The sequence below is a fragment of the Peromyscus maniculatus genome, chromosome 2, assembly GCF_049852395.1.
Source record: "Peromyscus maniculatus bairdii isolate BWxNUB_F1_BW_parent chromosome 2, HU_Pman_BW_mat_3.1, whole genome shotgun sequence".
Classification (NCBI taxonomy): domain Eukaryota; kingdom Metazoa; phylum Chordata; class Mammalia; order Rodentia; family Cricetidae; genus Peromyscus; species Peromyscus maniculatus.
The window spans coordinates 79,458,871-79,747,228 of NC_134853.1; the positions used below are offsets into that span (position 1 = coordinate 79,458,871).

Consider the following 288,358-nt stretch of genomic DNA (forward strand, 5'->3'; position numbering starts at 1 on the left):
TGTGTGTAGGTCAGAAGACAATTTTGTGGAGTCAGTTCTCTCCTTCCATATTTATATGGAAGTCAGGGATTTAACTCAGGTCACTAGGTGTGTGTGACCTTTACCTGTGAGCTGCCTTACCAGCCCCAACACAATTCCACAGTTCAGTGAATACAAGAAAGATGATGGGAATATACCAAATTGTTTCATAACCAAAGTCCTTAAAATCTACATAGTAAGACTGTGTCCCAGCTTGCCCCCAAAGATACATATGCTACATCTTAAACTGAACACTAAGGTATCACAATACAGTGTCATAGATAATAAATTAAAGATTGAGGGGCTGGAGATGCTTAGTGGTTAAGAGCACTTGTTGCTCTTCCAGAGGACCTGGGTTCAATTCCCAGAACCCACATAGTCATTCACAGACATTCATAACTCCAGCTCCAGAGAATCAACATCTTCTGACTTCCAGGCATACAAATGTTGCACATACATACATACAGGAAAAACACCCACACAAAAATAAAATATAAATACATCTCATATTTTTTAAATTAAAAATTGAGAGAAAATGGAATCTTAAAACAATAAAAATAAACAGGAAATAAGAAAAAGGAAATTAAAAACAGATGAGATATAGAGATAATATATGACAGAGCAGAATATCATAACCGATAGTCAAATATACCTAAATTAAGAAAACTAAAAATAAGTAATCTTCTATGATAAAAATTAGTAAGTTGGAACTTGAGAGATTTCTCAGTGGTTAAGTGCATTGGCTGTTCTTCCAGAGGTCTTGGATTTGGTTCCCCGTACCCACATGGCAGCTTATAACTGGTGTCCTCTTCTGGCCTCTGTAGGCACCAGGCACACAAATGTTGCACATATATACATGCAGGCTAAACAGTTACACACTTAAGAAGAAAACAAATCCATAGAAAGCAGTTTTTGTTTTTGTTTGGGGCTAGGGCTGTTTTTGTGATAGGGTCTTACTGTGTCCCCTAGGCTGGCCTGGAGCTTAAGCCCCTCCTGCCTGGCTGCTGGGATCACACCCAGCTAATCACAATTTTTACAGAGTTGACTGTGATGAGGAGTGGGTGCAGGAGAGGCAGGCTGCAGTTGTCAGTGAGGTGGTCGGAATGAGACTTCGTTATGGAGGAGAATGCAGTCGGGAGGCTGCCTGATAGTTGTCTGTGAAACAAGCTCCGCAGACAAGTCAGAGAGCTGAAAGAGCCAAGATGTCTGGGGTAGAGTGAGTGGAGAGGAACAGAGGGATGTTCAGGGAACTGGAAACAGATGATGAAGGCCCCAATCTTACGCCGGGAGACAATGCTGGGTCCAAGGAAAAGCGACCGTAGGTGATACAGGCCTTAAAAGGCTCATTCAGATTAGGTTTGGGAACGATCTAGGCAAGGGACGAAAGTGCCATCAGGAAGAGGAGAGCTGCTCTCCAACTCGAGAGAGATGATGGACCAAACGTCAGAGAGTAAAGGCGGCAGAAAAGCTTTTCTAGACAGATTCTAGAGGGGCATTGACAGTACTTCCCAACAACTGAGTATGGAGGCTGAGAGGGCAGAGAGGCGCCGAGAAGGCAGAGAAGAGGCCCAAGGTGATCTGAGGTACGTTAGTTACTCTTCTCTCACCGCTGTGACTAAATACTTGGTGAGAATGACTTAAGAAGAATTTACTTTGGTTTACAGCGTGAGGTGGTGACAGTCTGTCACAGCAGTGAAGGCCTGATTGCTGCTCGGCTGTGTCAGGAGGAAGCGGTAAGTGGACAGGAAGTGGGGTTGGTTTATAAACCCTAATGTCTGCCCCCATTGGCCCGTTTCCTCCAGCTAGGCTATACATCCTAAAGGTTCAACAATCTTTCAAAACAGCGCCCCCAACTGGAGGCCAAGTGCTGAAATACATGAGCCCCTGTGGGACATTGCAAACCAAAACTCAAAGTCTGCGGCTTGAGTTCAGGGAAGACCGGGACTCCCTTCATCTGAAACGGAGAGTTCCCTGGGTGAAGCAGATTAGCTTCCATTTTAGACATTTTGAATTTGAAGTGTCTATCAGACGCCCAAGACAGATGTCTAAAGACTACAGAGGGATCTAGGATCAGGGAATCATTAGTTCAAGATGATAAGGAAACTAAGGTTACTGGGGATTGAACGGCAGCAGAAAGAAGGGGAAAATATCACCAATGCCCAAAGCCACTTGCAGTGGCCAAGGAAGACTATGAAGGACTTAGCAGTGAGGTGCAAAACAAGGGAGACAGAGGACCTGAAGGCCAGGTGAAGAGGGTACATGACAGACTGGAATTGAGTGTGTCTGTACTGCTTACAGGCTACGGCGGAGTGGGAAGCCTGAGAGCTGGCCATTGGATTTTGTGGCCCAGAAGTCACTAGTGATAAGGACTTGGGTGGAATGTCCTGGGAGGTCACGGTTACAGGTCTTTTAAGAGAGGGCAGAAAGGGGAATGGAGAACACACAGAGGGAGCATCATTTGCGAAAGGGCACGGACACGAGGGCAGGAGTTTCTTTTTCAAAGACTCAGAAATAGCGTGCTTCCTGCTGGTGGTGGCCATGGTTCAAGGTGAGAGAGCAGGGAGAGAATTGTGGGAAGAATGTTCTCAAAAGCAAGAGTGGCTGTGAACAGAGGGATCATGAACCAATTGATCTCAAGCCTTGCTCTGGAGTCAAAGGCTGGAATTGCTCTCATTTCTTTGAGGCTGTGGCACGTGACATCTAAGTGCTGAGGTCCCTTAGTGCCAGGTTCGGCAGGCTCTTGATTAAACATGGCACTGGGGTTCAGGTTAACTCCTGGTAAGCAGGAACATTAGTAGAACCCCAAGTTCACATCCCGCTCTGTGAGCTGTTCTCTCTGCTCTCTCTGTGACTGGGGCTAGGCATAAAGGGGGAAGGTCCAAACTGAAGTGTTCCCACAGGAGCAGAGTGCTGAAAACGGAGGGTGAGGAGGATGAGGAGAGGAAGCTGTGGAAACCCCGGGAAGTGAGCTGCATGAAGAAAGAGGTGTTTAACCCGAAACTCTCCTGGAGAGGTACAGTGAGATAAAGACCGAAGTGCGCCCACTGGGTTCAGCCAAAGGAGGCTTTGTCAAAGTGGTTTCAGTGGCGAGGTCAGGAGGAAACCCGATTGCCGCGGGCTGAGCATGCGTGGGAGGTGGGGAAGGGCAGACAGAGTGCGAGGGATATTTGTTCAACTCATTTGTCTGTAAAGTGAAGGAAAGCCACAATAGCAAGGTCAGGGCGACGGGAAGGGAGAATTATGTCAGGACGGGAGGTGTGGGATGTTCCTGTGCAGGGAGGAGAGAACTGAAGAGGAAGAGTGGAGTGACGGAGGAGGAGGAGTCAATGCGAGAGAGCTTTGAAGGGGATGGACGAGACTGAGGGATAAGTGGGGGAAGGTGGAGTGTGCAAACACATAGGAGGCATTCTGTGGTGGGAGGGAGCTGGGTTTCATGTGGTGCAGATGGGGACAAGGTGGACTGAGGGATGTCTGGGGTATGAGAGGAGACAGTGTAGCTTTGGGGCAGGAAAGGTGTAATGGCTGGATGCCCACTGACCCTTCCCATAAGCTTAGAGAGAGAGGCTGCTGAAGTCCCCTGCTTATTCTGGAAGGAAGCAAGCACATGTGGCCAAGGAACAGGGGCACAGATCAAAACATAAACCAAGCTCTGACCAAGCGCCACACCCGCCTTTCTCACCCCGGCCCATAAGAAGGGCCTGTCCCCTTTGCTCTTGGCTTTCTGTTTGATTCCTTTGAGACCCAGTCTTGTTGTATAGCCCTGGCTGGCTTTGAACTCACAGCCACCCTCCTCCCTCTGGGCTCCGTTTCCCTGGTGTTGGAATCAGAGGCATGCACCACCAGCCAGCCTGCCACCTTGCTCTTTGACCCATCAAAACATGTTGGGATGGCAGGAGCTCAGTCTGCCTTCTGCCAAAGAAAGAAATGAGGGAATCATAACATTGTTCAGATGGTTCTAGATGTCCCAGTCAGAAAGAGATCAGGAGCCACATGTGGTATGCACATTTATAACCCCAGCACCCCTGGAGGTAGTAGAGGGCCAGGAGTTCAAGGCCAGCTCCAACTAAATAATGAGCTGGAGGCCAACCTGGGTTACATGAGGTCCTGTTTCAAAAAGCCCAAAAGAAAACAAATGGAAAAAAAATTGAGCTATTCAAGAGCGCTTTGGAATAAAAATAGATAAAGCAGAAGGTTTTCGAACATAGCAACTCCAGGGCAGTTACCTTCCTAGTGCTGTGGCCCTTTGACACAGTTCCTCATGTTGTGGAGATCCCCAACCATAACATTATTCTCATTGCTACTTCATAACTGTAATTTTACTACTGTCATGAATCATAATGTAAATATCTGATATGCAGATAGTCATAGATGACCCCTGTGAAAGGGTCATTCAACACCCAAAGTAGTCAAAACCCACAGGTTGAGAACTGCTGCCTTAATAAGAAAGACATGGGTCACCTCAGAGCCAGAGTGATTCTTTTGGAGAAAGTCAACATCTGCTGCGGGGAAGGGTGATACCCTACATCATTCATCTTACAATATATATTTCTGTTTCTTGAAACAAGCTCTTGCTACGTAGTACAGGCTAGCATAGAATGCACTAGGTAGCCTAGGCTGGCTTCAAAGTCATGTTTATGTTTCCGAGTACTAGGATCCCAGGTGTGCACCACCACATCTGGCCACCCTCAGACAATTCAGAGAAAACTGGGGGAAGCTTCTTGGTTGGGGAGAACAAAGCACAATGAGAGCACCTGACCACGCCCACGCTGGACCACGCCCACGCCCGTTCACAGGGATGACTCAGAAATCAGGTGGAGAAGAATAACATGGGTGACCCTGGGCTTCCAGACACACAAGAACAGAGAGTCAAGACTCCTTTGCAACCTGAGGTGCATGGGCTATCCCAAGGTGGAGAGGTGGGACGTGAGGCTGAGGGTGACTGGAAGAACATATCTGAGAAGAGGTGAGCAGTGAGGGATTGGGGCAGTAGAGAAAGATGAGGAATGTATGTGGATGTAGACCACCGGACAGGCATGATGGGCCAGAAACCTCGGCAGCCATGCCTGCATTTGCACTCCGTTTTTAAGATTTTAAGTGATTTAATTGATTGATTTCACACAGGGTCTCATATAGGCCAGGCTGGCTTTGAACTCGCTATATAGCCAAGAATGACCTTGACCTCATGGTCCTCCTGCTTCAGACTCACAAGTGCTGTGATTAGAGTCTGCCACCACGAACGGCTCTGGCCTATGTCAATAGCTCTCATGTGTGCCCCAATTCTCCGACGTAGTGGTTTGAATGTTAACAATTATTTTTGAACAGAAGGTCTTACCCTTCCGTTTCACAGTGGGCCCTACAAATGATGTGGTTGACCTATGAGAATGTGTAGACAAATTGCTAAATGGTCTTATAAAAAAAAACAAACCCAAAAATCCCAGAGCCAGAAATTGGCGTTAAAACCTGAGAGATCAGAGGAGTAGGAAAAGCCACAGCCACGACTCACCTCACCAATTCCTCAGCTTCCAAAGAGACCTACTTCCTGTCTACCCACGCCTATATGCCTTTCTGTTCTGCCATCTCATTTCCTCTTTTCATCCAGCTACATCACTTCCTCTTCCTGCCCAGCTCTGTCACTTTCTGTCTGTCTGTACAGACCTCCAGACCTTTATGGTTAGTGCTGGGATTAAAGGTATGTACCACCACGCCTGGCTCTGTTCCCAGGCTGGCCTCAAACTCACAGAGTTCCACCTGCCTCTGCCTCCCAAGTGCTGGGATTGCCTGACTTCTATGTTTAATATAGTGGCTTGCTTTTTCCTCTGATCCTCAGACAAGCTTTATTGGGGTACACAGATAAAATATCACCACAAGAGGGTTTGTGAGACTCCAAAAGAGGTTGGGTACCTGCAGTCTCAGCTACTTAGCATGTTAAAGCAGGCGGATTGGGAGTTTGGGGCTAGCCTGAGCAACATAAACAGACTATGTCTCAAAATATATGTGTAGAGCTAAGTCAATTTCTTGACATAGACAGAAGAAAAATAAAGAGAAAAAATGGCTGGGTGTGGTGGCACATGCCTTTTAATCCAGGCAAAGGCAGGGGCAGGGGCAGGGGCAGGGGCAGAGGCAGATCTCTGTGAGGAAGAAATACACCCCCCATATATTTATTTACACATTAATGTAGTCACTAAACTGATCTAATTTATGGAGACTAGATCTTACTTTGTAGTCCCAGGCTGGTCTTGAACTCTCCACCTTCCTGTTTTAGTCTACTGAATACTAGGATTACAGGTGTCTGCCATGCTGTCATATCTCATACCCAGACCTTCCTCTCCCCTCAGCTGTTATCAACAGTTATGTATGCATTTCCTCTTTCTCCTTTGAGACAGTGAGACCCTCTCCACAAAAATTTTTCCTCCTTATATGATTATCTTCAATTATGAATGTATCAGAAATGGATTCTTATACACTGTTTTCTTCTGTCTATATTAAGGAATTTAGTCAGCTACAGAACCTTTTCCTTTTGTTTTGCTTGCATGTATATCTGTGGGCAATGTGCATGCTTGGTTCCTGTGGAGGCTTGAAAGGGGCATCAGATTCCTGGAACTGGAATTACAGATGGATATGAGCTACCATGTGGGTGGTGGGAATCGAACCCAGGTCCTCGGGAAGAGCAGCAAGTGCTCATAGCTGCTGCACCATCTCTCCAGCCTGTGTATAGTCTTCTTATTGTGTTCTTGAATTCAGTTTGCAAGTATTTTGTTGAGAACTTTTGCATCTATGTTTATCAAGAAATTGGTCTGTAATTTTCTTTTCTTTATTTGTCTGTGTCTGGTTTGGTAATGGGATAATTCTTGTTTTCTAGAATAAATTTGGTAGTGTTTTTTCCCCACTATTTTGTGGAACACGTCAAGAATTTGTATGAGATCTTCCTTGAGAGCTTGGTAGACTTCAGCAGTGAATCCATCTGGCTTTTCTCTGAGAGGAGACTTTTGATTATAGCTTTGATTTCATCGCTTGTAATGGGTCTGTTTAAGTTACCTATGTCTTCTGGATTTAGTTTTAGGAGGTCATATGTGTAGAGACATCTATCCAATTTTCTGATTTCTTGGATGACTCATTGTTTGTTCAAAACTGTATTATTTAGCCTTCAAGTATTTTCTTATTTTTTCTTGTTATTAATTTCTATTTTTATTCCATTGTACCCTGATAGGACAAAAGGACTTACTATGATTCTGTATTTGTTGAGACTTGATTTGTATCTGTCTTAGTTAAGGTTTTATTGCTATGAAGAGATACCATGACCACAGCCAACTCTTAAGGTAACATTTAATTTGGGCTGGCTTTCAGTTCAAAGGTTCAGTCCATTGCAATCATAGCTGGAAGCATGGTGGCCCACAGGCAGACATGGTGCTGGAGAAGGAGTTGAGAGTTCTACATCTGGATTAGCAGGCAACAGAAGACAGAGTGAGCCATTACGCCTAGCAATAGAAAACCTAACTAAGACACACCCCTTGGATGTGTCCCAGAATTCTTGGAAATATCATTAATGCTCCTTAATATTTTCTTATATATGTCTGTTTGTATTGTCTCCATCCCTGATATTCGTTCTTCTGCATAGTCTTGTCTGTTAACAATTCTATCTGATGTGGTTTGTATTTGATTGAGTATATCTGTTATTTCAAGTATTTCTGTTTACTTGTATTTCAATGTTTCAATCTCCTTGTTGAATTTTTCATCCACATTTTGAAATTTCTTCTCCAGTTTACTAACTGTTGAAGTTACTTTGGAGACTGTCTTGTTGAAGTCCTAGATAGATTTCCTTAATTCGTGCATCTGTGTGTTTGGATCTTCTCTATGACCCCTAATTCTTTTTAAGAGTAAGACTGAATTCCAGCTCAAATATGCCTGCTATCTTTGTGGTTTTGTATTCCTTTATAGGGGAGTTAGTCAGCTGTGGATGGGTCATGGATGGTGTTTGTGTCCTATCCTTTATGATTTTTGTAGTGTTTTGCACATCTATTTGAGTGTGTTTGTCTTTAGTGTTGACTCCCCCTTCTTCTAAAGCTGTTGGAGATTTTGTTTTCTATGTTTATAAGAAGTTCAGCTGGTTTATAAGAAATTCAGCTGGTCAAACTTGATGTTGATTGTCAAATGGAGTCACTGAGGTCATCCTGTCTTGGCTATAAGCCAACAGGATCAAGGGTGGGATTGCAAGCAGAGCACCAAGAAGACAGATGGAGCCAAACCCTGGTCATTCTTTGGATTCTTTGAACATGCTCAAGACAAAGAGTTCAAATACTAGACTCACTGAGATCTGTGTACTGGCTGAGGGCTGCGGTTAGAACCTTAAGATCAAGTCTATACTCTGGCATCACAAGAGTACAGACTCTGGGTCCTACAGTGACTACTGGGATCTCAGAAGTTACAACCCCACCGCACACTGACCGTTGAGACCGCTGGAGCCCAAACTCTGGTCCCTTAGGGGACTCTGAAGCTCTAGCCCTGCTCTGACATCTAAGACTGGAGACTTGGTCACTTGCTTGGCATTAAGCCTTTCTTTCAAAGAAGGCCTTATTGAGTCATCAAATACAGAAGAGGGATATACCTGAACCTCCTTCTTAGGACTGTCCCTTCCTAGCTACTTAAAAATGGTAAGTAAAATATTAAGTGGGGGGAGACAATGGGACCCGGCCTCCAGCTCTGCTGGGACCAGAGAGCACTTTAAGTTTTACCATTACAGACCAAGCTACCATGCCTTCCCATCACAGTGGACTATACAAGCAAACTCTTGTCTTACGTTGTGTCCATAAGTCATTTGTCACAGCAACAAGAAAAGTACTAATATCGTGCGTCTTGAGCAAAGCTGACATTGACAGTATTGGACCTGTGACTTGTGTAAATTTCCAGGACCTTATGATCAGAAGAACATTGTTTCCCCCAGGGTTTGCATGAAAAAAAGGAAAGGAAGGAAGGAAGGAAGGAAGGAAGGAAGGAAGGAAGGAAGGAAGGGAGAAAGGAATCCAGCAAGGAGGGGGCCATGTCCAGGTGGTGCTTACAGTCTCTTCTTATAGAAATAGTGGGGTGACTACAGGATAACAGAGGACTTACACAAGGGAACTGTCTTTAGCATGGTGAGTAACTGTTGGCCTTCACTCTTATACCAAATAGATAGGGAGGGCAAATAATGGCATCTACATGGCTGCTCCATCTCCCTAAAGCCAAGAGAGACACTTTTAACTCGATCACAACTCGGTCCCACTAAACCTAAGCCCAGCCTCAAACCCGGACCCTACTCTCAACCTGAGCCCATCCCAATGCAGAGCTCCACAGATCCCCCTCATTCGGCCTTGACCTAAAAGATGAACTTAGTATTTGGGAACTGATAGACCCTTTCTAATCTCTCTGATTCACGTTCAGTGAACCTCTGTATGTGTGAGTGGAAGCGTGCTCCATGGTGCTGTGATGGCCTTTACAGCGCCTGACCATCATCTTCAATTCTTCGTTGGATTCAGGTTGTTTTGGCGTTTGGACTTTCACTTGTCCAAGGCGTCTGGGGTGGCCCTTTTCAACCTTTCCTATGCACCCAGTCTTGGGTAATACAGACTCTGATGTAGCAGGCCCAGTGTGGCCTGAGCCTAGGCACCACTACCAAGCTCACAGGGGATGCTGTGCTGTCTGTTGTCACCGGGAAGCAAGGGGATGGAGGACATTAATTAGTTTGATGCACTGGAGAAGACTGGAAACGTTCAGACCAACAGGAGTCTAATAGAACTCACAGTGTTCTAGCAAAACTTGGCAAGAGTCTGCAGGCACCTGAACAAGCAGTCCAGGATGAGGTCACTCTCCATGCAGAGTCATGTGATGAAACTCAAAAGTAGCTTTGAGGAAGATACACGTTCTGAATTCCCATGGCCTCAAGTGTAAGTTGCTCATGGCCGGGAGGGCTGAGAACTCTGGGCTTGGTCGTTTGGGAAGCGTGGTAGCAGTGGTGTCCATGGGGATATTGTAGAACTACCTGGGAAGGAAACATGAGAAGGAAGAATGTACAGACTCCCAGGAGTGGGATTCCCAGTCAGGAGACTGCACCATGAGCATGGGCAGCTCCAGGTTTTCCAGGCCCTGGGGAGAACTTGGAGTTGTGATCGCCTTGTGAGAGATCTCCTCTGTCACTATCTTCTGAGTAGTCCCCTTGCACATAAAGAAAGATGGGTATTGGGGCTGCAGAGAAGGTGCAGTGGTTAAGGGCTCTTTCTTGCTGCTCTTGCAGAAGACTCAGATTCAGTTCCCAGCATCTGCATGGCAGCTCACAACTGTCTTTAACTCCAGTTCCAGAGGATCTGATGCCCTCTTCTGACCTCCCCAGGCGCCAGGCACATGTGTGCATACATATACATTCATATACACTCATATACAGAAAATAAATAAATCTAAGAAAATTACAAAAGAAACATAGGCATGATGGCTTAGTCTCTTCTTTCATGCACGTATTTCATGCAGGCAAGACTGGCTAGTCTTTAGGAGTATATCGATAACTGCCTGGAGGCTAACATTACAATTGGCTACTAAAGTGGAGAGAGAAGCTTGGAGAACAGCTCTCATTACCCGAGCGCAGCCTCCTGAAGGCCCTTCACATAGGGTCATGTCACCACGGAAGCAGGGCAGTGTATGGAGAGGGCACAATGCTGGCTTCATGTACCCCTGCTGTGGCTTTGCAGAAGCTACTTGATTTCTCTGGAGCTTGTTTTCCTCCTCTGCAAAATGTCCCCATGCTGCTTTTACACTTGGCACACGTACCGAAGACCAAGTTCATATTGTCTGGCATCTGTGTGTGGTGGCTGCCTTCCAGGCTCCACAGTGCGCTTTCCATCTAGTAATACCATACTGACCATGGAAAATGGTACCAAAGAGCCGATGACCTTTACCCGGTCTCTGTGACCCACCTTCCTCTTTCAGTTCCCTGGTACTATACCATCTGCAGCCAGCTAAGAGGAAACCTAGGTGTCCCCTCAACGGTAAGTGGAGGTGGCAAGGTCTACCCTCAGGCCCTTGGGTGGCTCTCATGGGGTCCTGGATTTGGCTGTGTGTTGTGGTGTATTCAGAGCAGCCACAGGGAGTAGCCAATGTCGTGCAGTTCTATGTAGCAACAGAATGCTCTCAAGGGTCCTGGTTGGGATGATAAAATACAAACTTTGAAACTTTAAGAAGCTGAGCAAGTCACTGGCCAGTGTATGTTATACTTTAGGTTGGAAATTGTTGGCGCTCATTATAAATAAAGGCAGGGAAAGAAGGATGTTGAACTGGTTTTCTGTTTACCCCCACTACCTAAACAGAGCCCCCTCCCCCATTATTTGGGGGACAAGAGGAAACCCAAGGATTTTTGATGACTAGGGAAAGCTTTAGGGACAAGCAAATGCTGCTGACCAGAAGAGGAGCGTCTTCCTGGGACAGTCTCCACCCACAAGGACTGGCTATTCGGCTTCATTTAACCTATGGCCACTGACACACTGCCGTGCAGGCTCAGACCTGTGCTCAGTCAGTGCGGGGAGAACTTCCACAGCTGCCAGAGAGGACAGCAGACATCATCCCAAGAATGTGAACTTCACACTCACTCTTGTTGGCCACAGCCTGGGGGCGTCTCCTTGATTGCTCAACCCCCTCTCTTCTCCTCTTTATCTTTTGCTGCCTCTGTGGAAGCCAGGCTCAGATTGAGCAATGCTCTGGAATAACTGGGTCAGATCAAACATGGTCCACGAGGAGGAGACAATCAGACTGTGGAGGTGACTGTTCTCAAGGAGCAGCTGACAGGCGGTAAATGGAACAGGAAAGTCAGGAATATCCACACAGATGACTCAGCGGCCCAGAGCCTACTGGAACAAGCCCAGCTCTACTGAGAATGCAGATTTGAACCATCGAGTGCCTACTAGCTCCTCCTCCATCCCGTGCTCCTCCACTCTCCACCATGCACGCTAATCTTCAGCCACACTGGAGTTTCTGATGTCTCCTGAAATGTGTCAAGGATCCATGCCTCTGGACCATTTGTATCCGGCTCTTTCTCCTTGCAGTGCCCTTGTACATGCATGCACACAGGGGTACAAGTGCCACCGTGCACATCTGGAGCCCAGAAGACCACTTTTGGAAGTAGATGCTCTCCTTCCACATTGCAGATCCTAGGGATTAAAGCTCAGGTTGTCAGGCTTGGTGGCACCTCTACCTGCTGAGACATCTCGCCAGCAATCCCCTCTAAAACAAGACCTCTCACTGACCTTGGGGTTTACCAGTGTGTCAGTTCACCTAGGCTGGCTGGTACCAAGCCATGAGGATTCTTGTGTTTCCTTCACTCCAGCACAGGGATTACAGGTGCTTGCTGCCACATCCCTCTTTTAATGTGGGCGTTGGGGATCTGAACTCATGACCTTATGTTTGTATGCCACAAACTACCGACTGAACCATCTCCTTAGCTCTCTATATGGCTTCTCCCGCTCTCTTTATTCTGCCTCTCTGAGGTATCCCCAATACCCCCGGGAGCCCCCAGTTTCCTGCTTCCCCTCCCTCTTTCTCCAAAGCACATTATGTGTATTCCCACACATGCTGCACAGCTCTGTCTCTCAACACCTCAGACTGAGCTACCAAACGCTGAGCCATCTCTCACTCATCACTGAATATTCAGAACTTGGCACAGCACTCACTTCGTGTGACGTTCTTAGTAGATGCCTGTCAAATGGATGAAGGAACGAATGATCGATGCTAAGAAGGTTAACTATTAGGGTCAAGGCCTCTTGATTGGTGACCTAGATGTACTAGTGACCACTGAGGTATTGGGGCTATATCGCTTAGCATGCCCTCATCTCAGATCTCTCTCCTCTATGGTGACAGCAGCGCCCACACACCTTCCTTGTGGCACTTTGATGAAGACAAAGTGACATAATTTGTGGGGCAACATCTTGAAGGTGGAACAGGACAGTGCACACACCCCAACATCATGCTGTCTACTAGGCTGATTGTGTTCCAAATCCTACTCCCATGTGAGGAAAGTGTTGGAAAGGAGGCCTCCTGCTCCGGGAACGTGCCAAGAAGCTATCAGCAGAGAATCTTTCAGAGAGAGCGTAGAGACAGATGTATGTGCTTATATGGAAATGTGTTTTGAACCAACATAACACGAGAATGGAATCCTTTCAAAACACCCTACATCCAGCCTCTGCAGCTAATTACTTCCACCTGGAGGATGGAGGCAGGCGTCAGACAAGCAAGAGTTGTCACTCCATGTTTGGGGAAAGAATTTACAGTAGCTGTCTCACATAGCTCTGCAGAATGGCACAGGTCAGCCAAGTCATGGGTTTGAAGGGTCCCAGAGTCACCAGTCTGGTCTTGTGACTGGGAAGGGAAATGAAGGAAGCAGGCACAATTAACCTAAGAAACATGCGCGATGGAATTGAGCACCACCCCTGTCTATTTCAACTTTCTCCTGTACACCACATCTCTTAGACTGGCCTTGCACTCTCTAAGGAGCAGAGAATGACTTTGAACTTCTGATGCTCCCACCTCTTGACCTCTTGAGTGCTGGGATTTTGGCGATGTGCTACCATGTTTGGTTTTTATGTGATTCTGGCCGCCTAACCCAGAACTTTGTGCACATGAGGTGTGGTGAACATGAGGAGTGTCTCCCATGGGGTCAGGTATTTGAACACTTACTCTTCAGTTGGTGATGTTTGGGGAGGTTTAGGAGGTGTGGCCTTGCTGATGGGAGTAGTTACAGGGGCGGGCTTTGAGAGTTTCCAGCCATGTTTCAATTCCAGTTCTCCTTGTGTGCTTCACATTCACAGTTGAAGATAAGATCTCTCGGCTGGTGGCTTCCTGGTCTGGCCACCTGCTACCATGCCTCCCCACCATTATACACTCTCTGTCTGGAACTAGAAGCTCAAATAAACCCTTTCTTCTATAAGTGGCCTGTGGTCATGATATTTTACCATAGCAATAGAAAGGAAACTAATATACCAGGTAGGTACTCCACCAACCTAGCAACATCCCCAGGTCCTGTTATGGTATTTCTTTCTTTTTTCTTTTTTTAAAGACTTTTTAAAACTAAAATTACTTTTCATATACTATATTTGATCATATTTGTTCTCTTCTCTCAACTCCTCTCAAACCCTTACCTGCATAAGTTCATGCTCTTTCTATCTTAAAAAAAAAAAAAAAAAAAAAACACCAACCAAAACTAATAGCATTGTGGCATGAGCATGTGCTCATACACACACACATACAGCACATGAAAAAGGTTATCCACCATTAAGTTGGCATCATCTAAGAGATTCATGACGGTTCAATAAATGTAATCCACCCCTCCATCCCAACAACAGACTAAAAAACAAAAACCACATGATCATCTCATTAGATACAAAAAAGGCCTTTGGCAAAATCCAATATCCTTTTGTGATAAAAGTGGTAGTTCTCAACCTGTGTGTCATGACCCCATTGGGATTTGAATGACCCTTCCATAGGCGTCACCTAAGACCATTGGAAAAACACAGATATTTGACTCATAACAGTAGCAAAATTACAGTAATGAAGTAGCAACAAAAATAATTTTATGTTTGGAGGGTCACCACAACATGATGAACTGTATTAAAGGGTTGCAGAGTCAGGAAGGTTAGAGAACCATTGATCTAGAGAGAGTAGAGATATGAAGAACATATCTCCACACAATAAAGAGTTCACAGCAAGCTTGTAACCAGTATCAGCCTAAATGGAGACAAACTCAAGCATTTCCACTAAAGTCAGGAAGAAGACAAGTTCTCGCTCACTCCTCTCAGCTATGCGTATAGTACATGAAGCCTTAGCTGGAGCAGTGAGACATCCGACGGACATCGAGGGGTGCGAATAGGAAGGAAGCCATCAAAGTAGCTTTATTTACAGATGATATAATTTCATACATGAAAGACCCTAAAGAATCAACCAGAAAACTTCTACCGCTAGTAAATCCTCTCAGCAAAGTAGCAGGATACAAAATTAACACACAAATGTCAAGAGAAAGAAATCAGGAAAACAATACTTTTGCAATAGCCTCCAAAAAAACAAATTACCACCAGGCGGCAGTGGCGCACGCCTTTAATCCCAGGACTCGGGAGGCAGAGCCAGGTGGATCTCTGTGAGTTCGAGGCCAGCCTGGTCTACAGAGTGAGATCCAGGACAGGCACCAAAACTATACAGAGAAACCCTGTCTTGAAAAACAAAAAACAAACAAAAATTACCTTGGAATAGCTTTGATCAAACACGCAAAAGACTTACACAATACAATTTTTAAGTCATTGAAGAAATGAATTGAAGACATTAGAAGATGGAAAGGTCTCTTATACTCATGAATTGGTATGGTTAATATTGTGAAAATGGCCATTTTACCAAAAGCGATCTATAGATTCAATTAATCTCATCAAAATTCCAACATAATTCTTCACAGAAGTTGAAAAAAATATTCTTAAATGTCATGTGGAGGGCTGGAGAGATTGCTCAATGATTAAGAGCACTGGCTGCTCTTCCAGAGGTCTTTAGTTCATTTCCCAGCAGCCACATGGTGGCTCTCAACCATCTATAGTGGGATTTGATGCCCTCTTCTGGTGAAAGGTGTGTATGAAGATAGAGCACTCATATACATAAAATAAATAAATCTTAAAAAAAAAATGTCATATGGACACACACACACACACACACACACACACACACACACACACAAATCCTCCCAGGTTAACTAGCATAATCCTGAATAATAAAAGAATCACCATGCCAGAGATCAAGTTGTACTACAAAGCTATAGTAATAAAAGCAGTATCATATTGGCATAAAAACAGGTACGTCATTGGAATAGAATTGAGGACCTAGAAATAAGTTCATACACCTATGGATATTTGATTGTTTTTCTTTTTCTCTTCCTTCCTTCCTTTCTTTTTTAAACAACAACAACAACAAAACAACAACAAAAAAACCAAAAATACACACTGGAGAAAAGACAGTATCTTCTACGAATGGCTATATGTAGAAGAATGAAAATAGATCCATATTCATCATCCTGCACAAAACTCAACTCCAAATGGATCAAGGACCTCAGCACAAGACTAGGTACAATGACATGTTATTTCTTAACCAGTCTATTGGTGGCTGTCAGATTGAGCAGGTGTAGACAGAGCCAATTATTTCAGAACATACTCTTTTGTGTGGGCATCCGTTTCCTTTACCAAATACCATGTCCACATGAACACTCCAGTACCGATGACCTCTGGGTTCTTTCACCTTCCACCTAATGATCCCCATTTTCTCAGATCTCAGATGTTTCTGAAACAGTGTGCATCTGTTGAACATGTTTGTAAATCATCTCTGGTGTGCTAAATACCACCAATTAGAGGACTGAGCCTTGTGCCGGACTCTTCCACAAGGAGATACCATGTCCACAACTCCAGCGAAGGGTGCAGTGGACTGTGGGCTACCAACCACCCGGAGGACCTTAATGAGGCACTGCCACCCTGTGATGTTGTTTTTAAGCCTTTAGAATCAGGCTCAACTCTTAATTTCAGGTTGATGAAATTGGCTGGAATTTTTAGTGTCCATTGGACCATGTAGCATTAAGTTCTTCCTTTAAATTCAGATGTATCTCTAAGTCACGGGAGGAGAGGTATGGTAGGGTAGTGTGGTAGTTTGAATGTAATTGGCCCCCATAAACTCATAGGGAAGTGTGGCCTTGTTGGAGTAGGTATGTCCTTGTTGGAGAAAGTGTGTCACTGTGGACAGTCTTTGAGGTCTTATATATGCTCAAGCTATGCCCAGTGTGGGGCATAATTCACTTCCTGTCACCTGCAGATCAAAGATGTAGAATTCTCAGCTCCTTCTCTAGCACCATGTCTGCCTGCATGCTGCCATGCCCCACCATGATGATAATGGACCCGATTCTCTGAATTGTAAGCCACCCTCAATTAAATGGTTTCCTTTATAAGAGTTGCCGTGGTCATGGTGTCTCTTCCCAGCAATAGAAACCCTAGCTAAGACAGCTGGATTCAGGGACTAGGAAAAAGACCTTGAAATATTTGAGCAACCCGGCAGACACAGTAACAGTCTCAGATGGGAGTCAAGTAATGGGTCAGAGGCTCTGTTCTCCTCTCTCTGTGTACAGCTTTCCCATTCATGTCCCGTCCTCTGAGAGGCTAAAGGATAAGAGTGCTTGGCTTTAGCATTAGTCACTGTTTAGTGTTGCTCTGTTTTAACTAGCTCCTCTGCTAGTTGGTGGTGGTGTACGCACACACATGTGGAGGGCAGTGGTTGGTGTTGGGTGCATTCCTTAATTGCTCTCCACTTTAGTTTTTAAGACAGCGTCTCTCAGCAAACCTCAAGCTCACCCATTCAGGGTAGACTGTCTGCCTTCCCAGAGCTGTGATTACAGATGTGCACTGCTGTGACCATCTTGTCTATGTGGACGGCCAGGGATCTGAACTCAGGTACTCTTGCTCACTTGGCAAGCACCTTACTGACGGAGGCATCTCTCCAGTCCCCAGCTGATGTTCCTGAATGTGTTCCCACCCCTGGCCCTGTGAACAGCACCCAGTGTAGCTTACTTTCTGTCTTAGCCTCTCTCACATGAGCTGCTGCGTCAGTTTCTAAGCGGGCCTCTTCCTTTCTTAGTGACTCTTCTTCCAGTCTGCCCTTCACACTGGAGTGAAGAGTGGTGAGTCTCATTATTTGTCTGTTTCCTGGTTGATAGGAGATATTTGTTTGTTTGTTTGTTTTTGGATCGGTGTTAAAGACAAAGTCTCATATAACCTATGCTGTCTTCGAACTCCCTCCACTTTCCAAGAGTTATTTTTGAGATAGAGTCTCACTATGAGCCCTGCTGACATCACAATCTTTCTACCAAGCCTCCCAAATGCTGGGATCATAGGCTTTGTCACTACACTCAACCAGGGTGTCATTCTTAATGAGATGTAAAACTCACCTAAAGAGCTTTAGCCTAGATGCCTGGGTCCTGCTCCCACAGACTCAAATAATCTGGGTGTGGCCCTATATGAGTCTTGAATGCCTTTGGGGGGATTCTACTGAAGAGCCAAGGTTGAAAGCTACTGTGTTAAGAGTCTTTCTAGAACTTGAAGGATAGATTTTAAACTCTCTACTAGTATTACTAAACTATTCCCAGGCAGGCCATGGCATCTTCCATTATTACTTAGTTTTGCAGTTGATTCCTGTGTACAAGATGATCGCTGTCTGTAGCTGCAGGACGGAAGATGGATCAGTCTGAAGGAGAAGAAGAAGCAGAGAGGTCACCTGGGAGTCTGATGCAGTATGTGGTGGATGAAACAAGAACTAGGACACAAGTGATGGAGACAGAGAATTCCACTAACTGTTATGTCTGCTCTCAAGCCCAGAGATATAACTAATAACAATGTTTATGGATACAAATGCATAGGTATAGACCACTACAAGATCTTAACAATCTTGGTAGGACAAGGGAGAATGGGAAGGGATAGCCTGGTACCACACACACCTAGTAACCTATGGTACCTGCATGCTAGTTCCAAAGAGGCTATTACTACAAAGCCATTCTCTGCCCTTCCTGTGAGCAGCCTCCTGTCTACTCTGAGCTCGTGGATCCTATCCACTGAGGTTGAGCCTGCCCTCTCTACACCCTATCTTCCTCCTCTTTTACTTGTTTGTCTGTTCACTGTCTCGCCATCCCTTTCTTTTGGTTGGGATTAATGCTCAGTCAGTTGGATACATCTGGCTGGCCTTGGTTAAGATGGAGGAGGTAAGGCTGTCGGACTCTTAGACAGGTATGACTCTCTTAGACAGGAGAACTCTCCCCTCCATACTCTTCCTACTGGGCCAAGCATCCTGTGGTAGTTTGAATGTAATGGTCCCCCCTTAATTCATAGAGAGTGGCACTATTAGAAGGTGTGGCCTTGTTGGAGGAAGTATGTCACTGTGGAGGCAGGCTTTGAGGTCTCATATATGCTCAAGATACTGCCCAGTGTTTCAGTCCACTTCCTGTTGCCTTCTGATCAAGATGTAGCCAGCACCATGTCTGCCTGCATGCCATCATGCCCCCTGCCAAGATAATAACAGACTGAACCTCTGAAAATGTAAGTGAGCCACTCCAATTAAATGTTTTCCTTGTAAGAGTTGCCACAGAGGGCTGGAGAGATGGCTCAGGGGTTAGGAGCACTGGCTGCTCTTCTAGAGAACCCGGGTTCACTTCCCAGCACCCATATGGCAGCTCACAACTGTCTGTAACTCCAGTTCCAGGAGATCTGACGCTTTTACACCAACACACATAAAATAAAGTCAAATAAATTATTATTATTATTTTTTAAAAGAGTTGCCGTGGTCATGGTGTCTCTTCACAGCAATAGAAACCCTAACTAAGACAGATCCCCTAGGGAACTTTCGTTGTTCTGACCAACTCAGAGCTTTCCAAGAACCATCTGATATGAGCAGCATGAGGTCAGAAAGCACAAGTGTAGAAGTGAGTGTTTCCAGAACCTTCTGGCTTCCAGACTAATATCCTGCGGTGGGTGAGGGCCATGGTTCTCTTGCGGTCTCTCCAATCAGTGTTTTCTTCAAGGGTAGTGCTTTAGAGACAAGACAGAGACACAAAGTCCTGACAAGCAGCACATGTCAGCCCAAGAAGCTAGATTTCCTCTTTGAGCCTTTTTGTTTTTTATTTTTGTCTTTCCTGTTAATACCAAAGGTGATCTACTTGTTTTGGTTTGGTTCATGGTGGAGACTCTGTGAATGACTGCCTGGCCTGGGAAGGAGCTTTGTAAACTGTGAAGAACTCTGGGTCCAGAATGCATTCTGAGTCTAAGTGTAAATGCAAACAATTGATGTCTAGAAGTTAACCGTACAGGTTGAAGCATTCCCTTGAAATGCCAAAGCTGGCATTGACTCACCATGTGGAAGGTATGATTTTTCCAACAAGGGATCATAATTTATCTTTGGACATCCAAGAGCTCCTGTAAAACAATGCTATGCAGGTTGTAACAAATCTAAGATAAAAGCATATGGGCAAGATACCCAGATTTACAACATATTGGCTGTTTTGTAATTCAAAAATCTGAAACCTGATTTTGGAAAGAACTGTTTGTCTCCTAGCCAAGCAGCAGAGCCAAAAAAGGGCAGAATCCAATGGAGATGGTCCAGTGCCTGCTTCCAGAGTCCAATCAGGCTGGCACAGTGGAATGCTCACTGGGGCCACAGTAGACGGAAGACATCAGTGGGATCAGGTGGGTGGGGCTTCTGAAGGCAGCCCCTGTGTCATGCTGGCTCCTGGCTGCTATGTAGGTACTGGGCCTGAGGGTGCTTGGTTTAGGATTTTTTAACGAGAAATTGGAAATCTAGGTTTTCATATGCATACCCATATGAAATTTCTGTTTTTAAATGTTGGCAGCCAAACTATGAAACACTGGGTGGGCCAGCCTAACTAGATGTGCTGGCTGCTTTTGGCTACCCACCTATAACCTCTGCCCTGGACTGCCTGGCTGTCCATGACAACCAGTTGGGGGAGGCTTTAGAAATGCCAGCGTTTGGATGGGCCTCATCCAAACCCATTTAAATCAGAATTTCGGAGGATGGGATCAAACACTGGATAGGTTAAAGCTGGCTGAGCAACCCCGGTGTTCAGCCAAGTTAGCAAAATGGTATGTCAGAGGCTTATTAATTACAGCCGAGTCCTGCAGGGACTGGCAGCATCAGTCCTTCCTGGGAGCTCATGAGACTCTCATTGATGAGGCCAGGAATGTTTTACTAAAGAACCACAGAAAAGATGCTATGTCTCATATTCAAGGTGCCTGAGAAGCATCCAAGCATCTTATAGATATGTAGATGCTAATCTCGGCATGGTGGTACCTGTAGACTCTCTGCACAGAAGGAGGAGGAGAAGAAGGAGGAGGAGGAAGAGGAGGAGAAGGAGGAGGAGGAGGAGGAGGAGGAGGAGGAGGAGGGGAGGGGAGGAGGAGGGAGGAGGACAGCAGCAACAACAACCCTGGCTTTCAGGTGAGTGAGAAATGGGACTGTGTGTTGCTCAGAGCTTCTCCACCTTCCCAATGCTGGGACCCTCTAATACAGTTCCTCATGTCCAAAATAAACTCTTATTGCTACTTTGTAACTATAATTTTGCTACTGTTATGAATTGTAATGTAAACCTCTGTGTTTTCTGATGGTCTTAGGTGACACCTGAGAAAGGGTCGTTCAACCCAAAGGGTCGTGACCCATAGGTTGAGAATCACTGATCTAGATGATGACTATTCACCCAGCATGAAAACCACAGTCTGCAGCTGGGGAGATAGCTCAGTCAGGAAAGCATGTGACCAAACATCACGAAGACCTGAGTTCCATCCCCAGAACCCAGAACATATAAAAATGCCAAGTGCATTGGTTCTTGTGATCCCAGTGCTGGAAAAGTAGAGTCAGGTGCCCTGGAGCCCTCTGGCCAGCTAGCCCAGCTGAATTAGAAATTTCTGGTAAAAATGATAGCCTGTCTAAAAAAAAAAAAAAAATGGCTGGCTTCTGAAGAATGACACCCAAGGTTGACCCCCTGGCTTTCACACACACTAGTAAGTGCATCCACATACACATGAACACACAACACAACATTGCAAAACTCTTGAAACTCAGGACAGCGTTGGCAGTGTGGTCCATCTCCACTTCAGGTAACTGTGGGTGTTCCCCATGTGTTCAAATAATCGTCTACACAGCCATGTTCCAGTTACTTTCACTTAGTGCATCACTTCCCAATGTGTCACCTCTTAGCTGTGATCCATGGGTCTTTGCCTTGCTTGGAGAACCTGGAACTAAACCCTGGAGGCACTTCTCCATTGCCAATGAATTCAGCATTAAGCGTATTTCTTTTCTCCTTCTGGGCTGCTGCCTATTGGTTCAGTCACCAACCACCAGGGCAGACGGGGCTGCCGGCACTCTTCCTTGCTCTTCTCAGGAGCTGGTTTTCACCTGGGACTTCCAGCAATTCTCCTCTGCCGGGAAACCACTTCTGTTGACTGACACCAGCCTGCCTGTTCCTTCCAGTGACCTTCCCAGCCACCAGCAGGGCTATTCTTTTCCAACTTCTCTAGCCCATGCCCTGTGGCAAGCTTCTTGGCCACTTGAAGGCTGCTTGCTCCTGTGGCCTTGGATCTCAGGCTCCTTGGGAGGGAGAGGGGAAGTAAAGTTAAGCCCTAGTGAGCACTTGCTTCTTTGCTAATTCATGTTTTCTCCCAGCTGTTCCCTCTCTTTCTGTGTCCTTCCAGCTTTTGACTGTTAACCACAGTACACAAGCACAAAGTCCGTTGTCGTTTTAGGAGCACTCTAGAATAGTCAACTGCAGAAAAACCACAAGGAAGACAGTGATTTCCTGGGGGTGATGGGGAGGATGGGAAGTTAGAGTCTCACGAGGACAGACTTCAGTTTGAAAGGAGTTCTGGAGATAGGTGGTGCTAACAGCTGTTCCTTTGTTTTCTGTTTCCTGTCTTGTCTTCTGGCCGAGGTGATTGAGGGTTCTGGTGACTGCCAAGTCTTCAGGTCCAGTAGGGTTTCTTTGCTGAGGTTTGTGGGGCCTTTGGTGCCTAGATCCAACCTTTGGCTTTCTGGAAAGCAGAAGTCTTCTTCCGAAGTTGTAAACCAGAATATGGAGCCCAGTGGAGGGGCAGGGATGTTTTTCAGACTGGCGTGATGCCTATGGAGTCTGCTGGAGTTTTGAGGGAGGATGATGAGGTGGATGGGTTGAGTTGCAGAGTGGATCTCAGGGGAACAGGATCCAATGGGTGGCAGCAGTCCAGCTGGCAGGAAGGCCCTCACTTGCTCGCTGCCTGGTGGGGACTGCACCAGAGGTGTTAAGGGTTGTATGCAACACTGTGAATGTACTTAAGGTCACTAACTGCACTTTAAAAATGGTTACAACAGAGCTGTGGGTATGCTCCATTGGCAGAATGTTTGTCTAACATGCATGACCCCCCCCTTCAATCTTTAGTACACATAAAAAGGTCTTGGTGGTTCGTGCCTATAATCCCAGTCTTTCAGAGGTGAATGGGGGTGGATTGGGAGTTCACGGTCATCCTTGGCTAACTCTGCAAGTTTGAAGTCAGCCTGTAATACATACACCCTGTCTTAAAAAAAAAAAATGGTTTAAATGACACCTGCCTTTGACCTCAGAACTTAAGACCCTGAGGCAAGATGGTTGTGAGTTCAAAATTAGCCTGGGCTGTGCAGAGAGACTCTGTCTTAAAAGAAAAACAAAGTTGAGATGGTAAATCTTAGTAGATTTTACCAAAAATTTCAACACCATCTTTGTATTAAAATTTTGACTGCAGGTCTGTCTTTCGTCTGTGGACTGGGGCTTGTTTGATGTGTGACGGCATAACCAGCGGCCGCTCCTTCTAGGCTCTGGCCTTCACGCCACACATCTTTCATTGGACAACAAAGTTGTTCTTAAGTGCACATGTGGCCACTGTTGGGATTCTGCCACGCTCCAGCTGCATGACCGCACGTGTGCAGTTCAGGAGCTAGGCAAGGGGTCTTGCATCTTATGTCATTAGTGCGCACTGGTGATTATGTGCGCACAGCGTGGTCACACAATCAGCGCACGTGTGGTGGTAGCACCCTAAGCCCGCCTGCGTGTGTTCACCGGAACGCTTAAAAAGCCGGACACAGACCCTCCCCTTCCTCTTCTCTGTTCTCTCCCCCCCACCCCCCCCACCCCACTATCTCTTTTCTGTCTCCCTCTCTCTGCTGTCTGTATGTGCATCTCCCCCAGGCCTGGTTCTTTTGTCCTGTCCCCCCCATAAAGCTCTGATACTGGGTTTTGTCATGCTTCATGACTTTCTGCATGGTAACCAGTGCCACTTACCATTTTTAAAACCATCAGCCAGCATCCTTCCATTGCAAGCTCCTCCTCCTTGCCTTCCTCTACAGAGTAAGACCCGCATCCCTAAGCAGGTATTCAAGGCCCTGAGCCATCTAAGGCCAGGGCGGCGTCCTAACTTTAGTTTCTGTTGCTGTACTTCATGTCCTCTTTTTCCCTATGGAGACGATACTGTTATGAATGATTGTGGGGAGGGGGGGCAGGCAGCGGCGCGTGGAAAGTCATTCACACCCAGGTGCTGTATCCGCACAGAAATGGTTTATTATAATAGGAGATAAAGAGACAGAAAAAGAGAGAGGTGTGGGTAGTTCATGGCTGGGAAGGGGAGAGAGAGAGAGAGAGAGAGAGAGAGAGAGAGAGAGAGAGAGAGAGAGAGAGAGAGAAGAGGAGGAGGAGGAGGAGGAGGAGGAGAAGAAGAAGAAGAAGAAAAGAGAAGAGAAGAGAAGAGAAGAGAAGAGAAGAGAAGAGAAGAGGAGAGGAGAGGAGAAGAGAGGTGCATAGCTTGTGGAAGAGAGAGAGGAAGGGGAAGAATTTTTCTTAGAATAAGGCTTTTACATCAGGATGCTAGGCGGCGCCAAGCGGGGGGAGGTTTCACGAGGCAGGTCAGGATATTAACAGATTCCACCTCCTCTCCTCTCTGTGCACCTTGACCTTTGCTTTGACCTCTGGGTATTTATTCAGCCAGCCCCTTCTCCATCTACAATCCCTTCCACCACTTCTTCTGTCTCTATATTGCTATGGTTTTAGCATCCAAACATCCTCCAAGACTGTGTACTGCCCCTCCCATCGGGACACATGCATCCCCCATGACACTTCAGGTGCGTCTCCATGTCACCCCTTCATATCTTGTAATACCAGTATTCACGTGACTCACCTCTAGGGAAGCTTCTTGAGGTTGAATCCACATTGAAAAAGTCTTTGGATTCCTCTAAAGCATTCAGCACAGAGCTGTGCTTGTAAGCACTCATAAGGCAAATCAATAAAAGACTTTTTAATTGTCTTTGAAGAGACTGGCCCAGCTTGAGATGGTGAGTGTGGCTCTGGCAGGCCTTGCCCTTTTCCCCGATCCCCTCTGCCTCACTAAAAACCATTAGATGACAGTCCTGAAGCTGACCCCCAATGCCTATTCCCTTATTTGGCCAGTCCCTCCTCCTGAGGCTGACAGCCGAGGTCCAGCTATCAAAGTATTGAAGTTCAGCAATCAGAAACCCCCTTTGGCTCACCTAACTAACATGCCCAATTAAAATTAAACACCTCATCCTTACCCAGGGTTTCCCCCTGTACCTTTACACACCACCGTTTGCCTATGTGCCACATCTGCCTCCTCTTCATCCTTTGCTCCCCTGGAACAAATACTCCTTCCTCCTCTCCCTTGTTCCCCTTCTTCCTCTATTTCCCATCTTTGTCCCTTATCCCACCCTCTGTTCCTCTGCAGCAAATAAACCTTCTCTGTGCTGAGAAGGTCTTGGAGTGTTTTGAGCTGACTTTGAGGTTCCTTACAGTCTTAGTTAGGGTTTTTATTGCTGTGAGGAGATGCTATGATCACAGCAACTCATATAACAGAAAGCATTTAACTGAGTTGGGCTTACAGTTGGGAACTTTAGTCCATTATCATCATGGCAGCACACTGGCCGACATGGTGTTGGAGAAGTGGCTGAGAGTTCTACATCAAGATCCACAGACAGCAGGAAGAAAGGGTGAGCCACTGGGCATGATTTAACTTCTGAAACCTCAAAGCACCTCCCCACCCCACCCACACAGTTCTTCTCAAAAGGCTGCACCTCCAATAATGCCACTCCTTATGAGTCTATGGGGCCATTTTTCATTCAAACCACCACATAACCACATAAATGTTTTGGTACTTTCAAGCTCATCTTTGTTTTAGGCAGACATGGCTAAACTGCTTTATTCTTGCTTCCCAATCCAATCAACTGGAAATGGCCACTTGAAGTGCTGTGCAAAGATAGATAGAGCCAATACCCAGTCTCAAGGCAAAGGAACGTACGATTGATTAGTAATGTCTGCCATGGGTGTAGGGTTAAAAATGACAGCAAGGCCCAAATAGATTGATATTTCTGTTTCAGGTGCTAAGGTGAGCAGAGCGCATGTGATTTCTTTAGAATCTCTTTGCAATTCACAATAGAATGCCAGGATTAGGAAAACTGTCTCCTTTAGTATTCAGTGAGTTCATACTTATTTTGAAGCACTGGTATTGGTGAAATTATTAAGGCCACTCCACATAGTTAAAAGGGAGGTTTATTTTGTGGGGTAACTTACAAGTGAAGGGATAGTTTACAGAGTCTGGAAAAGGTGTGGCGCAATCCGGTGGTGTTCTCTGGAGAACTCTGCTCAGTCTACCTCCAGCATCCAGGGTCCAGGAACCAAGAAGGCCGGCACATCTGGATCTCGAGTCTTCAGGGTACTCCCTTGGCCCTGCCTTGTAGGTGTGACAGTTACCAAGCCTCAATGGGGGTTGGAACTTCTAGATCAAAGCTGGAATGGCTACCCACTACACACTGGAGATTGAACATGCTACTCACATGTTCTACCACCGAGTCATATCTGCAGCCATTTAATTTTTTGTTTTATTTTAAATTTTGAGATGTAGTATTACTAAATATTCCAGGCTGATTTTGAATCCACTCCATAGCCCAAGCAGTCTTGAACTTGCAATGCTTTTGCCTCAGGCTCCTGAGTAGCTAGGGTTATAGGCCATTAGCAGCAGGCTTAGCTCATACTCGTAGTTTTAGTGGAAAAATTGCATGTAATCTTAGCTAATAAAGTCCTGGCGACAGCTCTTCTCTAATGCAGTAGCAGCCATATAGTTTCAATTAAACACTTTAGTTACTTCAAGCGAAAAGCAATATGTAACAGAGAATTAAATACTTCAAAAATAATTGGGGGGTGGGCTGAGAATGTGAGTCAGTTGGTAGAGTGCTTGCCTAGCATACACATACGCATAGCCCTCCCTGGATTTAATCCCTAGCTGGCACCACATAAACCAGATGTGGTAGTTTACAGCTATAATTCCAGTATTCAAGATCAGAGAGATCAGAGGTTCAGGAGTTCAAGGTCATCCTCAGCTACATAGCAAGTTCAAGGCCAGCCCGAGCTACTTGAGACTGTGTGTCAAAAACAGACAAACCAAAAAAAAAAAAAAAAAAAAATGGATAGAGGTGGTGTCTTAGTTAGGGTTTCTATTGCTGTGAAGAGACACCATGACCACAGCAACTCTTATAAAGAAAAAGATTTAATTGAGGCTGGCTTAGAGTTTCAGAGGTTTAGTCTGCTATCATCAAAGTGGGAAGCATGGCAGCATGCAGGCAGGCATGGTGCTGGAAGGGAGCTGAGAGTTCTACATCTGGATTGGCAGGCAGCAGGAAGAGCATGCCACACTGGCCATAGCTTGAGCATCTGAGACCTCAGAGCCCCTCCCCTCAAGACACACCTCCTCCAGCTAGGCCACATCTCCTAATAGTGTCACTCCCTGGTACCCAAGCATTCAAACACGTTAGTCTATGGGGCCATTCCTAGTCAAACCACCAGGATGGATCCGATGGTGTGCACTTTTAACCCCAGTACTTGGAAGGCTGAAACAGGACATATGTGAGTTCGAGGCCAACCTGGGCTATATGGTGAGTTCATGACTAGCCTGAGATACAGAGTGAAAAGTCTGAAAAAATGAACAGTGGAAAACAGATAGGACCACAGGGCAGGCTCTGTGCCCTCTCTGGAAATAGTTCCTAACACAATTTCACAAACCTGGACTCCAGGGGCACTTCTGTGTCCCATCCAGCCAAACTTAAGAACAACACCTCAGGCTCTGGCCATATTTGAATGTGGCAGTCTTCATGTAACTCTCCAGATTCCTTCTTTGTGCTTCCCATCTGGTTTTCTGCCCCAGAATGCCCAGCCCTCACGCTCTGCCTAGAAGAGGGACACAGGGAAGCAGGAAGTCCTACCGTACAGTGATGATCTAGGGGAAGACATAGCTCCTTCTGCCATCGTCCTCACATGTCCCAAGTGATGCTGTTTCAGGACTCCATCACAATGGGCTGCTGCTATCCTTAGGTAAGCTCTTGGCCTTCATCTGGCTCAGTCCACTATGAGAGAGTTTTGCTGTGTGTGTATGTATAAGTGTGTGTGTGTGTGTGTATATGTGTATGTATGTGTGTGTATATATGTGTATGTACTGTGTATGTATATATGTGTGTATATGTATGTGTGTATGTATGTGTGTGTGTATATTTGTGTGTATGTATTGTGTATGTATATATATGTGTGTATATGTAAGTGTGTGTATATATGTGTGTGTGTATGTGTGTAGGTGTGTGTATGTGTATGTGGGTATGCGTGTGTGTATGTGTTTATGTGTATGTATGTGAGTGTATGTGGTCTATGTGGTAGAAGCCGAGGAGGGTGTCAGGTATCCTGCTCTGTTACTTTCCACCTTATTTTTTGAGACAGGGTTTGCCATTGAACCTGGAGCTATGCTGGTGGCTAGTTGGGAATGCTCTGGTCTGCGACTCCACAGAGCTGGGGCTTACAGGCACGTGGAGCCATGCCTGGCTTTTTTGAGATGTGGGTTTGGCTCAGGTCCTCATCATGCACAGTAGACACTCTTACCCACTGTGACATCTCACCTGAGCCCCCTCCCCACTTTTGACAATGTCTCATTCTGTAGCTTAGGCTGGCCTGAAACTCTGTGTAGCCTACACTGGCTGCAAGCTCACACTGGCTGCAAGCTCACACTGGTCCTCCTACCTCATCCTCCTAAGTGTTGGGGTGGCGGGGGGGGGGGGCACCGTGACTAGCTGAGACGTTAATGCTTTTAAAATGGCCTGTCCTGTGTAGGTGGATGACAATTGTAAAAGTATGCAGCTATGATGCAAGCAGTGCCTAGAATTGTCTAAGGGGACACACAGGGTTTAATTAAAGTCCTTTCTTTGGTTTCCAGGTGGAATCCACATCACAATTCATCAAACCAGCAATTGGTTTCTGTGGTTTTCCTGTGTTTGTGCTTTACGTTACAATAAACCATTTTTTTTAAAAGTCAAAAGTAAGAAAGCAGGATTAGAGAAATGACTCTGTAGCATGTAAGAGGCGCTGTTCAATCTGCAGCTCCACCAGGAGAGAGCCAGAGAGCCAGAGAGCCAGGGGCAGGCAGAGAGAGACACACAGAGAGAAACAGATGGAAGACTCCGAACAATAACAACAAAAAACACTAACATGGGGCCAGTGGATGGCGCAGGGGCGTGAGGGTGCTTGCCACCCATACTGACAACCCGAGTTCAGTTCTCAGGACCCACATAGTGGAAGGAAGAACTGACTCCAGCAATTGTCCTCTGGCCTTCATGAGAGTACCATGGCACATCAACTCATGAGCTTGTATGTGTGTGTGCAAACGCGCGCGCGCGCGCGCGCGCGCGCGCGCGCGCACACACACACACACACACACACACACACACACACACACACGCACTCCAGAAAGGTAGCATGTAAAGGAAGCAGAAACAGCAAACAGAAAGCCCCATGAGGAGTGTGGGGTAAAATACTCAGTGCTGGAACAAAGGACCAGTGTTTAGAACCCAAGGGTTCTGGTCACCATGTGCATCGCCCAGACTCGTTGGGTATCGCTTTGGGCAGAGTCAGCATGTGGGTAGCCTCAGTTTTCAAGCTGATATGACTCTAAACTGTTGCCAAATATAAAAATAACATTTTAAGACAAACCTGCTGTCCCTGGGAGAAAGGAAAAGGGTGTCTTTAGTACGAGGAACACTTCCGGAAGCCCCCCTCGGTCTCCATGGAATCTTCCCTTTCCTTGCTAATAAGACTCTAACAATTGGGGGCAGCCACGTGCCCAACCCAAAGCAACCCAATGTCCCATGTGCTCATGGGCGACAGGTGACCACTGAGGGTAGTGGGTGGGACTTCCAGGGAATCTCTTGTTTGTTTCCCCGATAAGAAAATAACAGGCTCAACTGGATTATGATGTTATCTTTCATCCTTCCTCCACTTCCTGCCTGGAGGCCCTACAGCTGTCCTTTGAGCCTGAGAAAGGGGTCACTCACTAAGGGTGGCGGAGCAGGCGAGGCAGAAGCCTGAGAGCTGGGGAATGCTCCTTCTGAGGTGCAGGTTCCAGACTCACTGACCTGCGTATGGCCAGGAAAGCTCTTGCTTGTAAAGCCTCTGTGGCCGGGCTTCTGTTCCCTGCAGCTCAATGCCCTCTGAAAAGACTGAGTGCTTCTAGCTGAGGAACAGCAGCCAGCTGGAAGCAGAGGGTTCCAGGAAGACCAAGAGCTCAGCTTGTAACCGGTGCCTCTTCCCTCTGTCAAGGCATGCAGAAGCCAAGTGTGTGCTCAAGGAGCAGAGATGACCGTGGGGAGTCATGGGAAAGTGAATGTAGATGATTTAAAGTGAATGTAGATGATTGTAGGGGGCCAGGGAGGTGGGGAAGTGCTTGCCACACAGCAGTCTTTCGAAGCTGGAATATGAATTATGCCTCAGAAGCTTGTAGGTGTGAAGATTTGGTTCCCAGCTGTCTGTGCTGTCTGGGACAGTGTCACTGGGGAAAGAGTTCAGAGGTTTTATACCCTGGTGCACTTCCTGCTTTCTCTCTGTTTCCAGAGCCGATGAAATGTGATGGGTCAGCTTCCTGCTTCCGCCTCCCTGCCTTTCCCGACTGTTGCCTGGTCTTCCTGCCATGTTGACCTCGGCTTTTCTGCAACCGAAAGCCAAAGAAACTCTTTCTAAGTTGCTTTTTGTCAGGGAATTCCATCACAGCCACAAAGTACCTATCATACAACTTAAATGCTGATCTGCTGGAGGTGTGGTTAAGTCAGCCACAAGATCTCCATGCCAAAGCGCACTATGCAGCCATAAAATGAATGTATTAGCTATAACAACAACACCGTGTGTTCAGCAGCTGGGGTCATGGCTCAGTGGACACTGTGCTTCCAGTCCAAGCCTAAAAAAGCTGGTTGTAACAGGTGCCCCTGAATTCCCAGCGCTAGGGACCAGAGACAGGAGGGTGTCTGGGCTAGCTGGGTAGCTAGTCCAAATGAGTCGGTTCTGGGTCTTTAAAAACAAAAGGAGAGTGATTGAGGAAAACACTACATCCACCTCCGGCCCCCACGAGCACACACCATGAACGCACACCCACACATACATATAAACATACACACACACAAAGACTGAGTGTTGAGACTTTGAAAAGTCTCCCACGTAGTTTAAATGAGAATAGTCAGTTGTGAGATACCATACAATGAGATGTTGTGACTTGTGTTTAGAAAACAGAACGGTATATTTACATATAGGTGCAGGCATAGGCGTGGATAAAAAAGGCCAAGGCTGGCAGCATGCTAAACTCTCACCAGCACCCCGGCAAGATGGGGTCAGGAAAAGGACCAGCACACAAAACAGACTGTCTTAGTGTTTCTATTACTGCGAAGGGACACCGTGACCACACAACTCTTCTAAAGGGAAAACATTTCATTGAGGTGGCAGGTCACAGTTTCAGAAGTTTAGTCCATTCACATTGTGGCAGGAGTATGGTGGCATTCAGGCAGACAAGGTGCTGGCCACATCTTAATCAGAAGGCAACAGGAAGTGGACTCTACGTCACACGGAGGGAAGCTTGAGCAAAAGAGGCCTCAGAGCCCACCCCCACAGTGACACACTTCCTCCAACAAGGTCACGCCTCCTAATAGTGCCACTCCTTTGGGGACTATTTTCTTTCAAACCACCACACACCCCCTTTGACATGTTTGTGTGTATTATTTGGGTTGTTGAAATCTAATTAACAAGACCAGTCAGTCCTACAGTGTGTGCCTTCTCATTTGAGGGATGAAGATGGCGAATGTGGAGAAAAGAACCACCTACTTTACATCATATTTGTGAGCCTCCTTAACTCACCACGCCTCTTCAGAGTCCACACCTCTGAGACTTTTCTGGGATGGTTCCAATCTCACCTTTTCTGTGGTCCCACAAACACGCTCTTAGCCAGACACAGCATTCTGATTTTAAGCATGGAAAAGGCAGACACTGCAGACCTCACACAAATGTCTGTTTCTAAGCAACTGCGTATCAAGAATATATCCAATTCATCAAAAAAAAAAAAAATACCCTGGAAGCCTCTGTGTCCCAAACAGAGCTCCATAACACAGCACCACCAACTAGTATAAATTCTTGTGGCTCAGAGCATGAGGGAAATTCATTCAAGAATTCCATCTCAGTTCCAAATGGCACGATGACAATACTGTTGAAAGCAACACTCCCGGGGCATCGCACCAAGGGGCCGTGCTGCCTGCAGGTCCTTGAATCAAACTTCTCCAGAGGCTACATGTAGAACTTTGGCCACTGCCAGCACCCTTCCCCTCCAGACACATGCCTGGCTCCATGAGGAGCAGCCCATGGAGGGGCTAGCTGCAGGACTTGGACATCTGAGCCGCCTGAGGTGAAATGAGGACTTGAGCTCTGGACACACAAGGAGAGAACTGTTCACAGCACAGTCCCTCCTGATGAGAGCAAGCCCTGATGGTGGACAGGCGAGGACAAGCTGACTGGACGCAGAAGAGGGGCTCAGTAAAACCCTGGGCCTGAGATTTCACCTGTTGAGAGGGGTAATACAAATGAGACGTCCCTGGCTACACAAGAAGACAGCGATTTCAAAAACTGCAGTAGTACATTTAGTGACACATGCCTGCAGTCCCAGAGCATGGGAGGCAGAGGCAGGAGGATTGCCTCAAGTTCAAAGCCAGACTGATCTACATACAAAATACTGGGTTAGGCAGGACTGCATATTGAGACCCTATAAAAACATCCAACAAACAATAACAAATAAACAACAGCAACACAATGGAAAGGAAGGAAGGAAAGGAGGGAGGGAGGGAGGGAGGGAGGGAGGGAGGGAGGGAGGAAGGATGGACTCCAGTAACAACACAAATAAAATAAAATAACACACGCTGGCAAGGATGTGAAGAAATTTAGATCCTAGCACAGACTGGTGGGAATGTAAAATGATACAGCTGCTGTGGAAATAGCATGTGGCTTTTTAGAAAAATCAAACATAGAATTATACATGACCCAACAATTCTGCTTCTGGCGAGATCTCCAAAAGTTTTCAAAGCAGAGACTCAAAACAGATAATTTGTGCCCTTGTACTTACAGCAATAGAGAAGCGGCGAGACGATGCACGTGTTCACTGGCAGATGAGGGGACCGGGAAACCGTGCCCTTAATGGAATCAAAAAATAACGGAATTGGGCTGGGGTCATCCTTGCCTGGCATGTGTACAGTTCTGGGTTCAGTCCTTAACACTTAACAAGCCTCCACAAAGAATGAACTATGACACAGACGACACAGATGAACCTTGAATACATTATTCTAAGTGAAAGCAGCCAACCACAAAAGGTGAAGTGCTTGACACTCCATTTATATAAAGTACAAAGAGTCATAATTTATAGGGCGAATATGTAAGGAAATGCCATGGAAACTCATTAAATCATGTTGTATGATACTAAAAGAAAGTAATGATAGTATGAAGGGAGCCAGGCATGGGGTACATACCTGTAACCTCAGCACTTGATAAGACAGAAGGATCAGGAAGAGGTCAAGGCCACTCTTGACTACCTAGTGAATAGGAGGCCAGCTTGGGCAACATGAGCTTCTCCCTACATCACACATAGGAGGGAGGGGGATGTCCCAGTGAGAGAAGGGAGGGGTGGCATCTACAGGGACAATATAGAGACAAAGAAGCCTTTGCAAAGTGGAACAGAGTTAGTAAATTATTGATAATATTGATGGATGTACAAGGATACAAACACACTCAAGGGGGTTAAACAGATTAAATGCTAAAATAGAAAATGTATTTTACTAGAATAGAAAAGAAACCAGGAAGAAGGGTGAGACCCAGTGCAGAGAAGGCTCCTGGGGTGCCAAAGAGAAGCAGAGAATGCAGAGGGAGAGCCACCCCATAAGGCTCTAGGATTTCATTTGCTGTGGCCAGGCTTCCACTCTCTCTAAGGGAAGAACAAAATTTTAGAGTGAGCATTAAAGCTGGATCAGATGCCTCTTGGACTACATGTCATCATAAATCCAGGGGAAGGAAAACTAAGGTTACCTTTGGATGGGTCAAGGATGACTTTTCCTTCCCGATTGGATGGCTGCCAGAAGGGTAGGGATGCGCAGTCTGCATCACTGAGCGTGGGTTGTGCCCTTTACCCTTCCAAACCAGCTTTTCTTTTCTGCTTTTGGTTCTCCTCCTTTTTTAGGGGCACCATATGTTAAATCCATGTGCCCATGTTAATGCAAAGGCGAAATTGCATATGGTGGGTGTGTCCTCTGCAGAGGGACCGGAAGACTGGATCGTGAGAAGAGCTGAGCCCTTGGATGGTACTGAGAGGGTGAAGGTGATTGAAGCTTGTTGTACGTCTGTGTGGGAGCAGATGTGAAATTGCTGCTAGTGTCTGACTGGGTTGGGTAGGTCCAGGTTCTTGCCATCTTGTTCATAGAGCTGAAGAAGTGCAGAGAGATAGCCAAATAGCAGGACCTTTTATTCAAAGGCCAAGGTCCAGGTTAGATGCGCTGGAAGGGAGAAGAAGGCTCTGAGTGAGGTTTACTGGTCCCTGGATACCTCTGGGGCTTCTTTTTATAACTCCTGAAGAGGAAGAATTGGTTGCCAGGGGTGGAGTTTAGGTGTTTTTTGTTTTGACAGATTTTTATGGTGTCAGCCTTTATTCAATGAGCATGTACTTTCCCATGATGCATCCGATTTTAATCATATGCATGCCTAATCATGCATAGGCCTAAGATCTTAAAGAAGGTCTTTTCGCTAAAAGTTTGCTCCCTGGACACTGGTTGCTTTACTTTGAAGGTATCCCAAACCAGTCCAGACTGGATTGATACACTGCCTCTAGCACAAGGACGTGTTCTAAGATGTGTGTACCCGTGGAAGGGGAATAACTAAGAAGTTGCTAGGAAGCTTTTAGGGCAGAGTGGCCAGTATCTTGTTTAGAGAGTGGTGTGCAAGCAGCTCCATGCAGGCGGAGGTCCGCGATTGTCCAATACTTTGTTGGGAAAGGGGCATGTGTGTATAGTTCAAGCCAAGCAAGTTGCTAAGCTATCACTACCTGTGTCTGCTGTGTGACCAAGAGGGACAGGACATGTGAGTGCACATGTGGAGTTAAGTGTAGACATCTCGAAACTCACCCAGAATGTCTTACGTCAACCATCACCATAGGTCAGATGAGAAAATGAGACTTCGGACAGGAAAGCATTCATCCGAGTTGCTGCTATGGCTTATCAGGGGGCTGGAACCAGAAGCCTTTTTTCTTGGTCTGGGCCATAACACTAAGTGCCAAGAAAGTGAGCCCCAGCCACCTTCCTGGCTCCCAAAGACAGAAGTTCATTCCTAAGGCCCATTACAGGAGCAGTGAATGTGACTATAATTCTAAGACCACCCGCCCCCATGGTTCCCTCTGATGTTACAGCCCTGAGTGTGGCTGGGAGCTACCAGCCACTTCCTGCCACCAGAACATGACCAAAGAGATGGTCCATCACTGCTGCAATTCCATTATATTACACTGCAATGGTGACAGGATTTTGTGACGTGATTGAGGTTCTTAATGTGTTGACTTTGAATTAGCAAAATACCTGAGCTAACCAAATGAGCCTTTTTTAAAGGTCTGGCGGCTTTCCTGAAGTTGGAGACTCCAGGTAACAGGGTGCCTCCTCAACTGCTGCTGATGAAGAAGCAAGCTTCGGTGAATTCTAAAGCACAGAGAAATCCTAAGAAGAGCCAGGTGTAGTCCTGTTAGTCAGGAGACTAAAGCAGGAGTTCCAAGTCAGCTTGGGCTGTGCAGTAGGACTGTTAAAAAGGGGAGGGGCGGAATAGAAAAGGGAGGAGAGAAGGAGGAAAAGGAGCAAGAAGAGTGGAGAGAGGCAGACATGGTGGTGAATGCCTATAATCCCAGCAGGTGGAGTAGGAGGCAGAAGGATCAAGAGTTCAGGGACAGCCTTGGCTACATAGTAAATTTGCGGTTAACCTGGGCTTTGTAAGACTTTGTCTCAAAAAATGTTAGGAATATCTAGGAGGAAAAGTATTTATTATGTAAAATTTCAAAACTAGAAACAATGCCATCTACCATAGACATCAACACACAGATAAATTTATCTCCTCCATCCTGTGATCATCCCTATGCCTTGATCTTTACACGTATTGAGTTATTTTAAATCAAATTCCACACATGGCCCTGCTTGATCCCTTATAAGTCTATGATTTGTTAATTTTTAGCTCCTTCTGAACATCAAAACACAATACAGAATGGGAACACGGCCACGATCATAAACTAGTGGCGAAAGCAGGTGCTTCTGGCTCCCTGAAGACATCCATATCCAGGAGAGTCCGGATTGCCAGTGGGCAGTATAGAAGGGAGAAAACTCAGAGACCAGGGACAGTGAACCCCTGTTCTGTACTCAGTGCTGGAACTTTGCACTTTCTGCCTTTCTGCCAACCCGCCCATCCACCCTCACACACATTATGCACACATCCAGCTAGCCATTCCTCTACCAACTCATCCATTTGTCCATCCATACGTCCATTCTTCTCATCCACTCACCTACCTCTCCACCCACTCATCAGTTCATCTGCATATCTGGCTCCCCAAGACAGAAGTTCATTCCTAAGGCCCATTACAGGAGCAGTGAATGTGACTATAATTCTAAGACCTTTAAAAAAGGCTCATTTGGTTAGCTCAGGTAAACTGCTTGGCTTGAGCTATACACACATCCATCCACCACCCACCCATCTACCCATCCACTCATTCATCTACCCATTTATCATGATCCATCTATCCACTCACTCACTCATCCATCATCCACCCACCCGTCTACATTCATCTACCTACTCATCCATCCACCCCTCCCTCCCTCCATTCACGCAACCACTGACTCATCCATTCCATCCACTCACCCAATCCACCTATTCACCTATCCATTCATCTATTGATAATCCATCTATCATCCTTTATCCTGGGACATGCACCAGCCAGTACTTAGATGACCCAGGAACTGAGTTAAGTACTAGAGACATTAAGGCGGAGTGAGATTGAGTCCTAGTCACCCGGGTGATTAGGGCCAGTGCAGAGATGACCAGGGAGGTAAAGATGCTAGTGCAGGACTTCCAGCCTTTGCTGTATGATTCACGGGGGGGGGGGGGGGGGGGTGCGGGGGGGGGTGCGGGAGGGGGGGGAGAGCAGAAAGGAGCTTACTGCGTGGGGCCCGACTGGGCCATGCCAGAGGAAGTGACTCCTGAAATGTCTACTGCAAAACCAAGTAAATGGAGAAGGTGAGAGGTGGACTTAGGTAGAAGACACCCGAAGTAGAGGAAGGAACTGCAGGTGCCAAGCCTGGAATCTGGGGAGAGGGGGGCCCGTGGCAGGAGCAGTGAGTGTTTCTGGATGGATAAGGCAGAGGGTGTGGAGGGCAGGATGCCTTTTGACCTTGGAGGCTCCTGGGCACTGTTATTTTCCAAGGCCCCACGCCCACGTTCTATCATACACATTAAAATTCACCCACTTTGCATATTAAAGGAGTTATATATAGCTACCTAACAGGGGAGGCCAGTTGCAAAGACAGTTGACATAATGTCACCTTTTTGTAGACATTTAATTATACACTCATCAATTTCAACTTGGCCACCTTCTTATTTGAACCATTTTGGGAAATGTGGGTGCATACAGAGCAGCCGAACAAATCTGGGAGCTGTGCGTACAGCCCCTAATTGATGGGCAGTAATGGTGAGTGGGTCACAGCGGGAAGTGAGCCCCACACAGCACCAACTAAATGCCTTCACAGAGGGCTTGGGGTGCCCAGCAGAGAGACTAGCATGAGAAAACTTAAGGGTTTTAAACAGGGGCTGGGGTGAGCCACTCAGGAAGGCACTGGTAGGAGAAGTCTAGAAATAGGAAGTGCGGGAGGGGGCCTGCCTAGGCCTTCAGATGCAAAGTTAGGAAGACTAGTCTACCTTTGGGTCCAGGAGGGTGCATTTATTGACCTGGTACTGCTCCTCCAGGCCTGGCCTGAGTCAGTTAGTTCCCAGAGCGCAGGATGAGCCTGAGCAGTCGGTGGCCCTGCAAAGGAAGCCTTCTTCCTCCAGAGGGCGTCACAGGACAGCTTTTCCCAAAGGAAGGCAGCCTATGCAGCTGATGCAAAGGCAAACTTTGGCTGGTTCGTTACCATTACTGAGTCCCGAGCAGGAAATCCACACAGCTGGACCGCCCTGGAAAGAGACAGCCCGGTGAGAATGAAAGGAGCCTGGTTAGGGGAGAAGGAGCCTGGTCTTCCTGACTAGCTGAGGCCAAGGTTCACAGAAGAAAAAGCAAACAAACAAACAAACAAAACCGTCCAAGGCTTGTGGAAAACCCAGGGGCTTCCAACCAATGTGTACAAGTGGGGAACTGGCCAGACGCCCCTCATCTTATCGAAGAGAAACCAGACCAGGGAGTAAGGGAGCTTGTCTGGGGGATCCGGCGCATGTTGGAGGCGGGCCAGGACCAGAGGCTAGCCTTGTCCTGGCACTCACCCTCCTTTAATTGGCTATGTGGCTCTGTCACATTGCGGTGCTCAGAGACACTGCAGATAGATAATAGCAAGTGCCAGGCACCTGCCACACACCAGGCTCCCAGCTAAACCCTCTATTCTTCTTATTGACCTTCATTCACATGACTTTCCCGGAGGCTGGGTGATATCATCCGGGTCTCCCCCGCCCCCCACGAGAAAACAGATCCACTGCAGGTGGAGGCTATGCCCGGCTTAAAGTCACACAGTGGTGCTTAACAGCCAGGCAACTTTCAAAGGGTCTCCCCGACCCAGCCCCAGGGCTCAATTTTAATTCCGAGGAGGAGACAATAATGCCAAATTATTTTCTAAGCACAGGTAATTTTTGTGCACGAAGTAGCTTTTTAGCGCTGGTGAATGGATTCACATACTATTTGTATTTTCAATAGAGATGCTTTGTGTAGTTGATCTTCAGCCAAGAAATTAAATTAACCAGGACACCTCTAGCCCCGAGCGCTCTGGCTGGGTGGTTAATGGAGCCCTGACAATGCCAGCTATGTGACTTAGGAGCAGAATAAATTGCCCTTAGGAGGGGCCTAAACCTTCAAACAGAATCCCTAATCCTTACACTTGGGCAGGAAGGGTCCCGAGAGATCAACATTTAGGGGACCTTGGGCCTCTGAGAGAGGTAGCCACGCCTCCAGCCTCACAGAGCAGGCAGAACTCAGGCAAGAACTATTTCTAGTCATGGCGGGAGCCCTGCACTCCAAAGTTGAGTTGGAAACTGGCAAGATGGAAGGCTTAGAGTGACGCTTACGTCCTCTCCAGTCCCCGCAACCCAGAAGCACGGTGTCTGGACCATCAATAAGATCTCCTGCTGAGGCATGGGACTAGCATTTTTGCTCCACGGTGGACAAAGTCACCTGAAGCAGCCTCCGAGGAGGAAGCCTTTCAACATGCACTCAGCTAATATTTGCGGTGGGGACCAAGGGGAGCTCCGCCAACAGGAAAGGGACGGTCTTGCTCTCAGGGGGCTTGTGTTCTAAGGACGGGGGAGGGGCAGACAGTAAATGGAACACAAAGAGAGCTCCCTGCCGTGAGGAAAGAGGGAAGGAGCTGGGTGTGTGAGGTTTGTGATTTCAATAGTAAGGATGAAGAAACTTCTGCTAAAATAAAAGCATTCTGGACAGAAGAGCAAGTGGAAAGGCCCTGGGCAGGCAACAAGCTTTTTGGAAGAACCAAGTACTCTAAGGCTTTCTGTAGAAGTAAGGTGCCATTTGAAATATTCCGAGTGTACACGGTAAGAAGGAAAAAAGAAATGAGTAAAATTAACTTACGTTTTATTAACATAACAGAAAACAAACAAAAACTGAATTACGAGTCATCGAAGATGTCTGTAATCTCTCCTTTGTATGAGGGAAGCTGGGACAGGATGGTGAGTTAAAAGCCAACCTGGGCAACATAATGAAACCACGTCTTAATATATAGAATAAGAAAAAGAACCGGGGACATAGCTTTAGAGAGCTTGCCTTCCACGTGTAAGCCCTGAGTTCCATATACCGGGTACCATGAAAAAAAAAATCACACTTCTGTATCTTCAAAATATGGTGTGTATTAGAAGCACGTGTGAAGTACCCCTTAACCATTGATGCCTATTGACTAGGAATAGGAGCCCAGCGTGGGTGATGATTGCCAGGAATTATTGGCAGAAAGGGTTCTAAGTTCTCCAAATCCCATTGGGGCTCTCAGCCTGCTCGAGGGTCGAGGAACACAGGGGGAAGCCACACACTGCCTTCCTCAGAGGCCTCCCGATCGCTTCCCAGGATCTGTTCTGAGGAAGCCCGCTTGTGCACACGTGGGAAAGCTGCGTGCTGGCCCCGGGCCTGGAGCCACCTCCCGCGCCCACTCGGCCAGGTCTCATTCCAGAAGCCGCGTCCGCCTAGGTGAGGTGAGGCCTCTCTTCCAGCCGCTCAGCCCCGCCCCTTGGACACGGTTTTGGTTTTCGGGTGCAGACAGGTCCGCATTCCTCTGAAGAGGCCCGCTTGGCCCCATCAAAGCCATTGACAGAGCCACATCACAGTAACCCACGGTGCCAGCCTGCAGTTCCAGAGAGCTCCACGAGGGGCGCAGGCAAGACGGGCCACTCTGGTTGCCACCCAGCTCAGGGGGCTTCTATGGACCGCCAGTGGAGCCCTAGGGCCTCTGCTCCCACTACCAAAGTCCTTTCTCCTGCACTCAATTCAGCTGAGCTGTGCTGTCAGCGGTCGCCTGGATTTCTTGAACACCTGATAAGATAAGGGGAAGGATGCCAGCTGTGAGCCCGACGCAGAAAGGAGAGAGGTGCTTTGGAAGCTCTTCTGTTCTTGGTGATGACTGGTGGAGACGGCAGTGAATCCAAAGTCTGTACATTCCGAGACTGGAGCCAGGAAGAAAAAAGATTCCACTGTTCGGATGTTTTCACCCCTGAGGCTGAAATAACAGCGGAGGCCTGACTACCCACGTGGTGTCTGTGGCCAGGATAGGACCCACATAATAATGGCTTAGATCAGGGAAGGGCCTTTCCCATTCCATGATGCAATATTGTCATGACAGCAACAACAAGGCTCCGCCAGCTGAAGTAGGTACACAATGGCGCCTTGCCTCTGCCCTGCCCACACCTCCGTGCCTTCCAGTAGCATTCCCTGGACATGTGCGGAGTTGCAGGACTACAGGGAAGTGCCAGCCTCTAGAGGAAGCTGCACTGGGCTGATCCCTCAGGGACTGATAGGCTGGGCTGGTTCACTCTCTCTGAGCCACCCTTTAGCAAATAGAGGACTATGTGGGTGGGCTATCTTGTAGAGACATGACCACACTCATCTTTCTATAACTGTCCCTGAGTTGTGACCACACTTTTGGAAGAAAGTTTACCAACAGTGCTAACAAAATGGCACAGGCTAGTTAACCAAGGAACGTAGGATATGATAGACAGGAACCTGTAGATGGGATCTGTGAGCCAGCTCAGTTTTGACTTGGGAGGGAAATAGTCACAGATTTGGGGAGAGAGGAATCCAAAGCTCTAAGGCCAGATACAAACACATCTGGCCAGAACTGTAATATCTGGAAAGACTCCAGTTACATGGGAGGATGTGAAAAGTTTCAGTCAAAGCTTAGGGTGGCTCACCTGCCTTCTCAGCATAGCTAAAGTGGAGCCCAAAGTATTAGGATTTCATGGCCATCCTCAGCTGTATTATCAAGTTGAATCAGAAAACAGGGCAGGCACATAGTTCAGTGATAGAGTACATACCTAGCATGCCTGAGGCCCTGGGTTCAATTCCCACCACAGAAGGAAGAAAGGAAGGAAAGATGGGAGGAAGGGAAGCATTCAGAGCAGTTCTAGGAAGAGTGTAGAAGGCAGATTTCAAATACACAGACCAAAGGAGGTGGTCTGGGAGAAGCTCGAGAACAGGGCCAGATTGGGCAAGTGGTCGGGGGAGGGAAGAGCCACCTCCTGCCAAGTGGTTTTGCACCTCCTGTGGACCACAGACACTGCAAAAAGCACACTCATGTACCACGAGTGTGTCTGGTTCCTGTAGTAACCCTCGAAGGCAGAGGCAACTCTAAATTCTCTGTTATTCCACATTCTGGAAAGCTCTGGAAAAAACGAAAGCCCTTTTGTAGCTTTCTTGGAGTAACATGAATATGTTTTTATCTTGGTCAGTATGAGTATTCATGCTCAGTGCAAAATCTCAATAAGGTGCTTGGTATTTGGAGTGCTGCCCCAGACTTCAGTGGAGATGCTCTATTATATATAATATGTACACCTATTGCCTTTCAGAAACACGCAGCCTGGATTCTGGGATGCATCTGGACTGGTGAGATTTAAGGAAGAGACTGTAGACTCATGTTGCTCTTACTTTAAAGGAGAAAGCCAGGACCCAAGGGTGAGAAAGAAGGCATATTGTGCCACAGAGGTGTCATGGAGCAGACGTAAGACTCGGGCACTGATAGTGTTCCAAACAAGGGGTGGTGATTTCACACGGCACAACCCAGGCTGATGGCCTGATGGAGAGAAGGCTGCATGGGTTGTTTATAATCCATAGATACAAAGGGAAGAAAAACATGCACAGAGCCAGAAGGCAAAGGGACTTCTGTACTCCCACAAGATGTGGGTACCTCCAGAACACCGGCATCTGGGCTCTAGGCAGCAACAGAAGTTTCAACACAGTGACTCTGAGGTCTAAAGCCCACGGCCCACAGCTCATTAGCAATTTGCTTTGATTCTTTGCTTGTTTCTTCTGCAATGTAGAGATAGTAACATTTTCTCGGTGCAGTGTGTTTGAAAGCAGTTAGTGTAGTGCATGGATCCTAGTGAGCATGAAATAGATGTTTGCCGTGACTGTCACACTCGTCCCCCCATCCGTGGGAGACACACGCAGTCCCCTCAGTGATGCTTGAAGCCATCATACACAGAACCCTCTATATACAGGAGTCTCAAAGGTAACATGCTTATCCCTTGGAGGGGTCCATGTCTCAGTAGGGATACGATGACTGTACTTGAATTGCTGAATTCACTTTCAAGTAAATTTGAATTGCTTTCAGTAATTTAAGCCATTGTTTCTGTCTATTAAAACAGGCATAAAGAAGACCAGCATCTCTGCTTCCTGACTTTGGATACAATGTGATCAGTGGTCCACCGTGCCTTCTCCCCACAATAGACTGTCTTCTTCTGAACTGTGTGCTAAAACAAACCCTTCCTTAAAACACAAAATAAAACATGAAGCTGGCATAGAATGAACATACACAATACTACTGTACATAAAGAGTTGGATGGTTTGCTATGTGTTTTATATAGATTTAGCTACAATTTAAAATGAAAATAGGGTTGGAGACATAGCTTCGTCTATGTAGAGGGCTGCTTGCCTAGCATGGATGAGGTTTAATCCCTAGCATGGATTAAAACTAGCACTAGTAGTGTAAACCAATAATGCCAGCATTCAGAAAGTGGATACAGGAGGGTCAGGAGTTCAAGATAATCCTCAGCTCCAAGGTGAGTTCAAGGTCAGCCTAGAATACATGAAACCCTCTCAGAGAGAGGGCGAGGAGAAATGATATATGAGGGAAATGAATGCGAAATCTTCTGGATGAAATGTTTGAGATTTCATAGGCTTTCTGGTCATCTGGAAGTTAGCAGAAGGGAGGGGCTCAGGGGATTTGGGGAAAGTGGTGAAGCCAAGTTCAGAAGTAAACACCCATGATGCCTTGTCTGCCCACAATCTGAAGTTGGTCTAGGGTCATAGAGTGTGGAGAACTTTGCAAATTATAGCTTAACAAACCTCCAGGGTATTACTCACCAGCATATTCATCCCCCTTTGGGCCTTGATCTGGGGCAGTGGGGCAGTCACGGACTTAAACGTGCAATGGATGTGTGCATCAATGGACGATGATACCAAGAGAGCGCAGGAGGCCTCTGTCTTGTGCTCAGAGTTCTAGGTTCACTTCTAGGATCTGGGGATTTGGGAAGGCTGCCACAAACAATTAGCACCCAAACTTGGCTAAGAGCACCTTCAAGAGTGGGCCCCCCCCAGCTTCAGCTCACATCAGAGTCACCTGGATGGTCTGCTAAAAACCAGATTGTGGGTCCCATTGGCCAGTGTTCCCAATGAAGTAGAGGGCTAGGGTTTACATTTCTTAGTCTCCTGTGCCAGTGCTGCTCAGACTCAGGGACCAGATTGAGAACCATTGATGGGGGTCAGAAAGAGCAGGACAGGTACTCCAAGGAGTGGGGAGTAGGTCCGAGGACATACAGGAGTGGCCTGTGCAACAGGTGTCTAGAGAGTAGAGCATGAGGGCTTACAGGGGTTGTGCTGGATAATGAGGGACTCCAATGCCAAGCCAAGAAGTTTGGACTTGATCCTGGACCAGACGCACAGCCAAAGGAGCTTCTCGTGGAGGGAAGAAGGCCAACAGACTGGGAGTTCAGCACAATCCCTTCGGAGGCCAGGTGGTGTGGGAAGGAGAAAATGAGGCTGGCCCAACTAGCCTGTCAGATCCCACTTCGTTGATCATATTGCTCCACAGAAGCCCAGAGGTCAGAAGCAGGCAGCATCCCAGGCAAGTAGCGGTTTACACAGAAGGACCAAGGACAGGCTCCCAGGAAGTGGTAAGGTAAGTAGTAAGCCCCGGCTGAAGCACCTAGTGAGCATACAGAGAGCCCGAGATCAGTGTTGCCAATGAAACAGAGACAGTCAGGAACCCGGCTAAGGTTAGGACAGAGGCTGACGAGATAATGGGGCAGGGGTGGGAGCCCTCCTCTTTATACCGCTCAATAGTCCACAGCCTATGTTCTGTAGGGACTCACTTTATTCCTTCAGGGTCTATGTGATAATGTGGTGTCTGTGAAGTGTGTGTGTGTGTGTGTGTGTGTGTGTGTGTGTGTGTGTGTGTGTGTGTGTATGTGTGTGTGTGTGTGTGTGTCTGCTACGGGTGTGAAGTGTGAATGCTTGATGTCCCTGAAATGAGTGTTGGACTCTGTCTGTTATAGCTGTCTCCAAGCCTCTCCTGTCCCACATGTTACTGACAATATATAAGGATTCACCTGGAAACATTCCTAAGGACACAGAGAGTCATGACAGAGGACTTTGCCAGGCCACTAGGTTTACCTCAAGGTTGACAGGAACAGCAGAGGCAGTGAGAGTTTCTCATTCAAAAAACCTAGGAATGGGTCACAGAGAGAGCTGTCCAGGAATGAGAGTGAGAGAGTGAGAGAGAAGGATGATGGAGGGAAGGACCATTGACTTAGTGTCAGAAAAGCTGGGCTCAAGAATTTCATCAGCCATTTGCTGCCCTGTGCTTTGGGACAAATGTCCCTTCTCTGGGAGACAGTTTCCTCAACCAGTAAGACAAGCTGGATAATCCCTAAGCTCTCTTCCAGCCTTGGCCTTCTATGCTTTCCCTTTTAGAGGTACTCAGGTGCAACCTTCCCAGGAAAACGTCCAAGCTTGCAAAGGGCGAGCTTTTGTGTGCACTCGATCTCTGGTTGTGCCTCAGCCAGGGCTGCCTATGTTCATGATTTTCTATGATGTCTGCATTTTCTAACTTCTCCAGATTTCCTTGTTTGTGTAGGCTGGCTGTTGCAGAAATAGGGCTCTGTTGTTTTAGGCAAATAAGGAGTCTCATGCCAACAGGAATATCCTGTTGACAGGGGCCTCTTTTCACAAGGTACCAACTGTTTGAGAACATACGTGTATTACCCCATAAAAATGGGTCTTCTGATAAGCAACTGTTTTTTTTTTTGTTTTTTGTTTTTCTCCTAGCAATATTATTATCTTGAAGGTAACCATTTAAGACTCTTTGAAGAATAAATATTGAAGGTGATTATCATGTTAACTTGGTTCTTCCTCTCCTATGTTAGTTTTTCAGGGCTGATATGACAGGACATTCACAAAAGATGCGCTGGTCTGGAGGCTAGAGGATTCCTATGAAAAGCACAAGGGAGCCTGTTGAATGCCTCCCCCTCAGTTACATTTTTACTGGCAAATTTTGGTCTTCTATGGCTTGTAGAAGACACTGGGTGTCTACCTTCATCTTTGCAGGGTGTTCTCCCTATGTGCCCATTAATTACTTTATTATACAGACACCAGTCAAGAGACTAGGGAGATGTGGGTAATGTACTTCCTATGCAAGCATGAGGACCAGGGTTTGGATCCCCTGTACTCATGAAAGCTAGTCAGAGTGGCATATATCTATAACTCCAACACTGGGGGGGTAGAAACTGGGGGATCCTGGTAGCTCACTGGCCAGCCAGTCTAACTCAAACTGAGCTCCAGGTTCAATGAGAGACCTTGTCTCAAAAACAAATGGTGGAGAGTGATTGAAGAAGACACCTAATGACTTCTGGGCCCCTGTGCATGCATGGATGAGAGCATCTGCACAGATACGTGCACACACAAATACATACATACAAGATGCCAGCCAAGCTGGGTACAATGGCTCACTCTTGTGATCCCAGCATTTGGTATATGGAGGCAGGAGGATCCATGGCTACATAAAGAGTTGGAAGTCAGCCTGGGTTACATGAAACTCTGTCTTAAAACCAAAAATAAACAAACCAACCAACAAACCACTCATATTGGGTGAGGAGCTACTCTGCTCGAGTATTACCTTGCTTGACTTAACTGATCATATCTTCACCTACCCTGACAAATAAGATCAAAACACCTTAAGTACTAGGATTAGGACAAATTCAAAATTGTGTGAGTGATGGGCCCTTAATAGTCAAGCCCAAAGAAGGCTGAAGCCGCCTTCTTCTTCTTCTTCTTCTTCTTCTTCTTCTTCTTCTTCTTCTTCTTCTTCTTCTTCTTCTTCTTCTTCTTCTTCTTCTTCTCCTCCTCCTCCTCCTCCTCCTCCTCCTCCTCCTCCTCCTCCTCCTCCTCCTTGTTTCTGAGAAAGGAAGACAGTTAGGTAGAACAAGACTGTTGGTCAAGTGCCTTCTTGAGGAAGTCTATGAGCATGCACGCCACTCACCCCAACCAAAGCAGAAGGCAGCATGTGAGCAGAGGCTGGGTTGGGGGGGGGGTGACAAGTGTGCTCTCAGGGCTATGGAGTTTACCTTTCTTTCCTTGTGTGAAGACGTTCAAGGGACACTGAGAAACTGCAATTTCACTCATTTGTTTCATATATCATTGTTTGGTACCTACAGGACCAAATATATTTTGATCACAAAAGGAATGAGCCCACAAATGACAGGTGTGGGGTCACATACCTATAGTCCCAGTACTTGGAAAGTGGGAGAAGGATCAGGAATTCAAGGGCAACCTCAGAGATCCTGGGGAGGGAGGGAGAGGGAGGGAGGGAGGGAGGGAGGGAGGGAGGGAGGGAGGAAGAGAGAGAGAGAGAGAGAGAGAGAGAGAGAGAGAGAGAGAGAGAGAGAATGTCTATGGGACACTGGAGTGGCATGAGGCCAAGTCACAGATTTCCATCCAACTATGAAGAGAATGACTGTAATGTCCCAGGTGACTGATCTGAAACCCATTCTATGTTCTCACAGTCAAGCGTTCCCCCAGACTCTCTTCCCATTGACTAAGGCAGTGAACATGCCAAGGCCAAGGCAGCTGTGTTGCTTAGGAGACACACAGCCTCTGTGATAAGCCATATTGACTTAAGAACCATACTCCCCAAACAGTCTGATGCTTCCTTAGACAGCCTGACAGGCTACTTGAGGGTGCTTCGGCCCAGGCTTCCTTGTTTCCTCACTCAAGCCAGACTTGCATACTACTGAGTCTTACTCTCTGGGCACAATTTGTTGTTGTTGTTGTTGGTGGTCTTAAATTTTATTTATTATTATTGTTGTTGTCATGTGCATGTGTGTGTTTGTGCTTTTGTGTGTGTGCGTGTGCTTGTATGATATGGTTTGTATGTAGAAGACAATTTTAGGAGTTAGTCCTCTCCTTCCAGGCTCTCTTATTATCTCTGCCAAGCTGCATCTTCCAGGCTATCTGACTTGCAAGCTTCCAAGAGATTCTCCTGTCTCCACCTTGCATCTCACGTTAGGAATACAAGGATTACAGATTCATGCCACTTTCACGTGGGTTCTGGGGATTGAACGTGGATCATCAGGCTTGTGCAGCAAGTGCTTTGATCTGCTGAATCATCTTGATGGCCTCTTTGGACACTTTCAGGATAACTCCGACTCTTTCCTCATCCCTGGGATTCTTCCAGCTTCCTTCAGCTCTTTCTGGTTTGCTCTCACATGTATTGTTGCTCCCATCCTTTTGTGGTTAGGTCTGTGTTAGCACCTGCTTTTCAGGGGAGCTGGACTCACACAGGTCACCAAGACTTAATGCTTCCAAACCATCATTGCTGGGGAATATTATTTTAAGGTGTGTTACTTTTGTTTATGTTGTATTTGTTTAATTCTGTGAAGCTGTATTACTTTCCCTGTCTAAAACACCTGATGGTCTAATAAAAATCTGAATGGCCAATAGCTAGGCAGGAGAAAGGATAAGTGGGGCTGCCAGGCAGAGAGAAGGGATAGAAGGAGAAATCTGAGAGATGGAAGAAGTAATGAGAGAGGAAGGAAGAGGATGCTAGGGGCCAGGCACCCAGGCACACAGCCTGCCAGCCACCCACCCAGCCACAGAGTTGGAGTGAAAGTAAGATATACCGAAGTAAGAAAAGAAAAAAGCCCAGAGGCAAAAGGTAGACGGGATAATTTAAGTTAAGGAAAGCTGGCTAGAAACAAGCCAAGCTAAGGCCAGACATTTATAATTAACAATAAGCCTCTGTGTGTGATTTATTTGGGAGCTGGGTGGTGGTCCCGCCAAAAGACCAAAAACAAACAAACAAACAAACAAACAAAAAAAAAAACCAACCAACAATACATCATGGAAGCCAGATGGAAACAGAAATATTCTTGTTGTCTCGGCTATACAGAAGCTTGAGGTAGGAAGGACACTTGAGCCCAAGCTTGGGCAATGTAGTGAGGGTCCATCTTAAATAGATAGATAGATAGATAGATAGATAGATAGATAGATAGATAGATAGATAGATAGATACACACAGCAATACAACCCTTTCATCCTGGAATGTGGTGAAGTTGGAACTGGGAATTTAAGGTCAGTATGGCAGAGTCCAGATATCCTTGGACATGGGGTAGAGTAATAAGATGGGAGATTCTCCAGGCCGAGGAAACCCATGTTTTAGTTAGGGTTTTATTGCTCTGAAGAGGTATCATGACCACAGCAACTCTTATGAAGAAAAACATTTCACTGGGGGTGGCTTACCATTCAGAGGTTTAGTCCATTATTGTCATGGTGGGAAGCATGGCAGCACACAAGCAGACATGGTGTTGGAGAGGTAAAGTTCTACATCTGGATCAGCAGGCAGCAGGAAAAGCAAGTGAGCAACTGGGCCTGGCTTGAGCTTCTGAAACCTCACAGCCCACCCCCCTGTGACACACTTCCTCCAACAAGGCCACACCCTCCAATAATGCCACTCCTTATGAGTCTATGGGGGCCATTTTTATTCAAACTACCAAGACCCCCTTGTGTCGTTCACATCTAATTACTGCTTACACTCCTCCAGGAACAGGGGGTTTCCTCTGTCCCCTCAGCCATATAATGGGGCTGTCTCATTAGCTCTTCTTGCTACACACCTCAAACTTACACCCCCAGTCCTGGGTCTTTTCCTTTGGGCTACACCAAACACTTAGTTCTATTCTCCCAACTTCTCTATCTGCATGCTGATATACCCTTGTCTATCTTGGGTTAAAATGATGCTACTTACCAGTGACCAAGATGCCAGCTTAGTCCCACAAAGGGAGCTCCTTTACAACTCCCCTGATACCTGCCTATGACCGGACACATCCCAGACACCATTCTTTTTTTGAGACGGGTTTCTCTGTGTAATGGTCCTGGCTGCCCTGGAGCTTACTTTGTAGACTAGGCAGGTCTTGAACTCACCGAGACCCTCCTGCCTCTGCCTCCTAAGTGCTAGGATTAAAGGCACGCACCACCACCACCTGGCTAACTTTAATTTTTTTTTTTATAAATTTATTTATTTCATATCCTGGCTGCAGTTCCTCTCCCTCCTCTCTTCCTCCACTCCCTTCTGTTCCCATCCTCAATCAGCTCCACCATTTCTGTTCAGAAAAGGGCAGGTATCCCATGAGTATTAACAAAACATGGCATATCAAGTTGCACCTCCCCATGTATTAAGGCTGGGTAAGGCAACCCAGTATTGGGAGTAGGGTCCCAAAAACCAGTAAAAAAGCCAGAGACAGCCCCTGTTCTCAGTGATAGGAGTCCCACAGGAGGACCAAGCTACATAACTGTAACATACATGCAGATTACCTAGTCTGTCCCATGTAAACTCCCTGGTTGTTGGTTCAGTCTCTGTGAGCCCCTATGAGCTCAGGTTCATTGATTCTGTGAGTTTTCTTGGGGTGTCCTTGACCCCTCTAGCTTCTAGAATCCTTTCTCCCCGTCTTCTGCAGAATTCCCTGAAATCTGGCTGTTCAGTTGTGGATCTGCATCTGTTTCCACCAGTTGCTGGATGAAGGCTCTCTGATGACAATTGGACCAGGCACCAATCTGGTCACAGGAGATGGCCAGTTCAGGCTACATCTCCACCATTGCTAGGAGTCTCGGCTGGGTTGTCCTTGTAGATTCCTGAAAGGTTCCCTTGCACCAGGTTTTCATCTGACCCCGAAGTGCCTCCCTTTTCCAGTCATCTCTTTCAGGACTCCCCCCCCCCATCCCTCCCACCTGATCACTCATGTTTCCGTCCCCACCAGCCCTCAGTCCACTCATGCGGTCTCTTCTGTTTCCTCTTCCCAGGGAGATCTGGGTGGGTGTCCTCCACCAACCCTCCATGTTACCGAGTCTCCCCGGGTCTGTGGCTTGTAACGTAATTATCCTTTGTTTTACAGTTAATATCCACTTAAGAGTGAGTACACCCAGACATCATTCTTACTGAACAGTGCTTGGTAAAGTGTTTGGGGTACCCAGATAAAAATACCGGGAAGGCACACGATGGGAGTTTGTGCTTCAGAAGACTCAAATGGTCTAAAGGCTTCTGTTTGCCGTTTGACCAAGTTAAAACCTAATCTTTCCACTATCAAGATGCCCTCAACACCTCATGCCAAGGAGTTTCACAAGTCACCAGACAGCCGGGAGGAGACAGTAATCCATGCTCAGGCTTGACTTCTCCATCCACTTGCTTTGTAGGGAATGGAAAGACGGAAGCATCAGCTCCTGGCAACAGATTTACCTTAAACAAACATTTTCACCAAATGCATCTTTTGCCCCCACTACACCACCAAGTCACCAATGTCGCAGACATTCTTTCCATCTGGGAATTTCTGTTTGCAGAAACAAAACACTCAGGCACAAGTCAAGTCACCATTATCTGGCTCAGCCAGACAATCAACATAGGCCAAGGTGGGAAAAAAGGACTTTCTGATTTTAGCACTTTCTTTTTGGCTTCTCATTTTTGAACTTCAGTTAAAAATAACAACAGACAAACGATCATAGGCTTGAGCTTGTTGTGAACCAGGTGTGAAGCTTAACTTGACCATTTGTCTTTGGTGAGGTGTACAATTGCTTGGAGCCTCAGGTTCTTTGTCCATAAATTGATGTTTTTAGAAGAGACTCTGCTGGGGAGACAGATAGTTCAGTTGGCAAAGCGCTTGCCGTGCAAGGATGAGGCTTTTGAGTTTGATCCCCCAGAACTCACGTTAAAATCAACAGGCAGAGGAAGATGTGCCCGATGGCACAATAGTGGCACGACCGTGACAGGGTAATCAGTCACTCTCTGATCCGTTGTGAGTCCTGCTCCATACGGGGGAAAAGTCATGCCTCACTGCTATAATATTGGTCAAAAGCCCGTGAATGGGGAGATCCTAGGTCCTAGGGTAGAAGCTGTTATTATCTTAGTGAATTGTTATACTTTTGTCAAACTGCCTTGTAAATATTGATGTTTAAAGCCATAGACCTGGAGTGCTTTCAGCCTTGGTCAGAGATGCTCCTTTTCACCGTGGACAACAGTCATTGCAGAGACACATGGCTGGCCAAAGTGGCAAGACTAAGAGAGGAATGCTGTACTGGCTGGTGTGTGTGTGTCAACTTGACACAAGCTAGAGTCGTCAAAGAGGAAGGAGCCTCAGCTGAGGAAATGCCTCCGTGAGATCCAGCTGTAGGGCATTTTCTCAATTACTGAACAACAGGGGAGGACCCAGCCCATGGTGGATGGGGTCACCCCTGGGCTGCTGGTCCTGGGTTCTACAAAGCAGGCTGAGCAAGACATAGGAGCAAGCCAGTAAGCAGCATACCTCCATTTCCTCTCCATCAGCTGCTGCCTCTAGGTTTCTGCCCTATTTGAGTTCCTGTTCTGACTTACTCCAATGATGGACCAGGATGTGGAAGTGTAAGCCAAATGAACCCTTTCCTCCCCAACTTGCTTTTTGGTCATGGTGTTTCATCACAGCAATAGAAACCCTAGCTAAGACAAAGACTCAGCCCTAAATGGGACCTCTTTATCAATCCGTCCCCTGCCCTGGCCGAGGCTTGGGGAACATTGTGGAAGAGGAGGCAGAGGAGTGGGGGAGAAGGAGGATGGGGAGGATGCTGTGCAATGCTGTCTTCTGGACATGACACAGCCATTGTACTTGAGAACTCACAGAAGCGGTGACCTCCACAAGATTAAGGCAGCCCAAGTTCTGGCACAGATGGGGGGAGGGGCAATCTAGTTCCCACCCCTTACTGAGGAGCTGATTGACAGCCGTTGTTAGAGGGAGAATTCTTTTTTGAGGGTGTTTCCACTGGTAAGTGTCCCATGCTCCAATGGGTGGCCCCACACCCATGCACATATGAGCAGCACTGGTTAGACTTAGTGGGTTATCAAGAAGGAAGGAAAACATGGAGTTGTCAAGCCTGATGTTAGGCGAGGAACGGGGAGTTGGAGATGGAAAATGGGCGATGGATATCATATTTCATTGTATAGATGTATGACATTGTCAAGAAAGAACAAAGACAGTACTTTTAAAAGATTGATTTATTTTTAGTTTATGTGTATAGATGTTTTACCTGCATGTATATCTGTGCATCACATTCACGCAGTGCCCACAGAAGTCAGAAGAAGGAGCTGGATCTCCCCAGAACTGGAGTTACTGACAGTTGTTAGTCACCATGTGGGTGCTGAGATTCAAACCCAGGACATCTGGAAGAGTAGTCAGTGCTCCTAACTGCAAAGCCATCTCTCAGGCCCCAGTAACAGTTAAGAACAAAACAAAAGAGGTGGTGCATGAGTTACAGTCTCAGCCCTGAGTGGGGGGCAGAGGCAGGTAGCTCTCTGGGACTTGCTGGACAGTCAGTCTAGTCTAATTGGTGATCCCTGGGTCCCTGTGAAACCTTGTTTCACAAAACAAGGTAAACAAGGTTTATGAATGCTAAAAATAACACTCAAAATTCATCTCGGGCCTCCTCCATGTTCACGCACCTGTGCTTGTGCACACACACAGATGCACACACACAGTGATTCCTGCTTACAGGTGTGCATATTGTAACAATCAGAAATTGTTGCAGGTCTTCTGTATAAACCCTTGTGCTAAGTCTTGAATATCCATTGCACCACATACTCTTCAAGCACAAGATGGTCTCATTCCAAAGTTCACTATCCCAACCTCTATGTGACATTACATTCTATCAGTTTTGGAATGTTGTAGAGAAGGCGAGCTTGGCCTCGGCAAACATTCAGCAAGTTGGGGTATTTCTACTCGGTTTTAATGGTGAAAATCGAGGGTCAGAGAGACGAAGAACTCTTAAAACCACAATGCCAGAAGGTAACAGACCTGGGCTTCCCTGTGTCTGTCCTTTGCAGACCTAGTGTCCAAAGGTGCAGGAGAACTGGTGGTTAGGTCGGGAGCTGAGGCTTTGAGTCAAAGTGTTTGAGTCAAAGTGTAAAAGGAGAAGAGAAAGGGAAAGCATGAAGCAGGCCAAAGCCCTAAACGGTAGCACACACAGGGTCATTTAGCATCTGGGAATGGTGCACAGAGCAAGGCCTCAGCTGGGGACTGTGGAACAAGGCCGGGGATATTCTGGACCACGTCACAGGCAACAGTGAATGCTAAACCCACAATACGAGTCACTACCTTATAAGTCAGCAACAAGCATCCTATCATATACCCACACGAAGCCCGGGGCATATAAGAAGACTCACAGAACTCTGCGGATCGTGGTACAAAGCTGGGAATCAGCACAATGTCTAGAGACAAGCAGAGAAATAATAATTACCTTCCATTCACACAATAGTAGCATCAATAGAGGGATATGAATGAATTAAAGATACAGGGAACGACGTGAAATTAATGCATAAAGAGGTCAATGGAATACAGACAATAGAGTATTTTTCAGCCTTAAAAGAGAAATCTATCTAAGCCAATGGTGCCTGTAATCCTAGCTGTCAGGAAGACTGTGAAGTCAAGGCCAGCCTGGGCTACACCGAGAGACCCTGACAGGAAAGGGGAGAGGAGAGGGACAAGGAAAGAAAAAAAGAGGCACTACAACTTGCAATATAATGTGGCTAAACCTGGAAGATATTAGATTCAGTGAAGTAAGCCAGATATAGAAAGGCAAATCCACTTAGTCGGGGCACTTAAAATAACCAAATTCATAAAAGTAGAGAGTAGAACGGTGGCCACTGGGGGATGGAGGGAGGGAAGATTTTGGCTTGGTATGTATAAAGTTTCACTTCCATGAGGTAAGTAATTGTTAGGGAGCTACTGTGCGCTGTGATGCCTACAGACAGCAGTATGGTACTGTGGACTTAAAAAGGATGCTATGGCCAGGGGCCGGTGGGATGGCTCAGGGCTAAAAAGTGTTTGCTACTCAAGCTTGACAACTTGAATTCAATTCCTAAAAATACATTAAGGCCAGGTGTGATGGAGAGCACTCCTGTAATTCTAGCACCCAGGAGGCTGAGGCAGGAGGATCTTAAGTTTGGGACCAGCCTAGACTACACAGTGAGATCTTTGTTACACACACACACACACACACACACACACACACACACACACACACACACGAAGGTTAAAAAAGCCACAGTAAAGAAGAAAAAAGACACAAGGAAATAGTTGGTTATGTTTGGTACCAGAGGGCTGACATCAATACTGTGGGGTGTTTGCCTATGTTCAACCACATCAAGATAGCTATACTAAATATGCATAACTTTTGACATATAAAATTTTATAATTAAGCTCAATACAAGAAACATAATTTTTAATCCATATAATTTTGGACTGAAACTATGAAAAGTGATAGAAACATTGATCAGAAGATTCAGGATGTTATTTATCCAGGGTAGGGTCTCTGGGGTCGTCAGGGGGTGACATAGAAAAGGCTCACCAAGATGGCTGTTATTATGCTGTGTGCATTCAAATATACGTAGATCATACATTCTTTTGTACTTTGTATACTGCCTCTTAATATCCTAATAATAGACCCCATTTTAGAATAGAAATAGCCAAGTAAGTTGAGATGTAAATTCAAGTCACTTATAATTGTTGTGAACCCAGGGTTCCAGGGCAGGTGACACTCCCCGCCATGCTCTTCTGTTGACACACAGTGCTGGTCCCACCTTCCATTGGTTTAGCACCTATTCTGAGAGTCTCTCTGTGTGCCTGGGGTTAGACAGAAAGAATTGGTCCTTGCTCCGTAAATGCCCAGAGCTGGGAAGGTGTGAAATATTGAGATCCAGAAATGCCAAGTGGAACAAAGCCCTGGGATGACACACAGTCCCTGCTGGACTCCCCATGGCAGCAGGAGTGGCCACTGCTGGCCAGAATAGCACCGACTCCATTCCTGGCGCTGACGGCCTCTCCTGGCCAGCTCTCCCCATCGCTGTCTAAGGAGGCAGGGGCATGATCACACTGTTACCATTCTCCAAACCACCGTCCATGACTATAGTCTGGTTGCTGAACCCAGTGACCCACACAGGACGTGTCAAGTCAGCGTCCACTGGATGTCTAGAATCATCCAGGTGTCCTGGCTGATACTGGCCTTGTGTTGTGTGTATACATACGTGTGTATGTTCTCATGTTTGTGAGTGCACATGTATACATGTGCATGTGGAGGTCAGAAGTTAACTGTAGGTATCCCTCCTCAGGCGCTATCCACTTTCTTTTGGAGACCGAGTCTTTCACTGGGACCTTAGCCTCAGGGATCTTTTCGTTTCTGCCTCTCCAGTGCTGGGATTACAAGTGCGCACCACCACACCTAGCTTTTTTGTATGGGTGCTGGGGACTGAACTCAGGTCCTGACGCCTGCCCTGCTATATGTTATGGACAGCGATCGCTCCAACTCTTTCTTTTTATTTTGCAGCAGCTTTGACCAGTGTGCAGAGCATGGATGGATGGATGCAGAGCATCCACACGGGGGATGAGGTTGAGAAGACTGAGAGGGCTCCTCTTGCAAAGGGAGCTTACAATGTAGCCAATCCAATGGTTCCACAAACTTCTAGGCCATTAAAAAAACCCTCTGGAATAAAGACATTTTTAATGTAAATTATGTGTAGGTGATTAACACAGTCCTATTCCAACAGTTTTGTCTCTAAATAGCCTACATCTCACATGTCTTATGTGAGCTTGTCTCTGCAGGGTTCCATGGCTGCCTCAGGCTCCTATACTATCCAGTATGTCACTGAATGCTGATCTCCAGTGCTTTGTATAGAATAGTTTATCTATAAGTGAGCTGTCCCTGCACAAACGGATACCTGTGACATCTTGTGTTACTAGGGTCCAGCCCAGGGAAGCAACTCAGGACCGTATGGCCCGATGTCCCCAAACAGGACCCTGTATCTCTCTCCTCTCAGGCTTTGCTCTCTTAAACCCAAAGAGGCCCCAAACCATCTCTGGACTGCTTTTGCGTGTCATCTCTCAGAGCATCTTGGGAAGGCCCCAAAGACACATTCTCCAGTCAGGGTGTGTGCGTGTGCGTGTTCACGTATGTGTAGAGGCATAACATACAAGCTGGTTATTCTGGTCGCGCAGCATCGCACTGGAAACCCCAAAGCACCAGGCTGTCCTCATTTAGTTTAAAAACAACAGTCCCTTCCACTCCTCCAGAAGCACTTGATGACTTCCAAAAAGCCTCCACAGTCACTCACGGGGGTGGCGCTCCGGCTGCCTGGGGGACTCGGCACCACTCGTTCTTGCTCTTAGAGGTGGGGAAGCCCACACGAGATGGCCACACTGAGCTGGCCAAACTCAAACTAGACTCAGGTCTCGCAGGCCAAAAGGCAGAGACGTGCTGGCACCTAGCAGTAGGTTGGTGCCCAGGGCTGAGCAGGGCTTGGTGCCTGTCCAGGGGGAGTGTGAAGACAAATCAGAAGGGCTGTCATGCCCTGGCTTGCTGAGGAGACCTGGTGCTGGTCAGAAGCTCCTGCCCCGGGATGGGCTGAACTGGAAACGAGACTGGATTGTGGAAAGTTCTGCACTGTCTCTCCTTTGGACGACGACAGCTCCTCATTACCTCCCTCCCTCTTGCTCTGGCTATCCTGCTGAGCGGTTTCCCTTCCTGGTTTATTTAACTCTGTGTCCTGCCTCCAGAAACTCACAGAAGAAGACATTTGGTCTAGCCTGAACTAGATGTGTGTGGAGGGGCTGAGAGGAAAGGAGCTTTGGAAGCAAGGAACTGCTGAGATGGATTTTCAGGTGGGCATTAGCTGGCCAAGGGGGTCCAGTGAAAGAGGGGACAGAAGCCAGCAGGGAGGAGGGCATGAAGCCAGGGAAGGAGAGTAAGCAAAGGCACAATTCACGTGTATGCACGCCACCTCCACGATTTTTATTACATATGACTACCACCCACAGGACATTTACATAGTATTTTATTGGACTTTTTTTTTAAAGGCAAATGCATTCTTTTTTTCCCCCTTTCCATTTGGAAAGTAGGTCATTTCGATGTCCTTTGATTTCAAAGTTGAAGGGAGCAAAGTGAAGAGGCCGATGACAATGTACGAGTACTGTGATCTTTGGCAGGGTTCTCTGTGTCACACACTTCAGGCTGATCATCTAGGGAAGGACACTATACTTACTGGGCAGGCCCACTGGGGACAAGAGAGGTTGTTAGCACTTCAGGTTATTTCTAAAACCACCTTTGATAGTCAGCGAAAGCATCTACTGTACATCTACCTCAGCGTGACTTCAAAAATCCTTAGACTTTTTTTTTTCTTCATGATACAAATGCACTCTTTTGAAAGAGCCACACTATATCGTGGGTTTGCTGGCTCCTTGCTCTTTTTCCTCATACAATTTAAATAAGGACCTAAGAATTCAAATGAGAAACCGTCCTCTCTTCTCCCTGTAAGTTCATCTGGTGTATCCAGGGAGCAGGGCACCCCAGATGGGAGCCAGCGAACAAAGGCTTGACTATGAGGCAGAGGATGGGGCGGGGAGCGGGGTGAGCCACTCACAGCCAGTGTGAGACAGCAAGGGCTGCCGGGATGGATGGAGGATGGACAGGGCCTGAACTTGAAAGGGCTTGCATGCTGGCTTAGACGGGCTGGGATCATCTTAGAGATGGGAACAGAAAGCCACGGAGAGGCTGTGCGATGAGCCACTTGCAAGGCAAGAGAAATTCAAAATCTCTTCCCTGTGGTTCAGATTGTCTTTTGAGGGTCTCATTTTAGAGGTAACCATGAGGGAGGTGGGGTGGGGGGCTCAGTGGCAGAGTGTTTGCCTAGCATTCACAAGTGCTGCAAAAGATGATTAAAAATTAAAATAATAATAAAAAAAAGAAGACTGGGGTATATCTCAGTTGCTAGAGTGCTTGCCTGCTACTTACAACACCCTGGATTCAATTCCAGCACCACATAAAACCAGATTGCTCATGCCTCTAGTCCCAGAATTCAACAGGCAGAGAAAAGGATAAAAAAGTTCAAGTTTATCCTAGGCTATATTCAAAATCTGAGGCCACCCTTGGGTACTTATGGGACCCTGTGTCAAAATGAAAAAAAAATTGTTGAAAATTAAAAAATAAAAGTAACCGTAAATTTTGATTCTTAGGAAACCTTGGGCAGGCAGATCTCTAGCAAAGAGTGGACCTTAAAAATACCACCCTTTTAATAACTAAAATCTTCGGGCAAGTTGAGTAATGGTGTGTAGCCGCTAGTGTTCTGTGTGTAAGCTGAAGGCTTGCCAAGCCATCTGGGGCAGGGCTGGGAGGGCACAGCCACAAGGCTGCTTGTCCACTTCCCTCTCCTGATGTAGAGCTTCTCCACTTTGTAGTGTTGATGTTTACATCTGGTTAGCTCTTTGCTGTGGTAAGATGTCCTGTGCGATGTTTAGTGATGTTATGATTTGATTGTGAAACACTCCCTACAGCCTCCTGTTTAACACTTGGTTGTCAGGCGGTGATACTGTTTTGGGAGGTCATGGAGCCTTTAGGAGGTGGGACCTAGCTGAAAGAGCGGGCCACGAAGGGACAGAACTTAAGGGCTCATAGACTAGCCTGCCTTTGCCTGAGCCCTCTGCTTCCTAGTCCACTGGATTGTGAAGAGTGCCAACCACACGCTTGCATCTCCACGAACTCCGTGGTGATAGTCGATATTGTCAGCTTAACAAGATCTAGAATGATCAGGGAGATAAACCTCTGGACCAGTCTGTCAGGAAGTTTCAAGGTCAGGTTAACTGAGGTAGGTCTTTCCTGACTGTGTACAGTACCATTCCATGGGTCTGGGGTCAAAGGCTGAGGGGTAAAAAAATAAATAAATTCAGGGGCTGGAGAAAAACTCAGCAGTTAAGAGTGTATACTGCTGCTCTCCCAGAGGACTTAACTCACAATTGCCTGTAACTCCCGCTGCAAGGGAGCAGACCCCGCCCTCCTCCCCCGCCCCCTGGCTTCTGGCCTCCCTGGGCACTGTACTCAAGTGCACTTACCCCTACACAGACACACATGCACACATATAATTAAATTAATCTTTCAAAAACAACAACAACAAGAAGTAAACTGAGCCGAGTTTCAGCATTCACCTCTCTCTGCTTCCTGACTGTAGATCCAATGTGACCAGCCACTCCATACTCAGGCCACCGAATGTTTCCTGCTGTGATGGACTGTACCCTCAAACTGGGAGCCAAAATCAACCCTCCCTTCCTTAATTGCTTTTGCTGAGTATTTTGGCACTCAATGAGAAAAACAATCCATACGTCTGCTGCTGTGTCTCCCCTGTCGTAATGATGTACGTTCTCAGACCACAAGCCGCGAAGCACTGCCTCTTTAAGTTGGGTCTGTTGATATTCCGTCAGAGTGATGAGGAAAGTCACTGACCCAAGGAGCACCTCTCAGTCTGTGACAAGCACAAATATCTCAGGCATTGTCAAATGTCCCAAGGAGGAAAAGGAGGTGACCCAGACTTGTCTTTGGAGAGGGAGAGTAGGTTCTGGTGGCCTTGGCAACTTAGGCTGGATACACAGGAACAGAGAACTGTCTGCAAGGAACCCAGTGTCACACACACACACACACACACACACACACACACACACACACACACATACACACACACACACACACACACACACACACACACCCATGCGTCTGAGCCTAGGAGGGAAAGGAGCAGCCAATGAAAGAGTTTTGTTATTGTCTTTTTTACTGGAAGGGTCACCCATTGGTTCTCTAATACTCATTGACTACTGATTCACTTAACTGTATTCAGGGACAAATACCCCACAGAGGGTCACATGCTCCCAGCACTCACAGGCATGACTTAATGCCTCCTTGCTTGGGCCTGTCTTCCACAAGAAGGCAGCCAAGAGGAGGAGAAAAGACCTTTGTTTTAGTCATGGAACAACTATGGGAATATTCAGGATGACTGCCCAGCATGGCGGCAGATTCACACACAGTTTCCATGTATTAGAACCTGGCCAACCTGTTCCTTGACTCATAAAAATAATTATAGTAAAGCACCACTAAGCACCTACTGTGTACCATTGCACACACTTACCTAATCCTTACAACAATCCATTATCTTTTTTATTACACAAGGAAATTGAAGCACTGTGAGACTGGGCGACTTTCACAACACTGTACAGCCATTAAGGAGAGGGTGGCCTCTCAAAAGTGTAGACGGCAGACATGAGTTCAGGTCTGCCAGACTCCATGTCCTTTGTTATTTTCCTCGTGCCAGACTTGTTGGCCTTGCTGGTGGTGCTGAGAGAAAGGTAGAGCTGACACAGCACGTGTGTCTTGAGGAGTCACTGTCGCCGGCTCCTTTAACTGTTGAGTGTGGGAGCTTAAACCACATACCTGTAACATGGGAGAATGCTACCCTTGACGATGTTAACCTCGTAAAATAAAGCCTCGGATACAGAAAAACCCCAGATGTATAGCTTACCTGATTATCGCGATGCTATCTCCATCAAGAACTGCCAGCTACTCCAGAAGCCCCATCCTAGTAAGAGACCCAGTAAGTCAAGAAAAAGTAACCACAGTGCTCATGTACACCCATTTTTCATTCTTGCTTTTGTTGACGGGGTCTTCAGCCCAGGTTGATCCTGAACTTCATGTGTTACTAAGGATGACCTTGAACTTCTGATCCCACTGCTCCTGTCCTGCCAAGATTATAGGCATATGCCATCCCACTGGGTTCATGAAGTGCTGGATTTAAACCCAATGCCTCCTGTGTATTAGGTAAGAACTCTACCAAGTAAGCCACATCTCCAGCACCCCTCTCTCTTTTTCTTTCTTTTGGAGGCAGCCTCCCAAAGTATTCCAAGCTGGCCTCACACTTCCTATGTAGCCAAGGACGATCTTGAACTTCTGATTCTCCTACCTCCTGTCCCCAGTGCTGAGACTAGCATGCTTGCTTGATGCAGAGCTGGGCATCGTAGCCAGGGCCTTGTGCACACTAAGGCAGCACTCTTCCCACTCAGCTGCAGCCCCAACCCCGAGTCTCCATTCTTTGCACTTAATGTCCAAGTACATTTATCTAAACATAATACTTTTTATTTTAGAAATTTGATACCTCCCAAGTCTCTTTTGTGCATAGGTCTCCCCTTCGCTCTTGTCTTCCATTTATTTCTCACTTATTTTAGTTTTAGTTGTATATGTCTAGGGTAGATCACATGATGTTTTGATATATACTTAACACAGTGAAATGATTCTACCACCTGGCAGAATATTCCAAGGTCGTTTACCCTAATTATCTTTTTTGTATGTGGTAAGAGAAGTTAAAATGTATTCCCTTGGAATATTTTCAGTATTTCATACAAATGCCATTTGCTCTGACTTTATACGGTACTAGATTTTTAAAAATTCTTTTTAACTTAAAATTTATGACTTTTAACCTACTCTAATTTCTTTCACTTTTCCCAAAAGTACCTTTTAACTTTCCGTTTCTATGTATTTGACTTTTTCAGAAAAGAGTCTCTGTGTAAGTGAGGTCACGTGATCTTTGTCTTTCTGTACCTGACTTATTTCACTTTAGTGGCCATGAGGTTCATCCATGCAGCGATTCCCTGCAGGGCATGCACCCAAAGAATGTGAATCCAGCTCCTCATGGAGATGCTTGAACTCCAGCATTCATTGTATGCTCCCTCATAGCCGAGATCTGGAAACAATCTCTGTATGTGGTAGTGAATGAATGGATAAAGATCTATATACTGTTGGGTGTGGTGGTGTAAACCTTTACTCCCAACATCCAGGAAGCAGAAGCAAGTGGATTTCTGTGAATCTGAGGCCAGCCTAGTCTACATAGAGAGTTCCAGGACAGCTAGGGATATAGAGACACCCTGTCTTAGGGCCTTATTATACCGCTGTGCCGCTTCCTTTCTGCCTTGGTCTGGTGTAAGCAGGAGTTCTTCCTGCAGGTGTGCTCCTAAGTGAAAACACTGCAGGTATCCTGCAGACAGTGTTTGCACTGATGATCAGTAAACAGCAGCGTCGCCCCAGTGTCCAAGAGTCATCTAAGGAGCATTTGAGATTTTCAAAGTAAACCTTAGTTGTTTACGTATCTTGTATTTGGGGTCACTGGGAGTTTTGGAAAGCAGAGTTTTCATACTCATCTTTTGATTATTTTCTTTTTCTGTGACATGGACAGTGTCAGCTATTCCCATATTATATTTGAAAGATAGCATTTAATGAAACTTTGCATATTTGGCTTTAACACTGTAAATATGTAAAATTTATGTATTTCCTGTGTAGTGTGGGAAGTATTGCATGTAATGGCCCATTATACAGCATGCAACTTGACAATATAAGTGAAAATAGTTGTTAGGATTTTTGACTAATATTTTCAATAAAAATATGATATACTTTAAAAAATAAAGAGACCCGGTCTCAAAAAAAAAAAAAAAGGGAAAGAAATTATATACAACTCTGACCTCCACATGCACACTTGGAATGCACATCCTCTGCCATTAAATAAATAAATGTAATTAAATACATATAAATAAATCATTTTCAGGGTTGGTCAAGGGCTTGCCATGCAAGCACAAGGTCCTAAGTTCAGTTCTCAGTTATCTGTAGTAGCATGTGCTTGATTAGCTACTTGCTGAGTTCCAAGCCAGTGAGAGATTCTGCAAAGAGAGAGAGAGAAAGAGAGAGAGAGAGAGAGAGAGAGAGAGAGAGAGAGAGAGAGAGAGAGAGAGAGAGAGAACATGACAGAATATCGCTCCATTTAAAGACCTTGTCATTTGTGGCAGTGTGGATACATCCGGGAGCCTCATCCACACACTTTTATATTTTTAATTTCTACAGAACGACCTTGTAAGAATCTTACAAGGACATGTGTCCCCATCTGTCAGTTGATGGTCCAGCAGTCCAGTGCTGTCTCTCACCCAGAGCTGGAGGGGAAGAAGAGCCCCTCGACACAAGATGTTCACTTGGGAGTCCATGCCTTCAGATGCCCCATCTCGCCTCATCTTCAGCCTTGGGCCATCAGCATCAGCTGTCCCTGAGACAGAGGGCTCGCCCTCTCCTCTGCACTGTCTCACCCAGCTCCCCTCTCTCTGCTGTGGTCGGACCTCATCTCCTTTTCAGAGTCTGCTTCTGCCCTCAGTCTCTGCTTCTCTGCCCTCAGTCTCCCCACGTGCTAGTCTCAACGCATCTCCAGCCCCATGCACTCAGTCATGAAGACCCCTCACCACTGGGGGCGCCGTGCTCAGATGGCTTCCTTAGGCTCCCACACAACTCCAGCCCTGCTGCCATGTAAAGGTGCATGTGTGCATGGCATTTGTGCTCCTGGATAAAGCACCCAGTTTTTTAATGTAACACTTCTTCCCGTCTTTCAGTACATCATCGCTTAAATTTTTAAGAAGTTAACCTGGTGCTTTGGCTTATCAAATCACTAACACTCTGCTTCACTGTACACATGGTATGTCCTCCACAGGCCCATATGTTAGAGGTCTGGTTCTAGCTTTGTACTATCAAGAGAAGTAGGACCTCTAAGACAGAAAGCCTCAAGGGAACTCTTAGATCACTGGACTGCACCCAAAAAGAACCTGGTAGAAATCTAGCCCCTTCCGGTCTCCTCTTTGCCTCTCAGCCACCTTGAGGCTAACAGCTTGTTGTACTCCAAGCTTCCAGCCGTGATTTGTTTGCTTTGCTATGGGCCCCAAAGCAATGGGAGCACATGACCAGGGGTTGACCTCTGGAAGACTGTGAGCCATTATTTACTTGTGTTCTTAAGAACTGTTACAGGTTGGAAGCTAGCACATTCATATACATTGTATTTAAAATGCATTAGCACTGAAAAGCGGTCAGTGAAAGTAGACAAGAGACAATGATGCATACATGAAAATGTCTTAACTTACTTTATTTTGCAGGCTAATTAAAAAAATTAAGTAGCAGAGGTGTAGCTCAGTTGGTGGAGAATTGGCTTAGAATGCTGGAAGCCCTGGATTTGAACTCCAGCACCACATAGAAAGGGCATGGTTGTACTTACCTATAATCCCAGGACTTGGGAGGTGGAGACCTGAGGATCAGAAGCTCAAGGACATCCTTGGCTACATAGAGAGTTTGAGGCCAGCCTGGGCTACACAGAAAAGTAAAACCCAGGACCAGTGAGACTTCACAGAGTATAAGGACACTTGCCACCAACCCTGATAACTTGAGTTCAATTCCTGGGACCCACAGTGTGGGTTGCTTTCTGAGTTCCACAGCACGTTATGATGTGTTCACAGCTCTACACACACACACACACACACACTCTCCCATGCACTGGCTGTTCTTACAAAGGACCCGGGTTCAATTCCCAGCACCCACATGACAACTCACAACTGTCTGTAGCTCCAGTTCCAGAGGATCTGGCACCCTCCTACGGACATACATGTAGGCAAAACACCAATGCACATAAAAATAAATAAAAGATAATAGAATAAAATAAAAAAGAAAGAAATATTGTTTTTTTGTTTTGTTTTTCTAAAATAGTTTCTCTGGGTAGCTCTGGATGTCTTAGAACTAGTTCTGTAGACCAGGATGGCCTTGAACTCAAAGATCTGCCCACCTCTGCCTCCAGAATGCTGGAATTAACGGCATGTGCCACCACTACCACCACCAGCTTTAAATATATTTCTTTAAAGAAAAAAGAATGGTTAAGGTGGTAAATTATTTGAAGGCCCCAAACCAATACAAAACTATACAAATTATATGTAAATATAAATATATTGCACCTTATTGGTCTTTTAAAAATTAATTTATTTCAAGTAACTTTTACAGTAACAGGAATCTAATTAACTGTCTCCAAGAAAGGTTTTTATACAATATATTCTTCTTGCTATAGGCTCCATGACTTGAAGTTTGAAAAACATTGTGTAACAATAAACTCCTATAGCTTCCCTTTGAGATGGCTGGTGCCACCTTCACAGAACATACAGAGGCTCAGAGAAGAGAATGGCCAAGGAAACATAAACACCCTTCAGACATAAATCCTTGAAAATCTGCCCAAATTCTTTAAAAAAAGGTTTGCCAGGCATGGTGCACATGCCTTTAATCCCAGTATTTGGGAGGCAGAGGCAGGTGGATCTCTGTGAGTTCAAGTCCAGCCTGGTCTACAGAGCAAGGTCCAGCCAGGCAGGGGTATGTAGTGAAACCTGGTCTCAAAACAAAGAAACAAGCTAACAAAAAACAAACAATAAATAAAAAAAACAAGAAAGAAAGAAAATATAAACATTCTGACTTCCACGTGTACCCATCATTAAATAAATAAATGTAATGAAATATATGTATACATACATATTTAAATTATTTCCAGGATCAGGAAGATATCTCATTCATTCAAGTGTTTGGCATACAAACACAAGGACCAGAGTTCAATCCCCAGCTGGGTGAAGTGGTGTGCGCTTATAATCCCAGCACTGGGGAAAACTAACTCATTAAAGAGAAAATAAAATAAGAGGTCTGATGCTCTCCGTGAAGCTCGAAGACAGCATTTGAACTCCCCTCTCTCCTTGTTTTCGTAACACGCATTTATAATCCGTGTGAGATACGGGTATAGTAGTTCGTGTATGTAATTAATGTACACCCCCACGGGCATACAATGCATGCCTTGCATACACATACCTCACTGTTTACAAATGCATGTACGGCACACAGTATGAGTACAGATATAACATTTAATGATGAGGTGCTGACATTTTTCCCTGGCTGGTGAGCAATGAGCAAAAGGAGATGGCTGCTTGGAGCTGCAGTCACCCCAGTGTGGACCCTATTGTCAGGCTATTTTCTGTTCTGCCTGCTCCCTTGAAGAGGTCCTAGGCAGTGCAAGAGCCTGTAGAGGAGATCTGTGAACAGAAAGCAACAAGAGAGACATTTGTCACACAAGACCGATGATGCCCTGAGTTGGTCCCCAGAAGTCACATAAAGAGCCGGGTATGCCAGCAGACATCTTCAGTCTCAACGCTCCTCCACTTTGGGGCAAGTTCTCTTTGGTGTTTGCCGCTGTGTATGACCAGCCACTAGACGCCTTTCCAGGTCCCAGGCATTCCTGTCTCCATCTCCTGTGTCACTGTCGGAGCTTAGAGATTACGGCCTGTTGTTACGATGTAGGTAGCTTTTATGTAGGTTATGGGATCCAAACTCAGGTCCTCACACTTACTTGGCAAGCGCTTTATCTGCCAAGCCATTTCTCTAACCCAAGAAATGGTCTCTCCTTTGTAGTGGATACCTGTTCTACCTATGACCTTGAGGGACAAGCCTCTGGGGCGTGGCCTCGGGGCTAGCCTTAAGACCTGAGAGGCACATATGTTCTCTCTCTTCTCGCTGTCATGGGCTTGGATGGTGTGGACTGACTTAGGCAGTCAGAGCAGCATGGGACAGGACCTCAGCCTTCCAGGACCCTACACGATGATTGGCCTATTCTGCTTAGTGAGTTGTCTTTTCCAATTTATGTCTTATTAAATTTGTTACACCCCTTAAGCAGCCTCCCTTGGATTTCTCCTCCTCACTATAACTGGAGCCTAAAGTGGGGCACGAACCCAAGACCCTGGGATTAAGAGTCCCATGCTCTACCAACTGAGCTAGCCAGGCTGCTCCCTTGGATTTCTCGCTATACTCCTTAGCCATCTGGAACCTTCTGAATCAGGGGAGATTAAGATAGCCTACCCATCACTTACCAAAGGATGGTCTGCCTTCCTGGGAAAAGGCACTTAGAAGCGCCCATTGACTGCACACTCTATAGACCACCTGAAAATGTCCGGAGAGGTTGCTGGGAACCTAGGAGACAGACTACTCTGGGTTGTAGCAATGGAATCCTGCGTGCGGAGGAGAGAGAGAAAGAAACACCAGTGTTTCCCTTTCTTCTGCTCGTGTGACTTTTGAAATGGCATGCCGTTAATAAGAGATCTGGGCATTCTCTTTGAATGAACATCCAGTCCACAGTTACAGCTCCGAAAGCTCACCAAGCACATTCTGAGGCTGAAGTGGACTCCCTCTTAACCCTTCTCCGATGATGCTGTGACTTTTACAGCTGTTTCTACAACTCCAAGCATGATTTATATGCAAGATCTGATCTTTCTTTTTTTATGTAGATACATACTGTCCCCCGGAAACTCTGAGTTCCCGCAGGGTAGGCACCGTGTTGGCACACAGATGGTGGGAGGAAGAAGAGCCTAAGATTTGGAGACAGGTGTCCTGGACTGAAAGCTAGGTTCTACCATACACTATCAAGCCATTTAATGAATGATCTAGAGGCAAATTAAGTCAAATCATACAACGTTTGACAGTCCAAAGAGAAGGGCATAAGGCCTGCTGAGTGGCTGGTTGTTGATAGGGTCTGTATCCTCCCCATCCCTGGTGTTTTATACTGGAAACCTTTACTGCAGAGCCTCAGCTCTTCACTTTATAGGGTTCGTGTTCGCTAAGAAGGAGTTACAGAGGAAGTTTGAAGCTCCTTGTCCTCCCCCCTTATCATCATTATTTGGAAATACTCCAAACTTTCAAAAAAGTTAAAAAAGTAGAGCCAGGCATAGCACATAAGCTTGTGACCTAGCACTTGGGCTGTGCAGGCGGAAGGAGCTTAGCTTCCCCGAAATGGCCAGGGAATTCGACCCAGCTAGTAATAATAATAATAATAATGATAATAAAATGGTATTTATGAAACTCTTGCCAAGAGGCAGACACTGTTGAAATGCCCCATATACAACCCCATTTCATTCTTATTGGCAATCTAACTGTTAACAAGATCTATTGTGTTATGGTCCATTTTACAGATGATGAAACTGAGGCTTAGCTGGATTAAGGAACTTGTCTAAAGTTCCACCTTAAAAAGCAGATTTATGGGCATATGAGCCAACTCTTTCTTTGGGGTCCAGTGACTGAAGGAGCCGAAAAGGGTGCAATAAAACTCATATTTACCATAGCCAGGTATGAACTGTGGGTGAGCTCAGCAATATAGGACTTGTTTAGTGTATGAAAGGCCTTTGGTTTGAGCCCCATCAGCGCATGCGCACACACAAACATGGACATGCACACAAACATGGACATATCACATGTCAGGTGTACAGATGCACTTCCCACCAATTGTTTCCTTTTGTCTCTTCAACTTCTGTTTCAAGCAGTTTTAGAGCAAAAGAGCATATGGCCGACAGTGGGCCAGTGAATTCCATAAGGTCCTGCGGCTAGTCTATGATTGACAGGAGAGTTGTCCCAACGCTGCCATTTTCTTACCACCCACTCAAGCAGGAATACGATATGTGATTAGTTATGAAATGTTATACTTCATGTTAGTCCACAAAAATCTTCAAAAACTTAGAGATAGGACACTTCAAACTTCTTTTCTCCAGTTTGTTTGGCCCAGTATCTCATGTAGTCCAGGCTGCTCTGAACTCATTAAAAGGATTCACCAAGGGTGGGTCGAAACTCCTGACTGATTCTCCTGCTTTCACCTTCCAAGTGCTAGGGTTACAAGGCACGTGCCACTCTGTCTGGCCAAACTCACTTTATGAGGGCAACATTGCCACGATACAAAATGTCAAAGAGGTTTCCAAACAGAAAATTATAGATTAATATCTTCAGTGAACGTTTGCAAAAACCAGAGGTCTGGAGAGACGGCGCGGTGGTTAAGAATGCTTGCTATGCCAACACGAGAGCCAGAGTTTGGGATCCCAGCACCAATATATCAGCCATGCTACCTGGGGTGGGGGTGGGGAAGGCAGAGGCAGGAAAGTCTCTGGAACTTGTTAACTTCTGCCCTACCTGAAGATGTGTGTGTGTGTGTGTGTGTGTGTGTGTGTGTGTGTGTGTGTGTGTGTGTGTGATCCTCAACAAAGAATTAGTGAATCATCTGGCCATGGTAACTTGTGATCCCAGCACCTGGAAGACAGAAGCAGGAAGATGATTGCACTGTCTCAAATTGTCAAATTAAAAAGGAAGCATATTAAAAGAACCGTGTAGCACAACTGAATTGAATATATCCAAGGATACAATGGTAGTTCATCATATGAAAACTGAAAACTGTGATACAAATGCGATGGCTAATTTTTATTATCAACTTGACTGGGCTTGAAATCACCATGGAGCTGAACTTCAGGGGTGAATTACTAGGGCCTGCTGGGAGCAAGACTTCTAAAAGGCAAATCTGTCTGGAATGCTGTGCTGCAAGGCCATTTTGGGGGGCTGTAAGTGAGGTCTCCAGAACCAAAGAGAGCACACAGCTCTTCTTAAACTTGAACGCATTTATGGCCGAGATGAAACTGAATTCTGCTTGGGCACGAGATGTGCTCATGTGTACAAAGCGAAAGACAACCCAGTGACTCCTGGAGCCAAGCCAAACAAAGCCAGAGAGATCTGGGGAAAGGTAATTCGGGAAGTAGTGGTATGCTTCATGCCCAATTCTGAAGCAACCTTCCTGCAAAGGCCATTAGGCACAGAATCTGTGTGATGCTGTACCCTTCCTGGAGTTAAGACTAATGAACAAGTAAATAAATAAAAGTGGATCTGTAAAAACAAAGAACAAAACAAAAACAATAACAACAAAGACCCAAACCATGGAGACGTTATTAGCCGTGCCTGTGAAGGTGTTTCTAGGAAAGTTTAGCTGAGGAGGAATGAACGGTTTAAAATGTGGGAGGCCTAGGGTTCTGGACTCAGTGGCGATGAAGAAGCCAGCTGAGCATCAGCATCCATGCCTATTTCTTCACTGGGCAGGCAATCCGATTGGTCAACCCCGGCCCTCGCAGTCCCACCTTTCCCATAACTGTAGACTGCATACTGTAGCTAAAACAAACCTTTCTCCCTTAAGTTGCGTCTTGCCAGGCCTTTGGTCACACATTCAGCGAACAAAGGCTAGAAAGTATGTGATCATCTCAATCCAAAGAGAAAAAGCACTGGGCAAAATTCAATACCCCTTTAAGATAAGTGACACTGAACACAGATACACTGACCAAAATACAGGCCACGTGTGACAAGCCCATAACTAACAAACTCAGTGGTGAGAGAAATTAAAGTATTTCTTTTCTCTAACAGAAACAAGACGAGAATGGCTGCTCCTACCAGTAGTGCTGGCAGTTCTAGCCAAAGTAATTAGGCAAGAAAAATAAATTACAAGCACCCAGACCAGAAAGGAAGAAGCAAATCATATCATCTCTGCTTGCAGATAATATGGTTTTTCGGTTTTGAGACAGGGTCTCTTTTGCCCAGCCTGGCCTCAGACATGCTAGCTATGTAGTTCCATGTTCTGAGGACCCGGGGTTACAGACATGTGCCATTATGCCTAGTTCACGTGGTGCTGGGGATTCAACCCAGGATCTTGGGCACACATTCTACCAACTGACCTGTGTCTTCAGCCCCAGATGATATGATTTTATGTATGATAAGTCCTAAAGATGCCACCAAAAAAAAATCCCTACTAAATCTGATAAGTGAGTTCAGTAAACTTGGAAGACAGAAAATGAATGCACAACAACCAGTTGTTTTCCTAGACAGCAACAACAGGGTGTCTTAAAACGAAGTTAAGAAAACAATCCTATTAGCAGTAGCATCAAAGAGCAATAGAATACTTGGGAAATGATCATGAGGTGAAAGACTTATACACTGAGAAGGGTAGAACATAGAAAGAATTAAGGAGAGTGCACACACACACACCAAAAAAGGAGAAACATGTTATGCTCACTGATTGCAAGTCTTTTTTATTGTCAAAATATTTAGATGACCCTAAGCTTTCCAGCCCTTCAGTGCTATCCCTACCAAGCCAGAAATAAACCTCTTACTATCTACCCTAGACTAAATTCTCTTCTTGGGGGCTGCAGAGGTGGTGCAGCAGCAGAGAGCATTGGCTGCTCTTCCAGAGGACCTAGTTTTGATTCCCAGCATCCACAGAGTGGCTCCCAACCATCATAACTTTAGTTCTAGAAGATCTACACCCTCTTCTAGCATCAGCTGGCACTTCGTGAAGGTGGTCACAGACATCTCTCAAGCAAAACACTCATTCAGATAAAATACGAATAAATCTTGCTACTGTAAATTACTTAACAAAGCTGGAAACAAGCACACTATTTGTTGATGAGGTCTATTCATGCTGTGGAACACCATTTCAAAGAGAATGGGAATGGATTCCAGTTGAGTGTGGTGGTGGACTTTATAACCCCTGCCATTCAAGAGGCTTAGGTGGAAGGATCATTTGAGCTCAGGAGCTTGAGATCAGATGGATAACACAATGAGACCCCAGAAGCCCAAATTAAATCCTTTAAACATCAGGGATGTATCTCAGTGATAGAGCATGCGGAGGGTCCTGAGTTTGAGGACCAGTATTGCCAATAAACTAACTGAATAAAACTTACAAAAAAAATCCTGCCATTTCCAAGAATATAGAGGATTGTGCTAAGTGAACAAATACTGAATGATTATGATTCTGTTAAGTATCTAAAATAAGCTCTTCAAGGCAGAGAGTGAAATGGTAGTTGCCAGAGGCCTGGAGGGGCAAGTGGGCAATTGTTGCTCTGCGAGTGTGAAGTTTCAGTCTTAAGTTCTGGAGTTTTGATGTATAATATAGTGCCCACAGTTGACAATACAAAACTGCCTCCCCCCCCCCCCCCCGCCCGAGACAGGGTTTCTCTGTGTAGCTTTGTACCTTTCCTGGAACTTGCTTTGTAGACCAGGCTGGCCTCGAACTCACAGAGATCTGCCTGCCTCTGCCTCCTAAGTGTTGGGATTAAAGGAATGCGCCACCACCGCCCGGCACAAAACCACCTTTTAAAACTTATTAAGCAGCTAGGCTTGGTGGTACATGCCTTTAAGTCCACCACTTAGGAGGCAAAGGCAGGCAGATCTCTGTGATTTCATGGCCAGCCTGATCTACATGGTGAGTTCTAGGATAGCCAACGGCTATGTAGAGACTTTGTCTCAACACACACACACACACACACACACACACACACACACACACACACACACACAACTTATTAAAGCCAGGCATGATGTATGATTCTGTGCATTGTAATCCCAGAATTCAGGAGGTGGGAGGAGCAGGTTCAGGAGTTTAAGGCCAATCTTGGCTCTACAGGAGTTTGAGGCCAGCCTGGGTTACATGAGACCCTGACTCAAAGAAATTGCCAAGAGGTGGGAGATGCAGTTAAGTTAGTAGAGTATTTGTTTATAGCATGTATAGAGCTCTGGGTTTGATTCCCAGTTCCATATAAACTGGGCCTAGTGGCACATACCTATAATCCCTGCTCTTGAGAGGTAGAGGCAGAGTTCAAAGATCATCCTTGGCTGTATTGCAAGTTCCAGGCCAGCCTGGGAAACACTAGACCCTGTCTCAACACACACACACAAAGAAAGAAAAAGAGAAGAGAGAGAGAGAGAGAGAGAGAGAGAGAGAGAGAGAGAGAGAGAGAGAGAGAGAGAGAGAGAGAAGGAGGGAGAGAGAGAGAGAAAGGGAGGGAGGGAGGGAAGGAGGGAGAGAGAGAAAAGGAGGGAGGGAGGGAGGGAGAGAGAGAAAGGGAGGGAGGGAGGGAGGAAGGGAGGGAGGGAGGGAAGGAGGGAGAGAGAGAGAGAGAGAGAGCAGAAGGAAAGAGAATCTTCAATTTTATTTCTATCACTTGGTACTTCCCAGCTTGAAGAGGAGAGCCAATTTGCCCTCCACCCAAGGATGACAAGCCTTCTCATTTTTAGTTTGGCTTCTAAGTATGGCCATCACCTGATAGTAACTTATTTTTGCTTCCTGTGAGTCAGCGAGGAAAAAGCCTGGTCTCCAAGCCACCAGTACAACTTTTAAACAAACGGCCCATAATGAGTAGTTTTGGTAAAGTAACAGCTGTTGCTTACCTTGTTATAATATGTGAAGGCTCTCTAATTTGTCCAGTGCTCCATATTAATAAAGCACATGTCCTATCATTTCTAAAGAGTCATGAAGAATGCTTGCTCAGATGGACAGTGAACCATCCCACACCAGAACCTGGGAGAGCAGAATCACTAGCTAGCAGCATGGAGATGAGGCAGGATGTAAGGAGTGACTCTGGGCTGTGAACATCATCAGCACTGTGTCCAAAATCTCATGTCCCCTCTGTGGTTCATCCAGAAAATGGCTAAGTGGGTAAGATACACATGGAGATACTTCGTTGACTGTTGGGGCCAGGGGAAGATTAGACATCATTTTTATGGGATTCTTTGTGTCTTTTTGTTTCTTTGCTTTTTTTTTTAATTTGAAGGATGCCTGTGTGTGTGTGTGTGTGTGTGTGTGTGTGTGTGTGTGTGTGCATGTACGAACAAGCCACATAGCACATATGACGTCACAAGACTACTGGGTGTCAGTCCTTGCCTTCCGGTTTGTTTTGAGATGGCGTCTCTGTTGTTCGAAGCTAGGGGAACCAGGACAGCTGGCCTTTGAGCTTCTGAGGAATATTCCTGCCTTCCAGCCTCCTGTCATGTAGGAGGAGCCCTGGGATTGCAGACCCATCCTGGCTTTATGTAAGTTATGGAGGTGCAAGTCAGGCTCTCCTGTACCGCCAGAGCCATCTGCCCGGTCCCTGAAGGATGGTATTTATGGTATTTCCAAGACTTAGAAGGGTCATGAGGATGGGATTCCCCTCTTCTTGCACCTTCTCACACATCCACAAAATATATCACATTTGGATTTCTGCCCTTCTAAAAAATAATATTATTACATCAATGCTCACATGCTTCCTGTTTTTTTTGTTTTTTTTTTTCTTTTTTAAAAAATTTATTTGAGACAGGGTCTTGGCTACACAGACCAGACTGGCCTCTAACTTTCAATCCTCCTGTCTCATCCTCCTGTGTGTTGGGATTACAGGCATGGGCTATCATACTCAATAGGATTAATTACAAATACCACATGCTCTTCCCACCACATCCATCCTCCACTCCTGTAGAAAAGGGCCCCAGAACACCCAGAACAAAACAGAAGAAGAAATAACAGGTTAGCCTGGAAAGGTGGTACATGCCTGAAATCCCAGAATTTTGGAGGTGAAGGTAGGAAAAGCCAGGAGTAGAAGGTTAGTCCGGGCTGCGTGAGACCCTGTTTCAGAAAACAAATAAGGAAAAAAAAAACACAAAACAAAAACCTCATAATAGATTTCCAGGTGCATTTTGTCTCAGTTTATGTTGACTTTTGAAGCCAATGTCTCAGAAAGGGATTGGAAGAGAATACCTCCAGCAAAAGCCGCCACCCCTTCTCTAGGCAAAGTGCCAACCGTTAGAAAGAGGGCAGGAGTGTCAGGTCCCAGGAGGCATCCTTTGACAAGGCCAAGGTGGCCACTCCACCGAATCCTCACTGGGCTTCTGCTTCCTGAGACAAAAAAAAAAAAAATAGAATAAACATAAAAAAAAATTAGTAGAGTACCTGCTGTACCAGTGTACCTCACACTGGCCCACTCCAGCAGGAATCACTAACTCATCCTGAAAGATGTGGCGCTGGGTGTTTACAGGATACAGACCTCAGGGAATTGGCAGGTCTGTGTGCCTTTACATTTTCTAACACTGTAAGTCCCAGAAAGGATGTGAGACACGTATGGGAGAGGTGTTAAGGGGGGGATGAGGTACATGACCCCAGCAGTCAACACTTCCTGAATGGGCTGAGGAGATGTGGCTTCCAGGATAAAGGTGCTGTCTGTCAAGCTTAAGCATCCAATAACACAGTGGCACAAGTTGTCCTCCGATTTCCACACACACACTAAATGAATAAATGGGAAAAGTTAAGTTGTACTCTGACCCCCAAACATGAACTGTGGTATGTGTGCCCTCCATCACACACATACACATACACACACGCACACACACACAATTTAAAAACCTCCTTTGGGGCAGGCCAAACTGCACGAGCAGACACGATTGCCAGAGGCATTCATATCGACCGCTGAGCATTTGCTATGTGTTGTAAGAAAAAAAGGGCCCTGGGTCTGCTGGCTTCCTGTGTGAGGGACAGGGTCTCTTGCTGCACCTGCTGTATACTCCAGGTAGTATTGTTGTTGCTCTTGGGGCTCTGCATTTCTTACTTGGGAAGCAGATAAGATCATTCCTATTTTGTAATGAGGATATGAGGTTCAAAGAGAGACAGTTGGGTTCACAGCCACAGGTGACTATATCCCACCTGGATAGTCAGGTTCCTTCTCTGTGGGAAGGTCGACGAGTGGGTGTAGCTCTGTGGTACAGAACCCACTTAGCATGCACGGAAATCTTGGCTTCAATCCCGGTACCAAAACAAAAAACCAAACCCAGAATCTTGTCCTGGTCTGCAACCCACTCCTATTCTGAAACGTTCGTGCGACCTCCCAGTATGCCTCAGCTAAAGAGAGGCCTAGGAGTCCAGTTTTCAGGAGCCCCAAACCATGCAGTGAGTCAAGATGAGAAATCCCCTAACAAGATTTGGATTTCTGCCCTTCTAAAGGGGTCTGGGTCTCCGGCTTCCCCGCCTGTGGCCGCGTTACTGCGGAAGAACCGGCGGGGGGCGCTGCAGACCGCGCAGCTCCCGCCTCCAGCTCGAGCCTTCTGGCGTCGAGGACAACAGGGCCACCCAGGAGCTTCGAGGACACAAGGCGACCTGCTCCTCCGCCAGCCACACCCTAAGAGCTCCCATTCCATCTCCACTTGGAGAGGAACAGGGACGCGACGGAGCTCTCCGGGGCGGAGCAGGAGACCTGGACTACGTGGGTTCGCTCTGGCGGAGCGAGAACCCAGCCCTTGCGACTCCAGGCGGATCCCAATGCGTCCTTGAACGCGTGTGCGCTGCTTCCCAGCCCATCCCCACTCCCCCACCCCAAGTCTCCACGGCTAGGTGCTGCGGAGCTTACCCCATTAAGAATCCTAGTTCCGATTTTGAACCCCATAGCCGACAGGGGGTTTCAGGGCTGCATCCAGCAGAAGCCCAGGCAAACAGACACTCCAATCCCCGGAGCGGGAACCCAGGTCGGCTCCGCGGAAAGGGGTTTTTATGACTAGGTTACTGTAATAAAGTCTCGCCAATAGCTGATTCTCAAATGCTAACTGATCCTAATTGCCTTGGTAGACGCCTGAGGACCATCCAGATGCTCTGCAAAGAGGAAGAATGTTTCTGAGATCCACAGCTGGGAGGCACTGGCTCACCACTTTCAGAGTTAGCCTATATGTCTGCGCGCTTGTTGGATTTTCCACTTTCGCTTTTTCATAACTTCCAAATTCCCGACAGAGAGAGAGAGAGAGAGAGAGAGAGAGAGAGAGAGAGAGAGAGAGAGAGAGAGAGAGAGAGAGAGACGGAGGGAGGGAGGGAGGGAAAGTGTGTTGGTCATGTGTATGCCACAGATGGAGATGGAAGAACTGTCCAGAACATGTTGACATTTATTAAAAAAAAAGTTAACATCCCCACACGTTTTAAAACTACGGTATTAGGAACAGCACATCATGGCAAAAGTTACTCGCAGAGCATCTGTTCCTTCCAATGGGAAGGTTTCTTTTCTGCCAAGAATTTTATGAATTTCATATAGGAGTTTGGTCCTGCTTGGGGAAGTGGAAGGAGGCCTGCTGGGGCATCACGCTGGCCTGGAAGAACTCAGGGATGATTCGCTATTGACTTTAAATCTTGACGCTGTGAAAGTCGCCCTTCGGAAGAACACCGAAAAGCAACATCCCAAACAAGTGACACGTGATTAGAAACAGCAGAGCAAGGTCAAGGCCCAGGGTGTGGATGACCTGCAAGATTTTGTCCCCGCTTCGCTTCTTCCGAGGCTCTAATCCTTTGTGGAGAGGGAGAGGGGGATTGTGGGGCCGACCCAAACAATGCCTATCAGGGGACACTGAGAACTTCTTTCACTTCACACGGACCTGATAGGCGGTGATCATTCATCACCCAAACTTCAATCTCTCCATCTTCAGTCAATTGTCTTGCTCAATTGGAGTCTGCTGACTGGCAAGTTTATCTTCTGAAATCCATCACTGGGTGCTCCGAAAAGCCTTCTGAGGGAATAGGTCACCAAGTGAATTAGCCCTTGAAACATTAATGATTACCTCTTGACTCAAAGCAGGTTTATTTATCTAAGCAGGTTTCCAACAGGCTTCTCCTTAGCCATTGAAAGAAGTGTAGGGTACGTATGATGTGAGCAAGGAGAAGGTTGTCCTTTCTCATCTGAAAGACCACTGCAGCATCTTCATGGAGTGAAGTGGGTTCTGTCGTTGTTATTATGGATTTCAGATGAAATATGCAAATTCACTTAACTATTCAGAGTCAAGCTAGACACAGAGGTGCACATGTGCCTGTCATACTTTTGAGGCAGAAGCAAAGGACTGATGCTACTTTAAGGCTAGCATGGTCTATATAGTGAATTTCAGGCCATCCAGGCATACACAGTGATACCTATCTTTTCAAAAGGAAAACTAAACAAACAAGCAAAAGGGGATTGGGGTGAAAACTGTTTCTGTTTTTAGAGACAGACAGAGAAAGAATAAACATGGGTTTGCTAGATACTACAGGCCAGACACACCTTGTCAGGCATTATCTTCACTGCACTGTGCTGTGGAGGAGGAACATAAAGAATAATAACCCCACTATGTGTTAAGTAAGCATCAAAAGGAAAACTAAGCAGGTTAACGTGCTCAAGATAAAACAGGAAAGCTCTTTTAGTAGAATCTGGGAAGGATGGCTCTAAGAATAGACAGCATTCCTTCTAGAATTTTCCTAGCATAAATAATTACCCCAGCTATGAAGTTTTGAACATTCCCTGCATATATATTTATGTATATATATACATTCTCTGCATATACATGTATTTTATATACATATGTATATATGGAGAAAGAGAGAGAGAGAGAGAGAGAGAGAGAGAGAGAGAGAGAGAGAGAGAGTCATATATGGGGTTGGCAGGGCATGGTGATACATACTTGCAGTCCCAGCTTCTAGGAGACAGAGCAGAAGGGTCATAAGTTCAAGGGCAGCCTAAGTTACACAGAGAGATGGAGGCTCCAGACCAGCTTGAACTTTGTACAGAGGGAAAGTGCAAGCCTGGGAACTTGAGAGAGAGAGAGAGAGAGAGAGAGAGAGAGAGAGAGAGAGAGAGAGAGAGAGAGAGAGAGAGAGGGAGAGAGAGAGAAACCACACAGAGAGAAAAACGTTTTTATTCTGTTCAGGTTATCCAGGCCTTATTTAGGTTCTCATGTCCCCAGTCCTCAGAATGAGAAGAACAGTAACCTCACAGAGTTGTCATGGGGACTGAATGAGAAAAATGCATAGAATGCCGAGCATAGGAATGATAGGAAGTATGCCATGCCACATGCTGGTCCTTCTTCATCGAGATCACTGGATGGGGTGTAGCAGTTATTTCTGAGGTTCCACCAGGACTTTCGTAGCTAATGCCCCACAGTTGGACAGAAAGAGGACATAAACCCATGAGCTAAAGGAGAAAGGCAAAGCAGTAGCACAGCCTAACAAACAAGACTCAACACAGCCCAACAAAAGCTCAGCGGAGCCAGTAACCCAAATCAGCACGAAGGCGGCTGTTTCCCTTCTAGGTCCCTGATGATGGACACTCCTGCTCATGGAGACATGCACACTTGCTCACCCCTTGAGTCTTGGTTAGGATACCTCTGGGTCTTGCTTAGTTTTACCCCAAGACCTTATTTTGCAAACTGAACCCAAGGGTTAGGAATCTGAGGCTACAATGGGGTTCTACAGGAATATAACTCCAAGGGGATGAGAGGCTCCTGCTTCCCTGTTTGTGAGAAGGAGGCTTTGAGCGAGCCAGTCTTTGGGACGCCTTCCAGCCTGTCATTCACAGGCTCCCAGACTCTGATCCTGTGTCCAACAGTGCCTTCCAGGCTGCTGAGATCTGAAATGGCTTCTGAGTCATTCGTTCATGCCTGGCGGCACATGCCCAGCTCTATTTTCGGTTGAGATCCTGGTTAGGGGAAAAGGGATTATCTTTAGATATTGGGAGCATTAGAAGAATGTTGGCAAAGGGTTTTGGAAGATGGGCAAGAAGTAAGAGTGTTTCCCATGGCCATAGCTGAGAACGATCTCAGTGTGGTGGGTCAGAGTGGCCAGCTTCCCCTGCGGCATCCTGCAATGAAGAAAGAGGCTTTGGGGTCTCTCTCTCAAATGCACACACGTGCATGCACACACACATGTGAACACACACACACACACACACACACACACACACACACAGCATTGTCATGTGACAGAGGTTAGTCTTGAACTTACCCACCTCCAGAGTGCTAGGAGTACATGTATTTTCTTGCACGCCCAGCCTCCTAAGATTTTTTCTAAACCCACCTCCAGTGGACCCAACTATAAATAGAGATGCTGGCGCTTGCTCTCAGCAATTGAAGACGTGCATAAAATGCTTTGAAATCATGTGGGAATTACCCTAGAAGAAAGTCCATGACTTACTTATCCATGGCACTTTGGTAGAGGCTATGGGTTGCTACAAGGCAGGAGTGAATCGTCCTTTCTAAAGTTACTGTTCAAACTGGAACCTAGAGAAATGTGAGGTATTTTTAATAGGATTATACGTAAGATTACTTGTCTCTATTAGGAAAAGGGATGGTCAGACCAATCTTGTTTTTTGTTGTTGTTGTTGTTTTTTGTTTTGTTTGTTTGGTTTTTTTTTGTATGCACCATATATCACCCTGTTTAGATTCGAAACGGAAGCACACATTCTTAGGGGGTGAGGAGCTTTAGTTTGTCTGAGAGACGACATATTGTTCCAGTAAGGGAGGGAGCAGACTTCCAGGGCAGACAGATTCTTCTTAGACCTGTGTTACCTTAGACAAGTCACACTCCTATAGGCTTCTGTCTAACTTAAAGGGATATAACAAAGTAGCACACTGGCATGCCCCTGCAGTCCCAGAACTTGGTGGGGTGGGGGTGGGGGGGTAGAGTCAGGAGTTCAAGATCATCCTCCAGACATAGAGTTCGAAAGCTAACCAAAGCTACATGAGACCTTATTTCAAAATACCAAAAGAAAAATGAAATAAAATATGTGTAACAAAATCCTCGACCTCTAGCAAAGTTCTCAGCATTCTGGGGTAACTTAATGGCTTTGAATCCTGCCTTTTTCTCTCCATCCACCTTCACCTTACTCAACCAGAATTCCCAGGCCACAGAGGAAGCACTTCCCTCTGGCTGGGACAAAGCTAAAAGAAAGAAAACGGAGAGTTCAAAAGAAAATAAACAAACATGTAAACCGTTCCTTTTAAACCCACAACCTGTAAAATTATCCCTCCTTGAGAAGCTTCTATTCCAGGTTTTAGGTTGCCCATCTGGGAACAGGCTCAAAGCAAATGTTAGTCAAAAACTGTTTGCCAAAGGATAGGCTGTTAAACATCATGTTGAGATGAGGGTTTTGTTACAGCAAATCTAAAATCAGTTTTCTCAAACCTTTAAGTATAAGGGAAGACACTGAACAGAGGTGTCCAAATATGTCCTAAAGCAGCCAGAGGCTCCCTCCCCTCAGTTCCTTTTACTGACCACATCTCCCCAAAGTTCCTTTGTTAACCGTGTGCCATGTGTTCTAATTCAGGAAAGCAATGACACCTGTGTGCCTCTCGCTATGAATTCTTTGTCAGTTGCCAAACGGATTCCTAGGTCGGTATTCTTGAAGTCCAGGTAGACTTCCCCTTAAAACCAATCCACCCCACACCCAGAATCACTGCAAACAATTTCATCAAGTTTAATACACAGTATCTGCTGCAGACTAGGGTGAGAAACTGAGAATAACCGAGAGCCAAACCTGGAAGAGGCATGCGTTTCCATATGCAAATGGAGACCTGAACATTAAACAGTAGGGATCATCTAATCCTTTGACAAAGGCACAAATTGCAAATCAGACTTCTAAGCCACCATGGCTTTGCCTAACAAAGTTCTTAATGCAAAGAGTCCCCCCAGGCAAAGCCTGCTCTCCTCTCCAGACTTTGGCACTCGGCTCCTATGAAGTCAGTTATTCTCATGTCATAAACTTTAATGTGCTTAAAAGAAACTAATTTTCTTCCCATAGCTAAGACACAAGGTCTCTGTACCGTAGAAACTCAAGGTATTTCATGGGTTAACTTCCTCTTCGAAGTGTTCTATTCTGCTTGAATCACTAATTCCAAAAGAAGTTTAAACTGTTTTTGTTGAATAACGCTAAAATATTTGTGCTCAACCTGAGCAGCATGTTTTAGCATGCACCTGAATGACAGGTTCAATGTATATAAAACAAGAAGCAATCAAGAAAAGTGTATGAGGCACATGGCATGGAGGTGCGGGGAATGTACCCGAGTCTTTCAAAGAGAAATCTAATCACTTTCCCAAGAAAAGTTCAAAACAAACAAACAAACAGACGAAAGCTGGGATGCTGATTTTCTTTGTTGAGACAAGGGGTCATGTGTCCTGGACTGGCTTGGAACTCAGTAGATAGATACTGAGAGGATGATCTCCATCCTAGGAAGGCAGAGGCAGGAGGATCAGTAGCTCTAGGTCAGGTCCACCTCAGTGCCTAGGGAATCTGGAATAAAGGTAGACTATACAAGACCTTGGTCTCAAAACAAAATACTCCAAACTAAAGCCAGCAAGGTGGATCATCAGGTAAAAGCTCTTGAGACCAATCCTGATGATCTGAGTTTGAGCCCTAGAACCCGTGATGAAAGGAGACAACTGTCTCTCAAATGTTGCCCTCTGACCCTCACATGTGTCAATATATCTAGGCGTATTATAAAGTGAGGAAATGCCTCCAAACCCCAAGGAGGGTGTCAGGCAGATGAAAAGAGTTGGTCCCCTCTTTTAAGGTGTCACTTTTTGCCTTATTATTGTTGTATGACTTCCTCAGTATTCCTTTCTCATACATTTTCCCATGAAAGGAAGTACAGCAGGCCACGCATGAAAAAGTGTAAAATAGCTCTGTTCTCCCAAGTTTTGTTTCACAGGGAACATGCTCACGGTGTCCTGACCATTCAAGAGTGTCTCCTTAGCTTTCTGCTTCCTCCTATACATTCCTGAAACCAGTCAGACTCCCTAGTCAATGTGTAGTCACCCAGCAAAGGAGAATCCATTGATTCTCAGAGATGCTGAGTTTTGGGGGGCTAGATGTTCATTCATCACTGACTTCATTCAGCTGAGGATGATGATGTCGGCAATCCTGCAGCAAACAAGAGAAGCTCCCTGTGGGCTCCAGAAGCTCCTGTGTGCCCAGGGAGCCAGAACCATCGAGCCTTGTAGTATAGACAGCTCAGCGTTGAGTGAGTAGCACAAAGGAGTCTTTTCAAGAACTCAGCTTTGAAGCCTAGTGTGGTGGCACGTACCTGTAACACATCACTTGAGAGGCTGACACAGGAGGGTTTACTGTGAATTTGAGGTCAGCCTGAGCTACAAAGTGAGACCCTGTCTCATAAAAACTGAGGAAAGAGGAAAAAAGAAAGGAAGAAAGAAAAAAAAGAAAGAAGGAAGGCAAGAAGAAAGGAAGGAAGAAGGAAGGAAGGAAGGAAGGAAGGAAGGAAGGAAGGGAGGGAGGAAGGAAGGAAGAGAAAGGGAGGCAGGCAGGCAGAAAACTGGAACTCCCCAGTCTTAATGAGAAGGGCACACTGATTTGGGAGACAGAAAGTCTATGGCTTTCAATTCTGAGCAGCCTTACTGGAAGAACCTGGGTGTTAGCAAATCCTCTTGAACTGGATGTATCTGTTTTGCCTGCTGCCCTACCTGTCCAGCAGACTGAAGACAAAATATTAGAAATGCTTGCAAGTATGATGGGGCGTGGTGGCTCATGCCTGTAAGACCAGCACTTCTGAGGATCACGAGTTAAGACTAGCCTGTGCTGCATGAAACCCCATCTAAAAACCAAACCAAAACAAAACACCCCAAACAAACAAGAAGCATTCAGGGCATGGCAGCAAGAATGAGAAATGAACTTTATGAAAAGGGAACCTTGGCTTCTTCATCCATGTAATTGGGGCTGGGAGGGGGGAAGTCCCACCCCTGCCTCCTGTAAGTTAACAGTCATAGAATTGTGTAGCACCAAGGGATTATTATACACCAGCCAAAAGGAACCTGGGTCAGAATGAGGTGTGTCCTGGTGGAGAGAGTCCCTTTCAAGCGTGCTGATTACATTCTTCTTTCATGGATTATACTGCCTTACCTTACCTCTCAGGCTTTCAGCAAATGCATCCAAGGTTCCTTAAATAGCTCTGTGCAGCACTTACCTATACCTTAAAGGCTGCTGAGTGAGTATGCAGATACAGCACCTGCACACATTGGGTTTATGCCATGGGGATTTGGCCACGTAGCAACCCATTGATCCTGTCAGTGTCAGTGGAGACTCAAATATATATGGTATAAGAACTGCCTAGGGATTTGGCTCAGCTGGGAAAGTGCCTGCCTAGCATGTACCAAACCTTGGGTTTGATCCTCAGCACTGCATAAACCTGACATCATGACATACATCTGTAATCCCAGCACTCAAGAGGTGGAAGCAAGAAGATCAGAAGTTCAACTCCCAGTTGGGAACTTGAGACCCTGTCTCAAACATAATAAAATAAATGGGATAGGAACTTCTGGTCTTAGACACAGTGAACTGGACATATTTGACCTTTTGTTGTAGTTGATTTAACTAGATAACTGTCCAACTTCTATTGGGGCTCCTTTATCTGTCTGTCTGCCTATCTGTCTGTCTAGACGTCATCAACCATTGACCTGCAGTTCTATTAGAAAACAACTTGTTTTCTGCCCTGTTTAAATGATAACATGTAACATAAACATAGACCAAACTGAAAGGCACAGCAAATGACGCTAACATTCTGGGTATGGTAATCACTGAGGTGCACCCACAAAGCAAATGTTCTGTCAGATGACCGCAGAGACCGCACAGGGACCCCACAGGTGTGAGTTTTCTCTTTTGCTTTTCTTAAATGAGATTTCTACTTATTCCCCTTCTTTTCCTTTAAGAACAATTGGAAGACTTTTGGGCGGACGTGTTTGCAACATGTTGACTCATTTAGGTGTGAGAGAATCAAAGCAGTTCAAGTGATACTGTATTAAGAGCACGGTCAAAACAATTAAAATGAAGGGCTCCAGATATACACTGTGACAGCAATATGACTGATGCGCCCTGTGTAGCTCCTTTGCCAATCATGTTAACTGTTTACAAGTGGCTTCATACCAGTCTGGGAAGTTGTGTTTTAACATACATTCTGAGGTTGTTTGCCCTCTGTTCTGACTGTGATCTGGGAATAGACACACTACATAATTTAAAATGATTGGAGAATTAAACATTTTTCAGGACATGGAGAGAAATTTCCTTAAGATTCTCTTTTGTGTTTAAGACTAAGCCTTCTAATTCCATTTAATGTAAAAATTAAAAAGATTAATTTTATACAGTGTTCTGATTTTGTTAGGCTCTCTCCCCTTGGATTTCACAGGTACCACATTCCACAGCCTTGCTTAAGAAGACAGATCATGGCGGTTTTATATGAAATATCTTTGAATGACTGTACATGTGAACAATGGAAGACAGTTTCATAAGTGACCTTTAGGAGGCAGACATGGCTTCAGTTTAGCACTATAAAAACATGACAGTATACAATAGGCTGTAGAAGGTGCTAAGAAAATACAAAGAACTAAAACAAATATAAAAAGCACAATGCATAATAAAATAATAAAATGACAAAGACAATAAATATATAAAAGTGTTTTTGTAGGACAGGGTGGTACCTTTGTCTAAATGAGAGAGAGAGAGAGAGAGAGAGAGAGAGAGAGAGAGAGAGAGAGAGAGAGAGAGAGAGAGAGAGAGAGAGAGAGAGAAGAAAGGGGTGTGTGTGTGGGGGGGATGATCTGGTCTGTGTTGTGCTAAATACAGCATCAGAAGCCAGAGCGTGTAATGGAGCAGGTGGCTGGCACTCGTTGCTAAATCTAGAGACTCCCTGTGTTGTCAAAGCACAACAGGTACAAGAACTTGTGTTAATATATTTCCCGTGGAACAGTTCTACACATGGCACTACCTGGTTTCCTTATAAAGACTCACATAGCTGGGCATAGAGGCACATACTCATAATCCTAGAACTCTGGAGGTGGAGACTAGAGAATCAGGAGTTCAAGGCCAGCCTCTGCTACATAGCTCTATCTATCTATCTTTATCTATCTATCTATCTATCTATCTATCTATCTATCTATCTATCTATCTATCTATCTATCTATCTATCTATTTATCTATCTATCTATCTATTTATCTATTATGTAAAAACTGTTTCTCCAGTTGTGAAATATTTTTCCATACTGCTCTAAAAGGTCAAACAATTTTTGGAGGAGGTGTCTACAGAGTGAGTTTGAGAACAGCCTGAGATACATATAAAGACTGCTCCTCAACCCCCATAAAAACAAAGTTGGAGAATGCAGCTCCAATGGTGGAGTGCTTGTCCAGCATGTATGGGGTCCTCCATCTTCAGCATCGTATAAACCCAGCACTTGAGAGATGAAGGCAGGAAGATCAGAAGTTGAAGGCTATATAGGGATTTCTAGGCCAGACTGGGATACAGGAGACACTGTCTCAACCCAAGAAGAGCAACAAACAAAGACAAAAGGAACAGACTTGCAAATCTTTTCGGGTAGGAAGACTATTTTGACAGAATAAAAGCCAGCTACACATCTGTTGACAACAGGAAACATTACAGTTAATCCCCTTGTGTAAGCATGCCAGTTAAAACTAGGAAGGACATATAAAATTAAATGTCATAAGGAAAATATAATAAGCAGGCATCTCCATTATTAGGTCCTGATACGTGTGAGTGGTTCCGTAGCTCTGCAATGACATGCAATGGTGGTGCACCTAGCACCCAGAGCTACCATGTGTGAGAGGACGCAGCTCAGCGCAGCTCAGCGCTGTGTGTGTCGAATAATGTTTTATCCTGTTACATTGAGAGGACTCTTCTCATTCATTTGAGATACTGAACCTGCTTTTGCAGATTAGAAAAAGCTAATGTGTACTGGTTTCCCTATGACATTAGACATTTTTGAATGCATTTGAAATGTTTTGAAACGTTATGCATAAGATGGTAATGATCATTCAGAAAGCCATTTCTTCCTTTTTTTTTTCTTCTTTTGTTTGAAACAGAGCCTTATGTATCACAGGTTGGCCTTGCGTTGTACAGCTGAGGATGACCTTGAACTTCTGATCCTCCTGCCTCTCTCTGTAATTGGGATTATAGGTCAGTACCACCATGCCTAGTTTTATGTAGTATAGGGGATCAAACCCAAGGCCTCATGCAAGCTAGGCAAACTCTCTGCCATCTGAGCTACATCCCAGCTGGAGTAAACCATTTCCACAAAGCAGCTTTGTATCAGAAGACAGGTGGATTACAAAAGCAACCACTATTTAGTTCAAAGAAAAAGCTATTAAGCATGCAACCTTTTTCTTTTCTATTACTTTAATTCGTTAAAAAAAAAATAACCAGGTGCTTTTACTTTTATTTTTAGAAAAGCAGTTTTCCCATACTTATTCCAAGGTTTGCAAATTGGTGGGGAGGGGAAGTATTTGGTCCTCAAATTCATTCAGACTGAAATTTTAAATTGAGAAAACTCATATTCCCATTTCCATGTTTCTTTACAGTCTTTTTATTTCTCTTTGTTCTTTCTGCTCCTCAACACAGACACCTAAGCCACCTCTGAGGGTGAACATCTGTAATGCCAGCACTCAGGTGGCTGAGGCAAGAGAGTCACCGTGTTAAAGCCCATGTTACAGTACAGCAAGCTCCAGGTTTGCTTGGGCTACAGCATGAAAGCCTATTTAAAAAAAAAAAAAAAGACCAAGCACACCACCACAGAAAAGGAAACACAGCTGGAATGAGAGAGAGCATCCCCCAAATCTGAACACATGGAGATAGAGGTAAGAGGATCAGCACATGGCCTTCCTCAGCAACGTAGCTAGGTTTGAGGCCAGCCTGGGTTACATGAGAAAAACCCAGACGCCAGTGCAGGCACATACAATCGGAGTCATACTGTTTATTATGTTATATCCTGCTTTTTTCCACTTAACATACCATGGACATTTTTCCATGTCATTAGGTTTGCTTTGAATATGTTTTGGGCCACATAAAATTCCATCCTATGATGCACCTGTTTTCTTTTAAAGCAAAGACACATGCTGTGTTTTTCAATCACGCTGGCCCCTTAAATGTCAACGAAAATACTCTGTGCTGATCTCCCATGAGCCCCTGTGAACGTAAGTTCTTACATCTCATTTATAAAGTGTATTACAGTGTAAACACAACTCTGGGCACTAGATACAATAGGTAGTTAATAAGCACTCTGAAGAATATGCCAGTCAGCTTCTGCTCCCTTGATCTTCTGAGTCACCCACAACATCATTGAAGTTGTCTACAAGTATCACAAGTACTTTTCCATTTTGTGACAGCTAAAAATAGTTTTACTTCAACCTCCCGAGACGGTAATTAGCGCAGTTTTAAGCTTAAATAACCTCAGAAGTAGAAATGCTTACAAATTTACAAGGACACCACTTAAAAGTTTTCATTTATGAGTTACACGAATTTTGAGTACCGGGAGGGGTTGCTACCTCCAAGGGTTTTGCTTAGGTACACCCTCGTCACTGGGCTACATACTCTCGGCCCCAGGGGTTTGAATAACTTTTGTTTCCATGTCTTCAGAGAGACTGAGAAAGCTTTCAAATACTCTGTAGACAGTATGTTTTGGATCTCTTTGGGGAGTAACAAACGAAGCATAAATGAAGCCCTTAGTCCTCCGGAGGGCACTGTGGAACCACATTCCGTTCCTGGGGCTGTTTGCTTGGGGTGGGGGGGGAGGTTCTTTTGTTGCTTAGATTCTGTGGGGGCTATGAGGCCAGGCCTCCAGAGAAAACTTCTCATAATTTCATTTACTTTAAAAGACAAAATGTAATTAAGTGTGTGTGTGTGTGTGTGTGTGTGTGTGTGTGTGTGTGTGTGTGTGTAAGAAATTGGAGGGTTCAGGTTTACTGTTGAGTGCTCTTTGATAAAACTGAGCAAATCAAAGAATAACTGAGCCATGTAAACCTGGAAATGTGCATCTGGGGAAGGAAGCATACTTTCGTAATGGTACGGAGCAGACACGAACCAGGCGTTTTAAATTCCCCACCCGTATAGCTCTCAACTCCAACACTACTTAATGTAAAACTGAGGAGCTTCACAAACAAATTCACATCTTCTGTCAAGGGGAAACTGACTTTCCAGTGAGGTTCTCACAAACCCTCCTCCACCGCCGTGTTAATGTGTGAGTTACTTTTCAAGCCGGAATCAAAACAAAGAGATTTCTGTTCAGATAAAATATTATAGGTTTATTTAAAACTTATTTCTCACCTTGAGTATGCAAAATACAAACTCCACAAAATGTTCATTTTTTTACTTTGTAGTTTACAAATATACAAAATAGAAGTTTGCTTAAATTTATATTACATATTTATTAAGGCAAGGAACTATATAGAAAAACACATCTGTTCTGCTTAAAGGCATACTTGGGAATAAACCATTGTACAAATTATTGCACATCTGAAACCACAGTGCATAACAGACTGTCTGCATAAAAATGTTATAGAATAAACCAGGTATATTTACCTGACTTAGGTCATAAATGTAGATCGGAAGACAAAAATAGATTTTCCTTGTCAAAGTATGCAGCAGTTGGAGAACTTTGGCTCCCGCATTTGGTACCTTTAGAACCACGACTCACCAAGCACCATCATTTAGGCTATTAGAACATGTTCTGTACCTGAATCGCTTCCTCTTCCTCTGACATAATAATGGCTTTTTAGAAGGCAAAGAGCATACAAGGTGATCTTTACATGTATATTGCATCATCGAAACACAATTCAAGGGAATTCTGGCCTCCCCTCCCCCAACTCATTGATCTAATGTATACCCTGATATCCACAACTTCCAGTCACCCCTCGGCATTTTGTAAGTCCAGGCATGTTCAAGTTGGATTTGATATTGGAATGATAGAAGATCCAGTCTCAGACCCCATCTGTTCTGTGATTTTTTTTTTCCTTTGTTTTTGGTATTTTTGTTTCTTTTTTTTTCCTTTTTTTTTTTTTTTTTGTGTCTCTTGGACTCTTCCTTTCTCCTGATTATCATTCACAAGCTGACTGGCTGGGAACTTGACCATGATTGTAGCGCTTGCCAGCTGGGCTCCTCCCCTCGTGGGAAGACGGTGTGAAAGGTTAAAAAAAAAATACTGAACTCTCTCCTGGCAGTGTGGGTCATATCCACTGTGTGGGATTTAAAAGTGCCTCTTCATGTGTAAGGCAAGGTGGTCCGACCTGGAAAAGGCCCTGTCGCACTTCTGGCACTGGAAGGGACGGTGCCCCGTGTGTTTGCGGTAGTGCCTGGTCAGTTCATCGGAGCGGGCGAATTTCCACCCACAGCCGTCCCAGTCACAGTGGTAAGGTTTCTCACCTGTCGAGGGAAAGACAGAAAGGGCTGCTAAAGCCATTGCTGAAACCGGGAATTAGCCCCTTTAAAAACTAGAGGGCAGAGAGCAAAACCAACTTCCGGTGCACACTCCACCCTCTCTCAAAAACATCCAGGAATGTCTTTATGACACTGAAGGGCCATATTGCAATGCAGATGTAAGAACGCGCATGCGCATGCGCTTAAACTCCTGAACAGTAGTTAGCAACAAGAAAACAATGCAAACACCCCCTTAATCTCCATTTCCACAGAGCCCACGTTTTCATTCTTTTGAACCTATTTATCCAGTGTTGGAAAAGGACTGGGAAATGATTGGCAGCTATCTCTGCCCAAACCCAAAGTATCTCACCTCATTACACTGTGTCCAAAATGCCACCAGTGCCTAACTTCTTCTACAGCGTCATGCCAGTCGTTTTCATAAACACATCTAGAAGACTTTACCCACTTGATGGCTACCTTTAAGTTCTTTGTCATTTTGAGACTGGGGTTCCTGACCAGGCTGGCCTTAAAGATCAACTGATCCGTTCAACTCGGTCTCTTTGGTGTTTCTAACTACAAAATTGGGTGTCACCACACCCAGCTTGCAGGGACAACTTTAAACCATACCCAGCTTGTACTGGCGGTTTTAAACCAGAATCCCCAGCAATCACAACCAGTAGTTCTTGGAATGTAAAGCCAACTAACCTAATTATTTTAAAAGACCAGAACAGAGCTAAGGGCGCACGGATCTAAGGAGAGGAGGGGATGGCTATGAAAATAAGCTACAACATTTAAAACTTTTCTTTTAAAGGTACCGTAGTTTTGCATTGCAAAGTACAACTTCTCCATTACCAAGCTAGGAGGGGCAGGCATCCACAGGAAACTCCCTATCTTTTAAAGGCCCGGTGAGAAACTGCACATTCAGGCAGCAGATAGCATCCATCAAGCAAAAGGCTTCTGGGCAAAAACACAGGCGCCTGTTTGCTGCCCTCCTCTGTGATCCAGGAGATGGAGAAGAGATACACCCCAGCACCCAAGAAAGCCCTAAGGAGTCCACGGCCAGCCTATGAGCAGACAGGCACCAACCCTCCTCCACAGCGCTGGTCCCCTTACCTGTGTGAGTTCGAAGGTGTGCCTTGAGATGAGAACTCTTCGTATAGGTCTTGCCACAGCCTGCGTAGTCACAAGTGTGGGTGGCCGTTCTTTTCCGGGGCCACGACCTTCTTCCCCTCTTTGGCTTGGGCTCCTCTGGCAGGCAGGAACCCGGTGGCATGAGCTCTAGGGGTAAAGAAAGTGGAGGGGGGGGGAGGTCAACTTCATTCTCAAGACTCTCTTGGGAACCTCCCAGGAGCCAAATTCCCCAGCAGAGGAGGCTCTACCAATCCCTTCCCCCCCACTGACCTTGGTAATGGAGAGACGAGACTTGAGTCTGCATCTGGTCTGGCAGGAAAGGAGGGTAGTTGGGCCCCGGATGGGGATGGAATCCTGGCGGGAGAGGCAGGCCAGGGTGACAGTCCCTGCTGTTCAGCAGTTCCTCGGGACTCATGGTAGGGGTAGTCCTGGTGGGGAGCTGCCGCCCCAGGGGGAAGTCGTGTGTGCTGGGCCGGTGCCCGTTGCTGAGCTGGGGTCCAGCGCCCAAGTGGGTCTCTAGGGACCGGCCGACTGTGCAGGAGGAGACGGACTCTTGCTTAATCTTGGGGCACATGCGCGGCGGGCCACCACTGTAGGGCGCCACCACCACAGGGTGGCTGCCGTCCGGGCTGCCTTTGCTAACACTGATGACCGTCGGGCTGCTGTACTCGCTGCCAGGGGTGCTCAGCGACGCCTTCAGCACAAACTTGCCCATCAGCCCGCCACCTGGCGGCTGAGGTTGCTGTGGCGGAATGTACACAGGGTCCAACTCGGGCCGCAGGAGCTCGGCCACGAAGCCGCCCGAAGGGCTCACGTCATTGATGTCCGCCAGGTTGAAGGGGGCCGTGGGAGGTGGCGCAGACTCTCGGGGGTAGAGGAGCCCTCCGCCTGTGTTGCCGGCAGCCACGCCCGGGTCACCTCCGGCCCGGATCGGGTAGCTGAAGCTGCAGGTGGAGGGCGCGCTGGCAGGGCCGCTGCTCGCCGGGGAGGACGAGGATGAAGCTGAGGCAGAGGAGGTCACAGTGGCGGCTACAGATTCCTGGTGGGATAACGAGTTGGAGAGGATAAAGTCTAGGTCCAGGAGATCGTTGAACTCCTCGGTCTCCCTCCGGGGTAGGAGGGCCGGGTTGTTACTGCTGCAAGCTGCGCCAGCTCCACCACTCTCCAGGTCTGTGGCCACCGTCGCCGCCAGGTCGTAGGGGCGGCCGGGAAGTGGGGGATGTCGCTTCATGTGAGAGAGCTCCTCTCGCCAGCGCTGCCAAGGGCGGAGGGAGAGAGACGCGGTTAGTTGTAGCCCCCTGTTGCCACCTCTGCTATTCACTTGGTGGGTGAAGCACACCAGCACCCATGCCATAGGAACTGAACAGGACAGGAAAGCAGCTCCAGGGACTCCAGGTGCCGGGGTTGGCAATCTCAACCAACACCCGGGTAAGAGGCGGCACGTCGGTTCCACCTCAAACTAGTGCCGCACCTCCGCCAGCCGAATTCTCTTCCCCGCCAGATCCCCGAGACGCTCCAGCCGCCCACAGGATTGGGACACTAGGACACTGTGGCTTTCTCCGTATGCACCATAGCCACCCGGCCGCCTACGCGCTAAGCTCACTCGGGCCAGAGGGTCTCGAGAATTGGTCACCCATGGCCCGCGTGCGCCCACCCCACGGCCCGGACGCCCGGAGACCAGCGAGGAACCGCTGTGCGCCCCTGGCGGTACCGCAGTGCCGGGACCACACGCACTTCAGGCCAACTCAAGGGCCGAGGAGCCACCCCTGGGAAGGCTGTGGAGTCCCAATGGAGGGCAATCCCTGTCCTAGGCAGGGGCTCTTTGTGACCCCTGGATTCCGCCCATCCACCCCATCCCGCCCGCAGAAATCTACCGGGCACTAGCGCGACACTCACGTTATTCGGGGCACCTGCTGGACGCAGTGTCTTCTCCCTTCCCGCCGGGCCAGACGCGAACGTGGAGAAGGACGGGAGCAGAGCGTCGCTGACAGCCATGTCAGACTCGCCAGGTGGCTGCCTGCGGGCCGGGCGGGGCGCACAGGGACCGGGAGTCAGGGGCCACCCTGGCCACCGCTCCGAGGTTTCCCACCAGTCCTCACCCCCTTCTGTTCCCCAAAGCCCAGCATCTCACCTACCTCATTAATGTGGGGGCCCAGAAGGTCCTCCGGAGTCCGAAGAAGAGAGAGGGGTAACCAGAACCCCAAAGTCAACGAAGATTAAAAACAACTTTAGAAACGAAACCCCAAACCAAAACCCTCGAATTGCCCGAGATCCTTCTTCTTTGGATTCAATATAAACCGGAGATGTCTTTTTAAAAAAGTTCCTTTGTATACAAAAATGCTTAGAAAAGTTGTAAACTCTTATAAAAATAGACAATCAGCAAGGCAAATAAGTAGGTCCGATGGCCGGGCTGCACGCTCTTGGGACTCAGCAGTGTCCCCCACCGTTGTCGCGGCCACTGTGGCTGTCGGCGGCTCAGGGTCTGTGGTCCGGGCGGTGGGCGGGCGGCGCCGCCAGGTGAGAATGGCCGCGGTGGCGCGGAACTGCGAGCTGGGCGGTGGCGCGGGGTGCGGAGTCCTGGGGGCTGCGCCGGGTGCGCGCGGCCATGGGCGCGGGTCACGGGCGGGTGGCTGGGTGGGGGGCCAGAGGGGCGGGGAGGGGCACTCGGCGGCTCCGGGTGCCGCCGCCGCCCGCCACCGCCTCTGCTCCCCGCGCGCCCGGAGCCGCGCTCGCTCTCTCGGCCGGGGAACTGCCGGCGGCCGCCGCGCGCTTCTTACTTATAACTTCTCGCTCGCTCGCTCCCCGCCTCCTCCCCGTGGCGCGCGGGGCTCCGCCGCCAGGCCCCGCCCCCTGCCTTTCTTCTCCCCGCCTCCCGCAGCCCCCCCCAGCGCGTTGCCATGGCAGCTAAATAAACAAACTCCGCGCACGTGGGGGCGGGGGCGAGGGAGGGGCACGGGCGGGGCGGGGCCGGGCCGTGACGCCAGCCAGGCAGCTGGCGGGCTGGAGCCGTGCTGACGCCGGCGGCGGTGGCGGCGACGACGGCTTCGGCGCTGGGATCCCGGCGTGGCTCCCGTGGCCGCGCGACTTAGGGTCCTCTGCGCGGCCACGGTCGGTTCCCTGGACTCGAAAGCCCTGCCACGGGAACCCTGACAGGGACGGGGTTCGGGGACGAAGGCGGCGGCGCGCCCCTACTCCTGCTCGCGGTTGCGCTTGTTGAGTCGTCTGCGCACCCAAGAGCGCGATTATCCGCGTGACTCATCCAGCCCGCCCTCCCTTGCATACGCACGCAGAGGCCGGGCTGTGTCGGCGCTGGGCCTGGCCTGGCGCGGGTGCCCGTGGGGCCTTCTGCAGGGTGGGGGTAAGGGCCGGGTGATGGGGGGCTAGGAGTTTCAGAAGCTCCGAGGAGGGTACCGCGTCTGCTATGGCGGAAAAAGGCCGGGATCGGGCACGTAGTTACAGTTTTGACACTGGAAGGGGCAAGGAAGGGAGTGAAAGGATTCCAGATTTGCTTGCCCGGAGTGGGAGCGCGGGGAGGAATCGAGGCACGGAGATACCTTTCACCAGGGATCTCAAAGCTCTTTACAAGCTACGCACTCGCACTCTCAGTTTGAAGATGAGAAAAGTGAGTCATAAAGACGTGAAGCGGCGAGGTAAAGGTCATAGGACAACTCGCTCCCTGTAGTTTAGGTTCCGAGCTGGCCAGCCCACTCAAAGGGACTTCGCTGGGAGGTGACCGTGCGCTGGGAAACGGAGCACTGCGGTGGGACCTGGGTCTCCAAAAAGGACACCCCAGGTCCCTCACCGGGAGGGGAAAAGGTCTTTATTTCAGTCTTGTAACTCCTCTTCCCATCCTCACTACCGTCTTAGTGCGTGATCAGTAATTTTCCAGCCGGGAAATGTTTTCGCCCTCATCTCTACAAACAGTACTTAACACACTAACACACACACACACACACACACACACACACAAACCCAAAACGTGTGGTGTGCAGTATCACTGGCTACCGTAGACTAGGTGTTTACTTTGGATTGGGGAGCGCGGAGTGGGCTCCGCCGCCCTCACGGTTGAATCCCCTCACTCCTGGCAGAGTCGGCTGAGGGCGCGGAGTGGGCTCCGCCGCCCTCACGGTTGAATCCCCTCACTCCTGGCCGAGTCAGCTGAGGGCGGGGGTTCGGTTCGGGTAGTGACTGAAGGAAGAAAGGGACTCAGGACAGGCAGCGTGTGCACTCGCTCCTCTCGTGCGTGCCACGTCCTCTCTCGTTTCACCTGCTGGAGTCCCGGAATCCTGGGACCTGTTTTAGTTTTCTTCGGAATATTTGTCATCCTGAATTTTCCGCTTCTGGCCGACCACAGAAGCGTTCTTGGAATGCATCTCGTCCCAATGAAATGAGGCTGCCCAGTCTGTAAAAGGGAGATTCAAGTTGGGCGCCTTTGAGGAGCGACTCTCCATTCTTTCTCTTGGTTTTGGCAGAGGGCTGATGGGAGGGCTTTCCGGATGGGGGTGGGGGTGGGGAAGAGCACCAACCAGACTTCGCCTGGAAAAGGAGCGAAGTCTCATGTGACCTCGAGGGGTTCAACCCCACTCCCAGGGGACTAGGCCAGTTTGACTCTGAACACATTACTTTTTCCAACAAAAGAACAACAACAAAAAGAACACCTGTTCCCACCCCCCACCGTCATTGTGATGGCAAGAACGACGTGGAACGCTAGGACTGAGCATGGAAAGTGAGCCAATTTAAAGCCAAGGTCCCAAACCCTTGATGAACTTGGAGAAGCCTCTGCCTGACGGCTGCCACCCTTAGGATGTAAACACGTCAGCCAGGGCTTGGAATTTACGACTTGGGTAGTCAAGTCCATGTTCTAGGTGGTTTCAGCTCCGTTTTTATTTACCTAGGACAGTAGCCCTTCCCCCTCTGAAGCCCTCACCAGTAACCACCACAATGAAAAAACATTTCACAGATGAATTGGAAAGCCACTATTATTATGTCATATAATCAAGGCAAGACTCTGAAACTCATCTGAAAAAGATGAAGTTTCCCAACAGCTTTCTGGAGGATAAAAGCCAGCAAGGCAACTCTTGGGTTATTCTGGTGATTGCATCATAGGAGGAAATCTGTATATTCATCCCAGATTTCTGAAAGAGCTATGAAGTTCCAGCTGAGAACTCACCTCCTTTCAAGGCAGGTGCCGGGTGTGACAGCAGGGTTATGACCCTCCCTCTCTTCAAAACAGGTAGGGCCAGAAGAGTTAAATCCCTGCCCTATATAATTTATAAACATGAGGCTGTGTAAACCTTTGATGACTAAATTGCACTCTAAAATAATAATAATAGAAGACACCCTTTAAAGAAGAATTAAATACTGGTGACTTTATTTCAGCAAACTCATATTACAAGTTTTGTGGTATGGAAGTTAATTATTGATGTCCTTGGAGCTTTAAAATAATTTTTTTTTCCAGCACAGACTGCGGTAGTTGGCAGACGAGGTGATGGGAATGGCCAGTGCTGGGGGATGAATGCCCAGCTGCAGAGTAGTGTGAGAGGTGGAGATGAGTGTGTGGGTGTTTCAGGTACTCCAAACCATAGCAGGGCACAGGTCTCGGCACATGGAGTCCCCGGGCACCTGTACCCTGGCTGAGTTTTCTGCACATAGGTGCCAACAGGACTCAGGGTATTTTTTTTTAAAACTGTTGGACAGAGTCTCAGTGTTGCCCAGTCTGGTCTGGAACTTACTATACTGCCCAGTCAGGCCTTGAACTCACTACAGTCTTGCCTCCTCCGCCTCAGGAGTGCTGGGCTTCTAAGCACCAGTCACCAGGCCAGGCAAACCTGCTTTTTTGTTGTTTATTTTGTTGTGTTTTGTTTTTGGTACTGGGAGTTGAATACTGGGCCTCATGTGAGCAGGGTGAGCACTCTGCCACCGAGCTGGATCCCTGGGTTAATAGCTGTTTGTTCTTAAAGGCAAAAGGAAGGGGTGGCTTTCAGGGCCCAAGTGACTGCTGTCAAATCCCAACTGTGAGGACTTGAACCCTTGAAAGGTCTTTTTCAGTTTCTGCGCCTGTCTTGTCAACTGCCTACATTTACGTGTCACCATCGGATTGTTTTTGAGACTTGGTCTTGCCATGGTTCCCAGGCTGGCCTTGAACTTCCGGGATCGAGCATTCCTCCTCCCTGAAGCTCTGGAGTGTCCGGAATTGCAGGCATGTACCACCAAGCCCATCATGCTTGGCGTGACCTTCAGACTTCTACAGAGGTTAAGAAAGTGGGTTTCAAAAGTTGGGCATGACGGTACATGCTTGTAATCCTGTATTGGAAGGCTGAGGCAGGAGTATCTAAAATTCAAGCCCAGACTGACTTTCACAGTTAAATGTTGTCTGTGTGTGTGTGTGTGTGTGTGTGTGTGTGTGTGTGTGTGTGTGTAGAGGGGATGGTTTTAACACTACATTTTCTAATTTAACTTTGCTGGTTTGTAGCTTGGCAAGTGACCTCACTTTGCCCGTTCCCTTTTTTTTTTTATTAAGAGATTTTCTATTCATTTTATATAACAACCACAGATTCCCCTGTCCTCCCTCCTCCTGCCCCCCAGCATTCTCTCCCAACCCACTCCTCTTTTCTGCCTCTTCCAAGGCAAGGTCTCCCATGGGGAGTCAGCACAGCCTGGTACATTTTTATAAAATGGGGATATTAATAGCAGCCACTTCTTAGAGTAATAAGGATTTAATTAGATCATCTAAAGAAGTGAGCTCAAGTCTTGACACTCAGGACTTAATAGGTTTTAATATTACCAGTTTTTTCCAGGCACCATTCATTTCAGATAGATGGGGACCATTGTTTTATCCACTGCTGTATGTCCAGTTGCTCATTTAGTACCTGCCTAACACATGGTTGTGCTCTGAGTATTGCTGAATGAATGAGTCATGCACTTTCCCGTTGTGAACAGTCTATTAACAGGAAAGCTGGTCTTTCAGTTCTCAACTACAGGCTCATTAGCCATCCCCCTTCAAAATCAGTCTGCTCAGACTCTTACAACTTCTGTCTTTCCCAGTTGCCTGTGGTGAAACCTGGATTTCCTTCAAGTTTTTGCTCACCTTGTCCTAAGCACGCAGGCATTCACAGAGATTGGCAAATTAGATTCCTAATTTGCTCCGCTGCTTTCCAGCTTCCTGGCTACCTTGGTTCAGCTTTTAGTCATGGCTCCAGGTTGGCCCCCTTTTCCTTTTTGAGTCATGGGTGTTATGTATGTATCCCAGGCTGGCATTCTGGAACTTTCTAGGTAGCAGAGATAGAAAAGGGTGACCTTGGACTTCTGACTTACCTACTGACACCTGAGTGCAGGGATTATAGGGGTACACCACTAGACTGCTTTATGCTTATTTGGTGCTAATAATAGAACCCAGGGCTTCATGTGTAGTAGGTAAGCACTCTACTAATTGAGCTACGACCCAACCCCTGTCAACAGACATCTTTGCCTAGAGAAGCAAGACCTAACTGCTTAACCCTGGCTAGACCAAACGCTTCCTACTCTGGCCCTAGAAAAACTTTCTAGAATCCTCTCTAGAGACTAGACCAAGATCCTTAAAGTCTCAACTCTCAACCCATGAATCTGTGATGTCCATTTATTTTTTATCAGCTGCTTTTCCTGTCTGGAATATCCTCAGTGCTGGACTCTAATCCTAGTCACAACCCAAAATTGTTATTTAAAAAATGATTTCATCCATTTCTTTTCCATATTACTTAATTCATCCACTTTACTTTTTATTATTTATTTGTTTATTGTGTGTGGTACACACAGAGAACCCAGAGGAAAACTTTCCAGTGTTGGCTCTTTCCGTCTAGCATTTAGGTCTCAGGGATTGACCTCAGGGTGCCTGACTTGGAGGCTAGCCCTTTGCACGCTGAGCCATCACTGGTCTCCAGTTCTCATCTTATTCATACCTTTCTCTAAGTCCAGTGTTGTAAGGGTGGGACTTAATTTTTCATCCCTTTTATTCCTCCACCCACTTTTTTTCCTTTTGTAAAGTTCTGTGGCTGAGAAAGAAAAATTAAAATCCTTGACTCTGTTTTCCCAAAGCAGCTGGCCGAGGCGAGTGAGCAGCCGGGGCCCAGCCATTGTACTAAAGCAAACTTGAAAACACAAACAGAAATAACCAAAACCCAAACCAAAACCAAATGGAGAGAGTCGACTCTCTTCTGTAGCCAAATTCATTGCCTTTCAAAACCCAGAACTTTGGATATTGAAGTTTTTAGAGCAGAAAATGAATCACAGACATTTAAGAATCAATTCTCAGAAATTTAATTAAAATCTCTTTCGTGAACTCTTAGATTTGATCACTTAAGTTGCATTCTTAGTACACATGCACACACACACACACACACACACACACACACACACACACACACACACACATGCAAGGTCCAGTACATCCTTTAAGCTATTTACAGAAGAAATCTAAAATTAATAAGATTACCAATTATTTTTAAGACGTTTGATGTTTTGTTTTGTTCTTGATGCAAGTTCTTATTCTGGAGCCCAGGCTGCCCTCCAACTCATGGCAATCCTCCTGCCTCAGCCTGGATGACAGTGCTGAGATTACAGGTGGAGTTACTATGTCCTACTTTAGTTTCTTATTTTTTCCGTATTCAGATCTTTGAGATAGAGTCTCACTATGAAGCCCTGGCTGGCCTGGAACTCAGTAGGTAGACCAGTCTGGCCCCAAACTTACCATGGTCCTCCTGCCTCTCTTCCCAGTTTTGATAATGTAGGTCTGTCTTACTGTGCCTGGCTAGGTTTCTTATTGTCAACAAAGAAGAAAATATCTTTTAAGAGTAATATATTGCAATAAAAGTTCTCTTAAGAAATTAAGGGCTCTTGTAAGCCATTATTAACCATATGATTTCTTTATAAGCACACAAGAAGAATCCCACTGGATACAATATTCATTTGTAACATTTAAAAGTTGATGAGCTGAACAGGTATAGTGGTACAAGCCTGGAATCCCAACACTTAGGAGATGGAGGCAGGAGGATCAGGAATTCAAAGTCCTCAGTGACAGGAACCTATTTGCAGAAAACAAAAGACTAAAGAGAAAAATGAGTTGGACACGTGTGTGTGTGTGTGTGTGTGTGTGTGTGTGTGTGTGTGTGTGTGTATGTGTGCGGCCCTAAGAAGATTAAAAAGAAAGTTGGAATTTATCCTTCCCCCAGTCCACCAATAGGGGAGAACTGACCTACTGTCCAAGAGTTTACTTTTTACAGGTGAGAGCTTTGGTACTTGGATTATTTGCTGGGGACACTCACCTTTCTGAGGAACACACAGTTTCCTGCTGTCTATCATATTGGAGCTATTTTTTTTTTTGCATTAGGCAAAGTGTAGGATTTAGGAATGAGCTGACAATGAATGCTTCACACCCTGAGAAATGCAAACAAGAACCAAGCCACTCTGTGTTTAATTTTCTTCTCAGTTTGTGGGCCAGAGGATAGGTTCTTTTTGCCAATATGGCTTTATGTCCTCTGAGCCAGGGAAATGAATTTTTTTTAAATTAACAATGCATTTGATTGCTCCGGTTGTTCTTTTCTTTCTGTGTTTGTTAATCAATTTTAATGTCCTGGCTTGTGGGAAGAGTGCTAGAAAGATGTCTAGAGCCAATGTTCAGAAAGGAGAAACGGAAGGCCAAGAGAACTTTCTAGCAGTGCTTTTGAATGCTGTTTTATTTGATGCATGTGAGTCAATAACTCGAATCTAAATGCATAGATATGTATATGTATATCTATACATATATGTATATATGTGTGTACATATATATATATATATACATATGTATATATACATATACATATCAGGAAAGACCAGAATCATCTTTGAAGAGGAAGCCCCTGGCATTGGTACCTAATCTTGAGAAATTACCAACATCATGGTAGATATTCAAGGAGGTAATCCATTCAGAGTGAACTCAGTCTATGGAGTCCGTTACTGATGCATTTTTCTGGTTGCTAAATTTAACAGGGTTCTCAGCCAAGCCAAGCGTTGTGGGAAACATTTAAATGTTGAATTCACTGTTCAGATGTTTCATTCAGCAAGCTCAGTGTTTTGTTAGAACAGAAACTTATTTGGGTGCCTTTCAAGACAAAACAGTATCTTTGATTTATCCAAGTGCAGGTTATCGTATCTTGAATTTGATTCTTTGAACCATTTTGCTGTAACTTATTGGGGGGGGCACTTGTCAGAGTTCACTGGACTATGGAATATGGAAGAATGGTAGAAAGTGAAAGCATGCCAAGATGGCTGGGGAAATCCATGGTTCTTCATAAATCCACCCAAGGATTTAGCCTGAAACCTTGATGACCTTTAGCACTCTGACCACATAGTAGCAGTACATTTAACTGTGAGATAGGTCATGAATATATATCTGCTTCACCGGCTGCTGTGAACATTAAGTGAAATATCAGACATGAAAGGTGCCGTTAATATTACTTTTGCCCCTCAATTGATGAGACTTGACACAGTTAATTCCTTCTGCAGTACCCAACATTGGGCCATGATGCACTGTTTTGGTTCAAATATTGGAATGCCTTGTCTCCCAGTTGTGGTCCTCTGGTCAGCATCACTGCAGATGATGCAGCCATCTAGGACCAGGTTGGCCTAAATTTCACAGAAGCTTTTTTAAGTGGGGCCAGTTGCAAACTGAGATTCATACTAAGTGGGTTGGTTTCACAACTGGCGAAGGCCTGTGCTTTTCTTTGTTTTTGTTTTGCTAGATCCAGAAGTTAGTGACATTGAGCTATACACGCTAAGAGCTAGCTAGACATATCGGTACACTTCTGTAATCCCAGAACTCCAGAGGTGGAGGCAAGAGGATCAAGAGTTCAGGGTCATCTGCTAAATAGCAAGTGGAGGCCTGCCTAGGAGGACAGGCCTGAGGGAGGGGGTGCTGGGGCTATGGCTCAGTTGAAGAACACTGATATCCAAGGATGTATGTATCCCAGGATGACCTTGAACTAGCATGTATCCAAGGATGACCTCGAACTCCTGATTTTCCTGCTTCTACCTCCCAGGTGCTGAGATCCCAGATGTACACCGCTGTGCCTAGTTCTAAATATATTTGTGTGAAGATCTCACTAAATTGCCCAGGCTGGCACTGAACTCATTCTGTTGCTCTGGCAGGCTTTGAACATTTTATCCTCTAGTCTGAAATTCTCAAGTAGGTGCCAGCCTGGGCAAGTTGACTTACATAGGTTTTTTTTTTTTTATTTTATTTTTTTATTTTATTTTATTTTATTTTTTTCAGTGCTGGAATTGAACCCAGGCCCTTACACTTGATAGGCGAGCACTCCACCCCTGAGCTTGCCCCTTATCCCTTGATATAAGGTTTTCAATCAATAGTTTCGTTTTCATCCCCCACCTGCTTCTCACTTTCCAAGTTGCTGACCACTGTTCCACAGGAGCCCTCCAGGGGTCCCTGACTCAGTCTCTTCCTTTCCAGCTTTCTCTGACTTAAGTCTGTGCTCATCCCTCCGTCGGTACAGCTCCCTCTTCCTCTGGCAGGGCTGGCTTGTCCTTGGATTCCTTCCTAGTCATGTTCAGAGGGATCCAGAATGTCAGAAAACATTTATGGATTAGACCAGCTTAGCGAAAGTCCTTTGCTTCTTTTAGCATTTAAGGGTAATTTGTGTGTGTGTGTGTGTGTGTGTGTGTGTGTGTGTGTGTGTGTGTGTGTGTGTGTGTGTCTTATTTGAAAAAGTAATGCCTGGTAATTTTTGTTTCTTAAAAAAAAAAATCAATCAACGCATGTGTGTTTTAATCAAAATTCCCACCTATCACCTATCCAGATATGGCCATACTGAATAGCTTCTATGTAAATTTTCAGAGTTCCTGTATCAGTATGTATATGGAAATTGTTACATTTTTTTTTGAAACAGGGCATTCCTACATAGCCCAGGCTGGCCTGGAACTCAGTATTTAGCTCAGGCTGGTGTCAAAGTCAGGATCTTTTGTCTCACCCTCCTGAGTTACAGGGATTATAGTGATTTTTGAGACAGGGTCTTACTATGTACCCCCAAGATGGCTTTGAACTTGCACAAACCCTCCTGCCAATGCTTACAAAGTGCTGAGATTACTGGCACACCTCGCCACACTTCTCCGAGCCCAAATCTGGCTTCTCTTCTTTCTTTATCCCTCTCTCCTTCAGCCTTTCCTCCTTCCTGCCAGGGATTGATCTGCTCACGACTGGCAAGTGCTCTCTCACCCACCACCTCCCCTGCCCCATCCATTAGTTTGTTTGTGTGCTGCCCAGGACTACATGTTATGATATCGCTCTGTATCGTGGTTTAAATCTGAATTGTCAGCAACAGATCAAAGTTTCGAGTCCTTGGTTCCCAGCTTATGACATTGTTTTGGAGGCTCTGGCTGGCAGAGATGGGTCGTTAGGGGTGGGCCTGCGCACATTGCACCGTCTTCTGGCTGAGCCCCTGCCAGACCTTGGCCGTGTGAGTAGCCATCAGCACAAGCTCCTCGAACCCTGGACTGGGCTGCCGCCTCACCTTCCCACTGTGGAGGACAGAAATCTCGGAAACCGTGATCCCAAATCAACCTTTCCTTCCTTACGTTATGTCTGCCTGGCAGTTTGGTCCCAGCCACACACATCTGCCAGCATCTGCACAGATAAGCATTCAGGTTACTCACACCTTTATGACAGTAAGCTTGGACTTCTTCTCCAGCCCTGGAAAAGGTACCAAGTTAGAATGGAACTGGAGTACCCCTGTGCTAGCCCATACAAACAGAATCAGGGGCCTGGTGAGCAGAGGGTACCCGCTCTTTGCTGGCAAGGCTGGCATGAGAAAGCCGGTGTCTCAACTCTTGTCCGAGCTCAGGCATCAGACAGCATTGATGGAGGAGGCTGTGGCACGTGCTTCTGTGAGCCCCCTTCCCTCCTGCATCAGCACATGGGCAAGCAAGCCTTCCCCGGGGGGCCTTCTCAGAGCCTGAATCTGCCTAGGCAGTTGGCATTCATCATACCCCCAACAACCCCGCACAGTGGATATTATCCAAGTTTGCAGAAGAAGTGGGGAAACTGGAAATGGAATATCAGTCATTTCCAGTTCATCCTGAGACAAATCCAGCATTGGGAGGTTCGCACACCCACGGACTGTGCAGCTTAGAGTCTGGGCAGGGAGAGTCTCATGGGTCCGACTAGTCTCCCCTCCTCAGGTAAGGGACAGATTTCCTGGGAGCATCAAAGACATTCTGAGGACCCCCTCTCCCACCTGTACCCTAGTTCAGTCATAAGAATCAGCATAAGCAACATGTCATGACTGTGTGCTGTTGACTCGGGATCTTGGTTTCTCAGGCGAGGGCTCCAGCTGAACGTAGTCCTCGGCTGGCTGAGCCCCTGTTCTGGAATGTCTGAGCTGTCCAGCATGGCCAGTGTGTAAATGTCAAGTAAACATCAAATTCAAGTGCAATCTAACCATTGTCCTGGAACTGTTTGCTTTAGATATAATAGTTAGCAGGAAGAGGAGAAGGAGAGGCAGGGAGAAAATGTCACTCCGTAAAGCAAAACATGAACACGGTGGACCCTCCCTCTGCCAACGTGTTGAAAAGACCATCAAATAAATAAAAAGCCAGCACTCTGCGCTGCAAAACTGTGTTTCTTAGCTTGTAAAAAAAAATTAGATGAGGGAACATTTTCCAGTCAATCACACTGCAGCAAGTCATCCTGTTGAATTTGTGACTCACAGGCTCACAGTGTCAATAGACAGCCCAGCAAGCCCAGCGTCATGACTTCACTGGGGGATGAAGCAGAAGTGGGCATGAGGCAGAGCCAGCCTTGAACAGGCTCCGAGCTCTAACATGAAATAGCCAAGGAAACACCGAACGCCCGGTAATCACATCTATTGTTCCTGTTTGTTTCTTGCTTGTCTCCTAGGAAAGAACTAATTTAAATTTGACTTCATCCTTTTCTGCCTTAAACATAGAGGCTGTGGGCCTTACCCAGGCTACAACTGATGGAGTGTCTCATTTTCCTGTGCTCTGTACATGAAGTCCATTTCTTTTATCCTCATAGCAATCCTAGGAAGTAGAAATGTGTGTATCATTTTCTTTTACTTTGTTATCATTGTTGTTGTTATGATTTTATTTTTTTGAGACAAAGTCTCATGTAGCCCAGGCTGGCCTTAAACTCAATATGTAGCCCAGGATGACCTTGAACTTCTGATCTTCTTGCCTCTACCTCTTGAGTGCTAGGATTGTACAGGTGTGCACAGCCTGTAACTCATTTATGTGATGCTGGGAATAGAACTCAGGGCCTTGTGCCTGTACCGGGCAAGTACTCTACCAACTAAGCCACAACTCAAAGCCTTAATTTTATGTTTCTGTAGTGCTAAGAATTGAACCTAGGGCCTCATGTCTTCTAGGTTAGTGCCCTATTATTGAATGATGTCCCTAGCCTTTTGTGTTATTTTATAGGTAAGAATATTGAGGCCAATTATAGGCTAAGTAACTTTGCAAGCTTCTGACTAATGATTTTTAACCCATCCATCTCTGGCTTCAATATCTACTGTGTGATCTTGTTGTTTGCCTTTTATATTTTAATATTGACTCTCATAGAGCCCAGCTTGGTCTTGAACTCTTGATCCTCTTACCTCTACCTCCTGAGTGCTGGGATCATAAGTGTATGCCACCAAGCCCAGCTTTCTGTATGACTTCAGCCTCTCATTTTGCTGACCTACTGTGAGCCAAAACACTGGCTTGGGTACTGGGGTTTCCCAAATGAATAAGACATACTTCCTGCCTTCAAGCAGCTCATGGACCAGCCAAAATGCTCTTGGAATTTAAGATAGCTGTGCCACGATTGCATTAGGTTGCAGGAAAGCCAGTTCAGACGAAAGGAAAAAATAGTACCAGGAGACCAGCTGCTCATTTGCAGATGTCTCAGGAATGCCTGTGGGGATAGAAAAACCACAGAGAGATAATAGACCATGGACCAGTGTATAGGGGGCAGAAACCACTGACCTGAAAACAAAGCTTCAGTCACTCAGCTGCTGGATGTCCTGGGAAGCAGGGAGAAGCTTAATGTTGGCTTTTGTCCCACAGAGCGGCTATGTGCAGGGCTGGGGCCTGGCTGCTGAGCGGGAAGGCCTGGACTCTCGTCTGGACCTGGCTGCTTCACATGAGCTTGGGTCAGTCCTCTGATCAGCTGGCACCGTGGAAGAGGGAGATGGAGCAAAGCTCGAGATGGTGTGGATGAATAGATGAGTTCTTGACCACTGGTCTGGCTGGCCCCAGCCGAGGCATTCCCAAGGTAAGAAATGAAGAGTGGTAGACATGCTGACTCTCAGGATTGCAGCACGCGGTCACCTTCCTCCTCCTCTCCAGGGTCTCACTATGCAGGCCAGGTTGAAATCCTCCTTCCTTAGCTTCTCAAGCCCTTGGACTTAAAGCATGTGCCATGCTCTGGGGCTTTCTGAGATAGGCAGGTCTCAAACTATTTTAAGAATGACCTTGATTTTTGATCCCTTTGCCTGCACCCCTCGAGTGCTGTGATTGCAGACATGTAGAACCATGCCTGGTTTGTGAGCTGCCAGGGGGAGAACCCAGGGCTCTATGTAGGTGAGGTAGACACTGTACCAGCTGAGCTAGAGCCCCAGCCTGCCTTAACTCTCTTTGCAACTGTGCTGAAGAGCAAGGCAGAGAGTATCTTTGAGACTGACCCGGTAGCTTGACCTGCAAACCCAGCTTGCGGGAGGCTGAGGCAGGAAGACCACCCTGAGTTTGAGGCTAGCCTGCCATGGAGTGAGACCTCATCTTAGATACAAGACAACAGAGAAAGACCAAACGGAAATCTGTGTGTGATCGTTTTAAAAACCCGGCTGTCTGCCTGGACAAACCCAGTGTGGAGTGGCTTTGCCTTCATTTAATGTAACATTGCTCCTTTGATCTTCCTTTCCATGGTCTCTGCGTGCTCCAGATTCTGAGAAGTTGTCAGTGTGTGTGACATCACAGTCGTCCCAGTTCCCTCAGAGGTTTGCTCCCCTGGCTGGGAAGTTTCTTGAAAGGACAGGGTCAACTCTCTCCTTGAGTATAGTTTAAAAAAATTATTTTGGCTGGGTATTGCTGATCAAACCTTTACCAGGTCTTGAAAGTAAGGGTGCTCCATTTACCATTCTGAATTCTCCCCCTGCTTATTGGCAAACCTTGCATTTCCATTGTAATATGCCTGAAAAAACAAACAGGAGATTTTACAGCCGTCTTTGTGCCAAGCATCCACCCCCTGAATGAACTATACAAGAATCTAAGAGCTAAGAGGCTGACTGCACATGGGTCTATAAAACAAATCGATTCCCTCATTTATGAAATTGGTTTAGGGACCACCATCCATGTGTGTGGCCTGAACTGGACATTGAGAAGAAATATCAGCATAAATGAGGATGCAGTCCTAACCTACAGGGAGCTGAAAGTAGTCAAATAATCATAAAAACGCAAACAAACTGTAATAAAATAACTGCTGGTTTTGAGGATGCAGTGTTACACATCTTTCTGTTAGTGTATCAAAATACAATAACCAAGAAGACAAAAGCCATGTTTGAGCTGTGGATTTAGAGGTCTGAGTTCATGCTGATTTGGCCCATTTGTTCTTGGGTCTGTTGAGGCAGCATGCCATGGAAGAAACAGTGGGAGAAGTTGCTCACCTCATGGAAGCAAAGAGACAGAGGGAAAGAGGAAAGGTTAGGCACAGCTATCCCCGAAAAGTCATGTTCCAGTGGCCTTAGATGTCTTTTTTTTTTTTTTGAGTTAAGTCCAGGTTAGCCTCAAAATCATTATGTAGCTCAGGTTGCCCACAAGTGTACTATCTCAGCCTCCACGTACTGAGATTATAGGCTTGAGCCACCACATCTCAAATAGATCAAAGGAACTGGCCGAGGCACAGCACTATATTTCCAGCTCCGAGTCTGTGGTTTTCTCATTTGTCTAGTCCCAAAGTCTTGGATTTTCTGTTTGCTTCCCATTCATCTATCAGACAACTGCTGAATGCCTATAGAAGGAACTCTGCTATATGGTGAGAAGTCCAGAGCAGAAGATGAATGATATAAGTTGTGTTGTCAAGAAGTGGAGTCTACACAGGGATCTGCAAAAGAGAAGTGCTTTGAGAGTCCATCTCACTCCACGCACAATGGCTATTGTCAAGAAGATATGGACCATGAATGCTGGGGAAGATATGGGGAAAGAAGAACTCTTATTTGTTGCTGGTAGGAATGCAAAGTTGAGCAGCCACTATGGAACTCAGCATGGATGGGCCTCAAAAATGGAAACCAGAATGATCATATTCCCAAGCTATTTGGGTTAATACCTTAAAATCTTAAGTCGATATATCACAGGTACTTGTGTGCTGGTGTTTGCAGCTGCTGTTCATATAGCCAGGAAATGGAACCAGCCTAGATGCCCATCAACAGATGAGTGAATACAGGAATTTCATGTATAAAGGAAAAGTTAAAATTATGACAGCAGGAAAATGGATGGAACTAGAAATTATGTTAATTAAAATAAGCCAGTCTCAGAAAGACAAATGTGTTCTCTCATATGTTGAACCTATTTAAAATTATATATAGCAGTGTGTGTGTGTGTGTGTGTGTGTGTGTGTGTGTGTATTTACATGTGTGTTTGTAGATCATGAAACTAGAAAGAAAATCATGAATGAGGAGGAAAGGAGAGCATAGAGACGGTGATGGAGTGCATGTAATTGAAAAGTAGACCAACAGCAGGCAGAAAGGAGACCCATGGGAAGACAGGAGGGTCTGTGAGAGTGGAGAGTGGGGGAGGAGATGATAGAGAACAAAGTGTTAAGGTAATTATATGTGAAGATGCCATGATGAAACCCAGTGCTTTGTATTCTAACTTAAAATATGAAAAAACAAAAACAAAACAGTAGGTAATGGGCCTTACCTCCAAGCCCAATGACTTCCAACCACTGAACCCTCTGGGCAGAAGGAGACAACTGACTACCTAGGTCGTCCTCTGATCTCTACACGTGCAGTCAGCTTCATGTCTGTAACCTTAGTAATGAGGAGGCTGAGGCAGAATTGCCACGAGTTCAAGACCAGGATGGGCTACAGTGTGAGGTTCAGATTAGTCTGGGCCACACATTGAGACCCTATCTCAAAACAGAACAAACAACAGCAGCAGCAGCAACACACACACACACACACACACACACACACACACATACACACATACACACACACATACACACACATACACACACACACACACACACACACACACACACACACACACACACACACACACCTTGATTGCCACTACTAGCCTTAATAGCCACTACTTAGACCTGTTCTACAGGAGCAGCCATGGACAACTTATTATTTTACTATGACATGCTGTTAGGGCTTCAAAATGACTCATAAAGAATGTATTTTCTTTTCCTTTATAAAGGTAACAATGTGGCAATAGAAAACCAAGCCCTTTAAACCAAAAATAAAGAGAAAGAAGGAAGGGAGGGAGGAAGAAATGGAGCTACCACAGGACAGGGCTGCCATGACTGTCAAATCTGTCCCCCAGCTTCCTGGCAGCCGGGACAGAAAAGGAACAAATCCTGCCCCGGCACTTATCAGGAGGGAAGAAGCCCATGGTTATTTGAGTCCTTTAAACCCCATGCTCAGTTCTCACCTGGAAGCCCACATAAGGACATTGATAGACACAATAATTAATGTTTTTGGCAAGAGCTTTACCGCAAATGCCAATTTTTGTCTGCCATTTCTTGTGCAGGCCTTTAATTAAGGTCAAGGGCTTAGCACCGAGGCAGACATCGGTGAGGGCTTGGCTACCCTGGTTCAACAACTGACTGCAACACAATGCAGGCTGGGAATAAAGGGCTGGTTAGCACTACAAGCGAGGTGGAGCAGGAGCTCAGAGGATCGTGTGTGCCGCTGTCTCTGAGCTGGGATGTGAAGCAAGCTCTAACGAAGGAGGCAGCCCTTGGGACTCCATGACTAGGAGTCGACACGGAGGAAGTGGGGTGAGGGGCAATCTAGGCTTGGTGCACAAGTGCAGGGGCCTTGTGAAATGGAAATGCTTGGCCCATTTGGAGAATGTCAAGCTGTCTGGAGTCGAGAGAAAGATGCTAATAAGACTTCCATTAAATGAGCTGGGTTTGCCACTTGGACATTTTCTGGTTCTTCCAAGACAACTTTTTTGTTGAGTTAAGCGAAAATGAATGAGAATCAGATGGACCACATTTCTCTTGAATACACACGGGCTTAACAATGAAGGGGGAGAAAGAACTTGACAGAATGCGTCCCGGCTTCTGCCAAACCCAAAGTATTTGAGGAATCACACAGGACGCAGCTCGAACCCAGACACATGCCCGGATTCTCCACCTCCTAATTGCAGCTGCAGCCGGTTACTACGATGAATTGTGTCCATGAACATGGGGTCTGAGTGAGGGGCCGTGTTAGAGAGAGTGGCTGCTGTGGGGTGGTGAGCTGGCTTCAGCCTCCAGGAACCGGTTCATTGCCTTGCAGGGAAAGAGAGTGGGCCAATGCGTAGTTTCTTAAGCTATTGAATCCAGCTCGCTTGTAGAGAACAATTAAAATCTGCTATTTAACGTCATTGTATCGTGTGTGGAAAGAATTCAGCTTCTCTTGTTTCCTACCTCGGGTATACAAAGGGGAAGAAATATGCTTTGTCTCAGGGTCTATTCACCCAGATGGGTACCCAATGGGAGAAGGGAGCGGGGAAGAGAGCAAGACCCTATAGTACTGTGTATTCGAATTCTGAACTCTTGGCTAGAAGACCATGGGTGTTTGAAAACTAGAAGGAGCCTGAGACCCGGAGAAGTTAACTGATTTGTCACTTGACTACAGCTGGTCATTTTGGAGTAGGAACTCAAAACTAGAGCTCCGATTCTACCGTTGTTTTTCTGTTTTTTAAGGAAGGATATCATGAGGCTCAGGCTAGCCTCAAATTTACTGTGTGGTTCTTCTCATCCTCCTGCCTCTACTTCTCAAGTGCCGGCAGCCCAGGCACACACTACCTTGCTTGGCTGATGTGGTTTGAGGCTGAAACCCAGGGCTCTGTGCATGCCAGGCAAGTACTCTACCAGCTAAGCTGTGCTCCCAGTCCCATGATTCTTCTTCTTCTTCTTCTTCTTCTTCTTCTTCTTCTTCTTCTTCTTCTTCTTCTTCTTCTTCTTCTTCTTCTTCTTCTTCTTCTTCTTCTTCTTTGTAGAAAGCACATTTCCTTTTAGCTACACTTAGGAACTAAAAAGAAAAGTGAAACATTTCCTTCTAAATATTTTTAAAGACGCGGTCTCATGATGCCCAGGCTGGTCTCTAACTTGCTGTGACCTCTTGATCCTCCTGAACTCCACACCTTCCAAGTTCTGGGATTGTAGGTATACACCACCCCGTGTGCGTGTGCGTGTGTGTGTGCGCGTGTGCGTGTGTGTGTGTGTGTGTGTGTGTGTGTGTGTGTGTTTGCTCACTGTGCAGCAGTCTAGACTTGTCTGAGGCTTGTGTACCCTCGTGTCTCTGCCTTCCCCGTGCTGAAATCGCAGCCGTGTGCCACCTCACCAGCTTTCTTTGTGAACAGAGATTTGGTGAGTGCGCAGTGGTGACAACAGGCATGGACACCCTCTGGCATCTATGCAGAACTTGTTCCGAGGGACTGCCGTCCAGCCTGTGTGGCCTCAGTGCTTGGACAACCGAGGAGCAGCAGTGGCTGGAATGGATACGAGAGAGGGAAGGAGCAGCAGAATAGAGGAGGAAGACTTCGCTTAAGGGGAGGCCTTGGGAGGGCTTTGAACCGCAAAAGGTGCTTGGTTGACTGCCTGGATCTGCAGCTGGAGAAGGCAAGAGAAAGACCTGTGGATGGGCAGTTGGAATGGGACAGTGAGCCTGGAGGTTGGTTTGGGAAAGTGCATGTGGTGGTGGTAGACATAGTTGAGGGAAAAGCGAGCAAGTGGCAGATAGCTCAGGGTCTCTTGTTCCACATGAAGGCTGCTTGGGCTTGATGGTCTTGACATATCAATGGCTATGAAAGCCCATTGTCCTGAAAATAAAATCTCCCTGCCTACTTCCTCCTTTTTTTTTTTTTTTCTCCTGAGGGTCTGACTATGCAAAGCTGGCTGGCATGGAACTCACTTTGTAGACTAGTCTGGCCTCTAACTTGCCCCTTTCCTTCTTCTGTTTCCCACGTGCTTATAGGCCCATACCACTATGCCCAACTTGAAAGTGCTGAAGTGCCGGGGAAGCCTTGTGTCTGTCTTCCTAACAGTCTTTCCTTCATACATGGCATGTGTGTGTGGAGTCCATACTTAATACAGTCAAGATGATATGCTCAATGAACCATGAGCTTCAGAATCCCGTACATTTCTGTATATCCTCTCTCCCTCAGGAACCAGGAGATTCTGCCTGATGAGGAGAGTCTTTAGCAGCTCTGTAGCTAGGAGGCCTCAATAAAGACCATGCTGATACAATGGGGATACATAGACTTACGATCCAAAGCAAACTGAGAAAACTGTAGACTGCGATCAGAGAGCATGCCTACCAGGCACCTCTGCCTGAGGTACCCAGACCCTGCCAGCATCCCCAAGGTCTTCCTCTCTCATCTGTTCCTCGGTTTCTGCTTCCTTCCTGACTGCCTTTTACCTTTTTGCTTGTATGGTCTCACTCTGTAACCCAGGCTGATATCTTGACCTCAAGGTGGTCTTTTTACTCCACTATTGGGATTATAGGTGTGATTTACCACACATGACCTTGACAACACTGTCAACCTTTCAGTCTGATGAATCTTACTTTCCCAGTCATTCTTTCTTTCTTTCTTTTTGACAGGATCTCATGTAGGCCAGCCTGGCTTGAATACTCTATATAACCAAGGATGACCTTGAACTCTTGATCCCCGGCTTCTATGTCTCAGGTTCTGGTGAAGTAGGCAAGCATAGAGGGTAGCTTAGGTAACTTGGTAGCTTTTATTATTATTTCATTTTTTCTTTTATTGAAAATTGATTTTTTTGTCATAAAATACGTGCTGGTTATGGTTTCTGCTTCCTCTATTTCTCCCAATGCCTCCCCACCTCCCCTCCCATCTGGATCCACCCTCTTTCTGTCTCTCTTTAGAAAACAAACAAGCTTCTGAGGGATAATAAATAAAACAAAAAAGATAAAACAAACCCAAATACGAACAGGACAAAACAAACAGAAGGAAAAGAGCCTAAGAAAAGGCACAGAAACCAGATATAGACACACAGACCCACTTATTCACACAGTTAAGAATCCTGTAGAAACACAAAACCAGAAGCCATAATATACATACAAAGGACCTGCAGGGTAAAAAGGGAGAAAAAATACAAATAAAAAATAATAAAAGATAAACTTTAAAAAAAGAAAAAAGCCCTGACAAAATATTATGAGACAAAGTAACTCCAAAGATGTCATTGAGTTCGTTGTGTTGGCCATCTACTCCTAGGCCTGCAGCCTACCCTTAAAAGTAGTTTCCCAAGTGAGTCTGACTCCCTTGAAGAAAGCTACATTTTTATTTGCAAGAGGTTATCAACTGGAGAAGGCTTCTGGGTTAGGAATGTGGACAGGTGTCCACTTTTCCTTTCAGCTCTAGGTTCCCATCTGGTTCAGACCAATGCAGGCCCTGTGCATGCTGCCACGGTCTCTGTGTGTGCCAGTCCTGTGCCCGTGTTTAGAGATCGTTGTTCCCTGGGTGTCTTCATTCCCCTCTGGTTCTTACAGTCTTTCTGCCTTCTCCTCTGAGGTGTGCCCTGAGCCCCGAGGGAGGTATTTAATAGACACATCCTGTTTAGGGCTGAGTTTTCCACGCTCTCTCACTCTCTACATGTTATCTGGCTGTGGGTCTCTGTATTTGTTCCCATCCGCTGCAGGGGAAAGCTTCCCTGATGCTGGCTGAGGAAGGCATTGATCTATGAGTCTAGCAGAATGTCATTAGGAGACGTTTTGTTGCTGCTCTCCTTTAGTAGAACAGGATTTGGTTTTCCCCTTTGGTCTATGGGCTCTCTGATCTCAGATCCTTGGCCACTCCAGCAGTCAGGTATAGGTTCCTTCTCATGGGGCAGGCCTTAAGTCAAATCGGATATTGCTTGGTTACTCCCAGAAACGTTGTGCCCCCATTGCACCAGCATATCTTGCAGGGAGGACACCATTGTAGATAGAAGGGTTTGTAACTGCTTTTCTCCTTTGGTAGAGTGCACAGTACCTTCCAGTACTAAGAACACTAGCCCACAGAGGTGAAGGCTCTATGGAGACACCAGCTCTACTTTTCCATGTTCAGTGAGTTGTGAGGTGTTGTATTCCGCACAGGGCATTGGTGTCAGTGTGCAGAGAGTGACCTATGGTATTGGTAACAGCTTGGGTTGGGGGTTCCCATAGGACCTCTTTGGACGACAACTTAATTAGATGTAACTCATTCCCAGTACTGGTGGCTTCATTTGGTGACAAGAGATGTCCAGTTGGAGAGTTATTAATTATGAATGCTTGACCTTAGCTTAGGCTTGTCCCACTAGCTCTTTTAATTTAACCTGTTTCTATTCACCTGTGTTTTTGCCTCAGGGCTTTTTACCTTTCTTTCATTCTGTTTCCTACTTTCCTGCTTCCTCTGTGTCTGTCTGGCTGGCCCCTGGCCTCCTCTTCTTTCTTCCCTGAGCCTAAATTCCCCCTCCTCCTTACTCTCCTTGCCCAGACATCCTGTCTATACCTCCTCCCTCGCTATTGGCCATTAAGTATTTTATTTGACCAATCAGGTGTCTTAGACAGGCAAGGTAAAACAGCAACACATCATTACATAAATAAACAAATACAACACACATTTGCATAGTTAAACAAATGCAAACCGTCTTTGCATAGGTAAATATTTTGCAACAGTTGGGGCCCTATCTCCCCGTTATTCAGCAATTTCATTTAGATTGCCTTCATACATGTATATATTTTAGGAAGCTGTACTGTATTTGGTTTTCATACTGCCCCTCAAATGGCTGCTTCTCCCCATATTCACCCCTCACCCCCTCTTCCCTCTCTCTACCCTCTTGATTCTCCCATTCCAAGTGCACCCCACACTCCCATCCATAGCTATCCCTTTCCCTTTCCTAGGGAACCCCCCCCCCCCCATCGCTAGTCCCTTATTCTATACCTAACCCCTGTGGTTCTACAGATGGTAGCTTGCTTGTCATTGCCTTAACAGCTAATACCCACATATAAGTGAGTACATACCATATTTATCTTTCTGGGTCTGGATTACCTCAGGATGGTTTTTTCTAGTTCTATTCATTTACCTGGAAATATTTCATTTTTTGAACAGCTGAGTAATATTCTATTTATACCCCCTCTTTTAACTATGCACTTGACACCCTAGGACCCCCCCCCACACACACTATGAACACGTCCCTCTCTTAACAACCGAAGATCTCAATGACACTCCCCTCCAAACAATGAAATAAGTCTCTCTGCCCCAACAATCATCCAAAGCTCCTCTTTCCTAGATATTTGCTATTCAGAAGTATTTCCAGTTAAATCTGGGTATGAGGGCAAGGAGAACAATCTGGCGGGAACTGGTTTTGAATACATGTAAAATAAGGCATACTATGTCCTCTGAGTGAACATTGAAGGAGAATTCCCTATTTTCTGTCTTTTGCCTATGCATAATTGGGCATACATATGATTAATATCAGATGCATTGTGGGAAGGGACTGGCTCAGCAGAAAAAAGGTTATGTCCTTCAAACCTGGTAGTCAAAACAGCCATGCTAGTATTCTTAGCTCCAAACTTCTGTTTCTCTTGAACTCTGTAAAAGGAAGCCCCAAACAATAACCTGGGGTCCCTGGAGTACTCTTACTCCTGTGTCATCCACTGTCATTCTTTTTATCTACTTGAGAAAGGGTCCAATGCAGCTCATTTGGTTTGGAGCCTGTAATGTAACCCAGGATGACCTTGGATATCGGATTCTCCAGCCTCTACTTCCCAAATGCTGGCATTATAGGCTTGTATCCCCCCACACAGCTTTTTGCTCCTACTGGCCCTCCTGACAGCATGTTGTTGAATTGTATTAGCTCTTTGGTTTTTAACAAAGTTCCCATGCTCCTTTGCTGTCTCTGTGCTCCTTCATTACAAGTTTTGGTGAGAGACCTGGAACTTGGAAACATCAGGTCCTAACACTGACCTCTAGGAACACTAGAGTTACAAGGATATGCCACCATGTCCAGTTCATGAGGTGCTGGGGATCCTAACCATGGTTCTTCGTGAATGCTAGGCAAATACTCTATCTACTGAGTTACATCCCCAGTCCAACCCTGAGCTCTCTATTCTCCTGCCTCCACCTCCCAAGTGTGGCATGACCGGTGTGCACCAGCAAACCCCGCCCTATTTCTTTATTGCTATTTCCCCTTCAGCTTCCTGTTTACTGACCTCATTTTGTTCCCACACATCTTTCTCTCCCACCTTTCCAATTTATGCTTCATTATGATAGACCTAGATTATTGTCACGGTCTCTATGAGAGCCTCTTGTATCCATCTTGGCCCTGAAAACTGCCCTTGATCTTGCTTTACTGTGGTTCTTGAAATATGCAAATAGCCTATCCCACTAGGACCCCTGTGTAGGCCAGAGAGACACTGGATTCTAACAAGATTCCCCCTTCTTTCAAACAAACAAACAAACAAAAAACCCCACAAAAAAACTATTTTTTGATTTTTTTTTTGAGACAAGATGTTATGTATCCTGGACCAGTCTCAAACTTTTGATATAGCTGAGCATAAAACTTCTGATCCTCTCATCTGCACCTTATGAGTGCTGGGATCACAGATGTACACCTCCACAGTCAGTCTATCAGGTGCTGGGGATTGAACCAGGGCCTCGTGCACTCCATGAATGCACTCGGTGTAGTTCGTGTAGTTCTCTGCTAACAGAGCCATTATTGTCTCCTCGCTGTGCCTGTCTCTAGGTCCCCAGGCCCAGACTTGATTCTGCACACCATGGCTTTTTTGCTTCCTGAGCAAGGTGAGTGTTTGCTTGGCTTCTTCGTTTTCTTTTATTTGGTCTCTGTGCCTTGGCTGCACCTGTCTCCTGCTCTGGGTTGCTCTTTCCACCTCCCACCACCTAACCTGGGAAGACTTCATGAAACAAGTCCTTCTGGATGTTTTCATCCTAAGCATCTGGCCTGCAAACAAGCACACTGCAGGTGTTCACCAAAATACTGACCGAATGGGAACTGGGCTTGTGCTTCAACGGTGGAACACTAGCCTGGCGTGGGTGAGGTCTGCAGGGCCATGGTTAGCACAGCAAAAAGTGAAAGTGTTGAAGGGACAATAACTAAAACCATGAAGAAATGGGAGGAGGAGGAGAGAAGTACAGGGAGCAGTGACAGGTGGTGGCGGCGGCGGCGGCGGCGGCGGCGGCGGCGGCGGCGGCGGCAGCGGCAGCAGCAGCAGTATCACCAGCACAATCACCAAATGAAAGCATTGTTTGGTTTGGTTTGTTTGTAGGCTATTGACTGTGGGCTCCAGGTCCTCCTGTCTCTGCCTCCGAAGCGCTGAAATTATCGGTGTGTGCCTCCACGCCATGGTGGGAACCTTCTTGACATGTGAGCACAGTCCAAACCACCCCTTTGTTCTTGGAGCTGCATAATCTCATTTACTCTCAGGGGGGCCCATGGGCACATTTCCTGGCATGTGGTGCATATAGGTACAGGCGTTCTGCCGATGTCATGTGCTATCAACATTGCCGTAGTTGGTAAATAAATAGCCATTGTCCCTAGACCACTGTGACTCCTTCTCAAGAACAGTTCCTTGCCTGAAAGCCTTGATCCTCTTTTATTTTTTTATTTGGAGGCTTACATGTTTTTAAAGTTTCTTTGTAGGGTTCATGTCCATTATACACACAGGTGTCAGAGGACAGTATGGTGGAGTCCGTTCCCTCCTTTCATATGTATGTGGGTTCAAAGGAATTGAACTCAGGTCATCAGGCTTCTAAACAAACAGTTACTGAGCTCTCTCACCTACCGTTTTTTTCCCCTTCGGACAGGTCCTCATATATATGTAGCTCAGGCTTAGTCATTCTATGTAGCCAAGGATGTAACCTTGAACTTCTGATCCTCCTGCTTCCACCTCCCAAGTCTGGAATTATGGGTGTGTGCCACCACACCAGGCTGGCTGCTTGCTTGCTTGCTTCCTTCCTTCCTTCCTTTCTTTTTTTGAGATAGTATCTTGCTGTCTTGCTCAGGCCAACCTTAAACTCTTGGGTGTCCTCCTGCCTCAGTCTCCCAAGTGTTGGGATTATGAATCTCACAGATTTTGCAGCTGTGGTGCTTCTTTGTGACCCAGCAATGAAAAGGTTATCTCTGGACATGGAGGAAGGGACAGAAATCTGATGCTCTCCACCTGTAGTGGATGTCCTGCTACGTGGACCATTAAATGTGTCCCTTGTCACCATTGCCCATATGTGTGTACTTGTGTGTCACAGGGTCCATTTTATACAGCCATATTAGATTAAACAAATGCCCAAGGTCACCCAGCAGGCTCATGGTTTCCCTGCCTGAGAATCCAGGCTCCTCCCAGGACTTGGTCAGGACCTCCGCCTGCCTCATATATTCTTTGTGCTGCCAAGCATTTTGGTTGATTGCAACCTGCCCCTGTTTTCACATATTCCTCTGTACTCAAGGTGAGACTTAGGGTAGCCAAATGCCAGGGTTTAAGAATGGCGTCCTATTTTCCCAAGCTTAAAATACAACACCAAGCAATGGGGTCTTTCTTCTGGTAAAGATCTATTCCCCTGGGAAGTGTGTGTGTGTGTGTGTGTGTGTGTGTGTGTGTGTGTGTGTGTGTGTGTTTCAAATTCAACTTGTTCAAATAAAATTCCATCTACACAGAAGCATAATGGGGTGATCTTCCTGTCCTAAACACATCATTACTTTCCTTCAGTTCTAACTGCTCTCCTTCCAGACTAATGGAGTCCGTTTTCTGCTTGTGCCTCACGGAGGGAGAGTGGGGTTGTGCAGGCCGAGTGCAGAGCATGATATTTAGTGCTGGTTTTGGACTTGAAGTCCGAAATGTACTTACAAATAAAAACACACTTCCAAGAACCAACATCTCATACTCGAAAGTCACCTCCCGACTCTGTGTCTGCCAAACTGCGACATGGGGGTATGACCAGTCTTCTCTTCCACCAGGAAACCAGGACGTTCTCTGGGCTGTCCTCCCACCTCCAGCTCCTTCAAAAAGGCTTTCAGTTTCTCATCCTTACTGCTAAACTGCCGTTCTGGAAGCCTTGAACACTTGTGTCTAAGGCCATGTTGAAATAGTAGCTCTCAGTTTTGGTCTGTTAACACAGGGTCTCTACAGCCCAGGCTGGCCTCAGACTTGCTATGTGGAAGAGGCTAGTTTTGAACTCCTGATTCTCTTGCCTCTGCCTCCCAGGTGCTGAGATTAATACCACCACACCTAGTGTACTCTCTATTTGATTGGCCTGTGACATGTCACAAACTAATAGCAAGCTTGCAAACATTATTGAGTACCTACTGTGTGCCAGATGCTAGTCCAGGAGGAAGGAATTATCTGTATTTCAAGTTTAGTATACATTTTCCCCTAATATCAATTGATTGATTGATTGATTGATTGATTATTCTGGGAGTCAACAGGGTTTTCTTGCTCATGCTGGGTGAGTTCAATGCATCAGACCCTTTTAGCATCCTCAAAGTTAGAGTAGTAGGGTATGATGACCCACGTGTAATCCCAGCACATGGAAAGGCAGAGACAGGGTGACCAGGAGACCAAGATCATCCTCAGGTACATTGTGAGTTCAGGCTAGCTTGGGCTACATAAAACTCTGTCTCAACTGCCTCCACCCCTCAGAAAAAGAAAAAAAACCTCAAACAAAATTAAAAATGAATAAAAACAGAAGAAAAATTGTCAAAATGGGAGTATGTATTATAAGTAATGGCTCTTACAGTTGTAGACACAAGGGCTTTCAGTGTGCTAATGTCTTGAGCATTTGGTTTCATGTGTAAATAGTCACATGTAAAGCACAAAGGAAGGATGAGTGATAGCAAATTTTAGGTTCAAAGAACTGTTTTGTTCTGTTTTGGTAGGGGAGGGATATCCCACTGACTCACCTAGGCTAATCCGGAATTCCTGGGCTCAGTCCCATTTCCTGTCTGAGCCTTCTAAGTACCTGGACAAAAGGATTCATGCCATCACACCCAGCTTGAAGAATTCCTTAATTGAGTAAAAAGTGAAAACTCCTAAGGGTGAGGAAGACAGTGTCGTGGTGTAATTAACATACTTTTTCTTTCGTAGGTAAAATAATGACTCCAAAAATTCCCCGACATGTTGTACAACACAGTAACTACATTGCATTGTGTTCTGAAATTGACAAGAGAGTAGATGCTCATACCACAAAAATGATTAAGTATATGAGGCAATACATAAGTTAATTAGCTCACTTGAGTGTCTACATATTTCAAGTCCAATTTTGTTTTTGAGAAGAGTCTTAACTATATAACCAGAGTGGGCCTGAAACTGCATAACCAGGTTGGCCTTAGACTTGTAGTAATCGTCCTGCCTCAGCTTCTTGAGTGCCAGGATTACCAGTGTGCACCATTGTACCTGGATGAAAATGTATAATTATTTGTCAACTAAAATAAGAAATGTCATGATAACGTCAGGTAAGCTGAGGCATGAGGATTACAGTATGGTCAAGGCCAGCCTTGGCTCCATAGTCAAATCCTATTTCTTTTTTTGTTTGTTTTTTTTTTTTTTTAATTTTATAGAGACAGGGTTTCTCCGTGTAGTTTTGGTGCCTGTCCTGGATCTCTCGAACTCACAGAGATCCTCCTGGTTCTGCCTCTGAGTGCTGGGATTAAAAGCGTGTGCCACCGCCACCCGGCTCAAACCCTATTTCAAAACAAACAAACAAAAGACAAAGTTACAAGATAAAATCACTAAATACGTTTTAAAAAACAGGAAAGGATGTAACTGAGTTGGTTGAGTACTTGCCTACCATTCAGGAAACTGGAAGAATCAATCCCCAGTACTGTGAAAACTTGGTGTGCTATGGTGTTCCTGTAATCCTAGGCAGGAGGAGAGCAAGCTCAAGGTCATCCCTGGTGACAAAGTGAGATGTAGCCAGTCTGTGGTAAATGAGAGCCTGTTGAAAGAAAGAAAGAAGGAAAAAAAGAAAGTAAGAAAGGAAGAAGAAAGAATGAGAAAGAATGAAAGAGAAAGAGAAAGGAATAAAGAAAAGGAGAAAGGAAGAAAGAAAGACAGGAAAAAAGAAAGAAGAAAGAAAACGTCTTAGTTACTTTTATAATACTGTGCTAAAACACCATGAGTGAGGCAAGTTATAAAGTGTTTAATTTGGGGGCTCACCGTTTCAGAGGGTTAGAATCTATGGTTATCGTGGGAGGACCCTGATAATAGACGGGCAAGCAAGGCGCTGGAGCAGAAGTTAAGAAGTCTCATCTTGATCCACAAGCACAGGACAGAACTGGGAATGGTGTGGGTTTTTGTGCCTCCTTCAACAAGTCCACATCTCCTAATCCTTCCCAAACACTTCCACTAAACAGAGACCAACTATTCAAACATATGAGCCTGTAGGGACCACCCTCATTCAAGACACCAAAAGAGCAAAAATCTATTGGAATCCTGCATTTGCTAAGATATTACATCTGAGACAATGGAGCCTGGGAAGGTAAAGGGGAGATAGCATTTGAACCCAGGACACATGGCAGGACAAGACTTCTAAATAGAGAGAGATGCACACAGGCAAGGAAGAATATACCTGCCTTTTGGGGGAAGAATACTTTGCTCCCAGGCCAGTGACAGAGAACCACGTGTTCTTGGATACACAATGAAAAGTCTTGTTCTGTTGGGGGAGGAATATACTTGGGGCTGTGCAGTAGAATGGTGTCAGCCTGTGTGGTAAAGGAAGGGCATGGGGATGAGAATTGAGAGGGTACATAGTGGTCCAACAGAGAAGAGTGTATGGGGCTGTGGGCGGAGTGCTTGCCTAGCATCCACAAAGCCCTGGGTTTGAACCCCAACATAGTATAAACCAGATGTGGTGGTGCACAGCTGTAATCCCAGCATTCAGGGAAGGGAGGCAGGAGGATCAGTAGTTCAAGGCTACACCTTGAGCTCCAAGCCTGCCTGACATACATGACTCCCTGTCCAGAGAAGGGATGGGTGGGGAGATGGAAGAGAAGAAGGAAAAGAAAGAAGTGAAGTCAAGTCTAAAGGCAGTAACCTGCGTGGACTCCAAAAGGTTAACCAGGCCGGTGACGGGCAGTTGAGTGCAGGGAAGCGGAGGGAAGGGCTGGGCTGGCCGTCAGCTCTCCTCTCCTTCCTCTGGTCATACTTCCATCATCCACACTGTTGCCATTCCTGAGCCTCCCTGTGGCCTCCAGTCTGGGTACCAGAGGGACAAGCCGCTATGCCGACGGCGGGGCAGAACCTCTGGTAGCAAACTCTCCCCACCCCATCCAAGTGCAGAAGGGAGGAGCAGAACAGAAGTTCTCAGCCTGTGGGTCACAACCCCTGGAGGGGGCCAAAGGACCCTTTCACAGGGGTCACATATCAGATATCCTGTACTTCAGAGATTTACATCACGATTCACAACAGAAGCACAGTTACACTTATGAAGTAGCAATAAAGTAACTTTATGGTTGCGGGTCCTCACAACATGAGGAGTTGTATTAAAGGGTCATAGCATCAGGAACATCGAGAATGACTAGAGTAGAAGAGGTTGCCATCATTCAGTAAATGGTGCCGTCCCACCTGGAAGTGACAGTCACATGCTGCTTCCTCGATCTAAGCTCTTGCTCATGGATTTAAGGATTTGATTCTTTATATAACACAGCTACTCTTTTTCTTTGGCTTTCCTACTTTTCCTCTCCTTTCTCTTTTCCTATTTCCCTCTCTTTTCTTTTCTTTTCTTTTCTTTTCTTTTCTTTCTTTTCTTTTCTTTTCTTTTCTTTTCTTTTCCTTTGCTTTTCCTTTGCTTTTTGTATTTTTGAGACCAGGTCTTTCTGTGAATTCCAAGCTGGCCCATAATCTAAGCAGAAGAATGGTATCAGCCAGAAACACATAGTGAGGCTCTATCACACACACACACACACACACACACACACACACACACACACACATGCATGCACGCATGCACACACGCACACACGCACATTCACAGAGGTATTTAAATGTAGCAAATGAAACTATATTAGGAATAACTGTATAACCACTAACCACTTTATAGTTTGAAGATAGAAAGTTCTTTCCGAAATATTTTGTAAAAATAAAGTTTTTTTTTTTTTTTTGGTTTTTCGAGACAGGGTTTCTCTGTGTAGCTTTGTGCCTTTCCTGGAACTCACTTGGTAGCCCAGGCTGGCCTTGAACTCACAAAGATCCACCTGCCTCTGCCTCCCGAGTGCTGGGATTAAAGGCGTGCGCCACCACCGCCCGGCCAAAAATAAAGTTTTAATGAACAGATTTTACTGTGAAATATTTAAAGTTGATATGTGTAAGAGAAAATCTACCACAAATTAAAGGCAAGAAACCAAACACAGGGAAAATAGTTGCAGTGTAATAGATGAATACTTGTTTGCTTCAAAATGCCAAGAAAAATTTAATGTCAAAGTGGTAAGAATATGAGAACTACAAAAATGTGAATTACAGAAACCACAGAATACGTGAATTACAGAAAGGAAAAAAGAAGAAGGAAGAAAAAAAGGAAGAAAGGAGAGAAGGAAGAAAGGAGAGAAGGAAGGAAGGAAAGAAGGAAGGGAGGAAAGAAGGGGAATGGCCAGCAGCATTTGTAAAGTGTGGTCTTTATGTCAGACATGGTGGCTGTCCTAATCAGCTTTAAAAGTCTTCTTGGCAGCCTAGAGTCATTTGAGAGGAGAGCTCTAACAGAGGATTACCACAGGGTCGGCCTGTGGGTGACTGTCTTGATTGCCATAGGCAGGTTCAGCCCACTGTGGGCAGCACCATCCCTAGGCAATGCTAGTTGAGTGTAAGAGGTGAAAAAGCCAGCTAGCAAGCAATATCCTCTATGGTTTCTGCTGTACTTACTGTCTGTGAGGTGAGTTCCTTCTTTGGTCAGAGGTAATGCCATGTGGAATAGCAATCTTGGTGGCCCTCCAGGGATGAACTGTGTCCTGGAATTGTAAGTTGAAATAAAGTCTTTCTTACCCTCAAATGCTTTTGTTCAAAATGTGTTCATCACAGCAATAGAAAGAGTAGAGGAGAGGCTCATGTCTACACTCACAAGTGACGAGGCCAAGACAGGATTGGTAGGAGCTTGAGGCCAGCCTCAGTTATACAGTGAGGTCCAGGCTGGAGCTGGGCTACAGAGAAAGACCCTATCTCAGGAAAGTAAAAAGACAAAACAAAACAAAAAACAAAGAAACAACTCCCCCCCCACTGCAAAAAAACAAAACAAAACAAAACAAAACAACAACAACAAAAACAAACCAGAAAAACAGCTGGGAGTGGCAGCACATCCTTCTAATCCTGGCACTTGATAGACAGAGGTAAGGGAACCACTGCCAGTTCAAGGTCAGCCAGGACTGCATAGTGAGCCCTGATTAGTGTAGTTTTGCTAGTGTGTTTCACAAGTAACACTGACAAGAGAAGGAGGAGACAAAACGGCGAATATATGCCTCTAGTGTATTCTGGTCCAATCATCCAGGAGGGTGATTTTTCAATTTGAACCTATAGAGAAATGAAAATGACCTTAACTTCGACTGCTAGAAACCACTCTGGGGACGCATTTTAGAATAGGCAGAAAGCGTTGGGTCCTCGGATGCGATTGGAAACACATGTTGTTTGCTGTGTGCGCCTGTTTGTTTCTCCAGCCTGGTCGGAGCTCAGCCTTATTCCCAAGGGTGTATTCAGACGTTAGCAAAATGCCAAGCAGAGAAATGGGAGTGTTTCATGTCTGGGGAAAGGAACAGACAGAAGACAAAGAAATAAAGAGAAGTTTCTGTTGCGGACGGAGAAAGCCGTTACTGCCTTCAGCTCCAAACACATAAGCAGGGTGGTGACAGCCTTGGAAGCTTCTGGGCCACCACCTCACACTTCCTTGGACCTGGACAAAGGAACAATGTGAGCAGATTACTTTCTGAACTTCAATAATCCTAACATTACAAGGAAAACCATGGGATGTGGGTGCAGCTCATCTGTATCAGGCAGGAAGCAGCCCCGGGTTCAGTTCCCAGCACCACATAAACACAGTGTTGTGGCACAGGCTTGTAATCCCAGCACTCACTTGGGAAATGGAGGCAGGAAGACCAGAAGTTCAAGGTCATTCTTGATCACATGGTGAATTCTAGCCTGGACTACAATGAAATCCTGTCTCCAAAACAAAAATAAAAACATAGAATAACTCCCCTCCCCCGCAAAAACAAACCTCAAAACCAAAACTGGATAAACTATGCATGGTGGCACACACTTTTAATCCTAGCATTTGGGAGGCAGAGGCGGCAGATCTCTATGAGGTTGAGGGCAACCTGGTCTACAAAGTGAGTTCCAGGACAGCAAGGTCTGTGTAGAGAGACCCTGTCTCAAAAAAAAAAAAAAAAAAAGCAACGAAACCCCAAACAAACAAAACCCCCAAAAATTCAACCAAACAACAGCAATAACAATTCCAGTAGATGGCTGGGTGGTGCACGCCTTTAATCCCAGCACTCGGGAGGCAGAGCCAGGCGGATCTCTTCGAGTTCAAGGCCAGCCTGGTCTACAGAGAGAGATTCAGGACAGACACTAAAACTACACAGAGAAACCCTGTCTCACCCCCCCACCCCACCCCCACCCAAAAAAAAAATCCAGTAGGCGAACAAACACTCACTCTCCCGGCAGGAATGAAAGCTTGACTCACTCATAATCTTGCCAATCCTGAGCCCTTTGGCGTGCAAGGTCTGAGGGTGGGCTTAATTCGAAATCATGCAATACGAAGAAGTCTGTGGATATTCCACTCCGTTGCAGAAAACGTGCAGACTTTGCATATTTCTAGCACACCTTCCTTTGTGCTTTCTGTCACCCCTCCCCCCAGTTTACCTATAATACTGTGTGCAGTGTAAATGTTAGATAGTTACTATACTAGATAACTTAGGAAGTAGCAATGAGAAAAAGTCTGTATTTAAGTAGCTCAGAGACATCCTTTAAAAAAAAATCTCTCTGCCCATAAGATGACTCGTGCAGTGCAAAGCTGGCAGCTTGAGTTCAGTCCCTGTAAACCATGTAAAGGTGACACCTCCACACACATGCTGTGGCTCAGACATGCCCCCACACAGGCCTCCCCCTCACTCTCTCCTCTTTCTCTCCTGTGTGTGTGTGTGTGTGTGTGTGTGTGTGTGTGTGATGCTGGAGGAGAAGGATCAGGAGTTTAAGGCCTCTCAGAGCTACATGAGATGTCTTAAAAAACAAATTGCTGGGCTGTTTGTGATCCATGATCCACATATGGGCAATCTCCTGGTATGGTGGGCCACGTGTGTGTGTGTGTGTGTGTGTGTGTGTGTGTGTGTGTGTGTGTGAGAGAGAGAGAGAGAGAGAGAGAGAGAGAGAGAGAGAGAGAGAGAGAGAGAGAGAGAGAGAGACTCAGACCACGCCTTCTGCTGGCTCGCCTATCTTTATATAGATGTGTTCTTATTCACTGAGCCATCCTCCTAGCCCCAACCAGACAGTCTTGCATTTCTTTGCTCCTTATAGCATATCATTTGCTTGTCATTTTCCAGATATACTTCTGCAAATACATTTTCTCAGTCTGTGCCCTGTGCCAGGTCTCTAATGGAGTCTTTTGATGAGGAGTTCTGTTTTGTTGTATTTTGTTAGAGACAGGGTCTCATGCAGCTAAGGCTGACCTTGAACTAATTCTTCTGCCTCTCCCTCCCAAATGCTGGGATTACAGGCTTGTGCCACCATGCTTGGCTGATAAGCAGTTTTTGTTTTAAAATTGCATTTGTTTAATATGTGTGTGTGTGTGTGTGTGTGTGTGTGTGTGTGCGCGTGTGCACGCGTGCTTGTACCATGGTGTACAAAAGGAGGTCAGAGGACAGCTCTTGGAGTCATTTCTCTGCTTGCATCATGTGAATCCTGGGGATGGAACTCAGGTCATCTGGCTGGATGGCAAGTGTCTTTATGACTGATCCATCTGGCTGGTTGTCAGTTCTTTGTTTCGAAGTTGTCCAGCTTATCTGTTTGATGCATTGAGTGGCTAATCATTCTTGTCCTCATCAAGAAACTTGACTTATACTAAGTCTTATTCTCCTATGCATATACAATGAGTGTGCACACACATTGTATGTGTACATGTACATGTATATTGTAAAAAAAATGCTTTGAATCTTTTAGCATAAATTCATCTGGAATTAGTTTTGATGTATTCTCTTAGTTTTTTAAAAGTGTCTGTGTCCAGTTGCTCTGGCCCCATGTATTGGAAGCAGCCCCCTTTGTTTTGGGGCTGAAGTGTTGGAGTGTGCTTGTGAACCTGCGGATTGTCTTCTAGTATGCAGTCTGTGCTGAATCCACACTGTTATCGTTCTGCCACTCTGGGATGTGGGGTATTATGGGAGCTCCAGCTTGGTTCTTTTTGTCCTTCATACTTTCATATAAAGTTTAGAATCAGCTTGTCACTGCCTACAAACACCTCCAAGACTGCCTGGTTGGGGCTAGGAGGATGGCTCAGTGATGAAGAACACATATTCCTCTTGCAGGGGACCAGAGTTTGATTCCCAAGTAGGATCCACATCAGGCTGCTCACACAGGCAGAGGGCTCATGTGCACATATCCCACCCCCATTTATACATAATTAAAAAATAAATACAAATCCTGGAAAAAAAGCTAGGTGCAGCTTTTTTCAAGGATGTAAGCCAGGCATTAAGATACTGTGGTAGGAAGGTTGTTCTGAGTTTGAGACCAAACCAGGACCCAGTCTTTGATGTGGATACTCAAACCGACATGTGCAGATATGTACATGAATACTTCAGTAAAAAGCTTCACTAAATGTAGCTCAGTGGTAGGGCACTTGTCTAGCATGTGGTGGCCCTGAGTCATAGTTCCAGAATTGGAAAAAAAAAAAATCTCTTAAGTAATCCAGGGCCGGTGCTGTAGGTCAGCTGGTAGCATCCTTGCCTCATGGGCATGAAGCCCTGGGTTTAATAGCCAGCACCTCATAAGCTGTACTTGGTAGCATATCCTTGTGATCCCAGGACTTAAGATGGAAGAATCAGAAGTTCAAAGTCCTCAGCTACACAATGAGTTCGAGGGCAGGCTGAGCTACGTGAGACCCTGTCTCAGACAAACAAACATATTTAAAATCAGAGGGCTGGGTGGGATGGTCCAGGCAGGCTCTGCTAGCACTAAGGAGGTAAATGCCAAAGGGCGTCTGTGTGAGTTCGAGAGTGGAAGTGAATAAGACAATGGAAGAATGTGCAGCAGGATTTGAAGCTCCCAGGTCAAGGAGCTGTAAGAAGCTTTTTTTTTTTTTTTTTTTTTTTTTTTTTTTTTTTTTAGGCTAGGAAGTAAAACATATGAAACCAATGTGCTAAATTGTATTTTTAATTTGAAACAAGGTTAAAGTTTAATTTAAGCCCTGACTAATTTCCTTGGAACTGTGGGGAAGTGGGGATGTTGTAATCTGGATGGTGACTTTAAAAACTCAGAATTCTCTAACAGGAGAGCTGATTCATGAACCTCTTTCTCCTCTATTCCTGGGGACAAGGAACAGGTTCCTAACCGATGTAATTGTCCAGATGTGGCTTCACCAGTGAATCAAAGACAGTCAGTCACATATGCAAATGAGGAAGCACTCAAGCTGTCTAAGGAAATAAACTCAGAGCGAACGTATCGGGGAGCAAGCGATGGGTACTGTGAGGCAACCAGGGAGAAGGAGATGGAATTTTCTGTCTAATCGTTGGCAATTTGGGGGAAATCTCCAAGGACCAAATGTTCTGGAAGAAATTTTGTGTATTAAGAATGTCCCCAAATTAGACCTCTCAGCTTAATTCAGGCCTTCTGGAACATCCCCTCCCCCACCAGCTTTGAGAAGGGTAGTTTGATCGCTTCCTTAGAAATATAAACCAACTGGGTTTTAGCCAGTGTGGGTCAGAGTCAGGGAGAGACGTCTGGCTGGCTAATACAGCTCCCACTGGGTTCCCTGCAGACGGGATGAACTGCTAGTTCAAAGCTACCTTGTTATAAAGTGGAACATGCATGTCATAGTAAGGACTCCAAAGATGGACTGATAGGGACTCCAGGGCCACCTGGACCCCTTTCCCCATTCTGTGTCTCCCTTTCCTGTTAAAAAAAATGCTAACATACACCTTGAATAACATACATCTTGTTGTGAGAACAGATCCTAGTGTGCCTAAGACACTGAGCACAGAATCTGGCATGTAACAGGCCTTCCCTCAATGATCATAATATTATTATTTTTGCAATGCTTTCTGGCTGATGTCATGCTAGACAATAAATGTAGCACCGAGCGGCTCCTTTTTCTAGGTCACTGTGTCCACAGTTAGTGAGCTGAGCCAAATTGCAGTTCACTTGGAACCGGGATTGGTCCTCAGGCAAACAATGGGAAAGAGGCAATTGGGTAATGAACACTACTGACCTATCGATTGGTCTCTCTGGCTTAGGAACCTGGTAAAAACCTATGTAACTAGTAAGTTTGGGGCTTGTCCGGCAGACAAAGTAAGTTTCACAATACAGTGGCAAATGCCCTGAAACTTTATATTCTGCGCTAACCTATTTCAAACTTTTAAGAACATTGGCTGGAATGCACTGTTTATTTGATTTGATGATGATGATGATGATTAATTTTGAGACAGAGTTTCCCTTTGCAGACCGGGTTGACCTTGAACTCACTATGAAGACCAAGCTGACTTTGAACTTGTGGAACTCTTCTAGCCTCAGCTTCCCAAGGGCTGAGATAACAGCAGTGGAAGCATCACACCTGGCTTTTGGCCATTCAGTGGATCAGAATGTGCACAGTGAGAGACTGGCTTCTATCAAGTTCCCCAGATTACAAATGGAGAAACTGAGGTGAGTGGCAGCCAGGAGTGCATGCGTGCGTGCATGCATGCATGCGTACGTGCGTGTGCGTGTGCGTGTGCGTGTGCGTGTGCGTGTGCGTGTGTGTGTGTGTGTGTGTGTGTGTGTGTGTGTTGTCCTTAAAGTAAAAGTCTGAGGACAAAGGATGAACCCAATTGTGTTCTAGAATAGCTGCTGCTGTTTCTAGAAACCACTGCTCTAGGCTCTCCTGGGTGACATGTCACTCCTAAGGCAGGCTCTCAAGTGGCAGCCATTTTAAGAGCAGGCCCATTGCTAAGGAGAGGTGCTATTCCCCTTTCCCCAGGGGTCAACCTTGCCAGCTGCATGCGGAAGTCTCCTTTCTGGCCAGGCTATCTCTGAACTGCCCACGCTGTGCTTAGGCAAGCTAGCTGTTTCTCTAGAATTCATCCTGCTTTGTGTTTGTAGTTCCCGTTCTGGTCAAGTTTACCCCATAAGGCTAGAGAGCATGCCTGTTTCCATCAGCTGGGAGCTGGGACCAGCATGGCCGGTATGCACATATCTATGTCCTCATTTTACTCGGGTCCTTTGGAATGATTTGTCACTCCAGCGGAGGCTGAAGACAGAGGGGCCCTTGGGGAAGAACAGGTCCCTTGGATGTGCTCATCTTCACACAGCAAGCCTGGGAATAAACTAGGCTGTTTGAGGTAGCATGTACATGCTCTGAAGACATGGAAAGGAAAATGTAATAGGTTGATAAGGGCGCTGGAAGGAGCCAGTGCCAAGAAGAGACTGAGGAAGTAATTGATAAAAGAGTGCAAAGAACGTGAAGGCCAGCGGCCAGCACAAGGCCTGCCCAAGTGGCGGTAGTGGCTTCTGGAGAGGGAGGAAGTCCTGCTATCCGGAGCATCTGTAATACTCTCGGAGGTGTTCTCGGGCCCAGAAAGGAGCATAGATTTGGTTGTTTTTGTTTCTTCTTGGATGTACTAGGGATCTGTCACTTGAATATTTTTTTGGTCATTCTTCTGTAGATTATAGGTGTCTGTTTCCATCCACCCACCTAAGATTGCTGGGGCTTTAAGGTCAGTTGATGCTACATTTCAGACCAAGTCTTGCTTTTTGTTGTTTGTTGTCTTTTTTTTTTTTAACAAATAAATCTTTCTTTTTTCATTTCATGTGCATTGGTGCATTTTTCATTTCCTGCATGTATGTCTGTATGAAGGTGTCGAATCCCCTGGAACTGAAGTTATAGACATTTGTGAGCTGCCAGATGGGTGCTGGGAATTGAACCTTGGTCCTCTGGAAGAGCAGCCAGTGCTCTTAACAGCTGAGCCATCTCTCCAGTGCCCAGCTTCTTGCTTTTCTTTTGACACAGGGTCTCACTGTGTATCTCAGGCTAGCCTGGATTTCACTATGTCATCTGTAGTCTAGGCTGGCCTCAAATTTGCTGCGTTCTTGCCTCTGACTCAGAAGTGCTGGAATTACAGGATTACAGGTGTGAGCCAGCACATCGTGCTTGCTTCTCCTCCTCCTCCTCCTGCACTTCAATCTTGTCTTCCTTTTCTTTTGTTGGAGGCAAGGTCTCTCTATGTAGCCTAGGCTGGCCTTGAACTCACAAAGGAGATTCTCCCGCCTCAGTCTCCCAAGTGCCGAGACTAGAAGCATGCACCACTATGGCACCCTTTTTATTATTTCTTAATTACATTTATTTATTTATTTATTTATTTATTTATTTATTTATTTATTTATTTATTTATTGTTTACTTGTGTGCATGCACAGGAATGCGTGTTTGCCATGGTTCTCGAGAGGAGTGCGGAGGACAGCCTACAGGAGTCATTCTCTCCCTCACCGTGTGGATGTGGGGGATTGAATGCAGGGTGCCAGGCTTGGCAGCAGCTGCCATTACCTGATGAGCCATCTTGCCTGCCAGGCCTTTACTTCTTCTATCAAGAAAATAAAACTGGTACACACGTGAGAACCACATCAGATTGGAGGTGAAGGAGGAGCCATCTTTCTGGGTCCCCCCAGCAGAACGAACACATTCATCTTCCTCTCAGTGTTCCAGTTCTCGTCCAGATGTGTACATGGCATGGAGTTCCTTAGGGGAGAAAAAGCCATGGCAAAGGAGAAGTCATTTGCTAGTTATTACCTTCACTCATTTCTGTCCTCAAGTTGGCTTCCTTACTGAAAACATAGCTACCATTTTTAGCCATGCACTGAGCCAGGCTTTGGATAAATTGTTTTAAGTACATTAGCATTAACATAACTTTAGTGAGGTAGGTGTGGTTATTATTATTGTTGTTGTTATTACAATTACTGAGAGTATCTCATGTGGCCCAGGCTGGCCTGGAACTTGCTATGATTCTTGCTGTGACCTTGAACTCCTGGTGCCCTTGACTCCACCTCTTAAGTGCTGGCATTACCATGTCTATTTTAATTCAGTACTAGAGATTGAACCCAGGGCTTTATGCATGCCAGGCAACTACTCAATCAACTGAGAAACTTGGAAAGATTGAATAAATTGCCTAAGATTATCTAAGCTGTCACCATCAAGTGAGGCAGGTGGGCTTCAAATGTCAACTTTCAAAGCAGTTTGGCAAAACCCCAAAGCTAGACTGGGATCTAGAACCCCCCCTCTGGCTCCATCCATTCTTAGAAGGCATTGAGACTCTGGGGGTTTTTAAATGGGAATCGCTGCTTCTGCCTGCTGAGGCAGAGAGATGGGCTATTCTTGCTTTTCCCTTATTTGTCTTACAGATTTACCATAAGTAATTTGGATTGTTTATATGCGGACAGCTTTGCAAACAGCTACTGTTTACCAAAAGCTTTCAAATATCTGACCTCACGTGATGCTTCCTCAATAACCAGGTAGGGAGGCTTCTGTAGTAACCCCAGTGTCAGAGAAAGAGGGGAGATGGGGAACTGCAGCCATCAGCACAAAGCCACCCCAGCTTAAGGAGTCTGTGGCTGCCGGAGCAGGCCGGTAGATTGGGGTTTGCTGCTTAGAAGGACTGACTGCATTGTAAATGGTTCTGATCTTCTTCTTATTAGCAGATCCAGCTACAGCTGATATTAGCAGAGGAAGACATGTTTTCGATGTTCCCTCCATAAGAAGCATATACTGTTCCTGGCTGGGTCAGCACATACCCATTCTCCCAAGGCAGAAGGGTTCCCCTGGGCAGGAGGTTTGTCACAGGTTTGAGATCAGCCTGTGCTACACAGTGACTTCAAGGCAGCCTGTGCTACAGAGTGGGACTCTGTCCCTGTACAACCAATCAATTATGGGGGATGCAGCTAAGTTGGCAGAGTGCCTGCGTGGCCCAAACAAGCCCTCCAGGTTTTGTTCCCAGTATTGCATGAAGTGGCCTAGTAGCACAGCTCTGGAAACCCAGTGGGAGGATCAGAAGTTCAAGGTCATACTGATTACATAGAGATAGAGGGCTGCCCTCTAGATAAACAAAACAAAATAAACCAAGCACACACACAAACACACACACACACACACCATCCTGGAACATGTACACATGCATGCATAGACACCTTAGACATTTTTGCTGTTCAGTGCACTAAGACTTGGTCCTGATTCTTGACTTTTGGGAGTCATTTCCTGTTCTCAGTATCACTGTCTTCTGAAGAATCCTGTAAAATAACAAAAGTACAGTATGTTTGGAATGAGCCCATTCGATGGAAGGTAGGCTGCTGGATTGAACTTGTGGAGTCGGTTTGCTTGTTTTCTGTCCACACAACATGAGCAATACTGGCTCACAGAATTCTGTTGCCCAAGTCAGCAATGACAGCAGAACTCACAAGGGGCTTTCAAGGTTTGAAGCACAAGGAAGGCTTTCACTTTTACTATTCCACCAACCCCAGCCACCAGCTGGAGTCCTGTCCATGGTCATGATGCATGTCAGGAAACAAAGTTCCAGAGACTAAGTAGGGTTGGTAAATGGACAGGTCGGGATCAGAACCAGAGTCAATTTTGTTCGAGATGAATCCAGATTTGGTCTACGCTTTTGTCATGACACATTGCCCCCTCCAGTAGGCATGAAACACTGAACAAATGTCAGTATAAAATTGTCAATGTATCACTCTATCTCAGAATAATTCCGCTTTAGATTGCTCTTCAGGCATCATCGGAACATCTGGCAAATGGTCGGCTGTCTCCTTGTGGCAGCTGGGAGACCAGCGAGTAAAACATTTACCAGGTTATTGACATAATGGGTCTGGGTGTTTGTTTAGGTGTCAGGTAGTTGTAGATTGCCTTTAAACACTGTTTTGAAATGAAAATAAATGTGACAATAAGCCCCAAATGACCCTAATAGAATGTCAAGAATGATCAATACATGATCGTGATAGGTTTCTAGTCACGGGAGGCAATCCAGAGGGGAACCATGGGTTCTACCTGATCGTGATTGGGGGGGGGGGTTCAGAAAGTCTTGGAGGAGAAACTGGAGGAGAGGGCTAGAGGAGGAGGGAGGGGAACAGCTGGAGACTTAGTGGGTAGAAGGATTGTGAACTCTAGGTGAGTGACCTCAAGTCAGTCAAAGGACCCTTTGTTGATGGAACCCAGAGGCTAGGCTAGAGTCTAGCCTCTTGCAAATGAAGCTGTCTTCTATAAAGCAGCACACAGTGGATGAAGCCGGGCATATGAAAACCAGCAAAGAGATAGAAAACTGAGTAGATCAAGACTTCAGGAGTTTTAGCTTTTCTGAAGGAAGAGCTAGGTCAATCTGAAGGAGGGCAAGTCATTCCTGGGACCTTGGAAAATGGCACCATACTTGGAATTCTTCTCTATTAGGGGTATGAGGGGTGCTTCAGGACAAGTTAGATTAAATCTGCTGATAATTCTCAGGTCACCTCCGATGATGACACGGCTCCCATGGACAGGGATGTCTCTAATGGAAGACATCAGCTGGTCATCCTCAAGGGCCTGAGTGTACTGTTGAGGCTGGGAATCCTGAGAATAGTAAGTGTTCAGAAACCTCCAGCAGTGACGAAGATGACAATTCAAACCAACAAGTGGGTTTAGCCAAGGGCAGATCACAGTAACTGTGGTAGAATCATTTTGGTTAGTAGGACAGGGCTGACAAAAGAGGGTAAGAGAAAGCCGAGGCAACTACAGTAACAGATAAAGCCATCCCTGAGGGAACTGAGGTAAAAGGATTATTTACACATTTATTTATGTGTGTGCTCGCGCATGCATGAGGACACATGTTTGTCTGTTTGAGAAAAAGAGCTGAATGGAGTCAGGAGGGGTGTTTCCTGAGAGGGAGGCACCTCTTTGCAGTGGAATGATGAGAATGAAGTACATAAGAGCCTGGAGGTATAGGCTGAGGCAGGCCAGGAAATGCAGAACATTTCCACATCCTGCTCCCCTTTCCTCCCAACACTGCAGACATGAGTTCCAGCTTGTGAGCAGAAGTGGGACCCTGATCCTCAGGGTAAAATTAAGACAAGAAGCCACCAAAGCCCTGCACAGGACGGTAAACAAAAAGGAAGAGACGTCTGGCCCACATAATGATTCTCTCTAATATCACTTCATTGACACTTCTGCCAGGGTTCAATTGACTCTTATTATGGCTCCATACCTAGGTCAGAGAGAGAGTATTCCTTGGAGGCTGGCCCTCACAAATGCTTTGGGGACTTTGAGTTGTCCTGGACATGATTGACATCAGGTACCTTTCTTTTCCTACATCTCCTTAAGCTCAGCATTCAGCTCTCTTTAGCTAAAGACCCTCCATGCAAGGACCCTAGCATGGAGAAGAAACTCGTTTCTCTTTCTTTTTTTGACAAAGGGCTCATTAAGTAGCACAGGCTGGCCTTGAGCTCACTTTATAGCCCAGGCTAGCCCTTAATTTTCAATCATCCATCCTGCCTTAGCTTCCTAAGTGCTGGGAGCATAAGCATGTACCACTACACCTGGCTCAGAAAGAGATTCTTGCTAATGTTTCGTTTTCATCTTCAAAGAAATGCAACCTAACCCTACTGGTGCATTCCCAGGGCTAAGTCGTACTGTTCTGGCTGTTCAGAGCACCAGGCCATTAGAGAGCCATGGGAGACAGGAATTTGACAAGGTCCTGAGAACCCTCTATGTGTGGAGAGCAGAGGTGGGCTGTGGGGTAGGGGAGACTAATGGCAGGGAAGTGTACTTGCACCCCCAGGGAGTAGTGGTGTGTGTGTGTGTGTGTGTGTGTGTGTGTGTGTGTGTGTGTGTGTGTGTGTGTGTGTGTGTGTGTAAGGCACACTCTTGATCTCTGGCATTTCATGGTCTTCTTTGTTTTAATAGCAGTACATGACCTCTCCCTCGTCCCATCTGCTTCTTCACTGTTGATAAAGGATTCACATTTGTAACACATTTTCTTTAGTCCCCACATGCCTAATGGGTCTATATTTTGGGTTAACTTCAGTGAGCTTCATCAGGATAGGCTGATCTGGTCAGAGTCATCCATGGCTGGCATCATCCTCAGAGAGTCACCTGGAGCAGCAGATTGGAGTTGACTGAAGGCTTTGTGTGCGCTAATGGTTACTGGTTATTGTGGTTGAGGGTGGTTCCCAAAGTTCAAGCACTGGAGCAGAGTCCCAGTACAGCAGTGCTGGGAGATGGGGCTGTGTGTGAGCTTTAATCCAAGGCTGAGTTCATGTTAGGGAGGGAGTAGGTTCCATGACACTGGAGTGGGGTCCACATGACAGGATGGCTTGGCTCCTTCTTGCTTCCTTTCTAACTCCTTGTTTGCTCTTCTGCTATGGAATAACTCAGAAAGGCCTTCCCTGATGCTGGCCTCTCAGTCCTGGGTTTCTCAGCTCCCAGAAATATGCATCAATTTAATTTCTTTTCTCTTGTGGGGGTGGAGGCCAGCAACACAAATTAGAAAAAAACCACTTGTCCACAAGTATCTGTCCATCATTTATCTATATATCATCTAGATATCCATCCATCCATCCATCCAACCATCCATCCATCCATCCATCCATCCATCCATCCATCCATCCATCCATCCATCCATCCATCCATCCATCCACCCACCCATTCATCCATCCAACCATCCATCCATCCATCCATCCATCCATCCATCCATCCATCCATCCATCCATCCATCCATCCATCCATCCATCCACCTACTCATCCATCCATCCATCCATCCATCCATCCATCCATCCATCCATCCATCCATCCATCCATCCACTCATCCATTCATCCACTTATCCATCCATCCAATCATCCATTTATCCATCCATCCACCCACCCAACCACTTACTCACCTACCTATCTATCTACATCTGCAATTTTGGGGTAGAACTAGAGCTGTGTGCATGGTAGGCAACTGCTCTACCACTAAACTGTGCTCTCGTTCTATAGACTTCACGTTTACTGGTGAGATTCCCAGTGTCCCTTTAAGACTAGGCTTCACAGCCCTTATCCCAGTCATCACCATGAAACTGGGTTACCAACTCCCTGTCACTGAGCCTACCCCTACCTTTTGTGACAAGGTCTTGTTGGATAGCTCCAGTTGTTTTAAAAAAGTATCAGGATATTTGTGCATCTTCCATTTGAGTACTAGGATTACAGGTATGTGTCACCATGTCCCCCCATAATGGTTTGATTGAGGCAAATCCATCTATCCTTGCAACCACCTGTTCATTCAATTCTCCATCTATCTGCTAACACCCACCCTTGATCAATCTATCTCTCCATCCACCCACTGTTGAGAGTCATGCAGCCTAGTTTTGGACCAGTATATGAGGGATTGTTCAATGGGTCTCCAGATAAGGCAAAAGCCCATGAGGACAATCTCACTCAGCAAGGACCAGTGGACTTTGGAACAGTGCAGAGTACTGCTGGGACCACACAGCCTATATGCTCTCTTCTCTTGGTGGTTTTAGTGCTGTTTTGTCAATTATGCATGGGGCAGATGTGATCATTCATGGAAACCCCATTTTCTTCTCAAATATTTCCCTTCCCTCCCCCAAATTCTTTGGGAGCTGATGCTTCTCAGGTTTCTTGTCTGGGGACACCAGCTGTCACTCCAGATCCCGGGAGCTGTTCTGATTCAGTGCTGACAGGATTGAATGCAGATCACCCCTATTTCTGTAAATATGTTTTGAAGGGGATTATTGTTCTTGAAAATGTGTGCCTCTGTCAATCACTTTTTAGTTTTGTAAACACAGGATGTACCTGGCTCGATATTCAGCCAAGCTAGCAAAATGATGTGTTGTTTTGGGTTTAAAGATGTTTAGATGTAAAAGTTGGGAAAAAACATATTTGACATTTTTGTTTTTGTTGGAGGTTAATGTTGGAGGATGGGAAAAACTTGTTTATTAGTATGGAAATACAGGCTTGTTTTTGATGTATAAATAAAGATGTCTGGAGCTATTTGGGACTGGCTACTTGGTGAAACTCATCTGGTGGTTGGACAATTCATTTCTTTGAGCACATTTAAATCCTTTCTTTTGGGCTGGTAAAATGGATCCATGGATGAAGATGCTTGCTTTCAAGACTGAAGACCTGGGTTCCATCCCTGGTACTCCCATGGTGGGAGGAGAGAAGCAATTCCTGCAAGTTGTCCTCTGACCTCTGCATGTCCACTACAGTGCACACATACTCACACAGATAAAATGAATGCAGTAAATTCCTACTTTTCTAAATATTTGATGTTTTTGTTATGCTATGATTTATTCATGACAGTTCTTTCTTCAAAAGAAAAATTATTTTTCGGTGTTGGGGATCAGACTCAGGGCTTCATGCATGTTAGGCAAGCACTCTGCCACTCAGTTCCACCTGAATGAAGCCCTAGACTTCTGCTAAGCCACACCTCCAGTCCTAGTTATTTTATTACTATTTAAGTATGAGTTCCATAAAGCTTGGACTTACCTCTGTGCATGGTATTCCGTTAGTTAATACTGAGGGCATAGTAACTAATGTGGGTTGAATATTTTATTTTATTTTTTTTAAGGCAGGCTGTAGCCCAGGCTGATCTTGAACTTGCTGTGTTGCCAAAGATGGCCTCTATCTCTTGAGTGCTGGAATTGTAGGTGTGTACTACCACAACCAGTTTTTTTGTGGTACTGGAGATCAAACCCAGGGCGTTGAGCTTGCTAAACAAATGCTCTACCAACTGAGCCATGTCTCCTCCAGCCCTTCAGCTCAATCTTGAGGGTTCAGTGAGCATTTTGTAGGTGAGAGGAGGAGAGAAAGGAGTGGGTCTGGATATGAGAGCTGTTGTGGAGTGTTCATGGTAAGAAGTGTGACGATGGTCATCTTCAGCTAGCTCCTGCTGTCAAAGTAGCAGGCTGGAAGGTACAGGGTCCCCAGCACTGAAGACTAGAGATGAACAATGTCTGGGTCATGTATGTTTTGGGTTCATGCTCAGAAGCCTAGAGCAGTTGAAAGGATGTCTATTGAAATCACCTTGACATTTGCATATAAACCATGAAGCTATTGACTTCTTTAGATTTTCTGAGTTGCTGATGTCAGATGAGACCCAGGTCCTATGACCACAAAGCCAGATGCAGCCTGCCTACTACCCTGTATTGCCTGCCTTTCTTCTGACTCATTCTCCTTCTCCCTATATCTAATCTTCCTCATCATTCAGTTTCTAATGTATACGTCTGTAAACCCAGTCAGGGCTCAATAAATGTTTGTTGAATGAATCACATGCCTATCAAAGGTGTGAGTGTACCTGAAAGCCCTCCAGAATTTCTTTCACTGTTCCAGGCCTGTGTCCATTCGTATTGGTGGAATTGGGCTAGATTAGCCATGGAAAACACCATGCTGTCCTGGCTGTTCTCTCATCAGTCCTCATCCCCAAGCCTCCATTTGCTTTTGGAGTCTCTGATGTGGATCTAGAAGTCAGTGGATGGCCTCTACTCTGCCTGATGCCTAGAGCTATAAATAATTCCCTATCTGTGAAAAGGCTTTGCTAACTGTGGAATACTGTGCATTCATGGGGTAGTAGTCCTGTGCCTACCCCAACTTAGATAATTCTTATGTTATACTTGGTTGATGGAATACTCCCATGCTTAGTGTATTGGGACACAGAGTGTACATTTTGAACATTTATTTATAAATTTTAATTATTAATATGATTCGTATTATTTTGAGACAAACCCTTATATACAGTGGGCTGACCTTGAACTTTTTGTCAGGCCAGGGATAGTCCTGAATTCTTAATTCTGTCGCCTCTACCTCTCAAGGACCAGGATTGCAGACATATGACATCATGCCTGGCTTAAATTTAGTTATTGTTATGTGTTGTGTGAGCATGCTCATGCATATGTGCAGGTATACACATGCCATGGAGTTTGCATCCACCTCTATCTATCTATCTATCTATCTATCTATCTATCTATCTATCTATCTATCTATCTATCTATCATCTATCTATCATCTCTCTCTCTATCATCTTATCATCTGTCTATCCATCTATGTCTATCTATCTATTTATCTATGTATGTATGTATGTATGTATGTATGTATCTATCTATCTATCATCTATCTCTATCATCTCTATCCTCTGTCTATCCATCTATGTCTGTCTACCCATCTATCTGTCTATCTACCCATCTATCTATCTGTCTGTCTATCTATCATCTATCTATCTATCTATCTATCTATCTATCTATCTACCTATCTATCTATCTATCTATCTATCTATCTATCTATCTATCTCTGAGACAGGGTCTCATGTAACCCAAGCTGGTCTCAAACTCTATGTATTGACCTTGAACTTCTGATCCCTTTGCTGCCACCTCCAGAGTGCTGATATTGCACGTGTGCACCACTACACCTGACTTATGTGGTGTTGAGGATCAAACCCAGGACTTCGTTGTATGCCAGGCACACCTTCCAACCAACTGAGCTAAACCTCTGTCCTTTTGGAAGGCATTAGTAAAGTGACCTTGACAAAGGCTCAATGGATCTGGAGAAACCAGAAAACACCAGAGAAATGCTTCCCAGACTGGAAGGGTCAGGAAGAGGGTGGGGTGAGAGAAGAGCTCAGCATAGTCAGTGTTACCACTGATACAGTCTAGTGTGACAGGTGCAGTGACAGAAAGGGACTCCAGCAAGTCTGCAGGAGGAGGAAGCCCTGAAAGCAGGCATGAATGACAAGCAGAGATGAGCTCAAGAAAGGGCTAGAGACAGCAAGGCTGTTTGGAGCAATGGACATAAGTACATGGAGAGGGACAACCGATTCAGGGTAGGTCAAGGACACCAGGTACTATCCACAATTGGTGTGTGTATGCATGTGTGTGTGTGTGTGTGTGTGTGTGTGTGTGTGTGTGTGTGTGTGTGTGCCACTTTATACCTTTGATGAAACATGAGTAAGCACATTATTTTGAAATTTGGTTTGTAGCATGTGTATGAATTCACACACACACACACACACACACACACACACACACACACACACACACACACACACTTCTTCAAACTCCTTTAGCATTCAGCCTTAGGGGAAGCTGATGGAACCCAAGCTGCTAATTGTTATCTGCAGATGCTTCATGAAAATAAGAAAAGTTAAGTTTTATAAATTCAAAGCAGGGGAGTTAGGGCTGAGGATGTGGATCAGTGGCAGAGTGTCTGCGCAGCATGAGCAAGACGTAGGGTTCAATCCCTAACATTGGAAAAATAAAACCCCAACCAAAAATAACTCTTGACTTGGAGTCCCTTGAAGATGGACTATCACTTGTAAGCTAAAATAAACTGTTTCCTCTTGTATTAGTTACTTTTCTCTTACTGAGAAATTAAGCATTCCACTCCTTAGCCCCCAACAGTATCATGGCCATATCCTAACACAAAAAGTATTTAGTCCAACTTCAAAAGTCCCCATAGCCTTTCAGAGTTGCCACACTATTATAAAGTCCAAAGTCTCTTGTAAGACTCAAGGCAATCTCTTAGCTGTTACCCCATGTAAAATCCATAAAACACTATGGCCAAGGCAACTTATAAAAGAAGTATTGGGATTATGGCTCCACAGAGTCCATGATGGCAGTGAAGGCATTGGAATCATGAACAGGTGAGAGTTTACATACTGAATTGCAAGCAGGAGGCAGAGAGCATGAGCCTTTTGAAACCTCAAAACCCACCTCCAGTGACACACTTCCTCCAGCAAAGCCACATCTCCTAATCTTCTCCAAACAGCCACCAACTGGGGATCAAGTATTCACATGCCTGAGACTTGTGGGGGACATCGCATTCATACGGCCCCCATTGCATTCCTCAGCCCCCACTAGTATCGTGTCTATATTATAACATGAAATGTATTTAATCCAACCTCAAAAGTCCCCACGGTCTTTCACAGTCTCCACACTGTTTCAAAATCCAAAGTCTCTTCCGAGACTTAAAGCAATCTCTTAATTGTAACCCCATCTAAAATCCAACAGCAAATTATCTTCCAACATACAATGGCATAGAAGATACACTACCATTCCAAAAGGGAGGAACTGGGAAATAGTGAGGAGATGCTGGACCAAGGAAAGACCAAAATCCATCAGGGCAAATTCCAAATCCTTCAGCTCCGTGTCTGAGAGAACTGAAATGACTTCACTCTTCCATATTTTCTGACTACAACACATTGCTCTCCCCCGGACTTGCTCCACTTTTTGACTGCAGGTCTCCTTGACTGGTGTCTCACGGCTCTGGCCATCCACATCTCCAGGTCTCTAACACAATTCAGGTTTCACTTTCACACATTCATGCAATGGCCTCTTAGGGTCTCAATGCAGGGACTCTCCTGCCACAGACTTGGCCTGGGTGGCTCTCCTTAACTTCAGAGGGAGAGTCCACAACGCCTTTACTAGTGTGTCCTCGATGACTCTAAAGCCAGCACACATGGCTGATACCGACAGGTATGGTGGTGAACCCTTGAATCACATTTACAGCAGCTTTGATTTCCCTTGCAGATTAGGTCTCTTCTTAATCTCTTTATCTTTTCATCACAAACCGTGGCTCCAACACCAAATTTTCTGGGGCTCCTTTTCCTTTCAAACTGTACATTTTGTATTTCTTTTCTCCCCACTTGCTCTTTTTCATTGTCGACCTGCGTGTGATTACTAATAACCATGTGATATAGTCGATATCAAGCTGCCTTATGATCTCCACCAAAGAAGTTAGTCCATTACTTTTAAATTTAGTCTTAGGCAATTTCTTAGGATGAGGACAGAAAGTAGCCACATTCTTTACCAAAATAGCATAAGAGTGGTCTCTAGCATAATTGCTAACCTTGTTTCTCTATGAAACCTCTTGAGCCATGTTTCCACACTCCACATAGCCCTCAGCACTACTGCCTTCCAAGCTCCTACTAGGATGGCCCATTAAGCTGTGCCTATAGCATTCAACTGTGTTTCTAGCTCAAAGTTCCAAAGGCTTTCTACATTCTTCCACAAATCACAAGGTTGGAGCTATCATAAAAATAGCTCACTGCCTGGTACCAACTTCTCTTCTAGTTACTTTGCTATTGCTCTGATAAAATACCATGACCAAGGCAGCTTTTGAACAAAAGCATTGAGTTGGGTGTATGGTTCTACAGGGTTAGAGTCCATGATGGCAGAGTTCCTGGGGGCAGGAACAGCTCATGGCTCACACATTGAACTGCAGGCAGGAACCACAGGCAGGAGGTAGAGAGCACACTGGGAATGGCATGAGTCATTTGAAACCTCAAAGCAAGTCCCTAGTGACATTCTTTTTCTAGCAAGGTGACACCTTCTAAACCTCCCCAAACAGCCACCAACTGGGGGCCAATAATTCAAATGTTCAGACTTATGGGGGACATATCATTTAACCCACCAGATTTCTCTTCATTGCTTTTGGTCATGATAATAGACCAATCGACTTTCACAACAATAGAAATCAAGCCAGACTCCCAACCAAATGACCAAGCAAGCAAATCCACCAGCACCGCCAAAGCAAAGGATGTAAAACAGAGCTTAGAAACAATGGCAGGTATGGTGGCTTACCTCTGTAATTTCAGCACTTGGGAGCCTGAGACAGGAGGATGGATGGGAGTCTGGGGCCAGCCTGGGCTTTATATAATAAATTTTAGGCCAGGCAGGGCTAGAGAACAGACCATATCTCTATCAGAAAAAAAGAAACCAAAAGACAAGACACTCCATGTCGGCAAGACTGCTCAGCAGGGAAAGATATTTGGTATTTGCAAGCCTGGTAACACGCACAGTCCTGGAACCTCAGTAAACATGGAAGGAGAGAAACACTCTTTGTTCTCTGACATCCATGTGCACACTGTGGTATGCAGCACCCTGTGCTAGCTGTTTAGTTTGTTAGTTAGTTAGTTAGTTAGTTTGTTTGTTTTTGTCAAGTTTATACAGACTTAGACATTTATGGGAAGAGGGTATCTTAAGAGAGGACATGCCGCCATCAGATTGGCGTGTAGGCAAGTCTGTGGTCTACTTCCTTGATTAGTGATTGATGTCAGAGGATTGGTGCCATCCTTGGGCAGGTGGTTCTGCAGTGTGTGACCTGGAATATGTAAGCCAAATAAATCCTTTCCTCCCCAAGTTGCTTTTGGTCATGGTGTTTTATCACAGCAATAGAAACCCTAAGTAAGGCACACAATATATATACAAATAATAATAATAATAATAATAATAATAATAATAATGTAATTCAAAGTATTCAGTATTTTAAAAGTAATCCAGGGGCCAAGAAGGAGCATTGGGGCTGACTTTCCAGCTCTTTCTCTCCCCTGTGAACTGGTGGCAATAGCCCCCGAGGGTCTCATGGAGATGAGAAAGAACTGGTTAAGCCCGTGGCTTTCTGCTGAGCTGGCGTTACAGAGTACGACCACAGCCAGAGTGAGCCTGTGACAGGAGTGGGCAGCAGAGTGGATAGCTGCGTCCTCTTGGGTGGGAGCGGCTGTGGAGGGCTGCCTTCCCACACTCACAGAGGGCATCTGGGGCAGCTGCCGTGAGCCGCTGAGATGGCTTTTTGACTCCAGGACTGGAAAGCAAAGGGTTGGCAACCAGGCTCTAAGGAACTGCGTCTCGCTCATTCCGATGGATGCCAAGCCCTGGGCTCCTGGTGTCCTGAGGTGGTCAGACTTCCAGGGGCATGAGGTTAGCTCCAGTCTGTCCATTCCCCACTGAGAGAAAACAGACGCTTACTGGGCTGTTCTGGTCTGCCTTGAAATTCCAAAGTCCTGTGGGTACCTTGTCCTCGGCTCACCTGGGGCAGCCCTGGAACTCCTTACTTAGTGATGATCCCATGCTGGGTTCATTTGAGGGGTGAGCATGGTGAGCCCGAACATCGTGTCTGGTCACATTGGCTGAGCAGTGCATACAGTGGCCTGCTGTGTGGTACAAGGCTATGATAAGAGGAACTCAGCTGTGTGTTGCTTTTTAAGGAAGGCCTTTCTCTCAGACAGCCTGTCCTGCTCTGTGCAAGCTGGAGAGGGAGGGCATCCTTTAAATCCTATACCAGCTGCTTCTCCTACCTCACACCAGTCCCTGCCATGGGCTCAGGAAGAGACGGTCCGTTGCCCGATTTAGCTTCATTTTTATGGTATCTGAGAAGTTCGTAAATCTATCCACTCCTTCCAGAATCTTCAAGCCTGTGGACAGAGCCTTGCAATCTTTATGAACCAGTTTCTCTTTTGGTCATGATCAAAGGACCCAACCCAAGAAAATCCAGGGATATGGATTTATCTAAATCCAGGAGAGTGCTAGACTTGCCTTCTCAGGTCTGTAATCCCACGACATGAGACGATCACAAGTTCAAGTCCCATCTGGGCTGAAGAGCAAGTTCAAAGTCAGCCTGGGCTGTTTCTCATGACCCTGTCTCAAAATAAAAAGTGAGTCTGGGAATGGGAGTGTCTACACCATCCTAGCACTCAGTAAGAGGACAGCTGTAGATGGTGTGTTCACATAGCCAGGACTACACGGTGAGACCGTGTCTCCAGACAAACAAACAATCCCTTGACATCAAAATAAGTCAAAAGAAAAAGTGAAAAACGAGTATGAGGTCCTTGGTTCACCTCCCAGAACTCCCCAAGCTAGTACACATCAAATATCTGAATTCTACAAAAGTCTATAGAAGGTAAGGGTGCAGGACATTTCATCAACAATCCTTAGCAGGGAATTCATTCACACACACACACACACACACACACACACACACACACACACACACACACGCACACTCACGCACATGCACGCACACACACCCTGCAGATCAGTGGAAGGGAGAAATGATGAGTGTGTGCGGAGAGGAGTCATAGAGGGCTTCCTGGAGGAGGATGTGATCTGGCTTGTGTGGGTTCACCCTTTATGGAAAGGCATTCAGACATGGAATAGAGCACAGACACAGCTGGGCTTTGTGGACTGGTCTCTTCAGGGAATGGCCAGCATGAGAGGACTCATCCATCAGAGCTAGGTAGGTAGGCTGGGACCAGATGACCGTGTCTGAATGGCTCTCGGCAAACAGGGGCAGCTACACAGGAGGACATCAGCCACGTGGCTCGGTCTATGACTTCTCAAAGCAGGACTACTGTAGACCACTTGGGTGGCTTGTAATTCCATGGGGGTGGGGTGGGGTTGACACTCTGCATTCCCAACATGTTGAGAGGTAGGGAGACTTGCTGAGACTATGGGTCCTTGGGTTATACTTGAAGTAGGAAATTATTTTTTAATGGAAAACTTAAAACTTTGTATATGTATATAAGTATGTGCCTGTGTGCATGTGTGTGGAGGCAGGAGGATGACCTTGAATCTTATCCTCAGGTACTATCTACCTTCTTTCTTTTTGACAGTGTCTCTCCCTGGCTTAGAACTTACCAGTTAGGCTGGACTGGCTAGCCGGCTAGCTCCAGGTACTCACCTCAACTACTTCCCCATCACCTGGATTACAAAGACCCCTATGCCTAGCAGCTTTTGATGGGCTCTGAGGATTGAACTCAGGTCCCCACACTTGCAAAGGTGAGACCTGAGCCTTCTCCCCAGCCCATGATGGTTTGAAGTAGCTGTTCTTCAAGCCAGTGTGGAAGCTGGGCTGACTGGAGTTGAGGGTGACTGGGGGCAGGATAACCCTCAGAAAAGGCCCAGCTTAGGTGTTGTTGACTGTTTAAGACCACACCTTCTGCTAACTTTGGGGGCAGACCCCGTCAGCCCCAGCGTACACCGACCTTCCGGTTTCTCCCATCCACAAGAAAACCCAAGACATGTCGGAGCAGACCCCACTTAGCTCACGTTTCTACAGAGGGCACACTTCAGCAGCTGACATCATGATGGCCATGGGAGATGGTCGGAACCTATCGCTGCTCTATGGGCCCGAGAGCAGAAAATACGGCTGCCTTCCATGCTGTGGTAAAAGCCGAAAACCACAGAGCACAGTCTCCTAGACTGTGGCCAGCTGCTCCAGCGGTTTTCTGTTACTGCTCGTGAAGTCTTCACTGCTCGTCATCTGGGAGCAGAAGTGCCGTGGCAGTTGCCAGAGGTTGGGGGGTGGGGTGAGGGGGATCATGGGAGAATTTACATTTGAGAAAATTCCATTCATTGACTTAATTATTTCTGGGAATTCTGAAAAGACCACCATGATCCTGCAGCCACGAAAATGCTCGGGCTGGCCTTGAAAATGCCGGAATCTTGCAGCAGCAGCAGCAGCTTCTGAGAAACCCTGGACTATGCAAGTTTTTAGCCTGAATAGTTTTCTTTCATATGTGAAGTTTTGGAAACTTTAAATAGCATCATGGTACTAGATAATTCAGGGGCTTCGAAGGGAGCTCTTCTGGTGGACTACCCCCTCCCCCGACCCTCCAGCAGGCACTAGGCTCTGGGTTCCATCCCAGCACTACATAAACCAGGTGTGGTAGTACACACCTTTAACTCCAGAACTCAGGAGGTAGAGGCAGGAGGATCAAAAGTTCAAGGTCGTCCTTAGATACTTGTCCAATTTGAGGCCAGCCTGGTCTATATCCTGCCTCATGAAACAAAACAAACAAAAATAACTAGTTTTTGCTTTAACCATGTAGGGTGAAGTTAGCCCAGAGTGAACATGATTAGAACTAGAGGGGGCTTGGCAGGATTTCTTGCTTTTTAATTTAAAATTTTGAGCCAAGTTCTTGTAATGCAGGCTGGACTCAAATATGCTATGTAGCCAAGGATGGCCTTGTACTTCTGGTGTTTCTTTCTCCTTCTTCCAAGGGCTGGGACTTCAGGCACTTACCACATGGTGCTGGAACTGAACCCAGGGCTTTGTGCATTGTAGACAAGCACTTAACAATTGAGCTATATCCCTGGTGCACCACACTTACTTTTTCAAGTCAGTGTCTCCCGGCCCCCCCCCCCCCACCTCCCCCGGCCGGCTGAGACTCCATCCCTATCTAGTCCTATCTATTTACGTGTTTTCCATGCAGCAGTTATATTCTCTCCTATTGTCTGCTTTTACTGCTTCATGCATCCTAACTTTTTCTGTGCTGGTCCCCAGGCCAGCGATCAAGTTCGTGGGCTGTATAATTCACTGACTGGATGTGTTATAGTTCGTTTAGACCTTGCTATTGGCTAGTTCAGCCAGTGATGCCATTAAAAATGGAATGAGCAGCCGAGTTAGTGGGAGTGTGAAATGGTACAGCCCTTCGGGGGAAAGGAATTTGGCAATATGTATTCCAGGCCTGAAAAATGTTCACTGCCTTTCAGCTAAGTCATTCCACTTCTGGGAATCTCTAATAAAGAAATAATTCAAAGGGAAGAGCTGGATTCCTGCTCTGAGATCAAAAAATCTGTGTTTAGTACGAACACTCAGAACACCCAGAACTGTGTGAACATGGAGAAACATGGTGTAAACGGTTACACCGAGAAACGGAATATTATATAACTATTAAAAATACGTATTTGAAGTTTATGAATGGAAAATGGTTATTATTGAAATAAGCTGATAGAGGACTGTTTTTGTACTATAATCCCAGCTATTTAAAACTAGGCTACTGGGCTGGCTGTGTGGCTCAGCAGGTTGCTTGTGGCCAAGCCCGCTGATTTGAGTTCGATCCCCAGAACCCACACAGTACAACTAATGAGTCATTGCCTGTAAGTTGTTCTTTGATCTCCATATACCTAAGGTGGCACCCACAACCCAGCCCCCTCACGCATGTGCACATGCACGAACCAATTTAAAAATACTAGGCATTTAACTGTGCATAGAAAAACATAGGGAAGCGTAGCAAAATTTCAACTTGAGGTGTAAAGAGTGAATGATTGTAGTTTTCTTTCAATATTTTATGTCTTAAGAAAAATCCCTAAAATGTCTTTAACGAATCAATTTTGAGATAGGATCTAATGAAACCCAGGTTGGCCTGGTAGTTGACATGTAGCCCAGGCTGGACTGGTAGTTGTTATGTAGCTCAGGCTAGCTTGGAACCAGGCTTTTTAAACCTCAGCCTCACTGTTCCACTGTACCTGGTGAGGTCTATATTTTGTTCTAATTAAGAAATTAACATTTGTTGGACAAAATTGCAAGCATTTAAAACGATCTATAATATATAAAACTAACCCATATTTGCTGCTCTTTTTAATGTTCATCCAAAATGTATTTCTAGAATTGATTTAGGGAAAGAAGGTCATGTCATGGTATTTGTGAGAGTCTGAGGCAGCATAAGTTTTCTAAAACGCGGTTTTACCGTTATCCTATCTGGATTGTTTTTTACACAGAAGAAGGGGAGGACAAGGTCAGCTTCAGGAAATCGGGCCTGGCCAGGCTCAGCAGCAGACATTCCTGTCAGGCTTGGAGCTTCCCGTATGCGGAGTCACATCAGCTGTTAGCCAGGGAGGGCCTTGTGAGTGTAGCCAGTTCATATTCAAAAACTGTCTCCAAAGGGAAGTTAAAATAAAAAATTCTCCATATTTCCCAAGTGCTCTATATAACCAATTAATTACTTCATAGTAATTAGAACTTTATATACCACCATGTTCTCTGGGATCTATCTTTAAAATGCAGAGACAAGCCGAGGATGTGGCTCCATGGCCGGAGTGCTTGCCCACCATACACAAAGTCCCGGGTTCCAGCTCCTGCATCAACTAAACCAGGCCTGGTGGTTCAAGCTAGTGACACCAGCTCTGATAAGAGTTTAACATCATCCTTGGCTGCATAGTGAGTTTGAGGCCATCCTGGGCTATATAAGACCCTGTCGCAACAAAACAACAAAATAAGCAAAACTTTAAAATCCAGAGACATATCTCAGTTTCCCCAACGGAGAGGTTTAATAAATTCTAGATGTTCTGTCTAATGGGCTGCCACAGGGCTGTCAAGCACGGGACAGCCTCATATTTGTGGATGTAGACAACATGGTAATACATCCGTTAAGTGATAAGCAGACTGTAAAAGAGGGATCCTAGCACTCAGGAAGCTGAGGCAGGAGGATTGCCACAAGTTCAAAGCAGCCTGGATTATATGGTAAGTTCCAGGCCAGTCAGGGTTACACAGCAAGGCCGCTTCAAGAAAACTGAAGGAACAAACAGAATGCTCACATAATACTTGCATAATCTGGAAAAGCATTCACCACAACAGAGTAGAAATCATCTTTAGGCCAAGGCAAGACAGGCCATTTTATTTATTTGTGCATGTACATGTTTGCGCTCGCCCGCGCACATGCGTGTGTGTGTGTGTGTGTGTGTGTGTGTGTGTGTGTGTGTGTGTGTGTGCTGTGCATCTCTAGGCTTACTCTGCCGATCAAATTGATACTTCCAGGATAGCTTGCACAATACTTGACTCACCGAGCCATCTTCCTTGACCCTGTAATTTTATTTCTGAGTAAAGTTTTAAATTTTGCTGATTGAAAGTTCATTATCAAAAAAAGAGTTCATTATCTTTAAAAAAATAAATTTCAAACAGTTTCCATCTTCATTTAGTAAAAGAGAAGGGAGGAAGTGAGCTTGGCTTCTGCATGGGAGATGAGAAGCCACTGAAAGAAGTTTACTCAAGTCTTTTCTGATTCAGAGACAGGGTCTCAGGTAGCCAGGACTTGCCCGGACCTCATAATGCAGCTCAGTCTGGCCTTAAATTTGGTGGTTATTCTCCTGCCTCTGCCTCTGGAGTACTGAGATTAAAGTTATGCGCCAGCACACAATTAAACCCCCCAGAGTTTTAATGTGTGTTCCATCTAAACAGACAACTTTCTTTTCCTCTTTTGAGACAGTCTTACTCTTAATTTAGGCTGATCTGAAACACTATAGAGTTATCCCAGGCTGTCTTTGAACTTGTTTTTTCTCTTTTCTTCTCTTTCTTCTCCCCCCTGCCCATGTGTACTTGTGAGTAAGCAAGCATGGGTGTATGAAGGTGCCTTCCCCCAAGCACGTGCATGTGAAAGCCATAGGTCAACTTTCACTATCTTATTTTATTCCTCTCCACCATGTTTTGTTGAGACAGAACCTCGTTCTGAGCTACAGTAATCCCTGGATCTGCCTGTGTCCATCCCCTACCCCCAGCAATGGGGTTACAGGTATACACTGACATGCTGGTTCTGGGGATCCAGCTGAGATCTTTATACTTGCACAGGACTCTTCACATCAAACCATCTCCCCAGCCCCTGACTTTGAATTTACAGGGACTCTTCTGCTTGTCTCTCAGGTACTGAGTTTATAGGCATGTGCATTCCCCACCCCCCAAGGCTCAAGCTTTACCCCCACATCTGTCCCCTGTTTTACCAGATCAGCACTAATCTAAAACATATTAAGAAGGAGAAGCACTTCCTCCAGGAAACCTCCTGCTCTCATCTCATTGTCAATAGCGTCCAGCCTCAGCCCGAACTCTCCTATCACTGTTTGGAGCCTTGGGGCTACATAAGATATTGCTATATAAGGTCTGAAGACGTCATCATCAGAGCGGGGCTGTGCCGCAAAGTAGCAGTAGGTGTACAACCAGACTTGCTGGAAGATGAGCCAAGGGGCGGTTTTTCTCCAGGGTGAAGGGTTAGTGGAGAGACAGTGCTCACAAATAAATGTGCCGTGGAGAGAAAGGCAGCAGCATGGTAGAACCTTCTGGAATAATTCTGATGGATCAAGGATTGCAGTGGGTACTGGATTCCTCTTAGCCCTTCCTTGATCTTCAAAAACTACCAGCAGCCCTCAACTTGGAAATAGAGAAACCGAGGCTTAAGTCTGCACAGCCAGAGAGAGAGAGGCAGGTATGCTCTGAATCCACACCAATTTGACCCCACAGTCCCTGACCTTTCAATGGGCATGAGAGGTGCCAGACGGTGATTCAGAATAGAAGGCCAGAGGTCTCCTTGGGCAAGTGTTCTTTCATGCCAATTGCTGAGACAAATGTGCACTGTATTTATTTTTTATTTGGGGATTTTCTGTTCTAGGTTCCATGTGCCAGTAGAGAGGATAAGGGAGAGGCTCTTTCTTCCTTCCTTCCTTCCTTCCTTTTTTCCTTCCTTCCTTCCTTCCTTCCTTCCTTCCTTCCTTCCTTCCTTCCTTCCTTCCTTCCACCTCCCTCCCTTCTCTCCCTCCATCCTCCTCCCTGCGCCTCTGTTTCAAATAACATGCCATCAACAGTTTCTTGGCAGTTAGAATTTAGCTCCTCTCCTTCAGTGCTAGCCTCGGCCAGTTTTGCCTGCCCCCCCCCCCCCTCGCCTCCCCGAACACTATAAAACAATCAAGGTGTTTTCCCATCAAAGGCAGTTGACCACGATGGACTTCCCTTCTCTGGGTTTCCTGCTGAGTGTTACTGGGCACTAGCTGTCTTTGCACAATGAAGAAGTGCAAGCCGCTGGAGAGGTTCAAGGAAAGTGAGGCACAAAGCTGGGGGTTAGCTCATTTGGCAGAGTGCTGCCTAGTATGTGTAAAGCCCTGGGTTCAATCCCCAGCATCGGATAAACCAGATGTGGTGGGACGTGCCTGCAATCCTAGCTCTTTCAAGGTAGTCACAAGAGGATCAGAAATTCAAGGTCATCCTTAGCTACATGAGATATGTAGCCTAAGCTTCCCTCAGTCTTGGGGCAATCCTCCTGCTCCTGCCTCTTAAGTGCTAAGATTCCAGGTGTGAGTCACCACACACTCAGCTACTTACTATACCTTTATGGTCAGACACACAAAAATTTCAAGTCACCTAGGAGTGTTCCCAGCTAAGGGTTTATAAGGCAGGGGGAATGAAAAGAAATAGGAATGTTTCAGAAGAGTACATAATTTACATCTCACCCCAAATCACTTTCAGTCCTCTGGAGTGACTGTCCTGCAACGTTGACAGGAGTTAGGGAAAAACCCACCCATAGCTCCAGAGGAAACACAGTCAGGTTCCTCTGGGTGCCCCCTCCCCGAGTCAATCCATACATGACTGGGCTCTGAGGGTTGCTGGTTTTTTTTTTTTTTTCTTTTTGGTTTTTCGAGACAGGGTTTCTCTGTGTAGCTTTGCGCCTTTCCTGGGACTCACTTGGTAGTCCAGGCTGGCCTCGAACTCACAGAGATCTGCCTGCCTCTGCCTCCCAAGTGCTGGGATTAAAGGCATGCATCACCACCGCCCGGCCTGGGTTGCTATTTTTATTTCGCTTGCTTTTGCTTTTTGTTGAGACAGTCTTGTCATGTATCCCTGTCTGGCCTTGAACTTGTGGCCATCCTCCTGCCTTACTCTCCCAGTGCTGAGCGGGCAGGAGCGCAGAGAAGTGCCTCAGCTGGGAACATGCCTGGACGATTCCAAGTCTCCCAGATCTGTGAATGACCAGGACAGCACCGTGAGCAGCTGGGGGTGGCGGCTTACACCTGGAATGCTTGCACGGAGAGGCTGAGGCAGGATTGCCTTGAGTTGAGGGCAGCCTAAGCTGGGTCGTGAGTTCTGGGTCAGCCTGGGCTAGCGTGAGACCCTGTCTGGGGAAAACAAAGACAGGGTTTATGAGATGGCTAAGTGGGTAAAGGCGTTTGCGGCTAAGCCTGTTGACCTGAGTTCAATCCTAGAGACCCGAGTGGTGGAAGAGGACTAACTTTTGAAAGTTGCCCCATGACCTCCACATACATGCCACAACACATACGTGCTCCCTCCCACAAAATAAAAAGCTAAAATAGGAACAAACAAAATAAGAAGAAAAAAGAAGCATTGAGAGTGTTGACTTGGGAGTTAAAAATGAACTTTGATGATGAGGAGAACTTTTTAGTACAGAACATTTGGATTCCGGGGAATGATAGTGTGATAGATTAATAGTATCAACTCAAAAGGATCTAGAACACCAAAGAAACAACAAGCCTGTGGGTGTGCCTATGAGAGATTTTCCTAACTAGGTTAACTGAGGGAGGAAGACCCACCCTAACTGGGTGATACCATTCCCTAGGCTGGGCTCCTGGACTGCACAAAAGGAGAAAGTTAGCTGTATATGGCCTCCATCCCTCGCTGCCTCCTGGTTGTGGACATAATGTGAGCGGCTGTCTCAAGCTCCTGCTGTCATGGCTTCTTGGCCATACTAGCCTGTGCTGTCCAGCCATGAGATCAAATAAACTCCCTTACGTCACTCTCCTCATTGTATTTTATCACCACAACAGGAATAGCAACTGAGATAGGTTAACGGAGTGGATGAGAACTGCTCAACTGGCCATCTGGTGGGCCGTTGAAATCTGGGGACATGTAAAGTCTGTTTTAAGATAAACTTTCAACTCTAAGAAGATAGCTTTCCCTCCAATTCCTTCGGCTTGGGCAAGATGACAAGTCTGGAAGTTTAGCGGATGGGAACTAGAGCTTTCTGGAGCTTTTCTGGAGCCTGCTTCTGTCCTGTGCCCTCCAGGTCCCTGCAAGAAATCCCATTTAGCTTGAAGACCAGCAAGGGAAACATCAGTGCATGTAAAGCTTCAGGCCTCACCCAAAACATTATAAAAGGAGTTGTAAATCCAGGGAACACAGTGTCTGCACACTCTGTAGCTGTCCAGAAAAATCTAGGCCAGACAACCGTGGTGGGGGAGTGGAGGACACGGGGTAATACTTCACACTACTCCTGCGCTCGCTCGGTCTGCGGCTGCGCTTCCTCCAAACTCAGTTCCCAGTGGAGTCAGTCCATGGCTGAGCCGTGGCAGTCGCTGGGGTCCAGCCCAACACGGAGTTGGGTGAAATTGTTTGGCTACCAGGGTTCTAGTGTCGGAACCGGACAGTCTGTGTGTCCTTCCTTCTTTGCCTTTTGAGTTGAAACACCACCAATCTCTCTGAGAGGTTGATATATATTTGCTGAGGATTGAAGAACTCATGCTTTGTAGGATCCAAGGGATTGGTGAATTTTTTGATATTTGTACACATATTTCTTGAATGCTTATTATATGCAAGGAAGAGGGTGAGCAATGGAGGTGAGTTTTGAGGTGGGTCCTCCTTCAGCCTGGGCCTAATGTGGTGGAACTCTGACTACTGGAGTTCATTCCCCAGGAGAATTATAAGGTAAGTCTGATTGGCCGCCTTAGATTCCTAAAAGCCTAAATACTTAAATTTCTAAATTGTTTGGGGGTCACAACAGAAAACTTAAACAGGTAAAATTAACATATATCCTTAATGCTATATTCATTATGTTTGTTTAAGCCAACGAATCAAAACATTGCCATTTCAATATATAACCCCAAATGAAGCTGTTTGCTTGCTTGAGACAAGGTCTCTGTAGCTGAAGCCAGCCTAGAACTCACTCTGTAGCTGAGGCTGGCCTCGAACTCCTTCTCTTCTTGCCTCCACTTCCCATGGGCTGGGTTACAGGAAGGTGCCACCCTGTACAGAAGACTGTAAAGGAGTTCTGAGTGGAGCACTGGACCTGGATGTTGGCATTCTGTTGGGTGAACATCACAGAGGGGCTGAAGGCCTGGTGTGGCATGGCCAGGGACAGTGAAAGCACTGGCCACCCGTGGCATTCAGGCCACGTGTTGGTCTTGTCTCTGACAAAGCACAGATGGGTCACCTTGTGGCTTCTCAGTTTCTGTATCTGCATCCTGGGGCTAGGATCTCAGCTGACCATCACTGCTGCTGTTAGCATCAGTGTTTGCGATGCTAATCTCCTGCGAAAGAATTTAGTAACTGGTGAGACCAACAAAAGGACTAGGACCAAATCAGGGATGTGCAGACAGTGAGCTAAAACTGAAGGAAGTTCCTGCCTGTGTGAGGCTGGATTATACGCCTCTGCACACGTGTACACACACACACACACACACACACACACACACACACACACACACACACACACACACACCACTACCAACAACAATAACAAACGCAACATTATGACCCCGGAGAAGGAAGAACAAATCACCTAGTTCACTTGGCTGCTAAGTCCTTTAGGAGACTGAATTACAGTAAATCTAAAAATAAAGCCTGGTGTGCTTTTTCCTTAAATGCATAAAAGCTTTCTGGTTCCTACCTGCCTAGGGAACAATATAATCCAACAGGCACATTTGGCCCAATTTTGTTACGCAGGACCCAGAAAAGCTCAGGGGAGAAAGAGTTCCTGAGATTGTAGCTCGTTGCTTGAAGATCAAACCCAGGAAAAGTTATTTTTATACCTAGTGGTTTTTTTCCCCCTTCTTCTTTCAACTGCCTGGTGTTTATCTTTGAAATTAGGGGTTTGTGTTGTTAAACAAAGTACTTTTTTTCCCTTTTTGATTATAAAAGATCTACATGTTCATTGTAGAAAATTAGAAACTACAGGGAAAAGGAGAAGAAAAAGATGACATCTTGTCATTTGAAGAGAGCCATGGCTAACAGTTCCACACATTTCCAGTCGCCTTGTTTCAACATAAAACATTATTTTTTTTATATTATTTTTTCCACAGCATTAACAATTGAGCATAGAGCCTTGTACATGCCAGGCAAGCACTACCACTGAGACAGATATCATTCTCTCAGCCACATTTCAATTTTTAAAAACATTTTTTGTAATCTATTTTTCTGTGCATTAGTATTTTTTCTGCATGTATGTCTGTGTGAGGGAGTCCCATCCCCTGGAACTGGAGTTACAGACAATTGTGAGCTGCCATGTGGGTGCTGGGAATTGAACCTGGGTCCTCTGGAAGAGCAGCAAGTGCTCTTAACTGCTGAGCCATCTCTCTAGCCCCTTCAAATTTGATTAGTATTTGAAATGGCTGTTTTCTTTTTCTTGTAACACTGGGGACCTTGTCCTCACCAGGAAAGGGCTCTACCAGTGAACTGCTCAGCCTAGAATCACGTACTGCACCATTCCATGACTAGAGCAGTGGCCTCTATGCTTCTGTTAAATAGTTAAGCTCAGAAGACACACATGTCCTTGTGTCCACACTTGGGAAACGCCTCTGCTGCTTGGCAAAGTATACCCTTCTGGCTGATGCCCATTAAGGATTTCTTTCTGGTTTGTTATATCTTGTTTTTCACATATTGAGATGTTGCTTATAAAAACATTACTCAGCTTTGCATGATTTGAAGGTTTGGTTTTTTTTTTTTTTTTTTTTTTTTTTTTGAGCTGAGGATCAAACCCAGGGCCTTGCACTTGCTAGGCAAGCATTCTATCATTGAGCTAAATCCCCAACCCTGATTTGAAGGTTTTATCAGTGTCAACACGGTGGCACCAGGAAATCGTTAAGGACCACTGGTCACCTGGAAATTCTGAGGAATCCCTGAGAGAAAGCATCAGTGGTCCTGGTGAGCTGTAGACATTGTACAAACAAGACCATTTCCTTTCTTACTTGGGGTTTTCTTCTCAAGACAGGGTCTCATGTAACCCAAGTTGGCTTTGAACTTGTTATATAGCTGATGATTGTTACATTCTAAAAAGTAACAGTTTTGCTTACTGATAAAGATCTTGCTATTTTTTTTCTTTTCTTCTCAGTAACTCTTAGTTTCTATTAGTGCTTTCATAGATGTCATTATTTGTGAATTAAGAAATTATATATATGTATGTATATAAGAGTTTATGCTTCCCCCAAAGTGTCAGAGTAATGTCAAGATGGTTGGTGCTTTGTTGACAGTGAGGAAATTCTTCCAGTACTTTACCATTAAGAATGATGTTTGCTTTGAATTTTTGTAATTTTTCAAATTAAGGAAATTTCTATTTCTAGTTTTCTAAGTTTCTCACCTCCAAATCATGTGTTACTGTTGCATTCTAAAATACATTTTTGTGTGGCTGCTCACACAGTCTTGTGGTTTATCTCCCTTAATATGTTACTGTGAGGGGGCTGGAGGGCTGACTCAGCACTGAAGAGCATGTACTGCTCTTCCAGAGGACCCGAGTTTGAGTCCCAGCACCATTGTCAGAACTCTCATTGACAACTCCCTGTAACTTCAGCTCCAGGGTATCTGATGTCCTCTTCTGACCTCTGACCTTCTGACCTCTGTGTGCCCACTCCCACCACACACACACACACACACACACACACACACACACACACACACACACAAATACTATAAAAATATGTTACAATGATGAGTAGCAAAAATATATAACATATATATGGTTTAAGCCAAGACAACACTGCTTAGATAAATATCGGCAACGTGTGTCATTGGTTTCTGCACTTACTGGATCTGATTCATGTATGCATACAGCTTTGCATCTAGGCTCACATGTGATGCTGGCTGGCCACTATTCCTTCCTTCCTTCCTTCCTTCCTTCCTTCCTTCCTTCCTTCCTTCCTTCCTTCCTTCCTTCCTTCCTTCCTTCCTTCTTCCTTCCTCCCTCCCTCCCTCCCTCCCTCCCTCCCTCCCTCCCTCCCTCCCTTCCTTCCTGCCTTCCTTTCTCTCTCATTTAGGCATATTTTCTTCAGAAAATGGATGGGAAATTTATTCTTCTCTGAGTTGCATGACAGACTGAGCCTGTTACTTACCTATTCCTTGGTATTTAGTTAAAACTAGCTTTTGGAGTTGTTGGACCTGGAGTTCTGTTTATGAAACTGTGCTATGTGGTGTATGCACCCTGTGTATGCAGGTGCACATGCTAGAGGCCAGAAAAGGATGTTGGTTGGTCTACTCTATCTCCATCTACTTTATTCCTTCAGGAAAGTGTTTCTTACCGAATCTGGAGCTAGGCTGGGAGTCATCAAGCTTCATCAACCTTCCTTCTCTGTTCCTCACAGTACCCATGTTACAGGCATGCATGTGACAATCCCCCACAGTACCAGTGTTATAGGCATGCTTGTGACCACACCAAACTTTTTATATGAGCGCTAGGGGTATGAGCATGGTCTTCATGCTCACTGAAGCAAGACCTTTTACCCACTGGGCTATCTCCCCAAGCCCATGCGAATTCTCTTTGAGAATATATATATATATATGTATGTATGTATATATATATATGTATATATACATATATATATATATATCTTTAATGGTTAAAGAAAAAGGCAGAATTTCTAATTATTTTAGTGGATTTTGTATAATTGTATAAAAGTATAAATTCTCTTTATCTATTTAAACTTTACTGACACCCATAATCTAGGTACTTTTCAGTTCCAGATATTGAACCCAAGGCTTTGTGCATGTCGGGCGAGCACCCTACCACTAAACTGCATCTCAGTCTACTCATGGGGCATTCGTTAATATTCTTTCACCGCCAGGCTCTCTATAATTGTTTCCCGCCACTTGCATCAACTCCTGATGCCAGTTTTTGTCAGTTATTGTATGGAACACTGGGCCTCACATTCTAGGGAAATGCCTCTGAACTACACTGACAGTCCTCTCTCTCTCTCTCTCTTCTCTCTCTCTCTCTCTCCCTCTCTCTCTCTCTCTCTCTCTCTCTCTCCAGTTTTGTTATAAATAGATCAGGCTGACCTAGAACTTGCGATTCTCCTGCCTCAGCCTCTTCAAGTGCCAGAATTCCTGGCAAAAACCAATAACTTTGACCATAATTCTGTTTTTCTACACTTTTGTAATTTTTATTCATTTTCACTCAAAATTTGTTAATAATTTTAAACTCGAAGAACCAACTTCATCTATTAAAAGTTGAGCTTATTTGTTATTTTTGCTTTCTATCCTTGAGTTTCCTGTTTATATTTTTGCTTTCTTTCTGTGAGTTCATTTTGTGTTTATTCATCTCTTACACTAAATATCTAGTTTACAGTACATTAGTACTTCTTCCATACCAACTTAGCACTACCACTGATAAATCCACTCCGATGCTTGCTTGGCTGTCCATACATTCTGGCACATGCATTGCCACTGACAGTTCTAAGTATGTTCAAAGACACAGTTTAATTTCTTCTTTGATCTTGGCCTTATTTGAACTTGCATTCATACATTGTCAAACCCATATTCTTCTTGTTATCCTTTTTTTTTTTTAACTTCCAGATGAATTGTTTTGTGGTTGGAGAATACAGTCTAGAGAGATTCTGTTTCTAAATGGTTTTGGACTTGATAGCCTGGTAGACAGGTTCCGTGTATGAAGTGAAAACCATATGGATTCTTTGGGGGTGGGGGCAGGTCTCATTTAGCTCAGGTTGGTCTAGAAATTCCTGTGTAAGTGAGGATGACTTTGAACTTCTGATCCTCCTGTTTCTATCTCCGCTGTGTTGGTGTCTCAGGCATGTGCCACCATACCAAGATTATATGGAGCTGGGGATCCAATCCAAAGCTTTGTGGGTACCAGGCTAGCAATCAATCAACTGAGCTATACTCCAGATGTTACTTGGTATATATATATATATATGCCTTTGATTCCTTCCAATAAAGATACTAAATAGAAACTAGTGTTTAAGAAGCATAAGGGTCTGAGAGGTCAGGTTCCCTCAAACACTATTTTTAACTTACATAATTGCTTAGACAGTCATTTGGAAAATAAGATAATAATAAGGTGACAATAATAATACTTTGAGTTTATTCATAAATATGAGTTGAAGGACATCTCGGGGATTCCCCGTAACATCCGTGTTAGCCTGTTGTTTCTGTCTTTTGGCACTCACACTATCTATTGAGGGCACCAGGCCAGGCCCTGGGCTGGGCTCTAGATCTGGCCTTGCCCTTGTGAAGTTCATGTTTGCTGACATGCCTGCTAGCATCGCGAGATCATTTTTTTCTTTTAGTGAAATGTAAAAATGCATCTCAAAGAACGTACTTGGAGGAGAATGTCGAGTAAACACACACTGCTGTTTGGGGGATGACCGTTGTGCTGACAGCTTTGCTGTTGCTGGTGGTCACTGGGTGTTTTCAGTCCCTGCCCTTACACATCTCCTTCCTCGGCTCCCGGATCCGAGTCCCCTCCCGGTTCCCACCTCTAGCTCATTTCCTGGGAGGTTTTATCTCATCCCATCATGACAGCTTCCCTGGAGCTGGCCCCAGGCCTCACTTGATCTCTACATTCACCTTCACTGCTTTTGTTCTTTTACCTCTTCTCTTCCCTCCTTTTTTCCTCTCCACTACTCTTCTCTTCCCTCCTTCCCTCCCTTCCTTCTCTCCCCCCCCCCAATTTTTGGTGTTGGAGATTAAATACTGGACTTCATGCATGCCAGGCAAGTGCTCCACCATTGAGTTATCTCTGTGTTCTTCTGTTTTTATACTTAGACAGGGTCTCACTAGGGTGCCTAATATAGTCTTGAACTCATCCTGAAATTCAGGCTGGCCTTGAACTTGGCATAGTCCTCCTGACTCAGTCTCCAGATTAGCTGCAATTACGGGCTTGTGCTGCTAGGTTGTTTAGCTGACCTTGATTTTCTATATGGCCCAGATTGATCTTGAGTCTTGCATTCCCCTTCCTCTATCTCCCAGGTTCTGTGATTATAAGCATGTGCTACCATGCCTGTTTATATGTAGTGCTGGGGAATGAGCTCAAGGTCCTGGGGGGGGGGCATTCAGATCACGTCCCCACTGTCGCTAAGTGGCGACCATGGACAAGTCACAGTCCCCTCTGGGGACCATCACTCCTTCATCTTAAAACAGGGCAGACTCAATTACCTCTCTACCTCACAGTGCTGTTGAGAGTCTCCAAGTGATTAGAAAGCTGCTAGGAAACGTGTGTGCTCAGAAAGGCTAGCTGAGGCGGCCAGCCGCCTCCCGCCTCACATGTGCTCTGCAGACTGGCCTGTGACGTCACTTCTCTGCTGCTTCCCACTGGACTGCCAGGATCTGGGGTGCAGCCTGTGTTAGGAGCTGAGGTAGAAAAGAGCATTTGAGAAACCAGAAGGACTTTGTGGCTAGAGTGAAGAGGGCTGGGAGTGGTGAGGACTGAGTCTGAGAGGCAAGCGGGGCCCAGCATTCTCAAGGCATGCCGAGACGTCGCTTTGTCTCTCATTTGAGGACACCAAGAGTCCCAGGGTAACAGGAATAGTGTTGCTGAAGCTAACAGTGTGTGCTCATTAAATGAGGAAGCGAAGGTTCAGAGATGTCAACCAATTCCTCCAAGGCCATGCAGGTGATCTGGAGTTGACCTGGACCTCAAACCCAGGTTGTTTGACTCTAGGGGAAGCTGTCTAAATTACAACTTTCTCCTCTTGAGTTGGAGCTGGAAGATGATTACCTTGTTTGATTTGTCAGTTTCATGGCTGGGGTGGGGTGGGGTGGGGGTGGGGCTGACTATGGGCTTTGGCAAATTTGAGAGGCTTTATGGCACTAGAATGAACAGCTGTGTGGATTCATTCATTCAGTAACGACTTAATGAGTGTCCATGTGCCAGGCCCAGAAACAGCCAGGTTGGCTTGGGCATGTGCTGGAAAGGTCTGGGTGTTGGAGGGAGAGGGAAGACTCAAGAATGACCTCACTGCATAAGAAGAGCTCTTTCTATAGTTAGTGCAGCCCACACCACTGCTTTAGGGCAAAAAGGAAGATTGCTGGAAGGTTCCATCCTGCAGGTGGGGAGCTGGGACATCTGCAGCCAAGGCTTCCTGCAGGCCCCTCCTGGCTGCCTTGGCCTCCCCTTTGGCTGAGTATGAGGTCTGCCTTGGCTTTGATTCCCCATTAATTACCCTTGGAGGTAATCTTCTAAATGCCAGTAATGACCACAGGTTAATTTCGCTCTCTCCTGCCTGTCTCCCTTCTTCTACTTTTTTTTTCTTCCTTTAATGGGCCATGCAAGCTTGTTGGGATGTTTACCAAAGCGGCCGTGTTAGAGATGTAAATAAATGAACTTCTCTTGTCTGAGGGATCTCGAGATGGAATTAATGCGAGAGGAGTAAATTACAGGTGAATAATTACTTGGATCCCCCAGCACGGAGACCGCTCAGCTTCTCTAATTATTTACCTTCCCCCAATTTTCTCCTCTTTGAACTGCGAAGCATGGGGGTGTATGGGGGTGGCATGGGGAGCCAGAGATCTTATTTTGGATTTCCCCTCTCGATTGTGAAATATCTCTTGGGGGAGGGGCCTCATTAGGATGCAGGGCTGGCCATCCGGCCTCTCTATGCCTCCATGGCACGGCTTCATTCGGATACCTCTGTGTGAACATGGAGGGAGATATTACTGCCAGCCCCATTTACGGATGGAGAAACTGAGGTTCCATTGGGTGATATCCTTCTCCACAGGTCCCTCCAGGAAGAAGTAGCTCAGGCTGACTTCCTGACTCTCCTCTGCCCTAAGCTGCCCACAGGGCATCCTCACCTGCCCGCTTGCTTTCTGGCATTTACAGCTGGTTGAATTCTTTTAAACATACCACGCAGCACCGGTCCCTTCACTGCATGAAGCCCCAGCGCGCTCTTTGCCAACAACCTGCTGTCTTTCCCTGTAGGCTGGTGGCCGCGCCCCTTCCTTACGCAGCTCATTTTCCATTTTAAGATTTCCTGTTTGAACTAAAGGGCAAAGATCTCGATGTATCAGCCCGGAGCCAAGCTTCTGTGTGTATAAAGGGGAGCTCTGGCCCCTGCCCTCTGTTTGTCCACTGGCCTTATCGATGGAGCCCAAGTCCCAAGTTCAGAGGCTCCAGTTCCTTCCCGATTTGCTGGGTAAAGTCCGGCCCTTCCGTGCGGGCGGCCAGGGCGGGCGGCCAGCCTGGAGCCAGTGGTCATTTACGGCCGGACAGTGCTTCCGTCCTGCCTGGAGATCCACTGGCTGCAGCTAAGAAACAGCTGGACAACTGGGCAACTGGAGGGCAGGGGTACTAAGGGTGCCCCCTCTTTTCTCTCTGCTCAGCGCTGAATCAGGCAGGGCCTGGAGGTCTGGGCAGCCGTGTGTCTCTGGGAGCCAGGCCAGCCAGGCAGGTGCTGGTGAAAGCTGCTTGAAGCTACGGTGTTCTTTCAGGGTCCAGATGGCTTTCCTGGCCTAAATGCACTCCCACTTACACACAGGCACACTCCAGCTAAAACTAGGACCTCCCCAGCCGAGTCTTTTCCCAGAGAGACACTTAACTGGTGCCATTTTTATGGGGGATAATAAGGCCGATATCATTGCTGGCATGTTGGTTCCAAGGTCCTTTCATCTCCCACGTCTCATCTGATGTAGAGGACAGTCAGGAGTCGTCTAGATGGTTATCACCTAGGTGTTCCAGAGGAACTACCAGAGTCACAATCGATGCTTTCATTGAGCAGCTCCTCCATGATTCAAGAGTCCCCACAGCGTGGCCATCAAGTGGTAGGATAGGTGGAGTCCCTCCGTGTGAGGATCAGGAAGTCAGTGATGGGCGGAAAGGCACTCAAACTTAGGAGAAGCTCATCAGGTGGGTCTGCGTGTGCTGTAGGGCCTCAGAGTGGGAGACAGAGCACACACAGGAATTGTTTCCACAAGGTTTGTTCCGAACCCCTGGAGGACCAGGAAAGGGCTGTAACTCCTCACTGTATACCTGAGTCTACATACAGACTTAACCTGGGATGCTCTTGCTACGCCCCCATAAGACAACATGGCCTCCTAGTGGAAGGGCACATCCCCCCCAAAGGTATTTTATCGGTTTGGCAAATAGCTTTATCTCCCAGTCCTGAAGGGCAGTATGGCTCAAGGCTCAAGACACGGGATGCATGTTTTCTGTGGAATGAACACACACACACACACACACACACACACACACACACACACACACACACTGTGCCATCCTTTATCTCAGAACTATTAATCAAAAGGCAAAAGGAAGCTTCCAGAACAGTGAAAATTGCTAGCTAGGGCTGACCCAAAGCAGAACTCTGGGTCTTATATACATGTGCCCTAGAGTCCAGGGGTTAGGTGTTGGGAGACTTACATTCTGATCTTGCTAATAATGTTTTCCAGTTTCAAATGACCTTGTCATCTTCTGCAGCCAACCATGTAGGCCTTTGAGGGCAGGCCTCAGGTAGGCCTTTCCTGCTTAATATTTGTTGAGTCTGGGAGTGGGCATTAAGTTCCAGGAGAGGAATGCTCTTTCCATCGTGGAGTCAGGCTTCTGCCTGGGCTATATTGCTGACCCCTGTGATGAGGAAGGTGGCTGGCCCACAGGCTAGCCATGCTCTGCTAACTATCAGGATGGATGGTGGCTCTGTCCCCTTTAGGCCAGCTTCCCCATTTGCTCTGTCATGATAAGCTATCTGGAACCCAAGAAGCCTGGGAATGACAGGGTGTCCTAGGTAGTTAACCCTGGAGGTGGCTCTATGCTGAATCATGGCTGGGTCTGCCTCTCTGCTCTTCTCTGTCCCCTCATGATAGTGCTGGCCCGATCTGTGAGCTGCAGTTCACAGCAGAGGCGCAGAGACTATAGGGTAGCATTACAGGGAAAGACTTGAAGGTCTCTGCTGGTCCCCAGCCTACAGCTTCTGTCCCTCTTAGGAGGAGGCCTTGTCAAGTTCAAGACGAAAATGCACCCTCCCAGCCTATTCCACTGTCCTCTCTCCTGTCTTCCACCAGAACAATTCAAAGCAGGAGTTCCAGTGGCATTATTTTCTCTACTACATTCTTTACCTCCTCTTCCTCTCCACACTATCCTTTTCTATCCTAACTCTCTGACAGGAAACCTGATAGGGCACAGTGTGATGTCATCAAGAGCAGGGAGCCTGTAAACCTCAGGCCTGCTGGAACCCAGCAGTGGGACTTGGGCCTCAGGTTTTTCATCTATGGACTAATTATTTCTTCCCAGGCTTGTGAAGACTCTATGAGATAATAACGTACTTAAAGCTCTGGGCAGTAGTGAACAAGACCATAGAATTAGGTAGGTGCTGGGCACCGTCCCAAGCATTCTTGGACCCTGAATGTTAAGCATTGTTTAGTGTTCCCATTTTACAGGCAAGTAAGTCATGACCCAGGGTAGGATAGCTTGTGGGTGGTAGAACCGGGATGGTGAATCCATCTCTGCCCCGCAGAGATGCCCTGCTGGTTGGCTGTGTTCCTTGGGGTCAGCTCTTCCCAACGGATTCCCTTGCTTGCTAGCTATCTGCCTCCACGAAACTTATCTTGAAGACTTTGTAGGCTTCCACCTTCCACCTTCCACCTTCCCCTGACACCCCCTCCTTCACACACATCTTAGCCTGGGGACCTGGTCCTATTCTCTAGTTCTGTCCCTGAGGGTGGGGACAGAGCAACATCTTGTCAAGAAACATGAACAAAAATGGTAACTGGCCGAGGGCTCTTGCTAAGGAGCCCTCTGAAACATAGAAGAGCTTTAAGGTAGCTTTGCTGTAATATCTGCAGGTGAGGCTGGAAGGGAGCTGGGAAACTGTCAGAGATGGACAGGGGTTACATTCATTTCAAACATAGAGGAAGGGTAAGGGGCAAGGCCTGAACCTAGTACTTCACATTCTGGACTGATTGGCCCTGAACTGGGGAATTCTTTGACTCCCCCCCACCTTTTTTTGTTTTTTTGAGACAGGGTTTCTCTGTGTAGCTTTGCGCCTTTCCTGGATCTCGCTCTGTAGACCAGGCTGGCCTCGAACTCATGGAGATCCACCTGCCTTTGCCTCCCGAGTGCTGGGATTAAAGGCATGCACCACCACAATCCAGCAACTACTTTCTTTCTTACATGTTTTTTTTTTTTTTTTTTTTAAAGCAAGGTATTATGTATCCCATATGAGGTATTCTGTATCCAGTGAGGCTGATCCCAGACTCATTGCATAGATAAGGATGACTTGACTTTCTGATCTTCACACCTCCACTTCTTAAGAGCTGGGATTACAGGTAGGCACCACCACACCTAGTTTATAGGGTACCATGGAGGAACCAGGACCTCATGCATACTAAACAAGCATGCTACCAACTGAGCTGCATCCTTAGTCCTGCTTTTAATTTTTTATTTATTTTTCACTTTGTAGCCCAGCCTGCTTTTGAACCAGCAAAGTTTCCCCTGCCTCTGCCTCTTAAGTTCAGAGGCCAGCCCTTGTGCCTCCTTTCACATTGTATCCCTATTTTCACAACTGTGGGAGAGAGGCAGCCATAAGGGCCACATCTAGAATAGAAGCCCACAGGGAGGTTGGTGTTTGTCCTGAGAATTGTGGGTGGCGTGGCGTGAAGCAGAGGAGCTTTGGGCTCAGGAGAGAGGCAATGGGACCTGTCTAGTACATACAGCCTTATTACCTCCAAGAAGGCAGCATCCTCTGTCTCTTCTCATTTGACAAGCCTCTAGGCAGACACCTAGGAGCATGGACAAGAGGCCTGGAAGTAAGCTGCCCTCACGCCTGGAACCCAGAGCTGGGTTGCAATGAAGCTGCTGCATTCTCTAGCTCCCCAGATCCAGGCTCAGTTAACCATGCCATTCTTCACATTAGGGATCAGGTTTGGGGTGGTCTTGGGCTGGGGAAGAGGCATTCTTTTTCCAGTTTTCCTATTTCATTCTTCCTTGTGTCTGCCCCTGCACGATCCTAGGACAAGGAGAAAACAAGCCAGGCATCTCCCAAGCTTCACAGGGAGACACAGCTTTCTTCTTGGGACTTGAACTAAAGAGAGGAAGGTGGGGGCGGGGAGAGCTGCGTTGTCTAGGGCAGAGGTAAGAGAGGAAGGGAGCCATCAAGTCTAAGACAGCATTGGTTGAAGGTCAGGTTCTCAGTTCAACACTCTGGCTTTAGGGAGAAGGAAGATGCACAGTCAAAATACACATCTGTGGTACGTTGTACCCAGACTTCAGAAATGTGGAGAAACCAAAAATAACACCTCCACCCCCCAAAAAAACTCCTAGGTGTGTTAGGATGGAGGAAATATGGTATTTGCTTAGAAATGAAAATTGATTGCCTCTAACTCATGATAAGATAATTGTGTTCCTCTGAGTCATTGTCATGCATTGCTGTTCATAAAGCTCACTCATTAAGTAGTAAGGGTATGTGTTTTATCTTAATTCATTTTTTATAGGGCTGTGAATTCCTGCATTTATCTACCTCGGTTTTCCTGTGTAGACACAGGGCTGCCTGGCCTCCCAGAGGCGAGATAACTTATTATCTAGCCACCATTTTTCTGGAACTCAGCCTAGGACTGAGTTGGGCCTAGTTCTGACGGCCTGGTGGTGTAACCTGGGAGGACTCACCTTGTTGCTTGTCTTCATTTCCAGTACCCAGGGAAGCTCTGTGTTATGTATCTACCTGAAGGACGAAGTGAGATATTGCTGGGTCACCTTTGTGAACATGGTACTGGATTCATCTAGAGCTACCGAGTGGCCTTAGTCATTGTCCACACTGTCCCTGTCATCAGTCATGGCCACCTAGACATGAACTTGGGTGGAGGTGGTGTGTGATCTCCTGGGAAGGACTGAGCAAGGTTCTGGGGAATGGAGCCAGTCTCATGAGGCTCTGAGACTTTCCTGCAGGCTCAGATCCTGATGGATGAACCTCTAGCCGCCTCCCCTTGAACTTGCAACCTCACAGATCTTTTAGTTTCTCTTTCTTCAACTGTAAAATGAGACGAATGGTAAGGAGATTCTGTGAGAATAACACAAGATGTATCAGATTTACCACAGTGCTGGACACGATGGTATGGCCAATCACCCCAGCTACTTACTCAGGGACTTCAAGGACTGACCCTAGGACTTCAAGGCCAATCTGCACAACATAGTGAGACCATGTCTCAAAAACAAAAGTCCCCCAGACCACAAAACAAAAACAAAACTGTACAGTAATTGAGAACTCTGATTACTATTGTTTTAAATAAAAACATGCACCAGCTCTTGTACTAGACCCTAAAATTGCATTACCCCAGTGGCCCCTGGAGAAATAGAGGCTATTGGCCATGTGGTGGATGGAGAAGTAGAGGAGGTGGAGGAGGTGAGTGGGAGGCGAGTGTGTCTCCAAGCCAGCACCACTAACATTTCCCTGACCCCTAGGGGCAGCCTAGCTCTCCTGTGACTGGAGACACAGTGTGAGCCCACATGTACTGTCAAGGGAGGATTCATGGTGCCTTTGAAAAATCTGTGAGACCAAGTTGCCTCCTACCTCAGAGCCAGGGCATCAGAGGTTCTCTTCTGGCCTCCTGGGATGCCAAGCAAGCATGGGCTGCACATACATACACACAGGCAAACACTCATGCATTAAAAAAGAAGATAAATAAATCTTCAAGGAAAGAAAACATTAGGAATCCTATCTAGGCTCTTCTGTCAACTAACTGTGTAAACTTGCCCACAGTCAATTGTGAGGACTCTGTTATCCACATGAGATGTTCCAGAAACAGTCACAGAAGGCTGATGCTGTCAGAGGAAAGAGACCAGAGGATACTGTCCCATACTTCTGGCACTCAGGCAGAAAGAAGCAAATCTGCATCCAGATGGGCTTCAGTCCCAAACTTCGGCCCCTATAAACCACATCTGCAGCCAGGCATTTGGGAGGTGGCACCAGGAGGAACAGGATTTCAAGGTCATCTTCAGCTACACACACACACACACACACACACACACACACACACACACACACTCATACACCACAACACTCACGTACACTCACATACACACACATTCATGCGCACATACTCTCACACACACACCAAATACAAATAAAACCTCAAAAATTACAACAAAATACACAGCAGTATCACATTTTCTTTAACAGAGCTGTCTGACTCAGACAAGTTTGCAGATAAGCCTGGTGCCTGCTGAGAGGCAGTCCTTGGAGACTGATCACCACAATGGTAGCTCTTCTGGACACACTGGTCAATAAAGACCTGAGAAGGACTGGGCAAGTCTCATTCGTTCAAGGGAGACAGTTCCTGAGCCATCATAGATGAATTCTGTGGCCGGTGCCATGCAGCATCCAGGGCCAGGCATCTCCCTGGCTCACACTGTTGTTAGGAGAATGCTGTGCACATCTTTGGTTCCTTTGTAGAGTATATATCCCATGCTGGAGGCATCATCAGCATGGCAGGAGGGGATGTAGATGGTGGAAAGAAACGTCATATTTAGATGTCTGTATCCAGCACAGAACGGGGTACTAGGAATTAATGTAATATCAATACATAGGATTGATGTCTCCCTGATGAGAGGATTCAGAAAACCTAAACTTGTCCAGGGTAACTCATAAAGAAGTGCTCCAGCCCTCCTGATATGTGCCTTTAACAAACCAACCTCTTCCTACCCCATGCCCTTTGCACATGCCAGTCTCTGCCTGGAATGGCCCCCATTATGAGCAGGCTTCTGCATTCTCAAGGATTCTCTCTTTAAGCTCAGTATTTGCTTCAGAATCTCATCATGCCTACATTTGCTTATTTATTTTTAACTTTGCAGAGTTCCTTAGCAAAACATACAGGCCACAAGGGCAAGGTGTTGTCTGCCTTGTTCAAGACTGTGGATCTGCCACCTGAACAATGATCATCGCTCAGGATTTTACCAAAGGTGGAGGAGCTGTGATTTGGACCCTGACTCTAGATGTGAACTGTTCAAACAGCTTTGTTGAAGATACCATTTCCATACCATACAGTTCATTTGTTTAAAGTGTTATGCTAGACTTTTAATGTATTCATGCACTTGCACATTTTTATCACCCCAACAGTTATTTGTAATCAGCTCCCATTTCTTCCCCCCACACTCCTGGTGTCCCTCACCTGCCATCTGTTTCTATGGATTTGTCTTGCCTGGGCATTTGGCAAAAATGAATTATATCCTACATCCACTAATAGATGGACATTTGGGGCATTTGAGGTGTTTCCATCCCTCCATAACCCCCACTCCTCTCTTCTCTTTGTTTTATTACTGGGCACAGAATCTAGGGTCTCATACATGCTAAACAAGTGCCATGCATCAGCCACTGAGCTGCATTTCTAGTCCTTTAGCTTTTGATTTTAATGCAAGGTCTCATTAAGTTATTCAGGCTGGCTTTGAGCTCACTCTGTAGCCCAGTCTGGCTTTGAATTTGTGCTTCTTTTGCCTCATCTCTGAAAGTAGCTGGAATTAGAATTGTTTCTACCTTGAAAAAAGTGTGTTTATTTATTTATATTTGTACGTATGTGTGCATGTGCATGCCATGGCCTCTGTGTGAAAGTCAGAAGAAAGCTTTGGGAGTCTGTTCTCTTTCTCTTGTTGAGGTGGGGGTTCTCTGGTGTCTGCCACTGTACAGTGTATTCCAGGAGAGCTGGGCCATGAGCTTCTGACTGATTCTTTTGTCTCCACTTCCCAACTCACTGTGGGAGTGCTGGGATTATAATGCACACCATTGAATCCAGCTTTTTATGGTGACTTCCAGATATCAAACTGAGGTCATTAGACTTGTGTGGCAAGCCTTTTTACATGAGACCCATCTTCTTCACATATTTCCACCTTTTGGCTCTTGAGAATAATGTCACATGAACATCTGTGTTTGAGATTTTTATGGGGATACACATTTACACCTCTTGGGCATACATATCTTTACCATGTCTTCTAACTCTCTTGCCAATCAGCTACACGAAACTGTCCTTTGAATGACTTGGCCTGGTGTGCTGGCTAGTTTTATATCAACTTGACACAAGCTGCAGTCATTGGAGAGGAGGAAGCCTCAACTGAGAAAATGCCTCCATAAGATAGGGCTGTAGGTAAGGCTGTAGTGCATTTTCTTCATTAGTAATTGATGGGGGAGGGTACAGCTCATTGTGGGCAGAACTACCCCTAAATGGTGGTCCTTGGTGCTATAAGAGAGCAAGCTGAGTAAACCATGAAGACTAAGCCAGAAAGCAACACCCATCCATGGCCTCTGCCTCAGCTCCTGCTTCCAAGTTCCTGCCCTGTTTGAGTTCCTGTCCTGACTTTCTTCAGAGATGGACTATGATGTGAAAGTGTAAGCTCAATAAACTCTTTCCTCCCCAAGTTGTTTTTGGTCATGGTGTTTCATCACAGCAGTAGTAACCCTGAGTAAGACAACTGGCTTCCCTGGAGGAGCAAATCTGCCTCCCTGGTCCTGTACCAGCAGAGACTCAGGCTTTACTCCCAAGGACGCCATGGAAAATGTGGAGAGCTGGGAATTGAAGTCTTTCCAGCCAGGTGGCAGGAAAATGTGGGGAGCTGGGAGTTGAAGTCTTTCCAGCCAGGTGGCAGGAAAATGTGGGGAGCTGGGAGTTGAAGTCTTTCCAGCCAGGTGGCAGGGCGGGCATGCCATTCTCCCTGCTGGGACTCATCACTTTCAGCAGCACTCACCTTTCATCTTTATAGAGGGGGAACAAAGATCGCCATGCCTCGTTCCCAGACAGAAGCAGACACAGCACTGTAATGATTAACATCGTAACGTTGTTATTGGCCTGTGCAGACCTCCTACTGCCAGCCAGCAGCACGCAGACAACCCTGCTGCCTCAGGCTCTAGCTTTACGTTGGAGGACACTTGAATAACACCACTGTGTACCTGCCCAAGTCCCCTGATCACTGACTGCCTTTTCCACAGGGTTCACCTGGAGTGGTCTGGCGAGTTCTGAAAGAGCCCCTTTAACCCAGAGGGTATGGACACCTGACACTTTGGGCTCATCCCAGGTGCTCTGCCCGGCACGCTTCCTACATCATCCTTACTTTTCAGCCAGGCAGCAAAGCTGCTGCTGCTACCTTCATGTTACAGACATGGACGGTGACGTTAAGATCGAGTCTGTTATTCCACCTGCTATGTTGTAGAACCAAAAAAAAAAAAAACATCTGGAAGTAGAAGGCACTGCCATGGAGCTATCCCAGGCTCACCTTGGGATGGCTCTGCAGATGATGACCTTGAACTTTGTTTGTTTAGTCTCTCTCTCTCTCTCTCTCTCTCTCTCTCTCTCTCTCTCTCTCTCTCTCTCTCTGTGTGTAAGTTTTGAGAGTGAGTTCTCTACTTCCACTGCGTGGGTTTGAGGGATAAAACTTAGGCCATTAGGCTTGGTAGCAAGCAGCTTTACACACTGAGCCATCTCACTGGTCTATGACCTTGAACTTCTGATCCTTCTGCCTCTACCTTGAGAGTGCTGGGAATATAGGTGTATAGCACCATGTCCTGCTTTACACAGTGGTGGGGACTGAACCCAGGGCTTCACACATGCTAGGCAGGCAGGCTGCCAACCCAGCTACCTCCCAGCACATCACACGTTTCCTTATCTCCTCTTTAGGAATGCTTTTTTTCTTTTGGCTTTTCTTTGTAGAATCTCCCTACCTTTTTCACTTTTTGAAACAGGGTCTTATGTAGCTGAGGCTAGTCTCAAATTTGCTAGCTAGCCAAAGCTAAACTTGAACTCGTGATCCTTTTGTTTTCACCTCAAAAGTGCTGTGGTTATAGGGGCAGCCACCATGCCATGCCAAGACCCTCACCCCTTAATTGTCCCTCTCCTTTCCCTCATCTCGACATTTGCTTTAATTTACCTACAGCCGACACAGCACAACTCATCATTTTATTTAGGAGATGATTCACTCGGTTGTTCACTGGGCCCAGGCTGGCTTTTGATCTCCTCTGTGCCCGGCACCAGGCTCCCTACAAAGGTGACGACGGTGTCTAGGTCCTGTCTAGTGAGGACAGCAGACTAACACGGTGAGAGTTCCTTGGGTTCCCATTGTGTGGCAAGAGTACCAGGTAAGGTACCTCTAGAATGGGGAGCTGAGGCATGGATAGGAGTTTGTTTATTTCTCATGAGTTCCTGGGCAATGGTGTTAGCTGTGTTGGCATCAGGTATTCTAGTCTTCTGCATCCAAGCAGACATGACTGATGACTGTACCTGGCTTTTCTTGGCAACAGCTCTGTAGACCAGAGATGGACCTTGGACCCTAGAAGAGCTGATTCCTAGGTAAGCTAGAGACCACTGATCACTGATTGGGACTGTGGCTTATAAAGATGAGCTCAGCCAATTGGATTCTGTTTTCTGGACGTTAGACTTGGTTCCAGAGAAATGGACCTCGTGGGTACTTTGTTCCATGTGCTCAGGTGCCAGATGGACTTGAGTTTGTGAGGCTACAGCACCTGGGTGTGGGTGAGACAAGTAAACAGTAAATAGTCTCTCTCTCTCTCTCTCTCTCTCTCTCTCTCTCTCTCTCTCTCTCTCTCTCTCTCTCTCTGTCTCTCTCTGTCTCTCTCTGTCTCTCTCTCTCTCTCTCTCTCTCTCTCTCTCTCTCTCTCTCTCTCTCTCTCTCTCTCTCTCTCTCTCTCTCTCTCCCCCAGACTCCCAAAGACAAAAAGAAATCAGGGGTAGGTGAAGAGGGAAAGGGAGAATGGTTCCAGCCAGCTTTGGAGGTAAAGGACATAGGTTTTCCAGTCTCCAATGTGGTCTCTACTTACCTTCTTGGTGTGTTTGTGTGAGTCCAAGAACAGCCCCATCCCTCCCTGGAAAAATGAGTTTGCTTGGGATGGAGATATAGGTCAGCCTAGCATATACAAAGCCCTGGGAGTTTGATTCCAGTGTACATAAAGTGGGCACTGGTGTTGCATGCCTGGGACCCCAGCACTGGGGAGATGGAAGCAGGAGGACCAGGTGTTCAAGGTAATCCTCAAATACATACAGAGTTTGGAGCCCATTTGGGTTACAGGAGACGCTGTCTCAAAAAGAGCAAAACAAAACAAAGGAACAACAACAACATAACCAACTAAACAGACACAATTATTAGTCCTCGCAATGTCTGGGAGGTGGTGCACACCTTTAATCCCAGCACTCCAGCCTATTCTACAGAGCTAGTTCCAGGACAGCCATGGCTTCTCAGAGAAACCCTGTCTTGAAAAACCAAGTAAAATAAAACACTAGTTCTTGAAGCTCAGTCTTGACTACACCAATACTCTGCTCCAAAACTTTTTAGGCAGATAGAGCCTTTTCATTTGCATAAGATGAAGTTATTCAAGAACATTCTGGAAAGGGCCAGCATCAACTCTAAGGAGGAAGAGACTTGGTCCTAGTGAATATAGTTCCAGTGACAGGACTGTTGGACTTTAAAGAGGCCTTTGTGATTGGAATTGGGGAAAGCATGTGAGAATTAAGTCTTCCCCGTGGGTCTGCGTGTACAGGACCTACCTTTGTCAGGAGGAGCTCATCCTCTTCCTCAGGCTGTGTGTGTGTGTGTGTGTGTGTGTGTGTGTGTGTGTGTGTGTGTGTGTGTGTGTTGTGTCTTTGTTTGTTTGTTTTTCAAGACAGGGTTTCTCTGTATAGCTTTACGCCTTTCCTGGAACTCGATTTGTAGACCAGGCTGGCCTTGAACTCACAGAGATCCACCTGCCTCTGCCTCCCAAGTGCTGGGATTAAAGGCATGTACCACCACCGCCCAGCTTGTGTTGTGTCTTTACAGGTAGTTCTTGCCTCTTTGGCCATTTTGATGATGCTGGGCCATACTTTTCTCTTACTTTTTAACACGCACACACTATTTCACATCTTTCTGTGGCCAGTGCTCTTTCTGTAACCAGCTTCTAAGGGGTTTCATGGTTCTCTTTATCTGTCATTGGACTAGAGGATTTCCTGACTAGTCCCTTGTCAATGGTGGTGAACTTGGGCAAGTGACTCACTCTTCCTTTGGGTCTCATTCTCTTCACCTGGAAGATGGGAGTGATTGTCTCCTCTTAGCTGACCTCCAGGGTGGGGCTTTAGAACTTCCTGTGGGGAAGCACCAGACTTTGAAAATTGCATATATAATTTAATGTGTGTGTGTGTGTGTGTGTGTGTGTGTGTGTGTGTGTGTGTGTGTAGGCCAGAGGACAACCTCCAGTGTCATCCTTAGAAATGCTATCCACTTCCTTTGAGGCAGGGTCTCGTTGTCTTGAGGCTCTCCAGTTATGATACATCAGCAAGCCGTTGAGCCCCAAGGGTCCTTCTCTCTCCACTCCCAGTGCTGGAATTACAAGGTATGTGCCCCCACCTCCGACATTTTTATGTGAGTTCTGGGTCCCAAACTCAGGTCCTCACTCTTTTTTTTTTTTTTTTTTTTTTTGGTTTTTCGAGACAGGGTTTCTCTGTGTAGCTTTGCGCCTTTCCTGGAGCTCACTTGGTAGCCCAGGCTGGCCTCGAACTCACAGAGATCCGCCTGGCTCTGCCTCCCGAGTGCTGGGATTAAAGGCGTGCGCCACCAACGCCCGGCAGGTCCTCACTCTTTTAAGGCACTCCCCGCATCATCCCTGGCAGCTTTTTATGAAGAAAATGTTTTTGCTGAAGTTTTTTCTTTCTTTCTCTCTCTGTCTCTCTTTTTCTTTCTTTCTTTCTTTCTTTCTTTCTTTCTTTCTTTCTTTCTTTCTTTCTTTCTTTCTTTCTTTCTTTCTTTCTTTCTTCCTTCCTTCCTTCCTTCCTTCCTTCCTTCCTTCCTTCCTTCCTTCCTTCCTTCCTTCCTTTTCTTTCTTCTTTCTTTCTCTTTTCCCCCAAGGCAGGGTTTCTCTGTGTAATTTTGGTGCCTGTCCTGGATCTTGCTCTGTAGACCAGGTTGGCCTTGAACTCACAGAGATCCTCCTGGCCCTGCCTCCCAAGTGCTGGGACTAAAGGCGTGAGCCACCACCACCCAGCCCAAATTTTTTCTTTCTTGAGATAGAGTTTCATGTCGCATAGACTGGCCTTGAACTCACTCTATATAGCCAAAGATGACCACAAACTCCAGACTCTCCTGCCTCTGCTTCCTGAGTGCTGGGATTACAGGCCCAGGCCACCACACTCAGTTTTAAAGGTTATGTATCTGGGCTTGGTTCTATTTTTGCAGTGCTTGGGATCAAACCCAGGGCCTTGTGCCTGCCAGGCAAGCTCTGAGCTGTATATCCTCATTCACTTATTACTTTTTAAATTTTGAAGTACTCTCCCTAAGTTACCTAGGCTGGTTTTTTTTTAAACTTTTGTTTGTTGGTTTTTATCTTACTCTATGTCTCACAGAGGCATTGAACTTGTGATTCTCCTGCCTCAGTCTTTCAAGTACCACGGTTACAGGCTGCATCACCATGTTCAGCTTTCTGCTACTGTTTATATCACATTATGAACACCGCATTCTTTTCCCTTCCAACATAACACGTGTTTAGTGAAGAAGACCCAGTGCACAGTATAAGGAACGTGGAAACTAATCACACATGTGTCCCATGGGCCGACTGACAGATTGACATAACCCCCAAAATTCAGTAGTTAAGTGTCTGCATAGTTAAACCCACAGGGGTTGCAGGCCCTAGAGATGGGGGTTTTAGTACCTCCATGGAGTAAAATTTGCGGGGCAGTTGGGACGTTAGCCAGATAAGGGCAAAGCAGAGAGCCTTAGCGTGGGCTGAAATGGCAAATGAGCCATAGATTGTGTCTTAGAGAACAGACATTCATGGCTCACAGGTCTGGAGGCAGGAAGTCCCTGGTCCTCGGGGCCAGCCTGGTGCTGTGAGTCTTTGAACATTTCCTCGCGTCCTCACACAGCTGAGAGAATACGAGAGGGTGCCCTTGGCTATCTTCTGTGGGTGCGGGTGCCTGCTTGTTTGGGCCCCTATAGCAAAATCCTACAAATTGGGAAGGTTATAAACAAGAAAAAGTCATTTCTCACAGTTGTAGTGCCCGGGAAGTCCAAGAAGAAAGCTCTGGTAAAGCAAAGAGTCTTCTGAGGCCTTGCTTTCCCATTACTTGATGATGCCATATTGCTGGGCCCCACTTAGTAGAAGAGGTGAGCAAGTTTTCTGGGGCTCATTTAGAAGGGCATTAATTGCCTGCCATAGCTCCACCTGGTCACCATCATCCTTGTCCAGGTTAGGGTGTCCGTGTATTAATTTGGAAGGGGTAGGGACTGCAAGCATTTGCTGTCTACTTGCCCACCAATGGTGAGAGTAGCAGGAGGGGAGGCTGGGAAAGGATCAGGCTGTTCCATAGAGAGCCTTGAGTCAATGTGTAGTGCCTGAATGTCAGACTACAGGTCAAATGAAGGGCACGAACCACAGCTCTCCTACAAACCTGCCCCCCTGATCAGAAGTGAGGTGTCCAGGAAGTGTGCCGGGGTGAGGGGATGGAACAGCAGACTGGTGTGAGTGCCACTGGGAGGGCGGACTCTCCCCTGTCTGACGTTTGCATTCAGGCCTGCAGCTCCTTCAGCTCCAGATTCTTCTCTAACTGAAGAGGCAGCTCTTTGGCAGCAAGGATGGCACCTGACCTATCATTTATCCAAAGCCCCAAGCACACAGCAACCTTCAGAAGAGAGCAATACTTAGCTTCTCTGACATAGCACCCCAGGAGCAGCCAGCCAGTAAGTGATTGTAAACCATTTTGCAACTATTAAGTGCCCTTTTGATGTTGCATAGGAATAATAATTTTTTAAAAGTCCCCTCTCTTGAAGGACCCAGTGATTCATTCTTTCTTCCCTTCTTTGCCCATTAAAAGGCCTTTCCCCCTGCACTCAGTTAAGAACAATAAAGGAATAGTCAGCACCAACCAGATCAAGGGGTGGAAAAATACGAGGCTTGATTGAAGCTTTTGTTCCCTTGGCTCTCTCTGCCTAGCATTGATGACTGTGCTGCTGATGAGATTTTAGGAGGGCTCACTTGGACCAGGCAGCTACCTAAGAGCTCTCTGTAAGACCCATGCCATGGTCAGCTACTTTTGCACATGGGGAAAGTAAGGCTCAGGAGAGAATACAAGCTAGGTATGGAGCTTTGATGGGTGAGTGCTTGCCCATCATGCATGAGGCCCTTGGTGGCTAGCATGAACCACATAAACTGGGCACTGTGGCACTATCTGTGATCACAGCACTCAGGAAATAGAGGCAGATAGATCAGAAGTTCAAAGTTGCACTCATCTATGTGGTAAGTTCAAGGCTAGCCCGGGCTATACAAGATCCTGTTTCAAAACATTAAAAAAAAAAGAGACTAAGTGAGTTCCCAGGGTTATATAGGTTGTGCTGGAGCTATCTTCACCCCCCCTCTGTTCTCTCTCCAGGTTCATTATCATTACTTTTATCTATGTGGAGGAATGTACCTGCATGCGGCTATGTGCATGTGAAAGCAGGTGCCTGAGGAAGCCAGAGGCATAGGATCCCCTGGTGCAGGAGTTAGAGACACTTGTGAGCTGCCTCAGGTGGGTGCTGGGAACAGATCTCAGGTCCTCTAGAAGAGCGGAGAATGTGCTCAACCACTGTTTCATGTCTCCAGCCCTTCTTTCTCTTTTATAAGACAGGGGAGCTTAGTAGTTTCTATTGTAGTTGTTATTCATTGTATGCACTAAACCTAATCATGGCACTTCTTTTTTAGGGGCAAGGATCGAGGCAGGATGGTATTCTGTAGCCCAGGCAGGTCTTGAACTCATGATTCTCCTATGTCAGCCTTCTGAGTGTCGAGGTTAAATGGCACAGAGCGCCACACCCAGCTACTGAACTGGGAGCTTCTAAGTTGAGGAACCCATTTGACCTTCAAGCTGTTCCAAAAGGTTGGCATGACTCCCACAGGCTCAACAGTCTAGAGTGTTCTATTCTGAGTCAGCATGTTGCCCAATTCCATGTTACCTACTTACTGTTAATTCAACTTGTAAGGAAATAAAAAGTGCTATAAAAAAATCCCCGGATCTACCTGCTTTCCACATGACTTGTTTATTTTTGCACCTCCCTTCCTGTAGTTATCTGTGTGTACTTAGGTTTGGATTGTAGGCCTGCATCCATTTCTAAATATTAGTACAATCTATGCAATGCTTTATTCATCTTTTATCAACTGACATTATTTCAGACACTTTCCCAAAACTCAATAATTATATTTTCCTTAGACCATAAATGCCCTACTCGGGACACCATTGTTCACTTGTTTATGGGTCTCTATTTTTACACAATTTTACCTGGCCATGACTCTTTCTATCTATATTATTACAATTACGTAAGTCTCAGTAGAAACATACAAGTTATGCAGATTATAGAGTACCCCATGAGTTTTCCTCCCTCCTTCCTTCCCTTCCTCGTCTTTCACTCTTCTTTCCTAGAGCTCATGGAGCTCAGGTTGTCCTTGAACTCACCATGTGTCTGAGCATGACCTTGAACTCCCGATCCTCTACCTCCCAAGCGATGGAATTACTGGCATGGACCACCATACTTGGCTGTTGTTTGTTTTGGAGGCACAATGTCTTTATGTAGTTAGTTTCAAACTTGTGATCTTTCTGTCTCAGACTCCTGAGTGCTGGGTTATAGCCCCACACCTGGCTCTATGAGATGTTTTAGTATACTTGTGCATCATATAATGTTCGTTGGGTGAACATATCTATTTCTTCAAGCTATGATCAGTTCTTCATGGGGAAAGCATTTCTTTACCATATACTTGCCAAGTACCTGCATGCGCCAAGCTGTGTTCAGTAGCTGAAGGAGACAGGCACAGTCCCTGGCTTCCTCAAGTGTAGATGCCTCTGGGAGAGGCCAAAGGGACACGTGATCTAAAAAATAACCATGGACTATGATCATGCCACACAAAGATGAAATGGGGTGGAAAATCAATGAGGAACTCACTGATCTATTTCCAGGAAGCCACATGTATACTGGGATTTATGAACTGAGAGACAGAGGGGGAGGATAATTCAGGCCTCTAGAGGGATCTGGGCCAATGAAGACTCGAACACAGAGCACGAGCAGTTCCACATTCCACACCAACTAGAGCTGTGTAGAGACCACATAGAGGAGGCCATACATGCTCGAGCAAGCACTTGCCTCCTAGCTCTGGGTTCTGTGCAGCGGCAGCCTCATTCTCCTCTCCTACCCCCGCTCCCCGATTTAACTCCCTGATGGGTTTCTCTGCTTCCACTTTCAGGTCTCCTCATGTCACTCAGCCACCAGCAGGTCAGAATTCTAAGTCACGCAATGCCTGTCTCCAGTTTGGTTGAGAAAAGGAAGAAATGGGAGGGATGAAAACTCCAGGTTCGGCCGGAAGAAGGGTTCACGGGAGCTGGAGGTCCGCCTCCGCTCCGAGTGGCCATGGACTGGCTTCCTTCTTGTGCACAGCTTCCCCATGTAGCCTATACCTTCACTAACAGCTCTGGGCAGGGTCTTGTTTCTTGACCTGATTGAGTGTCCCGGTGGCCCAGGCACAAGAGAACTTCATAACATGAATGGTGGGGGTCAATGGGGATAGGTGAGAGGAGGCGGGATTCAATTAACCAAGCATAGATTATAGTCTCATCTCTGTGCTGGGAAGTGGAATCAATATTAATCAAGCCTCATGTCAAAGGAAAATGACATTCTGCTGCTAAAGAAGGAGGGAGAATGTTGTATAGGGAAAAAATGAAATGATGTGCATCTGTATGTAGATGACCTCTACATCTGCAGTGAGTATCTTCTCTCTCATGTACTTTTTTTTTTTTTTTTTGGTTTTTCGAGACAGGGTTTCTCTGTGTAGCTTTGGAGCCTGTCCTGGAACTCACTCTGTAGCCCAGGCTGGCCTTGAACTCACAGAGATCCACCTGCCTCTGCCTCCGAGTGCTGGGATTAAAGGCGTGCACCACCAACGCCCGGCTCTCATCTACTCTTTTCTCACCCCAGACCTTGAATTCTTATATGTTTCAAGGGCATATCTTTCTTTCCTCTGCCTGGATGGCTCTTTTTCATTTCCACTCTTCAGCTCCTGAAAGACCCCTTTCCAGAAGTTTTCCTGGCTGATCAGCCAAGTGGCCTTTGCCAATAATTTATATCCATCCCCTGTCTATTTCTTCATAGCATTATTATAATCTATAATTATCTTATGCATCCTCTCCTACTTGTTTGTGAACCCAGGGAGGGTTGCGGACTGTGTATATCCTGTTCCCTGCATTTTTTTTCCTAGTGTGATGATCCGGCAGATGATCATCAAATATGTATGGAATAAAGAATGACTGGATGGATATTAGTGTTCCCCTTCTTTGGGGGTTATAATGACTCGCTGGGTTACATCCAAAGCCCCACACATCTTATTTACTAGTCAAATTTATTTGGCAAATATTCCCTAAGTAGCTGCCATGTTCTAGCCCCAGTAGTGAGCAAACACAGTAGATTTAGACCGTAGGTTCATAGCCCATAGATCTGGAGTTACCAGAGTTCAAATGCTGACTTCAGCTTGTTCGCTTCTACCTTGGACAAGCCAGGAGAGAGCTCCTTCCCTGCTCTGTTTCTTTTATAGCACTCTTCCCTGCCTGGGGATCGAAGAACAGTGAGACTCTGTAGTGAATGGGATGTGGTTTGGCTCTGTGATCTTCAGGGTATTTTGCCAATGTCGCCTTGCCTTGCTCTTGCCAGTAGATCGCTTAGCTCTCTGCTGGCTAAGATTCCAAGCCACGTCTGCATCGGCCTCTTTCCTTTCTTCCTTGTACATCTTAATGCTAGCCCCCACGTATGTCCTTATGGGGATGAATGTGTATGTGCATATGGACACACACACTGCAGTGCTGGGGATGATATCCAGGGCTTGCACACTCTAGGCAAGTGCTCCAGGTACTACTGAACAGTATGGCCAACTCTACATCCCTATTTAGTAATCAAAGCTATGTGCCAATTTCCACCGAGTGTCAGGACTGTCTCAGCAAGGGTCAGGCTCTGGGTCATGGTGCGAAGAAGTCTAGTCTGAGGCTTCACTGGCATTGGGGTGTGCATAATCAGGGGAGCAGGGACCCATGTGAGGAAACCTCTATCTCACTGACTTCGGGTCCTCTCAAGACAGTTCTGCCTGCTTATTTACAAGGTGGTGGGGCTCTGGCCCTTGGTGATAATTGTGTGTGTGAGGAACTGGCAGGTCATCAACTGTAATGTTTATTTATTTTTTCAATTAAAAAATTAAAATGACCTTCAAAGGCCCAGTATTGAAAACACCAGGCATGGAAATCACTAAGTTTCTCACTTGGTCTGGACACAATGGCTAGCTTCCGCTTTCTTTCTCCCCAGAGGCCCAGGGTGTTGGGCAACTGCAGGCCAGCCCGTTTGACTCTTCCTCATTCGGCCAGGATGAGAGCCGAGGGAGAAGCCTTTTTCCAGGGCCTCCATGTGAAGAAACTGTGTCCTGTTCTTGATTTCATCATTGTGTGAAGGCAAGGAGTCCTTCAAGTGTGATTTTTAGTGTGGACGTATTATTGTTGTTTCTTTTTCTTCTTTTTACAGTGGAAGGAATTGAACCTTAGGCCTCGTGTAGGGGAGGCACATGCTCTACCACTAAGCTACATCCTAGCCCTTATTTTTTGTTCTTTTGTATACCTCTGTCTGTTCTCAATTGACATAGACCTCATCCTGTGGCTTTTATCAAGGGTCATGTTAAGTTTCTGGTGGAGACTTGATTGCTGGCCTACCAAAGGTCTACCATGAGGTGGACCCTGGTGGACTCTTAGTGAATCTCTCTTTAAATCTTCCAACTCTTTCTATTGTTGTTGTTATTGTGTGTGCTCATGCATGTGGGTGTGGATGTGCACATGACCCAGTGCTCATGTTGAGGTCAGAGGACAACTTTCCCTTTACTGTGGGTTCTGGGAATCAAACTCAGGCTATCAGGCTCAGATGACAAGTGCTCTTACTTAGTAAGTCACCTTCCTCCCCTAATCCTGACTTTTTTTTTTTTTTTTTTTTTTTAAAGAAGCGTTAGGGGGCCACACGTAGAGCTTAATAGATGTGAGGCAAGAACTCTATTCCTGTGCTCCAGCCCAGCTCTATAATTATCCTTTTAGGGGTGTGTGTGTTCCATCTCCACGCCCATTTGAAATCTGCATACTGAGGTACAGTTGGGGGTGCTGATGGTGCTGATGATGCTGATGCTAATGATGCTGATGATACCTCCTCAGACTGAGCAGAACAATGAAGAGTAAAGGATGCTTTCATTGCCCTCAATTTTGCACTTGTTGCCCCACTCAATTTTTGAGTACACAGTCTGCTTCTGGAACATATTGTAGACACCTGTCACTTTGCCTTGGGAGGACTGTGCAGTTGGGACATTTTGCTCCTGTCTTGATCTCTCTCTTGTTCCTGTCCATCATATTTTCCAGCATATTTAGATTATTCCAGCTTAGCCCTTGACATTTTCTGCATGCTTGCCTTGGACTGCAGCATGTTGGTCTCTGACCCCAAACTCCCTTCCGGTTCTCAGTCCTCAGAGACTATTGAGTTGGCTCACCTTGGACCTGGATGTCTCTTATGGTCCAAACTTGACTGGATCTCGGTAGCTTATTTGACTTGGCTGGGTCACATGAGGGGCACCTTGTTCCTGTGTGGGATCCCTCTTCCTGAAAGCACAGAGGACTTGATCCCCCTCTCCCTCCCAACAGGTGTCCAGTACACGAGTTGCCTGGGCCGAAGCAGTAAAACGATATTCTGTGCTATAAACCCCAAGCTCACCTGTGAAGGTCAGTGTGCTCAGGGGTGTTTTTACAGCCAGCAAACACAGCAGCCATTTACAATGGAGCACACTGGGTCATAAATTATTTCACAGATAGCACCAGCCCCTTATTTACAGAAGAGTTGGGGGAGGGAGAGATTACACACCTACTTTGCATGGTGAGAAAATGAAATTCCAGTTTTTACCCACGGTCTTTGTACCACTATGCTGATAATTTTCCCCCCTTTTACTCACCTGTCATTTACCATTGGATTTCTCCCCCCCCCCCCATTTGTCAGAATTTTGACCTTTGAGAGGAACTTCTTTGGTCCAAATTGTCTGTGTGGAGGAGAGCGTCTCCTAAACTAAGGCTCTGTTCCCAATGGCTAGTGCGCTTTGAAACTTACAGATATGGGCTATTTTGAGCATTGGCAGAAAGTGCTCATATACCTTTTTTTTTGTTAGTAGAGACAGACTCTAGCCTGGCACTGGCTAGTCTGGTAACTCACTATGTAATCCAGGCTGGCCTCACACTTGTGATCTTCCTGCTTCAGCCTGAGTGCTGGGATTGCAGGCATGTGTCAACATGACTGGCATCATGTGCCCGCTTCTGCTATTCAAGGGTTTCTAGGAGACTGATCATTTCTGCCACAAGTGAAGACTCTCTTGTCCCATCACTGTGCAGAAGACATGTCCTAAAGCACCTGCCGGCAAGTGCATTCTGCTACCAGGAACCCTGTTCTTTCTATGCATGCATGCTGCCAGGCACCTGTTTCTGCCTGTGTTTACTCTTGAATGTTGGCCTAGGGCATGGGAAATGGGATGCAGAAGGATTTAAAAATTACAGATTGGGGACATGGATGTCTGGTAGCTGCTGGTAGTATATGAGAAAAGGCCAATGGAGATGGAGCTAGCCAGACACAGATTAGAGCCTCAGGTCTGCTACAGTCCAAATGCTGTGTTCACTTGGGTACTTTATTGTCTCCTCAGGCCTCAGTTTATCCATTTGTCAATGGGCCTACCAGAGTCTCCGTATGGGAGAGAGGTAAAATAAGGCTGTCTGTGAAAGAGCCATATGAATTCTGTGTCGAGTGTGGACTACATAATGTGTATGTGTGTGGGGGAGGTGGGGGGGCTCAGCAAGCTGCCCAGGATCACACAGCTGTTCCTCCTCCTCTCCTCCTCCTCAGAAGAGCTGAGAAAGATATAGACACCCCAAGGCTTATAGGCCTTGTTTCCACCTGAGCTGCTCTGGAACATTGCTGACTTAGACCATGTGTGTGTGTGTGTGTGTGAATGGGCATGGGGCTGGTTGACCTGCAGAGCAGGGCCTTCATGGCTTAACAGAAGTCTATCATGTCTCTCCTACTTTGCTAAGGCAAGGAACTCGAGTTACTTTTCTCGTGGTTGTGAACAAATACCTGACTAAAGCAACTTAAGGGAATCTGGTTTCATTTTAGAGAACTGTTTGGGGGGGGGTGCATCCTATCATGGCGTGGAAAGCAGGGTGGCAGGTATGTAAGAAAGCTGGTCACATTGTGTCTACAGGCAGGAAGGAGAGTTAGACAATCCCTGGTGATCAGTTTGTTTTCTTTTGTGCGACCCCAGCTCACTGGACTTTGCTGCTCACATTTAGAATAGGTTTTCCTATTTCAGTGAATCTATCCAGAAAGTCATGGCACACATACCAGAGGCTTATCTCTTCAGTGAGCCTAAGTTCTGATGAGTTGACATTAACCATCGGAGAGTTCATTTTGGCTGTGGTGCTCCTGTGGCTTGGAAGATGTGAGTTGAGGATTCTGGGCAAGAGTGCTACTTCCAATTCTTCTGCCTCCAGGCAGAAAGGATGAAGCTCATGCACTGTCCTGAGAACCCTGATGGCCCTCCCAGTCCATTCAGCCATATAGCCCTCATGCAAGGCACCAGAGCCTCATTAAATACCAGAATGTTTCAGTAAAGGACTTTTCTCGACTTCAATCTGAGATTGGTTTGCATCTGGGAGGGTCTCACTTCTCCCAGTTCCTGAACAACAACAACAACAACAACAACAAAACCAGATACTTTTTAGTTTCTTCTGGTTAGAACTCCTGTCCCTTTGGAGGCGACAGGAGCTGTCCTTTGCTGTCTTACCCTGAATCCTGCCAGCAACCCCCAGCAACAGGCTGGAATGGCTGACGCAAGGTGGATCAAAGATGGTGAGCTGAGGCCCATGGAGGTGAGGCTCACCTAGGCCTTTCATTCAGAAAGCAGAAGCTGGGCCCTGAACCTGGGACTCTGGCCCCAAAGTTTGCTGCCTGGAAGGCCAGGAGGAATAAAGGCTATGCAGGGGCCAGGATGAGGATATTGATTGGTGAGGAGAGTGGTGGGGGTAGAAGAGGGAAATACAGAAAGAAATGCAACAACCCTTGCTTTATCAAGGTGGATGAAATTTTCTTAAGGGGTGGACAGCAGTGAAACTTGCCCTGGAAGGACAGTGTTTGGTAGCTCGTAGAACTTCTGTGGTGGTGGTTCTCTCGGGGGAACTTCCCTTCTCCTCAGCCTCCAATGAGAGATCTGACAGCCGGATCATGATTTCCCACCCTACTTGATCAGATTGATAGCAATGGGCATTTTTCTAGATTAACCATCTCTATTGACAGTTTAAACTTACGTGTGCTGCCTAGTAATGAAAGGCTATTGTATATATTATATAAGTGCCTTCTTCAGGAGAGAGAGAGAGAGAGAGAGAGAGAAAGAGAGAGAGAGAGAGAGAGAGAGAGAGATTGCCATTTCCCTTATTCACCAAGTGCAATATGTTCAGTGTCCAATAGCTGATAATGATGAAGGCAGATGTAGAGCCACTTCCTGGGTCCCAGCATCTGTCTCTTGCCATAGTCCTGCTTCCTGGGAAAATGTTCTCAAAGTTAATCACCACAATCACCTTAGAAACTCAGGTGCTATGTTGTCTGAGTGGTTGGATGGCTTTTTGAATCAAGGTCTAGCTGTGTAACCCTGGCTGGCCTGGGACGTGCTATTGTAGACCTCAGGGCGCTGGGATTGCAGGTGTGAAGCTCAATCCCCAGTTATTTTATCATTATTTTAAAAATATAAATACATTTTATTGTATTATAAGTCCTATCAATAAATCACATGACTCTTACCTCTAAGTTAGATTGATATGTTTATTTATTTACTCATTTTTTAAAAGTTAGCATCCAAAGCAATGGGTTTTATTATGACGTTTTGTAGATAAATATCATCATACCTTGCTCTTATTTGCCACCTCCTGCTGTAGACGTAATAATCTATTCTATATGGGAGTATTTTATAAGGAAGTTAAATGCCTTGACCCTATAGGTTTCTAGTGCATGGTAGTACTTGATCTGAATTTTCTAGATTTGAACTTATGGTTCCATCTTCTATTACATTTAAAGAGAAAAATTACCCATTTTCATCTAACCACCAACCCATTTACCCATCTCTCCCTTTATTCATGAGTCACCTATTCATCTATCCACTCACCTACATAGCTATCCATTTATTCATTCACCTTCCATCCACCCACAAACTCATTCACCAATCCATCTATCCATCCATTTTTTTCTACCAATCTGTCCATCCACTCATTCACTTTTATATTTATTCATCTACAATCTGCCTATTTCTTACCTATACACCTAACTCATCCATCTCATCCATCCATCTATCCATCATCCTCCACCAACTCATCACCCATCCATCTATCCATCATCCTTCCATCCACCTATGGACCACTTACCCCCAATGAACCCATCAATTCATTTATCCACCCACCATCTTTAGTCTCCAAATTATCTCTTCAGTGCCTTCTTTGTAGCAGGTTTTATGATAGCTAGGTTTAGGTAAAGTAATACAGTGATGAAAAATCTGTCATTTGCTTCCAGGATCCTGCATCTTATTTCTAGAGCAATCCACCAATGGCATAATAAGATACTGAATGAGTGTGATGTAAGAAATATATATAGGTAGAAGTATATTAAGCTTGTTCAGTTGGTTGGGGAAGCTATAATCCTTGTCCTTTGTAATAATTTGTTTTTGATGTGTCCTGCATGCAGTTTTCAAAATCCCCACTTAATTCAATGAGACACCTGCCTCGGTGTCATCCTTGTGAGTAGTGGCTAAACAGGAAGTCCTCTTCCATGTGAATTAGGCTAATTTGGTGAAAATGAAATGAATAGTTGTATAATGTGGGCTGATAGGAGGTCCAGCACGCACTAAGCTGTGCTCTCTGCATGAGCTGCTGAGTCATGAGCCTGGACTCCAGCAGGTTACATAAATCATCTACAGGTGAGAACTAAGTGGGGCTCACCCAGCTCACAGGAGCTGGACTGCCTCTTCTTATTAGGCTCTGGAGTGCATTTTTATAACTGCTGAGACATGTAGAGATCTCCTATTTTGGAGATCTCAGGTCCTAAGAGGTCTTTAGATGGATGTCAGTGACCTGAAACAATGAAATTGAATGTAGATAGACATGCAACACTCTGGGGGAAGAGCTATAACTTTAATCAGTTTCTCAACATGATCCTTGAGAAAAGTAATGTAAAAATAAAACAAGGTGGTGATGTGGTTTCTTGTTCTTCCCAGGCAACGTTTTGCTTCATTAAGTCTGGGATGAGAACCAGATCTCTGTTTTTTTGCTCTTTATAGATTTCCAGGTGATTTTAATGCTCACCCAGTCCTAGGAACCACTGAACTAGAACACCACTTCTCAACTTTAATGAGCAAATGAAGCCCCTGAGGATCTTGTTAGTGGGCAGATTTTGATTCATGTGGACCAGAATGGGATGGGATGGATGGAAGATTCTGTGCATCTAATCAGCTCCCAGGTGCTGTCACTGCTGGTGGTGATGGTGGCACACCATGCTTTGAGTAGAGAAGTTCTGGCTAAAAACATATGCTTGCCTGGGTCACTCACAGGACATTGGTTAGATTCAACCACACCCAATTCCCTTGCTTGAGATTGAGGCTAATTACTCAAGCCACTTCCCTTTGGGGTGGGGTTGTTGGGGGGGGTGCACAATTACAAGGAAGTTAAGAGATTTGCTAGGAAGTGTTGACTACTTCACAGTCCAAAATTCTATTTCCAGTGGCTGTATGGTTTCAAAAAATTGGATGTAGAAAACTTTGTAGATATACATGCTATACTTTGAAAAAAAAGAAAGAAAAAAGAAAAGCCTGAGGTTAGATAGACTTAGGCATAAAACTTGGTCCTCATACAGATCTTCCATCCATCTATCCACCTGTCAGCAGAATGATTGACTGGCATGCGAACTAATAGGGCTTGATTTTTTCATGTATAGCAAGAAGTCCTTTGTAAGGTTGAAATTCCTGACCCCTCCTCCCACCCCCCCAAAAAAAAATAAAGAGGAAGAATTCATCTTGGCTCCAAGTTTGAGAGCGTAGAATCAATCATGGTTTGGGAACCCTGGTGGCTTCCTCCTTTTCCTTTTTATTGTCTGAGACTGTATTCTTTGAGATAATGCCCACATGCAGGGTGGGTCTGCCCTCTTCAGTCAAACCTCTGTGGAAACACTCTCACAGACATGCCCAGAGATATGTCTCCTAAATCCAGCCGCATTGACAATGAAGGCTGACTGCTGTATCTCTAACATGTTGCTGGCAGGGAAGGAGGGACACACTTAGCATCAGGTCTGCATCTGAAGTAAAATAGCCTACCAACTGGAATCGCATGCCCAGCCAAGCTGAAAGAGAGAGAGAGAGAGAGAGAGAGAGAGAGAGAGAGAGAGAGAAGAATGAAAGGAAGGATGTACAAAAGAAAGAAAAGAGAGAGAGAAAGAAAGGAAGGAAGGAAGGAAGGAAGGAAAGAAGGAAGGAAGAAAGAAAGAAAAAGAAAGAAAGAAAGAAAGAAAGAAAGAAAGAAAGAAAGAAAGAAAGAAAGAAAGAAAGAAAGAAAGAAAGAAAGAAAGAGAGAAAGAAAGAAAAAGTGTTGAAAGGGGTGATGAGTGTTTCTGGCTTCTAAGAGCAGCAAGAGGAAAGAGATCTGAAAGATGAAGCTGGGCTCTCTTTCAGCAGTGCCTGCAACATCATGTGATCTAGGTTATTTATTGAATCGTTCTAAGGGTCAGTTTCCCCATTTGTAAAATGGGTAAATACTTCCTTCTAGCAGTGTTTGGCCAAGTGTGGAGAGCGGTTCCCATACCCCTCTGCAGGCATTCACCTGGAAGCTTGGCCCTTTGAACCAGAATCTCGGAAGGTGGAGCCCAGCAATCTGTCCTAACAGGCCTTCAAGGTGATGCTGATGGATGCTGAAGCTTGAGAACCACTACCCTAGAGATCTCGGGAAGGCTGGGGAAGGTAATTGCTTATGGTGCTGACTCTAAGTGCTTTCAAGTGTCAGCCTGGGGGTTTACATCTTTAACTAAAACAAGCTGTGGGGGGGTGTTTATCTGTTTGTCTGGTTGTGTGTGTGTTTTGTTTTGTTTTTAGAATGCTGAAAACATACTTCTTAGAATAAGAAGTTTAAAGAGTCCAAGACAGATTCTTCAAGGGTTCTTTAGCAGTAGCTGCTGCTCCCTGTTGAGCCAAAGACTGAGAATAGGCAATGGAGCTGAAGAAAGTTGGGGATACTTGACCGGATCCCTTGACTTTTCAGAAATTGTAGATTTATTGACTTACAATTCACACACCATACGATCATCCTTTGCAAACCCACACTTCCGTGGTTGTTAGCACATTCGAAGAGTTACACAACCATCACTGAGCTCAAGTTTCAGGACATTTTAACAGCCCCCAAGGAAGCCTTATACCCACTAGCAATCACTCATCCTTCTCTCCTCTTCCCAGCCTCTGGCAACCACTACTGCACTTGCTGTTTCTAAGGATTTCCTTTATTTATTTATTATTTAAAATTTTTTTACTGACTTGTTTACCAGGAGGAATTCCAAGATTAATATTGACATCATTGATCAAAATTCCTAGACCAAGGAAGTCTACCATGAGTTCATCCTGTGAAAACAAGAACAACAATGATGATATTGTTTATTGTTGTGAACAAATGTGGTTGTGTTCTCCTGGGCATCAGAGCACTTGCGTACATGATTACACATCTCATCTGTAAGGTAGACATTCCTACATGGTCTATAAGGACCTCTGGTTCTGAGAGTCTAACTTGTAATTTATGCTTGTTGGAGCCAAACAGAAATTCTGCCCATTGCTCTAGAGGTGACAGAAATGGGAATAGATGATCAAGCTAGAAGGGACCCTGAAGTCTTGGGCTCAGAAGAAGCTAGAATTGCATCTAGAGCAGTAGTTCTCAACCTGGGGGCCATGACCTCCTGGGGATGTTGACCATCCCTTTCACAGGGTCACCTAAGACCACCAGAAAATACAGATATTTACATTATGATTCATAACAGTGGCAAAATTACAATTAAGTAGCAACAAAAATAATTTTATGGTTGGAGTCACTACAACATGAGGAACTATATTAAAGATTCAGGAAGGATTAGGAAGGTAGAGAACCACTCCTCTAGAGGAAGGAAGGGAGTGGGAGGCTAGAACCTGGAAAATTTCTACCCTAGGAAGAGAAAGCAGATGGATTCCATGGGTCTTCAGGGCACATGCATGCCTAATGGTAGAAGTTGTGGGTCAATGTAAGGGAAACCCTCCTTCATCAGAAGTGAGATAAGGTGTGGGTGGGTTATTTTGGCAGGGCGTGATCACCCTGTTCCTGGAGTTATGCATTTGGGCTGCTGTGGTAGTTTGGATGTAATTGGCCCCCATCATCTCATAGGGAGTGGCACTGTTAGGAGGTGTGGCTTTGCTGGAGTGGGTATGGCCTTGTTAGAGGAAGTGTGTCCCTGTGGGGCTGGGCTTTGAGGTTTCTTATACTCGGAATACCACTCAGTGTCTCAGTTGACTTCCTGTTGTCTGCAAGATGTAGGACTCTCAGCTATTTCTCCAGGACCATGTCTACTCCCTATCATGCCACCAAGCTCCCTATCATGATGATAACGGACTGAACCTCTGAAATATTTTCTTTATAAGAGTTGCCATGGTCATGGTGTATCTTCCTGGCAATAAAAACCCTAAGACAGCTGGTGTTTCAAGTCAGTGGGGGATGAGCTACAGGCCCGTCATATCTCTGGCATAATATAATGTTGCAGATCCATGAAGTTCTGGCCTCAACATGCAATAAGCACACATAGAAAATGTTTAACCCCTTACCTCCCAGGACAACAGTCTGTGGCAAATAGAGAAGACTGAACCTGTGACTGGTATCTACCCCTTTCTAACTTAACATTTTGATTTGCCAATAGGGCTCTTCTCCAGAGATGTGGGGATAGGCAAGAAACGGCTGAGTACTGGCCAAAGGCAGGAGATGAAGACTAGGTAAAAGATGCTTGCCTGAGAGGACTCACCAGTGTGTGAAACATCTATGTTTTGCTCCGAGAAGCCTGACTTTCACCCTCTAAGGTAGGCATTGATTCCAAGTGATGGCTAATATTGTTGTCAGCTTGTCACCTGCATGTCTGGGAGAGATTCCTAGACTGAGTTAGTTGAGGTAGGAAGACCCACTCTAACTGTGGGCAGCATCATTCCATGGGCCAGGGACCCTGACTCTACAGAGAGGAGAAGGTGAGCTAAGCATCAGTGTTCGCCACGCTCTGCCTCCCGACTACAGACACAGTGTGAACACCTGCCTAATACTCCTGCTCCCACACGTTCCCCTCGGTGATGGACAGCATCCTCAAACTGTGAGCCAATGAGCCCTTCTTCCTTTAAGTGTTCTTTGTCAGGTTCACAGCAGCTAGAGAAGTAACTAACACCCTGAGTCAGGTGTGCTTAAGGAATCTCCCCACTGGAGGTCATGGGGAGGTGGATTTCCCCTTGACCTTGATGCTGCTTTCCTTTCGGACTATGTGAACTCCAGCAGGCCTCAGGAGCACGAGGGGACCTAGCTCACCTGATCTGTCCAAAAGGAACACCACAAGCAAGGTTTTAAAGCTTGTTGTCCAGTTACCACAAGGTGAGTACCCCTAGAAGTTTCCATTTGACCCTGATCTAGCTCCCTTAATCACATGCAGTTCCAAGATGAGGCTCTGCTGTGTAAGGGACTGATAGATATCCTTTGGAGCTTTAGAGAGCATGTGCTTACTCCAGCCTTTATACATGGGTCGAAGGGTCGGAAAGATCGCTCATTTGGGAAAATGCTTGATTTATAAGCACAAGGACCTGAGTTTGAACCCTAGAATTCATGTAAAAAAGCCACCTTTGGTGCTACACACTGTAATCCCGGTGCTGGGGAGACAGATAGGTAAATGTATGGGGCTCGCTGGTCATCTAGCCAGATTGGTGAGTTGCAGGCCAATGAGAGACCTTGTCTTGAAAAAATAAGGTGGGGAGTACCTGAGGAATGGCACCCAAAGTTGTCATCTGGCCTCCACATTCACTCCCACACATGAACATGTGAACACACACACACACACACACACACACACACACACACACACACACACACACACACACACACACTTATTTTCAGATGGCTGGTGGAAGACAATGAGTGTAGGCTTGGTATCAGGTGGGTCAGAATCGGAACACTGACTAACCCCATCTAGCTGGGTGGTACATCAACTCTAATCTTCCTTTCAGAAAGCTTGGATGCTAACACTGGATTTTTGAGGTTAAAGCTACAGAAGGTAGAGACAGCCCAGGGGTTTGGGGGACAGTGGGTTACATCCACTCTTTGTTTTAGGTTCTTATTCCTCACAGCACCACTAACAGGGTTTCTTGAACAAGCATGTCCTGCCAGGGGCACAAGGGTGTGAGCGGAGTTTATGAAGGTCTCCTGGCTATCGTCCACCTGGTGGTGTCGTCTGCAGACAAATGTTTGGACTGAACTTCACCCTCACACAATGAGGAAACATGTTTTAAAGGCCTCACTTGTCAAAAGAACGTTATAAAACAGACTTAACAAGGCTCCCAGACACAGTTGGCTCCGGGATTGGCTGCAGTGGGTGAGTAAGGCTGGAATTCGGGCCTTGATCGCCCATGCCCTTCCTGCTGCCTGTGTTCCACACCTGGTCTGGCCTGGTCGGGGCTGAGTGCTCTGCCTAGCTGGTAACGTGCGGACAGCCCGGTCACCTGAGATTATTGGCTGCTAAACGCACTGTGTGTAAAAGCAGGCTACTGCACCCCCTGAATGGAAGTGCAGGCCGCCCTTCAGTTTGGAACTCGATGGGCCTCTCTCGATGGAGACAGAATTACTGGATCCATGTGGACCACCCTGTACTGGCTGAATAGGGAGCCCAGGCCCAGAATGAGTGGGGCATGTTGCACATGTTTCCTCACAGCTTTAAAGGGATAAAAAACGGGCTGGAGATGTAGTATAGTTGGTTAATGACTTGTCTAGTGGGCACAAGGTCAATTCCTAGTGAGTTCAATTCCTAGCACTCGTAAACTGGGCGCAGTGGCACATGTCTGTAATCTCACACTTGGGAGGCAGAGGCAAGATGATCAGTAGTTCAAGATCATTTTAAGCTATATAGTTAGTTTGAGGCCAGCCTGGGGTACGTGAGACCTCCATCTCAAAATAAAAAAAAAAAGATAAAACCAAGAAAATATGGAAAAATAAGTAGACAAGGCCTTTCAGGGATAGTTAGGGCAGAGTCCCAGGGTGTTAGCTGAATGAGAGCATCCATCTCTCCTCGTCCTTATTTTTCTCTTTCTTTACCCCCATACAGAACACTTATCCTCCCAGCACCAAATGAATATGGTAGCAATTCCCATGTTACAGAAACATACAGCATGCAGCATTAGTTGGAAGTAACACCACTGTGCAGAGAGCCGATCAGCGTTTCTTCTCAGAGCCAGCACTGGTAGCCAAACTCAAGGCCTCTGACTTCTCAGGCAAGTGCCCTTTCTCTGGACTTCTCTCCTGGCCTGATGCTGTGTTAACGATAACCATACTGGGCTCAGGAGAAGAGTGGCCTCGTAATCAGGACCCACCCTTGATGACTACGCAGGAAATCATGGGTCGTTGTCAACTATTGCTGACCACTGCCTGCCTGTGGCTAGCTTTACAACATTCAAGTCCATCTGTGAGCCCTGTGACCCTGCCTCTGATAGGACTGAAGTATCTAGATGAATTTGGGATGGGGATGCTGGACTCCTTGGGGACTGCTGGGACAAAGATACATATTTGCCTGCTATGTAGGCAGACAAAGGACCAGTTCCCAGTCTGGTCCTCTCCCATCCATTGGCTGTTCTTTCATGCCAGCTACACAGTAAATCTCAATAAGTGTTTACTAAGTGAGTGAATCCTTCTCCTGCTTTGTCCTCATTTGAATACAGGATCCTGTTTCTTCAGGATGGGTCTCTTCTTTTCTCAGGCCTATTGTCTAGGACATAGTGTCCACTGGAGGCAGCATCCCATCAGCCACGCACTGGACAAGCAAACATGGATTTCTTTTGAGGGTACTGGTATTCAATCACCCAGCTAGACTTAGTCCATAGACATACTTGGGCCTGCCCTTGGAAACCTTTTCATCCTCTTGCGTGGATCAAGCTGTTTCTGCTTCTGACTTTCCAGCCACCTAACTGTGAGTGAACCCTGAGAGCATCCTGTAGGACATGTGACCTCACTGAAGGAGAAACAGAACTGAAGGAAGAGGGGCTGGTGGTATGGGAGGCAGTGCCAGAGTGACATGTCTTGAGGTAGTAGGAAACTGAGAAGAAGGCAAACCGCACAGGCTGAAATCTGGCCACTAAGTATTGGATCCATTTCAGCAACATTTGAAAATCACACCATCCAAATTCTTAACCAATGTTATTTATATTAGCTGGAGAAGTTCTCCTCCTCATCCTCACCCCATCTTCTAGCCAGAAGCAATCTGCTCTGGGATTAGTGGGTGATGTAGTGTCAAGGGTTCAGGTTTCTAGGGCTGTGCTGCTATGCGCAAGGTCATCCCATGCTCCAAGATGCTTGCTTGAGGTCCAGCCATGGTATCTGCACCCCAGAAAGCAGGAATCCCTTTCACACTTCTCCCGAACACACTTGAAACACCTTTCCTAGATGTTCTAATTACCTTTCCTAGCTGTATCTCATTGGTTAGAACCTCACACGACTGGACATGGCAGCAAGCAAGGCAGTAATCTACCCTGGGTTGTGATATTCTCAATTAATATAGGGGTTCCCGAGAGAAGCAAAGTCCCAGACTGGAGGGCAGTTTGAATCAACACCATAGATGTGAACTCTTTCCCCAGGGCCAAAAGACTAGCTTTTATTGCTATTTTAATTTTGCCTTTGTCTTCCTTCCTTCCTTCCTTCCTTCCTTCCTTCCTTCCTTCCTTCCTTCCTTCCTTCCTTCCTGCCTTCCTGGATTCCTGCCTTCCTGCCTTTCTTTCTTCCTTCCTTTCTTTCTTTCTTTCTTTCTTTCTTTCTTTCTTTCTTTCTTTCTTTCTTTCTTTCTTTCTTTCTTTCTTTCTTTCTTCCTTCCTTCCTTCCTTCCTTCCTTCCTTCCTTCCTTTCTTTCTTTCTTTCTTCCTTTCTTTCAGACAACATTTTGCTCTATAGTCCAGGCTGGCCTCAAACTCATGATCCCCCTGCCTCAGCCTCCTACCTACTAGTATTATCAGCCTCAATTCAAGTTTTTGTGTTTTGTGTTCTTCATTCAGTGCCGAAGATGGAGCTCAGGGCCTCACACACACCAGGTAAGCATTCTACCACTAAGCTATATACCCAGCCCCCAATTGAAAGAAATCTGAATAGGAATAGCTTGGATTCGAACCCACATTTGTCTGCCATATAAAACCTGAGGCTTTCACATCATGCGCTTTAAATAATTACTAGCTTGTATTAATTATATAAAGCAATAGCCTTTGGGCCAATGGGATGGCTCAGCAGGCAGAGGCACTCACCGCTGAGTCTGATGACCGGAATTCCCTCCTTTTTGAGTGCTGGCTCCCCTGCTCTCTGCTCATAATGATTCCTGGTCCTTATAACTTTTGAAGTGAGTTTTGTGGGAGGTGGTATTCTGTTTGAGAGACGGGAGATTAACCTGGTTAATAAGTGATGCTATCATGCAGCCAGCCTGGCCTGCTGGGCTGCAGGTCTTTTATCTGGCACCATTCACTCATTTTTTTTTTTTTCCAATCCTTCCAGAGGGGACAAGCCAGCCACAGGAACAGCTGCTTAGCATTAAGGAAAAGAGGAAGGAGCCCCGTGAAGGACAGTTAGAAACCTGTTTTGTCACATCACCCAGGCATTCCCTCTTTTGCTTCCTGACCCCCTCTATCGGTGCACCCACGTTCCCACTGCCTCCCCTCCCAGGTCTTCCGTTCAGCTCATTGCCTCCTGTTCATGTTTGCCTGGCAAATTAGGTCACTATCCACATGGACGTTTTTGGTGCTTTACTCCAGGTCCTCAGGGCCTCCCATTCCCAGCCACCTTTTCTATGGGCCATGTGAAGAAGAGGCTCCCCAGCCCAGAAAGGCTGAATGATGACTCAGCCTGGCTGGGAGGGAGTGCCAGGCTTCTCTGGCCGGAGCTGCTGCCTTGCTGCTGGCTCCCAGGCCCTAGAGTTCTCTAGTGCCACGGACCTTCTAGCTCACTTCAGTACACACGTCAGGGGCAGCCATCTGCTTTGGGGCTGCCCTTCGTGTTGCCGAGGGCTTTTCCATTACGTCTGTTATTACTGCTGACCGTGCTAGTCCCAGGAGGTCTACAGCGACAGCAAACTTGACAGCTCACAGGAATGGGACCTGCCAGGGAAGGGAGAGGGGATCCAGGTCTTCTCTGGGCCCGCTGAACTTACCTAATCACATGTTTTCTGGAACTTCTCCAGGGCAGAATCATGCTGGCTTCCTGTGCCTCTCTGGATCATGGTACCATCCAGGGCCTTCACTCCTCCAAGACTGGTTTCTTGTCATTCAGATCTCAGCTTAATGTCCTTTTAAATAACTTCTCTGGCCACTTAGCGATAAAGCCACCAAGTTCCTCTCTAGCATTCCATGTGTCTTTTGTATATATGTTAAAAAATGGTGCTTTCCCTACTCTGGAAAGCAGTGAACTTATGGCAATTTAGAATTGTGGCTAATAGCATGTGTGGACAATGTCCTTCCTTCCTTCCTTCCTTCCTTCCTTCCTTCCTTCCTTCCTTCCTTCCTTCCTTCCTTCCTTCCTTCCTCCATTCCGCTCCACCCCTTCTTCTTTAAAAGCTTTAAAGAATGCATTTGTTTATTCATTTTCCGTATATTTGTGGGTACATGCATGTGTCATATGCTCCTTTGGAGGTCGGAGGTCAACTTTCAACATTCGGGAACCCGTTTTCTCTTTCTACGTCATGGAGCTAAGAGGTCGAGCAGATACTCTAAGAGGTCAAGCAGATACCCTAAGAGACTCTAAGAGGTCGAGCAGATAGCCTAAGAGGTCCTGCGGATACTCTAAGAGGTCGAGCGGATACTCTAAGAGGTCGAGCGGATACTCTAAGAGGTCGAGCAGATACTCTAAGAGGTTGTGCGGATACTCTAAGAGGCCGAGCGGATACTCTAAGAGGTCGTGCGGATTAAGAGGTCGAGCGGATACCCTAAGAGCCAGAGCGGATACCCTAAGAGCCCGAGCGGATACCCTAAGAGGTCCTGCGGATACCCTAAGAGGTCGTGCGGATACTCTAAGAGGTCGTGCGGATACCCTAAGAGGTCGTGCGGATACTCTAAGAGGTTGTGCGGATACTCTAAGAGGCCGAGCGGATACTCTTAGTCTTTTGGCAGCACTTTTAACCTCTGAGCCATCCTGCCGGTCCCCTCCTTTCATTTTGACACTGTCTTACTCTGTACCTGAAGCTGGCCTTGAACTTAGGGCAGTCTTCCTGCCTCCGCCTTCTGGGTGCTCTGATTATAGAGGTGACCTACCCTTCCAGGCTGTGGACACTTTCTGGGCAAGGCTAGTAATAAACACCCGGTGAGACTCCCTTGTTTCTGTTGTAGCCACTCAGCTTGGCCATTGTGCAGTATAATGCCACTGTGCCACATCTAATGAAAGTGAACCACGGTGGCCATGTTTCAGGAAAACTATTCATGAAATAGGCGGCAGACAGGCTCTAGCCCACAGGCTACAGCTTGCACACACCTGGTTCAGAGTCTTGGTTACTTTGGGATCCTAATACCAACGTTTGAGTCTTGCCTGCTTCTCCTTCCGAGAGTCCCCTTCTCTGGGCCTCCCTAGGTTTCCCCGGCTCACCTGTACATTGTAGATATTAATAGCATTTGTCTTGTGGATGACTGTCAGCATATGAACAGGTCTGGCTTCTTCTCATCTGGGGCCTGCACGGTTTCTGAATTCAGTATGGATAGCTATTAGAAATATGTTTGACTAAGCTATGACTGGGTGTCGGGCTCTGCAATGGGCTCTGGTGACATCTGAGTGATGAAATCTCCCAAATGCTCTGTTTCAGGGCCACGGTCAAAATAGTCTTTACAGCGTGGGTGAGAAATGTCGCATCCCATAGTCAGGTGACATCAATAAGGCAGGGAGGAAATGGTGGCAAATAAGAGCATGCCGAGGACCTGGGGCTCACCTGACTTCTGTCACACTAACCCTAACTCTGGAGCAATTACTTTAATGGCCACTGACTGATGGGGCAAGTGGCTGCTGGGCACACGTTTTGGTGACCTGGAGCTCGGTCTTCTTCAGAATGTCACCTTCAGCTCTTCTTCCAGCCTTGGGGATCGGTTTGTGCCACCTGCAGAGGGCTGATTCCAAATGAAGTCACAGAAAACGCTCATCTGACAGGACGCTGCTCCGTGTCTGTTTCCGAGGCACCTCGTCATATTCCTACCCGGCACTGTCTTCTGGAGCCCTGTGCCTGTTTTCTATAGCGTTGACATTAATGTGCCCGCAGCAGAGGGTCCTGGACCATAAGGTCCCTTCTATTTCTCGTACCAGATGACTGGTGGGAGGAAGGTGAAGGGCCAAGTGGAGATGTGACCTCATTTTACAGCAGGGGCTGATGCACTGGGCATGATTTCTGGAACCAGACAGACATGGACTGAAACTCTGGCTCTGTAGCCACTCATAGCTGGGTAATCTCAGAGAAGATTCATCTTCTCTCTGGACCTGAGTAGCCTAATTTCTGCAGCAGGTGCAAGGGTCTGCTTCTAGGGCCAGGTGTGGTTGTACATACCTGCAATCCCAGCACTTGGGAGGCACAGGCAGGAGGATCAAGGATTCAAGGTCACCTTTGCTTATCTAGTGAATCTGAGCCTGCCTGGGGCGTATGTGACCCTGTCACAAACAACAGAAAACCACTCTTCCTTGTGGATCCACAAAATGTCACAAATATGCCCAGAGCTGACACATGGACTGGATGCCAAGAACACTTCCCAGTGGTGGTTCCCTTCTCTCCTCCTCCTCCTCCTCCTTTCCTGTCCTCTCCTGCTCCCTGCCCTACCCCGCTGCCCTGCTGTGGCTCTCTTGCCTAGATGCTGAGAGAAGTTTTCGGAACCTGGGTGGGACTCTGCCCTTGCACCCCTCTCCTGAGTGCCAGGGCTGCTAAGGAAGGGTGTGGGCATAAATTACGCCCATCTGTTCGATCCCTGCTGGGGGAGAAGAGAAGGTGAACACACAGGCCTTAGTGGATGTTCTATTTTTCTTTGGAACTCCGTAGGAACAATGGAAAGGAAGAATGTGATCTCCATACGAAGTCCACCCCACCCTGCCTCCTGTAGCCTGCCCCCTTCCAGGGATGGCAGATATCGAGAGCTCTGTGGGCCCTGCCTGTTGGGGAACAGAGGGCACATCTCATACCAGCCCAGGAGGAACTCGTGAAGCTCACGGGCATTTCCAGGTTCATTGTTATTCATTAGTTACATAATTCATTCATTTCTTCATTCCACACATGTGCCCCGAGAACCAGTGTGTGTGTGTGTGTGTGTGTGTGTGTGTGATTTGACATGAGTTTGCTTCTTGCTTCCTCTTTCAGTGGTAGAGATAACATGGAAATCAGTCCTATTTAGATGCCGTGGTGCGATGTTTGTGCTGGGCTGTGTGAAGATGGGGAGGAAAGGCTTCTCAAGGTCACGCTTTGATCACAGTGAGGGCATCCTCATTGCGGTCAAAGGGAAAGTACCTACAACACAAGGAATACATGGAGTGTTTGTTTGGGTGGAGTGTGTGCCCACACTGCAGTGCATTGTGGGAGTGGTGAATAGCTCTTTTCCTGTGTCCCTGGATTCTGCCTCTCCACCGGGCCCTCCCCATCGTGATGAACTTTGCTCAGATCTGTGACCTTAGAGCCAGTCCTCCCTGTCCCTGTCCCTGGCTCCCACCCCATCAGTGTTCTTTCCAACCAAATTTCTCCAGTGTCTTTTCTTCCCGTGCACAGATTCCGTTTGCTTTCCTCCCACTCTCTCTCCCATCTACTTCTACTCTCACTGCTTCCCAACGATATCACGACCTCTACATGCCCAACTTAGTAGGCATTTCCTAGTTGTTAGATCTGACACCTCAGTGTCATTGGTCATGGTGGGTGAGTCTATCCTGCCAGCCACGTGATTTCCATGCTTGAAAACCCCGTAGTCATGACTACTGTTTCTGAGTCCTCCCCCTTCCCCTTTTTTTAACCTTAGTTTCTAGATCTTGGTACACTGGGATTCCTTCAGGGTGGGGTGTAGGCCATTCAGTAGGTTTTTGTTTTCTGCACTCTCTCTAGGTTGTGTAATCCACCCCCATCGTTCTATTACCCTCTCTGTGCTGATGGTTCCAAAATCTAAGTCTGTTTGAGGGATCTAGAGGAAAGGGCCTACCTAACATCTCCACTTGGCTACTTCCCTAATGTCCCAAACTCAACTACTGAATCTCTCTTCAATACTAGTACCTTCTAAAGAGTGGTACCATGTCACAACAATAGACCAGCTCGGATGCATGGCTCCATCCTTCATCCTGTCCTCATCACTTCTTCCCTTAGCATCTCAGCACTAGAAGTCCTGTATCTTGGGAAACTCCTCATCCTGGGCATGTTGGATTGCTTAGTCATCCACTAAAATCCAAAGATGGAACCAGGGACCTTTCCCATGATCTTCAGGGTCTCATGTGATCTTCTTCCTGCCTCATTTTGTCCTCCTGTTCGCTGACCAGCCTTTCACTGCCGATAACATTTGGGCAGTCTGTGGCCCCCCCATGTCTGGATTCTTCCTCTCCTTTTTTGCAACTTCTCCTCCTCCTTCAGATAACAGATCATATAGCCCATCCTTTGCTCAGGAGAGTCCACTCCTGAAATCTCCATGAGTAGGTTACTGTGTCTCTACCCTATAATCTCTTAGGACTTTTCATTGTCTCTTTCACAGTAGTGGTGATATGAATGGTCTGTCAACAGGAATGTGACTTCTGCTTCTAAACCTCTTGGAATCCCTGTCCTGGCCCAGAATGTGAGTTGTGATCCCTGTGCAATGGGTAAGCTTCTTAGTGCTCTGGACCTGCCGACAATGCCCTGCCTGTGAGGCTTTGGCTGAGGGGACAATGTAGGTGCGTACCCTAGAGAGGATGGTGGGGTGGATCTATTGGGGAAAACTGGTTAAGAGGTGCTGTTGAGGTTTTTATGTTATTTGTTTTTGAGGCAGGATTCTATGTAGCCCAGGCTGGCTGAAAACTCAATGAGCAGCCAAGGCTTGCCTTGGACTGATCCTCTTGTGTTTGCATCCTGAGTGCTGGGTCTACAGCTGTCTACTAGCATGCCCTGCTCCCCTGAAGCATGTCAATGGAGAGAAGATGAGAATGAGGACAGGGGAGTGGGTGTTTTTTGTTTCCTCAGGATGATACTCTATCCTTAGGAGGCAAACTCCTGGCTTGGACATCACACAGGAGTGGTGATGGGGCCTGAAGAGGTGAGGAAGTCTCCCAGGTTTTACCTTGGGGAGAGGGGAACTTGGGAATCTGGCTAAGGAGACACATAGTGAGCCACAGTCAATCTGACAACTGTGGTGGATGCTTGGAATCATTGTGAGTGCGGCCATTTCTTAGACTCTCCTTGGATCCATTTTATTTCAAGTAGGACTCAAGATGAATCAAGGAGAGAGAGAGACAGAGACAGAGACAGAGACACACACAAAGAGATCATTGCATATTTGTCTAGAGTTCTGTAGCTCAGATAAGCTAGGAGTGAAAGTGTCAGGGTTCTATTATAAGCACTGAATCACCAGCTCTGTGACATTAGGCTAGCCCCTGGCCCTCTCTGGACTCTCCAATCCAACAGTGGGAAGAAATTATTGTGTGGTTCTTAGCTAGATATTAGATTTGTCTAGGGAGCTTTAAACAGATAAACACTCAGGCTCCACCCTTGGAGGTTCCGAGTTGATTGGACTGAGTATTGTGGAATCCAGACACTGGTACCGCCTTTAAAGCTCATCAGGTAATTCTTACACATAGCTAGCCAGAGTGAGAACTGCTCCAGGAGATGGTTTTGGACATCTCTACTTGGACAGTCCAACCCAAGAGCGGCCTTGCTGAGGCCCCAAGGGCCTTCCATCCCCATGCCCTAACTCACCTGTGTGCGCCTCATGGTCCTGGCCTTGCACTGGGCTCTGAAACAGGGGTAGGGCAGTTCTCAGCTGAGGCTGGAGGCAGCAAAGTAGTGTGTCTAGAGGGGGAGGGGGGGGACTCCTCGTGCAGGAACAGATTGAAGCTATTAACATTTGATCAGTTTGGTATTGTTCTTCTGGAGACCACAGCTCATGAGGCTGCTTAATAAATGTCTGGTCAAGGTCCAATCCAGAGCCGCCAAGTGGGTGTTGCTATGGTTTCTGAGGAGGTTGTTTCCCACACATTTACTGCTTCCCACCCAAGCTGTGAAAACCTGGAGACTTCTTAACTCTGTCCCTTCCCAGATGAGCCAGTGGCAAGAGCACTTCTTCCACACTCTGGCCAAGGGGAGCTTCTATGGGAAGCTAGGACTGCTTCTGAGAGAAGGTCCCAGACTTCCCCACTCTGCCAAATTCCGGGTGACCCCATTGCTCAGCTGGTGTTACTCCAGTGCCCAAGGGTTTCAGGTCCCTCTGTGCAGCTTTGTTACCCTTGAAGGAAGGAGAGATGGTGGCCAGAGGCTGGGCTGCCAGGCAGGGTGTATGTGTTTGTTTAAATGTGTGCCTGTAAGGGAGTGTTCGGGTTTGGGAGAGGGTATATCTAAGCTGTTTACTTGCCAGAGATTGAATGTGCCTTTGGTTGCGCATGTGTGTGTGTGTGTGTGTGTGTGTGTGTGTGTGTGTGTGTGTGTGTGTGTAATGCAAGAGTGTGGATGGGAAGAAATGGGAGTACCAGGAAATGTTACTATATCTTAAAAAAGAATATATTATGAAAAATGAACACTTATAAAACCCAGCATAAAAACATCATATGACTACAACCAGCTTATGAGATGGAAACTTGGCCGAATGTAATTGAAAGTTTCTGTACATTGTCTTGATGGCTTCTCTGCTCTCCCTCAGAGCTGTCCCTGCTGGGAAGTTAGTATTTGTCATTCATAGATGATGCTCACACCCTGTTTGGTTCATAGATAGGCACCTTTCAGCTTTGGATCCATGAAACACATTTCTATAAATACACATTAAGCTTGCGTGAGTGTGGGTGTACACACAACCCCATTCACACGCGTGTTAGGTGATTGTGAGAGGGATGGGAAGGTTTGAGAATCCCTGTGAATTGAGAGCTCACTGAAAATGAGGTGGCGTCTTCTGGTTGTGTCTCCAATGGTAACTTCCTACCCTTTCTGTGAAATGGGATGTGGGTGGAAGGATCGAAGATGGGCAAAAGCAAGGGCACATAGTTGGAACTCAATCATCTTCAGATTTCATAAATTTAACTATTAAAGAGGAGGCAAGAAGCCCAGCCAAAGGTAAGGCAGGAAACCCAGGAACGCAGATGCAGTTTAATCAGAAGAGGTGGAGGTGGGCCACCTTAGCTGGCCTCTCCCTCCCTCTCTTCCTCCCTCCCTCCCTCCCTCCCTCCCTCCCTCCCTCCCTCCCTCTCTCCCACCACCCCTCCCTTCCTTCCTTCCTCTCTCTCTCTCCCTCCCTCCCTTCTCTGTCTTTTTATTCCTCTAATGTTTTCTTCTGTTGAAACCTTTCCATGTCTAGGCAGGGACAAACTTGAATAGGGGAAGCTGGGGCCCAAAAAAGAATGATTGGAGGCCCCTGCCTGCTTATCGATAAATAGAACCACTTGGGGAGTAATATCATCTGAGATGTAGTAGATTTTTTTTAATAAAAAATTATCCAAGTAAATGTGTGTCCCTAACAAATTCTGGCTTTCACAAGGCCCGGGTTAAAGTAAAGCTTGCTTAACAATCCAAGGCTTGATTCTGAAGTCTGTGAGCACAGAAAGGTCTACGTTCTCTCATCTATTTGTCTGACTCCCCAGCTTCATCCTGAAGTTTACAAAGGTGGGAAAAACCCCTCTGGGAGGAGAGGAAACACAAACAGTTAAGGAGGGCACACTGGCTGGCATCTCTGCAGAAAGGCAGCATGGACGGAAATGTGCTGTTAACACTTATTTCGATTCTGCAGTTTCTCAGGAGCCACAGAACAGGTGAGTCATTGTGAGGGACTCATAAGACAGAGGCATAAGGTGCCAACTAGATAGCACACAGACAGGAGAAACGTGAATGAAAAACACACGGGGTGGGGGAAGGGACATTTCTCTTTATTTCACTGATTTTGTACCAGGTACTGTAGCAGGCAAGGGGAGGGCATTTGGCCTAAGTTAATCATCACAGTGTCTATTAGTCAACTTCATTATCCCCATTTCCCTGGCAAATAAACTAAGTCTTGGAGAGTTTGTGGAATTTGCTGAGAATCAAACCCAGGTTTTTCTGACTCCCTGCTGCTTTCCGAAAAAGAATTTTGTGGCAAGAATGCTAATGCGCCCAGTTCAGGGTAGTTTCCCATGAATAAGAAAGCAAGAATTTGATATTGAAGGGAATATTGAGAAAATCAAATACTAGATAAAATACTCCGGTTAGCATTCGTCTGAGAAAACTCCCGAAAGAAAATTGTATGATTGGCTTTGAAGGAGCCATCCTTCCGTGCCAGGAACCCAGCTTTGTCCTCCTTAGAGGCAGGTATTCAAACCATATATTCCTGGTATAATGCTGAAGAAAGATTCTTGAGACAAAAGCAAGCGAGAAATGCTCTCATATGTCATGGCAGAAGAGCTGAAACCCAAGCTTTAGATCCCCTCTAAACAGCTCTGAGCCTTTTGATCTGCTAAAATAACGGAGAGACTTACACAGTCCAAGTTGGGAGAGCAGTTACCATGAGTGCTAAGGCTACAGCAGAGTTTAAGACTACATTTTAGGTTTGTTTTTTAAATTAATTTTTTTCTTGAGCCCCGAATGATTGCCCCTGTTTCCTTGGGTGGGTTTAGATCTGAGTTCCATTTTTATAAAAGTTCAACTGAATTGCTATTTCCTGTGGCCTAAAAATGTCTTCAATTAAAGGCGAAGAAAAAAATGTATTTTTTTTAAAAAAAAATCCTCATCAAACTAAAAAATGGCTGAAGGGATTTTATTCAAACTTTTCCCCAAAATTCACCTTTTGCCAAGACCCAGCATGGAAAATTTCAGCCCCAAAGGATCACTCGCTGGCAAGTTACCCGAGCTAATGAAAACAGAGAGGCATAAAGGGAGTCTGTGTGTAGCTCCAGCGATAGTAGCCACTGGAGCCCACATTGTATGAGAAGAAGGGCCTCATTCAATAGCCCCCCCTTTCATGTCTTTTTTATCATCAATATGGATGAGCCTTGGATTTGGAGTGGTCACAGACAAAACGCACTCACTTTATGAATATAATGTGGGCAGTGACATGATTTCGGTGTCTTTCTACAGCCACCACTGACTTTGGAATGAACTTATTGTACATGAGAAGATAGGACTGATTTCAAGGAGAGTTGATCCACATACCCATTCATCCATTCGTGCATTTATTCACACTCGTTCATTCACTCGCTCATTCATTCACTCGCTCATTCATTTGCTCATTGATGTCATAAGGGTTTATTGAGTGTCACAATGTGTGTGGCAGTTTAATCCAAGTGGGGAATACCATGGTAGGCAAATAGAGGCGGTTCCTGCAATCGTGAGTTTGTGGGGGAGAAGGAAGTAAAAAGCAACCATGGCCAATTCTGTGGGGCCACAGATGAGGTGCTGAGAGAGAGAAATCTACGGTGGGGCCTATCCTGATTGATAAGGAGGGTAACGGGGCTCATGCATTATATTCATTCATTATCCAGCAAATATTTAGTGAGCCGCCACGCTTTCCATACTGGCCAGGCCAGTCACCATTTCTGCCTTTAGAAGTTTTCTGGCTAGAGGAATAGCAGGCAAATAAGCCTGATTGATACGATCGTCATTAGCCACATGCAGTGCAAGCAGAGAAGATGCTGACTGGCCAGGGTGTCTTCTTTGAGGGGTTACCTGTCCGACAGACGTTTGTGTCGGTGACGTGGGGTAAACAGAGCAGAGGGTGGACCAGGACTGCCTTTGGGGCACTTGTGGCCCAGCTGTGTTTTCCAGCTCATCTCTCTGAGAGCCGAGGGCCTGAGAGACGGAGCCTCCTCCTCTTCAGGAACAAGCCTGGCTGGGACCAAGTGGTGGGTGCTTCTCTAACATCTCACCTCTTGGAATTTAGACTAGTAGTTAAGAACCTGGCCTCTGGAAGTAAGCTGTCTTGGTTCAAATACTGCTCAGACGTCCTTATTGTGGCACCTTGGTCAAGTGACTGTAGTTTCTCTACATTCATGGCAGGGACAATGACACCTCCCTCCCAAGGACACAGCCATGTGACCATCGTCAGTCACCAAAGCTTTGACCAGCACATGAAGTTCTGATACATCTTGACTGTTGTACCTCCCTTCCCACAATCCCTCTATCCATTCAGTCTAAGAACCATGGGTCAAGAACAGTAATCGTCAGCCAGTGTGCGGGGAGCTGCAGAGTCAGCCAAACCACATGTATTCTTGGAGTCTCCCTCCTCAGAGGTGGTTAAATTTTTAGACTTTTTAAAGCAAGATTTCTTTGCCTCTTCCACCCAGATAAATAGCTATTTGTCATCTTTGTAATACCAAAAGCGGGGGTGGGGGTGGGGGTGGGGGGGTGGGGTAGGGGCTGGGGGAGTATCCATTCCTTTTTCATCAGCACATCTGGCTTTTTAGGTGAGAAACTCTGCCAGAACTTTTGGAATATCTTGTTACTTTAGACAACGGAAGACAGGGAGACTTCTCATTTTTAATTGGAAGTAAAAACTTGTTTATGGCTCTGAGCGAGGGCAGAGCCGAGATTCCACAGGTCAGCGGAGAGCTCACCATTGCTGGATTGGATTGGATGTGGGGAGGAGGGATAACAGAGGGGAGCTGGCTTCCAAAATGAGAAATCACCATGGCACTGTCGATGCAATTGAGTGGAGGTGGTGCAGAAAGTCCTACTGGCACACGGATTCACTTCCCCAGCCTCAGTTTCCCTTTGTGTAAAATAAGACATCTGTACCTCTTGGACAGGGCACTTAGGTTTACAAGAGGGCATGAACGTGGGGATGTCAGTGCAGACAGGCAAATATGGTTCACAATGAGGCTTGTGTGCTATGAAACATGTGCACATCAGGGCAGGAGGAATGCGTCCTCTTTTTCAGTTTTCTGGGTCCCTGCATAGGTGGGGGGCAGCAGTGAAGGGCTGCAGGAAACCAGCTTGGAGGGGCGGGGGCATCTGCCGGAGGGCCAGACCAGTTCCTGGGAAATCTACATTATCTCAGACCACTTGGTATTGGGGTGGGGGTGTGATGATTATGGATCTTTTCCACTTTCTTTGATGAAGTTGGCCCTGACAAATGACGCTTCATTGTGTCTAGCTCCACCACATGTTTGCAAATCTTCCCAACACGCAGCTGGAATATGGAATCCTAACAGGAGGTAGAGAAGGGACTTGATTTGAGAACCTGTGCAGGCACTCTGTGGTGTGACTGAATCCAGGGAGCCTGGCTGGAGGCAGACAGCTTTTGGAGAGGCAGCTTGTTGTCACCTTCCGCTGCAACAAAGGCTGTCTTAACAATCCCCTGGGGACATCAGGCTTCTTGGCCACCTTCTCTGGGGCCATCCTGTTCTGCCTTCCCATCTCCTGGGAGGCAGCACACAGAACCTAAGACCACTGAGGATGGGGAGGGGAGGGCCCTGAGAGGTGCCTCTGGAAGGCCTGGGTCTCCAGGTCAAGGCCAAGGGCAAGATCAGCAGTGCAGGCGGTCAGTCCTGGGCTGGCTGGCGCAGCCACAGCTAGGATGCTGTGCGCGGAGCGCTGCTGGCGGCGTCGGGAACTGACCAGGCCGTGTGTGAGCGCCGGGATTCCTGCTCCGGCCTTAAATATGCCGGTTATTTTTATCTCCCTACGTCAGGCTAGCGAAGGCCATCCCACCAGTGGCCGCAGCGGGCTGCTACACAATGTTTCCCTTCAGTCGGGAGGGGAAATGGAGGGAGGCCAGACTTCCTGATCACATGATGCTGAAGTCAATGAAAAAAAATGAAGGGGGACCCCTCCCTAGCGCTGGGGTGCGCGGGCCAGGGCCCCCCACCCACCCCCTCGGGCCGCGCAGCCGGGGAAGCGCAGGCTCGCGGGCGGGCGCGGGGCCAGGCGCAGGACGGGGCAAACATAAACACCAGATCGGTGCAGTAATTGGCGGCTCCGAGATCGCTGAGGAAATGAGAGGCTTGTACGAAACATCAGCCGACAAGAAACGGGGTGATGTCAGACAGCCTTCCAGGATTAGAAACCCTTAAAAGCTCCGAGCCCGCGGCGGCTGCGGAAAAGCGCGCTCCGCTCTCCGGGTAGGAAGCCCGCGGACAGCGTACTCAGGGCTCCTCTCTCTTGACTCCTCTCTTTCTCTCTGTCTCCCGCTCCAGTCTCTTCTCCCTGAATTCCCTTTTTGTTTTTAAATTAAAAAGAAAGGGAAAGACGTCAGTTTCCACGTCTAAAGCATCTTGCTCCCCGCCCCACCTTGTGTATCCTGTTACTTCTGGGTCAACAAATCCTGCTCAAGTCAACGAGTGTAAGAGGGAAAAAGAAAAGTCTGTCGTTTGAATTCCTTCAGTTTCTTCTAACATTTGCTTCTTGCCCCCCATCCCCCACGCCCGGATGAGTTGCTTAGAACTGCAGGTTGCCATACTCAGCACACAGAAGTCTCTAGCTGCCTCTCTGCTCTCCAGTCCAGAGGGGCAGCGTAGCTAACAACCAGTGACAGGCAGGGTATCCTCCCCTGTGTCTTTAAGGTAGAGGCTGAACATCATTTATTCATTGACTGTATGCACAAAAAAAAAAAAAAAAAAAAAAAGCACCTCTTTTCCAGGCTTTTCTCTCTCAGCGTTTGTCTGGATTAAAGGGGGTGGGGGGTGATGTTTGGGAAGGGCTTGAGCCCCTGGCTAGGAGAGGCACCCAAGGTACCTTTCAAGGAATGATTTATGTTCAGTTATTTATTTATTTTTTTCAGATAGGAGACCAAAGAGTTCATTCTTGTCTTTGCAACAGGTGAGCTCCACACCTGGTTCCTAGCTTTGGGACATTTCAGAAGCCCCAGACTTTGCCTTATTAATGTGTCTGTCACCTCTTTACCTCTAAGGCAAGTTTGTTCTCCTTTCTTTCAGGGACCCAGGAAAAGGTCACAGCCAGGCCAGGTTTGTACAACCTTAAAAGAACGGGGCTAATTCCAAAGGCACAGGTTCAGCTCATGGCTGCTTGTTTTGAGAGACACATCGCCAGTGTGAACCCCTTCCCTGCACACTGTTGAATCTTGTGATTGTCCCCTCCCATAGTTGACACTCAGTCACTTGAGACAAGTATATCTTCGGTTATACCACCCACCAGGTGGTAGATAACAGCTGTTTTCTAGCTCTCCTGGACATGTGTGTTGTCTTTGATATGACTGTGTGCTCTGAAAATCCTCCAAGGAAGCCTTGCCTGTGCCCACTTAAGCCCTAGCTTAGATGTTGGTGTCTCCTTTTCTTCACCCTAGAATCTCGGGGTCCCCATTGTCTGTACATTGCCCTGTGGCTTGTGGAGGGCTGGGAAGGGGACAAAGACAGGTTCTGTGTTGATCTGTGGCATGAGGAAACAGTACATCTTTCTCAAGCAGACTGTCCTCTGATGGTGTTGATCCCCAGCTCCCAGAGGCTGAGTCCCTGTCTCCGCCTGCCTCCTTACTTAGCTTTATGCCCTCCCACAGGCAAGCTCCTTTTCCCCCTCCGAGTCTCAGCTTCCTCATCTGTGAAATGGGGCCAAGACAGAGCATGCTCAAAAGCTGTTGTGAGCATCAGATAGGACAAGATGTGTGAAGCATTTAGAAAGCCCAGATCCTGTCACTAACCTTGCAGTGGAGCTGTTCGTTGTGATGGTCCGCACTAGCACTTTGCACACTTGGCCTTATAGGCAAATAATCTGGAAAGAGTCTCCTGTCCCCCATGCCTTTGTTCTTCTCCCCTCTCTCCCCATCTCTTCCTTGCCTGTCCCCTCTCTTCCCCCTTCCCATCGTGTGGATGAGGAAGCTTGAGGTCAGAGAGGTTAGATGGTTGCACAAGATCACACAGCTAAGTAGGGGAAAATACCTCATTTGTTATCACATTAGAAGGGCCAGCAGAGGCCGGGTGGTGGTGGCACGAGCCTTTAATCCCAGCACTCTGACACCATTGGGGGAGGGGGACAGGTGCCTGGTGCCCTGAGACCAATCCGGGGAGATTGAATGCTGTGTGGTCTGCACTCACAGCCTGGCTCATGACAAATTCATGACAGTTTTGATCTTGGCAGCAATAACATTTCTTGGGCAGCTGTCTCCCATGCTGTTATTATTTCTAGATCACCCACCACTGAAAATCCGATTGCTGTTACTTTCTGTCCACACAGGAGCACCCTGGGAAGGCCGTTCGCTTCCTCTGATACTCTAGCTCCAGGCTCAGTGGGCCTAAGGAGTGGCAGGACACTTTGGGTCTCCATGCATTCATTTGCAAAATGGGATAAAGGAAGAGTCTTTCCTGTTTCCTTCTCTGGGATGGAATACATCAGAGGGGTCTAGGAGTATAAATGGGGGTGTGTGTGTGTTATGCTATCATAACCACATAGAATTCATTATCATGACCATTACTGGCCTTGGGCAGGCTATACACAGCTAACTCCAGGGGCCATCAGAGGAAGTGGGCCAGGGTGGTAGAGGCATTGAGAAGAACTGTATCTGAATATTTGCTGAGTAGCCTCTGTGCCTCGCTTGCCCTTTTCTGCATCGTCTCATATCAACAAAACCATGATCCTATGAAGGAGGTGTTTGTGCCTCAAATGGTGGCCTCCAGCAAAAGTCCTAACCCCTAAACTGGAGAACATGGCCTCATTTGTAAAAAGGTCTTTGTAGATGACATTAAAGTAAGGATCATTAAAATGTCGGTTTATTTTGTTTTTTAATTAAGTATTGATGTGTGTCTGTGTATGAGTATGTGAACAGGAGTACGGGGCCCATGGAGGACAGAGGAGGATGTCAGATGCCCTGGAGCAGAAGTTACAGACAACTGTGAGCCGCCTAAGGTGGGGACTGGAGCTGGAACTTGGGTCCTCTGTCAGGGCAGTATGCACTGCTGCCAAGCCATCCTTCTAGCTCCAAAGTAAGGATTTTGAGATGAAATTACCCTAAGTTGTCCAGTGGATCTGAACCCCAATGGTGTGTGCTCTTACAGAACTCACAGAGACACAAACAGAAAGGGAGGGTGAGGTAGAGGCGGAGATGGCGGTGGGAGTGAACACTTGGAATCCCAGAGGCCAGAAAGGGCAAGGCAAGGTCTTTTCTGTATGTATCTTGTCTGACTTGTGGTCTCTCTCTCTCTCTCTCTCTCTCTCTCTCTCTCTCTCTCTCTCTCTCTCTCCTCCCTTCCCCTCACCCTCACCTCCCCTCCCCTCCATCCCTCATCCCTCCTTCTCTCCTCCCTCTTTGTGATAAGGTCTCTGTAGCCTAGGCTGGCCTCAACTCTTTATGTAGCCTAGGATGACAGTGAAACCCTGGTTCTCCCATGTCCGCTCCCTAAGTGCTGAGGTCACAGCATGCTCTACTGTACTCAGCCTGGTTTCACTTAAAATTACCATTCTGTTTTGTGCTTCCAGTGAATAAAGCGAGATCACCAGTATTTCTTACAAAATAGGCTTTGTGTTAGGCGGTTTTTATTTTTATTTTTTTATTTTTTAATAACCTTGGCTAATGTAAGGTTCTGAGCAGATAAAACACCAACCAGGTAAACTAGGATCTCTCCTAGGTTAGGTTCTTTAGACAGGTATATTAAATACAGTTTAGGCTTTCAATTTTTAGTGGATTTATTAGCACGTGGCTTTTCATATTTCAGAATATGTAAATGTATATCTGCATACACTTCAGGGAGTGTGTGGGTTTACTGATACTTTGTGATAGAACTTTGTGTCACCAGAGCTGTGGATGAATACACCTTTGTTTTATTTTTCTATGACAGGGTCTAGCTATAACAGCTATGGCTAACCTAGAACTCACTATGTAGACCAGGCTGGCCTTGAATTTATGGTGAGCCTCCTGTCTCTGCCTTCCAAGTGCTGGAATTATAGAGATGTATTCCCGGGTTCTGGGCCAAGTTTAAGCCATGACATCTGTTCTCATTGGTTGTGGCCATGCTAGTAATAGACAGGTTAGCCTTACCTCCACTTTCCAAGTGAGCAGCTGCATTGGAGAGCCCACACAGCTCACAAGGAACTGCGGATGAAGTTCAGGCCCATCTGGCTCCCTAGTGATCACTCAGACCCAGAGGGCCAGGGAGAAGTGGGAGGAGTTGAGGAAATGGCCAGAGGTTCCCCGTGGTGAGGAAACCAGACTTGGCATGGGAAGGCAGAGGGCATGCAGACAGAGGTGCAGTTTCTGTGGAGAGAATTCCTTTCGGAGGAGCTCCTCTTTCTATTAATCCCACAAAAGCAGTGATGTGGGGCTTAAAGAGATTTTGGTGTCATCCACCACGGGGTCTCCTTTGACTCTGCCAGCCACGTTGTACCAGTATGAAAAGCATGGATCTCCCTTTTTTTCCCCTTTACCCTCTTCTCCCTTCACTTCCCTGTTCCTCTTCCAGTCTCTCTGCCCCCCACGCCCGCTTTTGTTGACACAGGGCAACCTGGGAGGGGCCTCCATCAGGAAGGAAATCAATAGGAAATGCCTGTCGAAAATGAGATCTTTTAGAAAGCATGTCCTGTCATCATTCTGGATGCTAAGGTGGGGGCCTGCCATGGAAACAGGAAAGGGGAAAACAGAGGCAGCCAATGAGAGGGAAAGGGGAGGCCTCCTCCTTCCCACGCCAGCTGTGGCACCAGCACTGGCAGCTGTGGAGGCAGGAGGCCTAGAAGAGCTATGGAACAGTCTTGGGTGGGTTATGAAAATCTTCTTTACACGTCTGAAGGGCTGTCACGAGCAGCAGGAGCTGCTGTGTCCTCAGAGCCCATCACAAGGAGCTAAAACCATGGGTCAGGGACACACAGGGAACAATGGTACAGAATGGTTAAGGACCCCCAAACCAGGGTCGAACCAGCATCACCACTGACTGTTGTCTTGAACATACTGTTTATGTTCTTTGGGCCTCAGTTTCTTCACCTGTCAAGTGAGGGAAGCTGCTGGCAAAACTGAAGTCCACAGAGGTTGGATATGTACTCAGGGCACACAGACTGAAGTTCACAGAGGTTGGATATGTACTCAGGGTGCACAGCGAACTAGGAAAAGCTAAGTAGGAAAAATTGTATTCTAATTGCTGTGTTGACAAAGTAATCAAGTCAACTCAGGTGGGAGAGGCAAAGAAGGATTCTTCCACATAGAAAACAGGACATACACAGACATAGATGCATGCAAGCATATATGCACTCATGCATGCACTCAAGTATGATCTCAGCACTCTGGAGGCAGAAGCAGGAGGATTGGATTTAAGGTCAGCCTGGTTTAGGCAGAGAGAGCCTCTCTCAAAATCAAAACAGGTTGGAAGGAAAGGAGAGAGGAGACAGAGGCCTCTGGTTAGTTTTGGTAGTGAGCTTGTGTAACATCTACAAGGTCATGCATTTGATCAACACACACACACACTCAATCAATCAATCAATCAATCAAAAAACAAAACAAAACAAGCTAACCCTCCACAAAACAACAGCAACCAAACAGCATACCACTGTGCCACACTCCAAAAATCCAGATCCAGTGGGCTGAATTTGGGAAAGTACATTTATGACATGTTCCAGGTAACATTGATATCGTCATCTGGGAACATGTTTTGAGAGCCACTACTGTATGACAAGTGACTGGATGATTGAGCAGCTGAGCACAAGGTAAGGTAAAGTTTCCGGGGGGAAAAAGGAACTCAGTTTTGCTCCTCCTGAGGACCTGGAAGCAGTCCAGCCCTGGGACGCCAGGCTGGAAGATCTTTGGAAGTGCACCTGTCCAGTTTTCTCTCAAAGCAGCTGAGAAGAAGAATCCAGAAAATATTCTCAGTGTCACATTTGATGAGAGGTCATCTTCACACTTGGTTTTCCTTCTCTCCCTCCCTCCCTCCCTCATTCCCTCCCTCCCTCCCCCCTCCCCTCTCCCTTCCTCCTTTCCTCCCTCTTTTCCTTGAGTGTTTCTTGTATCCCCGGCTGGCCTTGAACTTCTGATCCTCCCCCTTCTGCCTCCTGAATTCTAGAATCTCAGGCATGTGCCACCATGTCTGGTTTATACGTTGCTTGGTTATTCTGTGGTGCCGAGGGTATGCACCAGTGGGGACTGAACCCAGGCTTTTGTGCCTGCTAGGCATGTTCTTCAGACCAGCACTGGGAAGGGTGACTCCCTTTCTGAGCATCCCAGGGATCCGAAGCTAAAACACAGAGACCAGGACAACCTCCCCCTGTGCACTGGCAGCATGTGGTTCCTGGGTCAGCAGTCATAGCAGCATCTCATTCCCTTTCTCAAGTGCTGCGGGAAAAACAATATTTAGGCTGTCAAACACCCAGCTACAGTCTCATTGGAAAAGCTGGCTTTGATTAGAAGGCTGCAAGGGCTGATTTATGATGACAGATAAAATAAATAAATAAATAAATAAATAAATGGCAAGCATGAATATGTAGAACTCACCCAAATGATGACTAAGGGGCACGAAGCATACAAAAGCCCTGCACGTGGAGACAGAAGTAACTTATCAAGCATTTGGTCTCATTGTGGGTTCAGGCTATCATCATTCCTGAAAACATGCCCGCAATACCCGAAGCCAGATGGATTTTAGACCAAGGGACATGTTTTGGGTTGAGATTACCACTTTTCTTAGGAGAGTTTTACCTCTGAAAAACAGGGTGCTCTTAAGGGAAGTTTCAGCTCTGTGTGTAATGTCTGCACTGCTTGCATTGAGCATGCATTGATGTATTGCTCGTGTAATAAAAAAAATGTTTGGAAACATAATCCAATCCTCTCTGTGGGCTCCTAGGAGGAGCCGGCTGATGGCCACAAGCCCCTGCCTTCCATACTTCCCCCTGGACTTCAGCAGTGAACCCCAGCCTCAGTCCCTTGTTGTTCTGGGTTCTCTCACTGATGGTACCTGCTCTGCAATGTGCTCTCCATCCTTCAGGAGTACTGTGAGACTGTGCGGGCCCTTTCCCTGGAACCCAAGCACAGCTGCCTCAAGAGCTCAGCTTATGTTCTAACTCTTCTTTCCCACGAGATCTTTCAGTTCTGCATGGCCCCGTTTCCACGGGCCTTCCTTTCTGCCCCTCATCCTTCCTCTCTCCAGCTGGGCTAGGGAGTGACAGGGATGTGGGGTGAGTCAGCTGGTACTCATGCCCACACAAGGTAATACCACAGGGCCTCTGTGCAGCAGCAGCAGCAGCAGCAGCAGCAGCAGCAGCAGCAGCAGCAACCCCAGCAAGAGCTCACAAATCTCTCCTCTTTCCTGCTGAACCACACACAGCTGAGAAAGTTGTGGGCAGTTGTTGCTTCTAACCAGGTCCCAGCCTCTCATTCCTGGGAGGTCTGTCCCCGTGGTGCCCACATGTCCATGGTGGGCAAACAAGAGAGGTCTTCTGGGACATCCAGGGGATCATGTTTTTCCACTGCCCTTAGTCACCCAGCCAAGGAGTATGCCTGCCGCAAGCGTCTGGATTTTCCCTTTTGTAAGCTGAGAAGGTTGGTTTCCACACTTTCAGAGCTCGCTTCCAGCTTGACACCCAGCTCATCTATTTGTTGTGCTTGCCTCTTCTGTGTGGCCCAGGACCATCTTGTTTCCTTTCCATAAGTCTGCAGAGTAGGCATAGCAGCCTGTATTTCCCCCAGTTGGCAGCCCAGGAAACCAAAGCTTATAGATGGCAAGGGTGGCCCATGGTGATCCTGTTGGCACTGGGTCCTGGGCTTCACAGGGACACACAAGAATGAGCTTCTATGATAGTGTCTTAGTAAGAGTTTTTATTGTTGTGAAGAGAAACCATGACCACAGCAATTCTTATTAGGAAAACATTTAATTGAGGTGGTAGCTTACAGTTTCAGAGGTTCAGTCCATTATCATCATGATGGGGAGCATGGTGGCCTGTAGGCAGACAAGGTGCTGGAGAAGCATCTGAGAGTACTACATCTTGCAGGCAACAGGAAGTTGACTGAGACACTGCATGGTATCCTGAGCATAGGAAACCTCAAAGCACACCATCCTTCTCCACACTACAGAGCTGACTTCTATTATGAAATTGACCATAATAGGACCCTTGCCCCGACTTCCCCATGGAATTCTGCCAGTGGCAGGTAATGGTAGTGGGGATATGAGAAAGGCTCCCCTTACTGTCTCCTCATTTCAACTTGGTCAGTGACTCAATCCCTCCATCTATAGGTGGAAATGGCCCATCTCCTGCTCTCCGCCAGGTGTAGAATCGGGAGGAATAAATTCCTCAGTGTTAGTTCTAGATGTTCCGAAGTCTATTTTCCTTCTGTCTCATCATTCCCAGGTCTCCATCTATAGACCTCTTAATTACATTTCTATTAGGTGCCTTGGATGAGCATGACATTGGCTTCCTATATATCTAGACAACATCAAGAGTGGTGCATCAGCACATGAGAAAGACTTGAGAATGACAGGGTTATGGGCCTTTATTAATGGCTTAGCTGCATTGGGCAGCGGGCCAAGGGCTTTCTCTTTTTCTTAGATGTATTATATTATTTAATCCTCCCAATGACTCTGCCTGGAAACTACTAATTATTATATGTATTTTGCAGCTGAGGAAAGGATTGTGTGAAGGAGTTAGTGACTAGTCATCACCCAACTGGTAAGTGGGAGATCAGGATACTAATTGTTAACATTACCAAATACTGTGACTTGATGGACAAGGACAAGGTCTTGGACACAGATGTCCACTGTAGACTGTGTACCAGCAGGTGCTCTAATAATGTTCTCTGGTAGACACAGACCCAAGGTTACAAGGTCACAGCATCATCTTTTCTGTGAGATTGCCCGTTGGCTTCAGGACCACACTTGCCTCCAGGGACTCCTGCCTCTTGTCTGAGAGTGTCTGGCTTGCTAAGTTTCCGTACCAGCCCCGGTGGATGGGGTTTCCTTCCTTACCTTTTGCCCATATTTTGACTGGCTCTGAGCTGCTAGCACAGCCTCATTGTCACTCTCCACACCTAGTCACCCACACCCACTGGTGTTTACAATACATCCCCAAGCATCTGTGAACTTCATTACAGCCCTTCCCCTGCTCAGCAGTCAGACTGAGAATGGCGCCTGAGGCTGCTTTCTGGACACTTCCACCGGCCAGGCCAGATCTCCTTGTCTGAGGATCCCAAATTAAGCTGTTACCCAGGTGTCACTGAAGGAAGAACATCCCCCATGAGCCCCCAAAGCCCTATTCTGGCCGTGTCTGTGATTTTGTTAGCATTATCTGGGCACTGACTTAATAGTATTAGTCTTGAGTCAGGGAAAGCCTCAACACCTCCATCAGTGAAGCTGAAGATAAACAGAGCTGAGGTTAGGCTAGCACAGAAAGGGGCTCAGCACTTCGTAGGTGGAACGAACAGTCTCTTTCTCTCTCTTAAAGATGCCTTGGAGGTACAAAGACCAAGTTGTGTGGACTTGTCATTCATTTACTATTTTCTGGAGTGTTTTCTGCTAGGCATTGATCTATCAAATGTAATAAGGATAATTATCATTGCATAAATGAATATTCCAAGGTTCAGAGAGTTTAAGCTAACCCATGTATTATCACCCAAAGCACCCAAAGTTAGTTTGCAGCCAACTCTTCTCTCTTTCCCCACTTCTCTCTCTTCTCCCTTTTCCTCTCTCCCTCCCTTCCTTCCTCCCTTCCTTCCTTCCTTCCTTCCTTCCTTCCTTCCTTCCTTCCTTCCTTCCTTCCTTCCTTCCTCCCTTCCTTTCTTTTCTTCCTTTCTCTCTCTCTTCCTTTCTTTCTCTCTCTCCCTTCCTTCCTTCCTTCCTTCCTTCCTTCCTTCCTTCCTTCCTTCCTTCCTTCCTCCCTCCCTCCCTCCCTCCCTCCCTCTCTCTCTCTCTCTCTCTCTTTTTTTTCTTTCTTTCTTTCTTTCTTTCTTTCTTTCTTTCTTTCTTTCTTTCTTTCTTTCTTTCTTTCTTTCTTTCTTTCTTTCTTTCTTTCTCCCTTTCTTGTGTCTCATGTAGCCCAGGTTGGCTATAAACTCTGTGGCTTTGAACACATGATGCTCTTCACTCTCTGTACCAATTTCCCCTCATGGATCCCCTAGGCAAGGCCGTTGTCACTCGCTTGTAGCTCTGTATTCAGTTCTTATTGATCCAAAGAGCACAGAACTCTACTACACTCTTTTGAGGTAGTCATGAAGGATGGGATGCAACTGCCCTGCACTGGAACATTTACTCCACTGGGACCAAATCCAAGCTTGGCTGGGTCTGAAGACCAGCTGGTCTGGAGAGCAGGACAAGGCTTGCCATTATCATTACTGTGCACATTTTCCTTGGACTCTGGGAACTGATGAATGCCAAAGAACCTTTTCTTCCCAGATTGTTCTTTTGCCTCAGTTTGGTTTCTGTAGACAAGACGTTGTTCCGCAGCCCAGCCCATCGATCTTCTTCCTCAGCCTCCCCATTGCTGGGAATGATAAGCATGTGTCACCATACCTGGCTATCATTCTTTTACTGAGAGTTAAAAACTGGCAGATTGGGGCTGCGGGCCTCCCTTTAACAACACAACACGTTTTGTGAGCTTCCTGCTGCTGGACCCACTGGTCTCTGGACACCTCGCGGCTCCTTCCCACACAGTGTCCTTTCACACAGTGGTGCTCAGATGTGACTGAGGGAGCGGACACTTCGGAGCCCTCCATTTGCTTTCTGACACTAGGCTCTTTCACACCGTAGAAACGAGAAGTCGATATCTGGATCGGTCGTGTGTGCATTGCCGGGGCTGGATCTGAGTGGTGGGACCTTCAAGCCCTTCTCGCACATGCTTGCTTCCACACCTCGGCTGTCTCTCAGTATCTCCACCAGGCATGGCTGATGAACAAGATGGATCTGCTTTTAAAGGCTGCCAACAGTGTCATCTACATGGGGGGAGTGCGGGTGGATGAAGCAGGCGTGATCGCTCTTCACAGGATTATAATGAGCTTCAGCTGTCTGGGTGGTTCCCTTGCCATGTGAGAGTAAAGAGGATCAAAGAGACCCAAGTGTCACCATGGGAACCGTCCCAGTTTTATAGTCCTCATTTCGCAAAGGCTTGAAAATAAACACATGGAGGGCAGGGAGAATTCAGTGACTGGGAAGTGACGAGGGCTAATCATTTAAATATCAGTCCTAAAGAGGGAAATCAGAGTGTGGAAATATTTTCGAACAGATGCTTAAATACGGCTCTATGCATTTTCCCATGATGAGCTACAACTGGCTGCAGGTGAGAGAAAGAATTACAGTGAAGTATATGAAATATGCGATATATGAAATACATGAGAAGATGTATAGAGATGGGTACTTCTCAGCTCGATATAGCTCAATCGGTAGAGTAGTAGATTAGCATGGACCATGCCCCGTGTTTGATCCCGAGCACTGGGTATGGTGATGCACAGTTCTAATTCCAGCACTCAGGAGATGGAGGCAAGAGGATCAGTTCAGGGTCATCATTGGCTACATGCTGAATTTGAGGCCAGCCAGACCTCTGTGAGATGATATCTAAACTCAAAATCAAAATAAAAGAAAGATTGATACTTCTTAGCTACTTCTGGCATTGATGAAGGAGCAGTGTAGGAACCTTCTCTATGGGACAGCCACTTTCCTGAATGTGGGATGGCTGGAGCTTCTGTAAACAGACAGGACCAGAAGAAAGATCTCAAGAGGAGCATGAGATCCTCTGCCTCCACATTCAGAGGTTTTTCCTGTTCGTGGACCAGCTTTGAACTCATTTTTTTTTTTTTTAAATCTCTTGGTCTTCCAACACCAGAGGTCCAGCAGGGGCTGCACCTGCACTTTATTTCAGGTAGGAAGTTGGGTCCGTAGGAGAAGTCATTGCTTTTCATGTGCAAACTGCTCTACCCATTTACATTTTCTTCTTTCTTCATTTCTGTCAGAAGAATTGCTACCCTGCTGAGCATCATCGTATGGTATGTCTACCGTAGACCTGTTTTATCATTGTCTTCTCCATCCACGTGTTCAGTGTTTCTTCAAACAAAGCACAAGTCCCAAGAGCAACTTTACATTCCCTGGGAAGACAGAGCTGGCCACTTAAGGAATGGGCCTTCTGCCTCACTTTCCTAAAGCTTGCATTTACTTTCCCATTTGAGAGAAAGTCTGAATCAGGAATTCCTGACCAAAGCAAACTGTGCACTCTCCTCTGACTCCTCCTCTTCCTCCTCCTTTATTCTTCCTCCCCTTTATTCTTCCGTTCATCTTCCGAAGCATCATCAGAGCTCATATGTGCTTGGAGACTCCATCACTGGGAGGCTAGTTCTGTGTCTAAGTTGATTCATATTTAATGTTTTTATAAGCATTTCCAGGTGCCTTCTGGAAGCTCTGTATGGATTTATTCTGTTTCCTATAGTGGATTAGAGAAAACATGCTCTTTTGACTCACATAATAGATCCTTATCTCTCCTTGAGTAGAGAGGAAGCATCTAGAGGAATGTACCCAGCAAGCAGGAATTGGAGTGACCACAGGAGAAAATGAACATGTGGCTGCAGAGATTCTGGTGGTCTTAGGGACAGTGAGGATGGGTGACTCCAACTCTAGTGGGCTAGAAAGATAAGCTCAATTTAGGGGGATAGATTGTTAGTAGAACAGATGTTGAATCCTGGTGGTTTAATAAGCTGTGGTTTTACAACTATGAGTGTGGGAAAGAGCCCAGTGAACTCAGTGTGGATCTGCAGTGGGGTATGTTACCTTCAGTGTTTGTCTCCAGCCGCCTGCTAGTGTCCTGTCTGCTGGTGAGGCTGCATCCACATCACCGGTCTCCATTCTGGCTATTGGTTCGTAAGGGGGAATCAGTGGAACCCGGGTGAATGCAAAAGCTTCTGAAGAGAGGATCTCTAGTTCATTCACTTTAAGCTCTGGAAGCACTGGGAAGATTTAGCTTAGAAAGGAAATCCATGGATGGTGAAACAGGCCTGTCATCCCAGTATTCGAGAGCCTGAAGCAGTGGGATTAGCATGAGCTGCATTAAAGTCTGGACTACATAGTGAGACCTTGGTTCCTGCTCATCACCACCATCATCACTCCAGCACCCCACAAAGAGAAAGGAGAGAAGTCAGTAAGGGGGCACTAAAAGTATTTTTCAGTATTTGTGTTTCATGGTAGATTTACCTGTCTTATCTTTAAAATTAAAAAAAAAAAAAACCTATGGCTATTTAACACAAAAAAGGTAAATATAAACAAAACAAAGAAATAACAAAAAATCATCCTGAATTACCCAAAAGGAATGCCAATCTGTCTATATGACTCTCCTCTTAACCAACATGCTGCAAATGTGCATGTGTGCATGCGCGTGTACACACACACACACACACACACACACACACACACACACACACACACACCAGAAGTGTGATACAAATATGTGTGTATGGTGTATGTATATATGTGTTCCTCTGGGTGGGTATATGTAGGAGCCAGAGAATGACGGTGAGTGTCTTCATTAATCACTTTCCATCTTACTTTCAGGGTCTCTTCCTGAACCTGGAGCTCATGGATCAGCTAGACAGGCTGCCTGCTAAGCTGAGGGGTCCACCTGCTTCACATCCCCAGTGCTGGGCTTACAAACACAAGCTGACACATCCAGCTTTTACTGTGTGGCTGTTAGGGATCTGAACTCAGGTCCTCACACTTGTGTGGCAAGCACTTTATCATCTAACCCTCATCCCTAACGCCCTCTTTTTTTCCCCACCCAACTTGAAATGGATGTATTTTCTGTATCAATGAGGTCATCATGCTTGATGGTAATTTGGATTTTTTTATACAGTCTTTTTATAATTTATACAACTAACTGCCTGTTGGTAGAAATTTAGCTCTTGAATATTTTTTATATTATAAGCCAACACATTCTTCATCAATACCCTTGTCTTATATATCTTTCTAGAATAAATCACTTGAAGTACGTTTCTGGAGCAGAATATTGCAAAATCAGAAAATTGACATTATTAAACTGCCCTCAAGAAATAAGGAATTAATTTAGATTCTATAATGATCTTGCTTTTATTTACATTTTAAAGATTATTTTTGTAATTTGAGTATTTCTCACATGCTTATTACCACCCTTCTTGTCAGTTTTTGAATCCCTATTAATGCTTGTCCTGTCCGCTTGGTGCCTCCATAACAGAATTCAGCAGCCTGGCTCATTTATAAAGACCAGAGCATTGGTTTTCAGAGTTCTGGAAGCTGGGTAGATTTTGTGTCTGGTGAGGATCTGATGTCTACTTCTAGGATGGCCCCTTGATGGTGTGATCTCCATAGGTAAGGAACCCCTTTCCTGTATGATGGGAGAAGCAGAAGAGAGTGACCCTGCCTCCACAGGTCCTCTTTATAGCAGCGTTTTAAGCACGCCCTGAAGATGGAGTTCCATCCGGCTCCACCTCACAACAACCTTGCGTTGGGGACTAAGAGTCAGTATGAGTTTTGGAGAGGAGTAAACATTCACAATATTCTTTACTTATTTTTCTGCTGAACACATATTGATGTGTCTTCTTTACAGATTTGATAACATTTTCTCTCATACACATTACACACATTTCTCTTCTTCCCTTTATGTCAATTAAACTGTGTGTGGCAGATTGTTTTGCTTAACCATTTTGATTATTGAGATCTCAAGCTTTTAAAAGAAAGATTAGTTTATTATTCCATTTGTATATTTGTGTTTCTGAGTGTGTGCTTGTGCACCATGTGTGTACAGGTACCCTTGGAGGCCAGGAGAAGGTGTCAAATCTCCTGGAGTCGGAGTTACAGTTGATTGTGAGCTGCTTGAGGTGGGTGCTGGGGACTGAACCTCGGTCTTTTGCAAGAGCAGCAAGTGCTCTTAGCTACTGAATCATCTTTTTAGCCCTGTGATTCTCAACTTCTGTGCAGCAATTCTATTTATGATTGATAAATTATTATCAATCCAGTTATTATAATAGCTGTTGTATCATAGAGGATTAATATGCACTCAGTTTATGAGGAGGGCAGAACCAGTCCAATGGGGGAGGGCTTACAATGGGGCAGATTTCAGCTAAATATAATGAAAAAAAAATTTCTAATTAAGACCATCCCATATGAAATGCAGGCAGGGGGATCCTCATAGTTATCAGCTTTCCCACAAGAAGTACATGGCTACCTGGCAGTGATGGTACACAGATGAGGTTAGACGGTCTCTGGACTTCCTAGTTATTTGCCACCTGCCCCTCTCCATTCCCCCCCCAAAAGGACTGTTTTAGTTTTATTTTGAAATGGAGTCTCATGTAGCCCAGAATGGGCTCAAAGTTGCTATCATGCGGGGGACCTTGAACTCCCAATCTTTCTTTCTCTATCACTTCCTGATTATTGGGATTGCATGTGTAGGACACCATGTCTGACTTACCAGGCAGAAGTGTGATTGGCCATCAATAACTTAATTGCTTTTATTTGTCCTGGAGAACTCCTACACCAAACTTCAACACCATCTAAACTTTGGTGTTTCCAAGAGCAACTGGTGGAGGTTGACGCAGCGTAACTGACAGCAGTAGGTGAAAATAGTTCTGAACCCCTTACTGTAAGAGAGCATACCAAGAGAACGCTCTCAGTCATGTGCTTGTCGTTTATGGGTTCTATTTTCATTACCATACGTCAGTTTCCAGTCACAGACATTTCTACGAGACCCTAGAACACAAGACCTGGGGTTGGGAATATGGGCAGACTTAAGCAGAGCTGACTGCCTAGCACAGACCATGTGTTGTCCTAGCCAAATCTTTTTATCCTTTCTGAGACAGAGTCGCATTGTATAGCTTACATAATCATAAACCCTCAGTCTTCCAAATGCTAGGGTTGCACGTGTGCTCTGCCACAGCAATGTTCCTGGCCTGATTTTATGACAGTAGCAGAGCAGTGTTGGGTAGAGTCATGGGTAGAGGCAAACTGGTATGATGCCACCATTACACAGTTGGTAAGGCTGAGTTGCTGGGAAGGGAGGGAACCACAAATAAGCCTTACACTTATATGACTGAGAATTTGGACTAGATTAAGGTTAATTTGACTATTCATTGTATGATCTTGTTTACTGCTATTTGATAGACAAGATTAGGAAAAATAGTTAAGGTTCAAATTTTGCCTTGGAAGAATGCTTCGTTCATTCATTCATTGGCATATTCTGTACATTTCCCATAGATGAAATCCATCAGGCACGGCTTACAGCTTAGCAGGGATACAGACTTCCAATTAGCAATGAAGTCATGGCTTGTGAAAGAGCGGCAGGATACACTGGGTTATTTATGGTTGTAACATCAAACCTTAATGTCAGTAAAGACTTTCTGGAAAGACTAAAGTTAAAGCAAACATCTGAAAAGGGGGTGGCCACATGAGTGTTTCAGGGGATGGAAAAGCAGGTGCTAATGACCCAAGCCAGGGAGAAACTGAGATACACATGGCTGTTTCTTTTGCATGGGCTGTAATGCTAAGAACCAAAATTGAGATGAAGGGATCAGAAGCTGGCTCCTAACTTTGCCGTTTCTGGCAAATATGACTTTAGTAATGACACAGTCTCTCTAATCACTGGGCTGTTCTGAGCATGGCATAAGCTAATGGATATATTGTTCAGCACAAACAAGGTTTTCCTATCTAATGCTTCTTATTAAAAGGACAGATGAGCAAATCTATTCCTTTTACATAGTCCAACCTTGTTGTCTATGGTCACACACCAGCTGTTGAATTGTCTTAGTTGTTACTCTTCAGGCACAGATCTGGGCATGGTGAGACTATGAAGAGAGTGTGGGACAGCTGTCTAACCTCAACATCCACTCGAAGACAAGGTTAGTCTAAGCAATGTCTGTCTCCACCTCCAGGCAGTTCATGGGCTCTCTCAGGGCAAGGAAAGTTACATCCATGCTGCAGGCTAGCTCTTATTTCCCACAAGAGTTAAATTCAGAACTAAGAACATCTGAGAACTGAAGGGTGGTAACCATGATACACATCTATCTGTGTAGAGTCCTTCCCTTTAAAGGTGACCACTATTGGCATTTTCATATATATATATATATATATATATATATGAGAGTTCATAGATTCACGTGAATATATTTACAAAAATTCTTCTACTACTCTGCCCCAGTACAACACATAAAGTCACCCTAAGCATTACTTTTTGTCCCATAAGTCTTACAACCTTCCCCTATTAGATGATCTTACTCCTTTTAAGGGTTGTGATGATTGCTTTGAAGAGAAACTTTGCATTGGAAGTTACTGCTCCCTCCTGAAGAGTGTAGTGGTGTTATTTTAGTCATATCACAGGCAGGGCTTTGCATACACCCTAAAGCTCAGGACTCCTTGTGAGCAATGAACCGGCTTCTTCCATGGGTATGTGTGTTGATAACCTACGATCTGAAGCCTCCACAGCAAGTGAGATGCTCTTCTCTCTGGAGGCATAGGACTGAAGTAAAATGGGAAGAGGCAAGAAAATGGACACTTCTCATAGGTGAAAACAATTGAAACAACGGTGGAACATTTTTTAGTTACTGAATTGTTGACATGTTGACTAAAGGATTCTTGAAATCAGGCCTGGCCTGGGAGAGTGGGGCTATTCCACTGCATAGATGTTGGATGGCAGCAATAAATCACTTCTCTCCAAAGGTCTATAGACAATGCTAAATGATTTTGAGGCCAATAAAGTATTGCAGGTTGGGAACCAAGATTTTGGGGGAAAGGAATGTTCAAGTGCCTGGCCACAGAGCGTGTGAGGATGTATGCATGCTTGTACTCAGTACTTCGCTCTGAGTAGAGGAACATGGAGTCTAAAGGACTTCCTGGTTAGTCTAAGGATGGATGTTTCTTCCTGTGAGTAACCTACATTGTAGAACTTGCCTCTTTGAGAAGATGAACAAAGTCACCGAATAACTCCTCTGCTCTTGAGAGATAACAAGTGACCAACTTTAAATCTTTCGTGACCTTGGATGTCACTTAAATCTGACAGCACACAAGGGTCTTGATCTCAGTGTCCAAGTGGGGAGAGATAAAGTCTCAGCCTGCCCCTGGTGTCCAGGTCGAGGTAGTCATCATTGCTCTGTTCTGAGAGGCTCACTGACCTGGCAGGTGGCTATCATTTCTGAAAGCAACTCGGAGAATTTTAATCATTATTTCCATCATCTACTGGGCCTCAGAATAGGCTTCAAGCCTTCCTACTTTTCCTCTTAGCACGTTTTAGTTTATTTTTGGAAGTGAGATCAATGGGTTGTACTTTGCTTTCTTTCAGGAACCTCTGGGCCGCATTTCTAACCACACCTAGTGGCGGAGCACGTGACTGGACCTTCATGGAATATCTGATGGTCGTGTTGGGCTTGGTTTCCTGATCAGCTAATGATAGCCATGCAGTGTACTCTGCCAGTCTTGGACGGTATTATTAAGTCTGGTGCGTGGTGGAAATAATGTGCTAAGTCATAGTAATAAATAACAATGAGAATGTGAGCTGTAGCCTCTAACAGGGCATCAGGTGCATGATAGGTCATAGGTCAAATAACAAAATGTGATTACATGGCTACCTAGAGGAACACCACTTGGGCAAGTGGTGATTTCCCATAGGTAACTGGGCACTTTAAATAGCCCTCCACGCTGTTTCCCAAGTCTCTTCACCTATGAAGAACCCTAGGCCTTCAGTGCCATCTACACAGGTGCTCTGGCTTGGACTGTGTCAATGCTGGTCCTCTTTCCCCCCTTTGACATGCTCTCCAATCCAGTCTGGTGCACATACATGACCAGACCCAAAGGGAGCTTGTTTAGAGACCAGACTCGAATTCCAGAAGGACTACCAGTCTCGATAGCCTGCCACGGTTGCATTTGTTGTATCACCCGGAAGCAGGCAGTCAGAATGGTGCTGCACCCGTGGCTTTGGGTGATTTCACTTCCTTATGTATATACATACAGAGAGCGACCTTCCAGAAACTCTTCACATGCACCTTCACACATCCTCAGGGGTACACTGTGTCTAGGCAGGTCATTTACCTGTTACTCAAGAAGTTACTCATTCAATGGAATATGCCTAACTAGAGCTTGGCCTATGAAAAGTACTGTGCCCACTAAGCTTATTATTACCACAGTGAAGGTGTGCACAGGACCTCCGGCAGAGAAGTGGTTAAGCTGGTTGGGAACCAACATAAGGGAAGATACTTTGAACAGAGGTGATAGACAGTTGAGCTTAGGCCTTAGAGGTTGCTTAGAATTTTTTCACGAGGGACATGCTGTGTTCAGGGTACAGAAAATAATTTCATAGAATTAAGGAGCTTGATGATGGGGGCTAGAAAGGTAGACAGAGCCCTAACACGAACGGCGTTTTGGTCAGGTTGAGGTTTTCAGCCATCTCTTGTTGTTTTGAAACAGCATCTTACTTTGCAGCTCAGTCTGGAACTCACTCTGTATCCGGCCGGCCTCGAACTTGCATCAGTCTCCCTCAGCCACCTCTGTGCTGGAATTACAGACACGAGCCACCAAGCCCATCTCTGCACACTGTTTCTTAAGGCAACAGAGAAGCAAAGGGATGTTAGAGTCAGAGCAGATGGTCAGATATGCAGATGAGAAAGTCATGTCAGAAGCAGGGAGGATGTCGGATTAGAGAAAAGGAAGACAGGCCCGGGGGCCCATCAATGGGTTGCAGGCCTGAGGTGATGAGCACCTGACTGATGTGGTTAACATGAGCTGGGAGGGATCACGAAGTCACAGTCAGGAGGCCCCAAAGCTCTGAAGGTCCTAAGGACTGGAGGGGACATCTCTTCTCTCCCTGGGGGCAGGCTTCTTCTCTACCATCCGCTTGGGTAGGCATCTTCTCCTCTTTTCCTGCTCCTTGCACTTCCCTCATCTTCCCTGGTCTGAGGAAATGAGAGGGGAGACAATGCTCTCCTGGATGGAGAGGAAAGGCACATCCATCAAGAGCATCCTGGGCAGCCTGCCTGCAGGCAGACCATTCTAGAAAAACATGAAGAAATCACATTAGCAATTCTCTCTAGGGGGTTTGGGACTTATCTTGTGGGGCTCAGCGAGCTCCTTGCATTCCTTCAGAGTGTCCTCTGAAGGATCTTCAGTCTGCTTGACAATATCCCCCTCATGCCAATGTGTGATTCCCCATTAAGACTTGTGGCTTTAGAAATGACCTCAGTCCGAAGAATTTGTTCTTTTTGTATTTTCAAACAATGTCCCCATCTTGCCAGAGGAAAAGGGAAAGAGACTCTCTAAATGAGCAGGCCACCCTTTGTTCTGGGCCCGCAGATCTGGCTAGAGTACATGTCCGGCCTTCCCACCCTCCTGCATCATTGTCCCCGCTGCTGATTAATAGGTCAGTGCTAACTTTAAACTGACATTTCCTGACCAGCCCATCTCCCAGCATTCCCCTGTCCCTCCAGGCCTGGCAGCTCCTTAAAAACCCTCCGTATTTTAAACCTTATTTTCACTCCATCCTGAAGCCTCTCACAGTGGGTCCTGTGAATGAACGCTCCAAGCCAGCCATTGTTGCACAGGGAGATCTGAGGCTGAAAGGTGGCCCCAGAGGTGATGGCGCCTCTGTCTTCTCCGGCTCATCCAACCCTGGAAGGAGGTGCTTGAAGATGATCAGAGGAGCTGAACGGGCAGAGGATGTGATGAAAATACAGCAGGAAGTTAATTGTTGCCTTTTTTGTTTCTTTATTGCCTTGAGTGACTGCATACTATCTTACTAAAAAAGAAAAAGAAAAAACCTAAAACAAAAACAAAACCAAACAAACTGTGCAAGAGAAGGTACCGGTACTGTTCCTGATGGTGACTCAATAAGGTAACACACAAAATTGACTGTCTATTCTAGCCACTTCATTTTGATAGTGACTATGTTTTTTTGTGGATAAATAGGGGGCAGAATTATTTACATTTCAAGCTGGCTTTCGTTTTGTGGGTTTTTCCCTTGACCTTCAATGAACAATGGCACCTCTATCTCTGATTGCAATGGAGAACTCATTAAAAATCCAGGTAAGGGGCCATTGAAGTTGTTCCTCAGGTAAAGGTGCTTGCTACCAAGCCTGATGCCTTGAGCTCCATCCCTAGGGACACACATCGCTGAAGGAGAGAACAGACCCACACAGGTTATTCACTGACTTCTTTTTAAGAATGCATTGCTAAAGTATGTGTATAAAAAGAATCCTCATGAGGCCTGGGCTGGAGTTCAGCAGCACCATCTAGATGAAGCATGTGGGAGACTCTGGACTCACCCCCCAGCACTAAATAAACAATGAAATTTCCCTCCTGAAATTGAAAACTTGCTTACCTCAGAGGTAGCTACCCTATATTGCAATCTCTTTCATAACTTCTGCACCTTTTGGCTAAGGTCCTGTGTGAGAACCCCTAACATTGAGCTGCAGCCTAGGAACAGCTGAACATCTCAAAAGGCAAACTCTGTTACTGAAACAGATGAGTGCTAGCCCCATTTAGAGGGAGGACATGCAAGTCACAGGAGGTGAGGAGCTAAGAAGCTAGCCCATAGCCATGCAGCTGGTGGAATGGAAACTGAGGCCAGGCACTTCAGATGCCAGTGCTGCATGCTTTTGAACATCTTGTTTCTCTGATGGTCCATCTGAGCTTCATGAAAAGTCACCATGCGAAATTTTCAGTAAGCTTAGCAAGAATCCTAAGCCTGTGTCTGTTGCTCGTACACAAGGAGGCACAAGGAGGTTGGGAAGGTCACTGAGGAGAGCTGTGTGGTGTAGCTGAAGTTTTCCTGTGTCCTCTCTCACCTGCTGGTCCAACAGTTGCTCGGACACAAGTAAACACACAGAGGCATATATTATTTATGGACTGTATGGCCATTAGCTCAAGCTTATTACTGATTAGCTCTTACACTTAAATTAACCCATAATTCTTATTTATGTTTAGCCACGTGGCTTGGTACTTTTTTTTGGTTCTGTGTTCACATCTTGCTTCCTCTGTGTCTGGCTGGTGACTCCTGACTCAGCCTTCCTCTTCCCAGAATTCTCCTTGTCTGCTTATCCCACCTATACTTCCTGCCTGGCTACTGGCTAATTAAGATTTTATTTATCAACCAATCAGAGCAATGCATATTCACAGCATATGAGTGACATCATCTACCAGTGTGGCCTCAGGGGGACCCCTTTACACTGATGGATATACCCTTTCAGACCAGCTGGGCAGAGACGAGATGTCCTAAGACAACTGTGTACCTGTGCATCTCAGAGTCTTTCACAGTGGTGGCATCATGATGCTCAAGCTTAACAGAGCTTTGGTGTCAGACTTTTCTGCTTCTTTCACATTGGCAGCTGATCATGGAAAGAGTTACCAGAAAGAGACACACTCTGGAATGATCTAAAAGACCCAAACTGTGAATGACATTGAACAAATCCAATCTGTATCTCAGCAGTCTTTACTTGAAGATGACTTAACTCCTTTCAACATTTCGGTCATTGGACTCTTTTGGAAACAAACCAAAACCAAAACCAAATACACACAAAAAAACAGGCTTTCTTCCAGATTGGTGGTAAGAAAGATGGTGCATTGTTCAGGGTTCCCTAGAGTAACAGAACTTACAGAATGAATCCCTATATATAAAAGGAATTGATTAGAATGACTTATGGGCTGTGGTCCAGCTAATCCAACAATGGCTGGCTGTGAACAGAAAGTCCAAGAATTCAGTAGTTACTTAGTCCAAAAGACTGAGTATCTCAGCTGGTCTTCAGTACACACTGGAATCCTGAACAAATAGGCTCTAACACCAGTTAAAGAATGGATTTGCTAGTGAGGTTGAGGGCAGGCAGTTAAAGAAGGAACAAAGGCTTCCTTCTTCCATGTCCTTATATAGGCTTCCAATAGAAGGTATGGCCCAGATTAAAGACTTGTCTCTTCCCACCTCAAAATCCAGATTAGAAATGGATCTTCCTACTTCAAATTAAGCAACAACAACAACAAAAAATCCCTCACTTATGTGCCCTCCATTTTTATATTCTAGTTAATTCCAGATGTAGTCAAGTTGACAGCAAAGAATAACCATCACAGATGGAGATACACTTGAATCACAGGGCATGAAAAACAACAACAGGCAAGCTGAAACAGCCTGCTACACTTCCTGTCAGGCACTTGTTCCATTGGAGGCCCCTCCAGTGGTGTTCAGGCATGACCTTCCAGGGACAATCATGCCATCATTAGTATGAAAACTGTACAAACACCAGATACACAGAAGGAATAATGCAAAGAACACCATCCTTCTGATCACAAAGATGCTCATTGTTGACACAGGTATATTTAAAATGTGGGTGAGAGCAGTTGGGCTGGAATATGCCTATAATCTCAAGGGGATACAGTGAGGAGTTTAAGGACAGTCTGGGCTGCCTAGTGAGATGCTATCTCAAAGAACAATAACAACAACCCAGTGTTTACGTATGCACACTTATCTAATACTCTGTACCCTACCTTAGTCAACATCAGGAACATCCTCCCATATCAGTACCTACTCTTTTACAGTGTCCTTCTGCATGGTGTGAAGGTACTCTATTATTGCACCATAACATTTTAAACCCCATTTCTATGTCCTCCTACTTGTGATTTTGGTTGGTCTCAGGTTTATTATTTCCTGTGTGAATGCTTTACAAACATGGGAGATGCTGTCCCATGGTGAAGACATTTCAGTTCAAAGCCTAAACCTGTTCCTTCCTAGCTCATTGTGCTAGTCACTGCACTTGTTTTGGTCACAGTTTTCTACAGTGAAAAATTTGAGCTAATGACACCCATCAAGGGACATTGTGAACACAGAATCTTGTCCAACATAGATCCACAGCAGAGGTGGCTGCAATTGACACAGCAGGGACTACCCTTTTAGCCTTAGGAAATGTGGTCAGAGATGGGACTGGGATGTCCCTTGAGGGTTCAGCTGGGGACAGAAAGCAAAGGTGGATTTCTGCTTTGACCATCTAACTAGGAGTCAATCATTCTCAGAACAGTAGGGTTCTGGCTAGAAGTTGGGACAGAGGTGCCACTGGCAGATTTCCTGGCAGGGTATGCAACTAGAGACAGACATTTTGGAGGGTATAGAGTTCAAGGCTGATTGTGAAATGTATCTAGGGTTTCTGAGCTCTTTATGCTGGCCTTTCCATGTAAAGTTATGGGTTTAGATTGGGAACTCTCAGACAGGTGTTAGTCTCAGGCTTTGCTTTGTTACATCTCTGATCTCTAGTGTCCTCCTCGTATAAATGAAATTGGTAGAGGAAACAACCTCAGAGGGTGGTCATAAATACAGTGAGAGATAACATGTGTACCATGGATGGCTGCCCGGGTGGCCATCTGAAATTCTCTCCATAGGTGGTCATGGCAGGATCTTCTCCACCTGAGCTTTGTAACCAAACCTCTTCACAGACACCCTTTCTTCTGCTTCTGCTTGGCTCAGGAGGGACTTTGACAACAGCCCCTTTAAAAAATATAACAATTTTATTAATCTCTTGAGAATTTCATACATGCATACAATGTATTTTGATCATATTCATTGCTCACTCCTCTGCCTGACTCATCCCAGACCCACCCCGGCCCTGACCTGGTTTTATAATGGCAAGGATAACAGGAAGCTTATCAGTGGTGAAGGAATGTGGAAGCGCTTCAGATTAACCCTGGATCCAAGGTTCTGATCCCATTGGGATCCAAACTAGACAGAGTCCTCTGGAAGGTGAGAGGCTCTATTGCGAGCTGTAGGTGATAGCTCTGGGGAGAAGCTGAAGAGAGTAGCTGAGCGGCCCCAGGGTTTCCTGCTGTCCTTGCCTGGAGGGAAGAGACAAAGCAGAGGAACTTTCTAAGGCCTTTTTCCAGGACAAGCGGGCGACTTTCACTCTCCTGTAGGACTACTCAAAGATTCTCCAAGCCTAGTTCATGAGAACACAAACACTGGGAGTGAAGGCTTGGGAAGTCAACATTTTGACAGCATGATGCTGTCTATACATGTTGTACCTAATTTTTAAATGACCCTGGAAGGAGGGAGTCCTTAAATTTGTTTGCCTATACATTACATGGCCTTTAAATGTATCCTCATGATATTCTACAAATGTCTCGGCTTATGATGGTTTAGTATATTAGAAACAAAACAAGGCTTAAGGAGCTACTCTGAACAGCATTGTTATGGGGAAGTCAGGGTCCCCTCTTAGTCTCATGAATAGAAGAATTTAAGAACAGACTCAAAAGAAAGCTCAAGGACGATTTTATTAACGTTTAAAAGAACAACTCCAAAGCAGGCAAGCTGTAGGTTTCAACACATTCCTGGAGGAGGGAGTCAAAAGAGGAAGAGAGAAAGTCCAGGAATTCAAGCTAAATGAGCATGGAGGTCAGCCACATGGCTGCCACACAGCATGGGGGGAGCTTTCGGGAAAGGGTGAAGCTAGCAGTGTCAGGGAATGTTATCTTTTTGAATACTCCAGAAAAGCAGGCTGACTAACAAAGCTTCAAGGCTGTGGCTCTGGACTTCTGGGAAGGAGAAGTACATTATCCCATTAAAGGGATAATTATTCCTCCTTTTTATTTAGCATGGCTTAAGGTAGATTTACCTTCTAGGAGTGTCTTTTGGCCTGGCCATTGACCTGCCCAACTAGATTCACTCTTATGTTTTGGATAGCTTAGAATGCTAGGCTTCCACTCAGGGTAGAGAAATAGCTTTCCCTAGTGGGTCTCTACAGAGCTCTGATCAAGGCTACCATGCTCTGAATCATCAATAAATGCTGGCTTTCATTTCTTCCAAGTAAGGCATTTTTACTTATGGAGAAAAAGTGAATGGTATATCCAAAAGCAGTGTGGACAAAGCCCCTTAGCCCCAACTTCTTTGACACCTCCACCCCCACCCCGACCCGTGATCTGTGCCATTGTCTGTCAAAAGAGGGTAATACAACTCACCCTAGGTGGTGGAGTAAGAATCAATGCAGGAAAGGAATCCAGGACCATCTCCGGCCCTTAGGTAGGCCCTAAAAAATGTCCCTTTGTACTGGATTTACATGTAGAAAAACTTAGGTATTTTGCTTTTCAGGTCATTTAAAAAATAATCACATCCACTCTGGTCTTTGGTTCTCCTGGGCTGATGATTGTTCTTGGAATATCTGTAAAAATGGTGCATTTTTTCATATATTTAAATGTGTTTCTCGGTGGTCTTGTAAGCCAGAAGTAGAGTTCCATTTTAGGGGAGAGGAAACCCAAGTCAGAGAGTTGGAATTGCTCCCTTAAAGTAAGCCCCTTGAGATCCCCCTCCTACCTGCTATGAAAGGATGGGTTTTCTTCAGGATTCGAAGACCCTAACTGGGGATAAGCTATATGATAAGATATCTTATGATAAGGTCCAATTGCTGTGGGGAGCTGGAGACCTACTCTAATGTTTAAACCATTCTCTAAGTTTCCTGGTACCTCTGATTTTGATTGGTCTCAGGGCTTTATTTAACCAGGACTTTCCATGTGGGATTGCTTTACAAACACACCCTGATAGGAGGCAGGGGTCCTTGGTGAAGAGTTTAAGGCCAATGCTTTTCCTTCTTAAGTCTAAACAAATGGTTTTCATCACTTCCTCAGATAGGGTCCAGAACATTCCTGGGTCTAGTCATTGACTCTGCTGCTCTGCAGGGTTAGAGAATTTTCTCCATCGTTGTCTTGAGGCAGAAAAGACTGGACAGACATCCTTTAACACCATTGTCATTCCTTACTAGCTCAGAGAGTCTGACATGGGGTCCCAACAGTCTCTGCTGCCCCACCAACCTCTACTGAGGATGCTCTGGCATAGTATTCTTTATCAGCTCTGGAAACTTCTACAATGTTTAGCTGTGGACACATCTGCTGTGGACACATCTGCCCTGGCCACAGTGTACCATTGCACAATGTGTGCATCTCACCAGGCAGCTCTGGCCTTCCCAGGCTTGGGAACACCATCCTTTTTCTTGCTCTAGGGTGAGCTGCAGTGATGAAAATGAATCAATCCCCTTGCACTCCACTTAACCCAGAGAAAAGACGTGGTTCCACTGTGCAAGTTTGGATGGCGTGATGGAGTGAATGGCTCCTGTTCCATGACCAGGGAGACTTGAGTTTCAGTTCCAGCTTTATCTCTCTGAACTTCATGGCTTCTGCTTTTTTACTGGCAAAGGGAGAGTATGACAATGTATACTGAAATCTGGGTAAAGATGCTCAATAGCGGGACCTGGTGATCCCTACAGCAAAACTTTTAATGGTGTAGACTCCTTGCCCAGTCTAAGGACTTCATCTATTTACTCACTTCACACTCACCACAATGGCAGGAGAAACAGAGACAAGGGGAATCTGAAACTCCCAGTAAGCGTTGAGCTGGGCTCTGGTGGGTAGTCTGTGATCTACACTGCATCCTCATCTTGCCCCAGGGAGGCAGCAGACCTTTCCTCACCCTCACACAGCTGATCCCTCACTACATTTGTTTCCCAGTTTCCCTTCCTTTCCTACCCACCCTCCCTCTCATCCCTTCCTTTCCCCCTTCCTTCCCCTTCCTCTTCTTATCTTCTCTCCTATCTTTCTTCCCTCTCTTCCTCATCTCCCTTTATTACCTCACTCCTTCCCTCTTCCATTCTCTTCCCTTTCTTCTCCTCTCCACCCCCACTCCTTTCCTTGGCAATGTCTCAAGGACCCCAAGCTGACCTCAGACTTGCTATATTCTCTTGAAATTCTGATGGTCCAGCTCCTACCTCTCAAGTGTTAGGATCACAGGCATGTGCCACCACACCCAATGAAGCACTGTTGGAGACGGAACCCAGGGCCTCGCACATGCTAGGAAAGCTCTGTGCAAACTTAACTACATTCTTAGTCCCTTGTTCTTTCTTTCCACAGTGGAAGCTGTTCTGTGATAGTTGAGACATGACACAAACATATAATAAACCAAAGCAGGGTTTCCAAAAGTCATGCTACAGAGTCTAAGAATATTGGGACTGACCAATAGCAAGAGAGTAGAGTGCCATGAAGGAGTTTTTATCATTCATGAAGATAAGTATTATGAAAGCCACCATGGTCTCCTGACAGGATGCCAGCATCCAAGCTGGAGTTTGAGCAGTAGATGTTGAGAGTACTGTTTCGAGTTGATGAGGACCACTGGAGTTACTGGCCCACTGGTGTTCATTTCTCCTTCTAGATGCAGACATGGACACTCTGTTTTATGGATCCATCTTTTTGAACTCCTGTGAGAGATGAATCTATTCTTCCTGCTTTCATGAATCAGGGATATGAGCTGGAAAGTCATGGGGCATATTCCACTGTAGGTAGAGTTTACAAGCATAATAAATGAAGACCACTGTGGTATTCAGGTGATGATGATTATGCACCATGTGCTTCACACTGTCTGACCTTGACTTTGTTGTAGACAAACACACTTCCCTGGATCTTCTGTTCAAGTCATTGATTCTACTCTTGGCTTTGTGAATACTGTTTGGAAATTCAAGACAATTCTCCCTCATCTAACTTGGTTGCCTGTGCTTTCTAAACTTATGCTCTTACTGTGCACTTTCCCTCCTTCTATAGGACAATGGCCTTTAGAAGTCTCATTGACTGTTCTCATTGCTCATGGACCATTTTCTTCCTAAGCTTAAATGGTTTTCATCACTTTCTCAGATGCGGTCCAGAACATCCCCGGGTCTGTGTACTGACTCTGCTGTTTCACGGAGTTAGAGGGTTTTCTGTAGGGTTAGTAAGAGCAGAAGGGAGTGGATGGCATTCTTCTGGGCTCTGTGGCAAAGCCTGAAGCTTCGGATCTTAGGCAGGAGTTTCATGGCTGATTAATGTTTTGTTTTAGTGATGTTGACCACAGACATTGCTCTTCATTTCAAATAGGGTAGACATTTGTATAATGTAAATGCAAATTTCCTTGTTTTCCTTGTCTTTCCTCATCTCATCCCATCCTGTGGCTGCAAGGATGGCTGTGCCTGATGGCCAGTGGGCCTGTGGTTTAGAAGTTATGTCAACAAGTTTGCTCATGTTGCCACAGAGCCGAGTTGCAGAGAATGGAGTTGCATGGAATATTGGCAAGGTCTGTCAACATTTTAGATGATTTCTCCAAGTCCTTTCTGAAGAACCTAACGGGTAGCAGAGTGGTTATGTGTGCAAGGGTAGTCACTGAAACTTGTCTATAGCAGTTATAACAACTCCAAGTTATGGTCCAGTCAATTGTACACATTAGGGACAAATACAGGTGTAATAGTTAAGGATTAATAAGAGCAAGGAGGTTGTTAGCAAGCCCGTCTAAGGCACATTATGTTTTCAAAATTGTTATTTGAGACAGGGTCTTACATGGACCAGGATGGCCTAAATTTACTACTCAGTAAAGGATGATCTTGAACTTCTGGTCCTCCTGCCTCCACTCCCTCAGGGTTGGGATTATAGGTGTAGGCCACTATGCCCAGTTTATGCTATTCTGGGGGATTGAACTCAGGACCTCATGCATGCTGGGTAAACACTGACACTTGAGCTGTATACATAGCCTTTAAGGCACATCTTAAAGTGAAAAAAGAATCAGACTTAGGAACATTTGGTATAATATAATTTCAGTTTTTCTATGAAGAATTGCACACATTATAAAGTCCAGAGGATTCCCTGGACAAGAATATAATCCATGAAAAGCAGTTACCTTGTAGATATATATAAGATAGAATTTAAAATTTCCTTGGGAGAAAGATGTGATTTCCACCTTTTTTTTTCCATGAGTATTTTCTGTTTTTCATTACACATAGTTTTCTTTTTCAAGAAGGTTCATTGTTTGAAATGGACGAATTGATGCTTTTAAAAGGAGCAACACTGGCACAGTGGAATGGCTCAGGGGGTTAATGTGTCTGCTGCCAAAGGTAATGACCTGAGCTTGATTCCTGGGACCCACATGTTGAAAGTGAAGAGCCAGCTCCTGAAAGTTGTCCTCTGACAGCCACACAGGCAGCATGGCAAGGACACACATATAGGCACACACAGACACACACAAACACAAACACACAGACACACTGTTAATACATTTTTAAAAAGAGCAGTATGCACTATGCTTGTCTATATTTTTTTCTTAATGATGGTTACCACCACTCTTGATTATTTTTTCAATTACATTTATAAAAAAGATTCTTAGTTTTGTGTGTGAGAGAGATTCTGTGCATATGTGTGTGTGATTCTGTGTACAAGTGTGTGTGTGTGTGTGTGTGTGTGTGTGTGTGTGTGTGATTCTGTGTACATGTGTGTGGGCACCTACAGAAGGCATAAGAGGGTATTGGATTCCTTGGAGTTGGAGTTACAGGTTGCTGTGAACTGCAAGTATTCTTAACTGCTTGCCATCTCACCAGTGCTCAGCTGTCACTTAAAATGTATGTATGTATGTGTGTGTGTGTGTGTGTGTGTGTGTGTGTGTGTATGTATGTATGTATGTATGTATTTAAGTACTGGAGATTTAACTCTAACCAAGCATTTTGCCACTGAGCTGTATCCCCCGACCAAGTTTTCGACCTGGTACATAAAACTTACCACATATCTTCCCTATAAAAACACTTAAAGGGTTGGCACGTTAGCTCAGCAGGTAAAAGTGCTTGCTCATAGTGGAACCAGAAAGCTGTCCTCTGACCACATGTGAGCCATAACATGTATGTTCCCATGCATAAACACACACACACACACACACACACACACACACACACACCACACACACACACACACACACACACACACTTAACTAGAACAAAATTCTAAAATCATCTAAAATCCTTTCTTCTGGCTTAAAAAAAGTATGATATACTATTTTTCATTGTCTTATGACCCTACCAGGCAATAGCACACCAGAGTTCCTCTTAGCAGACTATAACAGTGAGTGTTAATCCACTCTTCCCGTCCTTGTCCTTCTCTGTCCTCTCCACTCCCTCGCTCCTGGCAATCGCTGTTCAACTTCTAGTGTCTGTGAGATCCATGTGTGTAGGCTTGACACATGAGTGAGATCACATGGCACTCAGGCTTCTGTGCCTGGCTTCTTTCATTTAGCATCACCTTCTCCAGTTCCAGAGGGTGTTGGATCCCCTGTAGCTGGAGTTAGAGGCCCTTGTGCGTCCTCCTACATGGGTGCTGGGGACCAACCAACCTGTCCTCTGCAGGAGCAGTATGCCATTTTAACCACCAAACCATGTCTTTACCCAGAAGTCTAGCTCATCTGAAGGTCTTTGTGAACACATGTGATATTCTAAGTAGAATAAAATTCTAAAAATCTACCATCAAGCAGTAGATTATTTCATACACTGATAGTGTGGTCAAATCCTTTGTAATCTAAATGCTGTCCTCCTGTTTACACTTTCTCAGTGGTGATAGCAGTGGTGCTCTCCAAACTCTCTTTCTTTGGATCTTTTCAGGGAGGAATGCTCAATGTAGTCTATGCTGGGGCATGCCAAATAGCTCAGGCTGGCCTTGAACTCAGATTTGCCCATCTCAACCTCACAGTACTAGAATAACATGCTTAGCTTTTTTGCTTGTTTGTGTTTAGACAGGATCTCATGTATCCCAGGTTGGCATCCAACTCACTGTACCTGAGGATGATCTTAAACTTCTGGTATTTCTGTCTCCACCTCCAGGACACTGGAAATTGAGACATGTAGTATCACACCCAGTTTGTGTAGGGGCTTAAACCTGGGGCTTCATGTAAACCTCTCACCTGAGCTCCACCCTTAGCCTCTTACGATTTGTTTGACGCAGGTTATTTCTAAATGCTATCAAACAATGACTATGAATTTACTAACAATGTGTTCATCCCCTCCTATCTCTCTTGTTCTGATTAACAGACACTAAAAGTTCACATGAATCACACCAGGCATGGCATCTCCTTGGGATTAAGAGATACTTTAGGTCACCCAAAGTTGGCCCCAAGGCTTCTTGGGTTGACATTCAATGATCAAGAGGCCAGAGGCCATTAACTTGCTATTTTTCCTCACAACCCCACCAGCAGCGTTGGAAGGTGGAATCAACAAAGGAGACCTGGGCTGAGCCTCTTCCCCACCCTCTTCCTTTGCCATCCCTTCCCTCCTCCTGTGCTTTTCTCCCTTGGATAGCTTTTTTCCGGGAAAGAGAAAAGAAGAGACAATAGGCAAAGTGTAGGATAATGGGAAGGTCAGGCTGCCTCTTGTTTCGGACTCAACCCAAACTGGTTCCTCACATCTGCTTCACCTTGACTTTTTGTTCCCATTCGTGGCTCTTCAGTCAGCTCTATTCTCTACCAAATGTTTGCCTCCTCTCTGCTTGGGGCATTTCTCAAGTGTCTAGTAGTCTCTCTCTCCATTGACTCACCTCTTACAGCATTTTCAATGTTGTTACAGATGTGTGTCTCATTTTGACCCAGCACTTGGAACTTAGTCAATTGACTAAGTGACTTAGTCGATTTTTATTGAATAAGATCTTGTTTAAGGAGCAAAAATGTGTCCTGGGGAAGGCACCATGGTGGTGTAACTGGAACAGTGTTCTTTCTAAGGGAGTTGCAGCATCCTAACCAGCTTCCCCAAGCAACCTTAACAAAGCACTGTGGATTCACAGGTGGGTGATGATGTAAGTGCGTAAGTCAACTGTTAACCTTCATTGGAAAGCATCCTCTGCATCAGACCAAGGAAGAGGGAGGAGAATCCTCACAACCTATTGAATCTCATCCTGAAAGAAACTTGGCAAAGTGGCCTGTCCCAGTCTGGTGCTGCAGGAGAGACAGTGTCATTATGTAACCTTAGCTGGCCTGGAACTTGCTGTGTACACCAGGCTGGCCTTAAACTCACAGAAATCCTCCAGCCTCTGCCTCTGGAGTGCTGGGATTAAAGGCACCCTGATTAGGCAACAGTCTTTAGTGAGAAATGGCACATTCAAAGACCATGTGCTTTCTCTTTTCCCCTTTAGTCTCCAAAGTCTTGCAAAGACACAACAAAGTTTTATCCGTTTCCTCTGCAGTGTCCTCAGGGAGATGTTATGAAAGTCTTCTCTATCTTTGCCTTGTGGTCAGCTTCCCTGGTCTCTTCCCCTTTGGAGTTACTATAGATGGGTGACTTTCTCTGCCTCTCAGTGGCACGGGGAAGGTAATGTTCAAGTTAGTTGTTGTGTTGGCCATTAGCAAGGATCACTTCCCTTTTCAGAGGAAAAAATGATTGTGTGATGGCTCAGTGGGTCAAAGCATTTGCCTTGTGAACCTGATCTGAACTTGATTCCCTGGAACCCATGTCAAAATGCCAGATACAGTGCTGTGCTTGTCTGTACTCCCAATGCTCCTAGAACCAGATGAAAGGAGCTATAGAAGGGAGAATAGTCTAGAAGATTGCAGGCCCTCTAGCCTAGGTAGTGATAATGCCTGCGCTACCACCACCCATTCACCATGTCTGAGCAAGGGGCTGTGGATCGAAAAATAGAGACAAGAAACAGCAGGTCACTCTTCTCAGCAGAATGCCGAATGCCGTTTATTGAAAGAGGGAGGAAACCTTAAATATAGGCTTACAGCGCAATGGGAGAACCCCAGAGGGCAGAAGTTCGCTACTGATGTTTACAATCTTGCATCTAAGCTGTTAATGCCCAATATGCAGGATACACAAACAAGGAACTTCCCTTAAGCATTCAGGAGGGTGGATACAGGCGGGGAATTAGCATAGGGAGGACATCTGGTCAAGGTCGGCAAGCAGGCAACAGTTTACTCAAAATGGGAAGGTCAGGGCCTTACAAGCCTGTAGTCCACATCTTGATAAAAATAGTAAGAGTGACTCTACTTCAACAGTGTGGAAGGAGATAACCAACTTCTAAAAAGCTGTCCAGTCTGACTCCCGTGCATGTGTCTTGGTGCATCCACACATGTACACACATGCACATCCCACACTGATAATAACAATAAATAATAATAAATAAATAAAAGCAAAAGATAAAAAGTTAGTCAATACTGGAAGAAAGATATACTAGCATTTCAGATGGGTCACATAAAATTATAGGGAACAAACCAGATATATATATCTATATCCAGAAAGGATGCCAGGTAAAATTTTTGTTTTGTAAAATAATAGTTGCTAACTCATTTTTCTATTAGCACTTCATGGTTTACTAAGAACCTTCACATCATCTTATCACAATCATCCTTCAGAATAGTTTGTGTTCTTGTCTCCATGATGATCAAGGAAGGTGCCCCTGAAGACTCCACACAAGATGTTACACTTCCACACAGACACATCAGAAACTTCCCTGATGCCTGCGGGGCCCAGCCTGCACAGATGCCAACAGCCAGGACATCTCAGCAGCAAGCCTCCCCTGTCTCTTTATGAAAGTTCAGCAGTTGTTTCTCCCCAAGGAGGGATGGGAGCACTCCCTACACCAGTCAGTACAGCTCCCCAGGAGGGATGGGAGCACTCCCTACACCCATCAGTGCAGCTCCCATTAGAGTGGCTAAGGACAGACTAGAATAGCCTCTTAGTCATGCATCACTTGATCGAGGTCATCAGCTGGAGAACTTCAGCCAAGAATTCATCTCTCCTCACCATTCCTGGAGCTCTTGTAGGATGTGGAGGGGAATTTTACTTGGTTGGAGACCCTGTTCACAGTAACATCCCCTCAGTGTCTGAGTTCAAACTGAGGAGTGCGTGTGTGCACATGTGCAGATGCACCATGACACATGTTCAAACAAAAATCTTCTTCTAGTCAATGGCTTGGCAGTTCAGGTCACCTGATATTCTAATTTCACAAGATTGTCTGATTCCAATTTCTTTTATTTTACATTCTCATCCCTTCCTTTTTGTGTCTAGGCTTCTTTCCTGCAATATTAACGCTCCTGTTGAGCAACTTCCTAAAGAGCCCCTTGTCAAACTTTCATAACTTCTCAAGGATGAATTCTCATGCCACCTTTTCCTCCCTCCCTCCCCCCCCTCCCTCCTCTCCTCCCTCCCTCTTTCCCTCCCTCCCTCCTTCTCTTCCTCCCTCCCTTTCTCCCTTCTTTCTTTCTTTCCTTGTGTGTGATGTATGTATGCATGTATATGCACATGTGTGTGCAGGTCCACCTTCCCATGTGTACATGGGTGGAGGACAGAAGTCAATGTTGAATGTCTTCCTTTTGAGACAGTTTTTGAGATGAAATCTCTCAGTCAGGAAGAAGCTCCCCATTTCAGTTATGTGTATGGCCAGTGTGCCCCTGTTTCCATCTGTGTACTGAGGCTACAGACACGGGCTGTTGGTGCTTTTATGTGAGTCCTGGGCATTCAAGTTTGGGTTCTCATGTTTGCACAGCAAACACTTTACCCCCTCCCCCCGAGTCACCTCTTCATATGCTGCTTTTCGTGATATCCCTTGCAAGACCGAATCCTTTTTTTGTTTGTTCGTCTATGTATTTTTTAGCATTCATCTCTTATTCATTCTTATCCTTATTCGTGTACAAATTATTTTTAGAATAAATACATAAACAAATATGTCAAACAGTATTCATTTCTTGCAAGTGGTACAGGCATTGGAGAAATGAGTGATGTACACGCCATCTATGACTTCACCCTTATTCTTTTTGTTGTTGTCCTTGTTTGAAACAAGGTGTCATGTAGTCCAGGCTGATTCTGTGTTGGTGAAACTGACATTGAACTCCTGATTCTGTTGTTTCTACTTCCCAATTGATGGGATTACAGGTGTAATCCCCTGCTCTTCCTTATTGTTAAGGGTCTGAAAACTCAGATTGAGATACATAAATAGTAAATTTTACTACTATGTATTATATATAGTATATATAAAAATGTATATTTTGATGAAAGTGTGTATAAAGGACTATGGAGTTATAGAAAAGGCAGCAGACCCATTCCAGCTGAGAAATGCCGACAGGAAGTCCATTGAATGGCGCTTCCGCTCACTTGTTAAGGCTGCCAAGGATATTCACCTATGAATCAGATGTGGGTGCTATCTGTTGAGTTAAATGGCAGCTGGAAGAGGAGATTCCAGAGAAAGCAGCTCCAGAAGAAAGGGGTCCAGGAATGGACACACAGATGTGTGCAAGATCGTGGAGGAGGGAGGATTTTAGGGTGCTGGAATTCAAGTAGCAAGGGGGAGTCAAGAAGCAGTAGGAGTAAAAGAGGAGGCACCACTCTGAGAGTCTAGTCTTGTTATGGCTTGAATCTGAAATGTCTCCCATGCAGCACTTGGTCCCCAACTTGTGGCACTGTTTTGAGGGATATAGAGATATGAAGAGATTGGGTTTGGATGGTGGGAGCAGATCAGTAAGAACAGGCCTTTGAAGATTATACCTGCTACTTCCGGCCAGGTCTCTGCTTCCTGGCCATTCACTTCAATGGAAGTGGCCACTCATGCTCCTGTGGATGGGAATATACTGAGTTCAACCCGCTGCTCTGCCTTCCACATGTGACAGACTAAAATCAGGAGCCAAGAGAAATCCTTACCTTTTCTATTGCTCCAAGTATTTTGTCACTGTGACAAAATACATACAGACATACATCTTCACCTATCAGATATCCCTTTACAGACAACAGTTGGGGACCATGTCCCTTAAGGGCTCAATTCTATCATACTGCAGTGTGTTTTCCAGGAAGTCAGGTTCTTTACTGTTTCTCTGCCCTCTGAACATCTTGCAGAAGGACTACTTTTCTAATCTTCAAGTCCTAGGATGTTCCATGGTATGTAGTGAGTATGTCATTGTCACTGAATTGGCAACTGCAATTTCATTCTCTTGTCCACATCCTGGGATCATGGTACCACGTGTTTTGAGATTTATGTCTTCTTACTAGTTCTCATTGACTAGTATGCTGACCTTTCCACTCCTAATTGCAGAGCAGAGTTTCTGGGGCTAAGAGAACTTAGAATGCATGTCACCAGAGCAGCCTGAAGTAGAGATGCTAGATGCTTCTGATGCAAGATGCAGCCTGATGCAAGAGAGCCTACACTGTGTCTGGGCCAAGGCAAGGTGGTGTCTCTGAGAGGATAGAGCTGAGCACTGAGATGAAGCACTTAGTCCCCAGCCTGTGGCACTGATTTACAGCATGTAGAGATACGAGGAGGTGGGACTTGGTTGGGGGAAGTAAATCGCTAGAGAGAGCTCTGAAATGGGAAGACATGGAGGGAAGGGACAGAACATGGGCATAAGAGAAGACAGGGTGTGTGCAATGCTCAAGTGGATCCAAATGGTTCAAGTCCAGAGAGGTGACCGAGGAGACAGCACTGAGGTGGCTAGCATGTGGCACCTGCTGAGTGTCATGGGAAGGTAAAAGGAGGCTTAGTGTTCAGTTATCTTGCCATTCTCTCCAGACTTATTTTCCAATGATTTTGTTACAGAACAAGCTACCCACAGGTCTGCTCCTAGCTGGTCTTCAGGTATGTTCCAGTTCCATTAATTTAACGTCAATTTGAGTAGAATGCTTTTCATTTTTCTTTCTTCCATTTTTCTTACTAGCAGTGAAACTATGTTTTTAAAAACAAAAATCCTATCCGGAACTCAAGACAGAAATCAAGAGAACACAGCAGAAGCCTCTCCAATTAGTGGACGATATCTAACTGTTTGCAGAACTGCAGGGCTCGGGGGAGTTCCAGAATTCTGGGGAGCTCCAAAGCCAAGAATTCTGCAGTGAACCACAGGCTGAGAGGCCTGGATTAGTTTTCATATGTCCTTGAAGGCTTGAATGTTAGACTAAAGTACTCGACAGTGGACACTGCCTTCATTTCCGTGAACCTATCAGATCTTGAAAGGACTTTTTGCTTCTACCATTTAGTCTTTTACTGAACTGGAATCAGGGCAATATTAGATAATTTCTCCAGATTTTATGCCTTTAAGTCTTTTTTCATCAACCAATAGCCCAAAGGGTGGTGTGTGCTCCTTGCACTGTGCAGTATGTAACATGGACAGTGGATCACTATGGAGACCAGGAGTTCTGCTGATTCCATTGGGAGAACACCTGATAAGGCAGGAAAATTTGTCTGTCTGCAAAGTGACCAAGCTATTTTGTGAAGGATATTACTAGGTGGGTCCAGAAAAGTGAACCACCTAGTAAAGAGGACCCATGGGCTCATCAGGGAATTCCAAACTCTCTTCCCTTTCTTCAGAGTGTTGAGGCTATTGTGCTACCTGTGTTAGTTATTTAGCGGCGCTCTTACCCTGCAAGGAAATGTCATGAAACACGACAGAATCCACTAACAAGAGTTTTATTAAGATGAAAGAGACAGACCAATGCTCAGGCCTGAGGAGAGACACGTGTGGGGCAAAGAAGAAGAAGGGGGGAGCCGGGAATATGGCGCCGGCTTATAAAGGCTGGGTGGTGCACATGTACACAGATCGACATAGCTACTCTACATATGTGGAAATCACATGGTTGCATTGCGTGCTCTTACACAACCATGCAAAGCATGGGGTCCTGGTCACGTGAGACGCCTTGACCCGGAAATGGCTATTTTGACTTGGAACTGGCTAGGCGGAAGTGTCTAGGTCTGCCCGGCATGCGCAAACATGCCCGACCATGGGGGTGTGTTGTGAATCCATCATCCTGAGTACACAAAACTGCACCCACAGCTTTCCCAGAAGAATTTGAAAGAAGAGGAAAGAGAAAATCATTGGTTTTTTTCAGGAGATTCCACAAAGGTCAGAGCTTCATGTCCTCTGTGCCGCTGCTGAAGGTTCATATAGATGTGGAGGAAAACTTGCAATATATTCTTTTTGTGACAGGGTCTCATTATGGAGTCCTGGCTGGCCTGAAACTCACTGTGTGGCCCAGCTGGCCTCAAACTCATAGAGGTACCTGTCTAGGTCTCCCCAGTGCTCAGATTAAAAGTGTGTGCTGTGATTCCCTGAAAAATTAACAATACTGTTTCCACCGCTGTGCATTTGGACAGATGAATAAAAGTCTTGCCTGACTTTCAAGTGAAGTTGGGAGAAGTTTTAGGTTCAACATCCACATGTTCAGATTTCAGTTTCCTGACAAATTCCTTTTGCTATATCACAACAGGAAGTTTGCAGAGTAGGTTCTCTCGTCCTGGTCTTTTGCTTCCTCCTGTGTCAATTGGGGGGTGGTGCTCCTTAGCTATGGGAAAAGGTAAGATGAGTGAGAAATACCTTCACATCCAAGACTTCTCAATTTGCCCGTGAAATACATATGGGGACAAGTCCCTTATTCAATTAATGCCGAGTTCTGAGATGGAAATGAGAAATAAATGTCGAGGGGCCAGTGCCAGTTTGAGAAATGAACAGTAAGAAGAAAGAATATGAGTGCAGAGGTGGAAGCTCTCATAGAGTCTGCTCTGAGGTGGCAGTGGGAGGCGGAAAAACTTAATAAGCATAGAGATGGCAGAAGCGGAAGAGACCAGATCACAGGGGCTCATGGACTTACTGGGGGTTTCTGTCTCTATCTTACCAGCACTGGGTAATAACCAGGGAGGTTACTGAAGGATTCCAAACAAGGGAATGACATAGGCCTTTAATTATATTAGAAAGACCCGTTTGGCATTAATATAGAGCAGAGGCTGGCAAGCGATGGCTCCTGTTTTTCTAAATAAATTGTATTAGATTACAGCCACGTTTATTCAATTACACACCATCTATGGCTTTTTTCCCCCTCTACAATAGCAGATTTGTGTCGTTGTAACAGAGACTCTTGGCCACAAAGCCTAAAATATTTACCATCTGGCTCTTTGCAGACAGTTTGCCAACTCTGGTGTAGAGGCTAGATAAGAGGAGTCCCAGGACAGAGAGGGGAAGCTACTCCAAAGCTGTAGCAGCCACAAGAGGCTAAAGTGAGCCGGGATGGGGCTCAGGAGATGGCGGGGGTGCTTCAGGAGTCAGTAAGGCTCAGTGACTAATTCGATGTGGAGGCAAAGGGAGAGAGGGTTTAAGACAATTTCCACCTCTAGCTTGGGCAACTGGGCTGGTGATGGTGCTGTGACTGGGATGCTAGGAGGAAGAGCAGGTTTTAGTATGAAAAAAAGATGGCTCCAGCTTGGACAAGCGCCTGAAGGATGCTCAACTGGAGGAGCAAGATGGGGATGTGGGTCAGGAGCTTAAGGGTGTGACCTGCTTGGGACATACCGATTTGAGAATCATCACCATCACGCACAAGCACCGGTTCCCAGGGAGAGTACACGGAGGGAGAGAGAGATGACAAGGCTTGGCACACATGCCCTTGCCAGTGTTCAGGTAGAAACAGGAGAGGGAAACTGAAAAGGCCCTGGTGACAGAGATCCCAGCGGGAGACACAGAAACAGTGTGAACTGCACCAATGAAGAGAGACAAGGTGAAATAAACCACTGATCTTCCACAAGGAGAACGGGGAGGGTGGGAGGTGGGCAAGGAGCACTGTGAGGTGGGGCAGCAAAGAGGTAGAAGGGACTAGATGTAATGCTAGGAAGAGAAAGCCTTCTCTGCTGCCTGCGGGTTAGATGCCGGGTCATCTAAGTGCTTGACATTTCTGAATTCATGTCACAGATAACACATCTGTCTATCTATCTATCTATCTATCTATCTATCTATCTATCTATCTATCTATCTATCTATCTATCTATCTATGTGTCTCTCTATCATCTTATTGCTTATTTATTTAGAGATGGTGTCTTACTGCATAATCCTGGTTGGACTGAAATTTACCATGTTGACCAGGCTGGCCTTGTCTTCACAGAGACCTGACTGTCTCTATCGTGAATCAAAGTGGTTTTTGTTTGTTGGTTTGACAGTCTTAAGTCTTACGTAGACCAGGCTGGCTTCAAGCTTGCTCTCCTGACTTGGAACTTCTCATCCTCTAATTTCCACTTCCGAGGCTGGGGTTATAAACATATACCACTATACCCTGTCCGTCTGTCCGTCTTCTCGAGAGATCCCAGGCACAGCTCTAAGCACTTTGTGTATGTTTGCACCTTAAAAATCAATTCCTTCCTGCTGCCAAGATGGCAGGTGAGTGAAGACCCTAGGCAACTGGGCACAGAAGCCTGGCACCCTGAATTCTATCCTCAGAACCCGCACAGAGGTAGGAGAGGCCTGACTCCAGGGAGTTGTCCCTGCCACCCCTTGCACATTTGGTACACACTCCCCAACTCCCCATATACATGCAAAATGTGTAAATGTAAAATTCATCTTCTTTAAAGGAACCATTGTTTTTTTGTAACTTAAGGCAGTAAAAAACCCTTGGAAAGACCCCAGACCCCACGAGGCTGAATTTTGCTCATTTTTGAGGCCTTCTTAGAAGCTTCCAGAATGCCTTTACAAGTAGCACAAGAAAGCAACTTTTTTAGGAGTGGTTCCTCTGGGATCTAATACTCTGCCTCCCAGCTCCCGGCTTACCTTGTCTTTCTGACCTAATGGTTTTAGCTTTCTGGAAGGCTGTGAGTCTCAAAGTCAACATTTTTATAACCTTTCAAGAGGAAAGAAAAGTATGCAGCAGAGGTAGCTTCACTGTTGTGGCCTCCCAGGGGAGCACTCAGCCTCCTTGTGGGCTGATCTGGGTCATATATCTGAACTAAAAGTTAAAGTAAAGCCGCTTTGAGGCCAGGCTGCTGGAGCTGGTCTCACCTCTGGGTGGTCAGGTTTCTAGGGTTAATTCTCCTTGGTTAAACCAAACTTCTTTTTCTCTTTTCTTCTTTTTGTTTTTGTTTTTCGTTCTTTTATTTTCTGAAAGGGTCCTGAATGTAGTATCATGGCTTTTAATGCAGGACTCATTCCAGGGCAGGGAGGGAAGGGAGATATGCTGGAATTGACCTCCAGGGTTCCGAAGGTCTCTAGGATCTCTTGGTCCAGATCCTTGAGGTGGAGTAGCAGTAACAGATGCTATCTGGCTGTGTGACCTTGGGTAGTTACCGAACCTTTCTGGAACTTCCAAATCTATAAAATAATCTTAGACTAGTGTTTCTCAACCTTCTCAATGCTTCGACCCCTTAATACAGTTTTTCATGTTGTGGTGACCCCCAGACATAAAATTACTCTCATTGCTGCTTCATAACTGTAATTTTGCTACTGTGATGAAGCATAATGTAAATATCTGTGTTTTCAGATCGTCTTGGGAGACCCCTGTGAAAGGGTTGCTTTGCCCCGAGAGAGGTCTTAACCCACAGGTTGAGAACTGATGTCTTGGAGGAATGATATGGTAAACGGAAAGGTACAGGAATACGGTGATAAAAGATTTGCTTTACAATTTTTAGGGCTCCAAAGTTATGCAGTACTTCTCAGTGACTCTTACCACAGCAGTCTGGGGTACCTGTGTACAAGTGTGTATATTTGTTGAATGAGTGAACATACATGGGTCTTGGTTTCGTCTGTTGGAATGAGACAATGCTAGTACCTGCTTCATAGTGTGGCTGTGAGTTTTAAATGGTTACCATGACTTTTAGAAAAATACCTGGCATGGAGTGTTAGCTCTTGATCATTATTGTTAAGAAAGGGCTTTTTTTTTTTCTTTTTTCTTGGTTGCTTTTCTACCATTTCTGAAACTGGACATAGTGGGTGCTCCGTAAATGCTGCCAGTGACTGACAGAATTTAAAAATATTAGGAAACTAGCAAACAAACTTTGGGGGCAGTGTCTTCGCCAGACTTGGGACCTAGTCCCAATAAATATGTAGCAGGTGAATTGCATAGACTCTTTCTGATCTTGGGTACCCTGTGCCCCACACATTTCTCTCTACCATCTGTAAGGAGGTCAGCCCTTTGTGGGTGGGGGAAGCAGAGGCATCTTTAGAATGTACAGGCTCAGAAGTACAGCTCCAGTTGAACAGGAGTCGGAGAATTTGCTGAGTGCTAGTGGAGGTTTTTTTGTAGCATTGGTGCGGGGAATATCTGTTTGTGAGAATTAATTCTTTCGGGTATCCTGGTTGCCTGGGCAACCCCTCTTTGTTAGAGCTCTGAGGGAGGGAGTGGTTGCTCCCACAGTTGAGTTTGGGGTTCCTTGTTTCATCTGGCAGGAGGCATGCATTGTGGGTGGTAGCATCCCGATCTCTCTCCATAATCCCAAGGGCTTCAGAGGCAACCTGTGCGATCCCCATTCATTGGACACGAATCCATCACCATTGCAAGGAGTTGTTTGAGGAACGTGGTTCTGCTCCAGTGCAGATATCCAAGGCTAACAAGCACACACATCAGCTTTGAGATTCCGGTAAAAGTAGCAATTGTTTTTCACGAGGAAACAGAAAGCAGAATGTGTTTATTGGAAGCGACTGAAGAAAGAAAACATGGGATTTAGGATCATTCTGATCAGGGCTTGGATTCCACCATGTACCAGTTGTGACTTTGTGTAAATCTTTTCACTTTTTTTAGACACGTGGATCTTGCCCTTTTCAAGACAGGGATAGCAGTAGTTACCTGACTGTATGTAAAGTTGAAAGAACATTTGGGGATTTCTAGCCAAGAGCCTGGCACAGGGAGATGCTCAGTAAAGTGGCGGATGCTGGGGTTTGTGCAAGCAAGTAAACGATTTTAGTCTCAAGTTCCTGGTCAGCAAACATTTTCTGTAAGGGGCCGTATTGAGAGTAGTTTAGACTTTGTGGGCCCACATGGTTCCCTGTGGCAGTGATTCAGTTATGCCACATGAAAGTGTACGTAGACCATACTTAAACCAATGAGGAATGGGTATGCTCCCGTAAGATGTTATTTATAAAACTGGGCCTTTGGCAGGATTTGTCCCCTGGGCCATTGTTCTCTCACACAAGGGACGCGTCTTTCAGTGTCCACAGGCTCTAACTGCTAGCGCATTTTATTTTTTTTTTTTTTATGGTGAGTATTGAGCCACAACTTAGAAGTCTGGGTTGCATTTGTCCCTGGACTCAGGCTTGACTGGACACTTCTACAGAGGCTGTGTTGCCCATGCAATAAAGGTTCAGAGAAAAAAGGAAAAGAATGGGAGGTTCCTCAGCTCAGATTAAAGACGGTGAATTGAGAAAGGGGGCTTTGAGTCTGCTTGTTTCTGGGGAGTTGGGGCTATGCCTGCCTGGCTTGTCTACAGCATAGAGGTCAGAGTAAACAGGAGTTCATTATCTGTCAGCCTCCTGCCTCAGCAGTGTGTTTCCGGGGTTATAGGATTCTGTGTGGGCAGAAAGTTCCCATCCAAACTCTAAACACAGATGCTCATAATGGAGCTGGGATGTTTGTTCCCAAGGTCTTGTGAAATCAAGAGAGTGCCCCCTGAAGAAGACTGGCAGTTATTTTCTAAATGTGGTATCAACTAGAAAATGCCACTTTATATACTTCAATTACAGTATGATACACTGTCACATGGAGTGTTCCCTCTCCTTGGATCTGGGTGGATTTTTGTGACTAACGTGATCAATAGAATATGCTAGAATTATATCCTTTATGGAAATCAGTAGAGATGTTTCTCAAAAGTGTTAGATGGTAACTGTGATCCAGTTACGTCACTCCTATATACCCAAAGGACTCTATATACTACCACAGATACATGCACATCCGTGTTTGTTGATTTGTACCCATAGTAATGAGGAAAAGGAGCCAGCCTCTCTGTCCACCAACAGAAGAAAGGGTAATAGGATTGTGGCACATATGAAAGAATTTTAACCATCTATAAAGAAAAAATGAAATTATGAAAATTTTAAGAAAAACAAATGGATTTGGAAAGAGTACTGAGTGAGGTGATCCAGGCTCAAGAAGAGAAAAGTCAGGCAGGCATTGGTGGTGCACACCTTTAACCCCAGCACTTGGGAGGCAGAGGCAGGCTGATCTTTGTGAGTTCGAGGCCAGCCTGGTCTACAAAGCAAGTTCCAGGACAGCTAGGGCTGTTAGACAGAGAAACTCTGTCTCAAGAAAGCAAAAAACAAACAAACAAAAAAACCCCAAAAGGACAACAACAGCAAAACAAAAAAGAAGAAGAAGGGAAAAAAGCAGGAGGAGGAGGAGGAGGAGGAGGAGGAGGAGGAGGAGGAGGAGGAGGAGGAGGAAGCCCTGTATTCTCTCTCATACTCAGATCCTGTTAATGTAAGTGTGCATGTGAATAAGGGGGTGTGAGGGTGACTGTAGGTTGTAAAAGCAGATAGAAGATAAGAGGTACTGAGAAAGGGGATGGGGGAGGGGCAAGAGGACACTTGTAACATGAAAGCAGAAGGGGGGAGCACCGAGAGTGGGAGGGGACAGTGGGTAGGGGAGGAGGTAGGAGAGAAAAACAGCACAATTTCATTGGGAAAAAAATACCCCAATGAAACCTAATTCTTTTTATGCTAATTCAAAATAAACAAAAATTTAAAAATTCAAAAGGATGTGTCATATTTCCTAAGACCAGAGCACTACTGGCAACATGGTTGCCCCTGCCTTTTTCGTGACTCTCGGGACATCCTTCGTCTTTGAAGTCTCTGCATTGTGTTGTGAGAACCCTTCTGGAGACACTGACTGCTGCAGCTAAAGCCCTAGACAACAGTCGATCTCAATGTACAAGCGATGGAGCCATCTGCCACTTCCAGCTCTCAGGCTTGGCTTTCCGTCGAGGTCCTAGGCAAGATGAGCAAGGGTCAAGTGTTCACTGGGCGGTGGTGGCACACGCCTTTAATCCCAGCACTCAGGAGGCAGAGGCAGGCAGATCTCTGTGAGTTCGAGGTCAGCCTGGGCTACAGAGTGAGATCCAGGTAAAGGTGTTACACAGAGAAACCCTGTCTCGAAAAACCAAAAAAAAAAAAAAAAAAAAAAGAGTAAAGAGTCAAGTGTTCTCTATGCATCTTGTCTGAGTTCCCAATCTACAGGGAGATCACAAATTATTATTTCTTTTAGTCTGTTAAATTTCGGTAATTTGTTTTGTGGTATTATAGAGCTAATTGAAAATAAATATTCTAACGCTCTGCTGCCCTAGCTAACCCCGTGGAGTTCTTGGGGACTGCGAGGACAAACCAGCATGATCTCCTGATCTTTCTCCCTTCCTTCGTTCCCTCCTCTGCAGCCATCTCCATTAGACCCCGGGCAAGCAGATGTGTCTACTCCTGAGCTTCTGCATCCAAGGTGGTCACAGTACACAAGGGAAGGCAGACACTAACCAAATTATTAAATTTATAAACTGGTAAGGGCTTAATGAAGTTGGTTGAATACGTAACAGGAAAGCAGTGGGAAGAAAAATAACTTCTAAAAACATGGACAGATTTGGAAAGGCTCCACATAGAAGGTGACATTTGGCTGGATTCTATGGGAATGTAGGGGCTCACTGTGCAGCCAGCTGAGGAGCAAGACCTTCAGTCAGAGGAAACTAAGTCCATAAATGGCTATAGGAGGGAAGAAGTGTAGAAGGCTCAAAGATTAGCATGACTTCAAAGTAGAATTTGGAGAAGAAAGAGAGGCAGTGGGGATTGATAGGACCATGCTGTGACAGAAGGTTCATGGTTCTTCTAAGAGTGTGAATCTTTTAACAATTGTTTTCTTTATGATCAACATGTGTATATGTATTTGATGTGTGTGGGTGCCCATGCCGCGGCCTGTGTATGTAGGTCAGAGGACAACTTCTTGGAGTCAGTTCTCTCCTTACATCTTCATGTGGGTTCTGGGCATCGAACTCAGGTGATCAAGGTTTGCACAGAAAGAACCTTTTCCCACTGAGAAATTCCGCTGGCCCAAAAATGTGAAGCTTGATTGTATAAGAAATAGAGTCACAAGGGTATTATATTCAAGGGGCTGCATGAGTTACTTAGACACCCATGTAGATGACCCGCTTTCCAATAGTGTGGGAAAGAAGTGAGAAGGAGGATTTAAAGCCAGAAATCTAGGTTCTGAGATCACCTGGAGGGAGGGCCTGAACTGGGTCAGCGTAGGCTGCGATGGAGAAGAGAAAATGGATAGTGGGGATGTATCAGTGGCGGCCATGATGTGGTAAGAGCAAGAATGGAGGTCGCACCCGTGCCCCTGGCCTGGGTGTTGGGTGCCACATGAAGACAGGAACAGGGTGTGGAGAGGGTGACAATCTCATTCACACTGCGAGGTGTGAGACTGCCAAGTGGAAATAGCCCCGAAGCACTCATATGTGGCTAGCAGGCCCATGGGGACATCAGTGCTGGGGACAGAGCACTAGGAGTTGCCGGTGGTGTGAGGTATCTCTGAAGTGTGGGTGTGCAGGAAGTTACTGGAAACAGGTGTTGTTCAGCCTTGGAGTGACAACCACACACTGCTTGGTGAACATGGCTGTGGTCCAGTGAAGGTTCGCTGTGTCTCTGTCACCAAGGAGACTGCGTCAAGCTTTGCTATCAGTGATTTGCACTATAAAAAAAAAAACAATCATTTCTTTTCTTTTAGTAGGTATTAAGCTATAAAATTGAACATGCTTCTTCAAAATCTGTTGATTCTATCTTTTTTCTTTTTCTTTCCTTTCTTCCCTTCCTTCCTCCCCCATCATTCCCTTCCTCTCTTCATCTTCCCTCCCTCCCTCCCTCCTTCCCTCCCTCTTGCTCTCTTTCCTTCCCCTCCCTCCACCCCTGCTATTTCTTCTTCCTTTCATGTAGCTCAGGCTGGTCTCAAACTCACTATGTAGCAGCAGCTGCCTTTGAACTCCTGATTCTCCTACCCCTACCTCTCTAATGCTGGGACTTCATGCCTGGTTTATGCAGTGCTAAGGACTGATTCCCAGGTCTTTGTGCATAGCAGACAAGCACTCGACCAACTGGGCTACATCCCCAGCCTATCCCAGAGATCCCGACGAGGTCCAGAGTTTGTTTTCCTGTTTCTTGTCATTTCCCTTTCAGAGTCACTAGTTTGGGGGAGAAGACAGGAAGGTAGATGAGCTCAGGACCAGAGTTCAGGGAAGCACCAGCATTTAAGGGAGGGACTGAGAAATCAGAGCTTGGAAAAGAAACTTCAGAGGGAGCAGGGCTAAGGGGGGCTAAGGGGGGCCCTGGGGAGAGGAAGGTTTCCAGGGCTCTGTGCTGAGGACTGAGGTGAAGCATGTGGGTCTGTGATGGACAGACAGTGGGCACCCCTGGTGCCTACAGGCCTGACTAAACATCTACAGGCGCAGGCTGGGTGAGAGAAGGGATGACTTCCTCACCTCCAGTGAACCAGATTGGATGCTGTCATGCAACAGTTACTTAACAATGTGTGTCACTGGCCTCTTGAATTTCCGAAGCTTCTAATCTGCTGTTTAAAGCTGTCCTGGGTTGGGAAATGGCGGGGCACGGGCACCCCATGACCATTCCACTCCTCCAGAAGTCTTTCTTAAAAACAATGGAGGCAGGAGGTAGACTGCAGAGGGCTGAGGAGCCAGAGGGAGAGAGAACAGGGAAGGAGTGGATGATTCTCCCCTGGGCTGGCTGCCAGGCTGAGGGCATGGCTGCTGTTTCTCAAATGAAAGTCCATTCCACTCCAGCCCGCTCTCTGGTGATGTCCAGTCCCCTCAGGGAAGGCCTTAGAAGCACAGCTGGGCTTTATCTGCATTTCATCTCCATGACAGAACTTTTTATCTTTTCAGTAAAACAAAGACGACAAAACAGCCCAACACTGCCTATTTTGCATGTATGTGATTTAGTAAGTTTTTTTTTTCTTTAAAGCTAGGATGTCAAATCAATGCCAAAATGTCACTAAAATCAAACATAGAGTTACCTTCTGTGCCCTCTCAGTATCCGGGAACAATTAAGCTTAAGCAAATAAAATTGCCAATGGCTTAAAAATGGAAAATAAATCCTTCTCTACCTTGCCTGAGAGGGGTTTGCAGAGAATCTGCTGGAACGTTGCAAGTATGGCAGTGCTTTATGCTCATGTGGCATGTCGCTTAGGGGACAGGGCCGTGCATGCGTGCATTGAACTTTACACGTGAACATACACAACCATCTTCAAGACTTCCCCGAGTCGTCTACGAGTACGTTTGTTTTCCGAGAGGGATGAATTCTGATGAGGAGCAGAAAGTACAATGAAGAAAATGTCAGGACAAATTAAATCAAGGAGTGACATAATCCCCAGGGGAGACAGACGTCAGCTGCATTCCCTGTTTCTTGCTCTACCTTGGAAACCTTTCAGAACTCATTGGAAAATAAATATGTATGTGACGGAGGAGTGGGTGGATTCGATAGCTACAGCGAGAGACAGGAACAAGAGGCAAACACACCCTTGGTTGGATTACTAAACTGATTTAAATTCGTAGCGCACCTTCCTCTTGGTAGGATAAAAGAAGTAACAGCGGGTTCATTTCTTCTCACTTGAACCCTAGCTTCTTCCCATGCGCTAGGCTCTCAGCTCCTGCTCGCCAAACGTTGAATGCACAAACGAAAACAAATGAGCAAATGGCAAATGTGTGCGGCTATAAGCAGGAGAAATTATATCAGGGTCAAAGGAACGTGCTGGGTTATATAAGATTAAATTGTTGAGCAATTAAAAACCAAGTAGAAAGCCTCGTCCTCCTGTGCCAGTCATCAGGTGGGCCGGTGCACGCCCAGCATTGTGTTTAATTCTCTCAGCAGTACCGTGAGGCAAATGTTATTATCTCCAATTCTTAGTTGAGGAAACCAAAGCTGAGGAAGATTAAGCAATTGCTCAGAGTAGTGTATTTAAGAAGTAGAGAAACTGACATTCAGATCTGAGTGTTCGTGGGACCATCTCCCCCAGCCCCCAGGCATTGTGGTAGTTGCTGGGAGCTTAGAGATCCATGAATTCAGTGGGGCCTCTAGGAATGGTATGTGCTTGGCAAACACCAGTAGAATTATTTCAGTTCTATTTTTCAAGACAGAATACACAATAAAAAAGGATTCTGACATTTGTATAGTTTAAGTGGAGTTTTTCTGGAAGCCTAGAGACAGGTGAGGTTTTGACTATTGATTTTAGATATGTGGATTCCCTGGGTATAGTTGGGTACTTACCATACTTCAAAAATACATTTTAAGCCAAGTATGGTAGCTCCTGTCTGATGTCAGTACTTGGGAGGCTGAGAGAGCAGACTCTCAAATTCAAGACCTTCCAGGACTACATAGTAACTGTCACATAACTCTGGGTAAGACTTTGTCTCAAAAAAATTACTTTGAGGACTAGAGAGACGGCTCAGTGGTATCAGTGGTCTCAGTGGTTAAGAGCACTTGTTCTTCTAGAGGACCTAGATTCAGTTCCCAGCACCCATATTGTAACTCCAGGGGATCTGAGGCCCTCTTCTGGCCTCCCTGGGTACCAGGCATATCCAAGTGGTCACATATATACATGCAGGCAAAATAGTCACACACATAAAAATAAATACATCTTTAATGAAACCGCATATGAATCCACAGTGATATTAATGACATTTTAAAAACTGAGATATTCAAAAGCTTGCAGAAAAGCTGCAGGTTTCTCGCAAAGGACTTTGTTTTGTTTTCCTCTGACTCTTTGGAAACGAGTTATATCGCTGGTGTTCTATGACCTCTGAATACTTAAGTGAATATTTCTTATGCACAAAGTCATTCTACATAACCACAGTGGAATCCTCAAAATTAGAAAGTGAATATCTGTACGAGATTATTATCTAATTGTTGAGCCCCATGGAAGTTTTACCAACTTGTCCCTACCATGCTCTTCTTAATCCTGAAAATGCCCAATTTGGATTTGGAATCATTGTCCATAGCTGTCACGTCCCTTTGGCTTCTGTAGCATGAACTGGTTTCCCAACCTTTGATTTTAATAGGATCCGGACACTTCTGAAGATTGCAAACTAGTGATTCTACAGAACAGTTCTCAGCTTGGGTCTGTCTGTCTGATGTTTCTGTACAAGGTTTGTGCATCATGGCAGGGATGTGCCAGGGGTGATGTTGGTCCTCTCATTGTGTCTCCTCAGAGGGCATGGAGCTCCAGTCTGTACCACTGGTGATGAGGCTCACCAGGATTGCCTCCTAAGTAGTACCTGCTGGAAAGTTCCACTCTGTTGTAATGTCAGAGGGAGATACTTTTAAACTCTATCTATGTAAATACTCTGTGACCCATTCGACATTCACAGTTATTTATGAGTATAGATCTGTGTGTTCTACTTTATTAATGAGTTATAACCCATTCCCTTCATTATTTATTATGATGTTTAAGGTGTTCAGATTTAGCCAATAGGAGCTCTCGCAACCAGTTTCTGTGTCCTTCTGACATGTCTCTACTATTCTTTGACTCTTGACTTTTTGGCACAGAGAGATGCTCCAGGCTCATCTTGTCCTTTCCTTGCCCCACCCAGCTCTGGAATCAGCCATGTTTCCTAGGAGCTCTGGTTCTTTTTAGTATGGAATGTCATTTGGAAGCCAAGATTTAGGTGCTAGGAGGGGTGTGGTGACACAAATTTGTAATCCCAGCACTTGCGGAGGCAGGAGGATTAGGAATGCAAGATTAGAGTTACATGAAACTGTGCTAAAACAAAAAAAAAAAAAAAGGGGGGGGGGCTAGAAGTGCCTCTTGCTGGAGGGTTACTGTTCTCAGTTCCTTTGTGTGGACAGAGGCAGGAAACATACATATGTGCATGTTTTCATTTACATCTTTGCATGCACACTACTATATAATATATAATAGGAAACTACTATATATATGTATATATATATATAATAATTTACACAATAGTTTCCATTCCACAATAAAATCACCACAGGAGTCATTACTAACTTGTGACTCGGTAAGTGAAAAACCTGCCCCCTCTTCTCTTAAACACATTCATTAACTGACTAATTCCCCTGAGTGTCCTCAATATTCCATGCCTCTCTCGTCTTCTTCTGTGGAATGTCTGTCTTCCTTGCTCCATCCCAGGCTTGTCCACCTGTCCCTGCATATGGACATGAGCTTTAGCTCTCCTGAGCTTTGTGGCCTGGTGCAAACATCCTCCCTATCATGACATCTTTCTCACCCTGGACAGGGTCTCTGATCCCACACTGTGTTACATCTCCATTGCACAGTCTATAATTAGAATTATTCCTGACTACACTGGCTACTTTTCATCTTTGCCATCTGTTTCCATGGGCTTTTCTTTCTACTTTTAAATTTGTCATTTGTCCTTTGACAAGTGTGTATGTGTATACATAGTATTACGTCACCCCTCATCTCTTCTCCCTTCTATTCCTGTGAAGTCCCCCTCTTCCTCTCCTTAAGCCTCCTCCTATTTTCATCTCTTCTTTTTTTTTCAATGTCTCACCAAGCTTAATTCAGGTTGTTTGCGTGAGCATGGATGAGGATGTATTTACCGAAGCAAAGACATCACTGGGAAGTGGATACGTCACTGAAAAAGGCAACACCCTGTAACAAGCAACCACTGACAGCCAATGGCTCCTCAGGCCCAAGGAGGCTTGGGGCCTCATAAGCATGGGCCTTTCTTTACCATAGGGCCAAGAAGGCTAAAAACTACATTGCCCGGGCTCCCTTGACATTGGAGGTTTGGAAGCAAATTCTACTAATGAGCTGAGCTCCCAGAAGACATGGATTTTGGACATGAGTTGAAGATCATAGTCCTGATCTTACTGCTGTTGGCAATTAAAGTCATAGAAACACTCGTGCCTGTGGACTGACTCAGATGTATGGTATGAGTCATGGTCATCTCACTGTTGAGGATGGGAAGTCTTGGTGGTTTCAGTCAGCAGGGGCAGCAGCGGCAGCATCCAGTCTCTGTATCCTCACATTGGAGTTGTGTACTGAACCAGGCATCCAGATTGGCCAGATTGGCTCCTTTAGCCTTCCAAGGACCATGGAAACCTTTTATTCCCCAGATGTAAACTCCTAGAGGAATTTGTGTTTCTTACACTAGCTTCTAGTGAATACCCTGACTGCCTGCAAAGAGAATAGATAGGTAAATGAGATTAGTTTCTGAATTGTTTGCATTTGTTCTGTGAAGTGCATTAAACTATGATTTGCAGATGGTGAAAAAGAAACAAGCACACATATCATGGTTCCAGAGAATTTACAGGGTGGAAGAAGGAAGTAGAGAAAATAATAACACAAATGATAATGATAAATAACCAAGTCTAAAATACAACAGATGGAGATACATATTATCAGAGATATAAATAGAGCATTCCTCACAGGTCAGGGGCTGAAGTCAAAGGCCCATGACAGGTCGGTAAAGTCCTCCCAGCTTTTCTTGGTGCCACTCACCTTTCGACTGGTCATATCTGCTGTCCAGTCATTCTGTACTCCTCCTTGTCAGCATATCTTAAATTTCACTTTTGCCTTTACGTCTGGAATGGTTCTCCTCAGTCTTTTCTGCCAGGGAGACTCACATTCAAGTCAGGTCCAAGCACAGTGCCACGAACTTTGTAGAAGAATTTCAGAGTCTGTCTGTCTGTCCTGGGTTTCTGGTTAACTTCAGAAAATAAATGTTTATCAAAGTCTCCCTCCCTCCTTTTCCCCGATCTCTCTTTCCCTTAGACAGGCTCACTCTTCTTCTTCTTCTTCTTCTTCTTCTTCTTCTTCTTCTTCTTCTTCTTCTTCTTCTTCTTCTTCTTCTTCTTCTTCTTCTTCTTCTTCTTTTTGGTTTTTCGAGACAGGGTTTCTCTGTGTAGCTTTGTGCTTTTCCTGGATCTTGCTCCATAGACCAGGCTGGCCTCGAACTCACAGAGATCCACCTGCCTCTACCTCCCAAGTGCTGGAATTAAAGGCATGTGCCACCACTGCCCTGCTAGACAGGTTCTTTCATACCCCAGGCTGACCTCAAACTCAAACTATGTATCCAAAGTTGACCTTGACCTTATTTTTTACTTTTCTATTTATTTTATTTCATGTGTATGAATGTTTTGCCTGCACATATGTCTATGTACCATGTGCATGTCTGTTGACCAAGGAGGTCAGAAGAGGTATCAGATCCCACAGGACTGGAGTTTTGGATGGTTATGTGGGAATCAAAGCTCCAGTCCTCTTCAAGACTAACAAGTGCTCTAAACTCCTGGGCCATCTCTCCAGTCCTGAATGATCCTCCTGCCTTTGCCTTCCAAGAGCTGGGATTATAGGCAAGTACCACCATACCCGTGGATGATAGGCAAGTGCCACTATACCGAGTTTATGTGGTACTGAGGATTGTGCCCAGGGCTTATGAACCCTGGACTATGCCCAGCCTTCTACCAACTGAACTATGTCCCTAGATTCTCCCATTTAAAGTCTTTGCTTTCAGGTCATTTTAACGAATGTGGATTCTGACAGGAGAAATCATTCTAAGAAAAGTCACACTCTTATTTTCAAGGGAATTGCTTTATTGCTGTAAAATACATAAATGAAGAATAACTTTTAAAGACAGTCCTTTGTAAGATTTCATATATAAACACATACTAACACACACATGTGTGTATGTGAAGTTATTTTAGTTCTTAAAAGTGTCTTTTTATGGTTGGGAATTTTTCCTCAGTGCCTCAGATCTCTAGAATCTGCCAGAATAATTGCCAAACTGAGATCTGGACAAACACAGAACCCGTGTGGCTGCCTTTCTCTGTGTGAAGGCAGATGCATTGACTTCTAAATGTATTCATATACTGCATTCTCTTGCCACTTGCTCAGGGTCCTGGGGGTGTCTAGTATTGCCAATATTGTCAGGACGCATTCATGGAATGCTGTATGTTTGGAAAATAGTTTCCAATGATCTGTTAACAAGCACAAGCTGAGAACACTCCAGAAATGCCTCATTCACTTCCCAAAGCACTGGCAACAACATACAATATTTACAGAATTGCAAAATTTCATTAAGCAAATAAAGTTCTATTTTCCCTTCTTGGATTCAGTCAATGTTTGTTGAGTGTTGACTAAGTGCTATGCACTATGCTAGGATTCCATTGAGTGAATGAACATTCATTTAGCAACTACTATGGCAGTTACTGGGCAGGCATTCCATTGAGGGGATAAACATCTATTAAAAGTCTCTTAGGGACTCAGGTATGATGGTAGGGTTGACCTGAATGGATAGCATCTGGTGATGCATCTACAATTTGCCAGACACTGCATGTGCAACCCATCAAATGAATAAATATTCATCAAGCACTCTCTGTGTAGTGAGCATAAGAAGAAGCGGAGAACCCCACCTAATTGTCACTACTAGAGTAGAGGAAGACAAGTATTATTATTTCCATTCCACACAAGAGAAAACTCAGAGGGCTCAGCTTCACTCTTGGAGTTCACAGAAGCTGAGATTTGAACCCGCATCTCTTAATTCTGAGTCTGTGCTCTTTCCATTGGCCACCATGGTTGCCTGCTTACAGAACCAAACTTAATTCCATAGGATTAAATCAGAAGAAGATTGATGGCATCTTGGTGATTGCCAAGTGGAATTCTGTAATGTTCTCAGAGCAAGAAGAAAACTTGATTTGTCTTACTAAAAGAGCAGTTTTCTGTGTTCTTCTGGCCCTTTCCTCTCTAAGGAAGCATAAATAACTGGTTAAGTTAATTCTCAAGGCTGTGGAGACAATTCCCTCATGGTCTCTAGTCTCTGTAGCACTAGATATGGAGAGAATTGACAGCCTTGTCTTGTTCCTAATTTTAGTGGAATTGCTTTGAGTTTTTCTCCAATTAATTTGATGATGGCTATCGGCTTAGTATATATTGCTTTTTATTATGTTTAGGTATGTCCCTTGGATTCTTGATCTTTCCAAGACGTTTATCATGAGGGGGTATTAGATTTTGTCAAAGGATTTTTCAGAATCTGTTGAGATGATCATGTGTTTTTATTTCTTTCAGTTTGTTTATATTGTGGATTACACTGACAGATTTTCATATGTTGAAGCATTTTTGCATCTCTAGGATGAAGCCCACTTGATTGTAGTGGATGATGTGTTCTTAGATTCAATATCTGAGTACTTTATTGAGTATTTTTGCATTTATGTTCATGAGGGATATTGGTCTGTAATTCTCTTTTTTGTTGTTGTTCAGTCTTTATGTGGTTTGAATATGAAGGTGACTGTGGCCTCATAAAATGAATTTGGCCATGTTCCTTCTGCTTCTATTTTGTGGAACAATTTGAGAGTATGGTATTAGCTCTTCTTTGAAGGTCTGGTAGAATTGTGTGGAGACACCATCTGGTCCTCGGCTCTTTTTGGTTGGGAGGCTTTTAATGACTGCTTCTATTTCCTTGGGGGGCATAGGTCTACTTAAATTATTTATCTGGTATCTATTTAGAGTGGTATCTATTGAGAAAATTGTCCGTTTCTTTTAGGTTGTCAAATTTTGTGGAGTACAGGTTTTTGAAGTATAACCTAATGATTCTTTGGATTTCCTTGGTGTATGTTGTTATGTTCCCCCTTTTCATTTTTGATTTTGTTAATTTGGATATTCTCTCTCTGCCTTTTAGTTAGTTTGGATAAGGTTTTGTTTATCTTGTTGATTTTCTCAAAGAACCAACTCTTTGTTTTTATTGATTCTTTGTATTATTCTCTTTATTTCTATCTCATTAGTTTCAATCCTGAGTTTGATTATTTCCTGCCTCTTGGTGTGTCTGCTTCTTTTTGCTCTAAATCTTTCAGGTGTGCTGTTAAGTGACTGATATGAGAATTTTCCAATTTCTTTATGCAGGCACTTAGTGCTATGAACTTTCCTTTATGCGCCACTTTCATTTTGTTCCATAAGTTTGAATATATTGTAGATTTGTTTTCACTGAATTCCTGGAAGTCTTTAATTTCTTTCTTTATTTCTTCCTTGACTCAATGGTGATTCAGTAGAGAGATGTTCAGTTTCCATGAATTTGTAGGCTTTCTGTTGTTTCTGTTGTCATTTAAATCCATGGTGGTCTTATCAGATACAGGGGGTTATTTCAATTTTCTAGTATCTGCTGAGACTTGTTTTGTGACTGAGTTTGTGGTTAATTTTGGAGAAGGTTCCATGAGGTGCTGAGGTGAAGGTATATTCTTTTATGTTTGGGTGAAAAGCTCTGTAGATTTCTGTTTGGGCCATTTGAGTCATAACATTTGTTAGTTCCATTATTTCTTTGTTTAATTTCTGTTTGAATTACCTCTCCATTAGTGAGAATGAGGTGCTGAAGTCTTCCAATTATTGATGTGTGGGGTACAATGTGTGATTTAAGCTTTAGTAATATTTCTTTTACAAAAGTGGCTACCCTTGCAGTTGGAGCATAGATGCTTAGAATTGAGGCATCATCTTGGTGGAGTTTTCCTTTGATTAGTATGAAATGTCCCTTTCTATCTTTTTGATTAATTTTGGTTTGAAGTCTATTTTGTTATATATTAGGATAAGTACACCTGCTTGCTTGTTAGGTTCATTTGATTGGAAAATCTTTTTCTAACCCTTTTTCTGAGGTAATGTCCATCTTTGATGTTGAGGTGTGTCTCTTGTATATAGCAGAAGGATGGATCCTGTTTTTGTATCCACTCTGTTAGCCTGTGTCTTTTTACTGGGAAATTGAGTCCACTGATATTGAAAGATATTAATGACCACTGGTTGTTTGTTCCTATTATTATGTTGTTGTTGATAGTGTGTATGCATGTGTATTTTCCTTCTTTTGATTGTTGGTGTGAGATAATCTATTGTCTGTGTTTATGTGGGTGTAGTTAACTTCGTGGGTTGAAGTTTTTCTTCTAGTACCTTCTGTAGGGCTGGATTTGTGGATAGATATTGTTTAAATTTGACTTTGTCATGAACATATCTTGTTTTCTCCATTTATGGTGATTGAAAGTTTTGCGGGGTATATTAATCTGGGCTGGCATCCATGGTCACTTAGAGTCTGCAAGATATCTGTCCAGATACTTCTGGTTTTTAGAGTCTCAGTTGAGAAGTCAGGTATAATTTTTATATGTTTTATATGCATTTATGTTACTTGGCCTTTTTCTCTTTCAGCTTTTAATGTTCTTTCTTTGTTTTGTATATTTAGTGTTTGATTATTATGTGACTCAGATCTTTCTTTTCTGATCCAGTCTGTTTGGTGTTCTGTAAGCTTCTTGTACTTTTATAGGCATGTCCTTCTTTAGGTTATGGAAATTTTCTTCTATGATTTTGTTAAATATATTTCCTGGGTTTTGAGCTGGGATTCTTCTCCTTCTTCTATTCCTATTATTCTTAGGTTTGGACTTTTCACTGGGTCCCAGATTTCCTGGATGTTTTGTGTTAGGAATTTTTTAAAGCTCTACCCATTTTCTTTGACCAGTGAATCTATTTCTTATATTGTATCTTCAACATCTGAGATTCTCTCTTCTATCTCTTGAATTCTGTTGGCGATGCTTGTATCTGTAGTTTCTGTTCACTTACCCAGATTTTCCATTCCTGGATTCCCTTGTTTGTGTTTTCTTCATTGTTTCTATTTTCATTTTCATGCCTTGGATAGCTTTCTTCATTTGTTTGTTTTTCCTTGTCTTTCTTGACATTTTTAAAGGGATTTGTTGATTTCCTTATTTTTTTTTTGTTGCCTTTTCCTCAAATTTCTTTAAAGGAGTTTTTCATATCCTCTTAAAGATGTCTATCATCATTATAAAGTTTTTTTAAATTTAATTAATTTTATTTTACATCCCAGTCATTGTAGTTTCCCTTCCCCCGTCTCCTCCCATTCCTTTTCCACCTCCCTTCTGCCCCACCAATCTGCTCCTCCTCTGTTTCTGTTCAGAAAGGGATAGACTTCCCATGGGTATCAACAAAGTTTGGCATTTCAAGTTTTGGTGAGACTAAGCAACTCCCCTTGTATTAAGGCTGGGCAATGCAATCCAGTATGAGGAATGGGTTCCCAAGAGTCAGCTAAAGCATTAGGGACAGCCCTTGCTCCCGGTGTTAGGAATCCCACAAGTAGACCAAGCTACACAACTGTCACATATACGTAGAGGGCCTAGGTAAGTTCTATGCAGGCTCCCTGGCTGTTGGTTCACTCTGTGAGTTTCTATGAGCCGGGTTAGTTGATGCTGTGGGTTTTCTTGTGATGTCCTTGACCCCTCTGGCTCCTACAACCTTTCCTCCCTCTCTTCAGCAGGGTTCCCTGAGCTCTGCCTAATGTTTGGCTGTGGGTCTCTGCATCTGTTTCCATCAGTTACTGGATGAAGTCTCTCTGAGGACAAGTGGGGTAGTTACCAATCTGATCATAGGATATGGCCAGTTCAGGCTACACATCCACTATTGCTAGGAGTCTTAGTTGGAGTCATCCTTGTAGATTTGTGGGAGTTTCCTTTGTATCAGGTTTCTACCTGACTCCAAAATACTTTCCTCTTTCCAGTCATCTCTTTCAGTACTCTCCTCCTCCATCCATGCCCCCAACCTGATCCCTCAAGTCCTCATTCCCACTGTCCCTAAGTCTACTCAGGAGATCTCCTCTATTTCTCCTTCCCAGGGAGATCCATGTGTCCTCCCTTGGGCCCTCCTTGTTACCTAGCCTCTCTGAATATGTGGATTATAGCATGGTTATCCTTTACTTTACAGCTAATATACACTTAAGAGTAAGCACATACCATATTTGTCTTTCTCAGTCTGGGTTATCTCACTCAAAATGTTTTTTCCCCCCTAGTTCCATCTATTTGCCAGTGAATTTCCTGTTCTCCAAAATATATAAAGAAATCAAGAAACTAGACACAAAAACCAAATAATCCAATTAAAATGGGGTACAGATCTGAACAGAATTCTCAACAGAAGAATCACAAATGCCAAAGAAACACTTAAAGAAATGTTCAACATGCTTAGCTATCAAGGAAATGAAAATCAAAACTACTCTGAGGTTCCATTTTACATCTGTCAGAATGGCTAAGAGCAGAACTACTAATGACAGCTTATGCTGGAGAGGATGTGGAGTAAGGGGTATACTTCTCCACTGCTGGTGGGAGTGCAAACTTGTACAGCCACTTTGGAAATCAGTATGGCAGGTTTTTCAGAAAATTAGGAATCAATCTACCACAAGATCCTGCTATACCAATCCTGGGCATATACCCAAAGGATGCTCAATGATACCACAAAGACACTTGCTCAGCTATGTTCATAGCAGCTTTATTTGTAATAGTAGAACCTGGAAGCAACCTAGATATCCCTCAACTGAAGAATGGATAAAGAAACTGTGGTTTATTCACACAATGGAGCATTGCTGAGCTGTTAAAAAACAATGACATAAAGTTGCTTTTAAAATCATTTTCTTGTGCTTCAGCTTTGTTGGAATACTCAGGGCTTGCCTTGGTGAGAGGACTGGGCCCTGGTGGTGCCATAATGTCCTGACTGTTGTGCTGTTTGTGTTTTTCCACTTATACTTAGGCATCTGCATTTGAAGTGATTATAGGCCTAGGTGCTAATTTCTGGATTTGTCTTTGTTGGATGTTTTCTTCCTTGTTTTCTGTTTCCTCTCTGGTCTTCTGGGTCCTGAGGCCTGTGGATGAGTAGAGGTTCTCTGTCTGTGTTGGGGGCTGTACTTCTGATGGGCTGGATGACCTCTGGCCCAGCAGGGGTTGCTGCCCAAGTTTGGGGCTGAAGTTCTGGCTATGTACATGTGTGCCTTTTGATCTGGCCAGGGATCCTCTGGGGTTCAGATGCTGGCCTGGCTTCTGGCAGTGTAGGAGGCTGGTTTTCAGGATGCTGGCCTGGCCTCTGGGATTCAAGATGCTGGCCTGGCCTCTGGGAGGTGGGAGGCTTCTTCCTGAGGTATGGGCAAGGCAGGAGAGGGGCCCTTCTAGTTCTTGAGGGAATATGCTGACAGACACACACACACACATATACATATATCTATATCTATCTATCTATCTATCTATCTATCTATCTATCTATCTATCTATCTATCTATCTATCTATCATAGTATAGCTATGGGATTTGTGGCATAGCTTTTAATAACCTGTCTAGAAAGCACAGAATTATAGAAGCATATAGAATCTCAGCTTCCCCAGCTGTGAAAATGGGGAAATCTTATCTCCCTTGAAGGGTTTCTATAAAGAATAACTCTGACATAGGATTCTACAAAGATGACAGAAGGACTTGTAGGTAAGAAGTCCATATTTTGCAGTAATAACAATAACCATAACAAAATTGAGATAATTCACGTGAGTGGAGAGTCAGTGAGGGTCTAGGGCTATATTCTCTACACTGTGCTTCATTCTTCTCTCTGCCTTCCCAGGGCTGGAGCTTGCTCAGTGTGCGTAAGATGCCACCTGTGGTCTATGCTGACTCCTCTTCCCAGGGTCCCCTGGTGTGTGCTCGGTCACCTCACCCTCCACACAGTGGATGCTGAGGCACAGGCTTCTCGCTTCGGTGCCCTCCATACTAAGCCAGCTGCTCCTCCATCTTTGCTTACGGATCTACTCAAGGGAGGTTATGGAAGTACTTCACCTCTCTTTGTGCCTCTGTTTCTTCCTCTCCCCTCACTGCCTCCTCACTCCATCTTGCCCTCCATCTTCTTGATTTCTTTTTTTACCCCCTCAGAGTCTCATACAGTCCATGCTCCTCTCAAACTCAACATGCCGCTGCGGCAAACCTTCACTCTTGATCCTTATTGTCAGTCTCCTAAGTGCTGAGTCCACACACCCAGAAACAACCAAATTTCTTCTTTAATGTATACTTCAAGTGCTTCCTGTCTCCCCTACTTACTGATGACACCGGGTGTGGGAAGCTGCCTCTTTACAATTCTTTTGTTTTGTTTTGTTTTTCGAGACAGGGTTTCTTTGTGTAGCTTTGCACCTTTCCTGGAACTCACTCTGTAGCCTCGAACTCACAGAGATCCGCCTGCCTCTGACTCCAGAGTGCTGGGATTAAAGGCATGCACCACCACCGCCCAGTGCCTCTTTCCAATATAAACACATTGATCTAAACTAATTCTGGAAAAACTGTGTTTTTCTTCAGAGTGTCCATTCTTTACTGTAACCCCAGGAAGAGCATTTGAATCCTACTTCATAGGAAGAATCACTCTGTACCATCATTACATTTCCCATGTAAATTATCCATTAATTTAAAATTAATTTTGGGACTAGCATTGTTTAGTCAAATCCTGCCCAAGACTATGGAGGCTACAGAGACACATAGCAGCCACTTGAAATCTGGGCGTTTCCATCTCCTGTTTGAAATGAGTCCATTTGCCAGGAGATATTTGTTACATTGACGTACCTGAAATGGAGCCTTAGAGACTTTTTGTGGATTTTGTAAATACAGCACCCTAGGATTGCCCTTTAATCCTCTGGTGTAAGGTGAACCTAAGGCCTTGGTGAAAGGTGAAAGTGTCATCCAAGGAGTGACCAGTTATCTCCACCCTGAGCCAATGCAGTCAGAGGAAGTCACGTGCTCATATTGGGAAGCCCAGTCACTTGCTAGCTCCTAGCTGGCTAAGCCGTTCGCCTGTTGTGAAATGATGTGAGGCTGCACAGTTGGGGGAAAGCTTGGCTCTCTGAGGTCTTCAGCTCCTCGCTCTCCACCCTTTACAAAACCTGGATGAAAACACCTGTCTCTCTTAGGATCTCCTACTAGCCAGGTACTTCCCATGCATTGCACTGTTTGGCAGCTCTAGAAGGTAAGAGTAGTGACGATTTCTGTCTGACAGAGGAGGAAACTGAGGCTGAGTTGAAAAGTGGTAGACTGGGTATGAAAACAGATGGCATATTCTCTTTATATATGTAGTCTCCAAGAGGAGGAGATTGAGGAAGTAAAGAGGCCAATTGCATTCAGTGTGGGGGAGGAGCGTCTGCTGAACAGATGCCGGGATCCACTGGCCAGATGCCACAAGGATATGGCTTTTCTTGGCTGCATGGCAATCTCATGTTTCCACTATGAGTCATCCTGTTACTCTCCAGAGAATTTATAGCTAAGGAGCCATAACGATCCACCCGTGGCTCCTACCTTTCTATATTCTGGCAATCCAGAAGAGCAATTCTGTTATGAAACATCTTCCCAGTACTGCTTGGAATTGACGGGAAGTCATGTGACCCATGTTAATCACATAGGTAAAATACAGCTGTTTATGGGATCACGTATACTGGCTCATTAACAGCTCAGTTTCATGAAACACAAGTTCAGTTTAAAAAATATTTAACTATGCTATGCTTTATTATTATTACTGTTTTATAACCCTTTGAGATAGGGTCTTGCTATATCTGGTACTCACTAGACCAAGCTAGCCTTAAACCAAGGTAATACTCCCTCAACAGCCTTCTAAGACCAAGGTTACAAAAGCCACACTAGTAATTCATCCCTCCACTAACTCTCAAGTTGGAAATCCAAGCTTCCCAGATAGACCCACTGATCTTCCACACTCTGGGCCTTGCCTGACATTTTAACAGTTCACACTCCATTGAACCATCATCCTCACAGCTCCAGCAGCAGCCACACTGACTCAGGCCTTTGCTCTCTTCCCTGGTATTTTATCTCCTTGTTTAGTTACTACCCTCCTCCAGGCCCAGCTCCCAGAGTCTCTGTGGGGACTCTTCTTGGGCATCTTTAGTCACAGTTAGGGTCTCCTTCCCTCTCCCTTTCCCACTGCATCTTATAAGTCTCATAAATAGATGCATAACTAGTTCTGGAGGCATCTGATCCTTTCTTCCTCTTTATGAGTCTGTACCAGCCTTAAGTAAAAACGTGGCTTATTTTTCCCTAAACATGCAGTACTTGTCAGGTATGTTAAGTTGTGAGCTTCTGGTAGCCTTTGGACATTCATCACAGCGTATTCTAGAATCTCTGTAATGGGGTCTGGGGGAGAAACAGAGAAAGGAGAAGGTAGATTTGGGGTAGGAATTCACTAGCCTCTGTGAACAGCCCTTACACAGGACATAGTGGTTTCCTGGGACATCAGTGTCACACTGAGTGAAATGGAAACGGAAGAATGAAAGCCTGACTCAGGCTGGCAGCACTGGCAAGAAGGATACAATTTTTTGTATCCAGTGAGGAGACATTGACTCCCAGCAACCAGGATTCAAGCTTCTCCACTTTCTGCTGGAGATCAGAAGTCCTTTCATGTCATCACTCTGAGTGCAGGAGTTTCTCATCCCTGCGGCAGAAACCCATCAGGGTTCTGTAGCACAGCAAGGCCCTGACGCATGGATGTTTTCATTAATTAGATTTAAATCAATATTAAATCTAACACTAAAAGCCAGTACTATAGCTCACACCTATAATCCCAGCAACAGGGAGCAAGAGGCAAGAAAACTGCTTTGATCTCAAAGATAGCCTGTGTTACAGAGTCAAATCTAGGCTAACCCAGGCTATAGTGTGAGACCCTATCTCAAAATAAATAAATAAATAAATAAATAAATAAATAAATAAATCAATAAATAAAATAAAAAATCAATCAAACACCAGAAAATGGATAAAAGTTTCAGATGACTATAGAGTCACATACAATTGTAAGAAGTAATATAGAGAGATTCTTAAACAGGATAACAGACAGAAGAAACTAGTTCTTGATCTCTGTCCCTATCCATGAGAAAACCATGATGAGGCTCCTCCCTCCCGGCTGCTCAGCAGTCTCCCGAAGTGAAGTCCAGTGCTAGAAGGTGTGAAGACAGAGGAAGCTGGAGCACAGCTGGAGCACAGCTGGTCCCTATCCCTGCCCTTGAGGTCTCACGCTTCTATGAGGACATAGGCACATAGTTAACAACGTCAGTGACATGCTGTGGTAGAAAGACTCGTGTGTGTGTGTGTGTGTGTGTGTGTGTGTGTGTGTGTGTGTGTGTGCATGCCCAAAAGAGAGAGAGAGGAGAGAGAGAGAGAATACAAGGGAGCCAAGCATGATTAGGATTAGGTTACAATGTGACAGTAGCGTGATGCATTAGGCACAGTGTCATCAGATGAGACACTCTTCACTCACTAGGGACAGACATCTACTCCAGGTAAAAAGGCCATGACTTCTAGTGATGGGAATAGCATAGTAAGGGGTCAGAGAGTAGAGCAGAGACCTCTGTGTTTCTGGGACAAAAACATGGACCAGAAACAATATGGACACCAGGCTTGCATAGCTCACGACTTCAGAGGGATTTCAGTTTGTCATGGGGGGGAAGGCATGGCTCTGTCCGTGGCCTGTGAGCTTGTGCTGGTGGCTTATTAAACATGGAGTAGGAAGCAGAAGAGAAACAGAGGCAGGCATAACCTTCAAAGGTCTGCCCCCAGCAACTAACTTCCACCAGCCAAGCCCCACCTCCCAAGAGCTCCACAGCCTTCAGAGTAGCCGCACAAGTTGGGAGCTGAGTTTTTAAAATGTGAGTCTTTGGGAACCATTCCAGACTCAAGCCATAGCCCATAGTCTCTCAACAATGTGTCTGATGAGAATGGGGTGTTCATGTGGCAGTGGAGGGAGATGAGGCTCACGGGCCAGGGGAGGACGGCTCACGGTGGCCACTAGGACGGAACCCTGATAGCAAAGCGAGAGGGTTGAGTCTTGAGTCTTAAACGCCTTTAAAGAAAAAACTGGCTTGGCTGGATTGGAATTTTGCAAGTTCCTCTTTGCCAGTAAACACTTCGCGCATTTATGTCTACATTCTCCCTTGAGATAGAGAAAGCTCCCAGTAGCCTGGCTCTGCAAAATTCAGTACAACTCAAAGAGTATAATACGGTTGTCCAGGAAGGAGAACATCCTGACTGCTTCAGGGAAGTAGGCCCATATGACTCGATAAAGCAAAAGTGCCACTGTCCTGTCCCCAGGCAGCAGATGGGGTCTCTGTCAGAGGGCCTTAAGTATATGCACAGGATGATGAGTTTGGGAGGGCTCCACTCTGAAGCCCAAGGTCCTGCCTAGAAGCCTCAGGTTTTGCTCCCTGTATGGTCTCACACTCATCTTCTCACCCAGTTGCTCTGGAATAATGGGAGAGTAAGCTGTGAGCTCTTGGTAGGCTGTGAGAACTGTCAATGTGTGTGAAGGAGTTGGAGCCAGCGATCAGAAGGCTTTCTCTATTTTCTTCAGGCTGCCAGCCAGACTCCAGTACTAGATAACATGAACTAGAGGGAAAAGAAGATAATGTCTTTCTATCCATGAGCTCTCTTTTCCCTCAGCATCCTAGACTTCCTCATCCTCCAACCTGCCTAAGGCCTTAGCCTAAAAAGCATCACCTATATCCTGAATGGTGATGAGTTTTTTCATCTACAAAATAGAGTTTTATAGTTCAATGTCTTTCGGGCATTTTGAGAATGGTGTGGGATACATAATAAAATTTTGAAGTTTAAAAAAATGTAACCATGCATGCCTCTAAGCCCAGTACTTGGAAGGCTGAGGCAGGAGAATTGTAAGTTCCAGAATGTCCTAGACTATATAGTAAGACCCCATCTTACAAACTAAAAAGGGGGAAAAGAAATAAAGAAAAAGTTCTCAAGCCTCTAAAATATTCACAAATAGAGCTCTCCAAAATCTCTAGAAGCTGGCCAGGTGGTGATGGCACACACCTTTAATCCCAGCACTCGGGAGGCAGAGCCAGGCAGATCTCTGTGAGTTCAAGGCCAGCCTGATCTACAGAGCGAGATCCAGGACAGGCAGAGCTACACAGATAAACCCTGTCTCAAAAACAAAAATGACAACAAGATAAAAACCAACCCCCCCCCCACACACACACTCAAGAAATCCCTAGAAGCTTCAAAGAAAGAAGCAGAGGGCAGAGTTGGGCTGGCCAGGCATGGGGTCACGTGCTTGTCTGTTCTTTACTATTGGTGAGGCTCTGGGCAAGTACTTCTAAGAGCTGGGGGTGTCTTAGTTTGTTTTCTATTTTTTTCTATGCAAGATTATATGCACATCATGACCAGCATATGGCAAGGGCTTCTGCTCTGGATCTATTGCCTGTGTTTGCACACAAACCTCCACTCCAGGCTAGACATGAGATGATCGATAAGGCCGATCTGAAGGCTACAAAACTCTCATCTGTGAAACACTGGCTTTGCTGTCCCTCTGGGGGTGGTAAAACAGCTGTTCTGAGAGACCATGAAAGGTTCGCAGCTGTGGTGTTTGGTCACAGACCGAAGGCAGTAGCGGCTGCACTGTGTGTGGGAGTGGGGGGGGGGGGGTTGGGAGGTAGGGGGTGGGGACGGAGCCTTTGGGAACTAGGAAGTCTTGCTTTTGGAGCTCTTCAAAACTTGAAAGCTGTCTCCGAATTCTTAGTAAACAAAGCAGCCTGCTTCCTAACTACAAAGAAATGAGATACACACGGTCACATGTAAACGTTTTGGAAGCCCTCTCTCTCATAGGTCATTTTTAATGGACACAAATAATGGAAATTTGCTCTAATTACCTGAGTTAGCTACAGAAAAGGTCTTAGAAATCCAAGCCCTGTGCTCTGGCTGTAGGGACAGTCCAAAGTCCTTGTAGAGTCAGAAATATGGCAAATCATTCATTCATTCATTCATTCATTCATTCATTCATTCATTCAACTAACATTCTAGAATACTTGGCTGTTTGCTGGGTATCATGCTGCTACTGGTGGTCCAAAGCTCCAGGGCATCGCTGTCTGGAAGATTCTAGAGTAAGAACCAACTGGAAAAAGCTAAGACTGTGAAAATGTCTTTGGCCAAGGTACGCTCTGGGTTGGCAATTCCTGGATGTTAATTCTAGCTACCGCTAAGAAACTTGTGGACAATTGGGAGGACTCAGAGGGTTGGGGAGCGGTTTGGAAGGATGAGCTGGAGTTCCTTGGGAAGTCTAATGTTCCCTTCTTGGAAGCATAGGAGGCTCCAAGGCTCGCCAAGACCTAGAATCTTCTACAAACATTGGAAGACAATAGGCAGAGAATTCCTGGAACCAGGCAAGAGGAACAGTGTGGAGAAGCCGTCAGAAGGTGGGGAAGTTGAGGCAGGGAGTTCTGCTAACTGAGGCTGGGAAAGCAGATGGCCAGTTCTTATCCAAGTTCATATGGACTCTCCAGAGTGTAACAACTGTCATAGTTTATGTTTAACTTACTCCACGCTGCCAAGAGTTTAATTTAGATTAACTGGCTGACAGCCCGATAAAGCCAGGGATTGTCTGCTCAAGGTCACACAGCTAGCACATGGAAGAGCTACCTTAGGTACACATGAACGATGTATCCAAAACATGCTCTAAAAGCTAAACCTCTATGGCACAGTGGAGGATGGGCGGAGGGGCTCCTTCTTATCCCATGGTTTCTGTGGCTCCCAGGTTCCAGTGTCTTGCTTAGGTCTCTAGGGTTTTATTGCCTTCTGCAAAATGTCATTTGTTCCCTCAGTCTTCCAGATGCTGCCGCTGTTATCACTTCCACCAGCTTTGGGCTGTCCCCACTGGGCTTTTAGTGGTGCGTGACTTGAGGCTGTCATGTGTCAGTCTTGCCTGGGACACCCTGTCCCTTCCCTCCACTGTCACTAATGTCTCCCACTGTGCCCCCAGCTGCTCATGTTTGAAGATATCAGAACACACTCTGTATCCTGTGTGCTAAGTCGGTTTGGGGCGGTACAAATGGGAAAGGAATAGGCAGAACCATATGTTGTGTCAGTATAAGTAATGAGGTGTGTTCTATCTTGGATCTGCCCACAAGGCCCGGTACCCCATGAGCATGTGCTGAAATTGGGGGAGTTGTCAGAGGAGAGTCCCAGCTACTACAAGAGAGGAGTCTTGTTCCGGGTCCAGTCTCTCTGTCAGGTTGACTGAGAAACTAGACCTGGTCCCTGTGGAGCATACTACAGCTGAGAGGAGTTAACACGACTGAGTGCAGAGGTAGCCTGACTTGACGTAGCGTCACACGTCACTACACATCTAACAGGCCCTCTACTGGATATAGTACCTCATTCTTTGTCAACACTCCAGCAAGGTGGTGTGGTGCCTCTCCTCATGTCACAGATAGGGAAGTTGTAAAAAGAAAACAGAGACAGAGGGAAGTTAAACAACTTTCCCCACAGCACCCAGGTAAGAGGCAAGATGGGGAGATGGCCTCCAGGCCTCCAGCTCCAGGTCTGTCTCTAAGCCTCGCTGGATGCTGGGGCCTGACATCTCACCTTGGATCTTCCCCACAAGATGGCCAGGGATTTCTAACCTCTGTCAGCCTGGTTAGAGTGTCCGGGGTTCCGGGCCCAGCGGATACATGGGCTCTTTCACTCATAGAAATGGCAGCCTGAGTTCCAAAAAGAATGCCCTGCCTGAACGTTCTCTGTCTCTCATGCTTTGAGAGACCTTGGAAACCTATCTTTGACTCCTGAAACCTCAAACTGTCTACCTATAGGCTATCCCTGCTAGTCACTCTGGGTTCTTGTCTGTTCAAGTGGGGGGTCATGAGGGGTTGACTTGTAATGTAAACACCCTTGCTGACCTGGCACCAGGCCCTATCCTAGCATATTAAGGGCACTCAGGCCTTGTAGCCGATCCCCTGTGATCCCAATACAGTACATGTCTCACAGTGTTTAGTGGATTCTGGAACATCCTCAGAGGATCAGCACTTCATCATTAGGCAGACTGGTGGGTTATTAGTGGCCCCCTTCTCTCTTTCACTGTTCAGGGGGTGTGCTTTGGGAGATGGGAAAAGCCTAGAAACAGGCGACTGCCTGTCAGTTGATTCTGATTAATGCTTCTGAGACATAATAACTTAAAATAATCCTTTGCTTGTGTCTCCCTGGATCCTTCTTTCCCCCTTATCTTTCATTTTCCGGCATTCCATGGTTCTGGGCCTCTCACTTGAGAAGGTTCATGACTGGAGGATTGTGGCTTGGGAAAGCAATGAGCAAACAAGTTCTTGAGGGGTTCAGGCAAGAAAAACTACAGAAAACAAAACAAAACAAACGACCAGAGGACATAAGCGTAATGTTGGTTGATGGTTGGATCTAGCTGAAAGGAACAGACGACAGCCACCAGATCTACACCCAGCTGTGCCAGAGCTGCTCATTCTCCCAAAGGAAAGAAGATTCTGGATCTCTGTATGAAATCGCCTGACCTAAGGATTTCTCAGTTCTGTTTGGGGAGATGGCAAAGTGATTGCTATGGAGACACGAGGACATAGTCTTGGATCCCATGTAAGAATGTTGAAGTAGTAGAGTGTGATGTCAGAGCTGGGGAGGTGGTGTCAGGAGGATCCTGGGCACTTGCTCCCAAGCTAGCTTAGCTAATCAGTGAGCTTCAGTGAGAGATGCTCCATCCTCCAAATAAGATAGAGGGTGATCAATGAAGATACCTGATATTTTCCTCTGAACTCCACATGTGAACATACACACATACACGCCAAGTTACTCTCTGAGTTAAACTTGTGTTTTAAACCTTGGTGCAGTCAATGTTGCTAGAAAAGATACATCTGGTAGGTGTAGGGCTGTATGCAATGCATCTTTGACATGGAAGGACTCACATAGACGCAAGAAATATTGGCCCAAGTCATAGGTAGAAGGGGATAACAGAAGATTCTTTGAGCAAGCGGACCCTTACTGTGTCTCTGAAGTGTCCCGAGGAAGTGTGAGGCAGGATCCCATAAGAGCATCTACTTGGTTCCCAGAGAAGGCTGGAAGTGTATGTGGGTTCATGAAGGCACAGCTGAAATCTCCAAATCCAAGCTGTATGAATGGAACAACTCAGGGCCAGAGGGACCAAACTGTATCCAACCATAGTCACAGATGTACTTCCCTGTTGTTGTGCTAAAATACCATGGCCAGGCATCTTATAGAGGAGTTTACTTGGTATTTATCATTCCAGATGGGTAAGCATCTTTCATGGTGGGGAGGCACAGCAGCAGGCAAGCATGGCCATGAGGCAGGAGGGCTGAGAGATGACAGTACCCTCAACTCTGAGCTTGAACAGAGAGGGAACTGGAGGTGGAGCAAGGTTATAATCTCTCAAAGTCCACCCCCAGTGGTACACTTCCTTCAGCAATGCTGCCCGACCTCCCCACATACTGCTGCCAGCTGGGGACCAAGGGTGCAGACTCCTGAGCCCATGGGAGACACATTTCATTCAAACCAACAGTCTGTTTGGCTCAAGGTTGTTCCCAAGTACTTTTCTGATGGAAGTGTTCAATCTCCACTGCCCTGTAAGGGTGTGATTTATAATGCCTTGCGTTTATGAGGTGCCAGGCTCCACACTGGGTATTTAGCACCAATATCTTTTTGACTGTGACTACACTGACTTCAATGACTCTGACGAGTACATTGTTGCTGTTCCCATTTTGTATATGTAGACATAAAGTAGGCACACCTGATGGCCCAAGGTGGCCCAATCTGTTATGAGAAGCCAGGACCAAGTTCACCTTTCCAAAGTCAGAATCAGGGGCTTTCTATTTCCGGAAGTACCTTGATTGTTGATTGATGTGGAAGGGCCAAGTCCATTGTGAGTGGCGCCATCCCTAGGCAGATGGGCCTGTGCTGTGAGTAAAAGAAAGCTATCGGAAAGCAATCCAGTAAGCAGCACTTCTCTTTGGTCCTAGCATCCAGGTCCTGCCTGACAAGGAAGTATAAGATGGAATAAACCCTTTCCTCCCCAAGTTGCTTTGGTTGTGTTCTTTATCCTAATAACGGAAAGCAAACTAGAACAGTTTTGGGCCCTTGACAACCTCTGATTCACAGTACCTGCTGGTTTCAGCTGCTGGGGAGAACACAACCAATCGATTCTTAGAGCCTTCCACTTGAACAGGGCTCTGCCCATGGCTGGGGATCACTCTGGGGATTGTTGGCTGTGAGAGGCAGTATTCAAGGAAGCTGGATGTTTCCAGAACATCCATGGATGAGATTTTCACCTTGGGAGCCCCACTGTCTTTGAAGTACTGTGAGCAGCTGCCAACTGATAGTGAAATACTTCTGATTTCATCTGAATTTCAGATGTGCAGTAGGGCCGTTGAATGATTGCATCATAACGATCGGGAGAGAGAGCCCAGCTTTGCACCTCAGCCAACCTCAGCTCAGTTCTCATCCTTGGCTCCTTCTCTTTGATAGTCTCTCCATGTGGCCCTGGCTGGCCTGGAACTTGCTTTGTAGACTGGGCTGGTCGCAAACTTTTGGCAATCCTTCTGCCTCCATCTCCGCGTGCTGAGATTATGAGCAGGTGCTGTTATGCTTGGCTCCTCTTCTTGAATCTGAGTAGCTTCACTAGCTATATGTCCTTGGGCAAGCTGCTTGCCTTCTCTGAGCCCCAGCCTCCCTGGCTGGACAAGAAAGATAATATATCCACCTTCTGAGACTGTAGGAAAAGGATTTAGATCAGGATTATGGAACTCTAACCCACCTTTCCTTCTCTGTTTTGGGTTCCCTCTTTTTGAGTCTCCTCTTTTGCTGAAAAGCTGGGGAGTGGTTTCCAAAACCAGGGCAAGGGGCTACTTCCTCTGGGCTATTTGAGTCCGGTGTCCCTAACACTGGCCTGTTTCCACGAGGCACTGAATGTTTTTTCTTTTATCACCTCAAGGGTTGTCATTGTGACGTTGTACAAGCTGACCTCTAGCTGAACAAAGTCTGACATCAGGAGTGCTAGCTCATATCTCGGCACTCACAGTTCTCCATGATCAAGAGGGAGTGGCCATGTGCTGTAGGTTGAATAGTGTACTTCTGCTTGGGTTTAGAGAGACAGTCACTTCTCCATGGTGAAGAGGGAGTGACCATGCGCTTCAGGTTGGGTAGTGTACCTCTGCTTGGGTCTAGAAAAACAGTGTCTTTCAGGGAGCAGTCTCCAGGGCAACATTACTTCCTCCTAGAAAACTGATAGCCCTTTGGCTGATAACTCAGCTGTCATCTATTCATCCATCTTTAAGCTTATCCTCAACAATGGCCATCCTGCCATGAAGTCTTACCAAATTCCTAGAATCAGAAGCAACCTATGCCCACTTGGCTGATGAAGAACTATCAATGAAGAATGTGGGCTTTCTGCCATCATTCACTCTGTTTCCTCCTGACTGATGCAAGGAACCCATTTGTATAGAATCTGCATCTTATTCCAATTGCAATTCAAATGCTAGCTGAATGTTAAGTCTGAGTCAATGAAGGAGTAAGCAAAGGAAATAAGTATTGGGTGCTTTAGGGTGGAGTGTCTGGAGTAACCAAATGTTTGAATGGTTTTTAACAGAAAAGGTGTGTGTGTGTGTGTGTGTGTGTGTGTGTGTGTGTGTGTGTGTGTGTGTGTTTGTGAATATGTATGTGTAGTTGTTAGTAAATTTCTGCAGTATCAACTTAGAAAAAATGGAATGCCTCTGTTTTTCTTAATTTTAGTGAGCTCGATTTGAGCATTTACTGTAAACTAAGCACTGGGCTAAATCCTCGTCTGGTTTAGCAGACCTAGTCTTGACACTGTGCTTATAACATGGTTACAATTATTATCATGTCCACCTTTCATGTGGGTAAATAGGGCTGGAGTTCAACACTTGCCCAAGGCCCCCCCAGTGTGTGCTTTAGGGCTGAGGTTTGAACCGATGCTGTCGAACTCCTGAGTCAGAGTGCTTGTCCCTGGCAGTGGATTGGCTTACTTCCTGAACCTTGTCAAGGGTTAACTCTTGCCTTGAGCCAGAAGACCTGGCAGATTCCTGGCAGAGTCAACCAACAGCCATGCCCTTGTAGGCTTGGCAAGGAGTCTCCTTCCCTTTTGCTGGCAGAGCTTACCTGAAAGACAGCCGTTTCTGCCATGCAGGGAAGAGTCTGGGGTGTACAGATCTAGTCAAGGGATTTCCACAGTTATTAACAACCGGATGGCGGCTGCCCTGAAAGCCACCCGGCCTGCACTCGGAGAAGAAGGCGGTGGCTGGGTGGCGTTTACGTTGCACCCAGGCCAGTGTTTGGCAGTGTCAGGTGGGGTCGCCGCACCGGGTTGGAGGCTGTGGCCGTGCGTCTTGCTGAACTCATGCCTCTGACCTCTGCAGCTCTGACCCATGCAGCCTGTATCAGTGTGGTCACTGCTTTCGGAGCTGCCAAATGCTTCTTCTCAAAAGCACTGGCTGCTCACCCACTCTCCGCTGTTGTGTTTTGAGCAAGTGTTTCCCAAAACTATTTCCTAACAGCATCAGGGGGTTGGGAGAGGAAAGAAGAGAAAACAGATCAGGACTGTAGACTGTACTGGGGAGGAAAGAGGAAAACACAAAATAAAACCACCCCCATCACCGCCACCATCATCCTAGCCAGCTGTGGCTCTGGCCCCTTCATCATTTCATCACCATAAGGCTTTTGTTTTCTTTTTTTAAAGGGGTATGTTGTTTTGATTGTTTTTTTGAGACAGGTTCTCATAGCCCAGGCTTCCCTTGAACTTCATCATGTGTCGGAATGATTCTGAGCTCTCAGTTCCACCTCCCACATACTTGGATTACTGGTGGCAACGCCAAGCCCAGCCTGTAGTCAGAGCTTCTGAGATGATGGCAATTCTCTGGCAAAAATGACCGCTGTTTCTATTTGGTTGAAGGATTTCTCTTCACCCTCACCAGAAGGTTGGGGAACACAAAGGTGTAGGCAATGGGTACCATGAGAAGATTTGCTCATAGACATCAGCTGTGAGGATGCTGAGGACCTGTGTGCTCTTCATGGTGACTGGAGTCCTCCCTGGATTCAGCTGAGACCTGCTGAGAGTGGCCACTTCAGGCCACCATGAGGCGGATGGACTGTCTCCAGGGCCACTAGAAGCACGGCATCATCAAATCTGAAAAGCCATCCTCAGCCTTTCCCTCAGACTGGGGCTTAAGCCTGGAGCCAGGTCAGCTTTATTAAGTACTCACTGCTCTCCTACAAATGTCCATTCCTTTTGTGTTGTGTTTCAGAATACACATGATTTTTATATTGCATATATTCAATGTCTCTATTTTACATATATTAAGAGATAGCGAGCAGGTGTTAGCTCAGTTGGAGGAGTGTTTGTGGTGCATGTACAAAGACCTAAGTTTGATCTTCAGAAGCACATAAAGTGGGCATGGTGGCACATGCCAAGTATCTCAGTGCTCAGGAGGCAGAGGCAGGAGGATTGTAAGTTCAATGTTATCCATCGCTATATAGTGAATTCGAGGCTAGCCTGGGTTTCCTGAGATACTATCTCAAAAAATGCAAAATAATGCAACCAGTTTTGGGATATGAATATGTAAAATAAAAAGTACATATACAAATTCTGTTATTTCTATAAAATAAATATAATTTGTGGTTGTATCATTTAAATTATATATATATTTTTCCTTTCCTAAGAGAGTAGAGATGTCATTGTATTTATGTCACCTGAATGTATCTCTGTATCACTGTATTTGTAATTAGGATATAGAGTTATACTCTAATAGAGAAAGCATGGGTTGTAAGATATATACACCTGCACATACTCTTGGCATATAATTGCAGGAAAGACTGTATGAAAAAAGGCTTTCTGTTTATTTAGCACCCACTCTTCAGCAGTTCCGGGATACTCAGAGCTGCCTGTCAATCCAAGCAGGACTGTGCCCCTAGTGAAATGTGGGAGAAGTTCACAGCCCCTTGTAAAAGCTCTCACTAGCCTTGGACTTGGGAGCTGTCGAAAGTGTTCTTTCTATACCCGCTGCCCTTCTTCCATGCTCCTTTGACTTCCACATAATTACTGCTTTGTTTTTCTTCTTCCTTTTCTTTCCTTATGATTTTTCAGCACGGACTCTCCAAATTTTTAATCAAATGAAAATTTTGGTGTGCAGTTCAAGAGAAATTCAGTCCGTATGTTTCAGATTCATTTGCAGTTACATCATCAAACGTCGTTTTGCAATCATAGCTTAGCAGCCAGGAGCCTTTTGACTCCACTCAATGTCAAGACGTGCTGGGCCAAAGGAGCCAAGCATTTTGCATGCTCCAGGAGGGCCAGTTGGCATCTGCAGAGGCAACAGAAGCAGAGATAAAGCAGGGAGTTGGGGCAGGGGAGGACCTGCCACTGACGACTTGACCTGGTGCTCAAGGGCCATCTATGTGGAATGGACTTTGTGTCTCCGTCTGTGAGCTGGGGGTATGACTCACTCTAACTGTGCTCAACTCCCTCATCTTGACAATGAGGTGGCCAGTAATGGACTACCTAGAGAAGGAGGCATGCAGCCTAGGGTGAGTTCTATAACTCCCTTACTGTTATTATGATTGCTAATTAGGTGAAAATCTGTCAACTATGGAGCTAGGTTTGGTGGCATACATCCTCCATCTCAGTACCTAGAGGGCGGCATGAGAGCACTGAGGGTTCAAGACCAGCCTAGGCTTTATAGCAAGACCCTGCCCAAAAAAGGGTGGGGATCCTGGGGATATAGTTCAGTGGTAGAACACCTGCCTAGCATGCACAGGGCCTAGGTTCAAGACCCAGCACTGAACAAAAAAGTTAAATGAAATTGCCAGTAATGATGTAGTGTTCACACATCCTTCACCTGTGCTTTTGTTTTGTGCAGTTTCAATTACCTGTGGTCAATTGTGGTCCAAAAATATTAAATGAAAAGTTCTGGAAGTAATTCATTCGTAAGTTTTATGTAATTTCAATTATATATACTACTATATTTGTTCCTTTTATTACTTGTTAATCTCTTACTATGACTACTTCATAAGCTAAACTTTGTCATGGGTCTATCTCTGTTTGTCTGTCTATCTATCTATCTATCTATCTATCTATCTATCTATCTATCTATCTATCTCTATGTATGTATGTATCTATCTATGTCAAATATATATATATATATGTATATATATATACATGTGTGTGTGTGTGTGTGTGTGTGTGTGTGTGTGTGTGTGTGTGTATGGAATCACAGTATAGGGTGAGGCCCTCTGCAGTTCTAGGTAGCCACTGGGGATCTAGGAACATACCCTCTCCTGATGAGGGGACAACTATAGTCAGGACACTGTATGCCAGGGGCCGTGTGGGGTTCTTCTCACAGCCTCAGGAGGACCCTGTCACAACCTGCCCCTTCTTCATCCCTGCTTGTACCTAACATGCTCTGCACAACTGTTCTTTCCCCCTCCTCTTCCCGGAGGCATCAGGCCTCCTCTGGTCTCTCTCCACACTCTCTCTGGGCAGGTATATTCTTTCTATTAGAATTACCAGTCCCTTGCTGTATTTCTGGCCTCCACATTGGCCCCGAACTTTAGGCCCACAACCCACATTTGTCCAGTGCATCCCCTCTAAAAATCCGTAGTCACATAGTGCTTCCCACCCCCCTCCCCACCTCCTGTTTCCAGCAAGTGCTTCTTCCTGCTCTGTTTTTTGTTGTAGCTAATGGCCACTGCCCACCTGACCATATGAGCCAGGAGACTCATCTCCATGATTTTCCTTCTTCATTTCTGGAATACTCCATATGCAGTTGGCATGAGCTCTGGAAACCAGGCTGTAAGCATGCCCTTTCTCTGGCTAAAATCATCTAAGGGATCACCAACAGCAGCTTGGCCAGCCCCTGCCCACTGTCTGTCCCAAGATACTGAAGCACCTTCATCTTTTTACCCTGCCCCTGTCCATCAGTGAAAAGACCCTGGGTTTTGATGCTATAAGAGCTTGGGAAGTTCCTGAGTGATTCCCGGAGCCACTTGTAAATGGTTACTCTCGGGTGATGGACTACAATGATTGTCTGTTTCCTACATCCAGGGTGTGTTGAGGGCATAAAAGAATAGGGGCACCCTTCTGTGCTTCCCCCACATAACTTCTGAGGAGAGAGTAGAAGAACTGTGACAAACCCAGCTCTTGTGAGCAGCTACCTGTGCCTATTCTTCTGAGACAAGCAAGTTCAAGGAGACATTGGGGCAGACTGAGGATAGGGTCACATTCGGGACATTTCTGAAGGGCAGAAAGCCAGCTTGGGAGATACAAGGTAGGTTTATGAATGTGAGCATGTGTGTGTGTGTGTGTGTGTGTGTGTGTGTGTGTGTGTGTGTGTCTGTGTGTGTGTCTGTGTCTGTGTGTGTGTCTGTGTGTGTGTCTGTGTGTGTGTCTGTGTGCTTGTGAACATGAAGGGCACAGGTTAACCTTGGTGTTATTCCACTGACACTATTCACCTTGTTTTTGAGACAATATTTCTTACTTGGACCCAGGGTTCACCAGGGCAAGATCTTTATTCCCTGAAGAGTCTCCTCAACACCCAAGGCAAGTGGACTTTAAAAACAAACCCTGCTCAGCCCTCCTTCTCCATGACTTGGGCAGCTATAATTACATCTGAGCCTTACTTAGCTAGTCTTGTGAAAGGTCTCAGGGTAGCTGGGGGTTTCTCTTAGCTCTTGGAAGCTCTTCATAGGTTCTTCTGAGAGGAGCACCCACTCAAGTCACATATGGCTGCATCAAGAAAAACCAAGCCTCGTGAGAAGGAGGGCCCTGTGAGAAAATCATTAGGATGTCTTCCACATCTGTGCTGCTAATTTCACCTTGTTCTTGCTAACTCAGCTGTCCCCAAGAGACTCGAGACACGCACTCTAGAACTTCTGCAAGCCAGTGGACACCAAGTTCAACTGATCTCTGTGCAAGCTGTAGGGGGATGGGAGGGAAGGCCAATAAACTTGACCTGGGTCGGGACTG

The 288,358-nt window shown here is 45.8% G+C and overlaps 2 protein-coding genes, 1 long non-coding RNA gene and 1 pseudogene across 16 annotated transcripts; 3 read left to right on the forward strand and 1 right to left on the reverse strand.

The window, feature by feature from the left end:
• The first annotated feature begins 1,539 nt into the window (after nt 1-1,539).
• LOC107402254 (large ribosomal subunit protein eL33-like) lies at nt 1,540-70,316 on the forward strand (annotated as a pseudogene).
• An 18,904-nt stretch (nt 70,317-89,220) lies between these two features.
• Nucleotides 89,221-94,199, reverse strand: Klf4 (KLF transcription factor 4). The gene is made up of 5 exons (XM_006985269.3): nt 93,500-94,199; nt 93,261-93,381; nt 91,635-92,619; nt 91,347-91,511; nt 89,221-90,239 (listed from the first exon to the last, which is right to left on the reverse strand). Exons 1-5 carry the CDS (start codon nt 93,502-93,504, stop codon nt 90,064-90,066), a joined length of 1,452 nt encoding a protein of 483 aa, XP_006985331.1. The 5' UTR covers nt 93,505-94,199; the 3' UTR covers nt 89,221-90,063.
• A 150-nt stretch (nt 94,200-94,349) lies between these two features.
• LOC121827239 (uncharacterized) lies at nt 94,350-140,962 on the forward strand. Of its 14 annotated transcripts, none has more exons than XM_076564231.1 (6): nt 94,350-105,240; nt 106,452-106,659; nt 117,328-117,383; nt 130,216-130,414; nt 133,140-133,250; nt 133,437-140,962. In XM_076564231.1, the coding sequence occupies exons 3-6, from the start codon at nt 117,359-117,361 to the stop codon at nt 133,450-133,452; spliced, it is 351 nt and encodes a 116-aa protein (XP_076420346.1). In that variant the 5' UTR covers nt 94,350-105,240; nt 106,452-106,659; nt 117,328-117,358; the 3' UTR covers nt 133,453-140,962. The 14 variants fall into 14 exon arrangements, 2 of the variants coding, with proteins under 2 accessions (XP_076420346.1, XP_076420347.1); XR_013049118.1 differs by lacking the exon at nt 133,437-140,962 and having other exon boundaries at nt 94,351-94,722; nt 105,098-105,240; nt 133,140-133,427; XR_006069406.2 differs by lacking the exon at nt 117,328-117,383 and having other exon boundaries at nt 94,353-96,597; nt 105,098-105,240; nt 133,434-140,962.
• A 49,871-nt stretch (nt 140,963-190,833) lies between these two features.
• LOC121827585 (uncharacterized) lies at nt 190,834-193,698 on the forward strand. The gene is made up of 3 exons (XR_006069890.2): nt 190,834-191,024; nt 192,989-193,145; nt 193,603-193,698. It is a non-coding gene; the product is annotated as an uncharacterized LOC121827585 (long non-coding RNA).
• Nucleotides 193,699-288,358: the final 94,660 nt, after the last annotated feature.

Excerpts from the sequence above, each read along its gene's own strand:
- Klf4 (XM_006985269.3), bottom strand. Across the intron at positions 92,620-93,260 it reads CAGCAGGTGCCCCGAATAAC|CGCTGGCGAGAGGAGCTCTC; the intron begins GTGAGTGTCGCG and ends CGCCCTTGGCAG. Across the intron at positions 90,240-91,346 it reads ACACCTTCGAACTCACACAG|GTGAGAAACCTTACCACTGT; the intron begins GTAAGGGGACCA and ends TTCCCTCGACAG.
- LOC121827239 (XM_076564231.1), top strand. The coding sequence starts at position 117,359 with ATGGCTTTTTTGCTTCCTGAGCAAG. Across the intron at positions 117,384-130,215 it reads TTTTTTGCTTCCTGAGCAAG|ACCGGGTTGACCTTGAACTC; the intron begins GTGAGTGTTTGC and ends TTCCCTTTGCAG. Across the intron at positions 130,415-133,139 it reads TTACAAATGGAGAAACTGAG|ATTTACCATAAGTAATTTGG; the intron begins GTGAGTGGCAGC and ends TTTGTCTTACAG.